Genomic DNA, 237,028 nt, shown 5'->3' with positions numbered 1-237,028 from the left:
CTAGCTATATGCACTTATTTATTTATTTTTAAAAATATTCTTGTCTGCGCAAGGATGCAAGATCAAGCTCTTTGTGGATGTTTAACTTTTTATCTAGTAAAGCAGCCTGCATTGCTGCTCTTGACATTAGATTTGACTAGTAAATCTTCTGAACTTCAGAGGAATTACATAACTGAATCAGTTATACAACAGTTCATTTTTTAGTTCATATTTTACCTGTTGGTTGATTGCACACTGAAAAAACCCCTACATATTCAGATAGTGACGACTTGCCCCGAATCAGGGTGGTATACAAACAAGTCTTTTTTTAAATTTGAAGAATGTGTTTATTCTGTTTAGGATAGCTAATATATCATATATACAGGACGGTAGATATAATGAATTCTTCTGTACATTCATGTAGAAACAGAAAATGTAAAAGCCAAACAGTGACACTTGGTGGCCAGTTATGTAATTTACAGCCTCCTCCCTCCCACCCCCCGGAATGTATTTGAAAAGGTTTAAAGACTAGATGAAAAATTATCTATTTCACAGCCTTGCTGTCACATCTGGTAACTTGGCTGATGTTAATTTCAATGCTATGCACTTCTCTGGCATTTTTCCAAGGACTGAAAGCCACACTACAAATATTAATTAAGCCTCACAACATCATGTGAGGTAGATGTCATGGATGCACATGCTAGAGATTAACTAGTTGATTTATCTAAATTCAAGTAGTGAATCATTGGTAGAGTTGTGAATAGGTTAGGAATCCTGATTCCCAATACCTGCTTTAACCACTAGACAACATTGTCCCTTCTGGTCTTCCATATATTGTCTAAAATTGTCCTGGCAGATAAAATCCACCTTCCCTTTGAACCAAACTCTGCCTAAATTGGAAGCTTTGATATTGTCACCATTAAAAAGGCAATGTCCACCTGTTTTGGCCCCAAATTTGACCTACTTTGAAGTTTTTATAATCAGATGAAGACTGGTCTGCTAGCTGAATTCTTTCTTTCTTTCTACAGACTCATTCCGCCACTGAAGACAAACATGTAATTATTTCTGGTGTGAATAAATCTGCCATTTGGTTGGGGCCAGGAAATAATTACCAGTCTTTTACCAGACATCCTACAGCAGTGGTGGGCAACCTGTGGCCGCTTCCCGCAGCTCCCATTAGCCGTGAACGGTGAACCGCAGCACTGGGAGCTGCGGGCGGGTGTGCAAACGTAAACAAACTGTCTGGCAGCTCGCCAGCAGATTACACTGATGGGCTGCGTGCGGCCCGCAGGTTGCCCACCACTGTTGTATGTGATTGTGAATGGGAGTAGAGGTGGTTTGTGAAATTGGAATAGGAGGGATGGTGGACAGACTGAGTTACCATTACCTTACATGGGCATTCCTTGCAAATTGGGAAGGATAAATGTAGCAGATGAAACAGTTATCCCCTGCCCTCCTCCCTGCCTAATTCCCATCGGTCACTCATGAAGGGGCTTCTACAGTGTTGGGGAAAGGAGGAGATAATGTCACAGAGCTAAAATTCCCCTCATCCCTCTATACCCCTAAGACACATGTGCCAGATTTCGGTTCCCTGCACGGAGAGAGGTAAAGGGGAACAATCTGGCTCACACATAGGAATCTTACTAAATAAAAGGCTGTTTGCACCCAGAATGCTCTGAATACATCTTTGTGCTTGTACCTTTTTGGCCTGTGGGAGATACAGCAGCAAAATAAATTATTAACTTTTTCAGGAAATGATCAACATGGGTCAGCTGAATGAAGCATGGCCTGATCCAACCAAGTGTTAAGAGATCCATCTGGGAGCAATGCAGTAACTTTAGAATTATAAAATATTTACACCTGTACCAGATTTCAGCATGGTATTTCCTGCCTGCCTTCTGACTCTAGCGTTCCCTTCTGTTCCTTCCCCTTTCTGTCTGCTTCTCCCTCAGTCCTGCCCCCCACCAGTGGCTTGTCAATGCTCATATCTATGCTTTTCTATTTCTGGCTTTTTATTTACTTTCTTGTTGATATCTCTGCTTCTATTTTGGTGCTCATCCCTTCTGTATCTTTTTTCTGTGTCTGAGGTCATGAATGAAAAAGAGTTTGGTAGTTTCAGCATTGTCCCTAGCTGATGTTAGTTGACTTCACTGAACTGCTTACATAATGTGGGGCTGCAGTCCCTATTTTTAATCTTTCCTATGTACTAAAATTTGATCATTTGTGTCAGTGACAAAAACCCCATCTTCTGGGGACCAGGCTGATCTGAGCAAGTGCTGGTAAATTATCCTGCATGACACACAGTGGTCTTTTAGTGAGATTGAAAGGGTCATAGAGACCTATTAAAAACAAATCTAAGTTCCCAATTTCAAATCGAGACCTGACATGGCTGTTGTTTATGTACCAGCAACATCATTCAGCATTAAGGCCTGGTCTACACTAACCACCCAATTCGAACTAAGGTACGCAACTTCAGCTACGTGAATAACGTAGCTGAAGTCGACGTACCTTAGTTCGAACTTACCGCGGTCCAGACCCGGCAGGCAGGCTCCCCCGTCGACTCCGCGTACTCCTCATGCCGAGCAGGATTACCAGAGTCGACGGGGAGCACTTCTGGGTTCGATTTATCGCATCCAGACAAGACGCGATAAATCGAACCCAGAAGTTCGATTGCCTGCTGCCGAACCAGCGCGTAAGTATAGACAAGCCCTTAGTCCCTGATCCTGCAAAAGTTTATGCACATTGTTAATTTTATGCACTGAGTAGTACCAATTTCCATTGAAATCAATGGGACTACTCAATGCATAAAGTTAAGTCCAATAGGGTTGATTCCAGTCTTTGGTGGAACAGAATAGATTACAGAGCAACATACGTTTCTTAAAAATGGCTTTTACTTTGGCTCTAGAAGGTTTACCAATAGTCCTATTGTTGTACACCACCTTCCTACTTACTGGAAAAGAATAACTCTAAAAGGACACTTCCTTTCAGGAAATGAAGTTTGGCAATGTTACTTTTTAATGAACTCATAGCTCATACTAGATTAGGACATAGCAGATGGCATCATTTACATAACAAATACATAAAATTGGCATATTTCTGCCAACTTGGTGTGCAAGAGTGATGAAATCTTGAACCCAATGTCTTCATCTTTTATTCTTTTAAAATATTGTGTCATGAGTTTGCTCAAGCATTTTGACCATATTTTCATCAATGCCGGAAGGTCCCCTTGATATATCCTATTCCAGCGAGTGAAATAGCCAACTTACCAGCTACAAAAGAGGTTGCTGTGGGGATCTAGTCTATTTATTTATTTTAATCTATTGTATCAATATTTCGAACAAAAAATTATGTTTTTGCACATGTATTATTTTCACGGCAAAGGCTCCAGTTGCTTAGGTTTTACTAGCAGGCTGGTATGTTGCTAATTAAATGGATACTTCTCTTGCTCTCATCCACTTCCACTGACAGCTGGTATGTCATGTGTTGCTCTTGCATGGAAACCAGGTTAATAGCTGCCGTAATAGCTAAGATTTTGCTTTCAAGCAAAATACTGTAAGGCCTGCCTGTGTACACAGCAGTCAGCACTCTCCACTCTCATTTCCCAGAATGGAACTAGGTCACATCTTGGACACATGAGACGGTCCTTAATACGAAACTCCATCTCCAACATCAAACCTGTAGGTTGCCATTGTGCTGACCTTGACCCAAAGCATTACCAGGACAAGTTATTTCATATTATTACACTTCTTGACCCTAGTTTTGTTACCTAGAATCTTATTTTAAAACCCTGATGTAGAAAAGTAGGAACTAAGGCAGGGGCGGGCAAACTTTTTGGCCTGCCCCATCCAACCACCCCTGTTCCCTGACGGCCCTCCCAGAGCCTCTGCCCCATCCACCACCACCACCCCACTCCCTGTCCCATGACCACCCCTGGAATCCCCACCTCCGACTGCCCCCCTGCCACCCCTCCTCTCATTCCTGACTGCCCCCCCGGGATCTCTACCCCATCCAACCACCCCTTCTCCCTGACCGCCCCCGGAACCGCTGCCCCCCGCCGCCCTATCCAACCCCTCCTCTCCTTCCTGACTGTTCCCCCAGAACTCCTATCCCCATTCAAACCCCCTGTTCCCCATCCTCTGACCGCCCCGACCCCTATCCACACCCCCGCCCCTTGACCACCACCCCGAACTCCCCTGCCCTCTATCCAACCCCCCCTGCTTCCTGCCTGGAGCACTGGTGGCTGGAGGTGCTACAGCTGCACCGCCCGGCTGGAGCCAGCCACGCCACCGCACAGCACAGAGCACCGGGTCAAGCCACGGCCCCGCAGCTGCACTGCCGGCAAGAGCTTGCCGCCCCACTGCCCAGAGCATTGTGCCGGCAGCAGGGAGAGCTGAGGCTGTGAGGGAGGGGAACCAGCAGGGGCGGGGCGGCGGCTAGCCTCCCAGGCCACGGGCTCATAGGCCAGGCAGGAGGGTCCCGTGGGCTGTAGTTTGCCCACCTCTGAACTAAGGGCTTGATATTGCCTGTGAGTAACTTTACTCATGTGAGCAGTCCTGTTGGTTTCAAATGCATTGGTTTCCTCAAGTAAAATAACTCAGGCACATAGGTTTCTGTAGGATCAAACTATAAGGTAAAAAACAAGTCCATCATTGTTATCACTAGTCTCTATTGTTTGTATCTTGGTGGTGCCTAGGGGCCCGAATCAAGCATCATCAGGACCTTTTCGTGCTGGCTGCTGTACAGATCTGTAATGAACAAGTTAGCCTCTGCCCTAAAGAGCTCACCATCTAGATTTGTGCCAAGACACAATAAATAAATAGGAGGGCAGGGAGACGGGAAAATGAAGCAGTAATAAAACAAGCATGTTTTTGCATAATGTCCCAGCTTGCCATCCACCTAGCTGTTATCAGCTGGCAGTCATGTTTCAACTGTTGATTTATTTTTAATATTCATACCACTTTACAGGGTTTTCCTGTCCCTAATCTATGTATTCAGAGTACATTCTGTAGTAATGAGAATGAAGGTTTGCTAGCCTCTAACTATACCTAGTGGAAGGGATGGTATTTTGTTCTAAACCGGCAGCTAAGCAATGAAGTGAAAATTTAAGAGGGAAAATTGAAACCAGGAATTCCATTCTAATATAATCAATTCCAAATGTCTGCTGGGATCAAAAAAGGGGAAAAAGTAAACCTTCCTGCCCAAAGAAACAATGTGGAATGTATCATTCCTGTTCATTAGCAGTTACAAACCACTCACTCAGCCCTCGGAACTTTCAAGTTAATGTCGCTCGTAGAAAAAAGTCTGTTTTTTCTCACATACTCTTTTAAGAAGGGTTTGAGACACACACACACACACACACACACACACACACACACACACACACACACACACACATATATTTTGTTTGTTTAATGAGAGGCAGCCTTTCTCCTTTACGTTAAAACCAGTCCAGATCCAGCTCAGGTTACTAGCGATCAAATGTGACCACAGTTAGTGACCTAACTAAAATGGCTTTGATAGTTTTTGTCCAGTTCCCTGTGGTTAGGCATCCACATCTCAAAAACACGATCACAACCAGTAACAACTGACAGCCTTGCTCCCAATCTTAGCACAGAGCCCACAGCTTGAGCAGACATTTGAGGGGCTTGGAGCATGAACTACCTTCAGATTCCTCTGCTCGTTGGGGCCCTGGGTGCCTGGGACCCGTGTAACGAACGCGTGCTGAGGACCTGTGGGGTGGGCCGTCATTACGCACGGCTCATGAGATGCCTAATGGTCTCAGACACTATCCGTTGGTCCCGGGACATCTACATCGAGCACATCACCGGCCACCGCCAATATCGGGAGTGAGCCGGGGAGACCTCGTGCGCCCACACACACCCCCTGCTGGACCCTATCCCCTGAGCCCTAAACCCACCAAACCTAGCTGAATCCCGCCACGTGAGGGTCACCCCATCCCCATTACCCAGTCCGCTTATGACTCATGACTGTCTCTACTTCCCGTATGGGTGTCAGACCCTCACCGCTTATCGACTGTTTCCTGATCCCGCCCACCGATTACCCACCCCTCATTGGGGACATTGCAGTCTGTATATACTATGTGTGCTGCCCAGCCCCAAAACACCAACATACCCCTATACTCTGTATGTTACCCCCAATGACCAATAACTAACGCTTCAAATTTTCTGTATCGTTTTTTTTTTTTTTTTCTAAATATTCTCTGTGTCAGAGTTAAGGCAGAGGAGCATGGGGGAAGCTTGTATAGCCATTGTCTGTGCAGTGTCTGTTCCACAGATAAACAGACTTCAGCCTCCACAGCTGTCAGTCTGGCACCTTTCAAAAATAATTAACTCACATTATATATCTTATTATACACACAGCTACGAATAACAAACTCTAGATATACACGTTATACACAGACTGACACAGGTATGTGCATATGTGCACAGCCACACACACAGGTATGTAATTTGTCATCATTATATTTATAATGATCAAAGTGGAGGGCATTCCTAGAGATTAGTAACTAACAAGGAGTGCTGTGTATTGCACTAATCCCATCTGGTCATTAATCTCTAGGGAAGTGCTTTGTTTGCCACATCAAAACTGCTGTAAGGAATGTCACTCACAAGAACAATTCCAAGTACCATTTTTTGCTCTGACTGCCATTATCCTGTTACATTGCTAACATTTTTCCCCCAGGGGGGCTACTCAAGGGCTGAAAAATCAAGCGTGTTTAAATGTTTTGCAGGATCAAGGCCAGAGGCCTCAGCACTATGCAGGACTGAGCCCTTAATAGAGCTTATTAATTTTTTCTGCTTTGCTCGTTAAATTGTAAAAGAACCTTACAGGAATGAAAATGTATTCTTAGACTAGCTAGACCTTTTCCTGAGGGGCGTATACCAGAAAAAGGGACAAATCCTCTATGAAGATTACAGGTCTATCAGTTAAAATTCTTTGGGGTAAATTATTTCTTCTGTTGTAGACCAAAAAAACCCAAATCACATGATTAATTGGATTGTGTGCTGCACAATCAATTTAAATCGTTATGCAATATTAAGCTATCACAAGTGTCTGGCAAGTATTAAGATTGTTTCACCACAGTATTCTAGCTAAACTCTTATCTACACACTAGATAGGCTGCTACTGTATCATATGATCACAATATTAGTGGCATGACCTTGATCAAGTTAATATTTGAAGATAGTAATGCAATATTGCAGTTACATTTGTGTATCTTTGTAATCATGTTAAAAAAAATGTTAAAATTCTAGAGAACCCTTGGGGGATCTAAAAAAAAAAAAAAGAGCTAAGGTGCTTTATTTGAAAAGAGGTTTCTTTCTTTAGTGGAATTTAGACAATCTAACAAAACCTTGACATTAGGCAACCCAGTTAATAATTAACTAAGCTGAAGCCTGCCTCAATGAATTGTGTGTGATGACCCCACATCATAACACTTCTCTGTCAGCTGGCTGAAGAGAGAAGAAGTCTAGCTATTAAAGCCCTTCGCACAATTATAAAAGTAGGAATGCTAAGCCATACTTTATGCAGATCTTCAGAACCAAGGTAAGAAGAGAGCATTAGAATGATTACTGTGGTCTTTTATCGTAGAGTAAATGTTCCAGGTAAAAAAGATCCATAGCATTTTAACTATTGGAAACCCAAACTTAAATCTGTTTTTGAAAAGGGGGAACTTTGGCACCAACCAATTCCTCCTTCCTTGCAGGATGTCTAATATTTTTAATTTGCTTGTGGCCAGGCTTAATATGATCTGTAAAATAGGGATTGTGTCCAATTGCTGAAACTTACGTTCACGTTTGCAGCACAGTACAATCAGCTTTTGCAGTGTATTATTTATGTGCATCCTTAGCAGCAGTTTTAAAAGCACTGCACTTTAAACACAGCCACAGCTCATGTATCACAGGGGTTTGACCCTGAGATAACGTGGTACCATAAATTCTAGCAAGTTGAAACTTCAGAGAGAGGTCTGTTTTCATTCTGAATAATGTCAGATGTTCCTAACAAAAAGCACTAATAATAGTTAACACTTTTAATCTACATAGTGCTTGGCAAACTTTAATTAATGCCCTTAAAACACCCCTGTGAGTTGGGCAAGTATTGCATGCTTCAAATTAAATAAAAATTGCATATGTAAAACTCAGAGGTTAAGTGATCTTTCCAAGACCACTGAGGCAGAAAAAGGATTAGATCTTCTGGCTCCCCATTCAATGCTCTAACAACTAGTTCACACAATTTCCGTGTGCACTCTTCTTAACCATATGCAAGGCACAATAATGACAGCTAAACACTATGGGTTAGATTTTCAGAAATAGTTCAGCACATACAATTAGGGACAGTTTTTCCCCCCCCAAAGAGCTCTGCTTGCATTTAGACCCCAAAATATGTGGCCAGATTGTAAAATAGCTCAGCTCTCTTGAAAATCTGACCCTAAGTGTCATATTGGGAGCTGCTGGGGGCTGAACACCTTTGAAAATCTTGCCCTTGTTTAGGTGCTTAAATGGGAGTAGAATTCGTTTGAAAATCTGGCTTTTAAGGACATAACTGTGCTGTCTGAGAAAAGTATATAAACATAAGGGTCTGATTTCAGAAAGGGAGACCTTCCAAACAATTTTTAAAAAGGAACAACTAAACCAACCCATATAAACCTGTAGCAAATGTAAGATTTGACATCAAGCACTATATATCAACATCCAGTACAATTCTTATATTTTTAATATACTAGTCTTCAAAGGCTGTCACAAGCACACGTAGCATAAAAAAGGGGGTTTTAGTTCTCTTCCAGTTGGGAAAAGTTTTACTTAGAAAGTCTCTTTGAGCTATCATCTATCTTTCCTGTTAAAAGGGACATGGTCTGGTTAAAAATAATGGCCCAAATTTTCTCACTTAGGTTTGTAAAATTCAGCACTTAAGTCTGTAGGTAGGTACCTAAATAACTGTGGTCTGAGTTGCAGTAATGCTGAGCAGTCGCAATTCCCAATGAAGTCAGTGTGAATTGTAGAACAACACTGAAAAATCAGACCACGCTTTTTAGGACCTGAATGCACATTCTCATGCCAAGCTTTAAGCACATAGATTTGAAATTTTTGGCTGATATTTTTAAAGAATCAGATTTCATGTCCAGGCCACAAATAACACTTGAGGTTAGTAAAAGTAACATTTTAACCTTCTAATTTATTGTCACACTGGTTATCTTGTTTCTGGTCAGATTATAGTCAATTTTGCTTTTAAATTCTACCATAAACTTGAAATATTTGGGCTGCAAACACTGCAGCGTAGGCCAGTATTTTAATTTAGTTAAAGTTGAATCTCTGACATAAAATTATGCTACCACCAAGAGGTGCTAAGGGTAGCACATCATATTCTCATCAGCAATAATGATAAATTCTGCTCTCAGATCTGCATGGAGGATCTTAACTCTACTATTCTTTTACCCTACCCCTCTGCCTCTGCCCCACTAACACAATGGGACTTCTGGAGTTATAAGGTGGGCAGAATATTTGAGTTACCACCTTTTAGTTACTATGTAGACTTGAGAATAGAATTCTTTCAACCCTAACTAGGTGGGGTAACATGAATCGTGAGAGCACAGTAGAACTTGGTTTTCATGCGTGACAGTTTGATGCATTTAACTAGTGACAAGTCTAAGCCTTGAATATCTCCATTCAAGGCAAATTCACAATTTCCTTTGCAAACTTGTTCTCTTGCCAGACTATTCTTATAAAATTATTCCTAACCAACCTAAATTTTCCCATTTGCAGCTGGAAAATATAGATAGGCACCACGATAGTGTGAAAACTCACTTTACATAGCATCTGGACTAAGTAGGCTATCATTATGTGGTCTAAAATATCTGTTTTAAAATTCAGATATGTATAATAAAGAGAACATTTTAAATAGGACACAAATAACTGAGAACATTTTAAAAATAATGGTGCTGACTATGGGATGTTTCTGATCTCATACCAGCATTATATCTATTGACATCAATGGGGTTATTCCTGATTTACAACAGCATAAATGAGATCAGAATCAGGCCCAATGTATTAAATAAATGCACATATCAGATACATTTTCCCCACAGAATAATAGACTATATGAAAATAGTTTACTGTGAGACAGATCCTCAGCTGGTATAAACTGTCAAAGCTCTATTGATGGCTACATGAAGCTCTCCTATTCCCACTAGCTGAGACTCCGTTGCTGTATATCTGCCACTAACGGTCACTAAACAATGTACTGCTCTGCATCTTGTCCTACTGTGATAGTTCTTCGCAAGAGGCCATACAAAATATCATGGGCCTGATTCTGATCTCAGATACACCACTATAAATTAGGGAGTAACCCCTATGAAGTTAATGAAGTTACACCAATGTCAGAGGAGAATCAGGCCCCACGTTTTGGCAACCTCTGGGACAACAGTTAGCATTCATCTGCCACCCATGTCAGAGGATAATGGATTGTCTTGGTCTGTCTCTAATGTATACCCCCAAATGGGGGGCCGACTGGTTTCCTGGTAATTTTCAGCAATGAAAGGACAATCATTACCAGTTTTTCACATGTTAAAAATAAATTAAAATAATCTTAGATTAAGAATATAATTATAATTTCCCCTTTATTTTGTTTCTTTTTTTTAAATTCAACTTTCTAGTGGGCTCTAAATAATTAAATAGAATAAACATTTCAAGACAAAACGGGCCAGCAGCAACATGGCGCTAGCAACTAGAAGAATTAACCTGCAAGGTTAATAGATATATTATGATTCAGTCTGTAGATTAGTCTGAGAAACCTGGGGAGGACTGCATTAACAAGGACATGCGCCGCTCAGGGACAGACTGTTTCCCTTGCAGCATTCCAACTCTTTTCCCTTTGCTGAGGCCTATTTTAGATGTTGGATTTAGTTCAAGTTAAACAGATGGCAGCTCTGTTTCTTTTTTTAAACCAATGGTCACTTTAAACTACAAATGGGAGACTCAGGTCAGAGATAAGGATGCAGCTTATCTCAACTCATTTTTTATGGGAGTAGTCTGGCCCCATTATCCACAGCCCTTTGCACTGCTGAAATCTACCCAATTCTGGGCATCACATTTCCATTTTTTAGAGAGATCACTACAGCAATCCAACCAGCTTCTAGAAGATGCTTCTCTTTAACCTGCAAAAGCACTTAGACTAGAATTAAACCTCCAGGTGCAGAGCTCCAGTTACAGTACAATGTATCACCTTTACAGTGCCCCAGGCACTTCTACCAGCGCAGCAGCTCACCGACACCACCTTAGCCCATGTCTGGCATAATCAATCCCTTAGTGAGTGGTTTCAAATATCACCCTGCATAAAGCCAGCCCAGATCCTGCAAACACAGATACGGTGCTTTACTCACGTGAGCATTGCCGCTTCAGTAGGACAACTCACCTGAGTAAGGCTATCCATGCCCGTCAGTGTTTCCAGGAGCAGAGTCCAAACATCTCATAGGACCACTGAGGTGAGCAATAATAATCAATGTAAATTGACCTTTTTAAACTGACTTTTCACCTTGTAGCAGTTAGCTTCCTTATCATAGAGGTATTATTTGATATTCTTGTATTGAACACTAATATTGAACCTGGCCTCTGCATCAAACATATTTTGCATCATTCACGGGGGCATAGTGGATTGTTGTGACACTAACCAAAAAGAGCACATCTTGAATATTTAATATTGACTAAAGTCATCTTTCCATACACTGCACACAAGCGACTTATCAAGACTGTCCCTGGTTTCCTTTGGGCTACAAAAGACGGGCCTGCATCTGCAGAAAATTATCTATTGATTAAAAAGGGTTAATTCTTAACTATGACAATGAAAGGTAACAAAAGAGGAAGATGACCCTGAGTTAAGTTACTTATTTCCTTTCCCAGTGATGACTGTTTATTTCTACATTAATGAGTTGTGCACTGGCCACAGATTTCTCAGTTTGGAAAGGGTGTGCTTTTAGTTGCCCCTGTGTAAAGGCTGCGTACCTGAATGCTCCTCACATACCTCACCATACTTGGGATATGTTCCTACTTCCACTAAAGTCAACTGGAGTTTTGCTGACATTGACTTCAATGGGAGCAAGAACAGGCCCATGCATTTTTCAAAAAGGCAATTTTGTTTCCCATTGGGGCAGATCAGTGAGCAGCCCACTGCTCAAATGACAACAAAAAGAGTTGTTCCTCCTTTCTCGCAGTGATAGATATCACCTTTGGTTTCTAAGATCCACCCACAGCCCATTTTTATATAAATATAATTAGACTGAACATTGGAGGTTTGTAGAAATATCACGGAGAAAGGAACTGTGCAGCCTCTTTTGTTACCAATGTATTGTCTGAGGAAGATCACAACACTTGGAGGTGGATAAGTCTTATTAGATCACTGACTCCATTATTTTGAAAGGGAAGTATATAGTGTTACAATATCTCGTGTAGACATATACAAGAAAATTCATACAGGAAAAAGTGCTTTTCTACCCATGTATTAAATAGATTTTAAAACCCACACCTTTTGAATATAAGTGATATTTTTCAGTCTCTCCCTGTCAGTAGCTAGTCATCTTGTGTAAATAATTTTGCCATGTACAACACTAGCAGGATGGAAGCCCAGTGTGACAAGACAAAATTCATTACCTGCTTGGCAGTCAGGCTGAGACTTTTTTTTCCCCCCCAACTGCCTTAGGAATATGAGATGTCCAGCTCCCATTAATTGTAATAGGAACGAAGCATCTAAATCTCTTACCTGGCTTTGGAAATCACAGCTTTATCACTCAAAAATTACAAAATCTATCCCTCCTGGCTGACCCAAACACTTCTCTTTGTAGCCACTGAATAGGAGATTTCTCGTTTCACTGTCTAGAAAGCCCCCAGCCTTTTTTCCCAGAATGCAGGTGCAAACATTTATATGGAGGATCAGAAATGCACCCTTTAGGGATGGATTCTGACATCAGTTACACGAGTGTAACTCTGGAGAAGTTCCACTGGCAGCTTCAGAACCTGGCCTTCAGTCTTGGACTCTGCCAGGGAAAAGTCAAAGCCATTGTAGCTGTGGTCAGAGTGGTCCTCCTCTGGATAACTTTGTACAATCTGAAGAATTCCAAAAGGCCGGGCAGGGAAGCAATGAAAGCTCTTCAGATGTATTTTTAGTTAGACAAAGACAATCTAGGGGGCTGAATAAGCCACTCTAATAACTCTAATAACGATTACTAAAAGCCTATACGTACCCGCTTTCACCCTCCTCCCCAAAGGGCACGGCTGTCCTTTTCTAAGTTGCATATCCATAGAAAGATATTAGATTTTGTTTCTACTGCAGGAAAGCTGTTTTTAAGCTAATGGAGATTATTACAATATATGGCCAAATCTTGCAAGCCCTCTGCATTCTGAGTAACCAGTAATTTCAATTAGGGCTTTTATCTCGGTAAAGCTACTGCCATTCTAGTCTGGCCTTTTCTTTTGATTTGAAATTTGTCATACTGCATGAAATATACAATGAAACAAAATAAGATCTTAAATCTTGCAATTGTCCCAATGTGGGTAGATGCCGGAACTGTATGGAGCCCCTTTGAAATCAAGAGACCTGTTAGGTGCAGAGTTGTGCCCATGTAGAACAACTTGCAGGCTCAGGACCAAGAAAATTGACACATTAATCTTATTGTGGTAAGATCACATTGCAGGAGTTAGAGAATTTTCCATCTCACTTCATTCAATAAGTAAATATCACAAGAAGATAAATAACTGCTTGCTTGGTAGCACTATATTTAAATTTCTTTGCTTTATTTACATATTTTTGGGGTGTCATAATGAGGGGATCATTGTCAGATTGTCATTTGACCTTCTGATGTTTAAAAAAATGGATACACATGATGCCTTGAGTATAGTGGCTAGTATTTTCAATGTCCAAACACGATATCATTTACTGGCAGTTCCTACCAGAAAAAAGCTTAGCACTTGATGAGTTTATGCACCCATTTGTGCAATGACTCAACTCAGGAATTGGGACTAATATTGCATGACAACACAGTAACATTGAAGTCTCCCATTTTCTAAATGGCATAAATTCTCTGTTTTTTTTACAGGTTTGCTAATTTAAGTCAGCAGAAGATGAGTCATCTGGAAAAAGACTATAAACATTTGTCCCCTAGGAATCCTATTGTAAGTTCATTATTTTAAAACATATTTCAATATAAAATACCCAAGTAGTTTATACTTGTTGAGGTCCAGAGGTCAGGTGAGCTTTTCAGAATTTCCATCAGTTACGGTCTGGGACTGCTGGGTTTCCCTTGATTCAATAGCTCAGTTACATAATTAGAAACACATTTGCTCCCTGTTTTTGTATCAGATAAAGTTTTAAAAAGTGAGTGTTTTATTACTTTTCAAATGAAAGGCTGATACATAATCCAATTAGGTAAAATATGCAACACATAAACAAAGGCTGTGGACTCTGGGGCAGATCCTCAACTGTCATAGTTCCATCAGTGGAGCTGTGACAATTTACATCAGCTAAGGATCTGCCCCTTTATGTCAAACTTTGATGAAATCAGAATTTACAAGTATCCCCCATGAACCACACTGGGAGCTGGAATACATTAATGTGCTGTGCCGCGTGTGTTTTTTAAATCATATTGCGTTAAAATCTGTTTACTGTGAGGTCATTTTTCAGGGCTGCTGTTGCTGTTTGTAATTCCATTTCCCCTACCTTGGGCTCCCTAGTTATCAGTCTCTCAGCAGCTGAGCAGGGTGCAACCTGGTCAGTTCTTAGACAGGAGATCTTTAAGGCAAACCCAGATTGCTCCATGAAGTGGTGTTGGATTTTCATCAGGTGGTAGTCTTCCTTCCAGATACTGCTGAACTAGCATCATTCCAGAATGTTAAGGTGTTCTATGCTGTTGGAGAGATCTGTTCTGATGAGAGGTGAAACTGAGAGCCTCACCACTTAAAACACCCATAGTAATTTTTTCAAGAGAACCGTTGTTCCCAGTGACCTGGACAAATTCCAGTGGGGGTAATTAACATTCTGTCTATCTTGAATTACTTTGTCACTTAACTGAGTGTGGTATATGACACTTCGTGTCCTAACATGTTTTATGTTGCTGTGTGCTATTATTCCTCTCCAGAGGCGGCTGCATTTCAGTGGTGGGTGAAGCAATTCATATATTTCACACACAGCATGTACAAGAAAGATTCTGTGCACATTTACAATATCGTGACTACAGAAGGAAGAGAATTTTGTCAATAGTTTTGATATTTTTTAAAAATGTATTCCTCTTACTTACAGATCTTTGTCATGCAAAGAAATGAATTAGAGGGTGCTGATTTCAAACATATTAACTCAATGAACTGATAATTTTAGACTATGCTATGGGATGAATACCTGGATTCATGCTCTGTTATTTTGCAGAAATACATGTTAGCCTATCTCTTTTTTTCTTGAAAGAGCTAAATTAATAAAAATTAAACCCATGCCTGATTTTTAAATGTGATTGAATCTTCATTAGTTTCTCTGGCTCTGCTGATGTCTGACATTCAAAGTTCTAAGTTCTATTTTTCCCTTTTATCACATCTTCCATAAATACAGGGCTGGCTCTAGGCAACAGCAAACCAAGCACGTGCTTGGAGCGGCACATTTTCAGGGGCGGTATTCTGGCCTTTTTTTTTTTTTTTTTGCTTCACGCGGCAAAAGCCTAGAGTCCGCCCTGGCAGCAGCAGCATGTCGTGCATAGGGGGCACCCTGGGGCCGCTGCGGTTTGCGCCGTGAGGGAGCAGCACCCGCACCTGGTGGCTGGGCCGGGCAGTCTCCAAGCGGGCGACACTCGGGCTGGGAGCCGCCTGCAGATGCCGCAGGGCGGTTGCCCCCCAGCGCCGCAGCCGGGGCTGAATGAAGCGGCCCGAGCTGCCCAGAGACTGCGGCAGGGCGGCCAGAAGCAGCAGCAGGAGCGGGGCCATAGAGGGTTGGGCGCTGCCATGCGGGGCATCCCGCTCTCTGGGGCTCTGCTCCCTCTGGGGCTACCCTGCCCCGGCTCCTCAGCCCCCGCAGTCCCCAGGCTCTGCCCTCCTGGGTCCCAGCCGGTCCTGGAGGCGGGAGCCCTGGCTGGAGGGACCCTGGGCTGAGGTGTGGCCCTGGAGCCCCGCTGTTTACCCCGACCCTGCCAGTGCCAGACCGGCTGGAGGCGAGGGGGGAGCGGGTGGAGTCAGCACTGGTGCGGGGGAGCCCAGGGCTGGGGCGGCAGGGGGTGCAGGTGGGGGAGGGCAGTGGGGGGGGGGGTGAGAGCCAAGGGCTGGGGGGCACCCAAACATTTTTTTTTTTTGCTTAGGGCAGCAAAAAACCTAGAGCCGGCCCTGCATAAATAGATCAAATATGTGTGAAAGTGGGTTCATTGATTTGTCAGGAAAGTGTATGCCAACCTGGTGTTTGAACTACGAATCAGAGCAAATAAGAAAATTGGCACTGATTATCTTGTTGAGCAATAAGGTATGACAAGCATATGGTGATCGCATGAGATAATCATATGTTTGCCTGATTTTTCTCTGTGGAAAAAAAAATTCCATAGAATTTTGTCCGTCATAAGCCACAAATACTTTACACCGCTTTCTGATCAAAGTGCAAAATGAAGTTGTGGAATTGATGCTAGTCCTCCATCTGTACCCTTTGAAAGTACATAAGATGTGAATGACAAATGGCATTACCCACTTTCAGCACATGCCTTAAAACAGATGAACTTCTGTGGAAGTTCAAATTCAGAAGACCCCAATACTTAATGGGAGTGACATGAAAATTAGAATAACTATATCTCCAGGAGGATAGACTAACTGCATTGTTGTTAGACTAACTTCACTGGTTGATCTAAGAGTAGCTATGACAAGTGATGATTACCTAAATGCAAGTTTTTCATTGATCTGTATAAATAATACAAGACAAGCACATTCTGTCTCATGATCCATTACAGACCAGCTCATAAATCTGAATAAGCGAAGCTGGCAAAAACTGTCAATGACAGCAAGGATTTGATATGCAGTACGAAAATTGCACCTGAGAGGTTTCCTCGCCACTCACTAAATCAGACATGGCAGAGATGAACATAATGCCAGGTAGATTGGCTTTTTAGCAATGGGAACGTGGGTAATCTAGAAAAAAACATCTGGAAACCAAGGTAAGCCTTATGGCTTTCACAGATTAGAATTGTAGCCTAGGATACTCTAAAGCTATTGTAATAAATGCCTGGCCACCTATGACCTCACAGTGCTCCTCTAGAGCATCACAAGGGTAGAACTTGTATCATGCTACTTTGAAACCATGCCCTCTATTTGAGGTATTAACTATAGAGGGCCTACGACACACAGTTGACAGGTAACGATGCCACCTTGAGGCAGAATTTAGGGCTTTGAGTTAGCAGTAATGATGAGCTGGGCAATGTAATGGACTAAACCATTTACATCGTCCAGGAAAGAGGCATGATCTACTGGTCTGTTCACATGATTGGAGGCAAGGAACCCCCGAGTTCTAATTCTGCTTCTGACGCTGATCCCATCTGTGGCAGTGGACAAGTCACTTAACTTCTGTGTGCCTTATTTTCCCCATCTATTTCTGTGGAGATGATTCCTCACACGGCTGTTGTGTAGTGAATGTTTATGAAGCTGTTTGAAGACAACATGTGCTATTAATAATTATTAATAAACTGAATATGTCAATCAAAATATGCATCTACTAGAAATGTTTGATTTTTTTTTTCTCCTTTAGGAAGCTCTCAGACATTGGCAACCTCCTTATCACAGTGATTTAAGCTGCCCAATCTGCCTCCAGACAGCTACTTTCCCAGTAGAAACCAATTGTGGACATTTATTTTGTGGTAAGTTTTCCAGATTCGCATGCACAGTGCTTCGTAAATGAGTATGTACACCACACACATTACTGAAATCTCAGGATGTGTGTACTTGTGGGCCCAGGCGTGAGACCACTGAATCCATGGTGTTCTGGGAGTAGGATCACACCAATCTTTGTTAATTTGAAATCACTAGAAAAATCAACAACATTTCTGTTTGCCCACTGCCTTTAGTCCAATGTAATGGACTAAACCATTTACATCGTCCAGGAAAGAGGCATGATCTACTGGTCTGTTCACATGATTGGAGGCAAGGAACCCCCGAGTTCTAATTCTGCTTCTGACGCTGATCCCATCTGTGGCAGTGGACAAGTCACTTAACTTCTGTGTGCCTTATTTTCCCCATCTATTTGTATGAGGCTGTGAAAGGGTTTGAAATACCCAGAAAATCTTGAGGCAATAAACAGGCAACAGATACCTCTGATGCCAGTCTTATATTGATCAATTCCAGTGGAGCCCATGGGATGCACAAAAGGGTAGTAAATACAGATTGTAATATTTATGCAAAAACAAAGAGTACAAATCCCGCATTCCTATAATGTTAAAGTTATAACTTTAAACACAAAGAAACTAAGAAATGTAAAGTTCAATTTATAATGTCAATTTATAATGCACACATGGGGCCCAATTTTGATCTGAGATCCATCTATACAGCTCCCATGGGAGTCAGTTTGAATTGCCCCCGTATATCTAAGAGAACAATTGGTCTCTCTCTATGGGTATACTTTTAAAATCCACAATTCTCAATGGGATTGTTCTGGTCACATTTACACTGGTATAAAATTGAAGTAAGAGAGATCAGAATCAGGCCCAATATGTGCCATGAGGTGAGTTAAGATTACTAGGAGAGCCTTAACTTCTGTATGTCTTGACTTACGAGTGTGTAAAATGGTAACCCTAATGCTATATAAATACAAGCTTTTATATTTTCCTCTTTGTTTTAAAGTAGAGGGGGAGAAAAAGCTTAAATACCAGGGTGATTCTCCAGTGCTGAACTGAATTTTTATGCTGATGTAATTATTGACTTAAAAGGAATTACGCTGGTATAAAACTGGAACAATCTATGAACTGATTTCATGATGTACTTCCATGTTTGCATAGGCAAAAAAATTGTGCAACTATTCTGCTCTGGCTGTGTACAGGGGCCAGATGTAAATTACATTTCCATCCAACTGACACTTTAAGCTCCCTTGACAGTACCAGAACGGCATAAAGAGACTTTAGTGTAAATGAGAATAAGACCATCAGACACTAATGCTGTGGCAGGGGTTTTGGGGGGAAGGAGGAACAACACACCATAAGCATATGCTGAAGAGAGTGGTGGGACCATCTTCTCCTAGGACATCATCACATCCACTACTATGTGCTTTGGAAAGAAAACAGATCTCCGCAGTAGATGTGGGTAGGTGCCTGGAAATGTGCTGGAAGATTTATTTTTTATTACAGAAACACTTTTTTTTTTTCTAGGAAGTATCATTGTCCTGCACAGCTTGTTCAAGCACGCTACCTCCATCTTCACAATAAAAAGCACAGAGCAAATAAATAATTTATCAAAATCAGGGAGCACTTCCTAGGAACCAGCCACTATATGAGAGTCTACATGGGAATACTTGAGGATTCTCCTTCTAGGGGTTGGGCTGGTGTACATGCATTGCTTGATAAAATGCACATGCACACAGAAAAAGATCTTGAATTTAATCCAAGCCAGAACAAATCTGAGCAAAACATATGGCCCCAACACACGTTTCAAATAATATCAGACAAGCTGCATTATACAGATTTTTCAAATGAGGAGAAAGACGTAGCAGTGAAGAATAATATCATCATCATTTCCTCTTCCCTAGACTTATTTCCCTTTCTTTCTTTAGACTTTGTTTTCCTCCAACCGTATAATAATTTATTCTTCAAAAACGTGATCCCACCCCAGTGTTGTAAAATACCTTTATTTCTATAGAATCGTCCTCTTGCACAAAGTCCCACTCTGCTTTTCATGTCTTAAATTAATAAAACTTTAGACCAGCAACAAAATGCAGCAAAGGCCTAAATCCGCCCTGACTGAAGTCAATGGTAAAATGCCCACTGGTTTCCATCAGAACAGGATTAGGTCAATGCTGAGCACTTTTGATGAATCCCACTCTGATACAAAGTTTTATTGTTTTTTTTAAATGTGGCCAACCCATAGCTTTTCAAGCAGATTAACTGGAGATTTACAGAAAAATTGGAATTTATTATTATTGGTAATTAATTCATACAGTTCTTCCCTAAGTTTTCATTTTCAGATTCATTTTGAACCATATGTTCAGGAAGTTAGGAGGAAAACTGATCTTGAACCAATATTTTTTTCTAATTACCAATAACCACAGAGTATTTCAATGAAGCCCCATGAACTCCCTCAAAAAGCAGTGTAGCAAACTCGATTAAAACGGGATTTGGTCTAATTTATGAAAACACACTGCCACACAAATACCTGAACTTCAGAGGGGTCTTTCCCTTCCTGCGATCCTTTACAAACGATTCAACATGCAACATTTTTAATTGCCATGGGTTGCTTTTTTAAAAGCCATTGGAAAGCTAAGATTTGATCATGCACTGAGATCCTGTTGTCTTCAGGAGGGGTTGGCATAAAGCAATCTGCCCACATGGATCCTAGTGCAGGGTAAGGGCTTAAATGGCCAAAGTAACCTCTGAAATCCAACATGAAGTTTTTTCTATCTGAGCTTTGCACATGCAAAAGCTTGGAGCTGGATGCCGGGCTGCATTTATACACACAACACGGGGATTTAGATCTAGATGCTGTCTGTTTTCAAAACTGAGATTTTGCACATGCAAACAAGAAATAAAGGCTGAAACAAACAAACAAACAAAAACTGCACTCAAACAAAAACAAATGTTAAATATCGCAGCCATTGTTTCAGATATTGGGGTGAAGCTCCCTTGCAAAAAACAAACAAACAAAAAACCCCAAAAACTTTTGGACCAAATTTAATATCCCTAATAGCATTTCTATTATATAACATCCCTAATAGCTATATACTTGATTTCATATGCACCAGTTAAAACATTGTTTCCCATGCAGCCACCCTTCTGAAGCATGATCCTAAAAAAGAAAGTATAATTACTGATTTTTTCCCTAAATTGTGGGCTCCCAAAGACTTGATATTATAGGGTTGCTCAGGAGTGCCCACCGGCTGGTACAGGTTATTTTTAAGAATAAAAGAATTAAAGTGCAGTTCCGCTCTATAAAATGACAATCAAAAATGGCATTTTTGGGGTTCCACAGTTATTTTCACTGTGTTCATAGCAAATCAGATCAGTTTACAAGTGAAAAGATTTTTTTTCTCACAGTCAGGCTGGCAAGCAGAGCCTGGGATCTGAAAGTCAAGCTGGGCTCTTTCTGGGTTTCGAGCTGTTATATCAAATCCTGCCCTCAGCAGTGCTTGTGCAATCACTCTGTCCCCAAACTGTGGCCTGAGTTATACCTGTGCAACTCTCTGTCTTCAGTGAAGTTGTGCAGGTAAAACAGAGGACATAATATAAGGACAGAGGAGTTGCCTTGATGGGCATGCAGTTGGAACTGACCCTTCTGTTGACGAAGAGGACAGAACAGAATTCAGCAGCTGTGGCAGTTCCACAGAGATGACAGCAATAGAGGAGTAAAAAAATTTTTAGTCACTAAGAGCCAGTTTCTCATCCCCTTATTCACAGTGATGAGCACCTTATTCCAAAAGTGGCCCTGTGGAGGTCAATGGGGCTCCTTTTGGAGTCAGGACCTATTGTACTTCAGAGTCTCACCTGAAAGAAGCAGGTATGTCTCTGAACACACAGAAGGAGCAGTGCCATTTTTACACCGTCACTTTTCAGAGTGGCATCTACGCAGATACAAGGGGAGGAAAGGGGGCTAATAACTTAGATGGCCTCCCTGTAAATCCTTTTTACCTAAATATTCTCCAGACCATTTGCCTTAATATATCAATTTTGCTTTTTGTAGGTTCCTGTCTAATTACATACTGGAAACATGGTTCCTGGTTAGGAGCAATAAATTGTCCTCTCTGCAGACAAAAAGTAAGAGTAATTTCTATTCTATACATCTGCTTTTTGACAGTTAGTGAATTAAGAGAAGAGATACCAAGGGTAATATTTGTACAGCCTCTTATTTTCTAGCATCTCAAAACCCATTTAGGCTGGAATGGCACTACAGTCATTTGCCTCTATCATCTGAAGCCTGTCATATCAGGGAATGCTGTAAAATATTAAATGTGCCTCCAGTGCTTCCCCCCCTCATAGTTGTTGAATCTCTGGCATAAATATTTCATAAAACCAAGACAGAACTTCTTATCCTCATCTGACCCTTGCCAGAGGCTGCACATTATATTGAGAGAACATACACTCCTTTCAGAAGGAGAGGGTTTGCATGTAGGAAATGGACCCACTGACCTGAAACTTGGAGCCAGGCAAAGGTCATTGTGACAGAAATATTGACAGGCATAATAAATTGCAGAAGAGTATTTTTCTTAATGCTGCAAGACCTGCATCGTTTTACATTCAGCTGTATAGTTCTAACGCTCATTTTTGTTTTCCATGGGAAGGTGATTCTTCTGTGTAATGCCTCTTGTGAAAATCAACAAGATAAGCCAAGCAAGCGGATTGTACGCGACATCAGAGATTACAACAAGCGTTTCTCTGGACAACCTCGACCTGTAAGTGCGGATATTTCTACATCCGCTTAATTAGCCCTATCCCAAGCTGCAGTGAGTTGAAAGAGACTGAACAGTGTAAGCTAATTGGTCAGTATGGGAGTTCCGTCTTTGGGTGTTCGTATTGTTCGTAGCTTTGTAAGGAAGTCGCGCCAGTTACAGCAAGGCTCAACATTCCTATTAGCCGGGTGCCCTGCGGCAGGTGCTTTTGACCAGGGTGCTTAGGTCCCGGCTCAGTCATTCTGGAAGGAACGGGAAAACAAGTGGGGAGATTAGGCAAGGGAGAGAAAACTGAACTAGAGATGGGCCAAACTGGAGTATGTGGCTCAGTTTTGAACCCCAGGATCTTAGCCTGCCTCTAGGGATTTGCTTCTAAGTCAAATCCAAAACCAGAAAGGAGTTATCTTTCTGTTTGGAGGTGGCCAAACTCTCAGGGGTGAAGCTAGCATGGCTGTTCACATTGTCTACAGTAAAAAGCAACAGAGGGTCCTGTGGCACCTTTGAGACTAACAGAAGTACTGGGAGCATAAGCTTTCGTGGGTAAGAACCTCACTTCTTCAGATGCAAGTAATGGAAATCTCCAGAGGCAGGTATATATCAGTGTGGAGATAACGAGGTTAGTTCAATCAGGGAGGGTGAGGTGCTCTGCTAGCAGTTGAGGTGTGAACACCAAGGGAGGAGAAACTGTTTCTGTAGTTGGATAGCCATTCACAGTCTTGGTTTAATCCTGATCTGATGGTGTCAAATTTGCAAATGAACTGGAGCTCAGCAGTTTCTCTTTGGAGTCTGGTCCTGAAGTTTTTTTGCTGTAAGATGGCTACCTTTACATCTGCTATTGTGTGGCCAGGGAGGTTGAAGTGTTCTCCTACAGTTTTTGTATATTGCCATTCCTGATATCTGACTTGTGTCCATTTATCCTCTTGCGTAGTGACTGTCCAGTTTGGCCAATGTACATAGCAGAGGGGCATTGCTGGCATATGATGGCATATATAACATTGGTGGACATGCAGGTGAATGAGGCGGTGATGTTGTAGCTGATCTGGTTAGGTCCAGTGATGGTGTTGCTGGTGTAGATATGTGGGCAGAGTTGGCATCGAGGTTTGTTGCATGGGTTGGTTCCTGAGTTAGAGTTGTTATGGTGCGGTGCGTGGTTGCTGGTGAGAATATGCTTAAGGTTGGCAGGTTGTCTGTGGGCAAGGACTGGCCTGCCTCCCAAGGTCTGTGAAAGTGAGGGATCATTGTCCAGGATGGGTTGTAGATCACTGATGATGCGTTGGAGAGGTTTAAGCTGAGGACTGTAGGTGATGGCCAGTGGAGTTCTGTTGGTTTCTCTTCTGGGCCTGTCTTGTAGCAGGAGGCTTCTGGGTACACGTCTGGCTCTGTTGATTTGTTTCTTTATTTCCTTGTGTGGGTATCGTAGTTTTGAGAATGCTTGGTGAAGATCTTGTAGGTGTTGGTCTCTGTCTGAGGGGTTGGAGCAGATGCGATTGTACCTCAGTGCTTGGCTGTAGACTATGGATCGTGTGGTGTGACCGGGGTGGAAGCTGGAGGCATGAAGGTAGGCGTAGCGGTCGGTGGGTTTTCGGTATAGGGTGGTGTTAATGTGGCCATCGCTTATTTGTACGGTGGTGTCCAGGAAGTGGACCTCCCGTGTAGATTGGTCCAGGCTGAGGTTGATGGTGGGGTGGAAGCTGTTGAAAGCATGGTGGAATTCTTCCAGGGCCTCCTTCCCATGGGTCCAGATGATGAAGATGTCATCAATATAGCGTAGGTAGAGAAGGGGCATGAGTGGACGAGAGCTGAGGAAGCGTTGTTCCAGGTCAGCCATAAAAATGTTGGCATATTGTGGGGCCATGCGGGTGCCCATAGCGGTGCCACTGGTCTGGAGGTATATATTGTCACCAAATTTGAAATAATTGTGCGTGAGGATAAAGTCACAGAGCTCAGCAATAAGTTGTGCTGTGTCATCATCAGGGATACTGTTCCTGACAGATTGTATTCCATCTGTATGTGGGATGTTTGTGTAGAGAGCCTCTACATCCATGGTGGCTAGGATGGTGTTTTCTGGGAGGTCACCAATGCATTGTAGTTTTCTCAGGAAATCTGTGGTGTCACGGAGATAGCTGGGAGTGCTGGTGGCGTAGGGTCTGAGTAGGGAGTCCACATATCCAGACAGTCCTTCAGTGAGAGTGCCAATGCCCGAGATGATGGGGCGTCCAGGATTTCCAGGTTTGTGGATCTTAGGTAGTAGATAGAATAACCCCGGTCGGGGCTCTAAGGGTATGTTGATTTGTTGACTTCTACCTCCCTGGCCACACAATAGCAGATGTAAAGGTAGCCATCTTACAGCAAAAAAACTTCAGGACCAGACTCCAAAGAGAAACTGCTGAGCTCCAGTTCATTTGCAAATTTGACACCATCAGATCAGGATTAAACCAAGACTGTGAATGGCTATCCAACTACAGAAACAGTTTCTCCTCCCTTGGTGTTCACACCTCAACTGCTAGCAGAGCACCTCATCCTCCCTGATTGAACTAACCTCGTTATCTCCACACTGATATATACCTGCCTCTGGAGATTTCCATTACTTGCATCTGAAGAAGTGAGGTTCTTACCCACGAAAGCTTATGCTCCCAGTACTTCTGTTAGTCTCAAAGGTGCCACAGGACCCTCTGTTGCTTTTTACAGATTCAGACTAACACTGCTACCCCTCTGATATTGTCTACAGTGTAAACCACCCACTGAGGCCAAAATCCTAGCAGGCCTGGAGGCTCAACGGGCAAAGGGACAGATGTGTAAGATGAAGGCTAGACGTACATGTGCTCTATAAGTCATGCTGATTCCTTGCTAGACAACATATATTGCCTGCCCTAGGCAGCCCTTCCTTGCCTTCTGGTGGAGGGCCTGCTAAGGGCTACGGATCTTACTTTAGCCTCTGGACTGGAGGTTATTTCTTCAGGTTAATAGTTTTCCTTACTTCATTAAACCATTACAATGGCCAAGGGAAAATCCAGATATAATATTTCCTCTTGTATATTTACTCCAGGCATGGATCAGTACGTAGTTTATCAATTTAATATACTAACAGGGCAACGGAGTGTAGCAGGGGCTAGCGATTGTCTGTACCGTATGGAAAAACTAGTTAGCTTAAAGGGTCACTGGGTATCTTGGTATCATAGTACTAGGGTGACCAGATAGCAACGGTGAAAAAATGGGACAGGGGGTTGGGGGCTATAGGCACCTATATAAGAAAAAGTCACAAAAAATGGGACTGTCCCTTTAAAAACGGGACACCCTACATAGTACCTGCTATTGCCAGTAGGGCAATCCTACAGTCCCTCTTTATATTTACCTCCCCATGCCTAGAGTTTGCCTGAGTAAAGACTGCTGGACTGGGCTGCCAAGGCCAGATTTTCAAAAGAGCATACAGTCTCACGTTGAAGCACTCCACGCCCACACCCGAGATGACCTTTTCAAAAGAGATCAGCAGTCAATACAACAATTATGGTGGGATTTTCAAAGGGCACAACACCACATATAAGGCGTTGTTTTTAAAGTCTAGTCTTTTATTTTGGTATCTGAGTGGGAGCTGAGCTCTTCTGAAAAAATCTGTCTCTGAATCTTAGAAAATAAGTGAATAGTGTAGCTGGACTTGGACATTAGAGGTAAATCTTGTGATTAAGAAATTTTAGACTAAAAACATTGATTAGAAGCTTATCTGGTAACCAAAAAAGCTCCATGAATTAGAGTTAGAGAAAATAATATCACTTCATAACCTAATGCAACTGAATATTTAGTTTGCAGATTACCTTTATGACATGCCGCTACTCCTAAATCTTGCCTTAAGAGGAATCTTCACGCTGGGCGGTCTCGTATGGATCTTCTTCCTAAGAATTGTTGTTTGCTCCTTTGGGACCATCATGTGCTTAACTTCCCGATTTGACGTGATGCATGAATCTCTTTGTGGAATCCTCGCAGCAGTCGATGACCTAGTTGTCGTTTTCCTCCTTTTAATTTGCATGTTTAACATTTGCCAGCAAATGGAATCAGAAGGTATAAATATGGCAAGTTCTACAACTCAGACCATGCTGTCGGAATCCTGATAGACTCAAACTTCTACTTCTTCGTGAGCCTTCATCAGCTTGTGTCAGGCTTCTCCATGACTCTGGGGGCAGCATGCGATGGACTGATTTTTGAAGAACGTTCTATCATTGACCTATAGTGGAGCGAGACTCAGTACACTTGCCATGGCCAAGTGATTAATTTGTGCAAATGCTCACAAGCCTAGGTTATTAATACAGCGATGTATTTACTAGATTTCTGCAAGGTGAAGCAGCCTTTTATGTGACTTCCCTTAACATACAAGACCTGAAATGACATTGTCTGGGAGCTATGTGTAACCCACACACCTGCTGGGTGTGGTGCTCTGTCCCATGCAGTGGCACCAAGACCACTTAGAGAGAGACTAATGAGTCTGCGCTACATCCTTAGCTAAGAGCCATATGGCTTTTAGCTCATGCACTAGAGGCTCATGCACTAAGCTTCTGAGGTTTGATCCCGCCCACCAGCGACCGGGGTCTGTTGGCGTTACATATGCACAAAGCCTAAAATTGCAAAGCCAGTCACTTTATACCTGAACATTTTTCAGGAAACCACTTTACATCTAACTAGTTGCATCTCAGTTCTGGTTTACTAAATTTAATTTCGAGACCCTAGATAGTCTTATTACTGTAGAACTTTTTAAGACGCTACGAGTGTGGCATGGGAATAAAATGTCAACTACATGGTTCCTCTAAGAGGTTGTCTGTAGGTGCTTTGTGCCACCAAAGTTTATTACGATACGCTCATCCATCAGGCTACAAACTTTCCCAGGTATCTGTTTAACTATTGTAATCTTGATCTTAAAACAGACAATATGAATATGTTCATAATATTAGCTTGAGTTAAAATACAAAATGAAATAAAAGTACTCTAGGGAGAGTGAAATAAAAAGGGATTGAAAGGATTATGCAAGGAATCTGAACAAATCTTTATCCAACTCTCAAATATATGAACACAAGGTACATTTTTTTAGCAGCTTCCTTAAGCTCTGTGCATCTGAGTTTTAACAAAGTCAGCATTGTTATTTGTTTCCTGTAAACTTTGAATGCTCCCTGTAGTTTCCTTGTAAGTTCCTGTACTAGTTCAGCAAAAAACATTAAGGCCAAATTTATGATGATGATATAAATAGTAGGAAGCCCATGACAGTCTTGTTTTTTTTTTTTGGCAAGTAGTTAAAATTATTGGGATACTGCAAGAAAACACTGCATTCTGTACATTGATAATTTGTGATATGTATTGAAAATAACAGAACTACTCTTCACATGTTACGTGTGTGTATATATAAATATATGAATATTTATTGTTTACAATATATTGGTCTCTAACAGTTATGTTTGTGGGATTTTTTTGGGTGACATTTTCAATTGATATAACTTTTATCATCCTCCTTGAAGTTCATGTTATACTATACCAATATTGAACCCCACTTTTCCCTGTTATTTACTGTGCTATGTCCCCCCCCACTTTATACCCTTCAACTGTCATTGGTTTTAATTATGAACTCAAAAAGCATAGATAGAGAACTCTTTCCTCATACTAGGTACTACGGAGAGGGCAGCAACTGCTCTTCCATGAGTTGCAAGGCAGGAAATATATTGTTTCTTTTCTTAAAAAAAAAAATAAAAAAAAAAATTGCCAGATGTTTTTGTGCACTGACTACTAACATTGATTTAGTTTCAGAAACTGGCTGTTATTTTTAAGGTACCCTGAGTATAATTTTGTCGTCAGGTGACTCCTGTTTGCACTTAACTTGGAGTTGCAGTCTATGCTATTACTAAAGAATGGAATTTCTATTAAGTGCATAAAGTTGGGGTCACATTTCATATAAATGTACTATAGTTATTGCTGTTGTATAGTAAGGGCTCAGTGTGAGAGTGGCCGAAGAATAGGCTGGGAGTTTCGGAGTTAAAAATGTTGTCATTGGTGATCTAGAATAGAGTCACAATTAGTTTGCATGGTCGGTTGTGTGCTTTTTAAGGCTGCTAAGATACCTCTCTCTCTAACTCCACCTTTGTTCCCCTTTCATGGTGAATGCTGTCGCCTTTGCTTTTTAAACAGGGTTAAAACCCTAACTTGCCAGGCAATAACAATACACAAATCATGGATAAGTAACAGAATGTTTCTCCTGTGAGACTTAGTGAAGTCATTGGGGGTGCTCAGATTCTTGCAGGATTGGGCCCTCATATCTTACAAGGGAGCCCTGTTTCTCTTTGGTTTGCAATACACAGCATGGGAAGTCTTTTGTGCAGGCACAAATGCAGGACAGGGAGAAGCCAACCTGTGCCTCTCCTGCACTTATATATTGGGGCTCCATGCTCAACACTCTCAGTTTCATGTCTCCTGCGTCACCAGACACAGACCCTGTCTATGATGTGAGGATGGGACCAGCTTCATCTGGACAGCTTCACTGGTGGCTATATGAGAAGCAGCCAGCAGGATGTTTTATTAGCATCTGTGAGTCACGGAAAAGCACCTGCATGATAAACATGCTTAAAAAAAATAATTGTATCGGCACAATCTGATCTTTAAATATGAATGGCTGGCTGTTTTTCCATCTTCAAAATAATTGGTGCACATTAAGGACGAATCACTTGCCATAGACAAAATGGATAGAGTTATCTGACAGCCAAGTGTCTGACACTGCAAGGAGGGGGAAAGCACCCAAATAAAAAACAATGCCCATCACACTTTTTCCCCCTGAAATTACTTTTGAAATTTGCAGTGTGTCAGAGGAAAAAAAAACAAAACACAAATTCCAGGTCACAAGCATATTTCGAAAATATCAGCACCCAGACAGAAATGCTATCATCAAATTTTACCCTCTGGACAGTAGGAGTTTGACCATGAAAATTCAATGTCAATCTTAACTGTATCAGGTGAGTGGTGCTAGAATTAAACGGAGCAGTAGACCTGCTTTGCTAGTCATCTTATGAAACCGTACAGCAGAATCCATGTTAAAAATGCAACAGCCTTTCTATCCTAGCCACTAGTGGTTTGCTTTGGTGAGCTAATTAACTGATTTCTTCTGCTTTTCCAGCTCATGGTCATTACCTTATTGTTGGCCTTGGTGGCATGTCTGTTTTTTTTAACTGGAGTCAGTGGTCAGCTATAGTAGTGGTTCTCAAACAGGGGCCTGGGGCAGGTTTCAGGGGGTCCGCCGAGCATGGCCGGCATTAGACTCGCTAGGGTCCAGGGCAGAAAGCCAAAGCCCCGCCTCACAGGATTGCAGCCCAGGGCCCCAGACCCCATCACCTGGGGCTGAAACCAAAGATTGAACAACTTAGCTTCACAGTACCCCTTGTAGAGTGAGGCCCTGGACAATTGTCCTGCTTGCTACCCTCTAACGCCGGTTCTGGCTTTTATATGCAGAAAAAACATTGTTGTAGAGTTTTTATAGCATGTTAGGGGGCTCAGAAAGAAATAGGTTGAGAACCCCACTCTATAGTTCAATGGTGTGCAGTGGCTTGAAAGATTACTCAGTGCAGCAGCATGTAGTGAAAGTACTAGAGTTTTAAATTAAAATTAGAAAGAACAATTTTGTTTTAAATTGAATGACACAATGAGACAAAATTCCTATGAACTTTTAATTGGAAACCTCTGGAAATTCTGTGATCCCTGTAGTTCCCAGACTATATGACTGTTGATTATATGCCTTGCATTATGGCTTTATACTCTCTCTGATGTTCAACAAGTTTCAAAAACACTTCATACTTCTTGTCATAAAATCTGTGTAAAAAAAAAAAAATTAAACAAATTTCAAGTTCTGAGGCGGTTTAAATACCCCACAATATGCATGTTTACTCTAGCCAGGGAAGCACCAGAAGTGGTTTTGACTCAGTTATAAACGACAAGTTTTATTGGCACTAGAGTCCTGTGTTTTGCCAGAGCTGAGTTTTTACCCAGACAAGTGATTTCAAGTTATAATTATACCTTTCGGTTATCCAAAGCCTAGCTTTGATTTTCAGACACCCTCTCCTATGGCAGAATTCTCTGCTGCTGTAAATGAAGGCGAGTGAATTGACTTTAATGGCACATTGCCCCTTTACACCAACCAACAGAGAGAGCTTAGCCCCAAGGGCCTAATCCTTTTCAAACATGACTAATACCTCCCCTACATTTCATCAACCTCCCCCCTGTTCTCTGTGCTGTCTCATGCTAAGAGATACTGGCTACTCCTTGTTTCCCTGCTGCCAACGAAGATGAGAGAATCAAGATTTTCACCCTACAAGCCTGGAGAAAACTAAAGCAGCAGCTGCATCACATACAATAATTTATAGTTTCCCTCTAGCTGAAAAATGTTTTGCTCTCTCTGACTGACCTTAAAATTTTGATTTGTGCTGCATTTTACCATAAACCTCCTCAGTTTCCCTCAGCATCAGAGGGACAAACACTTATTTCACTTTCTAAGCTGTATGAAAAATGAAACTGGATAGTACATGGACCTGAGTATCTGCAAAGCAGGACAGTCTATTAATTTATTTGTAGATCTTCTAATAGGCCTGCAGGTGGCGCTCACACACTTCTACTGCACATTCATCGCCTGCTCTACAGAACTGCTGTCTAGGTTAAGGCTACCGCTACCACAGTTCAGATTTAACCAGAACACATTGATAAGGTTTAGGCATTTTAACTCAATGGAATAGCTCAGTGCCTTGATGCTACGGTGATGGATGCCTTTGAAATACACAGCTGGAATGGAGCTATTCCAGTGCAACATATAAAGCACCATAATGCAGGTCCTTAACTAATTCAGCACCTCCGAAATGTGAGTGTCCTTTTCTTTCACCTGAAGACAGTTGTAGTATATGGAGATTATACTGCTATTTTTTTTAACCATGGCTAAAATTTTCAAAAGCACCTCAGTGACTTAGGAGCCTACATCACTTCTGCAAATGGGGCCTAGGCTCCTGAATCATTTTGGCACTTTTGAAAATTTTACCCCATGCCTTTTTACGCTTCGTTTGTGACATTTCCCTGCTAACATACAACATAAATAGGGACACAGATGTTATTGTACTCAAACAGGGCTAGAGGCAGACAGGCATATACTTTGGTTGAAGTGATTTCTTCACTCTCATCAATGGATACCTAAAAATCAAGATTACCTTTTATCCCTGTGGTTTGGTTGCACGATTTTCCCGATTTTTCCCATTCTCTCCATGGCCTCCTGTTAAAAGATAAATACAAGCTGGAAATGCCTACTTTAATTTAAAATACTTTTTGACAAGAACAAAGTGTTTCAAAAAACCAATCAGAACATTACTAATGTATTTAGTTTCAGGTTAACTGGCCAGATGTCTTAAAATATGTTCAATCCCATTATATAGCAGTCATGCAAACAACGTACAGTACTATAGACTCTTCAATGAGGCAAAAATCTGTTCCTTTTTCTTACTAAGAATCTGGGGAAGAGTGGACTATCTTTTATTATTTATGGTAACTAGAGGAAATGTTACACACATCCCTGGGGAGCTGATTTCTCTAATAAAGTGGTATTTTAGAAGAGATCTCTTAATCCCTTTTCCTAAGTATCGATTCCCTGAAGCGAGGCAGGCCAAAATGTGCTCCAGAAGCCAAATGTAACTCGTGAAGTTCTGCAATGTAGCTCGCAGCTGTCCTCATCTTCTAGTACTGAGCTGCAGCAGGCAGAACTCCATCCTGATCTGGGTAAGGGCCAAGCAAAGCCAGGTTTGGAGACTCCTGTAGTCCTGAAAAAGGATCCTCTTGGGCAGTCATGCTGCAATCAATAGGCCTCCCTGCAGGTGTCAGGGTATGTGTGGAAGGATCGCTTTGCAGGACTGAGGAATAATTTTGGGGGACTCGCACAAGTAGTCCCATTGGAGTTGGATGGAGTCATCACCTCACGACTGAGGGAAACAAAAATGGCAGGGGCTGTACTATTTCATAGCACATTAGAGCTACAGCCCACAGACAGTTTAATGTCAAAGAGCCAAAGAATCATACAGATCTAATCAGAACACTGCAGGCTTTTTAATTTCCCAAGCAGGAGCCTAAATCTGCCCTGTTATTAGTGCCTGTAGCACAGCGCTCAGAAGTCCAGGTGGCCTAATGGTTAGTGCACCCAGTTTCCAATCTCTTGATTCCCAGGCAGAAGGGGGGCAGAGATGTCTGGCCCCTACCCCTAGGCCAAAGGCATCACAGTCTTTGTCTATCTTGGGACCTTGCTCTCAACCAGGTGTGGAAGGGGGATGCGGGCTCAGCCCTCCCTCTCCACCAGGTCCTGGCTTAGGGCCCTTTTGGGGAGCTGTACCAGCAGAGTATGTTTAGATCAAAACTATTTAGGCTCATCTGTGAGCCTACATATGCACACACATAAAGGAAGGTCAGCTTAGATAGATATTAAACTAACTGAATCTCTAGAGAACACCTCAGAGGCACCATTTCTGAGGCGATAATGCATTCTCTTCCCATAGACACATGAGGGCTCAGAAACCACCACATACCAGCCAGGCTATGACTGACACACACACACACACACACACACACACACACACACACACACACACACACACACACACACACACACACACACACACACACACACACACACACACACACACACACACACACACACACACACACACACTCTCTCTCTCTCTCTCTCTCTCTCTCTCTCTCTCTCTCTCTCTCTCTCTCTGAGCTGCTATAGCCCTTTATGCCATTCAGCATTTAAAAAAAATAGGGGTTGCTCCTCTGGAAATGATCCAGGCTTTAGCGATAAATATTTACGTAGACAGGGTTTATTTTTAAGCTGTTATTCACCTAGTTATGGAGCTTTTCTGGTTTGTTGGGGAGAACAGCCACCCACCCACAGAAACCATAGCGAATTAACTGGGGTTTTTAAACTTTGTACTGATCTGCATCACTGCCTGCCTCAGTGGCGGATTAATGATTTTGCTGCCTGTAGGCCCTGAAATAATTGCCGCCCACCCGCCCCTGGCCCTGCCCCGACTCTACCCTTTCCCCACCCCCATTCCAACCCCTTCCCCAAAGTCCCGTCCCCAACTCCGCCCCCTCCCTGCCCCTATTGGATCCCTTCCCCAAATCCCCATCCCGGCCCTGCCTCTTCCCCCAGCGCACCGCGTTCCCTCTCCTCTCCCCTCCCTCCCCGCCCCGTGAAACAGCTGTTTCGCAGCGCAAGCGCTGGGAGGGAAGGGACAGAAACAGGACGCGGTGGTGCGCTCACGCAGGCGGAGGTGAGCTGGAGCGGGGGGGCGGGGCAGGGAGGGGAGCTTCTCCATGGGTGCTCAAATTTGCCGCCCCTGCAAATTTGTCAGCCTAAGCGATAATACGCTGCTGGCCTGACACCTTCCTTTACTATGTGTTGTTTGTTTGGGCCTAGACCATGCATGAGCACCCCCTTGTGTGACCCTCTTTTAAATGGGACTCGGCCCTGGCGCCAGGGTCATCCTTGAAGATCCCAACACAGGATGGAGCTTTAGGGATGTTTACACTACTCGCCGGATCGGTGGGCAGCGACCGATCCGGCGGGGATCGATTTATCGCGTCTAGGGCTCAACCCCTGAGCCCTCTCCCGTTGACTCCTGTACTCCAGCGGAGAGGCGCAGGCAGAGTCGACGGGGGAGCGGCAGCAGTCGACTCACCGCGGTGAAGACACCACAGTAAGGCGATTTCAGTACGTCGACTTCAGCTACGATATTCATGTAGCTGAAGGTGCGTAACTTAGATCGATCCCTCCCTCCCCGCCCAGTGTAGACCAAGGCTTAGACTGTAAGCCCTTTGCAGCAGGGATGGGTTTTCCCACGTCTGTAACTGCCCAGGCACATTTTGAGGCAACATGGGCTCAGTCCAGCTCTCACTGAAGTCAGGGGGAGTCTTTCCAGCGACTTCAGCACGAACTGGATTGGGCCCTGTGTGAGAAAGTAACTCATACTAATGTGCAAATCTCAGACAGATTGCGATAAGCACCCCAAAGTTACAATCCTTCTCCAAAGTTTGAGGTCTCCCTTTTTCCTCAGAGTTTTTTCCAATCCCAGGACTTCCCCTATTTTTAAATGTGCCAGTTTCAGCCTGAGGAGTGCTGGAAGCTTCTCCAGGGGGGCTGGAACCATTTGTGTAGTGGGGGTGCTGACAGCCATTGAATCAAACTGTAAACCCTGTTTATAATGGAAACCACTTCAAGCGAGGGGGTGCGGCAGCACCATCAGTTCCAGCACCTATGGGCATCTCTGCTGCTTCTTGAGCACAAATAGCTTTAAATTGAGCGTGTGGCTGTCTGATCCCTTTGGGCTTGGCTGGGGAGGGTACCATGATTATAATGGGAGTCAGAGAGCAGGATGGAGTAAGGTGTCCTTATTGAAGAAACCTGAAAATAGGTTCTGGCTGCAGTTTAGTTTTCTGAACTGATTCACTCACCCCGACGATACATTTCTTATGTTTTGAAAAACAGAGGAAGCTGGCACCCAAGCTGTCTTTTTAGTCTATCAGGTAAATACTTTTGTATTTTTAAATACATTGGAGTCACGTGAATCAATATTTAGGTTAGTGTTTTATATATATAGTGTAGTGATTTTTATATATATATATAACATTTTATTTATAAATCACTGTTAGTGATTTATATATAGTGTGAACTGATCACAGTCATCGTGACAACATAGCAAAGAGTTAAAAAAATGGGTAGTCAGCAATTTTCAAATAACAATTCACCCATTTTAGGGTGCTCAAAATGTCCCAAGTGATTACTTACTATACTTTCTTCTTCTCTCTCTTTGTATTTCAATGGTTTTTTTGTTTAAAGTCAGCTTGGCCATTATTAATTTGACTAAAAACTTTACTCCCAGAAGACATGTTATTCAGCAATTTGGGGGGAAAAAAGAACACTGAAAATATGAATTTATAATGAAAACAGAAACAAAGGAAGATTAGAATTGCCCTACTGAATTAGATTAAATGGTCAATCTACTCCAGTATCCTGTCTCCAACACAGCCTTATATATAGCAAATTCATAATACTGCTGTTCAGAAATAGTTTATTTGAGGTTTACATCCAAATCCATAATGCCAGTCACCAAGAATTGTGCGTTCTTAATTTGAATGATGATATAACTTCTTTGTTTGCCAGTCTAGACTGTACAATGAATACAGTGATTTAAACACAATGAATTCTCTCTTAAAACAAAATATTTTGCAAAATTGCTTTTTAATCATTTCTCTCTTTCCATAAAAGCTACACTATAAATAAACCATGAAAGTTCACATTTGATCGTCATTTCTAAAGGCTGGGCAAGAGGCAAGTGAAGGGTTTTTGCCGAAAAAAATAGAGGCACTGTGGCGCATAAATAAAAGAATGCATTCATGATTACTAACCTTTTGTTATAGTGTCAAAGCTGAGACAGATACAAGCCAGTAAACACCCTGCTTACCAATGAGAAATGTAGCAGAATGGGAATACCCACTTCTGTATGCGGATAGGAGATAAACAGGGCTAGTGAACACAGTTCTCTAAACACCAGTAATGTTTTACAGGAGGACACTGAACTACAATGGTGTGCTGAATAATACCAGTAATGCCCGTTTGTATTCAGAGGTCTAAAGCGAATCTATCTATCTATACTATTTCTAGAGCAAACTCATTCTGTAATAACTAATGATTGAGCTGAATTTCTTTTCTAAGCATGGTCTATGGGCAGAGTTATACATTTAGGACTACATACTGCCCTCAATACACACCAGATCTCCCAATAATGTCAATGTGAGGTTTGCTGGGTGCCTGAAACCAGTCTTCTTCCAAATTATCCATCACTGAAGTATCTAAGTGATAAACCACTAGTAGAAGTGATTTACACAAACAAGAGCATATATTATTCAAACTGCTTATTTTGAACCCAACAAAGGACTTGAAAACCTACAGGTGGAGCAGAATTGTCCATTGGTCCCATAACACCAATTTCCAGAGAAAACACTATTTTAATATAACAGATAAAACGTGAAGCAAATTCCAACCTCTGCCCATTTAAAAATGGGAGGAAAGTGAAAAAAATAATCTTTTCAAATCTAAGATGTAAGGGGATGGAATTCGGCAAGGCTCTACACACATTGGGTAACATTTTGAAAAACACCTAAGTGAATGAGGAACCTAAATCTATATTTTCAAAAGTAACTTAGGTTACATCTACACTGTGATAAAAGACCTACTGATTTGGGCTAGCTGACTCAGGCCAGCCGTGGGACTTTTGCTGGAATGTAGACATACCCTTAGGCACCATGGGCTAGATCCACCGAGGGATTTAATTGCCACTTTAGATGCCTAAGTCCAAAATTTAAAATGCTTGCTCAACTGCTCCCTTAGCTGGTAGGCACCTAAATTCCCATGGCGTCTAACTTTTCACTGGTAAAGTCCCCTACATTTCTGCTACTGAGCATGCTCAAAGCTACCTAAGTCCTGATGCTGCCAACTTACTCAAAGCCTAAGCATCAGTAGGATCCACAAATGTGGCTTTCCCCTGCCTCTCTTGCCTGCGTGACCAGATCTGGTAGGTGTTCTCAGGGTCGGCCTAATAGCATACCTATCAGATCAGACGCCACATAAAGCAAGAGCGGTGAATCGGCTCCCTTACACCCTATAGTCCAGTGTTTAGAGCACTCAGCCAGGATGTGGGGATACATCAGAGCAGGGACTGGAACATGGGTCTCCCAGGGGAGTGCCCTAACAGTTGAGCCAGAGAGTCATAAGAACAGCCATAATGGGTTTCCATCGGCGGCCTGTACCGGACCTTCGGGGACGGTGTATAGAACAGAGCAATTTGAGGTATCTACCCCGTCTTCTGGCAATCAGAGGTTTAGGGTCACCTCGAGAATGCATCTGTGACCATGTTGGCTAACAGCCATTGATGGACCTATCCTCCATGAACTTATCTAGCTCTTTTTTGAACTCAGTTATAATTTTGGCCTTCACACCATGCCACAGCAATGAGTTCCACAGGTTGCCTATGCATTGTGTGAATAAATACTTCCTTTTGTTTGTAATAAACCTGCACCATAGTCTCTGCACACGCTCCCTGCAGAAACATTTATTGAGGGAAAAGAGTCATTTTGTAATGCTGATGGTTAGGAACTACTTTAAAATTGTCCTTGTAAAAATTCTAAGCAACCTGCTTTTATTTAGGGATCAGTTTGTTTGACAGATTAGTGATCCAGACTGTGTATTAGCTGTGCTTATAGGACTCAAATAAACTTATTTATGTAACACTTCCTTACCAGAACATTGCTTTTTGGTGGCATATGACTATATGAAGAAAGTATGTGATGGACTGTCTACTATATTAACGCCAGTCTCCTTTTTTCTCCAAGTTGTTTGGGTTATAGGGGCAGATCTTGGCAGAGTGTACAAAGCTTAAAGTCCATAACTCAATTCCCTCTGGCATTTGGATTGTAGCAAGCCAAGTTTCAAATCACGTTATGTATAAATATTAGAGCTATACCAAAATTTCAAACTTAAGACCAAAGTGTGAAAATTTGGCTTTTTATTGGTTTAGTGGAAAGCTGGAAAGTTTCACACTGTCCCCTTGTATGTTTGTAACCCTAAGACCTCACGAATCTTTGGCTGTGAATGTGTGTGCTTGCAAGTAAGAGTCAGAGGAGGCAATGGGAAGGTGGGGAATAGATCTAAAGGATGGATAGTTAAGTGGTTAAGAAACTAGACTTTTCACATCTCTGCTCTGCCACAGATTTCCTGTGTGAACTTGGGCAAGTCACTTAGCCTCTTTGTGTCTTGGTTCCCCAACCCCCAATGTGGATAATAGCACTGCCTTACCTCAGAGGGATGTTGGGAGGAGAAATGCATTGAAGACTGTGAGACAAGGTGGGTGAGGTAATATCTCTTATTGGACCAACTTCTGTTGGTGAGAGAGACAAGCTTTCGAGCTGGGAAGGGTACTCAGCTAAATACAAGGTTGGACAGATAGTTTGGTACAAGTAGTTAGCATATATTCTAAGGGACCATTCAAGGTGAAGTCCGGGACCGACACGGCTACAACGCTGCATAAATCAATGAAAGATTGTGAGGCACTCTGGTGGTGGAGGCCATATAGTAGGTTTGATAGAGGAGTAAAGGAAAGAAGGAAACATGAGCCAAAAAGTATTATACCATTAATAAAACCAACCAAGGTTTCCTTGGGAAGGGTGATATTAGGAGTTAAGTGGGACCTGGTTGATGGACCTTGTATGGGCCTTCCATACCAAGGAAGGATGGTTTTGTGCTTAAGACACTGGACTGGGATACATGAGATCTGCCACAGACTCCTTGTGTGACCTAGGGGATGTAATTTAATCCTTCTGTGCCTTAGTTGCCCATCTGTAAAATGGGCAGCCAGGGCATAGAACCCTTTCTTTCCCCCTAACCCTTGTTTGTCTTGTCTAGGGCAGTGGCTCTCAACCTTTCCAGACTACTGTACCCCTTTCAGGAGTCTTATTTGTCTTGCGTACCCGCAACTTTCACCTCACTTAAAAACTACTTGATTACAAAATCAGACATCAAAATACAAAAGTGTTACATCACGTTATTACTGAAAAATTGCTGACTTTCTCATTTTTACCATATAATTATAAAATAAATCAACTGGAATATAAATAGTGTACTTACATTTCCGTGTGTAGTATATAGAGCAGTATAAGCAAGCCACTGTCTGTATGAAATTTTAGTTTGTACTGACGTTGCTAGTGCTTTTTATGTAGCCTGTTGTCAAACTAGGCAAATATCTAGATCAGTTGATGTACCCCTTGGAAGACCTCTGCGTACCCTCAGGGGTGTGTGTACCCCTGATTGAGAACCACTGGTCTAGGGTATGTCTACACTGCAATTAATAACCTGCGGTTGGCCCGTGCCAGCTGACTCGGGCTAAGAGGCTTTAGTTGCAGTGCAGATATTCGGGCTTGGGCTGGAGCCCAAGCTCTAGTAACCTGCAAGGTGGGAGGGTCCCAGAGCTGAGGCTGCAGCCCAAGACGGAACGTCTACACTGCAACTAAACAGTCCCATATCCATAGATGCCGACTCCATGGGTGCTCCGGGGCTGGAGCACCCACAGGGAAAAAATGGTGGGTGCTGAGCACTCTCGGGCAGCCCCCTTATCAGCTTCTCTCCACCCCCGCCCCCGCGCCTCCTGCCTGCTGGCGGGCCCCGTGGATCAGCACCTCCCCTTCCCTCCCAGCGCCTCCTGCCCACTGCAATCAGCTGTTTCACGGTGGGCAGGAGGCTGGGAGGGAGGAGAGAGGACGTGGAGTGCTTGGGGGAGGGGGCAGAACTGGGTAGGAAGGGGCAGGGTGGGGCCTTGGGGGAAGGAGTGGAATGAGGGCAGGACCTGGGGTCAAGCACCCCTCGGCATATTGGAAAGTCGGCGCCCGGGCCTGTATCCTGAGCCCCACAAGCTCGAGTCAGCTGGCCTGGGCCAGCCATGGATTTTTAACTGCAGTGTAGACCTACACTTAGACTGTAAGCTTCTCAGGGCAGGGACTGTCTCTCCCTATATGTTTGTACCAGGCCTGGCCCAATGAGGCCTCGATCTTAGCTGGAGCCTCCAAGCGTTACAATAATACAAATAAATCTTACACTATACGTGGGTGAATTTCACCCTAAACAAGAAGAGGCAAGAAGAGATGTACAAATGGTACCGGGTAACAGCAAAGGCAAATGCAGAAATGGCCACGGTACTAACCAACTCCTCTTCCTAAGCACTTAGCTGTCCCCTGATTCAATGCCTAGCACCAATGCGACGTACCCACCATAGTGGAGTCTCCCAGGGAACCTGCTCTTTCCCCAGACTGGGCAAGCAGATGGACAAAGCCAGAAGAGGAACAGCAGTGGCAGTGCAGCTGCGGCCGAGGGTGACTGTCGTGCAGGCTAGGATGTTAATCACTTATTCAGGAGGTCAAATTTAGAATGGGAATGAGGCTCGACTCTCACTGTCACATCATCTATCAGCTGGAAAATATGTTTGGGTCTAAGTACTGGCCACACTGTTACTAATTTTAGGTTGTTTTGTTGTTGATTCGACGCCATGCATTTCTGTGATCCCCTGAGTTGCCTGTGACTAACAAATCATTAAGCAGCTGGCTTTGTGGGCGCTTTATAGCTGGCACCTCACCGTGCCCACAGCAGGTCAGATGCCAGTTTGACCGCTTAGGGGTGGTTTCAGTTTACACAGGCAGTGGGAGCAGCCCAACAGTAAGCTCCTGTTTCAGTTTCAAGGATTGTTGGCATTGGGTGCAGTGACTCAGTTGTCTTTGAGCAGTGCATCAGCAGTCCTAACCCCTACACTGGTGTTCAGCAGTCCTTGCCCTGGCATGAGTGTGTATAGCTATCCATATACACATGCGTATGGAGTAATTGTGTCACCCACTGCTGAAATGCAGCTGCTTCTGGGGTGGAACAAAGCAGCTGTGTAACAGCACACAACAGCACTACCAGAATATTTTAGGAGAGAGAGTGAAGAATACTGTATTTAATTAAAACTGCAGAGGAATATATGCTAACATGTCCCAGACTTGAATGTCTTGTGTTGTTTGGCAGTACGGTCTAATGGCAAGGGCACCAGCCTCGGAGTCAAGCAACCCGAGTGCTAGTCCAGGCTCTGCCGCTAACCTGTTGTGTAACTTTGGTCAAGTCACTTCATCTCTGGGCTTCTTCTCTCACCCGGGAAATGGATTAGACACTAACATTTAATATATATATATATGAGGAATGGAGCTAAGGAGAGAGGAGCAGGCGTCTTCTGGGGAAGACGGGGGATGGGTTGGGAGGAAGAGATTAAGAAATCGGCATCTCCTCATTTGGCTATGGATTTGATACAGTATTTTGCTGGTGCAGGATACAGGTTTATTCAATTGATTTCTTGTCAGATTCATACTGCACATACAGCTTTCCTCACCTTTAGTTCAAACTTTTATTTGCCATCTGGCAACTGTATTTTTAAATTTTATTTTTGCATCTGTATTTGCTTTATGAGCAGGACAGGGTTTGGTCAATTCATTCCATATGTTCGTTTACTCTCATAACATTTTTGGCTCTAGCCAATCTGTACACATACCTCCCTTAACCCAGTCCCCACACAGTGTCTTCCAACCACGGTCCTGGGGTAACCAGCTGGGATTTTGTCACGAGAACAATTTCTGAAGCCACTTTGCTTCACCATTATTGCATTAAGAAAACTGTCACATTCTCAGTAGTTCCTAGTTCTCTGTGTAAATGCAGCCAATTATTCATTCACATCTTTCCAACACCAGCTCAGTGGACTTGACTTTACCTCCTCCCATTTCAAGTACATTCTTCACTATACTCCAACGGCTGCATGGAGGTTAATGTGTGAAATCCCAGCTGTACGTTTTGATTTGTGTTTATTTCTTTTCTAGTTACAGTTGCTTGAGAAATGCCAGAAAGCATGTGAGAGTATCCAAGGAACAAGATCACCTTCTATACAGACTGGCTTGTATTAAGGGAATTAACCTGGATAGTTGCTCATATAAAAAAATTGAGGCCTTTAAAAGGTCTTCTGTTATTATAAATAAGGATAAGAGTGAGATGTCAAAACTGAGAGAGTAGGCCTGCATGAAAGTATCAACAGATCTCTGTGTGACAATCCTACCAATATCTATGTAAATGAAAACAGTCAAAGCTCACTTAACATCAGCTGTAGGTAGCATAGCTTCATCAGGTGAAGTATGCTGCTTTTTGACGTAGCTAGAAGTAGAACCTGGAAGAGTGATGGTCTGGAAAATTAGTTAGTTGGGAATTTAGAACTGGGTGCAGGACTACTTTATCCTTGTGAAGCGCAGCGGAAGGAAGTCAACCGTCCAAGTCTGCAGCTCACTCAATTTCCTGGCTGATGGTATAATCACAATAAAGACAGTTCTTTGGGGATAGAAGGAGTAGTCCCCCAATCCTGTAAGCACTGTATTCTGGTCCCCAGACGGACCCTATTCTCAAAATGAGGAACATACACAAGTAAGATATTTTAGAAACCTTTTGACGGTTGAATGACTGATGAAGCTTGAACTGGCAGACGGAAGGGTGATACTGCTGCCAAATGCATTCGGATGGAGGCAACAGAGAATCCTGTCCTTTTAAAGGTAAGTACAGAGACCAGAACATTGTGATTCATGTTGACCAAGGTCACAACTGCGTAGCCAGAGAGCACACTGACCTCTTCCACACAGAGTAACACTGCCTCTTTGACACCATGTAAAGCTGCTACAGCGTGTCCTTCAGAGAAAGGCTGCCCTATGCCTCGTGACCAAATGAGCCAGAGAATGGAGTCCTTGTGCCTGTTCACAAACTAGGGTCAAATAGATTTTCATTTTTGACAAGTTGATTCATTATTTGTAATTATCCAAATACTGTATCTAATACAACTATACTCAGCCTACGCCTGTTTCACAGACTATCCTGCTTTGACTGTTAGTGTTATTAGTGAGATTGCATTGGTGCCCAAAATGTGCTAGGTCCTTCCCAAACACAGAAAAAAAAGAGAGCATATCATCTAACCTTACATTTAAGCTCATCTGTAGCCCCACTGACATAAGCACAAACTTCAATGCTTTGCTAACTTGGGGACTCATCCCCCAATACCAGGGAGAGATTGTCTTCTCCAGCCCATCTCAATTGGAGTGTCATTACACCCCTTCCTGCCGACATGCCACTCCCTCCCTTGACATAAATAGGTAGCTCACTCAGTAAATAGATAACTGAAGGCTAGATTGGGACTTAATGATCCGCCTGAAGTATGGGGCAGAACGTTGATGCGCTGCCTCTAAAGCAGTCCGGGAGGGAGACTGTGACGTGGAGACGCAATCTCCCTTCTGGTCTCCCTGCTGCTCCAGAGAAGGAGTTTACACTACGCTAGGTCTGTACCTGGCATCGTGTGTGCTCTGTGATGCACTAGCACAGCTGTGTTGCTGGAGGGTTAGGTGGAAGCAAAGGCAGGGTGCATGCACAACCCACTTGCCCAGGAAGGGACCATAGTGGCTTTGTGGAGCCTGTTCCCTCTCCTGTGTTGCTATGTAAAGTGGGCAGATGGAGCAGGCGGGCATCCCCTTACATGCCTGCACCAGCCATGCCACAATTTGTTAGTTTCTTGTAGATTTACTGGAAGATATGGGTCTTCAGGAGGGAGGACATTGTCATAGCCAAGTAGATCATCTCAGGAAGGACATTTCACTGCAGCGGGGGAGTCGGGGAAAAAAGCACATAATGCTTAATGGAGATGCAGCCACATAGCACCTCAAAGCTGGTGGTGCAAAGGGAAGCAAGTATGATACAGTCAGAGAGTTGTGTAGAGCCTCCTCTGACCTCCTTTCTCAGGCTGGTCTACTTAGGAAGCAGGTGCTCCTCAGTGGAATACACCCTTATTCCTACTGTTAATTCTCTTGCTACCTCCTTCCTCTCACTGACAAGGGCTCCTCGGAATCTGGAAGGCTGCAGGTTTGTGATGTGCCTTTGGGCTGCAGCAAGGCTGTTGTCTCTCTGTTTCTGCATGTCATCGATCTGCTCTTCCTTTCATCTTTGCTCACCCTGATTGTCTATCGGACAAGTTCCCCCTTGCTCACAGGGCAGCCCGCCGTGCTGACCCGTTTATGTTATTTACGTGGGGAAAGGCTCGGCTTGTATTCAGAAATGCAGCACGAGGAGCTTTGCAGGTGCTGCTGGGGTAAGGAGAATACATCATGCACATTCCAGAGATTGTCGAACTGAATCCAGCCATTCTGAAATGAGAATAAAATTTAAGGAAACTCCTTATGGTCTAGTGCTCTTTCAAGATGTGAACTTGTCCAGTTCTGCTCCCCTGGCTATTATAAATGCTGGCTTGTATCTCTTGGAGAGAGTCTGCCAATGGGAAATATAGCTCTCTCTGTTATTAAAACCTCTGTGTAGCTTACAGTGTCTTTTTATATTTCAACAGTCTTGCATGCTGCAGAAAAAAAATGTGGCAAGTCAACTTTTTTGATTATATTTGGAAGAAGCCAGCCATCCTTGTCAACAAATGTCAAAACTTCACCTGTCCTTTACCTTAGCTGTCAATCAGGCTTGACATTTTTTTTATATATGAAACAAAACTGACAATTATTAATCTCCACCTGTCCCAGAGCCACAAAAGAGTCTTTGATTTCAGTAATATTACATAACCTGTCTTACTAGCAAACTTAAACGTGTCGCACGGTTTTGCCAGTCGGAATTTTAAAAGGTCTGAGGCATCTTCTTCCTAATGAGACTCCACAGTGTGGGCCGGGGTCAGCTGACTCAGGTTCACAGGGCTCGGGTTGCAGGGCTATAAAACTGCAGCGTAGATATTTGGGTTCAGGCTCAAGCGTGGCTGTGGGTCCCTCCCCCTGCTTATAGGGTCTCAGACCCAGGCTCCAGCCTGGGCCCGAATGTTTACACTGATATTTTATAACCCCCCAGCCTGAGCGCCGGGAGTCCGCGTCAGTCTACCCGGGCCAGCCGTGGGTGTACATATACCCTTCGAGTGCATTCGTTTTCATTTGGTAAAGAGAGAAAGAGCAGATTTTGTAACGGACTGTGTCCAAAACAATACACAGTTCTGTCTGAAAACACACACGTCAGAATTAAAAGTGCAGTTAGCGTGTAAGTGAGTCATCAAGTGGTTGCAGGATTTGGCTGGCTTGCGGCTGAGATCTAATATAGCACCATCCTGGCTCAGGGGTTATCTTTAAAGTTTAAACCCTGCAGAAGGGAGATCAGTAGGCAGGACCCTTCGATTCAGGCTGGGTTTGTATTTTTTGAAGTTGTTCCCTTAACGCTGGGCAGAGGTGAACCAGTTCCTATCTCTCCTCAACCCCCAGATCTGTCCATAGAGGTAATTTCCTTCACTGAAACCCCAGGCTACTTGCCTTTCCTCTTTTTATGGGGTCCTTTACTGTTCCCTGCCACTTCCTGTTTTGCTAAGAGCACGTAATTAGCCTGGTCTCCATGCTGGCAGCTAGAGTATTACTTATGGGGTGAAGCCTATTCCATTCTTTCAATCTAGTGAGGCATTTTAACCCTGTTCTGTCAAATCACATGTGGGGTATATAAAGCTCTTCATAGAGCAGTTCTGGTGAACTAAGGTTAGAACTAGGCGACATCAGCTCCTGAGTTCTAATCCTGCCTGTGCCAGCTACACCCTTTGTGGCCCTGGATAAATCATTTCAGTGGTCCGTGCCTCAGTTTCCCCTTGTGTAAAATGGGAATTAAAACACTCATCTCACTTGGGTATTAAGGGGATTACTTCCTTAGTGGGAGATTTGACTCAGTGAGAGTCAGCACAAATATAACATCAGGCATAAAGCTAGACCGACTGAAGAAAAAACACATCCTGCCTTTAACTTCAACTGATTCTAAGAGGGGAATTACACTGCAGCTGAGTATGTTGTTCCTGGTCTGTGGATAAACAGTGTAATTCAGGCCTCATATGTGAGGGGACCATCGAAGCAAACAGAACTTTCTCATGGGAGAAAAGATAAACATATGTGTAGATGCTAGCATGATCGTAGTCCTCCTCTGCATGGAATTCACCTTTAGAAATGAATGAAAATGAACATCATCATCTTGCTGAGATATAAGCAGAGATTGGTGTAGAAATCCATATTACTTACAGCAGTCCAAAGCGAGTGTTACTCAAAATGAGAGTAACGGGTGCTGAAGGTATGTGAATGTTTAGCACTTCCACTACTAACGATATTTACAGTTTTCAATCTCTTCCTTAGTGCTTATTTGTCATTTCAGGATTAACGCTTCTTTTGTAAGGACTAGTCAATTGCACAAATACTGCACTGGCTCTAAATCCCAGATTTGTTTCGATTTCCCATTAGCAGCTATTTTGTGCTCTGGAAATTGTTTAATGCGGTGAATCTAAAAAAAATAGCTAGTTTTAATTCAAAGGTATTTCTGAGGCTGTGCCAAGATTGGAATGGGGGAGGGGAATTTACAGCAGCATTCTTTGAGGAAAGCTTTCCTCCTTTATAATTTTTCCAAAAACATGTTCCTGTTATTCTAACTTTGCTCTTTTTTCTTGGTCATTGGGTTATTTTGGGTAGATTTATATAAAAATTTGATTAGATTAATAATTATCGCAACTACGCTGTTCTCTCCTGCATTAGAAATCTTTCCCCTTGTATGTCAAAACTGTGGTAGAACCAACCCCTCTTCCCCCCTCTCCCCCCAACATATGCGCCCCACAACTGGAATTATAGGGGCATGTGAACGTGAAAATTGTCAGTCGTTTCATTTTACAGGAGTAGAAGTAATGCAGACCCTTCTACAGTCTAGTAATTTAATTTAAACACAAATACAACCCAGCCATGCAAGAGCAAGGATACAGTTAGAACATGGCATTCTGGTAATCCAGCTGTATGTTTTATGGTTCTTTCATCTAGTTGCTGGGATGTCATAAAACAGCTTCAGATACGAGTCCAAAAGGCTCAGCACTTCTAGGTATAACGGCTGCGGCAGCGCTGGTTGTTCTGACTGGGCCAAATACTGGACCCATTGTAGTCAGTGGGAGGTTCCGGTCTGATTTTCAGAGGTCACGTCTCAATGATGTCCAATGGAGTTCTGAGTGCTCAACACTTTGGAAAAACTAGGCCTATTATTTTAGGTGCCTAAATGTGGTTTTAGGTGCCTTCAACTTAGGTGCCCAAGTTTGAAAAGCCTGGCCTTTGGAGGTCTGGGGAATGGCCAGTGCAGCCATCAACTGGACAAAATGTGAGCACCTCTGCTTTAAAGCTAAGGTTTGATGTCTCTATACTCTCCCCTACTCAACAGGGACACTGCATATTCTGCAAATCTTTCACTATTACGCTGTCGTCCATTTCACTGTAAATACATTCTGACGTGTTTAAAAAGGTTGTAAATATAACCATTAAAATATGCACAAACATCTGAGCCACGCTTGCGCTGTTGACATATGGGAGCCATCTTTCAGAGCTGCGTATGATGAAATCAAAATCAGCACGTACAGGAGGTTGGATACAGGTTTAAAACGTGCTTGTTTCCACATGTAGGCAAACTGAGACTGTTGAGTTTCCAAAGAGGCGTCACCAGACTGCCTGTGAGTTCAGCTTATTGCCCCTGACTCCACCAGACAAATGTAATAAACAATACCGTGCAATTACAGAGCCCCTTTCATTAATTGCCTTTAATTAAGCCACACAACAACCCTGTGGAATATATAAACATTATTAGATCTGGTTTACAAATGAGTTGGGTGAGGAATAGAGCAGTGGAATGATTTGCTCAAAGCCACAAAGAGAGTCGGTAGCAGAGCTGGGAACAGATTCCGAGAGCTCTAATGCCCCAAGTCCCCCATGTAACATATCTCATCTTCTCAACGGCAAAATCCTGCCCTGTTTTTCTGGAGTGAATTCAGAATAACCTCACTGCTTGGATTTATGCTGGCTGTATAGAAGTGCCTTGGCTACCCTTACGAGAGTGTGTAGTATACAAGCACTACACACGTAGCTACACGTTACAGTGAAAGGCAGGCTGTGGCCACACTTGTCACTGTAGCATGTGGCTACATGTGGCAGTGAAAGGCTTCGGTAGTGGAGAAAGCAGGGAGCTGCGGGAGCCTTTCCCGCTGCCTCCCTGCTGCCAGAGCTTTTCCCTGCTGCTGGGTGCGTAGAGAGCCAAATAGGGTATATACTTTAGGGGTTCAGGCAGGTAGGTACTCTGCTTGCCTAGGGCGTGCCTGCCTGTCTACACTGATATTTATATGTCTGTACTCAGCACACTGCCATAAGTGTACACCGGTAAAACCTGGTCCAATATGTATGCACTATCTCCTATTATTATTCTGCTAGTCAGAGGTACACAGGCAACTATACCCCTATGTATCCTATTCCAGTGAAAGCTACCAATCCTTTGAACCACTACTCTGCAGTAGAGATTTTATTTGTTTTGAGATTTTGCCCTTAAAGCCAAAGTGCAAATCTGATTTCAGGGACATCCATGCAGCCTGACTGAGCAGAGGGCCCTCTCCATTCTGGGTGTTCATTTTTGTTCATATTTGATGAGAAGTTACAATGAGAATGGAGGGGTAGCCGGATCTGTAAAAAGCAACAAAGAGTCCGGTGGCACCTTATAGACTAACAGATGTATTGGACCATAAGCTTTCGTGGGTGAATACCCACTTCGTCAGACACATGCGAATGAGAATGGAGACATTTATAAGCAAAATGAAACTCTGCTTTCTTGCTGCTAAAGCCTCAGTAGAAATCAACTACACAGTTACAAAATATATGCAATTGTCTCTCCCACACCTGAAGTCCTATTGCGCTGTACTTAAGTAATCCCATTACAAAAATAAGTTTATTCCCTAACAACTTTTTCTGTTTGTTGAAGTTATAATCAAAATGATGGCAAATATCACAGGTTTAGAAGAGACTGAAAAAATACTGTTACGAATTTGGATAGGGAAAAACTAGGCAGAAATATTCAAATGCAGCCACATAAAATGTGCAGGTGAAATATGCACCTTGGAATTAACCACAAAGGAAGGACTAGAGTCATGCTGTGTAATTAAGGGGAGATTGCTCTTGGCAGTGAGCCCTGAGAACCAGTCCCACTCTAACAGCTGCATGGCTTAGTGGAGAAGGCACTAGCTTAGGTCTCATAAGCTTAGGGTTCTAGTCTCACTGCTGGGTGGCCTTTGACAAATAACTACACCACTCTGTGCCTCTGTTTCCCCATCTGAAAAATGGGGATAATGAGGTTGATCTCCATTGTAAAGCACACCAAAATCTACTGAAGAAAAGTGCTACCTAAGAGTTATGTATTGTTAATGGAGCTGAATGCTGGACCTTTTGCACTGTACGTTTTCAAATGGGATAAAACTTTTCTGACCATAGGCAGTTGCACATTTACTTCTCTGATTTTTATAACCCTTGGTCACAAGTAGCTAATTGGATTTGCAAAATATGCCTTTGGGTTTTGTGACAGACCCAGACCAGTGGAGTACAGGAGTCTGGTAGAGGGCAAATATACTGGCCACTGGATGAATAGTTTTCTGTTCCCTGAGTGACCAGAGCAGGGACTGCCCTACAGCAATCAGAACCAATTAAGAGAGGCAAGCTAATTAAGAGACCTGGAGCCAATTAAGAACTTACTAGAATCAATTATGGCAGGCAGGCTAATCAGGACACCTGGTTTATAAAACGACCTCTCATCAGTTAGTGAGGTGGCATACAAGGAGCAGGGAGTGAGAAGGTGTGCTGCCGGAGGACTGAAGAGTACAAGCATGCTCAGGCTTCAGAAGGAAGATCCTGCAGTAAGATTAAAGAAGGAGTTGGGGGAAGGCCATGGGGAAGTAGCCCAGGGAGTTGTAGCTGTTATGCAGCTGATACAGGGGACATTGTAGACTGCTGCTATCCACAGAGCCGTGGTCTGGAACCTGGTGTAGAGGGTGGGTCTGGGTTTCCCCCCCTCCCCTCAACTCCTGATTGGATACAGGAGGAGTTGATCTGGTCTGTGAGAAACACCAGAAGGGAAGGTCTAATTTGGAAAGGGATCTGGCCTGTCCTCGACCCAATAGGTGGGACACGGAGTCTGTGGGGATTGTTCTCTGTTTTCCCCCATGCTGGACAGTGATGAGGTTAGCTGAGTGAACAGCAGGGTTGAGCCTCTAGCAGAAGCGGCCAAACTGAGGGCTCCTGTGAACCTCTGAGGCAAGCAAATCTGCCAAAAAAATGCAGGACCCACCAAGGCAGAGGAGGAACTTTGTCACAGTTTCTTCATATAGATCTTCCACATGCACGTACCCAGTTAGCTCTTTAAGTGCCTGCTGAAAATCTGACTATTTTGAGGAGGGAGGACAGTATGGAAAGGAAAATATAAATAGGCAGAAATTGTCTTACCTGTCAACAGTCATACAAGTCTGGATTGTCACAGCCCCTACCTACAGCACAGCGGAGTAAGACCGTTCACTCTAACTCGGACCTGCTGCAATTACGACTCCAGCTGCCTGGGGGATATAGAGGCTCTGCAGGTAGGTGGGTAGGGAGGGGATGGAGAAGACCAGGGAGTTGAAGGAGCCCTAGCCACACCCACATTTGCTGACCAAAGCAGCTGGCCGAGTGCTGCTCCCCGGAACAGGGTGAAGTAACTTCCTCCTCCCTTAGCGTAAGTGGGAAGGAATTGAGACTCCTTCTCTGGTCTGCTCCTGGAAAAATGCAGCTCCATACACAGAGCACAGTGTAAAGTTAAAATTTAGCCCATGAGGAGCAGTTCTATCAACAAACATTAAACTTCCCTCCTTCTCCTGCTTCCTCACTCCATTCAGTTTTGTTATCCTTCTTCAAGGTGGCTGATGCTGCCTCAGCTGCTCAGAGGAATAAGGGGTGCATAAAGTCTCTCACAGACTGGTGTCTCTGCTACTCATGGAGCTACTTGATGGCACGGCTGCGACTGAGTCACAGACAAGCAGAATCCTTTCCATCATCATAAAAACAACAAATAAATAATAGCTACAGCCTGTAAACACAACTCTCAAATTAAATGGAGGCTGTGAGTGGTACATTGTATAATCCACTCAAATTAACATCAACTCAGCCTAAAGAGTATCAGATGTTCTTCTGGCCTTAGAAGTTCTGAGACAAACTGTGCATGCAGGAGAATGAGACGTCAAATGACTCATGACAGAGTTTGTTTTAACATAAATTACTTTTCCTGGCTCCTTGCTTTAGAAAACTGGCCCTTTTTGGAGTTCTCACAGCCACCCCAGGCAGCTGGTCTCGCTAGCCAATGCCCTTCATTTTGCTTACAAAATGTTGGCCTCTACAAGCTTGCATTCATTAGATTAAGGACAGCCAGTTTATTTTAGCATTGTCTTCAACGCAACTATAAATCTCTCCTCTTCCCTGTAATGAATCCAGAGTCCATGCGCCCTGACAGTATCCAGTCAGCAGCACTGCTGTGTGAATGCTTCACAATAATAATATCACATCTAAAAAGAAGTCTATATGACCACTGACCAAAGTGCTACAGCCCATGGTCTAAACCTGGCCTGTTAAAATGGGGCCAGTACAATGAAGGGGCCACAAACTGAACCTTCATCTCCCTCTGTGTTTAGCTAGAGTACATGGGGAAGGAGAAGAGATAGGAAAAGAACAGATACCGTTTTGGGTTCAAGATCTTCCAGGACCCAGACAGAAAGAAACACCAACAATCCTGATTCAACTATGAAGACTCACGGACTCCAACAAAGTCCAAAGCCTACTAAAGAACAACAGCACTGCACCCACAGGACAAGGGGTCGAGAACCTGGTGAATCATTATAATCGTATGTCAGCCTTGACCACTGACATATTGGCCCCTCAAACAGCCCCTTCCTTCCCATCATGCACACAGATCTCCACAGTTTTCTGACACCCTGTGACGTATGAACAGAGAGGATATATATTCAATATATTCACTCACCAAGAAGCTCTACACACCCTAAAGGAGTTCTGAATCAAGACTTGTGAATGCAACCCAGGCCCTATCTGGCTGGTGAAAGACAGTCATAAGCAACCGGTGCCACTCCTGAATGAAACAGCCAGAGTCTCATTCAGAGAGAGAATCTTCTCTTACTACTTCAACACACAAGGGTCTGACCAACAGTGAAGAAACTCATGCTAGATACATCAGTTTTAGCCAAACTACCACACAGTATCAAACCTCCTATTCCTGAGCAAGCTCACAGAATAGATAGCCAAAGGCCAACTATAAAATCATCTAACTGAAGCGAACATTCAAGACCTGGCACAATTTGGATTCAGGCCAGGACACAGAACTGAAACAGCTATAATGGCACTGATGTATGATTTCATCCTGTTAATGCAAGGAGGGCAGACATCCATTTACATCCTCCTGGACCTCTCTGCAGCATTTAACACTGCTGATCATAAGATACTGTTGTCTTAGAGAGATGGCAAGGGTCCATGGTTATGATGGGAAACTGCACCTGCACCATAAAATTCCTCACTTAGGGAGTCCCATAGGGATCAATTCTCCCTCCAGTCCTTTTCAACATCGACATGCAGCTGCTAGGTGAACTGAAGACATGGACTCAAATGTCAGCAATATGCAGATAATATGCAGCTCTACCTATCCTTCACCACACCGCTGTCACCAACATGGTCCAATGCTTAGACAAGGTCAGCTCAAGAACAACTGGCTGAAGTTGAACTTGAGTAAGACAGAGGAGATGCTGGTGGGAAAAGAAAAGCAAGTTTGCAGCTGCACAGCAGTTTCCTTTGGCTGGAGGTACATACCCACGCGTGGTCAATTCATCATGCAGTTTGGGAGTACTCTTGGATTCTTCACTGACACTAAGGGCTCAGATAGCAGCATCTACAAGGAACGCTTTCTGTCATCTTCAGTTGTTTATGAGACTTCATCCCATCCTGATGGTTGATGACCTGGTCTCAGTTAATTTCACCTCTGTCACTCCTTGGTTGGAGTACAGCAATGTGATATAAATGGGCATAAAGCCTGCAGTACTTAGGAAACTCCAACTAACACAAAATGCTGCAGCGTGTCACTTCAGTAGCATAGGCTACCATGAGCACGTCAGACCTGCCCTCCATTCTGTATACTGGTTTCCAATAGAATATCAAACGAAGTTCAGAGTCTCAGTCCTTCTTTTCAAGGTGCTCCATGGCCTGGATACCTAGGGGACAGCCTAAAGTTCCAGGATGAAGACCTTGGTCGACAACTCTGTTCCTCTGGCACAATGAAACTTTCTGCAATAAGGGTAAAGCTCACCTGTGCGGGAGACAGAACTTTGTCAGTGGCTGATCTCAGACCGTGGAATGAATTCCTCCAGGAACTAAGAACCATCACAAACCTCACCTCTTTGACCTTGCTTTATCTAACAATATGGTTGCCAACCATCCAGGATTGTCCTGGAGTCTCCAGGAATTAAAGATTAATCTTTAATTAAAGATGATGTCATGCGATGAAACCTCCAGGAATACATCCAACCAAAATTGGCAACCCTATCTAACAAATACATAGCGTCATAAAAACACCACTACCAATAAAAATGAAAGCAAGACACTTCCCAGCACACAATTCTTCCTCTGCTGAGAAGATGATAGAACAGATGTTAGTCACATTGGTGACATAACGCACTACTGGGAAGCGCTCAGGTATTATGATGATGAGTGCAGTATGAGAACCTATATAGAACAGACCTGGAAAAGAACAAAATGGAGTGAGGGGAAAAAAGGGGAACAAGAAAGAGAGGAGGATCCCAGGAAGGGAAGAAAAGAGGAAGAGAAGGATCAAAGGGAGGAGACAGAAAGGATAAATGAGACAGAAGAAAGGTGAGAGGAGGGTGATAGACTTAATGGCAGAAGAAAATTAAAAAGGAACAGCTTTTCCGAGAAATAGCCAGATGACACAGGGAAGGTATTAGTGTCTGGAGCAGAGTTTCATGAAAAAGAAAAAGGGGACATTCTGGACAGCCTCTGTCATCCTCTTTCTTCTTCTGTCTCATGCTTCTTGTATGCTCTTTCCACCTCTTCTCTCTGTCTCTCTTCAGAGGGAAATAAGATATGACACACGCACACTCCACGAATCAAATCCAAAAAGCCAAAATTCTGACATTTTGCCTCTTGTGAGAAAAGTCTTGGCTGCTCCAATACCTCCATCTCCAAGGACACAAAGACAATAAAAAGAAGCAGAGAACATGAAAGCAAACTGAAAGCAGAGCTAACGTAGCCTCTTCTTGTTCAGTGCAGTACAAGAAATATCCCCTAGGTGGGACTATTGCAAAATTAAACAGACTGTGTTACTACCATTACCAGCAAGTAATGAGTAATGGGCTACAAACAAAGCTTTTACACAAAATATTAAAAAAGTGAGAACAGCTCATCCCCCAAAGACCCCATTTATTACAAGAGCTTCGAACAACTTAGCATCTTTAAAGCAATTATTCATCTCTTTCACCTAAGCTATGAACCGGCTCCCAAACCAGAGGCGAACACACAACTAATTTATCAGCTGTAAGATGTTCAAGCACAGCTTCCCCCAATTCCAAAGATACAGGGTTCAATGTCTAATCTATGCAAAATTAATAGAGATAACAAGGTATTTCATGCCAACATAAAGGAAGTAACTTGTCAGGGAACACAAGTCCTGGAAGGTTAAATAAGAGCCAAGTGAGTGAAATGAGTTGGCTGGACACAGCAGCCACGTTATAAATATCCTAGGTGTTTAGCTATGCACTGGGGAGGGGGTAGAGAGGTGGGCTTGGTGACAAGTGGGCAGGACAGAGGAAATGGGCATCATCCCCCAACCCCACGTACATCCCAGTCCGACAGAAATCCCCCAGAGGAGACAATAGAGCTTGGAACTGTTTCATCTTTTCTGATCCTTGGGGGTCAATTGGCGATATTCTCTGGTAGCGAAGCTCCAATGGACCCCCACTGCTAGGCAGATGGGGATTTACCACCCCCTGCCTATTTGGTGGCGAGGAGGAGTGGATACCCTCCCCCCATCCTAGATGGGATGATGTGGAATGGAGGCCACTCATCACCTCACAGGAGATGTTCAGCATCTTGCAGATGGGTCAGTATGTATTATATATTGAAGGCTTATAACTGTGCAATAAATGCAGCCCATACGAGGATTACACATTATTAATTTTGTATCATTCTCAACGGAAAACAGTGCTGGTGAAAGCTGGCGGGCCAACGTGCATTCTCTATCTATCCACAAATCAGGAACTGCACAAGCTAATGGTAGCGCAAGCTTCTCTACCAATGTTCTCCCAGTGTGTCTCAATCCTGATATAGAGGAACAACCCCAGGAATAAGGTAGTAGCTAAGTCTCGATGCTGACTGAGTCACTGGCCTTTCTGCTGAGTCTCCCCACAAGAGCACCAATTACTGTAGTGCCAGTTATCATAAGGTTACCTGTCCATGTGAAAATGAATTGAAACCATCAACCAATTTCACATAGGCTCTCTTTATACGCCACTGCCCTGCTTCTGAAGTCAAACCATGCATCACAACACCAGCCCATTACATAGTTGACAACTCACATAAGAGCAGTAAGGGAGCCAAGGACTTGGAATTTTGCACTCCTGGAATTTTGGGTGATGATTGCATAGCTGTGTCTGACAATTAGATACCAAGGAGGTGAAATACATGAGGTAGATCAACAGATGGGAGAGAGGGAGAAATGCATTTGAACTCTGATGAAGAAAATCAATATGCTAATAAAATCAACTTGTTTTTAAATGGTGATAAAAGTGTTAATGATTTTGGACTCTCCCTCTGTTATTTATAAAAGGTAACGAAGTCTCCATTCATATTTAGCCATGCAAGGGAATCTAAAAAATGCCCAGGCACCATGGTGAATGGAGTTGTGTTAATCGGCCAGATATAGCAGAATTATCTTAATTTTATGGGAACAAAATTCTATAGTTACCCATGGGACAAAAGCCAAAAGGCGTACATGCGAGGTAGCAATACTTCTTAAGATCTAGGGTGATAAAAGTATGTCCTGGTGTTCAAACCACTGGTGTCAAATCCCCAGACTAAGTAATCAGAATGTCCTTTGAGAAATGCATTTTAAAACCCCCAGGCATTTCAGACAGCTAGCACTGTGACTCTACATGCCTTTGCTTCCTTACAGAACAGTCTGATCCGCTGTACTGACACAGCAAGAGTTCAAATCCCAGATGGAAAATTAATCTCACAATGTGGCCTGATTGAGTTTCAGTTCTCTAGTGCATAGCTTGAAGGTTGTTCTGCTTGGCTATGGAAGAGGTGAGGGCAGGGAGACTTAATTTGTCTGACATCCTGTACATCATTAAGCAAGGCACACTCTGAAAAGAACACCATTGGCTACTACAGCTATAAAGAATCTATAGTACTCCCACATACTCATCTTTCCCCAAAAATGTTGTTGTTGCACTTTTTTCCTACATAACCCAAAGACCAAATGACTTCACTGGGAGTTGTGCCTGTGTATCTGTGGGTAGAATTAGGTCCCAAAGTAGGAGGATATAGATAGTTCTTAAAATGTATAGCTATCTCAAAGCTATAAAGGCACATTTACAGTTTCCTTACAAATATATGAAGAGAAAACATTGCCATGGGTTATAATAAGCACAAGGTAGCCCTATTATTGCACAGTTTATTGTAAAAGCTGATATTCAATCTTAACTTGCTTACAAAAATCGATTTACTCCAGCATGGAATCTTCCTGACTGATTTACACAGTCCATTTAAAAGCAACCCCATGTTCCCCATTACAGAATGACCAACCTATCCACAAGACACTACCGAGTCCTTCTTTATTAGTATACTGTTACTTTGCATGTTTAATATACTTTTCCACATGTATCCATTTTATTACCAGTTGGCTGTATGTGTCCCATCTGAACTCTACACTGGACACTCATACCTTTGGTTTGTTATGAAAAGACCTGCAGTGGAGACTAAACTCTTCTAACCAGTGTATTTCCTCCTGCTTCCCACCTCTCAGACTTGCTGACAGATGACATAAATAGACTCCCCCTATGACAGTACTCGATCGATCCAACACAAATTCTATTCTATGCCAAGGTGTCAGCTGACAGGAGGTTACTAAAAGTTATTAGATGGAAAATCACAGTCTCCTACTATAGATCACCAGGATCACAAATGTAGTTATCAAACCTACTGACAACAGAGATGCTACGTTTACCGTAGGTTGTTTCTGAGAGTATCTATCTATGAAAAGGCCTGCTCAAAAGGCCATTGAAGGTAATGAGAATCCTTCCATGGCCTGCAATGAGCTTTGGATAAGGTCCATGAAGAAAATATTGAACTTCTCAAAATACTGTGGGCCAAATCTTGAGTGAGTGTAATATGGCAGAGCTCAATTGAAGTCAATTGATTTATACCAGCTAAGGATCTGGCCCTCTCTAACTGGCCACATCTTCTACATGAAGACACAATAAAAAAGAGTAGGTTTCTTGGATCATTTTAGTGTTCCTGGAGGAATTAACTGCCTTTTCAATCCACTCTCATAAATGTAAGTGATAAGTAATAAAATCTTTATCACTGCTCTCAGACAGATAATAAACAGATAAGCCAAGCTGATTTCCCAACAAACGGTAACACGCACCCTTTCCCTGACATCGAAACAGAACATAATGTTTCATTTCATTTTAGGAGTGCGGTATTTTATTAATCATTTATTTTGAAGAAAATAGTATGGCCATATTATTAAGTATTGCTCAGCTGGTGGCCTCCAGCTGTGAGAATTCTGGGCCAGACACCCAGCCATTGTAAATCGGCATGACTCCCTGGCAGTCAATGGTGTTACGCCAATTTATACCAGCTGAGGATCTGGCTTTCTTTGTTTATTACATAGCTACAGAGAAATTACAAATTTGAATCCCAATCTCATATTGGATGACATTTAAAACAGAGTGCGCTAAGTTTCTGGATAGCAACAAGAACAAAGAAAAGGCTATACAGTACCTTTGTCTCCTATCACCTATCATATTCCATTGCCGCTTGTTGAACGGGTATTATTGTGAGCCAACAGCAGAAGCCATAATAATCCTCATCACCTCAAGATGTATCATCTCCAAGTGAATTAGGGGCTAGATCTTCAGCCGAGCACTGATCCAGCAAAGCACTAATTTAGCGGGTGGGTAGTCCCACTGTCTTTAATGGGACTTTTGCACACTTAAAGTTAAGCATGTGCTCAAGTGTTTGGCTAGATCAGGGCTCTGATGTAAACTGGTGTCACGCTAATGAAATCAATGGAGCTATGGGGATTTACACTAGTTGGAAATCTAGCCCTGTACCAGGGCCGCCCAGAGGCGGGGGCAAGTGGGGCAATTTGCCCCAGGCCCCGCAGGGGCCCCCATGAGAATATAGTATTCTATAGTATTGAAACTTTTTTTTATGGAAGGGGCCCTCGAAATTGCTTTGCCCCAGGCCCTCTGAATCCTCTGGGCAGCCCTGCCCTGTACTGCAGTCCAGGATCATCTGTCACTTTAATAGTTATCTAATCCATAGGAACAATCTCTGACGTTCTCCAAAACAAGTTTTTACTTGTAATAATTTCTAGTGATCTGAAATGACAACAAATCATCTAACGTGACAATGAATGAAACTCTACTGTACAGCATGTACTGATCTGATAAGACATCAAACAGATGACAGCATATAACATGAGACACAGCTATGGCTGAAAATATTTAACAGTGGTGGGGTTCTTAGATAGTTTTCTTTCAATATTCAGCTCTAACATAAAGATGTGTAGGCCAGATGATGATGCCAAGCCTAGCAAACAATGAGCGCTCTGCTTGTTATATAATGATTGTGGGGACTCAGAGGGAATTTCTGTATCAGTGAATTTCAGCAGCATGGCAATGTGAAAATGTTAGAGTAAGTAAAGCAAGCTCTCATCAAGCAAGAAGGGTAACAGATGTCAACCGGTATCACATATCAGTAAACAGTAATAGCGTAGGAGGCTACTGATCTTAGGGCTTTCATGAAAACATCCCGGTTATTGTTGACTGCCACATCCCAGTTGTTTGGATCTTTAAATGGTGGTGGTGGTGTTTTCCCTGGATTAAACTACCAGCAGGTGATGCGATTCAGCCATATGTAAACATTCGTGTCACTTAAAATAAAAAGGTAATGCTTCTGCAGACTTAGTGCCATTTTTAAAAAGTGAATTTAACGCTCATGAAAAGTACCGGGCTGATGGGAAATTCAATCCTCTATTGAGTGGTACAGCAAGCCCCCCATACCTGTGTGCCTCAGTCTTAATCCAGAGCGATCATCTTTGGGTGGAGAGAGTAGTTGTGTCTCCACTCAGTCCTCGTCCTCTCTGCTGAGAGTGCTGACAAGGGTGCCAATATATGCCAAATGAAACGGCATTTTCTGTAATGTGAACTAACATCAGTCCACAAGGAACTGGACAGAGGCCACCAAATCTTTGCCCTTTAATTTTTCTCCCCCATCTTTATTTCTCTAAAGAAATTTGGTATGCACAAAGGCTGGAGCCATTGCCAGTCTCTTGGTGGTTTCATACATGCCAAAGGGAACACATATTGCACCTAACTTCTTTATGCACAATGGATTTTCGCATAGGCAGAGATTCATTTTCATTTCAGAAAGGTGGACTAAGAAACTGGTAACAGGATACAAACCCTTTCACCACTAAGTCATTGCTTTGGATCTGGTCCTGGCGAACGGTGACTACCATTTGTTACCATTTGATGCTTTATTAGCCTAGGCTAAGAATCGATTCCTGCAGGACTCCACTGGAAACACACACCTCAATGACAAATTCCCCATGTGCAATTACTTTTTGAGATTTAGCAGTTAGCCAGTTTTTAATCTATTTAATGTGGGCCCTGTTAATTTTCTACAATTCTAGCTTTTGAATCAAAATCTTGCGTGGTACCAAGTGGTTGGAAGAGTCCTCATCATAAATTATCTATGATTCTACATACTATCTTTGTTGGCAGTCAGAGCAAAGAGGTTAAGAATTGAATGGGTTATGGAAATTCAACTGTTTTCTCCTCTAACATAGTGCACCCAGTGAAGGGTACATAATTTGTGTATTGAAACTTGAACTAATTCTTCCCATGCCATATCTGTCCTGTGGATAAATGGATGACTTGGACTTGTGGGGAGGCATCTTTCACAAGAACTAAATTTACTTAAGTAATACAAATCAGAAGCAGTCCCTTTAAGAAAAAGCAATCACCTGCCCTTGTCCAGGAACCGCACCAAATGATCTTCACTGAACTGTGAACTCAAATTTCAAGCATAAGAATTTATCCGAAATCCTTTGGAGTTGTTGAAGAACAAAGCCACAAGATCAGACCACCCAAGCCCATTTCCTCCTGTACTTCTTGGTGTCTCAGAATAGCCATCTGAACCTTCTTTTGCCTATCAAAAATGCTTTGATTAAAGGAGTAGAGAATAAAAAACATCCCGACACCGCAGGAAGCCCCTTAGTAAAAGGTGCATTAATACAGTAAAAGCAAGCCAACAAAATGATTAATTTGCTTCTCTGTTTCCATACTCTGTTTACACAAGTTGATTAGAGCACTTAATTACTAATTTACCCTGCTTAAAAACAAGAGTGCTTTTCATTTTTAATGAGATGGGGGAAGGAGACTTGCCTGACAACAGGGAGAAGTCATTTTATTTCCTCTGATGATTTTGTCTACCCAGTTATTAACATTTCTAAAGGAAAGAACTATTGCTCCCCAATTTTCCCCTGGTTTTTCTCATTAAAGACATAGACGCAGATACAGATTTCTTCTCACATCAGTCCTTGACCAAACTAGCAATGGTTGGAAGAGAAATATAGGCTCAGATCTTCAGCTGGTGTAAATCAGTGTAGCTATACTGAAAAAAAACAGAGCTATGCCAAATTATACCAGCTGAAGATCTGGTCCAAAAACTCAAACAACATGATCTGTGGCTATAGTCCTTTTTGGGTGAACCAGTATGAACCTCCTCCCAAGTCCAAGTAATAATCATTGGTACTCTTACAATACATGTTACATGATTCCACTATATTTAGAAGATCCAAGCCGTGCATAAATAAAACAATTTAAAGTTCTTGAAACTGGGAGTTGTAAACTAATCATTTCAAACATGTTATCATTATCATCATCATTTCAAACCCTTGCATGCAACACATCCCTTTAATACTTATGGACTTTACAGACATGTCCATCATTTTTAAAGGAAGGTCAGGATGCCCTATGTCCACATGGCTAATGGTGCTGCTTCAGGGGATATTCAACTGACGTCAACAGGTAGTTCAGCTGCTCGATTACAATGGCTGTTTAAATGAGGCAACCAATCCATCTTAGTTAATTATACAGTGCGAGTCACTGCAGTATCTAGTTGTCTTTCTGCTTAGCTCTCAAAGACAATAGGGGGAAAAAAACTCCAAATGATTTCAAATGTTATTTTCATACTTGGAAAATCTCACATACATCATAGTTAAAAATGAAATCTATTCACTTTTCATGTGGTGTTAATGGTTTTTTTTTGGTTCCTTTCATACAAGTCAAAGATTTCTGCCCATATTTGTCTCATAATTGAACTGCAGACATCACAGTCATTTCCATGGCAACACACTGATGTCAAATACAAAACTATGATCTCACTACTGGATCAAACAGAAGATGAGGTTGAGAAGTGGGAGCAAATGATCTCTGTCAGGTACACACAAAAAATGGATTGCAGATGTAAGCATAATTATGAGGGGAATGAGCAGGGGACTTTCTCCCTCAAATTTGAGTGTGTGGTGGAGGAGAGGTGAGGGAGGGAGGGAAGTGGAGGCCATTTCCAGACCCCAAAGTGCTGCTGTGGGGCACCAGGCTCAACACTTCCTCATCTGTGGGGCTTCCCAATAGCTGATAAGTAGAGATGAGAGCTCGGCGCACCATCTGCTGGACAGAGGCAACCTCACATTCAGTCTGCAGGAGGAGCCAGAAGCAAGAGTCCAGATTCACTCTAGTATCCCAACTCAGAGGAAGCAGGAAGCACATTCCCCTCCCCTCAGACTTGGAGCAGGTACAGGACACCCCATGTCCTCTTTCCAAAGTGGGGAGCAATGTACTACTGGGAGGGGGACAGTTAACTTTTTGGAGGAGTCTGGCTTCAAGGGGTTGAGGACACAGTGGAAGTGGGGCACACAGAATATTGGGTGGAGGAGAGATAGAGATACAAAGCATGGGAGAAATACAGAGAGAGAGAGACACACACAGACACGGTCATGCACCCACATGTGTAGATGCACATGCAGGCTGGCCTTACCATGAGGCAAACTGAGGTGTCCGCCTCAGGTGCCAGACTGTGGGGATGGGGGGTGGGAGGGGACGCCACTAGGACCCAGAGTGTAGAAAATTGTGTCTGCTGCTGGTGCATATGTATTCTCTCTGCTCTAGATGCACAGAGATGATGGAGTGCGGTGCTGGAGGAAGGAGAGCACAAGAGACATAACAGGCAGGCAGGAGAAAAGGTGAGAGGGAATAACAGAAAGCAGCAGGAGCTGCAGGGAGAGAGAGGAGGAGGAGCCTCTTATGTACCTCTCTAGCACCCCCAGGAGCCTGGACTGATTAACACCAGCTTCTCAGGGGGCTTCCTGTTTCCTGCTGCTTCCCTGAACCTACTTGAGGAGAACAGGCAGTCAGATGAAGTAGTAGGAGCCAGTTAAGCCCTTAAGATGCTTATATCTTCCCTCACTCAGGCCCTGCTACCAGCCTGCTTATTTGTCCCCTTCAACTGAGTGTTGAGAGCCACTATAGCTGGCACAGAACAACAGTCATGAGTGAAAGAAGAAAACGCCCCCCTGGGGCAGCATTCAGAAAAAGAAAGAAAGCAAAGGAAGCTTTTCTATCTAAGCAGGAAGGAGCTCTCCTGAGATACATAGACACAAATGTTCACGGTGAGCCTTCTGACCCCAGTGAAGATGTGAGTGGTGAGGAGATGCCTGATCTTCCAGTTAGTCAGAGTGCAGGTGACCTGGCAGCTACTGCAGCATCTGTATCTCCATCTCAAATGGATGTAACCATGCACAGACCTGAAGAAAAGTGTAGATCAGAGAAGAGTGTGGTGGAGGTGCAAGAAACAGCTTGCTGCTAAGTTTAGTTCCTTAAGTCTAGATGATCCAGGACTGTGGACCCACTTGAGCAGTAGCCTGAGGGACTTCCTTGTACTGCATGGGCCACAGCAAGTGAAAAACTTCATGTTCCCAAAGACAATGAAAATAGAAGTTTCCATCCAACACATTACTGCCGTGAAATCCCCAATGGTGAAAAAGTGGAGAGGCCATGGCTTATGTACTCAAAAACCCAGAATGCTGCATATTGTTTTTGTTGCAAACTCTTCCAGTCTAATGTTCCAGCCACATTGGGTTCTACAGGAACAAAGGACTGGAAGAATCTGGCTAGAAATCTGGCATGCCACGAGAAGGCAGCAAACTCACCAGAGAGCATTCCATAGGTGGAAAGAACTTGAGATGAGACTAAGGTTAAAGGCCACCAGAGATGATCAGCATCAAGAGAAGATTGCATCAGAGTCTCTTTATTGGCAAAATGTTCTGAAAAGGCAAATTGCCATTGTGAGAATGCTTGATTCCCAAAACCTAGCACTGCGTGGCACTTCAGATCAGCGGAATGTGCCAAACAATGGAAACTTCCTTAAAATTGTGGAGCTGATGGCTGAGTTTAATGCTGTACTCCAGGAGCATCTAAGAAGAGTCACCACCACTACCTTGGAAAAACAATTCAAAATGAGATCATATAGTTACTGGCAACGAAAGTCAAACAGAAGATTGTGGCAGATCTGAAGTCAGCAAGATATTACTCTGTTATTCTGGACTGCACACCTGACATCGGCCATATGGAAGAAATGCCTTTAATGGTGTGTTTTGTAACAACAACAACAGAACCTAGTGAAAATGTCCATGCAATGGTGACTGTCAGCGATCATTTTCTAGAACTTATTGACATTGATGATCCTACAGGAGCTGGTATGACAAATGTGCTTCTTAAAAAGCTGGAAGATACGGGAATTGCGATAGCTGACATGAGAGGTCAGGGCTATGATAATGGTGTCAACGTGAGAGGACAGAACAGAGGAGTGCAGACACGGATCCGACAGTTAAACCCTCGAGTTTTTTTTGTCCCATGCAGTTCTCATTCATTGAACTTGGTGGTCAGTGATGCAGCATCAGTTTCTAGTGAGGCTGCTGAATTTTTTAATGTAATTCAAAGCATCTATGTATTTTTCTCTGCATCAACTCATCGATGGCAAATTTTGAAGCAACATCTGGGAACATCCTCTCTGACACTGAAACCACTGAGTGCCACACGATGGGAAAGTCGAGTGGAGGCGATAAACACCAAATTGAGAAGATAGATGATGCCAGAGTTGCCATTATGGAGGATAATGCTATGACAGGAACTGTTCGTGGGAGAACAGTGGCAGAGGGAAATGGAATCACCAGAAACATACATAACTTCAAATTTCTGTGTGGCTTAGTGTTGTGGCATGACATACTGTTTGAAATAAATGTTGTAAGCAAGAGACTCCAAGGCGTTGACCTTGATATATCTAGAGCAATGGAACAACTGGACAAATAAAGTCATACCTACAGTCTTACCAGTCAGATGAGGGATTTCAAAACGTTCTGAAGAGTGCACAGAAGTTGGCAGAGGAATTTCACACTGAAGCTATTTCCCCACCCATTCAAAAATACAAGAGTCACCGAAGAAGACGACATTTTGATTACGAGGCACGGGATAATCCCACAAAAGACCCCAAACAACAATTCAAAGTTGAATTCTTTAACCAGGTGCTAGATTGTGCAATACAGTCAGCTGAAGAACATTTCATGCAGCTCAAGGAACACAGCAGTATATTTGGCATGTGGTATGATATTCCAAAACTCCTCACTATACCTGAAGAAGACCTACACCAGCAATGCAGGGCACTAGAGACAGTGTTGACACATGATGACATGCACGATATTGATGCGAGTGATTTAGGTGATGAACTGAAAGCCCTTTCAAGATACTTTTCAGCAGGATCAACTCCAAAGGCTATTCTGGAATATATGTGCACAAGTAAGATGACCACCCTCTTTCCAAATGCTTTTGTTGCTCTGCGCATACTTCTAACACTTCCTGTAACAGTTGCCAGTGGAGAATGCAGCTTCTCCAAGCTGAAGTTAATAAAAACACATCTATGCTCCACATTTACACAGGAGAAGCTGGTTGGGCTTGCAACCATCTCAACAGAGCATGAGCTGGCCCAGACTGTGGACCTTCAGGAAGCAGTTCAAATCTTTGTAACCAAGGCCCGGAAAGCACCACTTTGATTATTCAAATAGGTAAAAATGCCAGTGTTTACTATGCAGACAAGAAAAGTTATATTTGCTGTTCAGGCGTTTGAAAGTTAAGTGTTACTTAACATTTTTGAACAAGGCATTTTAAGTTGTTAGTGCTCCTTTATTGGGGTACGTAGCAGAGCACTACCATGAGAGGAGTAGAACAGGAAGAAGGCAGAATTGAGACCTTTCAAAGTTTTGGCCCAAGCGAGGGGGCATGGTGACATCATTTGAGCTCCCCTCCTCAGGTGCCAAAATGTTGTGGCCTGGCCCTGTGCACATGTAACCCACTGGTCACACTTGTTGTGATATTTATATCTGATTATTTCTTTGCAGTTGCTCTCACTATGTGCTAGATGCTTTCCAATCACTGCTGCGAGTTAAAATGGTGTAAATGCTCAACATGGGTCTGTGGAGAGACAAGCCCAAACCAAACCTTTATTGCCCCCTCGATATTTGTGTCAAAATGACTCCACTGGTTACCGAACGTTACTGGTCAAACACATTTCATTGCCCTGTATAAAGATTTTTTCTTTAATCTTTTCCTCGTGGAGAAGATCCCACTTTAATTTGCCAGGTCCAAACAAAAACTGGTAATTAAGTTTCCTAAAGGTAATTTTATTAATTGCTTTAATGTGCAATTAAGGAACGATCAGTGGGGTTCCTGGTTTTTACAGGTCAATAATCCTGTTCCTGAGCGTATGTGCTATGTCTGAATGAGTAGGCTATCCTGAGGAGAGAATTGGACAATTGCCAAATCAAACACACACACCCCCTTCCAATTTTTACTTACATACAACTGAAGCTGAGTAACAACAATATATTTGAAACTTTGACATTTATTTATTGAACACTTTTACCTAGGAGAAGTTGCTGATGTAAACTGGAAACAATCATAGAAACGATCACACAGAAATGTGCATAGACAGTGAACCAGGATACTGGTGCTCAATAGATACAGCCTCTAAATAGACTCATCTTGGTCAGCAATGCCAAGGCTACTTCATTCACTGGCATCTACATTTCAAAAATCCTTCACATCATGCAATTTTATATGGCAACAAACCACCATGGATTGTCTCCTGTGTCAGCATTGAGCCAGGTGGGCTGTTTTACAGCTTGTAGCTACAGAAACATTAAAGAGACAGAATTAACCAGCTAAAAGAAAGCAGTGTATGGCTGGGGCAAATTAAAAGACAAAACTAAATAGCAAAAAGGAAAACAGAAGGTTTTTTTCCACAGGAGATTCTAGAGACTAAATAATCAAGGATGAAATGGGAGATAATTCTGATCACCCTGAGCATTATTTTATTGGGTAGACCAATTGTTTTAATTCCTCTTTACCACAGAGGAGAAAAAAATGCAGAGAGGATACATGAAGAGGAAAACAGGGAACTCAACAGTCTTTGAAGGAACAACATATGGTGACCAGGCATCAGAGATGGATGTTATAAATCTTTACTTGGTAGAATTACCTAAAGATGAAATTGCAGTTTTGAATAAAGGCTTGGGCTTTTAAACCCACACTGGAATCTGGCAAATTAGATTGTAACATAGACTGTTACAAATTTTGCAGTAACCTTCATTTCAAACATTTCTTTGCAAGATGTGGAGGATACTGAGAACTCAGTTGTTAGCACAGATGTGGTCAATAAAGATAACAAATAAAAGGGGAATATGATATTTTAGAAGAAATCCCCTTTAATCCATGAGTCACTAATGCATGCCTGTTCACTTGCTCTCATCCGAAAGATAAGGATTTGGATACTTTATTTGGAATATTTTATCAAGAGCAAAAATCTGTAAGATTTAAAAGTTGGATTCTGACTGCTTTGGGAAAAAACTATATATTATACTCCTTAAAGAGCAATTAGAGTATTGTTATATAAGGAGGAAGAAAGTAAGGCGATAAATTGGTGCTTAGTGTCTTCTGAGAAGAAACATGCTTAGGATTACAGTATGACTTCTTCAAGTAAGAAACCATTATTGTTGCAGTAAATATAAATAATGGGTCTGATCAAAACCCCAGGAAGGTCAATGGAGAGATTCCCATTCATTTAAGCAGGCTTTGGGGTAAAATATATTGATATACAGATAATTCACCACCCTGTATTAGGAATCGTGTTCATTAGAGACTTTCTAAATCAGTGGTCACCAACCCGTCAATTGCAATCGATGGGTCGATTCTGGAGCCTCGGCTAGTCGACTGTGAACTCTGGAGCTAAAAGTCCAGTGGCGCAGTGGGCTCGGGCAGGGTGCCCCAAGCCGCTCCCAGAAGCGGCTAGCTGCTGGCACATCTCTGTGGCCCCCAGGGGAAGAAAGAAGGAGGGGTGAGGTGGCTTCATGCGCTGCCCCTCCCCCAGCACCATCCCCGGTTCCCGGCCAATGGGAGCTCTGGGGGCGGTGCTTGCAGATGCAGGCAGCACACGGAGACCCACTGTCCCCCTCAGGGGCCACACGCAGAGACGTGCCAGCAGCCAACCGCTTCCGGGAGCGGCATGGTGCCACAGCAGGCAGGCAGACTGCCTGAGCCCTGCTGCGCCGCCAACCAGGAGCCACCTGTGTTAAGTGCCTCCCGGCTAGAGCCTGCACCTCGCTCCCCTCACTGCACCCAACCCCCCAGCCCACAGTTGAAGATTTTTACAATCATGTTGTTCATTCTATTTATCCATTCATATTCCTATGCATGTATCTTATTTTCATGCTAGGACATTTCCAATATTTAGAATTAGAATTTAACATTGAGTATAAACATTATATTTTGTAAGAAAAAAGTCAGAGAAATAGGCAAAAAAAAAACAACAGTAAGTACACAGCTTTCATCTAATCCCGAAGACGGCATCCACCCTGCCAGTTTAACCCACAAAGCTTGCAGCTCATATGGAAATGCAACTTTTGTAGTCTTCTCAAAAGCTGAAGTCCTCCAAATTAGCTTAAATATGCAGTAAATAAATAACTTTGTAGACGATAATTTAACATTGTGTTCTTAGAGTGCGTTGTAGTCCTGGGTCCGAGTCACCTGTACAATGCGGGCTCTTTTGATCAGTCAAGAATAGTATTAGTAATACTAAGAACAGTAATAGTAGTAACTTCAGCATCATGCACGGAGGCACTGAGTTGTTTGTGTGATGCTGCTAAAAGCTCCAGTAAGCTCCTGCCACTGACAAAACCCACTTTCAATCTGCTGATTCAGCGTTTAACGTTGTACTCTGATCTCTGCTAGTCATCACTGCGCTACAACCCTACCCCGTGGTTATTTAAGGCTCACCGTGTGTCTGGAAACAACAAATTTCAGCAGAATCCCAGCCCTCCTCTATAAACGCATCTGAAGGACCCGCGCCAGAGCTCCCTCCCAGACCCCGCACCCCCTCCCACACCACAACCCCCTGCTCCAGCCCGGAGCCCCCTCCTGCACCCAAACTCCCTCCCAGAGCCCACACCCCTCACCCCCTCCCACACCCCAATACTCTGCCCCAGCCCGGAGCCCCCTCCTGCACCAAACTCTCCCCCCAGAGCCCACACCCCTCACCCTCTCCTGCACCCCAATCCGCTGCACCAGCCTGGAGTCCCCTCCTGCACCCAAACTTCCTCCCAGGGCTTGCACCCCTCACTCCTGCTCTCCAACCCTCTGCCCCAGGCTCAACATTCACAGTTGAGAATGTTACACGATTTGTGACAATCCCTGAAGGATTTTGGATCTATAAACCACAAATGATGCTAATAAAAAGTAAAACTCATGAAATGTCCAGTGGATTCTATGAGATTAGGTGCAGTGTCACCATATGACGCCTCTACCCAAACTCCCTCCCAGGGCTTGCACCCCTCATTCCTGCACCCCAACCCCCTTCCCCAGGCTCAGCCTGGAGCCCCCTCCCACACTCCAAACCCCTCAGCCCCAGCCCAGAGCCTGCACCCCTGCCCTGCACCCCAGCTCCCTGCCCCAGCTCGGTGAAAGAGAGTGAGGGTGGGGGAAAGTGAGTGACGGAGGGAGGGGGGAATGGACTGAGCAGGGCGGGGCCTCAGGGAAGGGGCGGGGCCTTGGGGAAGGGGTGAGGCAGATCCTGGGTTGATCAAAAAGTGATTTGGGGCTTAAAAAGGTTGGAGACCACTGTTCTAAATGATATCACTATTGTACTTCTTTGTTCCCCCTCCCCTGGACCAAGGATCTCCCCATGGCTGTGAGGTCTGTCTCTGCAGCACCATCCTCATGGAACCTGAAGAAGGTACGCCACATGACTGGGGATCTATGGAGAGCAAGTTGTGAGCAAGAGAGGAAAGCAAAGAGAGTCAAGTTCCAATGCCTCTCCCAGTCATGGGTACAAACAGGCAAAGTTCAACTGTAATTACTATTGCTTATTATTATTATTTTATTTTAACTTTCTGCACAGCACTTGGCACCTTGGTTGGCAGAGCACTATAGCTCAAGGCCAAGATTTTAAAAAAATGCCTAGTGATTTTGGATGGCCCAGTTTGAGAGCGGCTAACTTGAGACACCCTAAAGAGGCCTACTCTTCAGAGAATTGTGAGCACCCAACCTCAGAAAGCCAGACCACTTTAAGGTACCTCACGTTGGGCATTCAGAAACCAAGGCACCCATTTTTAAAAATGTTGCCAAAATTACTGGGACAAATCCAATCAAAACTCCCACATAAATGAATGAGAGTTCTGACTAGGTAAGGGCTGAGTAAATATCAAGCAAAGGGCTTATAATATGCTCCTTTATCGTTATACAGGACAAACAAAGAGCTCTGAGCAATGCTACACTATATCACTAACAGAATACAGTCAATAATAATGTCTCCTATTGACAAACATTATAATGAAGCTAACCATAATTTATGGGAGCAGCACTGAGAACGGTATTGGTTGGGAAGAGGCCCGCAAGACGGTGTGCTAGAGAAAGGAGATCAATATAATGAAAATGAGATTACAACACTGGATTTAAGCTTTGTATGGCAGCGTTAACAAAGCGTATGGGGTTTACATGGCTTCTAGTTTCTGATTCTAGTATAGTCAATAGATGGATTCCTTGTTAAAAATTATTTTTAATCATTTCAATTGTCTATGGTGCTGTGCAACTGGTACTGCTGTATGTTGCGGGTAGCCTATTTTAACCAGTGGTGTGTTCTGAAAAGGTATTCAGTGGAAACACTTATGGTGCGATTTTTCCAAAGCTGCAGGAATATAACTGTGTGCTATGACAAGGTTCAAGTGCACGACATGCTCCCCAGTGAACAAGAAGCTCAGATACCATGGTAATGAGCGTGATAGAAATACTAGAGAGACAGATCAGTTTCCCCCCTCCCATGAACAGAGGCAATAAGGAACGGCTATGGTCCTGATCCAAAGCTCATTAAAGTAAATGGAAACAATGCCACTGACTTGAACAGGCTCTGAAACAGACCCTATAAGAGTGGCTGCTTGGGGGGAGACTGCCTTTGGGAAGGTCAGGCCCCAGAGCCAGGGGTCATAAGACTGGGCTGAACTTCAGACCAGGGAGTTTTCCCTTCATTCTTTTTTTCTGCTATGTTTACTTATTTTGATTTCTTATACTAAACTTTTTTATTTAAAGAGGGGTAAAAAGCATTGCTGAATGTGACTCGCTCTGTTTTTTCTGCTAAATCCTCCCACCCATTTATATGGACCAAATCTGTGCACAGTTACTGCGATTATTCATTCAAATCACTTATTTTTACACTCAAAGTGCCAGGTATGCATCTAACTGGCCACTGGAGTGTGAAATTGCCAAGTTGCACATGCAACTGCAGTAACAGCACATGTAAATTAGCAACATAATTGTGCCTAAGCCGTTTTGAACGTCACACCTTTAAAGTTTAAATGAGAGCCAAGCCTCTTCGACTTTATAAGCTAATTCTTTTTTGCATTTGTATTTTGATCATGACAAAGTTTCCCAGCCGAAAAGCATAGTTTCCAACTGATTGCTGGCCATGTGCCATCATGCAATGTCTTTATCAAAGGATCAAATGTATTATTTTGAATGTTACGCTGCAGTGAGCCACTGACTGATTCAGGAATGCAACAGCTGACTCAGATAGGCTGTCAAAATATGTTGCATCAAATACTACAATCCAGCACCTTCAGAAACATTTCTGAACGTTTGAGGTTAATGGGAAATGTAGGTGTTCAGCACATCAGAAAAATCAGATCATTTTTACTTAGGTGCCTAAGAATGGATTAAGGTACCAAATATTTAGGTAGTCAACAATTTTAATCTCAAATTCTACAGACACTGATGGGGACAGCCAAAAAGTGCTGGTGCCTGACCTCAACATGTACTGTTTCAATAGTACTACCTAGGTATTAGCTCTTATACAGTGCTTTTCATCAGAAGATCTCAAAGTGCTTTACAAAGGACGCCAGTATCAGCTTGTTATGTTAAATGGGAAAACAGAGGCACAGAGAGGTTAAGTGACTTGTCCAAGGTCATCCATCAGGAATTACTGGTTTCCTAATTTAAAAGTGTGTACTTAAACTTCTAGAATGAGGTTCCACTGAATGACATCATCACAATATTTTCATTCAAGGAAGCAAATATAATAGTTCTGTGATGGAATTGGTTGAAAGGGTCCTGTTGCAGTTTACATGAGAAAACCTTTTGAAGGAATACGCTGCATTGTAGCATGAGACAGGGTATTTCATCTGACTTTCTTGGATGGATTATACTTTTGACACATTTTCGATAGGCCAGGATGAGGAGATATATTTAAAATAAAAACACATAGGAGAAAAAGCAGCCGAGTCTGAGCAACTTCACAGCATACGATTTTACTAACATTCACAAAACCAAACCTAGTACTGTGAGTTTTGAAATATTAACGTACCAAGTATCAGTATGGATGACAGCTTAAACTTTAAACCAAGCACCATTTTTATTTGAGGCCAGGCGGTAATCTTCAGAAGATTAACGGAATGGCAAGAATTAAATAGGAAGCCCTGTCACAAGACGCTTTTTCTGAAATCAATTGCATTTTTCAGAACGATCAAGTTCTAGCTGCAAGCACCACAATGCTACAATACAGATACACTACATAACAAGATACTTAATTTGCTGCAATGGGATTCACGTTACTGAGAGAATTCTCATGAAAGGAAACTGCTATTCCCAGGTAAGGCATATAATTCAGCAGAACCTTCACTCTTCCATTCCCACATCTGGAAAAATGTGAAACACTGCGCCAAAGGTTCAACTGGTGTAAATCTACGTATTGGCTTCAATGGAACGATGGCTGAGGAGCTGCACCGCTATTCCAAGGGACTCCTCGCTCAGTTTCCGTTCAAAATTTCATTTAACAATTTCTGTGCTTGCTTTAAAAAACGCAGGCAGAGGCTGTTCTGGTACGAGAGTATGTGCAAACGCATTATAATGTACCGTCTAGTGCCTATGTGTGCAACTGCAACATGAAACCAGGCAACACCTGTTTAAATGTTTGCGACTGTGTCACTCTCTAGCAGCTGATCTACAAAAGATACAAGTTCTAATGCTACTTCTACTAGAGTTAATGAAGTTAAGTAGCTGGAGTCTGCGTTTCTGGAGCAGACATTCCTAAATTCCATCCTTAATGGTGACCCTAGAGTCATTGTGGTGGATGATTGCAATACTTATGTGGGCACGGAAGTTTTACAGTGTGGCCCATGTTTAAGATTCCCCAGTGCCAGGAAGTGGAGGCAGGGCTAACCATGAACGTGATAACTTGGGATGAAAGAGTGGATGTACTAGCAGTGGTCACAATCTTAGGATCTGAGCCTATATTGAGCTCCATGTGGAGCTATATTCACCAGGAGCTCATTGCAGAATCAGGGCCCTACTGAACACCTTCCTTGTTCATCTGCCAAATTGCCTGGGTGAACTCTACAAGCAGTGTCTTGTGCTTGCCTCACCTCCTCACAGCTAAAAGACAAGTTTCTCCAATACACAAAAGAAACACAGGTATAGCAAAGGTAGGGCATGCTTCAATGAAAGGGGGAGAGGAACCAGTAAATACATCTGAATTGGAATTGGAATACATTGGAATCTTCCTTGCTGAGCAGAACCTACATTTTTCTTCCATCTTAATTATTACCTGTGTGTGATGCCAGATATAAAAGTGCACATGAAAAGCGGAAACAGCAGGACTCGAGTTTTTCCATTAGTACATACCTGTATTGAGGCAAAATCTCCAGAAGCACAAGCTCCAAGAATAGCAGAACCAACTAAAACAGACTCCACCTCTTTGGCCAGGACAATGGGCTTGCCTATACAAGAAAGTGACACACCTCTGTTAGGGAGAATGAAATGGTGCAGCGCTAAAGACACAACAAATAATTAAAGTGGGGAAAAAAAGGAGGTTTATTCTATCAGCCAACTACACAAAGCCCATACATGGCTAAGCAATGGCACTTCTACAGTACCTATCCCAGGCTCTAGGCAAAATACAGAATTTATATAAAAATTTCAGTAAAATATTAACACACACAGTATAGATTATACCAGAACAAAAACCCAGACCTCTTCCCAATTGCACACATCTTTAAAGCCAGCCATCCACACCCTCTATATCAGTCCCCTGCTTAAAAGGTGACCTGTAGGGGGAAAATGAGATTGTGTCATTTGTTTTGCTTCTTTACTATGTGTTTAATAAAACAATGTTTGAGTTCTTTCCCTCCTCGCCCACAATATGTAACAATGTCAGAGCTCCTCTTTCCTCTTTTTTTGTTTTGTTTGTTTTTTTTGTTTTCCTGGAAGACCCGAAGTGATAAACTGGGAGTTTTCCCCACTCTTCAGAGAAGAGACTGAATTCTAACAGAGATTTTTTTCTTCCAACAGTTTGTAAGACATGTGAGTTAAACAGGAGATTTAAAACCGCCACATAATAAAATATAAAAACAAATAACACCTTCCATCTACCTTCCTGGCACCTGTGATATCAGATACTTACTAGTTCTCTACCCTCTGCAGTCTTTTCCAGGAAAAACTGCGTAGAAAAGAGCTGAGTTTTCAGTGTAAAAAACACAAGTAGAAAAAAAAGTGAAAGAACAAAATATGAACCTTTCAGCCTTCCTCACACCTCATAAAAAAGCCAAACATGAGGCACAAATCCATATCTTTTCCTAGTTGGAGGTCCTTAGTAACAGTCATTACCATTAGGTTAACCAATTCTTTAGTACTCCTGCAGTATTTGGCATTGTTGTGAATTCCCTGATTATTATCATTGAGTTAGTTGCATTCTGTGGCTGGATTTACATATTAAAGGCCCATACTGCAAATAATACTGGGAGAAATGCTTCCTGCTATGAACAGCTGCATTTAAGTCAATACAATTACTCCTGGTAATCACTACTCCTGATACTAAAATGTAGAGTTGGGTTCTAGGATTGCAAGGTGCTAAAGTAATCTAGAGGCTCTTGAACCTGCTACTCCTATGTAGGTCTTCCCTTGTAAGGGTCTAGGAAACGCTTTGTTAACATCAACTTGTAGAGTTTCCTTCATCGTCAAAGTGGGAATCACAAGGACAACTCATGACAACATTCTGGAGCCAGATACTCAGTGGCCTTGTGACAGCTTTGCATCACTCCACCTGCACAAAGCTGCCTTACCCCAGCTCTCCAGGATAGTGGGATACTTGGGTGGCACAAAACGACTGCATTTGCTCCTATGCCAGCTCTTGTCTCTCCAGACAGCCTCTCTACCCCAGCAATCCTTCACTGCTGGAATGGCAGGCAGCCAGTGTTACTTAGGACATCCCTCAAGCTTCTATAAATTGTATCTGGAGGGGATCAGCTCAGCATAGGTGGACATAGGATTGGTAAGGTGATCATATTTCCTAAAGGGAAAATGGGACACCACGTGGAGCTAGCCCTAGTCCGCCCCTTCATCACCACCCCCTGCGCAGGGCTGGTCTGAGCCACTCACCCGAACCCTGCCCCGCTCTCCATGTACAGCTGGGGATCGCTGCTTGCCCAAGCCCTGCCTGCCCCCCATGTGAGTTTGGGGCTGGTGTTGCTACTCGCCTTAGCCCTGCGTGCCCCCCGCGGGATGCTGGGGTCACTGCTTGCCCAACCTCTGCCTGCCCCCCGTGCGAGTCGGGGTCTGGCATCGCGCCAGCTCTGCCTGCCCCCTGCCTGAGCCCTGCCTTCCCCCACTGCGCAGGGCTAGCATCACCGCCCTCCCACCCCCTGCATGTTCCGCCACACCTGACTTTTTTTGACAAAAGCTGACAACTGATCAAGTTGGCAAGAGCAAACAGGACAAATGCCCACTTTTGTCAAAAAGTCAGGACAGCCAGAAAAACGGGATGTATGATCACTCTAAGGATTGGTCACTTTATATTCCCCCTCTTGAGCTGCACCCACAGCTCAGAATCTGGGCCTGGACCTTTGAATATTTCCAGATACACTAGAAAGAAATGTTACTCCTAGTATCAGTGTTTGTAGAGCTTTGAAGCACTGGGCAACTTTCAGTGTGCTTTAAAACTTTACCACATACTTTCTTAAAGTGCCCTCAGAATGAACATATTCATCTTACCAGCTGAACAACAAGAGTCTGATGCTTTTTAAGCCATCTCTGAAATTATCAATTGGCAGTCTACATGGCTGAGTAATGGCACTTGTATCTAACAGTAACATATTCGGAATTTTTTTCTTTTCCTGAAAGAATGGGGGATTGATCCAGGAATGTTAGTTATTTTATCTGATAGGCTCTAATGAGTTCAACAGAAGCAAGAGCATTTCAGTCAGATGAACTTTGACATCCCTTGTTAGTCACACATTTTACAAATGGGGGTATTCCAAGAGTGGAAAAAGGCCTTTTTGTCCTTAATTGTACTTAGCCATTAGTTATGGTCAAAGGACTCCAGTTTAAATTTTAACAAGAATACCTATTAATAGATCTTTTATTTCAGACATCAGAAAGCAGCTTTCTATTCCAAGTCTAGTTGCAATGAAACTGACCATATGTTTCTTTTGATTCAGATAAGGGAAGGTGTGGACTTGATAAAATCTTGTTTGACAAATAGAAAGCACCAATGTGGCAATACCGTATATATCTAGCCTAGGTCAACGACCATTGTGTCATCTGGTTCTCTGTTTCTGCTTTCATTTAATATAATTACATGATGCAGATTTTCATCTCTTTTCCTGCATCAAGGTAGGATGTCTGTTTTGATGTCAGAGTGATGCAAATCTGCACACCAAATTCCTCAAATCTGAGCTTTATACTGGATCCAAAACATCTTGACTGTTCTTAATTTGAAATATGCCCCCAAAACACACACAGTTCACAGATTTTCTGAAGTCTCTTAACTAAATGACGTTATTTTCTACATTTTTAAAGAAAACATATTGAACTGACTTACAGATGTTCAAAGACACCCAACCTATAAAGATGAAATGGAGATTACAAATAGACTGCAAGCTTGGACTCTGCTCCCGCAAATATATCCACATATACAGGTCCTTACATCAATGTGAAACCTTATCAATGTCAATGACACTCTGTGCAGGAGTCAAGCTCTGCAGGATTGGATCCTAAATTATTTTAATAACTTGAGGTACTGAAGGAATTCTGATTATGCGGGCTTTGTATAATCAAGAAAACGTTCAACGTAAGCAACTGAGGTCCGGGGAAAACCCTATAGAATTCAAATGGGATGAAACCAACAGGGGGCTTTATAGAAATTGAAAAGGTTCTATCTAAAACTTATTCTAAAAACTTACATGGCTAGATTCTCAGCTGAGGATCTGGTCCATTTGATTTAACAGAAGAATAATTTCTATAGAACGTGTAAACCAACGTACAGAATTTTATAGTAAACAAAATCCCTGCTATACAATTCTATAGGCTGGTTTAAAAAAATCTATAGAAATGTTATAATTCTCAATAGTCTATAGCATTGTCCTATAAGGATTTCAGAGAACAAGGTCTAAGAGTGGGAAATCACATAGACAGTTTCTCTATGTTCTCTGTTTGCTAATAACATGGATTAGGGACCTTTGTTTACACCATATCTTTGTGTTATTCCAGTGTCTTTAAATTTCAGGAAATCCAGTCTTTCAGGAAGTAACATTGCATTACACAGTTTTTGGCCAACCAGCAAAATAGAGTTCCATCTACTGGGCGTATTTATTTTTCCAAACACAAAGTTTTTAGCCACCTAAAATAATAAAAGTAGTTTACTGTCCTCTTTTTCCCTGTTTCCTTTGTCTAACTTACCGGTAATGTCAGCATGCATCTGCACAAAGAGGGGATTCTTGCTCAGCCCACCGCACAGAAACAGAGTGCTGATGTGATGCCCAGCAGACTGCATAGTTTCCAAAATATGTCTTGTTCCCAACTTGAAAGACAGAAAAAGCCTGATGAACATGGAAAACTTACTCAGAAAGAAACCTGCACTAAGTGAAGGCAAGGGTTAGGCCTACAGGAGAAGGGACTTAGTTTATCATCAGGTCAGTAAGGTACATTGTATGATCCACAGTGACCAGGAACAGGAAAACTCATACTGCAAGCATTAGGGATGAGGAACTAGAAATGAAAGGAATGTACGAGGGCAGCAGGCTGGAAACAGCACCTTGGGAGTTGGCTGTAGGAGGAGCAGGGCCTGATAGCTGGGAACCTAAAGGGCAAGGAAAGTGGTCTGGAGCTGGCACAGAACCAGGCTGTGAAGGCTCAGGAGAAATCAAGGGGAGACACTGAGGAGTGGCTGTTTGTGACCAACAGAGCAAGTGACAGGAGAAAGCAATTAAGTGCAGCAAGGGCGCCCAGGAGACACAAACAGTGCCAGATGCAGCCCGCCAGAGCTAAGATATCGCCACCATCCCCTCCCATTTGCTTAGCCCTCCTGCCTCTGACAAAGCCTTGCAGCACGACCTGAAGGTCAATAAAGTTGGGATCTGTCAGACTAAGGGGAAAGCAAGTCAAAGAACCATCACTTAAACTGTTTGGTCTTCAGCACCATCCCTTTTAAACCAGGGGGCTGTTATCTAAGTGCCAGCTTGAGTTTTGGGCTGCTTCTGAAAACTGAGACCAGTTGAGTAACACCAGATTTGGGATGTTTACTGTGAAACGCGGGCACAACTTTGGCTCGGCCTTGAAATGTAGTTTGGTTAAAGGCAAAGTGGTTATGATGAACTAAAACAGCCACTAGCCCAGCTGATTAAATCGACACAGAGGGCTAACTTTCCAAATCATACAGTGAAGATTTTAAATGATAGAAAAATAAAACTACCCTAAAAAGAGTCTCTCTCCTAAGAACTGGCATTGATGATGACAATTATATTTCTGATTATGCTCACAATAGTCTCACTGTTGTACTGAATTTTGCCACACAAGCAGCCACAGGATAGATGCTCTCTTTCACAGCTGCTGCTATTTACATTTATTAGCAAATTCCCCCAACACACAGACACACAGACACCAAATACTTTGAAAAAGAACATGCTGTGAAAATTATTTTGTGTTTACCTGCCTGGAAAATTTTATTCAGCGACATTTACATTACAACTAGACATTCCACTCAGGGAGGTTAGGGTGGGGAGGGGTGGGAAGGACTAATTTAATCTTAAATTAGAGAATATGCAAATTGAGGGGCTTGAAATGCAAATTTTATTTTAAAAAAATCTCCCATTGTAAAGAAAACTAGAGATTAACTGTCCATGGGTATGACTTGGATTTTGACAAGGTTTGCACGTTTGCTAATGTTGGGTTTAATGTCTGATGTTGCTCCGATTGAAGTCAATGAGTGGTACAGGACTCCGGCTCTAGGGAACAGGAAATTTTTCCTTGTAAGGTTACATAATAAACATAAAGCTAAAATTAGGGGGAGGGGAATTTTGAAAACTAATTTTGTATATAATAAAGATAATCAGGAAGGGCAGGCATAAATTTCCCTCAATCCATTTATTATGATTGCCTACTGTTTCAATGGAATTTTAAAAGCAAGTGTGTATTAATTTACCATGAAGAGAAATTTAGTGCATAACTTATCTTGATATTCTGTATCACAGACAAAAAAAATCATTATAAAAAGATGATACTGAACTTAATGTTAAAATGCAGTATATGAAACAAAGCAATCAGATAATAGGATGTCCAACAGAGAATGCGTCCACTTCATTAGTGTGAAATAACAACAGGGCACGCATTAGGTACTGAAATGTTTTTGTTTTCAGCCTCTTTAATGGGGCAATATCAGGAAAACACACACATTCTTATATTTAAATCATAGTATTGTATTAAAGCACCCAATATATCACAATTATGTTCAGCTGAAAGGGGTCAATAGTCAGCACTAATGAATTTCAGGCTCAGATTAAATGATCAGGATTTGCTGAAGGAGTGTTAACACATCAGATACGTAATTCACAGTAAATTTCCCGCATCTGCCCATGCTGCTATCCCAGACGGTGTGGCGTGACACTGGGATTTTGCATGCCATATTGATCTATGTTATCCATAAACCCTTGTCCCCATTAGAAAACAACGGCCAGTGTTAACTCCAAGGATGGCAGAAAAACATGGCCATATTATCTCATGATAGCTGGAAAGATCATTAATTTCATCACTGTACCAGTCCCTGTCTTATGCACATCGTACCTGCAGGGATGTATGTTTACACTTACGCGGTATAGTTTTGTAATGAAATAGGCAGAAATCAGTAAAGAGTTTAGGTGTGAAGATACTACAGTAATAGGGACCAGTACAAAAGACAGACAAACATATAGATAGGTGAACCACAGGGAGTAAATATTTATAAATACAAGCTGACTGATCCACTCTAGCAAAGATTTTTTTGTTGCTGTTTAATCAAACAAGTCACTTGGGAAAAGTGGGGCTAAAGTTAAATTTATTCCAGTAAAATCACACCCACATATCCACACCCACATCTGCACCATATACATAATTAATGGACATCTGTGGCTGTTTGTTTAATGTAGAGGTATGGTGGTCTCTCCATCTACTTTAACATAAACCGGGGTAGGGGTTGAGAGGGGAAATAAATCATCCACACGGGTCAACATCATGCCTTGCAACAGAAAAACTGCAGGAGGAGTGAAATGCCAGGAGTGTCAGCCTGCAGAATTACTGACGTCACACTACAGGGGTGAGGAAGGAGAGGTTTGTAGCGGCTCAGGGCCCTGTACCTACACAAGCTCCCTTTCCCACCCTAGTAGCACCACATCGTACAATCCACACCATCAGCACCGCCCCATGTCGCACAGTCTCTGATGTGCGCCTGGGGAAAGCACTCCCTCCACGACCCTGCAGGTTTCATGGGGATAATATGGCATATGGCAACTACTCACACCCAGGCATATCTCCCGAACCGCACAGAGCTGCACCTTGCAGGTTCATGCAGAAGTGTACCTCTAAGTTTGGGAGAGATTAAGGGCAAGTCTGCACTTAAAATGCTGCAGCTGCGCCACTCTAGCACTTCACCAAAGACGCTACTATGCTGACAGGAGAGCTTCTACTGAGAGAGGAGGTAGTTATGTCGATGGGGAAAGCCGTCCCGTTGACATAGCACGGTCTACATCAGGGGTTAGGTTGGTATAACTGCATCGCTCAGGGGCATGGATTTTTCACACCCCTCAGACACGTAGTTACACTGATATAAATGTATAATGTAGACCTCGCCTATGTTTCTCTCCTCCTTATAGACTTGCCATCTCCTTTTGGACTGTATTTACACATCTTTCACCTCAGACAGAAGAGGAGGCGGCTCCATAGTGGTGCATACCCAGCATTCCTTGCCTTGTCAGAACAATTTGAGGAAAACTCTTCTAGGGAATTTTCCTCCCTGCAAAGAGAGTCCTTCAGGGTTTTTTCCATGGGAGGGGGCAATCCTCTCCATACATGTGATGTTTATCTTGCTCCTTTAAGAACTCATTTGGTGAGTTCATTTGTAATTAGAAATCTATTTTACAGGAGGGCATGATCAATCTGCAGTCTGACACAGAGTGCAATTCCTTTAAGTAAGTCCTTCATGGTTTTATAAAAAGCAGACTCTTTAAAATGGCTTACAGCAATGGCTTGAATTGTGGCCAAGTAGATAAGAGCGAGTTCATCAAGGCCCTGATACAATGTCAGTCCAACAACCTGCGTGGAACACAAGAAGAAAATGTTCAAATCTAGCAGAGGTGGAATTTCAGCATTTTCTGTGAAACATAAGGCATGCTTTCTTGTTGCTACACGTTTAAATGCAAATTCTAATCCTGTCTTTGTGAGCTGCACACATACTGTTACGTTAAACATATTACTCCCGATCTGGGTAAGAACCACAGAAACTGATTTTGCCCTTGCAAAGAAACAGTGAACAAAATATCATTTTGTAAGGGATTTACGTGTTATGTTTTCACCGATACAGTTTTCCTATGAGACTTGCATATTCCTTGGGAGTATATTTAGTCTAGTACTATAAAATGAAACACAGTGTAAAAAAAAAAAAAAAAAAATTCCCACGTGCCCTTCCACTGAAAGACAATTAATAATTAAGTATTAGATTATGATTTCATTTACTCTGGCATAAATCCAAATTCCTTCTACTGAAGTCAGTGTAGTTACTCTGGACTTGTATCAGAACAAGTGAGATCCTAATTTTGTCCCTAAATGTGGCAGAAAAGATGCACTATCGTTGCTAGCATTTGTATAAGAGACTCAAATCAGGGGAATAAAGACCCTCCTGTACAACATATTTCTTGTGGAAAACAGTACAGCTTAACTAAGGATCAAAATATTCATGGGTCACTCCCACAGCAAAAGATAATCAGGTGCACCTAAGAGCAGAATTTAGCCTTAATAGTTTTACTCAAATTACTGGTATAATTACAGCTCATAGTGATGCCCTTTAGAGGTATGACTTCTGAAAAACAATGTGAGTATTAGTGCCAATTGAAATGAAGTGCATATCACTGTTCCTGGCACCAGTTCTGAGGTGGGAACTTATTTTGTATATATCTTTACTTGCAGTAAAGAAGTGGCTTAAAGTTTTTCACAGCTTTTGAAGGGTAGCTAAATAGGTAAATCCTTTTACGATAACAATATATTTCAGCATGTTGCTGTCTTCTCAGAACAGATGATTCAAGGTGGAATTCCTGTGTCATTAATCAGGATCAACAAGTGCCATCCTTTTCAGTTCAATAGTTGAAAAAGAAAAAAGTTTTGAAACCACTAGAAAAGAACACTCAAATTATCAGCCTCATCTTGCTGTGCAAGAATGTACAGATCTATCCATTTATCACCTGAATGCTCCCCAACCTCTCCCCCCAGTATACTGTATGAACCCTCCCACTTTTAGTAGCAGTAATTATGGGTGAACTCTCCCTCCCCAAAATGTTTGAAGTTTCAGTTGCAGGGATGCTGATGACTGAGATGATCTATTGGGGTTATTTGTCTGCTCTCAGGGACCAGGGACCATTTCAAGGTGCATTATTACACAAACTACCTGGGACACAAATCAGAACTATACATCATTATGAATCAAGAGATATCAGACCTTAAAGTCACATAGATTATACCCTATTCACCTGCTCAGTCATGGTCTTGTACAATAACATCCTAACATGCGATCCAGCTAGTCTGCCTCTATCTGGTTCAGCTAGCAGAAGCATCCAAATGTGTGGCTGTTTATGTGAACCTCATGAGTCAACATGTGCCGAAAATCTCACCAGGAGAGGTTCTTTCATGAGCTTCCTAATTCTGCTGCTTCAAGTTCTAGATTGAAATACTGTGAAAACTGCTCTTCTCACAGTATTTCAGCCCTTCCAGAAGAAACATTTCATAACCTCAAATGAAGATCAGATTCAGCTCAGTTTTGGAAAATGAATAAAAATTCAGAGGGTATCTTGTTTATGTATTTATTTTTAAATCAGTGCTTGCATGCCCGTGGCTAATAATTACACAGGAGCTTTCCAGCTTCTGATGAATGTGACCAATAAGCAACTGAAATAGTGTAACACGCCTATTCAGCAAAATGATTGAAAATTTGAAAATCATTCCTTGCAATATTTTATATCATTCTTAGTCTCTGGAGACACCCTTTCAGTTTTGGACTGAGACTCACCAATTCCACAAGGGGAATGCAAGATTAAGCAGACTGGTGAGTGCACAAAAACAATGAGTGGCACTATTTAGTTCTCCAAAATATGACTGCCAGTAAAGATACTGGATGGAAGATGTACCTCTTAGTATTTTCAGCAAGTAAATGAGGCACTAGAGATATTAGAAGTATCCTGATCGGTGGTGTGCTGCAAAAACACTTGTTAATTTCAACAACAACAACTATCAGCAAGAAACCCAAATCCTGTGGGATAGTCTGAACGACTAGGAAGGAGTATGTTTAAAATAAAATGCTCCTTCCAATTTTTTTTTATTAATTTTACCCCTCTGTTCTGAATTGACCTTTTTTGCAAAGACAGGCTGTTTCTTACCATGCCCTTCAGTGTCAGATCTGCTAAGGGAGATCGGTTACCATGGAAATCTGGCCAAACGTGTAAATCAACAGTGAGGAAGCCCACAGGCAAAGATTTCTTAATCAGATCCAGGTGACTGTTCAAGTATGTATATATATTTTGAGCACTAGAAGAAAAACAAGTTGGGAAAGAAAAGGGGAGGGAGGTTATTCGGTGAACATAAAACATTTGCACTTCTAATGTCAAATACAAGAAAACCATCAAAGGGGCCCAAAAGCCAAACTTAAAAGAGAGAGAATCATTTCCTTGCCAGGCATATGGCAATGGAGAGCGGGGGTAATTCAACTCCACTGTCAGCCAGTAGAATGACTGAGTTCCCACAGTGGGCAGGGAGGTGGGCAGACAGTGAAAGATGAATGACCTTCAGAAGCAGTAGCAGCAGCACTCCTTGTGCAATGCCCCTGCTGGTCGGTCCTGAAACTGCAGCCGACTGGCATTATGGCGGCTTGCCCACAACACAAAGAGGGAAAGCAATGGCGCAACGAGAGAAATGAAAGCGGAGAGGGAGTGAAGAAATAAAAAAAGATTCCCAAAGAGGAATGAAAATAAAATCCCTTTACAAATGTTAGTCATTTCTGTTGTTAATCAAGAGGTCCTCGTATTAAAGTTTTCAGTTTTTGAGACCAATATTCAAGCATACGGTATAATTAAAACAAAGCAGTGAGGGGAGAATGGGGACAGTGAGATGCTGCTTTGCAGGGGAGGAGCTGACTAAGGTCCCTACATTTAGTTTTCTCTAAGTTCTTATAATGCACCCATCTCCACATTATCCAAGTGCCTTTTTCCTGGGCCAGCCATGGTTGTGGGATTAATGATGAACTCTTCAGTGTTCTGGCTTGCAATGGCACTAGTGATATTCCAGTTAAAATATGTTGTAATTATGGTTAGAATCCTTCTAAAAAAAAAAAACCCAGAACCTCTTGTACCATCATAAACAGATTTATAATTTTATTTTTGGTCTCGGCTCCTAAGAAATCAGAGTAGGGCATTTAATTTCAGGCATCTTGGTCAATAATAGCATCCACCCTAATTACAATTGATTAGCCATTGTCTCATTTACTGTAGATCCAAAACAATGATATTCATTTAGCTTCTACATGTATATTCAATCGTGCACTAATGAGATCCCTAAGGGAATTTGACATATGCTTTACCACATTGACTTCTGACCTCCTAGCAGCTGTATTTTTATACTTTGCATTCAGCCATTCAGCGGCATGTTTTTTCAATTATACCTTTCCATGTGTGTGCTATCAGAGAATATCATTCAAAATGAAGTACACTTGGAAGACATTAAAATAACTAATTCACGTCATTATTCACATTCTTTTAAATGTGCTTTCTGTACCTTCCTGGAACTGAATTATGATAATTTTGAAAGTTACAATGATTCTTTTCTTCATATTGTGGCCTTATTTTCTGCCTCCCTAAAGATCATATTATAAACAGTACCTGCTAATAACCAGTCACTGCAGTTCCAGTAGAAGCCCGGCTTTTATGGGGTGAGAAGGAAAAAGGAAGAGGGCAACTTCATTAAACATGAGGCCTATCCTACTTCCCAGCTTCCATCTGGCCCTCTTGTTACTTGGATTCCCGGGGGAGAAGTTATTCCAGAGCACAAACCCTGTGTAGCAGAAGTTGACATTTAACCATGCCTTCTCAGGCAAGCAGATATCCCTAGCACTACATGTCTACACCCTCCTCTTCCTATATATCTAGGCCTTACAACTCTATGTCGGGTTAGAATGAATGGCAGAGTTTACCAGTGCTACTTGTCAACCAAGCCCACTGGACAGTGTTGGGCTACTAATTTTCTGAGCCAATCCAACTTCTATTTAAGAAAAGGAAAAGATATCCATTAACTTCAGCAGCAGTTGGATTGGGCATCGTGTCCTGGGACCTAGGGCTTTACAAAGCCAAAGGTTATGGCTCTTCTTTGAACATTTAAAAATTATACAGGAGTTAAGCAAATAACAATAATAGTTTATGCAAAAAGAACAGGAGTACTTGTGGCACCTTGGAGACTAAGTCTCTGATATAGACTAAGTCTCTAAGGTGCCACAAGTACTCCTGTTCTTTTTGCGGATACAGACTAACACGGCTGCTACTCTGAAATAATAGTTTATATTTGTAATGTGGGCCAGATTTCAGAAATCAATGGGAATTAGGCACCTAGTGGGATTTTCAAAAGTGTCTACCTGCATTTTTAGGCCCCTAAATACCTTTGAAAATCTAGGCCTAAGATCCACAGATGGAAGGAACTGCCAAATATTATTATTATCCATTGCTTGAAAGATCCCAAAGCACTTTACAGACATACATCACTACTGAAAAGCAGCCATCTCTAAGGTGGGGGAAGAGCAGTCAAAACAGCACACTGCTCACTAGTGGAAGACAGGGAAATTCTGTCCAAAGACACCAGGGCAAAACACTGCTCTTACAAAATCTGCCAGAGGACCTATGATGTCAAGCAGAGAGGGTCTTGTTTTTCAAGGTCTCATCACAGAGGGACCCAAACAATGTAAACTACATGGAATTTAGAATGTGCACCATGGAAAAATGACAGGGTGACCCAAGCCAGTCGGGGTTAGAACCTGTGATTCTAGGAAGATGAGGTATTTCAGCTCTGATGCTTAGACCACAAAGTCATCTTGAGTCCACACTCTAGCCCGGATACATGGAGTTTTACTATCTCAATACCACCTATATGGTATTATCATACAAAACAGACCTGATTCTTTATGGCCTTGCACCCTGTAGAGTCATTTACACCTATGTGAAGTGGGTTTAAAATGCCACCAGACATGTGAATGGAGAATTCTGATGTGTTGGCATTTTATACCCACTTTACATGCTCTGGACAGTGTAATGACAACACAAGGTGAAGAATCAGGCCCAGTATATCAGAATAGACCCCCCTAAAATACTTCAAGGAGATCTGTAGGCAAATAACTCCCCATCCCCTCCCCATCAAAAACCCCCAAAACCAAAACAAGACCCTCCGTTAATATTAAGAATCTGACTTAATTTGAGAAAAGACAGGAAAATCAGACCAAAACTCTGCACTAAAAACCCTCTTCTATTTGGCTGTTTCCACTGATATAGTTCTCCGTGACGACGCCTCATAACAGTGGGTGAAGTTTTAGGCTACATGTGCTGTAATAGCTAGGTACAAGGTGATGTCTTAGGGATGGAATTTCAACCTGAAATGCAAAGTTCCTGGCTTCTGTCAGTTTAAGTTAGTCCCTTAATGCTACCCATTTTTGGGGAAACGGGGAGGAGGGTGAATTTATAAGTGGCTTGTTTACTAAATTTATAGCTATGAAAACATATCATTAGAATTGCAGTGTCTGGAAAGCATTATAGAAATACCATTGGTATATTAACCATATAAAATACTATGACCCTCTTTACCAACACTCTCCTGCACAGTTTTACTAACTGCATGAGCCTCAAATAAGAATTAAAGAAGCAACATGGTATCACACAGGACAGTTATATCACCTTACATTCAGTATATAAAGAAATAAAGTTCTCTCTACCTCAGCACTCAAGGATTTTGCATTGTGTAAACTGTGTTTTCTCATTCAATGCAGTATTAGAGTTAGTCTAGAATCGCAGACACCTTGAGCAGACACGCTGCACTCATGCAAAACGTGGCTGGTACTGGGGTGATCCATCTCTTGGTTTTAACTATCCCTTTATACTGGGTTTGCATTTCTCTCTACACTATCGTCCCAGTCTTTTTTTCATACACTAGCTGTTCTTTCATATAGCAGATTTATCCTAATAGTGCAATGTAAGCTAAACCTCATTCCTGGAGCCTGACAACATCACCTCTGAAGTATGAGACATGACTAGCCCTAGGCACCCAGGTCTGCAGCATGGAGAATATATTGTGCTGCCAAGAGACATATTGGGCTGGATACAAAGAAGACTTTGATATGCAAAGCAGAAGGCCAGCCATACCATTTGGGTAAGTATTTGAACCTAAGGGTGAATATTTTAGGTTTTTAAAGCTTTGAACCCTGAATTATCATTACAGAAGCCTTTGCAAATACTTCCAATCAGTTCAGACTCAGGGGACTGAGTTCACAGCCAGCTTGGCTGATCCCCACGTCCTGAAATGGGAACGTTGCAGTACAGGGATGAAGGTACAGCGTAGTGTCAAAATGATTGTTGTAAGGCCGATGTTTTGATAAAGAAATAAGAGTGGTGACCTGGCTGCGGCTTTTGCTTGTAACTCTGGGAAGGCAACGTGGCCTCGGACTACATGATCTATCTGAAAAAGAACAAAAAGAAAAACAACCAGATTAAAATAAATTAAATTTAAAAATTATTTCCTGGTAAAATATATTGAAACTCTGTCATTCTACAATGACAAAAGAGCTTCCAGCTTACTCATGAAGTACTAAAACCTGGTCCTACTGAAGCCAATGGCAAAACTCTCATTGATTTCCATGGGATCAGGATTCGGCTCAGAAAGTTTAACAGTGATATACCAAAAATGAGCAAAATGATAAACTTATATCTTCTCAAATAACTGATTGCCCATTAGCTTGAAGTAGCCAACACATTTGTAATGGCTAGTGTGGATATTCCACAAGTGTTTATTCAAGGACACGAACATTGGTTCCTCACCATGAAAATCAATTAACTCAAGGTTAAAAAAGACTTACCCTACATAGAGTTGACATGTGAATTGGACCCTCCAGGGAAAGGTGTCTAGTGTTATACACAAACCAATGCCTTGTGTAGGATCGTGTGGAATTTCAAGATGGTAATTTAGCAGCTTTTGTGGCCAGTCCATAGTGCTTGTCAGAGGCATCCGTAAAGGTAATGAGGCAACACTATGGCTACCCAGAGTACTGAATATATAGGCGAATGATTTGGCAAGACCTGCAGGCAGCAAGTCAAGACAGGTGTTTAAGTTTCATTAGTATTCATTAGTTTGGGTGCCTGGGTGTTAATAGTATAATACAATGTATTTTAACTATGCACACAGATCTGTATACAGGAAAAGAACTAAATACATCTTGATTCCCTCTGGAGTTTGTGTAGTAGATGAAAGAAAGCCGTTTATAAAAATGTAAATGGTGTTAGAAACAAAGCTGTGGGCTGGACTGAGGTTTGCTGATTGAAATGTTAACATCAGAATAAGCCAACTCAGGGCTGACACTGGTCATTATGAACTGTGCAAGTCTGCCCAGAAAATGTTTGATGGGATCTAAATAAATAAAATGTGGTTATGCACTTTGTGTGTGTATGTGAATGAACACATTTTACTTACAAAAAATCTCTATTAATGCAATGATAAGGTTTGCATAGTTAAATGCTTAGAAATCAAGAAATGCCGAAGTTAAGGTAAACTTACCTCTGCCCCCTTGTGGATATGCAAAATTATGTGATTGCATCTTATTTCTCGGTTAATACAACAGAACATAATACTGTACAATATTTCCCTATTTTTTCCCAATTCATTCTGAAAACGCAGTTCAAAGACTTAGAAATTCCTTTTAAAAAACACATTTTTTTCACCAGGACAAGCAGAGTCTCCAGGCCTGCGAGGTTTAGGCCTATTTACAAATTTCAAACTTTGGCAGGTTTTATGGTAGCCTCATATAGAAAAGTGTTATTATAACATTTTAAAGGGAATGGGATCTTTATTTCATTTTGGCTTAACTCTCAATGGGTTCAAGTGATTTTGTTCAAACTGCAAAAAAATAATTCTCCTTCATCCAGAGATCAACTAATAAAAACATAATCCCCAAATATGAATTTTCCCTCAGAAAGTGAGAAGTGTGTGAAAGCAGGATGTTATGATGGCTACTGCTTTGCAACCTTAACTATAATGGACACAACCAAGCATCCACCATTGTGTTTATTTTACATACACACTTCCTCTCCCTATATATACACAAAACACACAGAGATATAATCTGAAAAAGAGCATATGAAATATCTTGATAAATATCTTGATAAATATAAATGTTCCCCAATATAAGAAAGGTTACTGCTAATGTTTGCTACAGGCCCTACCCAAAATATCTGTTTCCAAAGTCCTCCTTAAGGACCCAATCCTCTGAGGTAGCAAGTGCCTACTAGGAGCTGAGAAAATCAAGCCTTTTATCTATTAACAAATTAAACTGATACCTATGTATCTGTATATCAAGTCACACTCCTTGCACACGGGGGAGATTTACGTGACAATATAGCAGGGGTGGGCAAACTGTGGCTCGTGAGCCACACGTGGCTCTTTTGCAGTTAAAGTGCAGCTCTTGAAGCCCTCGATGCTCTCCCCGTTCTCTTTCTATTAGACTGTTTGGGGGAGCTCAGGGCTTCTGCCCTGCAGCAGGGTGGTGGGGCTAGGAGCTTCTTGAGGCCTCCTTCCCCACTATTTTGTGGGGGAGGGATAGCTCAGTGGTTTGAGCATTGGCCTGCTAAACCCAGGGTTGTGAGTTCAATCCTTGAGGGGACCATTTAGGATCAGGGGCAAAAATCTGTCTGGGGATTGGTCCTGCTTTGAGCAGGGGGTTGGACTAGATGACCTCCTGAGGTCCCTCCCAGCCCTGATATTCTATGATTCCCCAACTCCTGCAAGCCAGGGCCAAACACAATAGCCTCTGTCTACTCTTATCAAAATTAACAGGCTTTAGTTACCATTCCCAAGCAGCCAAGCGTGTAGTGCTGTTTGCAGCACATTTGCTACTATGCTATTACAAGGTTTGAGACCGCCTCTCGGCTGGTGTAAATTGGAATAGGTCTGCTGATTTCAGTGGGGCTATGCTGATTGACACCAGCTGAGGAACGGTCCCTAGATTTTAGTAAGAAGCTGTCTGTGCCTTTGCAGTCTCACCAGTTTTCCTGTAGCGCTTTGGCCTCCCTCGTTCAACCAGAATCCAGGCACCATGGCTGAGTAATAAGGACCCCAAACACCAGGCACAAAAATGGGAGCATCACTTATCTGGAAAGACAACAGTAAATCTAGTTATTCTTGTTGCCTTCTGTTTGACACAGTATTTCAAGGGCTAACAGTTGACAGCAATTTGGAGCTGATTCTGCAAACACTCATGGAAGTCCTCTGAAATGGTGGTTGAGGCATGAAGGGACATATGAATCTTTAGTGCATCTGGCACATAAATATCTTGTGATGCCGGCTATAACAGTGCCACGCAAACACCTGTTATCACTTTCAGGTGATCTTGTAAACAAGAAGCGGGCAGCATTATCTCCTGCAAATGTAAACAAACTTTTTTGTCTGAGCGATTGGCTGAACAAGAAGTAGGACTGAGTGGACTTGTGAGCTCTAAAGTTTTCCATTGTTTTATTTTTGAATGCAGGTTTTTTTTTTACATAATTCTACATTTGTAAATTCAATTTTCATTATAAAGAGATTGCACTATAGAACTTGCATTAGGTGACTGAAAAGTACTATTACTTTTGTTTTTTACAGTGCAAATATTTATAATCAAAAATAAATATAAAGTGAGCACTGTGCACTTTGTATTCTGTCGCAATTGAAATCAATATATTTGAAAATGTAGAAACTATCAAACTATTTAAATAAATGGTATTCTATTACTGTTTAATCATGATTACATTTTTTAAAATCACACAGTTAATCACGATTAATTTTTTTAATTGCTTGACAATCCTAGTTTCAATGATTTTTTTAATTGGATGATGTTCCCTTTGCCAGATGGTGATCAGACAATGACCACTGATTAAACCCACTCTAAATTTTAGTCACCTGTCTCACTGGCCAGTCCTACCATGCACATCCTGTAAATTTTCACAGTTGAGATTCAACGTGGAACTTCATGGTCCATAGGGAATGACCCTTCTTTACTTCATAGTTCGTACACACAATAAATAAAAGTCCCAGTCCTGTTCCCAGTAAATGCAATGCAAAATTCCCATTGACTTCAATAGAAGCAGGGTCAAAACTTAAGTATTAGTAGTAGAAGATTTTGCTAAAGTTTAAGGCGCGCCCACTAGACAAAACTTACTGGTATGTGGGTATCATACGTTTAGTAAACATATCCGCAGAAAGGTTTTTGCACAAACAATAGTCTGCTCAAGCCATCATCTTAAATTACAGATGATTCTCAAGAGTAACATGAAATTAAGTAAGAAAAACAAAGAAGAGAAATTGGCTTCCCAAATATTTCTCATCAATCCCCAACCCTGATTTCTCTGGGGAATAACACAACTGTGTGTGAGAGAATCTCACTCAAGTGTACCCACACTATCAGCCTCAATGTTTTGAAATACATTTCTTAAAGATCTTTTGTGCTGAATGACATTTTTGCACAACTAACTGCAGCAAAGTCTCATAAAAAAAAGGGTAAGAATGGCTGCCCTGCCACTGAATTCAACAAGTCATGCAGGACATTAAGCAGATGGGTCCATCAAAAAGATTGCAAAGGATTGTTTTTTTAAATACTGCAATGGGCTTAAATTACAGAAAGGGCAGTTTAGGTTGGACATCAGGAAAAACTTCCTGTCAGTGTAGTTAAGCACTGGAGCCCTAACCCACAGTCCCCTACTCTAACCCAAGACATCACAGAATCTCTAAAGAGAAGAAGGACCATGCAGAGCAGACAAGACCTGGATTTTTAAAGTCTCATCACACCAAACTTTGTGGTAGTCAATTTACCTATCTTGAAAGGATGAAGGGCTGAGCTGAACCTGCAGTTCTAGAAAGGGTAGCTGATCTAAAGCAGAGACTCAGACCACTGAGCTATAATCTCCTACACATTATGGATAAGAAACTGGCTGCACAGATTAAGTATGCTAAGTTACAAGGCCCTCTGAAAATCAGATGTTTACAGACTTACAGGAAGGTTGGAACATTGTTTTTCTTGCATTGTTCTTTTCCATATTTCCTAAGTTACTACTCCAGGATTCCTGAAACTGTCCCATATTCTGCCAGCAGTGACTAGAAGAAGCAGATTGATTAAAAGACTGAACTGCCCTTGGAGCTGGTACTGCTGGGAAGCTGTGGATTCTGAGTGTCAGCAGCCAGGCTCCGTATTTTGGAAAATACCCACAGGAATTTGCCAGGACAGGATGTTTCTGTGCTGGCTCATATCTAGTTGCACTGAGACTTTCCTATCATCTTACTACCGAAATACCATCTGTACGCATTCCAGCAAACTTTCAACACATGCATGGCACAAAATGAGAGTCACGTATCTGTGCATTGGTGAATAAAGCCAATGGGCCTTGACTCTTATTTCTTCTGCAGCATGAAGCTTCTCCTTCCTCTCCCTCTTAATTACTCGGGGACAAGGGAAGTTGTGCTATCATGCAGAGGATTATCTGCCCTGTTCCCAGCATCATTAGATTTCTCTCTCCCTCCAGCTGCTTCCCCCACCTCAAACAACTTCATACACTTTCAGCTTTGGCAGGATAGGCAGCTAAGGAGCATAACTGAAGATAGTGGCCTCAGTGGAAAGGGAGAGCTGAGAGATTCTTCTCTCACCAGCACAGACACAGAAAGCCTTTGAAGAGCAGTGGAGTGAATCATCTTCCACACCTGTATGTAGAATATAAACAAAATAGCTTGGCATTTCCCTTCCCTGAATTAGATTTGGAGGATGTGTGATGCCTCCAAGCCACCCTGCAGCTGCCGTCTGTATTTTCATAATAAAAAGCCTAAACTCTGTCTCGACTTATGTCATATGCAACCCCACTGGAGTAAATGGGCCTACACAGGGGAAAGGGTGCAAAATTTACTGCAGCGCCACCATATTTATAGTTTTTTATATTCAAATGGAGATGTTTCCCCCCTGCGCTAATGTCATATCCTTTCCATATTAACCTGTGTATTGACTTTCAACACACCCGTGTGCTGGCAATGGATAGATCATTACTAGTGCCATTACTTGTCTTGCTGAAGCTTGGGAAAATCCATAGCCTTCACAGGGCAGAAACAGCCATTTTGGATTTATGAAAAGGTGATTTTTATTTCCAATGTGAATAGGAGAGGTCACCATTCTGGTCTTGAAGGCTGAAATGGGTATGAGGAGGGAGACCCAGATTTTCTGCCTCATATCTAACCAAAATTGTTACTTGATATAATGCGACTTAGCATTCAGATAGTGGTTGCTGGGTTTTTTTTTTTTTGTCTTTAAGGCACTTTACAAACATTAATTGATTTATTATTTATAACACCAACATCACCTCCTTTGGCCAGTTTTACCTCCCTGATGAGGTAGGTTAATATAATTAATTAACCTCATTTTAGTAACCAAATAGTTAGACTGATGCACAGGGAGGTTAAATGACTTGTCCACAGTTACAGAGAGAATCACTGTCAGAGCCACGATTAGAACCCATGTGGTTCCTGGCTCACAGGCCACCGCATGATATTTACTGCCACAAGTATTTGGGGGGGTCAGACAAATTTGGACCTATTCACATGGTGAGTTCTAACATGAGGAAGCACGGCCCAAATTTATACTCATTTAAGTGGATTAAACATATTCAGAGAGAATATTGCCCTCTCTCTGTGATGGTTACTTACAGAAGTTCTCTGCTGCTTTTAGAGAACAATTTCTGCCACGTGGCATTTTAGTTGGGATGGCAGAATATTTTTTATGGAGGAAGCTGCTGACTTCTCCATGTCTTCCCAAAAAGCACATGCCCACCCATTTATCAAAAATGTTTGGGAAGATTTAAAATATCCCATGGATTTTGATCTGGACAAACTGAAGAAATGGTCTGAAATAAATAGGATGATATTCAATAAGGACAAATGCAAAGTACTCCACTTAGGAAGGAACAGTCAGTTGCACACCTACAAAATAGGAAATGACTGCCTAGGAAGGAGTACTGAAGAAAGGGCTCTGGGGGGTCATAGTGGATCACAAGCTAAAATATGAGTCAACAGTGTAACACTGTTACAAAAAAAAAAATCACCATTCTGGGAGTGTTGTAAGCAAGACCAGAAGTAATTCTTCTGTTCTACTCTGTGCTGATTAGGCCTCAACTGGAGCATTTTGTCCAGTTCTAGGCCCCACATTTCAGGAAAGATATGGACAAATTGGAGAAAGTCCAGAGAAGAGCAACAAAAGTGACTAAAGGTCCAGAAAACATGATCTATGAGGGAAGACTTAAAAAATTGGGCTTGTTTAGTCTGGAGAAGAGAAGACTGAGAGGAGACATGATAAAAATTTTCAGGTACATAAAAGGTTGTTACAAGGAGGAGGGAGAAAAATTGTTCTCCTTAACCTCTGAGGATAGGACATGAAGCAATGGGCTTAAATTACAGCAAGGACAGTTTAGGTTGGACATGAGGAAAAACTTCCTGTCGCAGTGGGTAAGCACTGGAATAAATTGCCTAGGGATGTTGGAGAATCTCCATAATTGAATATTTTTAAGAGCAGGTTAGACAAACACCTGTCAGGGATGGTCTAGATAATACTTAGTCCTGCCATGAGTGCACAGGACTGGACTAGATGACCTCTAGTCATACACGTCTATGATTCTATATTTCTACTCTTCCGATTAAAGAGAAGTTCTGCATTTTCTAGCAGGGAGGATAAAAGAAAAAAAGAGTTCTGTCTGGGAAGGTTTAACCTCAGTGTGTTCTCTATACAAGATTATACTAATATGTAAGATATGTAAACATTATAGAGCAATCAGAAACAACTGAAATGATGAATTCAGTTTAACAGTATTCAGCTGTGGTACAACTGCCAGAAGGCACTTTTTGTTATGAATAGATCATTTGGATGAGATACAGACCTGATTTCAACCTTGGTGTGCGCTAGGAAAATCAATGTCAAACTATCTGGGATCAGAAGGCATCAGGAGCACATCTGGCAATGCACAAAAATGTAAAAAGGCTATAAAATATATGATGCTATGTAGAACTATGCTATGGTACCAAAGGACCAGCTTAAACAGCACTGGCATGAGATTTATAAAAAGCATGGCTTAAAAAAAAAACCCAAACTCAATTGCAAAAATATATATGTGGAAGAAACAAATGACTTACCAATTATAGTTAAAAGCTAACTTGAAACGAATGTAAGTGAATCAGTGGGGTCATTGTCTTTAATCCAAATTAAGCTTGTGTAAATTTTCAACACTGCCATTTGGTACAGACAATAAATGGAGGAGAACACAGACGTCTGCAGCATAGAATCATCTTAGCCTATACCCCATCCATAAAATGAAGTCATGAGGTAAGCAATATAGATTGAGTTTAGCTGGTATTGTTTTGCCAGAACAACCATAATTGACCAGGCATGCACAGATGTTTCCTCCTCAGTTTTATGTAAATGTTACAGTAATTAGAGACAAGATAAAATAAAACAGGTGAGAGCAGTTTTATAGAAGCATGAATTCCAGCAGAACTTTCCTTTTTAGTTGACTCCATGTGTTGATGGTGTAACCTTACATGAATTCCTTCCCTGACTCTATCTGAAAAGTTGGCTACCACCCGAGAAGTAAATCTTTGTATTAATAGGGTACACTGCGGTATGTGTATCCTTTTCCATTTTCATCACTCCATCCGAACGGGTCCTCTGTGACAAGCTGGCAGAGTTACAGTATCCGGGTCAGATTCTCCTTTCGTTCACAATAGTTTTACAACGGTGTAATGTCATCAATTTCAGTGGAACTGCTCTTGATTTACATCAGTGTACATGACAGCAGAACTGAGCCCTCAATATACTGTCAGAGCATTTGGCGACATGAACACTTGTTAATGAGGAGCTAGATCATAAAACCCGTTTGAAATTTTTTCACCTATCAGCTTTTACAGACGGTGGTACAGAATAATAGCTGCCGTTGTTAGGGTAAGGTACATAAGTAACAAGATCTAAAATATTTAGTGAGAGTAGACAGAAAGAACAGCACTGTAATCAATCACCAAGTAATAAATGCTATCTACACTTCTTGTCTTTGATCTTTGACAAGTCAACTACACGCATTGACTAGTGTGTTGTCTGCTAACTTTCAAGTCCATGCCTTACTAGAGGTTGAGAATATTAATCTTCATTCAACCCAAGGCTTTAATACTGACGGGTATGATCTTATTTTAGTAATCATTCTATTGTTTTTGCTGCTCCTCGCCAAATGTAGCCAAGTGAACACACCTCCATGACAAAGAATGAATGAAGATCAGTTTAAAAAAAAAAAAAAAAAAGAGGGAGAGAGAGAGAATTCAGAGGTAACTCAGAGCCTTTCATCTCTAGGTCTCTGGTTTGAATCCAGCTCATGTTATTAGCTATTGAATATTATGATTTGGTGACTTTTCAATGGCCTATATTAATTTTGGTGGACTCACCACTGGTGTCCACTCTGCAATTGCCAAAGAGAGGCCAAGAGCTAAATGGGCACAAAAACTGAACTACCTTTCAAGTCTAGAGGCAATTCTCCAAGGCCAAGTTAAAGAGAACTAAACTAACCTTGTAAATTTTTTTTAATCACATCAATAATTTCTACAATAAAATGTAATGGAGTTCAAATTGTAGCCTGATGCAAAAGATTTTAAAAAAATCAATTAACATACGGCAGCTCAGACATGTACTCGAAAGAAAGGGAAAATGTTCACTGCAATCTTTGTTACAGGTGTGTATATTTTCAACATTGCAAATCCTGTAATGTGTACAGTGCTGATATTTTTGTTTGATTGTATTCTCCGCAAAGCATGGGCTCTGTGGCAATCGTTGGCTTGTTACATAGCTGTACAGTTTTTGTGGTGTCAAATCACACACCATTCTATGGCTATCCACCGCAACTGAGCTGCATTGCAATGATACTTGCTTGTGAGTAACTATAAACGAGTAGCCCGATTCAGGTTACGGAAGTCAATGGGAATTTTCTTGAATTAGGAAAGAGTAAAAATAGAGTAAGGACCTCAGGATTTGGCCTAAAGACATTTGTCTGAAAACAGGAACTCTGACTATTCCTCTGATGCTGTTGTTATTCCCCAAATCCTCTATGACAACAAAACTTGTGGCTATGGCAATTGTAAGAATTGGGGATAGACCGACATCATGACATTTGGATCAGGAGTAAGTTTGGAATCTAAAGATTCCCCACATCTGAAGCTTGGATCTAGTGTTCCAATTCAGACTCTCCTCTAATTATAATGTCACAGAGAGAGAACTGTCAGGCAGAAGTAGATGAGCTCTTAAGGGTTCCTGTTTGTAAATATCCTGAACGCCAGCACTTACAGGAACAGAAACAAAAAATAAATGATATGTATGCAGAACTATTTATAATTTTCTAAGTTTTCCATGAAGCATTGACTGCTCTTCCAGCAATAATTCTAAACAGGGTGTATGATTAATGCCTAAGTAATAATATTCTTGATTGTCTCAGCTCTGCAAATGTTTCAGGTGAGTGATTATGAAATGGACCGATGTGCTGTACAGTTTGGCCTTATATCTAACACGAGTTAATTACTGGAAAAGTTTATCAAAATTATTAAACATTTCCACTATGAAGTGTTCATTAAAAACTAAATAAGGAAAGGTATTTTAACACTAGTTTTATGATCATGATTAAAATATTATTAACATTTAACAAAGCATAAGATTTACCTAATGGAAGGTACGTCTACCTTTACTGAGACTGTATTTTTAAGTGGGGGAAGGGATGTAGAGGAAAACCAGTCTAGGCCAATATTTTCAAAATCGGGGGCCAGATTTTCAACTGGTGTGTACATGATCTGATTGAGACCAGCCGAGGATCTGGGCCAGACCCCATACTTAGACACTGAAGTGATTGGTCTGATTTTCAGATATGACAAGAACCCCTAGTTACCATTAACATTCAGAACCCCAACCCAGCTACTCTGGATTTAGGTGCTAACTTTAGGAACCTGAGTTTGAAACTCTATAATTAGAAGTGCCACTGATTGTCTGTACAGCTAAAAAAGGCACCTTTTCAAGTCTGGAAAAGAGAGTGCCTGGACATGGGAAAAGGGTGGAATTTGTCTGCCTTGAATGCTTTTATCCTTTACTTCCTGAATGTAGAGGAGCAAGAGAATACTGGAGGACATAACTCCTGCAGTAAGAGATTTGCCTGAATGAAGAGTGCAGCACCAGCCGTTTAATGTAGGCTTTCAAAAATTAGGCAATTGGTGTGAATCTACCAAAAGGATCCCTGAGTACACAGCTCCATGGTGGACAACCACAGCCACACTGGGAACATTTAATTTAGTTGCAACCACACTAAATATTCACTACATTAAATATGTAACCAAGGTCTTAATAAGCTCGTTTTTGTTTGTTTGTTTGTTTTTTAAAGGAACCTGGCTGTTGACATTTTAAAAACAGCTCAACTACAATTGTTCAAAAAACATCTTCATGCTGAACATTTTGAATACAGAAAAATAAAAGGGTAAAAAAGTTTAGCAGTAAAGCATCCCCTTTATTTAATTTAAATTTAACTATATGATTCAATGCAAGATATATCAGGCTTGGTATTCCCTTGTATCAACAGGGGGAAATGTAGGAAACGACAGGCAGTGTTTGTGCAGCCATCCAGCCGGGAGTTCTGCCAGGGAAGGACAGCTTTCAGTTGCAGTCGGGGGAACCCATCTGGCAGAGGCTGCTTTGGGGATATAGTAAGTCATTGTATCCCTTGGTGACCTGGCCATGCTCTGCCGACTTTTCAGACTACATTGGCCAACTCCAGTTTCTCCAGCAGAGTCTGAGGCGTGGGTGCCTGGTGCCGCACAATATCACTCCTGGGGAGAGATTTTCCATCACCTGAGATGGACAGCCCCACATTATACTGGTGACCAGCATCTCTCAAGGGTGAAGCTATCTACCCAATATTTAAAAACTAAACACAGTAATTAAAACAAGTCAGTGTTATTTAATAGAGCAATATATTTAAATTCTTTATTTGTATTTGCTTATTTTTCATTGTTACTCTGTAATATTAGCTTCCTGACTATTGCATTTTTCAGCACTGACAGAGCCTGCCCACGAGAGACTTGTCAGATATTTAACATATTACAACCAACTGACTTTTACCTGTTCCCATTATGCCTGTTTCCTACACTTCTACTCTGGCCTCTTTTCAATGTTGCCTGAATGTTAAATCCATCTTGAGCATGGGTGTGGGCAGGCAGACAACAGGTACAGCACGGCATATCATTATTTTCTTTTTATTCCCAAAGGCCAAGGCTTCTTATGGCAATTGACAAGAAAAAAAAAAAGTTTTAATCTGTTAAATTGTTTTTTGAGTTAAAAAAATAGTAAATTCCTAATGGATTCAGAAGCTTTTTGCTAAGCACTTAAGCACCCGCAGTACGGCATTGATTTATTTTATCGTTTTATTTAATGAAATGTCTGGATACAGATTAACCTTTTTTTTTTTTTTTAATCATATTTACTGTGTCGCCTGCCTTGAAATGGGAACTACGAGTGCTTTGATAAATGGACTGAAAGGTTGTCTGGTTACACAATAGCTTCTAAGAGCCTAGTGGTGTCCTCAGCTGAAATGTTATTTTGTCCAGTTCTAAAGCAATACTGCTTAGTGACTCACAAGAGAGAACTCCCACCCCTGCCACTCATTGCAATAGCTCACTGAGGATATTGGGCCTCAACAGAACTACACACCAATTTGTATCACCCCCTTATTTTTACTCCTTTTCCATTGTCACAAAACCACTGTTCTTTATGAAGATTGTAACCCTTAGACAGCCACTAATGTGTCCCAAAGTTAAAGTATAATCATAAAAACAGCACATTTCATGACTATGATCAGTTAAATTCCTGGGAGTTCATCATAAACATGGACTAATTCATCTTAACATTTCCAACTAACTAAAAAGCCAAAAAATTCAAACCTGAAAGTCAGGTAGGGAATTTGAGTATCAGAAAAAAAGGAAGAAACTTACTTACTGTAATACAGGTCTGTCTCATCTTACGCTGGGGTTACATTCCGCGGTCAGTGCGTAAAGCGAAAATGGCGTATAGTCAAAATTACATTGAGTGTAATGCCGGGCGGAATCGCCTGCACTTCAGGAACAGTATTTAAATTTTTATTTTTCTCTTTTTTTGTTTTGTTTTGTTTTTGTTTTTGCCAAAGGCGTAAAACTGAATTTGCGCATGTTAAATGCACGTAAGATGCGACAGACCTGTACTGACTTCAATTCAAATGCAGAACAATGGCAGTGTCTCAAAAGAACATTGGGGTATGTACTTTTAACTCTAAACCTTTTACCTCTGATTGTAACCCCTAGAAACATACCCAGGCTATGTCTACACTGGGGGAAAAAAAAGTATATTCTTTATTCAGGTTAAAATAGCCGTAACAACACAGTATCATGGCTTTTAAGTTGAGTTTGCAGCTCAAATTAAAACCTAGAGGGCAGCCTGAGGTTGTACTTGAGCTGCTAACCCAAATTAAAAGCCATGATACCATATCTTCACTGCTAATTTAAACAGAATTAACTAATGCAGTTTAGCTAAAGTGAGTTAAGATCACACTTTTTGTGTGTGCAATGCAGACACAACCAAAGAGCAGACTATCAGCAGCACCATGCCCCTTCTAGACCTCATGGAGGCCTCTCCATTGGTCTAGGATAAGGGAGGAGTAGAGGCTGAATGGCTGGGCTTCAGTTGTGTGCGTCTTGTACACCTTGGGAAATCTGTGTGGCTGGAGTGAGGAACAAAGAAAGTTAGCAGAACCCCAGATTATCTCATCTTTTCCACAGACCCCTCCCCATCTAGGGTTCTGGGGCAGCCCCAGACGGGAACAGTCCTGGTCAGCATGGCTGCAGTGGAGATGTGTTGCCTGAAAGCTGGGGTGTGATGCCAGGGGCCAGAGCCAACACAGAGACACGGGGCCTCCGTAGCAAGTGGCGGCCCGCAGCTGCAAGACTCAGAGCCCAGGTTGGCAGACATGGACTCGCGTTACAACTGCGTCGACATTGTGGCTCAGTCTGGAGCTCGGTCTCTGAAGCCTAGGGGGCAGGATGGGCTTCAGAGCCCAAGCTCCAGACTGAGCTGCAACATCTACATAATTATTTTTAGTGCCATAGAGCAAGTCCTGTAAGCCCAAGTCTGTCAATGCGGGCTCTGAGCCCTGTTGGGTTATCCTGTCCCATATCCCTTCCTGAAAGTTATGCCATAGAAGCTGGCCTTCTGCTACTAAATGTCTTTATAGTTCCTCCAGGTAGGGCCAAAGCCTGAGGTCCTTACTCAGACCTCTCGTCAGATCTGATAGACACTCAGAGAATGGCGAAACTCCTGCATGAACTGGAGTTTAGCTGCTGGATAAAGTGCCCTGAAAATTTAGCTCTCAGAAGGAAAAAGAAATCCAAAAAGTTACAACATTAAAATAAACACTTCCCTTGTGTCAACACTGTGACTCATATCATCCTTTATAATGGCCTAATCCTGTGAGGGGCTGAGCACCCATAATCCTACTGAGAAACATACCAAGAATCTCACTCAGAATTGGGGCTGGTTTATTTTCTTCAGCCTGCATGAACGTCCTATGTACCTTCTCATTGTACAGTGGAGTACAGTTCAAAATATTTATTTTCCCTTTTTACCAGTAGGTAAGACATCAGTGGTTTGAGCTGGTACTCCCTCTATTTGTAATGGGGAATGTCACTAGTACCAGCAATATCTCACCTGCTGGTAACAGGAAACTTCAACTGCACCCCCTAGGTGTTACTGGAAGTGGATTTACAGTACACAGGATGTGCCATCTCATGCTGTGTTTTAAACATGCTGTTATTTGAAAAATTAAAAGGGCAAAATACCAAGTGCTTTATTCAGTGTTTACTTGCTCCTTACTTACTGAGACAAACTCCCAGTGACTGGATAAACACAGAGGGGACCTCAGGATTTCACCCACAGTTATAAACAATGAGCTCAGAGTAAACTGTGATTCCCAGGCACACGGAGAGAAAGGCAGCAGCTAATGCGTCACTGTACTTTGCTCACACAACTATTGTACATTCTCCCTAATTAATTCTGCCCCAACTAGTGCTTCCCCCACCCCCACTCGTATTTGTAGAGGGAAGAAGAAACTCAGATAAACAACTGTTGCTTCATCAAGGGCTGCGTGAGACAGGATGGAGAACGAAAGTCCTTTGTGGTAAACCTGCTGCCCATGTGTCAATGGAGTCTTCCTGAATTTAGTGGTTTGCTGCTGTTTATAGAAATTAAAAATTTATCATTTGTATAGTACTGTGGCCCAGACAGTCCTTAATACTTTGCACTTACTGTATATAGTACCTTTCATTCCAGGATCTCAAACCACTTCACAGACAATTAATTCAACTTCCCAGCACTCCTGAGACATAAGTATTGCCAGTGGAGCTGGAACAATTTGTATAGTGGGGGTGCTGGGAGCCATTGAGCCAAACTGTAAACTCTGTATAGGATGGAAATCACTTCAAGCCAGGGGGTGTGGCGGCAGCACCTCCAGCATCTCTAGTTCCCGCACCTATAGTATTGCTATACCTATTAGTGCTCAAATTCGAAATCATGTATTTGTATTACTGTAGCAAAGGCAGTCTTGAAATCCTCTTCAAATGCCTTCTCTTCAGGGCCGGCTCCAGGCACTAGCTTAACAAGCAGGTGCTTGGGGCGGCCCAGGGAGAGGGGCGGCACCTGCGGCAATTCGGGGACGGCAGGTCCCTCACTCCCTCTAGGAGCGAAGGACCTGCCGCTGAACTGCCGCCGCCGATCGCAGCTTTATTTATTTATTTATTTATTTATTGCTTGCTTGGGGCGGCAGAAATGCTGGAGCCGGCCTTGCTTCTCTTCACAACTCCAGAACCCTAATTGACCCCTCCCAAGCCTCTTATCTCCCCCTTTTCTGTTAGGAAAACAGGATTAGAGGGGCACTGATACATTAAAGAAGATGCACTAATCTTAAGGCTGTGTATTCTTCTGCTTTTTGCTTTTTTCCATTTCTTTATCGTCATCACTCTTTCTCCCCATATCTTACACTTCCATTCTTTATTTATCTCCATACCATTTTCAGTTATTCATCTACTCTTGTTCTCTTTGGCCTTGGCTACACTTACCCGCTAGTTCGGCGGCTGGCAATCGAACTTCTGGGTTCGACTTATCGCGTCTAGTCTGGACGCGATAAGTCGAACCCGGAAGTGCTCGCCGTCGACTGCGGTACTCCAGCTCGCCGAGAGGAGTACCGCGGAGTCGACGGGGGAGCCTGCCTGCCGAGTGTGGACCAAGGTAAGTTCGAACTAAGGTACTTCGACTTCAGCTACGTAGCTGAAGTTGCGTACCTTAGTTCGAATTAGGGGGGTAGTGTAGACCAAACCTTTCTGTCTTATTCCATTCTCCTCCTCTCTCTGCCATATCTCTTTCCATTCTCCTCTCCCCTTACCCAATGTGCCTGCCCCTCAGTGTTCTGGCTGTCCTCTTCTTAGTCTCCTTGGTCCTCGTCTTCACCTGGGTGCTATGATTGCATACCCTGCAGGTTTAATCTGAGCACTCATTTCCATTTTCCAGGTAGGCAAATGGAGGTGCAGAAGAAGGATAAGTGATTTGACAAGATCATAGAGTAAGTTGCCCAGGAGTTCTGTCTGAAAGTTCTATATTGTAGCCACTATATCTTACCACTGAGTTGCAAACATTGCAATTTGAAAGAGTTTAAATCCCACCAACACAAACATTTTTTTCATTGAAAATTAAAAAAAATAATTTAAAAAGCATCCATTAGACTGTCTTGAGTCAAGAAGCCATCTGAGCAAAGTATGTTTCAGCTGTACTCTAGCCACTTCATTACAGTTTAATTCAGGGTCAAAGGAGTTAATATTAGGGTCAGCATAACCTCTTCTCTTCTCTCCACCAAGAAGCCTAGCACATGGAATAAAAGTGAACTGTTTAATAATCACCTATCCAGTCACATGAACAGAGAAGACCAGCAAGGTGGAAGGACAGTCAAACACTCACAAATCGGCTTGTAATCAGAAGGAAATCCTGTACCCAGTTTTATTAGGGGCAGATTATTCAGATAAGAAGCTGGGATTTTATCTACACCGTGGGTCTCAGGTTAATCGATTTTTCTAAATCAGGAGAAGAGTAACAAAATTGGATACTTTGAGTTTAGTTGAAATTTTGTACCTGTCAAATCTGATAGTTCAAAAATATATTAAAAAGGAAACAAAGGAAAATCACCTTAAAAACACTATTAAAAAGGAAGCTAACATTCTGGCTTGTATCCTCTAAAGAAAGGAATTTCATAGTGAATGGTTAGATCTTCAGTCTATCAAGTTACAATGGGATACCCTCATTAATTATGTGCTTTGGTGAACCTAGACAGGCGAAGTTTGATGTTTAAAGTGTGAATGTTCATTCTTTACCTTTGGATTTAGGCCAGAACTAATGTTATTTTCATGTAATTTCTATACGGGCTAATGCAGTGATGCTGCAAGAAAATGCCAACAGAAACAGATTCTCAAAGCTCAAACACCCTTATAACACAATCCAGCACATAGCAGCAATGTGATTTACATTCTCCTCTCATCTTCTCCCTTCTCAAACGCCTCCCCACCACCGTTTGCTCCAAACCTAAGGAAACTATAGTCACAAAAGGATGTCTCAAAGTGCTATCCTCTAGACTCTCAGTGGTCTCACCTTGGCAAGATAAGAAGTGGAGTCTCTTTGGAGTGAGGGAGGAGTCTTGCAGGGAAAAGCCCTACAAACAGCAAGCTGTGTAGGAAGCCTCAGCCTAAAGCCTATGTTTGTAGCCCTGAAGTTAAAAAGGAAAGGAAATGCCCAGGAAAGAGATGTGTTTTGGACACAGAGTCAGACCTTGTCCATACTTCATTGTGTTAGAAATTTAACACATATGATGTTCAATACAATTTGCCCTTAATGTGGACAAGGATTGTCATGTTTAAACACATGCTTGCTGGTCATGGTTAATGGTGGGGGGGCGAAGGGGAGGCGCATGTGTCATTGCCCCTGAAGGGTGGAAGGTAGGTGGCATTTGTAAATCTAAAGAGACAAACATTTAAAAAGTCACTAAACTCTTCTGTGCCTCAGTTTCCCACCTATAAAACCGGAATAAATCTCACCTCTCTTACATAGAGGAGCTACGAGGCTTATTTCATTCATTACTATAAAGTTCCTTGAGATACCTCGGATAGATGGTATTGCAAAAATACATAATATTATATACCAGACATCCCAATATACAGCTTTATGTCACACAAGGGTAGCTTGCAGTCAATCACAGAATGAAAATCACTGCGTCTGATGGAATCTTCAAAGCAAAGCATTTTCACGGATATCAATGACACGGCTGAAGAGTATTAGTCTTAGTCCAGTTTTAAAGTGGATTATTTTCCAAAGCATTTACTCTGTCCATATCTGTACCATGACTCTCACTTTGAATTCTAATGGCCCATTCACAAAAGGGAAGGGGAGCTGACCGTGGAGTTTTCTGAAAATGTTATTAGGCATTATCTACTTATATACAATACAGTTATTATACTGCTTTCAATTGTAGTCTCATGCACAGGTGGAGTTCTGGCCAAGTGTTGGGGAGTAAAACCTGGATTTCAGTGACAGGGTGAGCTAAATAGGAACTTCCCACTCTCTCAATCCAAGATGTACCCAAGCTGAATTATGTCTGGCCATGAGCAAAGGAACCTTGCTTCTAACAAAAACTTTAACAACTAATTTGCCCAGAGAGCCTTCCTTTCATCTCTGCCAGGCTGTAGGAGAGGCTGGGAGGCAAGCTGAAGTAAACATTACACAGGCTCGGCACTGCTGGCTCTAAAGTAAACTCTTCGACTTCCTATTTACATTTCAGGATCTTAAGCTTTGCGGTTTTCTAGCTCTGCAAGTAAGTGCTTGGGGTTTGGGAGGCAGCCTGCATCTGATCTCCAAGCCTCACCAATATCTTGCTAGCCTTTGTTAAGAAAATAAAATAGGGTAAAAAAAAAACACAACCATCTTTTTATACATCCTTCCAGTGAAAATATTTCACTTCTCACCAAAAATATCAGACAAATTAACGCCAACAATGGGGAAGTGGAGAAGGATCCTCTTGCCAAGGGGGGGGGGGGGGGGAAGTTTCATGAAAGAAAATAAATAAGAGAAACAGTTGAGGAGTTGTGTTCTTTTTTTTTTTTTTTTTTTTAAAGTATGTAGAAATGTAACCCCTGTAAGGCCACGTGCTGAACAGGAATAGTACCATGGCATCCAAATACGCTCTGTGACCTTTTCCAGCTGCAGCGCCTGAGTCATAGGTACAGCAAGGATGGGCAACCTCTAACAGGGTGGTAAAATAAATATGGTTTTCATTTCATGCAGCCCTCCCTGAATGTAAAATGTCTTCATTAGCTGGGAAGTCAGCATTGTGACTGCTGCCAAATGCAAGATATAAAGCAGCAGAACTGAACTGAACGAGGACAGATTAAGGGAGAAGTTCCTGTGCTACTGATTTATTTCCCTCACTCCAAAGACACTAGCTTTATGATTCATATTCAGAGGAGAGGCCTTTTAGCAGAGAAGAATATTAAAAAGCAAGGAGGGCGGAGGTTTATTGGGTGGATGCTCTCGGTTTCACAGCTCCTTTCAAACCTTTTCCAAGCTGCTTTGGTTTCAATAGTTTTGCTTTTGTTTTTAATTTTTACTGCACTCTCCCGTCCTGTCCCCTCACCTTCTCAGCACCTCTCCTCGGGGTAGAAGGACAAATTGTTGCCTTTGCTAAATGCTGGACCCCAGCCAGCTGGCACCCAGATTCACTGCCCAAGGCTTCAGGCCCTGTCCCCTCAGAGACTGCACATTTCATTGCAGTGATAGGAGTGCAGCAGAGACTGAAGAGTGAAAGGTTGAAATCTGGCGCGCAGTCCATAGATCCACTTGCCAGAAAGTGGCAGAAATTAATCTAGCCAGGTGGTGCTAGTGCCACCCGGCTAGATTAATTAGAGCTGGCAAGTTGAGCGCAATGCTTTTTGATTCCTGCAAGTTTTCCTCTTGGAGAGGGTTTCAAGCAGCTGAGGAGTCCCTTTGTAGTAACTGTTCAAAAGTCTGCTGCTTTAACAACGTGGCATGTTCTGAAGAGGAGGCTCTCGTATGAGAGCCAAAATATACTGAATCCACTTGCTGGTCTGGCTCTCACTGAGATTACAGAGATCAGGCTACAAGAACACTTTGAGCCAGCGTGTCTCTGCAGTCTCCACCCCAGGATGTACTGCAAAGGACACGTACTGTGCATGCTCTGGGGCTGGAAATGTGCTTTAGACTCTATTTGTGTGAACAAAGCTGGCAGCTTGAGTGGATATTGTGGAGCAAAGAAGCTCTATTGTGTTTCACAGTTGTCATGAGAATCAGATGAACAAATTTAGAATAAGCTAATCGGACTGAAGTTCCTTTAACAGAAGAAGACAAAGAATAGCCCTGGTTGGTAAAAATAAGCATAGGAAATTACTTTAAAATAGTCCATAGTAAATGATGGGACAGCTTCGGCTATCTCCCATTTTACTATGTACATAGCTGCTCAACGACATCTCAAGAGAAACTGACTCTCATATCCCTGATGGGAAATGGTCTCACAAGACAGAAAAGAAGTATCCCCCAAGGGATAAATTATTGCAGATTATTCAGGACTAAAGTTGCCAAATTACTGAAGTCAGGCTGTACACTGCACACACATACTACCCCTGCAAAACAGGTTCTTTTGTGTGTGCACAAGTCAGGTGACTCAGTACCTAACTACCCACATGTGTGCGCTCCATTTACTCACATTTACAGTGGAGTCAAAACTGACATAGGAATAACAGAGAGGCAAAAAGAGAGAAAAATCCATCTGATCCAGAAAGGAAACTTCTTGACCGTCACAAATCAGAAGCATTGTCTCCAGAGGAGCCAACACAAAGGGGACAGGAAGTGACAAAAATATCATGGGGGTCGAGTCACCTAAGATAGGGAAATTAAAGAAATCCTGAATAAGGACACCCTACCTTGTGTATTCAGGATTCAACCTGCCAGAAAATTCAGATCTCCCCCACCCCACATTAAGATGAATTAGAGGCCAGAAAATGCCTCCCACTAAAAAATCTCTCTGGAAACTCTCTTTGGCTGTGAATCCACAAAGATGTGCATAGTGGAATGGCTGTTTTGGGAAGTAGGGAAGGCAGAACACTGCTCTCTGGCCAAACTTAGCGCAAAACAAAAAGGTATATATATTTTATGAGCAGGGCTGTTTTATGTAAATATCTCAAGACCTTCAGTTAGTACTTACATATGGCGCATATTCTGTATTCATGGGACTTCTGGCCACATGGGAACACTATTAAAAATGATAGTGAATAGTTTTGAAGATTTCAGGTTTGTAGCATCTTTTCTCTGTACGGCTTTTGAATAAATGTGTCTGACTGTACATAGCCCAACCAGTTCTATGACAATAATGAGATACTTTCCCCTGTAAATTATATTGAAAATAGGTGCTATGATTATTTATATAGCAGTGGTGACAGACGCCCCAGCCAGGACTGGGGTCCCCTTGTGTTGGCACTGTAGAAACAGACATGAAGATGTGGTCTCTATCCCAAATAGCTTACCATCTAAGAAACATTTTACTTCAAGGAAAAGGTTGTTTACTTATTTATTTAAATGAATTTGGTGCTCATGAAAAATGCTAGTTGGACAGCTCTGGAGACTGCATTACTCTTATCCACTGCACAGAGGCAGCAGCTGTTCAAGCCTCCTCTCATAGCCCTGCTGTGAAGAACATGGGAAATAGTCATAAAAATAAATAAATATATGTGTACCTTTGTTTATTTGATTACCATTGCACAGATGGCCACCAAGGATCAAAGAGTTAATTCAGTCCTGGTTTTACGTGTCTACAGGAAGGCAGGCAATGGCTTTAGATAACCCCAGTAACCAGTACTTAAGGGGACAATACAGGTGTCAATCCCTACAAAGTCTACCCCTGACAATGTTGGGGCTTCAGGGGGAATGACTGCAATAAAGGACTTTTGGAACTATTCAAAACCTGAGCCCCAGATGACAAAGGGGAAGAGGCAGTATCTGGAGGAAAGCCAACAATACTCCATTTCCCCGTATGTGTAGCCTTTTGTTGTTTTTCTGATTGCTATGTTCCTACAAATAAATATATAGTATTTTGAATTGAAGAAGCTGTCCTGGGACACTGCAGTTGCTGAAGGGAAGTCTCTTGTGGGTGGCAAAACCTGCCAGGCCTGCTAAGAAAACATGATTGGAGAACAGGGGAGCTGTAGCCTGGGGACCAGGTCTGAAAGTGGGTGAATTGTGGGAATCCACCCCGAGAGAAGTGCAGGCGCTCTGTCACTTGAAAGGGGTGGGGAGCCAATCAGGAGCCATGAGGCTGCTGCCTATCACACCTTTTGGGGAAGGACTTTCTGTGGTCTGTGTCCACAGTGAGCCATGGGTAATGAGGTGCAAGGTGGTTATAGCTGCTGCTGGGTGGCAACATGGAAGTGTCTCTACCTAGCAATTCTGAGTTCTACACCTGCTGGGCCTTACAGGTAGCCACAGAGACAGATGAAAAGTACAGCTAATCCTGTAACCATGACACCAGGCAATGAGTGGCAACCCTGAAATGAAGAAACCACCTCTGAAGATAAGAGGATAACTCATTTGCCATACCAACTGAGAATGGGCTTCTGCTTAGATTTACTTTCAGAGTAGGCAGCTGAGGGTTGTGTGATGTGGATAATTGTCCAGACTGGCCAAAAACTTCTTTTACAAAGGCCACAGACCAGACTTTAAATGATAGTAACTTTTGGTGACTACTAACCTAGAACTGGATTTGAACCAATCCACTAATTAGTTATGAAACTCTCTTTGGCCCATTGCTTGGGCCATCCAAGTCTCTCAGTGGAAACAGTCTTACAAAGTGGCCTGGGAGTCTGAATGCCCAAGAAAAGCAGTAGTTAATTCCAAAAATGAAACCTCATTTGAAAAAAAAAATGGGAATTTTACCACGAATGAAACTATTATATCCGTTAGAAAAATTATGTTCAACATTTGTAACTTTTAAAATATCAAAGGCATGATTAGCAATGTCTTTTGTTCAAATTCTTTAGATTCCTTGAGGTAATGAAAACTGGGTCATGGAGCTTCTCGGTAAGTTTAAAGTAAATGCCCTTCGCAAGCAATATCTAATTCTGTGACTCATGGAGCATTCAGCCTAGATAATGGCAATACTATATCCATACACATATACCACCAAAAGCACTCATAAAGAAAAAAATAATCATCCAGTAGGTGATTTTGAACAGTTTCCTGTAAGAGGCCTGAAAGAAATCCACTGCCCAACTGCCACACTTTAACCCTGCTTTCTGAATTCCTCCTGACAGTTGGCTCTTTCGTTCGCCAGAACCACAACAAAGGACGGCGTTGAGTTTACACACAGAACATTCTCTCTCTCTCTCTCTCTCTCTCTCTCTCTCTCTTCTCTGATCATCTCACAAAGGTATTATTGTTGCTGGCTCACTGGGGCTCCATGCACCTGAGGCAGATCAAAGGCACTTTATAATGCCAGCCTGACCACACAGGTCTCTCTCCCACTGCATTAAATTAAACCTGATGATTAATCTCTATTGCCTTGAGGGTCCCTTGGTACAAAGAGAGAGACAGAAAAAATATATTTCTAACAAAACATGAGCATAATAAACTTCCATATTATAGCTCTAATTAAAAAAAAGGTACAGCTAATTTCAACCAACTGCAGCTGAATATACATCTCATTAAAAACACACACAATGCCCTATGTGCTCTATATTCACTTGGTACAATATAAGCAGATAGAGATAAAGGACACTTAAACCAAAGGCCTCCCATAGATTTGATCCAGAACGGCTTAGAATTTGCTTGTTGTCTGTTGATTGGAAATTGTGGTGCCTTTAAAATTGAAAAAAACCAAAAAAAACCCAACAATGCCACAACAAAACCCTAAAACCAAAACAAACACCTGGGAGAAGGGGGGAAATAAATACGTAGTAAATGCTGAGTTGTTACATTTAAATGAAAACCAGTTTAAGTTTCTCCGAGAACCACAGAAAATGCCTATCCCCAAGTTGGGGCTCAAGCCATTAAGGGCCCCTTACTTTCATCAAGGAGTATCTTACTCTGTGAATACTTCACTGGGACTACGCTCACAGAGTAGAGTACTAATCTATGGTAGATCAATTAGGGCTTGTCTATACTAGAAAATTCTGCCGCTTTAACTCTATTGCTATGGTTAAAATGGCAACCCTCCTTCCCTGATTCCACCCCCACTGTGGATGTAGTTATACCAGTATACAAGTTTGGGAAGCAAAATAAGATCTATTTTGGCACCTGTACATCACTATAACTGCATCTCCCAAGGCTTATACCTATATAACTATATCAATAAAAAAAAACAAACACACCCCCTAACCAACACTGTGATCCCAGTATAGCTTTTCAGGTGTAGACCAGGGCTAAGGATGGTGGGATTTCAGGCCTAAAATCCTGATTTAACAAGGAATTTAAACATGTGCTTAAATACATAATTAAATCCCATTGACTTCAAGTATCTGCTAAATGCTTTGGCTTAATAGGGACAAGATTACTGGCATGCTTAAAATTAAGCACATACTTAAGTCCTTTGCTGAACTGGGGCATAACTGACAAGGTCACTGTCTTATTAACATGCTGCTGTCATGGCCTATTCCATGAATACACAGTATGAGGACAAGCTATCGGCACCTCTATTAAGTGTAGTAACGACATTATTTAACAGTAGCTCCCTCTTTTCACAATCTGAGATGCCTTTCCTTGACAGCAAAACCTCTACCACCCCCACCCCAATTTGCTCATTTGGGAAAAATCCAAGTTATAATCAGTCTAAATTTAAGAGCATAATGAGTTTTAAATAAAAAATATGGCAGAAAAGGGTACTTATCTAAATGGAATAGCTTTCAGACTCATACATTTTAATTAGGTATAAATTTCCAAATCAGACACTAAATTTTAATTGCAAGCTAAGGAAAAGCTTTTTCGTTAATTCACTGGGAAAAATTAACAAAGCAAAAATTGCTTATCTGGGTTTTTTTGAAGTCATCATACATATCATAATTCTATATAGATCATTGCAGCTCTCAGAGGGAGATGGATTTATATTGATTGAGTGAGGAGGTGGGGGAGAAGGGCTGCTGGAGAACACACACTACTTCTCTGAAGACGCTACTCAGGAACACATTAGTGACATGCTTGTCATGGATAACTCAAATTCAGAATCTTCAGCTCCGATTTCACGTTGCTCTCTTTAAGCTTCTGCAGCATTGTGTTAGACTTTGCTTTAGCACTTATTGTCAGGATTTTCCCCCCAGTATTGATTTCCACTACTATGTAGGGTGACCAGATGTCCTGTTTTTAAAGGGACAGTCCCATTTTTGGGGACTTTTTCTTATATAGGCGCCTATTGCCCCTTACTCCCTGTCCTGTTTTTTCACAGTTGCTATCTGGTCATCTTACTACTATGAAAGCTCCTGGTTTCTAGCAAATGCAGAATATGTAATTAAAATCTGAAAGTAAAGATAAAGAACACACCAGCGTAACAAAAAAAAAGGGGGGGGGGGTGATGGGAAAATAAAGTGTAATTTCTCTTCAGAGACATTAGCTACTATACAAAACTATCACCGTGACTATGTAGCCAACCTACCCCCAAATGACAGGAAGATGTTCCACAGATCACAGCAAGCCGGGACATAACTGGTTGATTTTCACAGGGCAGGTTATATCCTTTCACATCTGCTCCAATCACTCCTATTTTAAAAAAAAAGTATCTTAAAAAACAACACAACTTTCCATAAAACAGAGTTGTTTAGTATTTGAATGGTTGCAAAGGATCCCACACTGCTTAGAGGGCAGACAAGTTTCACAATTAGAAAGGGCTATTCCAGTCTGATGACTGTGGATACGTTTCATTGACAACATAAGGATGTTCCAAATGTATGGGGCATTACACAGATTAATTACTCTCCTCTATACCCATTATTATTATTATTTTATTTATATTCCAGCAGAGCCAGGAGGCCTCAACAGTAATCATGGCCCCATTGTACCAGCATCATACAAATGTGTAGAAAAAGACAGCCCCTGTACTGAAGAGTTTACAGTTTCAATAGCCAAAATAGAGAAAAGATGAAAAAACAAAAGGAAATATCACCATCATCCCTGTTTTACAGATGAAGAACTGAAATGCAGAGAGACTAAGTGACTTGCCTAAGGTCATACAGGAAGTCTGTGGAAGAGCTGGGAATTTAACCCTAATCTCCTGAATCGCTGGCAAGTGCCTTAATGTTTTCTTACTTTATTCCCCCACTGTGGCATCTACTGTCTGACTGCCATGCAGGGTATTTGCGTATGTATCTCCCAATAGCACTGATCAAAGCCTAGGCACATTTGAAAATCCTCCTAGGTACCAATCTGCATCTTCAGGCACCTAAATACCTTTAAAAACCTGACCCTAAATCCTTGTGTACACATAGTGTAAATGCAGAATCCGATTTGAACCAAGAAATATACAAGTGGCAGACGAGGCCGAGATTATGTCTGGGATTCTGTATACATATGGGATTCATTTATTTGTACAGATAAACAGAATCCTTAAAGTGTTGGTGCTACCTATCATGCTTTATTTTTTACCTGCCAGACAGTGACATGCCCCACTACACATTAAGGATTTTGTATAGTTTAGTCTAACAGGTAGTTTCCTGAACTAAGAAGTACTCGCTTCTCGGCCTTTTGGCTAAGATCAAGTGTAGAACTACTAGAGGGCATTCAAAAGACTATCCGCTCACTACAGCATACAAATCTACCCAGGTGTGACTTGTCAGTGCAACAGGTAGACATTTATTTGTATGTCTCCCATAATATTACTAAGTCTCATGGTTCAATAACTGTTAAACATTAAGAAAATGTGTATCACTCCAGCAGAAATCTTGGCTCTATTGACATCAGTAGGAATTTTCCTATTCATTGCAGTGGGGGCAGAATGTCACCCTTAGTGTTTATGCCAACTTTACTGTCAGTGAGTTCTCGAAAAGTCCTATTTGTGATTGACTGAAGTGAGATAACATTAATTATAGCATATTATAATTATAATGAATAAAAAACATTAAATATAACTACAGTTGCCAACCCTCTAGGATTGGCCTGGAGTCTCCAGGAATAAAAAATTATGTCATGTGATGAAATCTCCAGGAATACATCCAACCAAATTTGGCAACCCTAATTATAACATAGAATTATAATGAAGATCAAGCCATTTAATTCAGTTCTTAGGACAATTTAAGGGCTGTTATAAACAGTTTTTACGTTTATTTTTGTCAGAATCTGTAGTATACTGGTACACAGGGGCGGCTCTAGCTTTTTTGCTGCCCCAAGCACGGCAGGCAGGCTGCCTTTGGCGGCATGCCTGCGGGAGGTCCGCCGGTCCCGCAGCTTCGGCGTACCCGCCGCTGAATTGCCGCCAAATCCGAGGGACCAGCGGACCTCCCGCAGGCATGCCGCTGAAGGCGGCCTGACTGCCGCCCTCCCAGGTACCAGCAGGACACCCCCCGCGGCTTGCCGCCCCAGGCACTCGCTTGGAGTGCTGGTGCCTGGAGCCGCCGCTGCTGGTACAGCCTCATAGGATACACAATTTCTTTTGTGAAGGTCCCCAAAGGACAGACTTAAGACAGCAAACTTTAGTACCATACAAAACAATATGACAGAGTATCAAATGGCAGGAAACAGCAGTCATAATTTCAGTTCTTTTTCCACAGTAACAAAGTATTTCAGATACTGTACAATAAGTGATCTACAATGCTGGAGCCTGTTTTAATGGAGCAGGTAGTTTATTCCAGCTTTTTGAGGTCACAGCCTCAAGAGCCAGACCTCCCATACTCAGTTTTAACTCTAGGCACTTTAAAATTAATAGACTAGGTCGAATGAAGGGCATATATCTATTCAGCTTCCAGTTTTCAGCTTTTTAGTAACAGATTTCAGATGTACTAGCTTGGAAGCTACTCAAGACCTCTGTAGCAGTAAATATCAAATAACTCTTCATCTCCTTCCTACCCCACTCTCAGACTTCAAAGCTGTCATAGATTCCAGAGCTCAGAACATCCAAAAATATTTTATACCTAGCCAAATGCAGAAATGGACGGTGTGTCAAAATTTACTAGCTATGAAAACTAAATCTCCACCGTGTCACTGTGGTTCAGTCTGCATGCTGAGAAAGTGCTGTTTTTACTCTTCTATCTTTGAAGACCATTTTTGATACACTCAGAAGAATGTATTTCAATGGAACAATTATGACATCCAAGGGACATTAATGTACAACTGGTTAATCTAGAGCAGTGGTTCTCAAACTTTTGTACTGGTGACCCCTTTCACATAACAAGCCTCTGAGTGTGACACCCTTCCCCTTATAAATTAAAGACACTTTAAAATATATTTAACACCATCATAAATGCTGGAGGCAAAGCAGGGTTTGGGGTGGAGGCTGACAGCTCGTGATCCCCCATGTAATAACCTCGCGACCCCGAGGGGTCCCGACCCCGAGTTTGAGAACTCCCAATCTAAAGCATGCAGATGTTCTAGGGCATATCCTCTATACACTATGTGTATAGACTACATTATGACAAAACGGGGAAAATGCCCAAACCATGTGACATCACATGTTTAATACATGGCAACTTTTCATTAACTAGAGCAGTTAATTATTCTCAATATTTCTTGGTTTAAATTTACCATGTCACAGATGTTTTCTCTCTTCTCCCTGCATTTTCTTTCCTCTGTATATTTGTTGTCAATATTTTTCTACTTTTAAAATAATGGCTGCATTATCTGACACCCTCCTTTTTCCCCTCATTTTCATTAGAATTTATTTTCAGTGGAAACCTTCAATTTCCTTCTTGTTTTCTTATTTCCTCTCCACCACTATTTTTCCTTAGGCTCTTTCCAGTTTTGTTTCCTGAACTTTATGATTAAAGAAGATGGAAAGAAGGGGTGGAAGGGAAGCAGGAGTTCTCACCCCACCATGGAGAAAGGAGAGCATTACAGAGATCGCCCTCTGCTCTGGTTACCCTCTTCTCACGTGCACTTTCTCACGTGCACTCTTATCCTCGCCCTCTCTTCCCTGTTCTCCCCTCTGCACTCTCTCTCTTCAGTCCAAATCTTTCTTATTTCATCTTCTTCTCTACCAGCCCCATATTTGGCAACCCCTCCCAGAGCAGATTTACATCTCACAGATTCTCTCCTCCTACAACCTCCTTTCAGATCTCCTAGATGTGCACTCAATTTGTCCTAGTGTTGCAGTGATTCTCCTTGCTACTGCCCTGCATCAGCCTTCCTCTACCATAGAGAGACACCCCTTTTCCAAGCCATCGCCTTTGTAACAGTGCTGCCTGTACAGCACCGGGGAAAACATACAGAGAGATCCATGTGACTGGTTCTCCAGCCCCTAAGCAGTCAAACGTCACCCACTATGTGCAGAGCCATAGTAGGGAATCGGTGACTGGTAGAGCTCCTTTATGGGAATATGGAGGCATTGTGGAAAATGGTGTCTGGACTGAAAATTCTAAGATATGAAAAGGGATTTCCCATCCACATTTATTCACTGATATGCCATGTGACTGGCAGTGTAGATAACAAGAGCTGTTCATTCCTCTGTATAGGAACTGGCACTATGTCATCAGGCCAGCTTTCAGTATATTCTCCCCCCCCCACACACACACACATAATCAATATCTTGTTGATTTCAAAGGATCACTTAATACTGGAAAGGCTGGACCTTTAGTGCAGTTTTGTTAAGATTCAAACTTCAAACTATAAAGAGGTTGGGTGCAGCAAATCATTCTCCATGTTTAAATAAATGCATTAGTTTAACATATACAATATGAAGTATGAAGAGATGATGAAGAGAAGGAGAAAGTCACTGGCTAAAGGTTCATGATTTAAGCCTTACAAAGGCCTTCGGTGATACATGTTTACAGCATAAAATCAAAGTGTTTATTTTATGTCCTAAAAGAAAGGATATTTTGTTACACAAGTCTATATTTTATTTAGTGAATGGTATACATTTTAATAAACCTAAGCAAATGGAATATAAAAAAATGAGATTACAGGCCTGACTTTGAAAAGCAGTCTCTAATTTTGCTGGCACAATTTTGCTTATATTTAGGGCCAAATTTTTGATCCACCCTAGCCTGGGCCTCCATTTTCAAAAGCACAAAATTGTAAGGGAAAGTAACCATTTTGCACACAGTTTTATGCACCCTTAATACATCTCACTTAGCCAGTAAGGCACTGATTTCCACGACCTTTAGGCATTTAAGTAGCTTAAACTCTAGGTGCTAATGATTGTGAGGACGAAAAAATCACCTACATTTATTGCACTGACAGTTTGAGCTTGCAAAAATGCCATCCCAGTTTCTGAAAATCTGACGCTTATTGTTTTGTAGCATTGTACATGAAAACTACAAGGGTAAAAGCATGTGTGTTTCCATGAAAATTAGGTCCGTTGGAGTGTTTTGAAGTGTTGAAATTTGTGTACCAAATATTCATCTACCTCCACAAAAATAAGATGTGGAAATATTTCTCACAGTTCAATATGAATTTGTTTATAAGATAGTTCTTAGCAATGTGATTCAATGTGAGGTTATACATTATCATGTATATTCTACAACATGAGTACGTTAAGTCCTTCTACTGAAAAATATGCTGATTTTCCCTGACTTTTTTTAAAACACCCACCCATGCACACAGTGAGACCAATTGGTTTCCTAGCCAGAGTACAAATGCTCTGATTAAATGATTAAATATGGTCAATACAAACTATAATAATATGTACAGTATATGGATAATCTAGGACAAACAACCATTGGAAGTCATAAAAATGTTAAAATAGTACCTTCCATTTACTAAATATTAATTTAGTACTTTTTAGTTTTGACCAGTGTATTTAGTAAACTATCAGAAAATGAGAGAAGTCCACAAACTAGAGAGGCAGTAAAAAGAACAGGAGTACTTGTGGCACCTTAGAGACTAACAAATTTATTAGAGCATAAGTTTTCGTGGGCTACAACCCACTTCTTTGGATGCATAGAATGGAACATATATTGAGGAGATATATATACACACATACAGAGAGCATGAACAGGTGGGAGTTGTCCTACCAACTCTGAGAGGCCAATTATTTTTGCGGATACAGACTAACATGGCTGCTACTCTGAAACCTGTCATTAGAGAGGCAGTGTGGTCCAGTGCATGGGGCACCAGACTAGGATTAGCTTTAGGTCACCTAGATTCTGTTCCTAGCTCTGCCACTGATTTGCTGTGTGATCTTGGACAAGTATGCAAGGTCCTGGAAAAAATTTTGAAGGAGAAAGTAGTTAAGGACCTTGAGGTCAATGGCAATTGCGACAAATTACAAACATGGTTTTACGAAAGGCAGATCGTGCCAAACCAACCTGATCTCCTTCTTTGAGAAAGTAACAGACTTTTTAGATAAGGGAAATGTGGTGGACCTAATATACCTCGATTTCAGTAAAGTGTTTGATACGGTACCGCACGAGGAATTATTGGTTAAATTGGAAAAGATGGGGATTGATATGAAAATCCAGAGATGGATAAGGAACTGGTTAAAGGGGAGACTGCAGCGGGTCATACTGAAAGGTGAACTGTCAGGTTGGAGGGAGGTCACCAGTGGAGTTCCTCAAGGTTCGGTTTTGGGTCCCATTTTATTTAATCTATTTATTACTGACCTCGGAACCAAATGCAGGAGTGGGCTGATAAAGTTTGCGGATGACACAAAGTTGGGAGGTATTGCCAATTCGGAGAAGGATCGGGATATTCTGCAGGGAAACTTGGATGACCTTGTAAATTGGAGTAATAGAAATAGTATGAAATTTAATAGTGAAAAGTGTAAGGTGATGCATTTAGGGATGACTAACAAGAATTTTAGTTATAGGCTGGGGACGCATCGGTTGGAAGTAACGGAGGAGGAGAAAGACCTCGGAGTCCTGGTTGACCGCAGGATGACTATGAGTCGGCAATGTGACGTGGCCGTGAAAAAAGCCAATGCGGTCTTGGGATGCATTAGGCGAGGTATATCTAGTAGGGATAAGGAGGTGCTGCTTCCGTTATACAAGGCACTGGTGAGACCTCATTTGGAGTACTGTGTGCAGTTGTGGTCTCCCATGTTTAAAAGGGATGAACTCAAACTGGAACGGGTACAGAGAAGGGCCACTAGGATGATCAGAGGAATGGAAAACCTGTCGTATGAAAGGAGACTCGAGGAGCTCGGTTTGTTTACCCTAACCAAAAGAAGGCTGGGGGGGGATATGATTGCTCTCTTTAAATATATCATAGGGATAAATACCAGGGAGGGAGAGGAATTATTTCAGCTCAGTAATAATGTGGACACGAGAACGAATGGATATAAACTGGCGGTGGGGAAGTTTAGGCTTGAAATTAGACGAAGGTTTCTAACCATCAGAGGGGTGAAATTTTGGAACAGCCTTCCGAGGGAAACAGTGGGGGCGAAAGACCTCTCTGGCTTTAAGATTAAGCTTGATAAGTTTATGGAGGGAATGGTTTGATGGGATAACGTGATTTTAGTCAATCAATCAACAGCGTGCCATCGCTGGTAAATAGTATCAATGGTCAATGAGGGTCTGGCTGGAGAGTCTTGCCTGCATGCTCGGGGTTCTACTGATCGCCATATTTGGGGTCAGGAAGGAATTTTCCTCCAGGGTAGATTGGCAGAGGCCCTGGAGGTTTTTCGCCTTCCTCCGCAGCATGGGGCGGGGGTCGCTAGCTGGAGGATTCTCTGCGACTTGAAGTCCTTAAATCACAGGATTTGGGGACTTCAACAGCTGAGTCAAGGAAAGGAGGTGGGTCAGCTTTTGTGGCCTGCATCATGCGGGAGGTCAGACTAGATGATCATACTGGTCCCTTCTGATCTTAAAGTCTATGAGTCTATGAGATGCTTAATCTCTCTGTGCCTTTGTTTCCCCAACCAATACTTTGTGTGTTTTTTGTGTAGTTAGAATGCAAGCTCTTTGGAAGACTTTCTCTCTATGGGTCTTCACAGCGCCTGGCATGATAGAGCCCCAATCTCTGTTAGATTTCTAGATGCTATGCTAGTACAAACAAGTAATAACAAACAAATTCTCTTCTATGGTTCAATCTACTGTAGTTCTCTGATTTACAAAAATTCCCAGCATTTCTAACACTAGCGGGACAGCTGGGATCGGATCTACCTTCAGAATTTGTTTACTGAATGACATAGAGCATGCCAAGTTTAACAAGGAAAGAAGTAAAGATTTCTAGTGCTCCCAGCATTTGGTCTGACATCTCCGCATTAACCCCCCCTCCCCACCCCAGGGATGTCTCCATTCTTTAATACCGAAACAGGCTGATTTTGAAAATAGAATCTTGCTGGATTAATAATGAAACACACATTAAAACAAACACATTGTACGTGTGTGAGAGAGACTTTCAAACTTTGAAGTTAACGGTGGTTGGAATCCTGAAACCAGGGTGCTTAATTAAAAAAAACAAAACACCTAAATACATACTGAGGTATTAAGGGCCAGATTTACAAAGATGTTTTACACACTAAAGAGGCAGCTAGGAACCTACAGGAATATACAAAATTGCCTGTACAGATTAGGCACCTCTCTCTCATTGAAAGACAATGGGAGCTAGGCACTCTCTTAGGTACTCATCCCATTACATGCCTATCTGCATCTTTAGGTGCCTACATACTTTTGTAAATAATAATATCGGACTCTTACATAGTGCTTCTCAGTAGTTCCCAAAGGGCTTCACAGTCTTTAATGTATTTATCCTTGCAACTCCCCGGTGAGTTATTAATATCCCCATTTTACAGATGGGGAACAGAGGAAGAGAGGTTAAATGATATGCCCATGATTGCACAGGAAGTTTATGGTGGAGCAGGGAACTGAAAAGACGGTTACTCACCGTTGTAACTGTTGTTCTTCGAGATGTGTTGCTCATATCCATTCCAATTAGGTGTGCGCGCACTGCGTGCACGATCGTCGGAGAATTTTCTACCCTAGCAACACCGGCGGGTCAGCTGTGGAGCCCCCTAGAGTGGCGCCTTCATGGCGCTGGATATATACCCCAGCCGACCCGGCGCCCCCTCAGTTCCTTCTTGCCGGCTACTCCGACAGTGGGGAAGGGGGGCGGGTTTGGAATGGATATGAGCAACACATCTCGAAGAACAACAGTTACAACGGTGAGTAACCGTCTTTTCTTCTTCGAGTGCTTGCTCATATCGATTCCAATTAGGTGATTCCCAAGCCCAACTTAGGTGGTGGGGTCGGAGTGAGACATTGCTGTGTGCAAAACCGCTGATCCGAATGCAGCATCGTCCTTGGACTGCTGCACTAGTGCATAGTGAGCTGTAAATGTGTGGACTGATGACCAAACTGCAGCTCTACAAATGTCCTGGATCGGAACTTGCGCCAGGAAAGCAGTCGAGGAAGCTTGGGCCCTCGTGGAGTGAGCGGTGAGGTGCGGTGTTGAGACACCTGCCAGGTCATAACAAGTCCGGATGCAAGACGTAATCCAGGAGGATAGGCGTTGTGAGGAGACCGGTAAGCCTTTCATTCGGTCGGCCACTGCAACAAAGAGTTGCGTCGTCTTTCTAAAGTGTCTTGTGCGGTCAATATAGAAAGCTAGGGCCCTGCGTACGTCCAGAGAATGCAAACGCTGGTCATGGCGAGTAGCATGTGGTTTAGGATGGAAGACCGGGAGAAATAGATCCTGATTGATGTGAAACGGAGAGACCACCTTAGGAAGAAAGGCAGGGTGTGGACGAAGCTGCACTTTATCCTTATGGAAAACTGTGTAAGGGGGCTCGGATGTAAGCGCCCTGAGTTCAGAAACACGCCTTGCTGAGGTGATGGCTACGAGGAAGGCTGTCTTCCAGGATAGGTACAGAAGTGAACAGGTGGCCAGTGGCTCGAATGGAGGCCCTGTGAGCTTGGAGAGAACCAGGTTGAGATCCCACGTCGGAACGGGTTGACGCTGTTGTGGGTACATCCGGTCCAAGCCCTTGAGGAACCTAACGACCATCGGGTTAGAGAATACCGAGGACGCGAGTTCCCCTGGGTGAAAAGCCGATATGGTGGCCACGTGAACTCTAATTGAAGATATTGCCAAACCCTGCTGTTTTAGGGAGAGGAGATATTCCAATATGAGAGGAATAGGTGCCTGCAACGGGGACATGGCTCGTTGTTCGCACCAACAGGAGAACCGCTTCCACTTGGCCAAGTACGTGGTCCGTGTTGAAGGCTTCCTACTGCTCAGCAGAATCTGTTGGACAGAGTGCGAGCATTGTTGCTCTGCCTGGGTGAACCATGGAGCAACCATGCCGTGAGGTGGAGCGATTGCAGGTCGGGGTGACGCAGTCGGCCGTGGTCCTGAGAGATGAGATCTGGACATAATGGGAGCGGGATCGGTGTCTGAACCGAGAGCTCTAACAGTGTGGTGTACCAGTGTTGTCTCGGCCACGCTGGAGCGACCAGAATTACTTGTGCCTGGTCTCTGCGTAATTTGAGCAGCACCTTGTGGACCAGAGGAAATGGAGGGAAGGCATAAAACAGGTGGTCTTTCCAGGGGAGGAGAAACGCATCCGAGAGAGAGCCCGGAGCTCGTCCTTGTAGGGAGCAGAACACGTGGCACTTTCTGTTGGCTCGAGATGCAAACAGGTCTACCTGGGGAAACCCCCACCTCTGGAAAACGGAATAGATGATGTCCGGACGAATTGACCACTCGTGCATCTGAAAGGACCTGCTGAGTCGGTCCGCTAAAGTGTTCTGGACTCCAGGGAGGAACGATGCCGTGAGATGGATTGAGTGGGCGATGCAGAAGTCCCATAGGCGAATCGCCTCTTGGCATAGAGTCGACGAACGTGCTCCTCCTTGCCTGTTGATGTAAAACATGGCCGTGGTGTTGTCGATGAGAACTAACACACAGCGGCCACGTAGGAGATTGAGAAACGCTTGGCACACCAAGCACACCGCCATCAATTCCCGAACATTGATGTGCAGGGACAGCTGGGGTGCAGTCCACAGGCCCTGGGTATGGTGTTCGTTGAGATGGGCACCCCAACCCAGCGATGATGCGTCTGTGACCAGGTGCAGAGAGGGTTGTGGGGCGTGAAATGGCATCCCCTCGCAAACCACATTGTGATCTAGCCACCAGGTGAGGGAGGTCAGGACCGAGTTCGGGACCGTGACCACCATGTTCAGGCTGTCCCGATGTGGGCGGTATACCGATGACACCCAGGTCTGGAGTGGGCGAAGCCGAAGTCTGGCATGCCTGGTTACGTACGTGCAAGAAGCCATGTGACCCAGCAGGGTAAGGCATGACCTCACCGTGGTAGTTGGGAAGGCCCTGAGCCCTTGAATGAGGCACGTGATGGTATGAAAGCGATTGTCTGGTAGGACAGCTTGTGCGCGTCCGGAGTCCAGGACTGCGCCGATAAATTCTATTCTCTGGGTAGGCTCTAGAGTGGATTTGTCCTTGTTGAGTAGGATGCCCAACTCGTTGAATGTGTGCACTATTATGTGGACGTGAGCTCGAACTTGCTCTTTGGTGCGACCGCGTACCAACCAGTCGTCTAGGTACGGGAACACCTGTATCCCTTGTCGGCGGAGGTATGCTGCCACGACAGCCATACATTTCGTAAACACTCTTGGGGCCGAGGATAGGCCGAAGGGAAGGACTGCAAATTGATAGTGCACCTTGCTTACCACGAATCGCAGGAAGCGTCTGTGAGGCGGGTAAATTGCAATATGAAAGTATGCGTCTTTCATGTTGAGGGCGGTGAACCAGTCTCCAGGATCGAGGGAAGGGATAATGGCCCCCAAAGAGACCATGCGGAACTTCAACTTTACTACGAATTTGTTGAGTCCGCGCAAGTCTAAGATGGGTCGCAGACCCCCTTTGGACTTGGGGATCAGGAAGTATCGGGAATAAAATCCCCTGCCCCTTAACTCTAATGGAACCTCCTCTATGGCCCCCATAGATAGGAGCGTAGAAACCTCCTGTATAAGAAGTTGCTCGTGAGAAGGGTCCCTGAAGAGGGACGGGGAGGGGGGTTGGGAGGGGGGGGGGTGAAGAAAACTGGATAGCGTATCCCCTCTCCACCGTGCGAAGGATCCAACGGTCCGAGGTTATAAGGGACCAAGCACGGTGGAAGTGGGAGAGGCGATCCCGAAAGGAGGGGGCTGGATCCTGGGGGATGACTGGGGCGCCGTCCTCGACCGCACCTTCAAAAGTTCTGCCTGGGGCCTGAGGGTGGCCTTGGTGGCCCCTGGTTCTGACCGGGTTGAGGGCCGGTCCACCTTCTTCTACCACCTCGCCCCCGCCTCCTGGCAGAGTCCTGTCTCTGACGAGGTGGGGGGGGGTAGAAACGCTGAGGCTGGGGCCTAAATGGTCTGCGCTGAGGACCCGCAACATGCATCCCCAGGGAGCGCATGATTGTTCTGGAGTCCTTGAGGCTCTGCAGACGAGAGTCCGTCTTATCGGAGAACAACCCATGTCCCTCAAAGGGCAAATCCTGCAGGGTTTGCTGCAGTTCCGGAGGCAAACCCGAAACTTGGAGCCAGGAGATCCTCCGCATAGCGATACCTGACGCCAGGGTTCTTGCAGCCGAGTCTGCTATATCCAAGGAGGCCTGTAAGGAGGTCCGAGCCACCTTCTTACCTTCCTCGACTAAGGCCCCGAACTCTTCCCTGGAGTCTTGGGGGATCAATTCCTTGAACTTCCCCATAGAGTTCCAGGAATTAAAGCTATAACGGCTCAGGAGCGCCTGCTGGTTAGCCGCTCTGAGTTGTAACCCTCCGGCTGAATAAACCTTACGGCCAAACAAATCGAGTCGCTTAGCTTCCTTCGATTTGGGCACTGCGGCCTGTTGACCATGGCGCTCCCTTGCATTCACTGATGACACCACCAGTGAACATGGCTGGGGATGAGTATACAGGTACTCATAGTCCTTTGAGGGGACAAAGTACTTTCTTTCCACCCCTCTGGCTGTGGGTGGGATAGAGGCAGGAGTTTGCCATATCGTAGTGGCGTTAGCCTGGATCGTGCGGATCAGGGGTAACGCCACTCTGGATGGGGCATCCGCCGAGAGGATGTTTACAATGGGGTCCTGCACCTCCACTATCTCCTCCGCTTGTAGGTCCATATTACGCGCCACCCTACGTAATAGGTCCTGGTGCGCCCGAAGATCTATCGGGGGTGGACCTGTGCACGACGTGCCCGCCACTGCCTCATCTGGGGAGGATGAGGAAGATGCCTCAGGTGGTAAGGGATCCAAGGGTGGGTCCTGGTCCACTGGTTCCTGAAGCATAGCATCACCTGCCCCTGGGTCCAGGACGTCAGGTGGTGTGGGCACGGAAGCCTCCATGCCCCCTGGAGGAGGGCGAGAAATGGTGGACTCTGGGGCCCTTCTCTCAGAGTGCCCCGAGCGAGAGGCTGAAGGTGGTGGAGCCCCTTGAGATTGGTGGTACGCCCACGGGGTCCAGAATGACCAGTGAGAGGGACCGTGAGCAGGGTCCTCTGCTATCTCCTGCCAGTGGCCCATGTCCTGTTCCTCGGCCTGCCCCTGAGGGGGGTATGCCGATCTCGATGCCCCATCGGAGGAGCGAGACACCGATCTCGAAGGCCATGGTGGTGCCGACCGCGCCGAGATAATCTCCGGGGGATACGGTGCCGCACGGTGCCGGTCTGGAGACGTTCTGTCTCTATGCGGTGCCGGTGAGCGGTGCCGAGATCGTGATCGGTGCCGATGACCGCATCGGTGCCGAGAGTCGGACCTGGACCTGGATGGGGATCTCGAGTAGGCCCGGTGCCGAGAGCGGCCCCTCGACATCGAGCGTCGCTCGTAACGGTGCCGAGAACTACGTCTCGATGTCGAACGGTACCGACGATCATAGCGGTGCCGGGACGTAGAACGGTGCCGCAACGATGATCTTAGCCGTGAGTACGACCGGTGCCGAGGTGATATTCGGCGCCGGGACTGCGAGCGGCGTGGGGACCTGCTTCGGGACCTGGATCGGTGCCGTGGTTCCAGCCCTTGAGATGGAGGGCGCATCAAGGCAGGTTTCCCCCTGGATTGCACCGGACGAGGGGCCAACGGTGCCGACGGTGCCGGTGGTTGGGGCAGTGCCGGCTCTGTGAGAGCAATCAAGTCTCTCGCCGTCGCGAAGGTCTCTGGGGTCGACGGGAGGCACGGTGCCAACGCTGGTCGTGGTGGTGATCCTGTCTGCACCGGACTCAACGGCCTCGGAGCCGGAGTCGACGGTGCCGGAGGCACCTGGTTTTGGTGCTCCGTCGGCGGACGCGGCTCTACCCCCGGCACCGGGGGGGGCCGGCGTCTTAGGGACGGCAGTCTCCTGCGCCTTACGGGATTTTTTTATGTCCCGGCGATAACGATCGGCGCCGAGGCACTTGCGGTGGGTGCGGTGCCGAAGGGGTCCGGTGCCGTGGAGGCTTGTCCGACGCCACTCGCGGTGTCGGGATAGTCGGTGCCGCCGGGGCACTGCGCACCGAGGCGCTTGGCGCTGGGGCTTGATGCGCTGATGGAGCGTCCGGGCTAAGTGCCGCCTCCATAAGGAGTTGCCGAAGCCGAAAGTCCCGCTCCTTCTTGGTTCTCGGTCTGAAGGCCTTACAGATCTTACACTTATCTGTTTGATGGGACTCTCCCAGGCACTTCAGACACGAGTCGTGCGGGTCACTTGTGGGCATAGGCTTAGCGCAGGACGCGCACTGCTTAAAGCCGGGAGCCTTGGGCATGAGCCCGGCTACACGCCGGGGGAAAAAAGGGGAGACAACCCCCTTAATCCCCTTTAACTATACAACAACTGTTAATAAAGTAATTTAAACAACTATCTAACTATATACAACTAGAACTATAACTATAACTATCTATAAACGGAATAAGCTAGGGAGAGTGGAGAACAGCTATGCTGCGCTCCACAGTTCCAACGACCGTCAGGGGCGGTAAGAAGGAACTGAGGGGGCGCCGGGTCGGCTGGGGTATATATCCAGCGCCATGAAGGCGCCACTCTAGGGGGCTCCACAGCCGACCCGCCGGTGTTGCTAGGGTAGAAAATTCTCCGACGATCGTGCACGCGGCGCACGCACACCTAATTGGAATCGATATGAGCAAGCACTTGAAGAAGAACCTGCATTTCCCAACTCCTAAGCTAGCGCCTAACCATCCTTCTGGCCCTAAGTCAAAGAAGCTTAATTTTCAGAGGTGATAAACACTTGCAGCTCTGGCTGATGTTCATGAATGCTCTGGCTGATCAGTAACTCTGAAAACCAAGTCTCCATGAACACCTCTGAGACACATCGTGTGTGACCTGCAGATGCAGTGCTTGGCAGGAGAGTCCTCCACAACATGATGCCTTCAACTGATATTAGTTTACAGCATGATGATTAACAGGAAATTGAGTATTGTAGAAGTTTCGACGCTATCATTCTGGGAAAGTGTCAGTCCTGTGTCCCAGCCAGGACAAAAGATCAGTTTTGACTCCCCATCACCCAAGACCAGGGAACCATACCTTATGTTTGTGGGATGTGAAAAGCTCAAAAAAGGAAATTCAGGTAACAGGAAATTTCCCCACCCAACTATCGAACTCCAAGCTGATCATAACGGATTCAAATTAAATGGATTAAAAACTGGCTACCTGATTGGTCTCAAAATGTAACTGAAAACAGAGAATCATCATTGAGTGGGTGTGTTTCTAGAGGAGTCCCGCATGGATCGGTTCTTGGCTCTATGCTACTTTAACATTTCTATCGATGATGTGGAAGAAAACATACAATCATCATTGATACAGTTTGCAGATGACAAAAAAATTGGGGGAGTGGTAAATAATGAAAAGGACAAGTCACTGATCTGGATCGCTTGGCCAGCTGGACACAAGCAAACAAGATCTGTTTTAATACAGCTAAAAGTAAATGTCCACATCTAGGAACAAAGAATATAGGCCATACTTACAAGATGGGGGGACTCTATCCTGGGAAGCAGTGACTCTGAAAGGGATTCAGGAGTCATGGTGGATAATCAGTTGAACATGAGCTCCCAGTGTGATGTTGTGGCCAAAGGGACTAATGAGAGCCTTGGATGCATAAACAGGGGAACTTTAAGTAGGAATAGACAGGTTACTTTACCTCTGTATTTGGCACTGATGTAAGAGCTGCTGGAATACTGTGTCCAGTTCTGGTATTCGCAGTTCAAGAAGGATGTTGTTAAATTGGAGAGGGTTCAGAGAACAGCCACAAGAATAATTAAGATTGGAAAACATGCCTAATAGAGATTAAATTCCTTTTTAGCTTAACAAAGAGGGATCACTTGATCACAGCCTATGAGGGCTTGTCTACGCGGAGCAGCAATGCACACTAGGAGTGTGATTTCTAAAGGGCACCGACATGTTGCATACTAACTGGCCTGTGTGTGAACTAAAAGTTCTCTAATGCGCATTAATGTAATACAGTTTGAAAGAACGTTTTTCCTGGGTTACAAGGATCCAAGATTAAGTAACTAGTACCAAAGCAACCACGTTGGTGAAACTTTCTATGGTTACCCAATTCACAGGTGTGGAGCTAACCATGGGGGAGCTTAGAATAGCTCCTCTTCCACACCCACCATCCCTATTTTCATCCTGGTCCCTGCATCTACCTCCCACTGGGGCTCCACGGACTGCAAGAATTAGTCCACCCCTAGGGCTGCTGTAGCTCAAGGAGGGAAATAGAGAAAAGGATCAGGTGGCTTTGTTTTAGTAAAAACAAGAAAGGAAAACCAGTTTCTATAGGGTAGTGTCAGGAATGAGGCCCTCCAGCTGCACCTGCCCAGGCACCAAGCAGCCAATGAGAGTAGCTGGACCATAGCAGAACCACCTGATTGGATAAGGCAGAGAGGAGGCTTGCTCTTAAGCAGCTGCAGAGGCTTTGTGGCTACTCAATGCATGCAGCTGTGGTTTCTCTGCCTCCATGTGCTTGTCTCACTCCAAGCCCTGCTCCAGCCTTGACCCTGCCCTGTACCCAGCCTTATTCCAGTTTAGATCATGCCCCACACCCTGCATTGTTCTAGTCCTGTTACAACCTTGCCCCTACTTGGAACCAGCCCTGCTCCTGCCTATCCATATTCCAGGTAATCTGGTTCTGACTCTTGGCTCCAATTTCTGGATCTGACTCTGTTTTGATTCTTGGCTCTGACTTTGGTTCTGACCTTCTGCTTTGACCACTAGACCTGACGCCTACTCCAACTACTAGGCATGACTGCCTATGACCAGTCTCCTGACAGGTAGGAGTCACTGAGATGCTCTTCTTTAAGCTCCACCACTCACCCATTTCACAAAGGGGATGGCAATATCTCCAGACAGATGGGCCTCAGTTCAACTCTATGAAAAAGCACCAAATTGTAGCTGTCGGCCAAGAACAATGCTCTTCGGGCTGCATAGATCAGTTTTTCCTCAACAGTTAAGCCACTGGGACATCAAGGAAGCATTGTGCATGCTCATGCCTCCCTTGACATAGTCCACCAGACCCAATTGCTTTACTGGCAGTTGGACACAGGAAGTATGAAAGCTCTGCATCACAGAGGCATTTTTGTAAACGCTGGTAAATCCAAAGTTTGAAGAGCAAAACTGTCCTTTCAGAATGACAAGGTGGAGCAAGACACAGAGATCTTTGTTTTCCCTACATGCTTGAAGCTCCCACTATAAACTCTATGCATGTAGAGAAGCACAAAAACTTGAAATCTTGTGCCATACAGTTCTCAGAGAACAATTTTTGCCCTATTATCAGATGTTGCTGTCTTCCTTTTTCCTACTTCCAAAGGTCACAAATGTATTTCAACAACCAGTTTTTGCTGGAGCTCTAAGGCTAAAAACTATTAGTGATAAAACCAGCTGGAAAGAAAATGGTAATTAAAGCATAGTGGACAAATTCATCCCTCAAGTAGTTCTACTGAAGTCTGCATGAGGTCTGACTCTGACCTATTGTTGGACAGGTAGGTAGTACATAGTAAATGGCATGTGGATGACGTTCATTAAAGGTGAAATGAAAAACTTTCAAAAGCAAAATAAAATACGCCTTCCCCCAAATCAGTACAAAAAAGTATGCGGGCTTCAAAATTTCAAATGCATTTCATTTTAAAAGACGTCTGAAAATAATTTCTACCAATACTTTCACTAAGATACAAGCTCAGAATTAAGCATCCTGCACTTTCCTTGCAAGAGCAGAGTGGAGCTTTGTGAAGCTCGGTGGTCTCATTTCGCAAGGGAGTGTGCCAACTTATGCCCTTTTCTTTCTGATGCGTTTCACATCAAAACCATGCAAAACTGAAGAGATTTAGACACCTCTGATGTGTAAACAGCGATCATTCCAGATTTGCTCAAAAGGTTGATAAGCCTTCTGGCAAATCTGGGCTAGGTTTTTAAGTTTGTTTTCAAATTCAAAGCTAAAGACTGGTGAAAACCAAAAGCCTTCAGACTGAATCTAGATTTCACATACTCTCAAAGTTCAGGAGTGCTCAACTGAAAGTCGGATAAGGAATGACTAACACCACATCAGACTTCTAATAGCTAGATTCCATCTTTTGTGGGTACAAACTGTGGATGCTATTTGCACCAACAGTTATTTGGCAATGTAGGTAACACACACCTTACTTGTCAATAAAGTTTATAGCATATCCACTGAAGGAGGAGATCCTTTGCGCTCATTTACTATCTTAATGGCCTGGGTTGATTTTAATTTCCCTTATCTATCTATGCTATTTATAAGGCACTTGCCACCTCCCAATCTTATTGGTTTTATTTTATTTGGTTCATTTGCTTCCTCCCAACTCCATCTTATTCTCTGCTCTTTTGTAATTCATGGATTTATATGTTTTGTTTGTTTCTCTTGACGCCTCCCCTGTTGCCCTCTTTCATTCCCTCTTGCACCTTGTGTGGAACAACAAAACAAATTATTAGATCTATTTAGATTTACTTTAAGGGGGGTAGGGGGGAGACAAAAGTACCTGATCCCATCAAAAGCAGGTATGAGAGACAGATGTTCCCCACCCCGCCCACTCCCCCCCCACTCCAGCTTACCTCTGCCTCCGGGGGAACGCAGCGCACTGGGGAAAGAGGCGGGGCTGGGGTGGGGATATGGGGAAGGGATCCACTAGGGGCAGGGAGGGGGCGGAATTAGGGCGGGGACTTTGGGGATTGGGTTGGAATGAGGCAGGGCCAGGGGCAGGAAAGGGTGGAGTTGGGGCGCGGGCACCCACCAGTGCCAGAGAAAGTTGGCGCCTATGCTTTTAGCCCATCAAACGTTAAAAAGCTGTGACCCACAATCAGTGGAAGAATAAGCAATTGTAGAAAGTATCACAATACAGTACTAGAGAAAGCTGGTGCTTTTTTGGCTAACCTTATTCCAACTAGAACTGGTCAAAATTTTTCTGACAGAACAGCTGTCTGCTGGAAAAATGTTGATTCAGCGAAATTTAATTTTTTTGCGAGAACATCTTGATTTCATCAAAATTTTCAACAGGAAATTATAGATTTGTTTTGATAAGGTCAAAATGGTTTGTTTCAACATATTATAAACTAAAAATACTATAAAAATTAGCATTGAAACAATATTTCAACCTGATCAAAACATTAATTTTGATGACATTAAAACAAAATATTTCAGAACATTTTTTGTTTTTCCAAAAAAGTCGATTTTAAACTCTTTGTCTTGACTTTTGACAAAACCAGATATTGAAATCTTGGAATTTCCCACAGGATGGAAATTCTAGTTTTCAACCCATTCTAATTCTAACCTTTTGTCTGCTATTTTAAATGACAGGTTTCGGAGGAGTAGCCGTGTTAGTCTCTATCAGTAAAAACAACGAGGAGTACAAGGACTCCTTGTTATTTTAAATTAATTACACCCATAATCCTAATATAACAAGCAGTTTTTGTGCTACGTCCCACATTGGGCTAGTAGAAAGGAAATGTACAAAGGTCTCCATTCCATTATTTAAACACAGGGGAGTTATGGGGCTAAACCATTTTTAAGTCAACCTAAACTCAGGCCTTGGCTACACTTGCAAGTTACAGCGCTGTAAAGCCTCCCCCAGCGCTGTAACTCATTCCCTGTCCACACTGGCAGGGCACTTACAGCGCTGTATCTCCCTGGGTACACTGCTGCAGGTACTCCACATCTCCGAGAGGAATAACAGCTGCAGCGGAGTGGCTACGACTCATGGGTGTGAGTGTAAACGCTTGCAGCGCTGTACTAATCACCTTGTCAAGTGGCCAATCCTCTCCACTGTTGTGACTGGCTGCAGGAATGCGGAAGTGCAGGTTTCAAAGCTTGTACCACAGAGAAAAGCAAACAGTTTGCAGCTTGATTTGAGTGAGTAAATGAATGAGCAGGGGGCTGGGAGTTCGGAACCTGCAAAATAGAGAGCTGACATGCTCCAAAAAACACTCTCTCTCCCCCCACACTCCCTGTCACTCTCTCTCCCACCCCACCCCCCCTCCCCCATTTTGAAAAGCACGTTGCAGCCACATGAATGCTGGGATAGCTGCCCATAATGCACCACTCCCAACACAGCTGCAAATGTTGCAAGTGTGGCCACACCACTGCGCTGGCAGCAGTCAGTGTGGACAGACGGGCAGCGCTTTTCCCTGCTCAGCTGTATGAAGACAGGTTTACCTCACAGCGCTGTACAGCTGCAAGTGTAGCCAAGGCCTCAGCCAATGAAGTACGAGAATGCACATCCAACAGCTCCATGGAGTCTCAAAATAAAAGCCTTCTTTAAATGTACTGGTAAAACCTTGAACCTTTTAACTATTTTAGCACCAAAACAGCTTGTTCTATCATCTTCCTTATTTATGCTTTATACAGGATACCTATAAACAGACCCAGTTTCCTTTGTTTTTTAGACTACTGTTTTTATCCTAAACTCTGTTAATCTCATTAACACCTAATCCTCACAAGTTATCCCCCCCACCCCTCCTTTCATCTGTCTCTTGTGTCCTATTGACACCTAAACTGTCAATTGGCTGGGGCAGACTCTGTCTGCTTTGTTATTTGTCTGTACAGGACGTAGCACAAAGGGGCCTCATCCCTGTACGGTAGTCAGAGGTGGTACAGTATGAACCGTACTCACAATAATTCTAGTCTCAATTTCTCAGCATTTACAGATGACGGAGATAGCCCTTTGTTTGCTAGAAGCTGGGAATGGGCCACAGGGGATGGATCACTTGATGATGACCTGTTCTGTTCATTCCGTCTGGGGCACCTGGCATTGGCCATCCTCGGAAGACAGGATATTGGGCTAGATGGACCTTTGGTCTGACTCTGTATGGTCTCTTCCCCATTCCTTCCCATTCACCCGTAGTGGAATGTGGTGGATGTAACAGCTCTGTGAAGCCTGCTCCTGCTACCCCCTCACTACCTGTGAGCAATGGTACAGGTAGCAGAAGCAAGCTAGTCAGAGAGGGCCATTTTGCTGCAGGGAACAATCTGGATCCATATGACATTGAACAAATGATTTAAGACTCTTTACCTCAGGTCTATGAAATGGACATTATAATACTATACAGCTGAGTGAATACTATCTAGTAATACTATCATAGAGCTGAGTGAAATATTTGCAGTTAAATGTTTTTCCTCTGAAATTTTACAACTTTTGAGCTTAAAAATTTTTGTTAAATTAGGGAAATATGAGTGAAATGTTTTGAAAAATTTCAATGAAGTTTCATAGATTTTAAGGCCAGAAGGAACCTTATGGCCATCTAGTCTGAACTCTACATAACACAGGCCAGAGAACTTCCCTGAGGGATTCCTGCATCAGGCCCACGATTTTTGGTTGAGCGCTTTATTTTGTACTTGGGGTGGGGTTTTCCTAATGTGTTGAGAAATGGGAAGCTCATTGGGAGCGCCAGACTGTCAGCCCCTGGGAACTAGGTCCTTTGTGTCTCAAATTGAGAACCTGAAAATGGAGGCAACAAACATTGGTGGACACTTTTGAAAATTTCAAATTGATTTTAGTGATGTTTACACGCAGCTTTTTTTTGTAAATAATTTATAAAGATTTTTTTTAAGTGTGCTACTTGATAAGAATTGGTCTTTCATCAGATGGGCAACGTGCTGCTTAGTTACCAGTGTTTGCAGAAAATGGGGCTCTGGGAAAAGGGTATTTCACATAAAATTTAATTTCAATAATATCCCTGTTTCCGAGAACAGTAAATATGTAAGAATACCTAGTCCTCCAGCATGTGCATCAATGAGAGATGCTGCTACTGCAGTCCCTTCAGCAAGACCGAGGTCTTTTGCAGCCTCTGGCGTTAGGCCATTTCCAACAGAAGCTCCAGGAGACAGGACTTGGTTTCCTGAGCAGACACAAGTAAAAGCAAACGCCCATCAGTTTGATAAACAGAAAAGCAAACATGCATTTTCCTGAAAAAGTGCTTTTCCCCACTGCTGTTTAATGTATTATCCATCAAAAAAGTGCATTAAAAACTCCATTTACTTACCAAATACCAATTGCACTGTATGTATATTAAACACAACTGTGCTGTATCATGCTGCTCATAAGAGTTTAAAAACTGATAACTATTCAATGCCCAGTATAGCGATGTAGAACAGCTTTTACTATAACCTATAAAATTTCCATGTAACATGGTGTGATCTTTTTACTAGGTATGTAAACAGACAACCAGGCTCGTACTTTACATTGTAGCCACTGACTTCATATCTGCAGAAATAAAGGTATTTTAGAAATTAGATACCTTGGGGCAGATTCACTTGTGCTGATGCAAATAAGTGAAAACTGTACATCCTGCATCAGCTTGGCCCAGAGGCGTTTCCATCTCCACTCTCCTTCAGGGGTTCCACTAGGCAAGTGGTGCCTTTAATGTCCATTAGCGCCTCTGTGGTAGCCAGCAGAGGCTGTTCAGGAGAACCATTAAATCAGTGAAATCCTGCCACTCTACTTTCATTTCCTCCCTGGCTAGGACCACCCACTTCTGAGTCTGTGTTGGCTAGTTGCAGCAGAGGGTACATTGAACCACCAAAAACTACCCTCCCCAATCTGTCTGGAATTCTGCAAAAGGGCCTTTCTGCCACATTCTGTGCCACCACACTGGAGGGAATCTGAGCTTTTAACTGTTTTTTTCCCAAAAGGAAAGATTATTTTAACAACTAATCAACTATGACAGGGATCGGCAACCTTTGGCACGCGGCTCACCAGGGTAAGCACCCTGGCAGGCCGGGCCGGTTTGTTTACCGGCAGGCCAGGCCGTTTTGTTTACCTGCTGCGTCCGCAGGTTCGGCCGATCGCGGCTCCCACTGGGCGCAGTTTGCCGTCCCACGCCAATGGGGGCTGCGGAAAGCAGCGCGGGCCGAGGGATGCGCTGGCCACCACTTCCCAACGCCCCCATTGGCCTGGAATGGTGAACCGCGGCCATTGGGAGCCGTGATTGGCCGAACCTGCGGACGCAGCAGGTAAACAAACTGGCCCGGCCTGCCAGAGTGCTTACCCTGGGGAGCTGCGTGCCAAAGGTTGCCAATTCCTGAACTATGATAAAGATAGGGATAGGCCCAAGCTATGAAGATGGGATCCAGGTCCGGACACTTCGGAGTTCAGGTGTTTCAGGATCGGGGGTTTGATTCAGGCCCATCTCCGTATAAAAGGTCTTTCCCTGGGGTGGTGCTGGAGTATAGCTAGATACAAAGCAGTAAGACAGGACTGACAGCTCCTGGAATCCACACCTCTTTATTCATCCACAGGTTAGATGGATGAGGCACACAAAGTCACAGTGGGAGCTTCCACACACTTCCTTGCCAATGCCTTGGCTCTACCTCAGAAACTCCAAATTCATTCAACAGGGCTTATCTTTAAAACTTGCTTAGTTCAACAAATCTTCTGAGCACAATTGGCACAATTTCTGTTTAAAATAAAAGATAGTTCTATTTTCTCAGTGGGTTTTCATGAGAGTAATGCATTCCTCAAGACTAAACATGCCTGTTTTTTTTAAATTTTTCCTCAGAAGTCAGGTTTTCTAACCATTTTACCATTCTTGTTGCACTTCTCCGGACTCTCTCAAATTTGTCCACATCTTTCCTAAAGTGCGGTGTCCAGAACTGGGCACAGTAATCTAGCTGTGGCCTCACCATTGCCAAGTAGAGTGGGACAATTATCTCCTGCGTCATACATACAAGAGCCTGTTAATACACTCCAGTGCAATTAGTGTTTTTCACAATTGCATCACATTGTTGACTCATATTCACTTTGTGGAGGGCCTTCAAATCTTAGTATGTTGCAGTCATGAAAGACATCTGGCCTTGCTGCTACCTTTCATTCTTTTTTTTTTTTTTGGACATGGTATCCAATTGCCTTATCAGAAATCACCTACAAATCAAATGTGTAATGTATTTTGAGATTAAACAGGCTTACCCTGCCCCCAAACACATAGCTTCTGGGTGTTAAATCATCAGCCAGGCTGTGAAACACTCAGCGACATAGGTCCCCATGCTCTCCCCTTCAAAGTTTCATGCTTGAGTTAGTCTGCAGATCATACTGAGAATTTAAAATCCACACGTATGGATTACTCAAAGCTTTCCAACTAGCTCATTCAACTCATGATACTAGTAACCAAAAGTGACCATTTCCGCCTCTTGGTGGCTTATGTGAAATGAATTGCTGGTCTCCTCCAATTCCTAGAGGACAAGTGCCGATGTTTTATTGCTTATAGGCTCAGAAAAATCATGCTCGACTTTCCAAGTATATCACATGTTCACTTCTTTTAATAAGGTTAGAAGCAAGAGGTTTCTATTTCAGAACAGTGAAAAAAGTGAAGACATAGGAGAGCAAGACTAGAGCGATCTTGCAGCTAGGAGGAGGTTCAAGGAAGTTCATGCAGCTACAACCAGAGCTTTTGCTTCAGAATCAGCTGCACCTCCTTAATGTGCACAGCTAGCTCATTTTGTACATCCAGTGTCGGATGAAATTATTCTGATGGAAAATCTTTCACCACTCACTCCCACAGCAGATTTGTTTGTTCAGTCTGAATGGTCAAGTATTGTAACATGTAATTATTAAGTGGTTAGTAGCCCTGATCTTTAGAATGGACTCTATTAGACAATACCTTTTCTTACCAGTTATTCAATTACTGTATCTATGACTAATGAGCTTTTAGGGAACAATTTTAGAGATACAGATAATCCTCTTTCCTGATTTAAGCAGTAGAAAATGACCATATGGATTTCTTTGAAACAGAAAGCTCATTAGAATAGTCGACATTATGGTTTTCCCCTTTGGAGTGGAGTGTGTGGAGGTGGGTTTGTTGTGAATTTCAGATACAGTCATTTTGTGTTTTAGAAAAAGGCACTAAACACACAGCACGCCCAGGTGGTTTTAGAAGAAGTCAGAGTGAGCAAGAATAATTCTTCCCTAACTGAAGCCACTTCCTGACAGCATGAGAGATCTGCTCATATCATTCCCGCATTGCCAGTTCTACTGGAGCCTGATTTTAGGCATAGCCCTTGGCATGACCTAGGGAGAACAAGTGACAGACCAACTTGAGAGGCAATCCCACTCTACAACGCTGAGCAAATGGATCCATCGGTGCAGCTCCCGCTGCCTCCCACTCCTGGGGGGAAAGGCAATAAGAAGCCATTCAGAAACACATGCCAAACCCCCGTTGGGGAAGAGAAAGAACGGAGTGCTCTGGGGCTACAGGAATAAGATGAATGGAGACCCCTTTCCTCCTACCAACTACGAGACAGATAAGTGAGGCAACAATTTTCTTCCTCTCCATCAGCCAGGAGAGGAGAGTCTCCTTTTCCTCATCCAGCAGTTAAGAGAAGAGAGAAATCCTCTTTCCCACCCAGCAGCAAGAAGGCAGAGGCAAGGATGAAATGAAAGAGACTGGAGAGAAAATGAGAGAGGGGAGCCGCTTCCTCCAGAACAGCAAGGATAATGGGCCGAGAAAGAAAGCATCCCCCTGGTCACCGGGGTGACAGGCCGTGGGTGTGGTAATGAGGGAATGCTGTATTTTCCCCTCCACCTCAACCCCTAGGCCTTAGAGATCAGTGAAGCATCGTGAGCCAAACCCACAGAGCCCTGTCTGCATAGCGAGTCTGCGTGCAAGGGAAACAGGCTCCAGGTGTCCAGGACTTTATCCCTCAGAGTGGAATTTGCTCTCCCACCCACACACCTGTAAGTGGGTGTGGAATGGGCAGAGCCTTGATTCTACCCACCAATGTGCAGGGAAGTAGGAAGGAATGGTGACCCATATGCTTACAATAACTGAGAAGTTAGAAAAGTCAGCTCAGCATCAAAGTACATAGAATTTGGAATGGCAAGGATCCATAATGGTGAAGTAAAACACACAAGGAACAGGAACACAATGGTCACAGTTAAGTAAACATTTACCAACAGATACCACCCAGTTACCATGCTTATCTCCCATTCTAAGCAAAAGGCGTAAGGAGGTATCTCAAACACTAACAGGATGGGTTAACTGCTGAAAATACTGGTTTTTAAAAGGTGGCAACTGTGCGTAAAGCACAGGCGATAGGTGTGGGCTTGCCATTGAAATAAAGACACTAGCCACAGGGAGGAATGATGTTGACTCCTACAAGAGCAATACAGCAAGGTACACAATGGCTTAGGAAGCAAAGAAGTATCACAGCAAGAGTAAAAGTGCTAAACAACCACATACTTCTAATCCAACAATAGGTAACACCTTTCAGTGAGGGAAGGAAGCAAATTGTCAGAGTGGAGGAGAGGGAGATGAGAACTCTGCAAACAGAGGCAGGCAGTGAGAGTACTGTGTCCTCTTTCAGTCTTTTCAAAGAGACTGTATACAGTCTTTGGTTTAAAGTAACCACTTGTGCAAATCATCTGCCTCTTGTAGAACTAAGCCTAACACAACAGACCCATAATTATTTGAAGGCAAAGAACTTTCTCTTTCGCATTCATACAACTGTTCTACTAAGACACACAGAGCCCTTCTCAATGCAGTGCCTTGAGTCACATTTTTATTTTGAACAATATAGCTCATTTTTAGTAGGGCTTTTTCCCCTCCTGTAGAGCAGCAAGTTTACAAAAGGAAAAAGCCGTTTGAAGCCTTTCCTCCTCTTTTATCCTTCCTTGAAGACTAACTCTGGAATTTGCTACGATCTAGTTTTGTTTAAAGAATTTATGTGGTACCAATGACCCACCACCTTTCGAGGCAGTTGCCACAGCAACCACTTATTTACCAGACGCAATACACGAAGCAGACAACAATATGTCTTCAGTCCACTTTAGTAAGCAAAATGTACAGTGCGGAATCTTACTCATATTTAACAGAAACAGACTTTTTAGTGCTTACCAGTCTTTTTACAAATAACAAAAGGAAAGCACAGCAGGGGACCTCAGCTGACTCAGCTCTTACACATTCACTCAGTTAAGAGCAGCTTTTAACCTGTCACACAGAACTTAGTTGCATTTTGTGTTTAATTGTATTTGGCTGCATAACTGTGAAAAAAATACAAGTGTAAAAAACCAAAAGGAAAAGTTTCCTTTCTCTATTAACTTTACACCTGAAAACTTAAAAGAGCTAAATTTCATCGTAGTCTGGAGTAATGGAGAATGCCAGAGAATACCACCTAATTTTCATGCTTATTTAGAAGTGAAGGGTCCTTTAGTTAGCCTATGCTGACATTTAAAACTAATGTCTTTTACCATAATGTTAATAATGAGTGGACATCTATCGAGAGCTGGTTAGGAATTTTCCCTTCCAATTTTTTTAAATGGAAAATGCAGTTTCTGCAAAATCCAAGTTTTCTTTGGGAAGATTCTAATTTTTTAAAACTTTTCAACTGTCCAGCAGGAAAACTAAAATGAAATAATATGTTTCAGATGGGAGTGATTCAAATTAATTTATCAAATCAGATCAAAACGTTTTGTTTTGGGCCAATTCAACATGAATCTGGTCTGCCTGAGCTGCCCCTACAACCTTATGGAAGTTGTAGTTTGGGGTGTCTCATGCTTCCATTCTCCACTATGGGCCAGGTCTCTGGCTGGATTACATCTCAGCTCAGCTCCTACAGTAATGGGGGCCATATAACTGCCAAAGGCAGACACACATAGGGGTGGTGAGGTAGTCGTGGATGTTGGCAAAGTCAGATGACCTATAGGGACACCAGACATTGATCCATTAAACTGAAAAATAAAGTAAGTCTATAGTTTGTGAGTGCATACCTTAGGAGTGATGGCTAAGATTAAAAGACAGCTAATTTACATGTATGGTGCCTACATTCCTGGCAAAAGAAGAACAGAAAAAACGAAAGTACTGCCTGTCATTTATTTAATAGGCATGCACAGGATCTATCCAAACCCTGAGGGAAACAACGGAGCTTTGGTTAACCGGATTTGGGTTAAATAGTGCAGCATAACCATCTCTTTAAGGATGGAGCATTACTTAGACATAGGTGAGTTAGCCATGTGTAGATGGTTTAGTAAATAAGTGTAGCCCATTCAGACATGAATTCAGCTTCCTGTCCCCATCCTTTCACCTGCAAATAACGAAGATACATTTTCACAGCATTTTAACACAGTTTCCTGGCATCTTATAGTACATCATCATCATCAATGTTCTCTCTAAACATTATGGGTCAACAAATGGCATCAATATATTTGACTAGTGTTATATTTGTTGAAATCATAGGTTATGTGACTTGGCTGGATATTGGGTAATGCAAGTCTCTATTTAGGGGTGCATGTATAATTTATCACATATTAATTATGGATTATTACTAAACCGATAGCTTTTTGTTACTGCTTCTTTATTAATAATGCAGGTGAGAGCAGCTCTCCTTTGAAGTATTATTTAATTACCCTTTTTTTTCAAATCCAAAAGAAATGAAACTTAATCAGCTATTGAAAGAAGCTTTTGAATTCTTCACCTAAGCTTCTGATGTCTGCACAACCTCATTTCCCACGAAAAGACTTCCAATTATTTTCTGGCGCTCACAAAACAGACGTCCCTATGTTGAAAGCGTAGGCTCAAGCAAAGCAAGAAGGTGAAGATGATGAGGAAGCATTACCAGAAAGGGGAAGCATCAGACAAGAGGAGGAAGAGGACAGATGGTCAGTAGAAAGCCTCTGATCTGGAACTTTTGGAAGCCAGTCTTTTTATTACCACTGTATGAAAAAACAAAAACAAAACAAAAAATAGGACAATGTTTTAGAGACAGATATTTAAACACTATCAATACACCAAAATGAACAGAGGAAAGATGGGAGTGAGGGGCGAGGGAGGGAATTCATTTTAGCTTGTTACTCCCTTCTTCTATTACAATAGTGTGCAGACATGTAAGCTATTACATCACAATCCTATTTAACTGAAACACATGGTTAACCAAGGGTCAGTTTTCAAAGGCAGCTGTTCAGCATCTAGGATCTTCATCATGCCCCAAGCAAGGCTTAAGTACCTAAATACCTTTGATTTCAAGAAGTGACGAGTCTACTTCCCCACTCAGGTGAAGGTCTCAGATAGCTGACAATAACTTGAAATGAATACTCATGTAATGTTGTCCTCTTGTGAGCATGGTCCTTGAATGCTATGTGTGGCTTTTACATATGATGGTGATAGCTGCTTTAGAAATGCCCAGAAAGATAATTTTGCCAGAAGCTGGGAATGGGCGACAGGGGATGTATCACTTGATGATTACCTGTTCTGTTCATTCCATCTGGGGCACCTGGCACTGGCCACTGTCAGAAGACAGGATACTGGGCTAGAGGGACCTTTGGTCTGACCCAATATGGTCGTTCTTATGTTCTAATTTATTTATTTCACAGCACCCAGAAATGTGCTAGATACCTCACATTACGACAACTGTTCCTGTCTCAAAGGGCTTACAATAAATTAAGGTCCCAAGGGAACAACTGATAGCGGATAAGCTGACTGTTGCATCCACATGGAGTCCCATTGAATTCTAAGGGCTCTGCGTAGGAGCAGCAATTGCAGGACTGGGTCTCATTTCTGACATGACAATGAAAGGGGAACAAAACCACACAAAGGGGTTGAGGCAGGAAGGAGTAAGGTTGCAGCAAGAGATAAATGCCTCCACTCAGTTATCTTTTTTCCTCAAAGAGGCGTATTTCTCCAGAAACACTTTCCCCGCTATTCTCTCACACTCTATTCCTTCCTTATATCGTTTAGAGTTCAAATGCTACTGTGGCAATTGCCGTAGGCAAGGTTTTGCTAAGAGTGTTGATTTAAACTTTCACTGTCTACTAAATATGAAAATGAGAAGTATAAAAAGCTCCCGGATTTCATTTTTAACAGGAAGAGAAAGTTTAAGTTGGCATAATATGAACTAAACCACCACTTACTGTTACAGCATGAAGAAAGAAAGAATGTAATCATGCCTGTCAGATATAGAAGGAACAAATACCCCCCCCTAAAAATAAAAAATGAAGACTACATCTACAGCCAAACATCAGTTCCAAGAGAGTAGTTTAAATCCAGCCTGCTTTCTTATGAATTAAGTTGTTTGCCTGGTCTCCAGGGGGAAGTCTATTCAGCCTAGTTCCTGTGCACGACACCAAACGATTAAGCAGAGCCTCCCTACTTTCGGCTGATGCAGGTTCATGAGAGCATGACAGTAAGTTAAATCTTCCCTCTCCACTTCCAGTGTCTTTACCAGCATGACAGAGCCTACCAGGAGATATCAGCCCTAACAATCTCCTCTGACGAATTCTCTCTCAAACTTGCTCCTGCTGACTCACAGATTATAAAGCAGTGCCTGAGGCTTTCAGGGACGAGTCACCATAGAGTACCTCTTCGTATGGTGCCAACTTCATCCCCTTTCTAGTTGCTACAGCTCTTGGATGGACTGAAATTACAGGAAACTTTGGCATTTTTGGAGCACTACTCACTCGTAAATTCTGTGGATTTTGACAGTATCGAACACTTGAGTATCCTGTGATTCAAGCCTTTAAAATTTTTTTTGAAATTGCAGCTTATTGTAACTTATTGTGTGTGTGTGTGTGTGTGTGTGGTGGGGGGGAACGACATGTAAATAGGATCATCTGTTTTGAGAAAACTTTGTTTTTTACTCACTATTCTTGATCATGGGCAAAGCTCAGTGTTTTAAGGCTCTTGTTCTTGTTTGGTTCTCTGAGCAGATAGCAGAAGCCAGTGGACTGGGATCAGAGAAGCCTGGAATGAAGGACTTCACCTTCAAGGAGGCCCCTCAATGTGTTCTGTGGTGTGTGGCCTCCATAGCCTTAGAAAGGATGGGAAAGGGGCAGGGCCTGTGGAATGGCAACTCTCTGGAGCACCAGTTATTACTAGTTCAATTCACCCAACCCAGAATGGAAACTCCATCTCCAGAGGAAAAGAAGGTCAGGTTACCTGCCAGCACAGGAGCCTGGGAGAGCTCAACTCCTGAACAACAGCTCCTATGGAATGGGAGGCTCAGGGTGGTGATGTGGTCAGGAAGCAGTATGAAGACAAAGAGGCTCTGCACAGTGGCTCTGTCCTCTACTGAATCCTGGGTGGGGGAGAGGGGGGGGATCTCTAGGGGCTAAACTCCTTCCCTTTTAGAGGATAGGAGGCATAAGAACTTCTCCTCCCCCAGATATAAGAATGAAAAGGAAAATCCATGAATACGAACTGATAGTGTCCTTGCCCTTGTGTGAAAAAAACAAGGGCAGCATATGGCTCTCCATCTTTATTCAGTACCGGTCTCTTCCCTATTTATGGTTCTTTTGTTATGGTACCATTGCTGGTAGTGTGTCAACTGTGTATTCCTTCCTATGTGTCCACAAGCAAACTGAAAATCCAAAGGGTGCCTTTTCAAACAAAGGCATGTAAGCTGCACCCAAGAAAATACAGGTAGTAGCGAACAAATACAGACAAAGGGTTACATGTCTGGTCATGCAATTATCCATTTGGCACACGTAAATGTATATTGCTTCCCCTTTTTCTGACTCCAGTATCCCATTCTAACATAAGTGTCATCCCTCTGTCAAGTGGCAGCTGATGGCTGGGTTGGCTTCCCAGTGGAGGAAAGATCAGTGATGCAGAGTCTGGCTATACTCCGTGTAACTTGCTTTATTTACACCTATGCACCAGTCCTGAAATGAGGCGCTCAAACAGCAAGCAGGGCAACACCTTCTTTCAGGAACCTCAGCCCAACACCAGTGCTGAGTTTCCAGGAGCAACTCTGCCTCAAGAATTAACTCTAATCAGAGACCACGGAAGAGAACGAGTTCTCCTAACACTGCCTCTGCCTAACCCAAAGAACAACAGCAGCAGCATTTCTTTCCAAGAGACAAATTTGGTTGCAAGAATTTAGAAGACTATGTGTAACAGCCCCACCTGGAGATGCGTGCAATAACAATACTTCTGCATAGGGAAGCAGGTGCTTGCAAAAGCAACGATGTGTTTATCCACCTAACATTTTCATGTTCAAATAACCAGTAGAGATTCTCCATTACTCACTTGAATGCATGGGGTCCCGGGGGGGCCGTCAGGAAGGAGGGGGGGGGGTTGGACGGGGCGGCAGGGGGCAGTCAGGGGCAGGGGTTCCGGGGGCAGTCAGGGGACAGGGAGAAGGGGTGGTGGGATGGGGCAGGAGTCCCTAGGGGGCCGTCCGGAATGAGAGGAGGGGTTGGATGGGGTGGCGGTGGTCCTGGGGCAGTCAGGGACAGGGAGCGGGGGTATGTGGATGGGGCAGGGGTCCCAGAGGGGCCATCAGGGAACGGGGGGGCTGGATGGGGCAGGAGTCCCGGGGGGGGGCAGATACGAGGTGAAGCCAGGCCACAACCTCCTCCCCTAACCGCCCCCCGTACAATTTACGAAACCTGATGCGGCCCTCAGCCAAAAAGTTTGCCCGCCCCTGCACTACAGGGGTGTGATTTGTAAAATACTCTAATGCACTGTGCTATAACTGCCCCATGTAGACCCTGCTTGTGTGAGCTAAAAAGATACATAATGCAAACTGGGTACCTTTTAGAGCGCACCAGGATGGGACAGTTAGCATGTTAGCAAGCTTTACAAATCACACCCTTCTGGTGCCCTTTGACACATGGTTTAGACAAGCCCTTAGGCACCTATGTTTGAAAATTTAGCTCCAAGTTTTTTCAACTTGTACATAGTGAGAAAACAGCTTCAGTCACTGATGGTGCGAGCTCCCTTGCGTATGCCCAAGGCTGTATTTATTCTCAGTCTAAGAGCAAGTGCTGCAAATGAAATAACTTTGGGTGGCGTGACTTTCAGAAAAACAACTACCCTGCTTTGCTCTTCTGTGGATCCTTCTATTCAAGGATCCCAAAGGCGGAGTGCCAAAGCAGCAGTGTCCAAGGCTACGCATCAAAGCACTGAGGTTAAAAAACTCCAAAGCTCTGGAGTTGAGTGCCACAGTGCCAAGGAAGGGCTGCAGTGTGCCAGGCTTTGCACTGAAACACAGAGCCATAGTTTCAAATTGACACGCCCAAGCACCACAGCACTTAAAAAAACAGGAGGCAGGGAGCACGGGGGGGGGGGGGGGGCGGGAAGAGTCTTTGCATCAACTCAAAAACCATCTGAGAATCAGGTGGACAAGGTCAAAAATGACAGAAAGTGACTGTGGAGACAGGCTGATGCAGTGCTGAAATCGTGGAAGACTGGGAGTTCCTCTGTTGACCACAGTCATGAAGGAATTGGGTGGAGCATTTGGAGGATGGCATTTATATACAGGAAAGCATAATGGCCAGTAGGGATCCTGGCTCATGCTATACCCTGCAGGGTCAAAAATCTACGAGATGAATGACTTCTGCCAATCTCAGTCTAGGCTGGTGAAACCCAGGATGATCTACTATCCTATTTACAGATGAGGAAACAGAGACCGAGAGAAGTTAAGTAACCTGCCCAAAGGAAGCTTGGAGTAATGTCAAGAATAAAACTAAAATATCCAGGTTTCCCAGTCCTATGCTTTAACCACAAGACCCATTCCTTTCCTAATACCCTATTTGGATCATGACATTGGTATTATGCAACAAACATCTTTATAAACATGTTAATTTCAGGACTTAGAGCCTTTTATATTATCTGTAATAAATATGTTACACACAAAAGATGCTGGTCTTTATTTCCTGGACCCAGTTACCAGACATGGGTCCGGATTACAAAGGATTAATACCTCTCTTACGTGTCATGGTTCAGTATCCCTTGATTCCAGTAGCTACTGTTAAAGTATCCCTCTCTGAGCATTCTTTTACGCCTGTGTTGTAGTTTATCTGGGAAAAGTCATCTCTCTTTGAAAATCTGGTTTTCAGTGAAGTCCTGCTCTTCATGCTATTCTATAGCTGGGCTGAAAGGCGGTCAAGTGACTTGCGCAAGGTCCAGATTTTCAAAGGTATTTAAGCACCTAGTAGGATTTTCAAAAGCACCTAAGCAGGTTAGGCACCTCACACTGAAATCAATCAGACTTAGGAGCCTAACTTACTTAGATGCTTTTGAAAATCCCACTAAGTGCTTATGTGCCTCTTTAGGTACCTAAATACCTTTGAATATCTGACCACAAGTTTCTATTTACAGCTGGTTCTGAAAATATTGAGAAATAGGATTGTATAATCTTTCAGCAGGCAGAAGGACTATGTTTCAGAGTATTAAGTTTGGTGTGAACATAAATATAGTAAAATCAGCATGTAGCTCCATCACAGATGAAGAGACAGTAAATATCTATTTATAAAGTATCCCTGCAATATGTCAACATCAAAACACATAAGTTACTACACCAATAGACATAACTATTCTACAATACCTACAATATTTTCTTCTCTGAGACAAATGCACCATCCTCTGGTGGGTAAGAGGTGGGTGGGGAAGGTTAGGCATAAATTATTATGATACAATATAAAATTATTTGGTCCCTTAAGTAGCCCCTGAAGTAGGAGATGGTGGTGAAAATTTATCAGGCTTCCCTGCTCCTCACCCCCCAATACATTGTACAATTCAATACCTAAATTTCATGTTCTACAGTCCTTTTAACAGAATTGCTAATGTCTTTCTAGGTTTTATAATGCCACAAAAAGATGCTCATCATGCGATCTCACCACAGCAGATAAGTGCTAGTGCCTGTGGGGGTTTTCGATGCAAGCTGTCTTCTACTGTTTGTTTGCAGCGGGCACATTAATGAGGTCAATAAAGTTTGCAGCAACTCTGCATATGAATCTACAATTTCAACAATGTTATTAGTAAATTCTAGACATGCAGAAGTGACCACAGGAGCCTATTGTGTGGATTCCCTGCAAAGTCAAACTGCTCTGGGTAATAAAAGGTCAGAAGGCTTGTATTTTCACAGCAGAAACCACCATTTGATGTGGGAAAGGTTCAGGGGAGATCCTAAAGGCCAACGGTGAAGGGTCTCTTTTCAACAAGGTCACATGTCAAGCTAGAGTGAAACTAAAAGGAGCGTATTACCTGAAACCACAAGCAACACTGTGGATACATGAAATGTCTTGCCCTTTAAAAATACATTTTATAATATGCACTAGTTCAGAACATACAGTAACTATTCTCTTGTAATTTCCACAAATTCTTTTCAATGTCCTGAAAGTTAAGAGCACTTGAAAAAAACTGTTTTATATTCCAGTCATAACTATCCAGCTATAGTTTCCTCTCATTGGAGGGAAGATTGTTCTCATCAGAGATTAGAAAAACATGTTGTGTTTGCCTATTCTATATTCAGTAACAACAATTCGCTTCTGTAAACAATAAAAGAAGGCTCAGCTAATTTTCCTCTGATTTTTTTGTTTTGTTTGACAACAAAATGACTATTGCAGTTGAGTGCTGCTAAGATTTTAAGCAAACTGCATTAAAGGCATTTAAGTAAAATGCCAGTCTCTCTCTTTCAGTGGGATTGTGATGGCATTAAAATACAGTAAGTTCACATAAGAATTTAGGATAAACAAACCTTGAATAGAGGTGTGGGGTTCTGGCTACATTGTGCACTAGAGCAAATGGGAAATTCTATTAGGGGAATTAGATTTATGTATTTATTTAAGAAGAATGTGACAGTGTCCCATTTCTCGTCTCATGCTTATTGCTTTCTAGCTTGGTTTTACAATCTCCAGAGCTCCTGGGTTTTCAAGGATACTTTGACCTACTGCCTGTTCCCCTCCTTGGGTCATGCATAACTTTTACTTTATGCATATAAGTAAGGCCCTTCTTAACTTGCGATGCTGCGGAAATGGCAGATTCTGCAATATTAGGCTTCCGCCACAATTTTGACTGCAGGAGCCCCTGATCTCAGCCATGGCCTGCCATCAGCAGAAAATCACACAAAAGTAACAATGGACTGTATTACCACAAATAATAAGGTCCATTATTAGTTTCCCACAATTTTCCATGCCTTGTCCACAACTCAGCTGCAATTTTTTGACAATCATCCTGCAATTCAAGTAGGGCCTTACATATGAGAGAGAGAAGGTGGGTGAGGTAATATCTTTTATTGGACCAAGGCCTGTGGGTTGACAAGACTCTTCCACCAATGGAACCTGGTCCCATAAAAGGACCAATACGCTACAACAACACTGCAAACTATATGCATGTAGGATCTTCTGGAAACGCCTGCTCAGGAATTTATTCCATTTGTTGTAGTCGATGGGAGCTGAGGCTGTTCAGCACCTTGCAGCAGGATTATGTCCTGTCGAAGTAGCAGACAGAATTAAAGGGCACATGGGGCCTGATCGTGCTCTCATTGCACTTAATGGCAGAACTCCCATTTACTTCTATGGGACCAAGTCTATATACAGTACATTCTATTTCCCTACTTAAAATCAATACGGGCACCAGCAAAGTAACCAAGAGTCTTGCACACTACAAGACAGTCCTATTCTGGGGGGTTCGAAGTCCTACAGTCCAGCTGAGGTTTGCGGCAAAGTGTCAACTGAGGGGTAGCTAGCTCCAGGCAATGCTGAAGGCCTTAAATAACTGAAGTAAAGAGCTGAGGTCATCCCAACTGCTTTATCCAACCTTCTCCCCAGCCAAACAATGCAATCAGCCTATGTGCTCAGCCTGCACACTCTCTGAAAAAGAACAGCTCATGAACTGTGATGCCATTCCAGAGAATTGAAGTTTCTGGCTCTGTAACCTAATTCCTAGAAGTACGCTGTCCAGAAGCAGCACTTCTGGGAATGACAGTAATAAAAATGGGAAGGCCAGGAAGGAATTTCTCCCCAGAGCATATCGCACGGACCTTAGAATGGCTGTTTCTTTTAGACTCTTCTGAAGCACTGAGCTGAAACCATCCATTAAGATGTAATGGACATAGCCCACAAGATCAATTTCCTTCAGTTGCGGAGGAGCAGTCATTGGTGGACTTCATCTCCTTCCTCCATACTTCTGTTAACACGGAAGGCTCCTTACTCCCTCTTCCTCTTTTCATGCATCCACACAGGGACAGCCAGTATCTAACCCTTGGACCTTAACTCGGGGATACATTCAATAAGCTCAACAGTTTGGGGATTATTTTTGTTTAAAAGCTAATTTAGATAAAACTTGTAGGAGTGGCCATAGCTTCCCAATCACTTCAGGCAAGGTGCTGAAACCATTATTCACACTGAATAACGTTTTACTCCTCGGATAGCCCCACTAAAATCAAGGTAATTGCATAAGGAGCAAAGGTGTCAGAATTTGGCTGTAAGTAACTCTTACATTCGCACCTGATATGTGGAGTGTATGAGCATTTTATCCTCATGTGCTGTTTTTATGGGAAGCATTGAGTTCCATCACACAGTTTCTTATAAATACTCTGGGCCAGATTCTGTCTCTCTGCCCCCTACGAAGTAGCACACTACTCCAGCAATAGTCCCACTGAAGTCAATGGAACCACTTATGGAGCAATGCGTTTCTCTGTTTGAGTGAGAAAAACAGATTCCAATTCCCTATGTAGTTCATCTGTGAACACCCGGTTTCAAAGAAAAGAGAAATGTAAACATTATTATATTTGAAATTTAAGATTTTAGCCCTTCTAAGTTCGGATACTTGTGTTGCTCATTTTTATGTGGTTTCCATCATTACAACCATGCCCTTTTTATTGAAGGTTACTTTATCATTTGAAACATGTATGTTTAGTTACTTAAAATGGTAAATTGCTTTGCACTGTCCTTGAAGTGCACCATATAAATATTGTATTCGATCCTTAGCTTACACTTCATAAATAATTTATTTAAAAAATATTCTTCCATGAGACCATCAGCTGCTGAGGTGTTCAATTTTCTGGTCAAACATTTATTTACAGCATGTGTTCTTTTAGCTTAGTAACGATCTGCTAAAAGCTACATCTGGTTGGAGTTATAGGAATTGTATTTATGCTAAAAATCTCAAAATACTAAATGCTCAAATCTGTTAACAGGGTTTATACCACAGTATAAATGTTTTAATGAGCAGTGGAGATGTTGAAAGCTATACAGGGGAGGCTTTCATAGAGGCCTAAATATTACTTAAAGCATCCATTTGTGACTATTGGAAAGATTTACCAATTGCATTGCTGCTATCAAGTCATTCCTAAATTATTTCTATTTCATGTTACTACACTGCAACTGTTGTAGAAACTTGTTCAAAGTGCCAGACATTTAAAAAAAATCTAGAGGAAATTTCAGATGATTAACTTTGATGAATGGACATATTTGAATTTGTGTACCATAATATTCTTGTTAATGACATGTCTGCTTAGGACATCCATTAAAAGTCCATTAACTTAACAGAGAAAGTCTAATAACGTTACCCTGGAAATTTTCTGGTAAATTAACATTATGGATTTTTAATGAATATTTGCTGTAGGTATTGTTACAAGGCTAACATTCTAATTAAACTTAGGCCCTGAGCAAGTCAAACAGCCCCATGAAGACACTACAAAGCAGAGAAAGATCTTTCTCAAAAGCTTTCATAAGCATGGTTGGTGCAGGTCACAAAATATGATAACAATAGCTACAGGCATTATCATTATCTTCATTGGCATAGTGGCTGGTGTCCCAGTGTTAGAAGCTTATTGAACAAATTCAAGTGCTAAGGTTCCCATATTCTTCTGCGCCTGCTGTAGAAATTGCTCAATTTTGGGGTGGCCATTTTGAAACCATTTGGGCCTGATTGTCAGAAGTGCGACCAACCCACAACTCCAGGTGAAGTTGATGGGAGACGTCAGTAGGTATCCCCTTTGAAAAAAATCAAGCCCTGCCAGTATGTCTCTCACGATCAGAATAGTTTAGTGGAAATGTTTGAACATTTTGACCTAAGTGATTTTGTTAAAGCCACAAGGAAAGTTGGTATCAGTGCTGGAGTTTTCAGGAGTGACCAATTCCCATGCCCATGCTTCTCCTCAGCTCCCCAAGAACCTATTCAAGTACATCAGTAAATGATATCAAACCAGTCAACAATGCTGACTGGCCAATGTGATGATGTCATGCTTTTAAGAATAGCTTTCCCAAAGTGATTCTTTCAGCAATATTAATAATTCTGTATCACAAGGTTTCCACCACTACATTTCATGACATCTACAGGTAAAGAGTGTACTTGGGAGATATACCAGGGGGCACCCAATCTTATAGTTTTTTGCCCATTCATATCTAGTTTCAGTAAGGCCTGATACTTTTCTGCTGACACAACTAATAAACAATAATACAGGATATGGATTTAATTTTTTAAAATAACTTCATTTACCTATTTTTCATACTTATCTGCCACCAAATCTTCTAAACCAATCACCTTCCAGAAACTATCATCCCAGCCCTTCTCTGGGGAATATGTCCATTTGCACACCAATGGACAGAGAGATCTAATGAGAAAAGACATAAATCCAGAATCAGGACACTTATTACACTAGTTCATTAGCTCATGAAACGTAGGAAGTTTGCAGGGAATGACACAGTAGCGGATTGGCTACAAGGAACCTTGGGACAAAATTTGCAAAAGTGACTATTGATTTTGGTGGCCCAATTTGAGACACCTTAAAAAGGACCTATTTTTAAAGGTGTTCCCCCACCAATAGGAGCTCTGCACATGGCCACCCCTCCCCTCCGCATACACCAGCCAAGTGAACAGGCCATGCACATCAGGCACATTCCAAAAGGACAGTGCAGCCTGAACACCATATATGCAGCAGGGAGTTTAGGGAAGTGCCCAGTGAATGGAATGGGACTTGTACCAGGACTGAATTTGGCCCATAAAGTTTTGTGGCCTGGTGTGTAAAAGAAAAACAGAGTCAAACTAGTAGTGCTTCTGTATAGTGTGCATTCACGTTTCAGTGCCACTGGCTCTGTATTTCATCAGAACTTGATGACAGTTCAGTGACATACTGAAACAACATAAGCTGTGATGCAACCCAGTACAATGTTAAGTTACTGTTTCAATTAACATTGATGATAGAACTGTTTGAGCCCCACTGTGCTGATAGTGTCATAAGGATACAGTATAAAGGCACAAGGCAGAATTAACTATCTACTGTAAAATGGATTTTTCCCCTCCCCAAACTTACCTTATAGCAAAAAACCATAAATAACTAAGAGTGACAAGATACCGTGCAACGAACAGACTGTTGTCTTACTGAAGATTTAAGGCGCCCTAGGAGATCATTTTTAATTGTGCTCTGTAAAATCAGTTAACCAAAAGGTGTTAATAATTCTAATCGGTGCTGAAAAAGTCAACTACCTGTAGACTTGGAGGTGTCATTGTGGACTACATGCAAGCTGGCTGTGTCTCGGTGAAATGTTACATGAGTGCTGTGATTGGTTTCAAGAGATGCATACTTGGCTATTACATTTCTTTTAGATCTTATTTTACGAATTATGTATTACTTGTGTTTTAGCTTAAATTTACTTCTGTTGAAAGATTACTTTTATTCAGATGCTATGATTTAAAGAAATGTTAAAAATACAAGTGCTTCTTTGCTATTTTTTTATACAACTTATTCATGGCATCTGGTGCTATATTTCCTTGCAAATAACAAAAATGTTATAAATATCCTCTCTCCCCGACCCCTTCCTCCCAAAAACTTCCTATAGGCCTAACAAGGGGAATTAAACTAAAAGTTCATTACAACACACACGCCACAATAATATAAACAATGTTTGGGGGGTGGTGGTGTCTATATCTATCTATATCTCTATCTATCTATCTATCACCTAGAAGCCCTAGGTCATGGACCAGGACCCATTGTTCTGTGATTGTTCAGTGCCTAGCACAAACAGACAGTCCCTAGCCCAAAAAGCCAAAAATCTAAGTATAAAACAAGAAACAGCTATATAGTAGCAACAATATATTTTAGATTCATTCATCCTGAAGTATCCCAATGTTGCAAACCTCAATATATACAAATAGCACCAATAAAATGCACTTGAGTCTGGGTTGGAGGACAGCAACCAATTGCTTACACATTATACCTTGCACAAAGGTGTATGAATGGCTGGTGGGAGGATTTTTAGCTTAGGACACCAAGTCAAACATTTACTCTTATGAAAACTGCCATGGGATTTTTATTGTCCATTCAGAATATAGAGAATCTCTTACTTCACAGTTTTGTCCACAAAAGACCCCCCCACCTCCATAGTAAGCTATATGGGATTTAGTCTATCTGACCCGATCCTACCACGCTTCGTTTCTAAAATAAGTGTAGCCATTTCAAACCTCAGAGTTGGACGAAACCATAATCTCTGGCTATTTAATAGGCCCCTGCATTGTACTAGGCCCAAATGCAATGGAACTGAGAATTCTTCTCTCCTCAAAAACATTAATGGAAACAAATACTGAGGCTACTTTTTATTCAGTCCCAAATACAAATCAAATTCTAGTTTTCTAGATGTTGCTATAAGATAAATGATTAAGACAAATAAGAACTGGAAAAGTTCCTTTCTTCTTCTGTGGCAAAACTACATGCTGCTCAGTCCTGGTATGGTTTCTTCTCCAGAGAGCTAAAGTACATTTGAGGAGGATCATGTTACATTTTATTCCATTTCTTTAGCATTCCCATATGTTTCTATAATTTTATGACTCTTGATGCTTATTTACAAAACTGATCTGTAAAAAAAAAAAAAAAAAAAAAAAAAAAAAAAAGATACATCATCCTAATTATAGTGACATTTCCCATATGTGTGGTTTCCATTCTATTTTTGTACAACAGTTTGCAACAAACAAATGACATGATGCGTATTAGTCATTTGGAGAAACTGAAATGGGAATGACTAGTTACATGCTAATAAACATGGAGAGACAAAGATCACTTTGGGGTTAAAGTTCTCAGGCTTCTCACAAAGTACCTGGAGCACAAGCTAGTTCAAACAGGGTTCTGCCTGTATCTGAGTTTTGAATCTGCCCTGTTCTATGGTTAAAGAATGGCTCGATCAATTATCATTCTCTCTGACTTGAAAACAAACATACCGCAAAATAAAAAATATGTGACATGTAACTACAGCTATGATACTGTTGGTATAAGAAACTCCAGTTTCCAGGGGTTTAAAAGACAGACCTTAAAGTTCAACTAGGATCCTTGACAGAAATTGTATAAATAAATAAATTCTCAGCATAGGAGCATGGTAAAAAAAGCCAAACATTTTTCTCAAATTAACCTGATCCTTCCAATTATAAACAAATAAGTAAAAGCCTTTCACCATTTTAGGAAGATTTTACATAAAAAGTAAATAAATAATAATATTGCAGGGCTTTCCAAAATATGGTAATTACCAAATCATAGCAAAGTAAAATCATAAATGACTATTTAACTAGTTCTCTGTGCTCTGAATTATGACGACACCTCTTTATTTAGGTGCTAGCTTGACAAATGCTTTGAGATCTATATGCAGCTGCTAATGTACTGGGGCCACTGCCTATCATGCTGACCAATACGGTCTCATTGTTGACTTGTATTCCTTCATCTGTGTCTGTCTGTATCCATCTATTATCTATTAGTATTGTACTTAGATTGTAAGCTCTTTCGGGCAGGGACTGTCATTTTGTTCTATGTTTGTACAGCGCCTAGCACAATGTGGTCCTCGTCCATAACGGGCTCGTAGGCAGAACAATAATACAAATGCATAAATAACATGGATGAGAGGGCTATATAGGAGCTAAGGAGTAAGGCTTCGAACTCTCTAGGAGCCCAATGGAACTCCCACTGAGTCTCTGTATTTAATGGGAGTTTGTAAGGTGCTAGCTTTTCCCCAGCTCGTGAAGTACCCACTGCTACACCCAGTGTCTCTTTTCAGGCAGTTTTATCAGGGGCTTTGGCAGCCACTCCCAGGGGACTTCCAGCTGCTCCAGTTCCCTGAGCATCCCACTTCCTAAAGCCATGTCTACAGTACCACTTATGTCGGCAAAATGTATGTCGCTCAGGGGTGTGAACCCCCCACCCCTCCCCGAGTGACATAAGTTTCACCGGCATAAGTGGCAGTGTGCACAGCGCTATGTGGGCGGGAGAGCTTCTCCTGCCGACATAGCTACCGCCACTCATGGAGATGGCTTTATGATGTCCATGGGAGAGCTCTCTCCTGTCGGCACAGAGTAGCTACAGCAGCGTAGCTGCATCGGTACAGCTGTGCCGCTGTAAGCTTGCTACTTAGACATGGCCTTGCTGACTGCCCAGGTGCTCCCCACCCTCTTAATTGGCCCAACTTGGCAAACCAGATCTAGCATGGGGGAGCTAGACCTGCTTCATCTGAAGAGGCTAGCCTACCATGTGACAGAGCTGAATCCGCCTCCACTGACTTTGAAGATGCTTTTAAAAAATATAATTACACAGAGCCCAATTCTGCCACCCTGCGTGCACTGAGTAGCACCTTGCCATGCAAGCTATTCCACTGAAATAAAGGTGAGTAAGGGGAGGAGACTCTGGGCCAGAGTGTATTTATACACAGTACTCTTAGTATTCAGGTTAATTGCAAGGAGGTTAGGGGGGGTTAGCTCCTTATAGATACAAAATGTATATTTGTTTGTAACCTAACATATGTATAGTGTTCACATACAGTAGTGATGTCTGTAATAAATGCACATAACTAATATTTAATCAGTAGGTATGTACATACTGTAATATGCCTTACTGGGTATTCCCTCAGTACACCACTATAGGGTGACAGTGAATATGTATTAGCCATGAGAAACTGATATGCTCCAGAGTCATATCAGGCCCTAAATTTCACCCTACATGCATACGATTAATCAATTAAGTGTGCTTACTGAAGGGACATAATTAACAATGCTAATTCTTATTTACTTATACCTGCATTTTGATGGCTTTATATTAAATGCACAATACAAGACCCTTTGTTCCCAAGAAACCAGATAACATGCTTAATGACTGTGCTATTTTGCTTTTCTCGTGAAGAGTCGTCTCAAGTTTTAGGTAATGCATCAAAGCAGTTTTGCTCAACCTGCAATGTGCTGGCCTCAAAGGGCCACAGCTGTAGTACACATCTTGAGGTGCTTGCTCACAGGGGAAAGCTCAAAGCTGTGAAAGTAGATGCCAAAAGTCTACATGCAGCTGAGAATTCATTGCCAAGTAAACGTTAACAACTTAACTGAAGCATAAAGCTTTAAACAGTTTGGACCAGGGTGACCTCCGAATCTCTTTTGCTGGATGATACCATGGCAGCTGTGGTCAACTGAGATGCCTGACCTAATAGTTTAAAAGGCTAGAGTCAACCCTGCAAATCTGCAGATATCCGCTTTACATCCACAGACCATGTTTGCGGATCGGATGCGGATACACATTTTGTATCTGCGCAGGGCTCTATCAATAGGCTCTCTGGGACAAGTCTATAACTTGAAACTGACTTCACCCCTGGATCCAACTGCCTAAATGTGGTGACCTTCTGTTCCTGTGCAGCACTTATCTGTTCTATCTGGTACTCTCGGTTGGAAGAAAAAATGTTGGCTAGGAAGATGTGGTGGGACATTCGGGAGAGTTTTTATAGTTCTGCACAGGAGTCCAATTTGTATGTTTTATGGGGAGGGAGGGATAGACTCATAGAATCATAGAATATTAGGGTTGGAAGAGACCTCAGGAGGTCATCTAGTCCAACCCCCTACTCAAAGCAGGACCAACACCAACTAAATATTCCCAGTCAAGGCTTTGTCAAGCCAGGCCTTAAAAGCCTCTAAGGATGGAAATTCTACCAACTCCCTAGGTAACCCATTCCAGTGCTTCACCACCCTCCTAGTGAAATAGTTTCCTAATATTCAACCTAGACCTCTCCCACTGCAACTTGAGACCATTGCTTCTTGGATGTTTAAATATTTAGTACATGGATCCCAATCTTTGGACGGGCACATTGTAAATAGACCAAAACAGATATATAAATACTAGCTTGATTTGGAACCACTCATAGAAACCCTTATCCAATGGATCCTCTGAGAGAGACACAGCACAATTCTCAAAGAATAAATCAAAAAATCAAAATGGTGATAGTTAAAAGGGGTCGAATAAGCTGCATCTCAAAAGCACCTGCTTTTCATAAAGCCTGTGACCAGCGGCTGATATGTGATGAAGGACTGAGATAAAAAGAATTGGTACTGTTCATTGTGGTATATTCCTGTCACTTTTCTGACTGAATGGTTAGAAGTATTTTTTGGCTTTAAACATCAAGACTTGTGATATAAAGTAAACACCCTCCCCCTCTTCTTTCCCAACCATCATCCAGAACCAATAAAGTTCAAGAAAGTTCAGTTAAGATTCTGTAATGTAGTCAGCAGTCCCTTTATAACTGCTTAATCCAGGCTTCTGGAATCTTGGAGTGGGTTCCCTAGGCCGCACGGACTGTGTTTAGTCAGTCTGGGATAGACCTGGTCGTGAAACTTGATTATCCTCAGGAATTTTCTAAACAAAATGAAGTGAAAATTTTCTACTATCAATTCTGAACAAAAATTGTGTGTTTAAAGTTTTGCCATCAGGAGAAACCAGAAAACTATCAAAAATCAACTTTTTCCCATGGAAAATTTCTATTTCAATAAAACCACATTTTTCAACAGGAAAATGTTACTCCTGAAAAATTTCTGCAAGCACTAGTCTGGGATCTACAAAGAACTCCAGGGTCTTCCCTGTGCCCAACAGCTTCAGGAAAGAATCCCCGTTATAGTCATTACAAAGCAGACTGATCTGTGAGGGGCCATACCACACATCCCTTTCCATTATTTTCTAACTTTCTGCTGAGCCCTGGCACATCCATGTTTCCATGAGGACTGAAGGTGGATGTGCCAAAATACTGCAAGAAATATTGCTATTACATAATTTCCAGCATGACCAGAAGCTGGAAGATCCGGAAAATCTCACTGGCAGCCTGTCCCCATCAGAGACCCATGAGTTTCAGATAGCGTACAAGACTCCAGACTTTTGGGGTGGTTACCCACATGAAACCTGAACTTCCAAACATTTTAAGATCCCCCAGCACTAGTGTTTAGCTCCCATTGGCTTAAACTCTTGAATAAAATCAGACTGGGTCTCTTTGCAGATGCTTAGGGCCAGATTGTGCCTCGCCTCTCTGTAAGCATGTATGGAAGCTGAAAAGCACAAGAAGCCGCCCTGTCCAGTATCTTCCCCCATGCAAGGTCCTGCCACATTTGCAATCTCTGTGGTCTGCTGAAACCAGTGATTGCTCCCCACTAACACCCACACTCCAAAGGGAGTGGAAGGAAGCATGGACATGACTCCCTAGTACTCCACACCAGTCATTTGAACTGGCCTCCCATGCATGCGAACATATGCTGCACTCAGTGAAAGGGTGTAGCAATAGGCACATTCCTGGTGCACGCAGCGGTTCTTTGGGAGGCACTTTGCTTCCTGGTGCTGCTTGTGGGGTAATGCAGAGCCATCCTACCCTATTCACAAGGGTGATATCTAAAAGGTCAAGTCTGGCCCACTATGGACAATGATCTAGGGTATGAGCAGGTCATCCATGTGTGGCATTCCTGAGCTAGAGGACTTGCAGGATCAGGCTTCTACTGCACCTCACATTCATCCCCAGCTCTAGATGAAATGTTAACATTTTGGATTTGAGAGAAAACTAGCATGCATGGAAAAATAGCTGTCAGCATTAAATCCTGGCCCCCATGAAGTCAATGGAAGTTTTGCCACTGATTTTAATTGGACAAGGATCTCGTTCAATGGTCCTAACAGGTCAGAGATAAACTTAAAATTTATGCAAAAAGCATATTCTGTAGGCACCAATTTCAGAGTAAGTATGTCACAACTGACAAGGCTGATGTATGTTCAATATGCTCCCAAGGTCACAGTGGACATTTTAATAAAAAAATACTGATAATTCTTTGTCGACTAACAATTTATAGAAGGATGGCCCTTTGTATTCCCCAAAGCCTGGGTTCTATGCTGACAGACAGAGCCAGACCCTAAGCTGATATAAATAGGCGTACCTCCACTGAAGTAATTGTAGCTACATTCATTTACACCTGCTGAGGATTTCATCCACAGTTCAATTGCTAGACTAGTTAGGGCAAGCTGCAGTTAGGTACCAGATAGGTAGCATGCAGTTGCACAGAGTAGCTTTCTGTGGTTTGTAGGCCAGAGTTTTTTAAAGCCACAAATCATCAAGAACAAAGAAAGCTGTGTGAGTTTCTGAAAGCAAAGAGAAAACCTGTGACAGTGGAGCGTGACTGATAACATCAAAAAATGTTTTCCCATTAATTTTGCAAACTTGAAAATTAAATAGATTCATTCAAATTAAAACCCAGGACTTAGGCTCTGCTCAGCTGAACTTCTCCATGGTCCGACACCTGTAAAAGTTACTAGTATCCCCCCAAATTATGCGACCCATAGTCTTAGTGCTTTCTACTGAAACATTACTGCTCTGATGCAGTCATAAAACTGATTGTGGTTTTTACAAAAATGCCCCAGACAGAACACTGAGATACAGCACATGTATCCCCTCCAGCAATACTTTGTATTCAAAAGTACTGGGTGTTGGTGTTGTGGAAGCCTGAAGAGCAGCACAGGTTATCACAGGGCAATAAGAGAACACACAATTATATGTTCCTCTTTATGGGTATGGCTGTACATGTTAATTCATGACCTTTCTGAAATGGAACCAAATTATTAGTTCTACGCACACTGACGTTGTTTATGCTTGACACAGCAATGTCTGTGCCTACACTACATATTGTCCTCTTTGTGGGGAGTGGGTAAAGCGGGTAAGTTCACCATGAGGTGACATTTCTCAGTCAGAAGGAGAGAAAATCTGGCACCTAGTCGTTTAGCCTTGAAACAGTATCATACTGCTATAAAATTTATGAAATGCTGCCCATGCGGGATGTTTGGTGAAGAGAATCAAAGAAAGAGGGGTGGGTTAAGTTCACAGCAGTGTAAGAAGAGCTGCACCTGTTGTCACTCTGTTGCTACTCTAGATTTCCCAGGCAGATTAGTTTTAAACCACAGGGCCACACAAGTCTGGGTCCAATACATTTCACATGAGGCTATCTGCATTTTACTCATTTCACCTATTCAACAGCTCTTTAATTGCATTTATACAAACTGAAACATGGCAGGCTCTGTAAACACCATCAGCTCCATCCACTAAACTGTATAAATGCAAAATTTCTAATATTTAAAACATGTTATCAGGGGTTTTGCTTTTTTAAATTACCTCTGACCAAAAAAAAAAAAAAAAAAATCCAAAAGAAACCCCTGCTTGTCTGAACTCATTTTCTTAGCATAAATGTGACTTTAACCTGAAATGTTTTTTTTTCCCCTTTTGATATACACTAAATATATCAAACAAAAAAAGACAGGTGGGGAAGACTGTTTGGGACAAATAGCAGACACATTCCAATTGTATGCTGGGGCCCCATTCAAATCTTTGTAGCTCTAAGGATTTAAACATAGCCAATGAAAGTCAACACAGAAATTATTGTAATCCGTATTGGCACAGCCAATAGTTTTATGAATTCTCCTCCGCATCATAGTTTTTATTTGTGTAACCTTTATATTTGCAGAATAAAATAATCACCCTAAGGTTTAGATTTTTTAAAAGTTAACTGCGTAATAGCACAGCAACATCAAAGTTTGCTCCCCAATTATAAGAATCCTTAGAAACTCTGGATGGCAAAAATGTAAGTATACTGTGGATTTCCTTCCATTTGCGTATGGTGATTAACAGCTCTATTCCTGTTTACACTGAGGTCAATGTGAGTTTTGGGATAGACATCAGCTGCAGTAGGATTGGGACACAAGTCTCAAACTATTTCAAATGAACAGCTCTGAATTAAAGATGTGAGAATCCGGCAAAAGCTGCCAGTCCAGCTAGCTCACTAACATGCACAGTTTGTGAGCTACTGTTCAGATAAATAAAATTTAATGAGGATTAATTCAATTTAATTAGACAATACAAGGCAACAATCTCTTCCCCTTTCAGAACAATAGGTCTTTTTCTTTCTCCGTGTTCTGTTTTTCTCTGTGATATGTTGGCAAATCAAAAACATGATGAAGTGCTGCATTTGACAGAGATTTCACAACCCTTCAAGCAAATATATTTTAAATGTTGGTTTGAGTTTCTACCATGCTCCTTTTTTCTCTATCACTCTCTAATCTTGCTGACTCAGTAGACTTGCCTGGCCCCGAGAGATCACTTCACACTCAACAAAAACTAAACCTTGATGGGAATTGTGAACTTTTGTTTCACCAGCTGTGTTCGCCCCACATCTGGAAAAGTCTGAAATCCCCCATTGAATTGGTGGCATGGCTTTTATTTAAAAATGTAAAACAGTTTTTCCCTTTCATCCCCATTAGAGTGCATTCAAGTTCATGAAGGGTTAAGCCTATTGGAGGCATAGCAACTACAGCACAATTCTTGAGGGGTTTACTTCACCACAACTCTGGTTTTGACTAACAGACAGAGGCATTCCATTAGTGTTTCCAAATCTCAGTTATCAAACGAGTCAACGCCTTTGATAACTGTGGTTCATTAAGGGCTGAGTCCAATTTCCACTGAAGTGAATGAGGAGTTTTTCTGTTGACTTCACTGGACACTGAATCAGGCCTTCTGGCTGTTCAGGAAAGTACACATTTCAACTCTCTGCACCACACAGCCCAGACATTTAATGGGAATCAGAAAATGAAACTTGTTTTAATGACCTAGAAATAAAACCTTTTATTTCCAAGATTCAAACAGTAAGTTATTTCTGTGAAGAGGAAAAAAAAAATTACCTCTAAACGGGTGCACTATTTACTTTTGATATCGCAGCTCTTGGGGAGTTTGCTTCTCTTTTATTTATTTATTTTTTAAGCTGACAGAATTTTCTAAGCAAATGTGCTGTTTACTTAAAAGGAAAAGATTTTATTGTCTGAATAAGTTCCCATCTGCAATTTTCTACACCCACACATATAATTAATCTTCTCTGATTGCAGCCACTCCCTGGCAAAGATCCATGTTATATTTAACACTGGACACCACTTCAAAAATGGAAAGAGAACAACAGGATTGTTTTCAAAGACTACATAACAAGATAAGGTATAGAAAACAACACAATCCTTTCATCTTTGGTACCTTTCTAGTAGCCATCACCCCAAAGTTGGAAGTGACCTTTGATTACCATCACACCTACCATACAACTCTATTAAAAAACATAATTTAGAGGCAACACACAATTTCCAGAAATCCATTTACTAAATATCTGAATAGCATATGTATTGTACCTTGTGCTTCAGAGTATAAGACGATCTCTAACTATTAGAGATCAGGATGATACTTCAGCAGGGTGGGGAATTTTATCTCATATTTGCATACTGTGGGGGTTCTCATACCTCCCTCTGAAGCATCTGGTGCTGGCCACTTTCAGGGACAGGATGCTAGACTAGATGGACCATGGGTATGGCAATTCCTATGTTCCTACCATAGAAATTAGACACAAGATTTTATGTTAAAGCATGGAGGGCCCTGAGCCCGCTATTGGATTTGCATGGCTGTACCCTGACTTCAGTAAGACTTCATGCACGAGAACTTCAATGAGACTCCAAAAGGGCTGTAAGGGTCCCACCACATGGATCCAATTGCAGGCTTGGGATGGGAGGAGGGGTGTCTCGATATCTGTAATCTTCTATATACCTCACAGTACACATCTAACATACAGCATTGTACCTGGGAGAAGGAATGCATCTTTGATAGATGATATTAGGGAAGAGTGGCTGTTGCTGCTTAAAAGCGGTCAATTTTTTTTTTTTTTTTTTAGTTGAACAGGGCAAATGCCAAACTACTCATACAACAAGAAAATAAGCCACACTTTCATTGAGCCAAGAAGCTGTTTCCTTTGTTATAGTGAGATCTAATAAAAAAAAGTGTTTCTCTGTAGGGATAAGCCTTCAAAAAACCCAAAACAAAAAAAACTAGACAATTCTTCAGAGTTTTCCTAGAAAAAAATTATGTCAACAGTCCTGAAGGGAAACACCCATCTCAAGTGCCAGATAACAAGTCAAATTAACCCCTTGTGGATCTTCATTGATTTCAGTGCCATTGTACCCATGATGAATTTCAGTCAGACCAGAAATTACAAAATAAAATTATTATTATTATTATTATCTTTATACACCTCCATAGCATGTCATGAAACAAGGGGAAGCAGACATTAGTTTGACTGCTTGTTACTTACTATTGGTATAGCAGTACTGTATTATGGACAACCCGAAAAGATTGCAGACCCATTGTTCTAGGCACTGTCCAAACACATAATAAAAGTAGTCCCTGCCATGAAGAATTTACAGTCTAGACAGAAAAAGCAGACAAAGCATGGAAGACAGGAAACACTATTGTCATTGAAAAGATGGGGAACTGAGACACAGAGAACTTAAGTAACTTGCCCAAAATCAAAGAGGAGGTCATCGGCAGGGTCCCGAACCGAACCTGGAGCTCCCGAGTCCCAATCCAGTGCCTTAACCACAAGATCATTTTATGAGTTTATCAATCCAATGATAGCACCATGATGCTGGACATATTAAAAAGCCTATATAGGCAGATCAGGTTTAAACTTTGAAAGTTTTAAAAAAGTTAGTGAAACCTTTGAAAGGTCAAATATAATACTAAGCATTTATACATAAAATTATAGCACTTTTCCACTGTATATTTTAAAAATGCCTTACTAGGGTAGTTAAATACTATCATCCCCATTTTACAAAAGGGGAACTGGAAGCATAGAGAGGTTAAGGATCTTGCCTAAGATTACCCAGTAAACCAATGAAACAGCTGGGAACAAAGTCCAGGTATCATGATTTCCACTCCAGTATCCTGTACACTGGACACTCTCTCTCAAACTGCCACTTCAGCAGCACTAAAGCTCAATTAATTCAGAAAAATGCACTTTCAAGCTCAATATTTCATCTGTACCAGACTGGACTAAAAAGCCCAATATGCATTTTAATGAAAGGGCTCATTTAAAAAAATATATTCCTCTTGTCACTATCTTTAGCCAGCTAAAACTAAACAATTAAAGCTGAAAATGTAGCCTCAGACCACTATAAAACTTCCATAAAGCTTAATTACTGGGCCAAATTCTCCCTGCTGTAACTACATTCATTTAAATTGAAGTCCCCCAAAGATGCATTTGGCTCTTCATTTGGTGTCATTGCTTAACTTGATTTTGTCATTTATAACTCACTGAAGATAGTCTATTGTATAAAGATGTACACCAGAGCAACAGCAGCAATGTTTCCTCCTCATATCAAATGCTAGGAGGGGTCGCTATGAGAAGCCGGGCAAATCTTTGGTTAGCAGACCACAGACCTGAGCAAAATTACCTGGGTTTACATTTCATTACACACTTAGTCCAAGTTTATTAAAAGAGTCACCGAGGAATGAAAGCCTGTTCAGAGAAACTAAGGCAAGTTTTGAGCAAAATCCTCCTCTCCTCGTGAATTGATGGTGGTCAATCAACTACTATCATATGACAGCATGCAGTTTATCCAATACATCGATACCAGCATGTCACTTCAAACATCGACCCATGTACGGCATAGAATGACCTGTGAATGTTTGACTACTGGTCCACGCACGGTCAGATGTATCCTTCCAACCATTAGGTATGCTGTAATGAAGCTTTCACTGCTCCAGGAAGATCTAACACAGCCTACTGGGAGGTGGGGGAAGGTGTGAGGGGACCACAATGGCTTGAGCACACCCAGTAGAGTGGCCGCAGCCAGTAGCTCCCTAAAACCTTCCACCCTCCGCATAGAAGGGGACCGGAGTAAGTACCATCACCTTTGCACAGGCAACATTCCTTAACAGAGCCTTGGAGTCATTTTTAGACTCTCCTCACATTCTTAGCAGGGGTGACTTTCTAATGGACCACTGCTGATGTACTTTTGGTGGTGGTTGTGTCTCCCTACCAGTGGCAGTGCTTGCTCGGACAGACACACTGCATGCCGAGGAGCAAGATTCCCCTCCACATGAGCCATGCTACTTCTCACCATGTGGTTCTCGCTTAAAAAGAAAAACAGAAACAATAAAACCTTTATCTGATTGGGCTTGACATGGTTCTTCCATGGCCAACGTACCACTGAAGAACAATTCTGTGCTGCCTCATCTGCCAGCGTAACAGCAATAGAGAACTGCAGGTATTTTCTTACTCCCCAGAGCCATGACCTGAAGGCTATTATGTGGTGGCCAACATTTTAGATGTTGGTCCTTTTAGAGCACTCTTCAACAACAACAAAAAAGCGATTGGTTCTTTTGCATTGTTGAATTTGGTAAACAAATATATAACCTTATTTTTAAAGAGGGTTTTGCTTAATATACATTAAAATCAAAAAAGGGAGCAGCCCTGAGTGCTTCGTAAACAAGAAAACTGACATTCTGCAGGATGTTGCAACACGCACAAGCTTGGCCGAGACATTGAAATAAACACGGATAGACGGTAGGTTCCCTTGTCTGATTGCCTTGAGGGAATTCATACTAAGAGCTCATAAATTAAATGTTGACTGTAGCATTAGGTAAAGACATCGCAACCCCAACTCCATTACCACCATTCTAGAAGAAAGAAAAATTACTTATCTATTCATTAGAGTTCTCTGAATACATTCTCCACATAAATACACTTTTTATGCTACCAAGACTGAGGGAATCTAAGGGTACGTCTTCACTACCTGCCGTATCGGCGGGTAGCAATCGATTTATCCGGGATTGATATATCGCGTCTAGTTAAGACGCGATATATCGATCCCCGAACGCGCTCACCGTCGACTCCGGAACTCCACCAGAGCGAGCGGCGGTAGTGCAGTCGACGGGGGAGCCGCGGCCGTCGATCCCGCGCTGTGTGGACCCCAGGTAATTCGATCTAAGATACTTCGCATAGCTGAAGTTGTGTATCTTAGATCGATCCCCCCCCGCAGTGTAGACCAGCCCTAAGGTCACAATATTCAAAGGAGAACAATGCATATGTTCCAGAACAGTGAATTTATTCAGCCCCTGACTCAGCAAGGTACTTGAGTACATACCTAACTTCAAGCACATGGAGAAATCCCATTCAAGTCAATGGGACTACTCACATGCTTAGCCTTAGGCATATGCTCAATTGCCTTGCTAAATCAGAGCCTAGCTATCACGTAGTGGTAGCCAAACAAACTCTGAATAAATCCCGAATAGAAGCAGAGAAATTGCCATCAGCAGTGCATACATTTTAGAGAATACAAGAAGGTTTTAATAGCTCTATAAATTTTGTTGCAGATTGGCCCAATCCTGCATTCTTTATGCACGCTAAAACACCTGAAAAGAAGGCTCAATCCTTACTCAGGCAAACATATGTCTCTTGTGAAGTCAGTGGAAGTTTTATTTGAGTTAGGATGACAAGGTTTGGCTGATGAGAGATATCAAACATGTGTATTAAAGGTTCCTGGAACATGAAGTGAGGGAGGTATTTTGTCTCTTCCTTTTGGAAACAACTAATTCAGTTGATGAATGTTCTTAAAAATCATAAGTACTCTTAAAACCCTCAAGATGCACTTGATAAGGACATCAAATGTTATACTCATCATTAGCAATTTTAAACAGCACTTTGGAATTTGAATGTAAGACGGGAGGGGAAAAAACAGTTTAAAAGTTCCAAGAAACAAAAATCTGTACATAACTTTTTTTTTCATTTTCAAGAAGTTTCATTGAATTGCTTCAGCCTCTCCTCCCTTTTGTTATCTCAAAGAACGCCTAGTCTAAGAATCTGAAAATGCAAGCCTTTGTCAGATTTCAGCCCTGGGAATCTGTTGCCTGTTTTAAAATTCTGAGGCTGTATAAACCAGTTTCTGGGGCCTTGGCTACACTTGCGAGTTACAGCACTGTAAATCCGCCCCCAGCGCTGTAACTCACTCCCTGTCCACACTGGCAAGGCATTTGCAGCGCTGTATCTCCGTGGTTGCAGCGCTGTATGTACTCCACGTCCCCGAGAGGAATAGTGTGTATTGCGCTGCCGCTGCAGCGCCAGTGTGGCCGCCCAATGCGCTGTGACTGGCCTCCAGAAGTATTCGGCAGTATCCCACAATGCCTGTTCTAGCCACTCTGGTCATCAGTTCAAACTCTACTGCCCTGGCCTCAGGTAACCAACCATGTGACTCGCCCTTTACATTCCCTGGGAATTTTAAAAATCCCTTTCCTGTTTGCTCAGCCAGGCGTGGTGTGGAGTGCTATCAGCAAATCTTTCCAGGTGACCATGCCTCCACACGCCAAGCGAGCCCCAGCATGGAGCAATAGCGAGTTGCTGGACCTCAACAGTGTTTGGGGGGAGGAAGCTGTACAATCCCAGCTGCGCTCCAGCTGTAGGAATTACGATACCTTTGGGAAGGTATCAAAGGACATGATGGAAAGGGGCCATGACCGGGACGCCCTGCAGTGCAGGATTAAAGTGAAGGAGCTGCAGAGTGCCTACCGCATAGCCCGCGACGCAAACGGCTGCTCGGGTGCTCCCCCCGTGACCTGCCGATTCTACAAAGAGCTGGATGCGATACTTGGGGTTAACCCCACCTCCACTCCGAGCACCACTATGGACACTTCGGAGCCGGTGTGGGGGGAGGAAAATGGGAGTGAGGGTGGTGGGCCGGATGGAGACACCCCAGAATCCCTGGAGCCATGCAGCCAGGAGCTCTTCCCGAGCCAGTAGGAAGGTAGCCAGTCGCAGCGGCCGGTACTTGGTGGAGGACAAACAGAAGAGCAGGTTCCCGGTAAGCGGGATTTTTTTTTCGGGAAGGAATTTTTTCAGAGCGGGCTCTTTGAGAGAGGGGGGTTAGGCATGCATGCCTAGATGCAGAATAGTGCATTGATATGGTTTATCACATCGCGGTAATCGGCCTCGGTAATCTCCTCAAATGTCTCACCATGGTCACCGGGAGAGCCACCGTGGTCCTTGTCCCAGCCAGGCTAACGTGTCCATGCCACTGTGCCGCGAGGGGCGGGGGGACCATTGCTGCACACAGACAAGCTGCATATGGGCCAGGGCAGAAGCCGCATTGCGGTACAAGACCCTCCCTTGCTTCCCAGGTCACCCTCAGCAGCGAGATATCGTCCAGGACAAACTCCTGTGGAAAATGTTGGGTCAGTGTTCAGTGTAGGTGCCCCCTGAAGCTGTTGGTTCACCCCAAGGCACAGAAACCCAGAGGACAGTGCAGCCCTGAAACAATCAGTCCCCCTTACTCACCATTTTGAGGCTCCCGTGGGATATGTGTAATCTGTTTCAGACGGGAAAATTATGCTATTGTGTAGACCCTGTGTGTTTTCTACTCCTTAAGTGCGGGGGAAACCATTACTCTGTCTGGTATAAACAATGCTGCCTCTGTTAAATGTTATGTTTTGCCTATACAGCTGCATCAACCTTGAGACCTCAGCCGTCCCTCTTATCGCCTGCTCAGACACTGCAAAGACTCAAGAAGAGACTGCGAAAAAGCAAAGAAGACATGCTGCAAGAAGTGATGCAGCAATCTATTAAAGAGAATGAGAAAGCACAGAACTGGAGCGAGAGAGAAAGCAGGATCCGCCAGGAAAACGCAGCGCACCGGCGGCAAAGCACAGAGCACCGGCAGCAAGGCACGGATCGGCTCAAGCATCCTGGAGCGCCAAGCAGACGCTATCCAGGAGCTCGTAGCCATGCAGAAGGAGCAGTACCACAAACGCAAACGCCACCCCCCCACAGCCCTTGTCCCAAAACTCTTTCCGTTGTGCCCCAATGTCACCTCCAACCCACTTTCCCCAAATTCCGTGTTCTTCACGCCACCAGCTGCCTCCAATACCAGTATCTTCACCACCCAGCTTTGAAAACCACAACCCTTACCCTCTGCACTCAACCCCCATCACCATGCAGTATAGCTATCCTGAAGTGCAGCACTCACTGCAAAACACACCAGACAGGACATACGCGAATCTGTGATTGTACCGTTCCCCACTCCACCCCCTTGTTTCTTTTCAATAAATGGATTTTTTGGCTTTGAAAACATTTTTTATTATTGCATAAAGTAAAAGACTCCTTTGCCCAGGAAATAAACAGGCACTGCAAGTCTGCTTAGCAAACACTGATTCCTAAAGATTGGAACTACTGCACTTCACTCCCGTGCAGGGCACCAGATATCATTGCTGGTTTTCAGCCTCAAATTGCTCCCTCAAGGCATCCCTAATCCTTGCAGCCCCGCACTGGGCCCCTGTAATAACCCTGCTCTCTGGCTGTGCAAATTCAGCCTCCAGGTGTTGAACCTCGAAGGTCCATGCCTCAGTGAAGCTTTCACCCTTCCCTTCACAAATATTATGGAGGGTACAGCACACGGATATAACCGCGGGGATGCTGTTTTCGGCCAAATCCAGCTTCCCATACAGAGATTGCCAGCGGGCCTTTAAACGGCCAAAGGCACACTCCACAGTCATTCGGCACCGGCTCAGCCTGTAGTTGAACCGTTCCTTGCTGCTGTCAAGGCTCCCTGTGTAGGGTTTCATGAGCCACGGCATTAACGGGTAAGCGGGATCTCCAAGGATCACAATGGGCATTTCAACTTCCCCTACTGTGATCTTCCACTCTGGGAAAAAAGTCCCGGCCTGCATCTTCCTGAACAGCCAAGTGTTCCCAAAGATGCGTGCGTCGTGCACCTTTCCGGGCCAGCCTGTGTTAATGTCAATGAAACGCCCATGGTGATCCACAAGCGCCTGGAGAACCATAGAGAAATACCCCTTCCGATTAACATACTCGGATCCTAGGTGGGGTGGTGCCAGAATAGGAATGTGCGTCCCATCTATCGCCCCTCCACAGTTAGGGAACCCCATTTGTGCAAAGCCATCCACTATGTCCTGCACATTACCCAGAGTCACAGTTCTTCTGAGTAGGATGTGATTAATGGCCTTGCAAACTTGCATCAACACGATTCCAACGGTCGACTTTCCCACTCCAAACTGGTTTGCGACCGACCGGTAGCTGTCTGGAGTTGCCAGCTTCCAGATTGCAATAGCCACCCGCTTCTCCACTGGCAGGGCAGCTCTCAATCTTGTGTCCTTGCACCGCAGGGTGGGGGCGAGCTCCTCACACAGTCCCATGAAAGTGGCTTTTCTCATCGGAAAGTTCTGCAGCCACTGCTCGTCATCCCAGACTTCCATGACGACGTGATCCCACCACTCAGTGCTTGTTTCCCGAGCCCAAAAGCAGCGTATACGGTGCTGAGCATGTCCGTGAATGCCACAAGCAATTTCGTGTCGTACGCGTTACGCGGCTCGATAGCATCGTCGGACTCCTCACTCTCACTGTCACTTTGGATCTTAAGGAATAGTTCGATAGCCAAACATGACGTGCTGGCGAGATAAGTCAGCATACGCCTCAGCAGTTCGGGCTCCATTTCCCGCAGACAGATCGCGCTGCACAGAAACCGTTGAAAGATGGCGCCAAAGGTAGACGGAAACAAAGGGATTTCTGGGATGCGAAGCGATGCATCACGGGGCATTGGGACAGGACCCAGAATCCCCTGCACCCACGCCCCCTTCTCACAACCCACAGCGCCAGAATGGGAAGAGGTGCTCTGTGGGATAGCTGTCCATAATGCACCGCTCCCAATGGCGCAGCAAATGCTGCAAATGTGGCCACGACAATGCGCTGGGCAGCTGTTAGTGTGGACAGACTGCAGCACTTTCCCTACTCAGCTGTACGAAGACAGGTTTAACTCAGAGTGCTGTACAGCTGCAAGTGTAGCCAAGGCCTTCAACTACAGACTTGAAACAACTGCTTACATCACAAAAAAATTCTTCCAAGGCCCAGTTGCATTGATGTGCTGAAGGCTTGGGTGAAAATCTCCTTTTGTACACTAAGCACAGCTCACTATCTCCATTACTTCCCATTAGCAATAATTCTGAGGGCCACTGAGAAGTACTAATTTGGGGTAAAATTTGCCTCTGTTCAGAGGGCCAGCACAAGCCTATGTACCCTTTAAGTCCCTCTTAAGCCCTCTTTTGAGGAATTAAAAAGGGCTTGATGCACCTGGTTCTGGGCTGAATTTTACACTTTGTGAAATATGAGTACATGAAACAAACAATAAATTTAAAAAAATATCAAGGCCCCAGCCTCATAGAAATCACATAATGTATTGTGTTCAACAAGTGTAGGTTAGTTTAATGTATAAATAATCCATAACAGATGTCAATGCTGTATAGTGTATTTTGTAATACTAGTGTAGCCTAGTTTATAGCCCTTTGGTATTACATTTATGCTAAGAAGAGAGGAGAGACCACGCCTTTTGGGTGAATTATAAAGTGTGTGGATTAGTAAGGTCTTACTATACTATTTATAAAAGTCATTATGTAAATCAATAATACACCCCTACTTGGTTTGCTGGATTCCTTTCTCACCACTCAATCAAAAAATAAATGGACCAAAACACTGCAGCAAAAGAAGGGGTACAGAAATGGGTGACAAAAGCCATGAGAGGCACAGAGAGACTTCCATATGATTCCATCATAGGAGAGATAATAAGAGCTATACAAAACAACGAAAGATATCAAGAAGACAAATCAGGTGCTCAAGTTTACCTTCTTTCATAATACAGGAGCAGGGGTACATTCATTGGGGCTCAAAGGCAATACATTTAAACTTGAGAAAAGGAAATAATAAATTTGTGGACCTCTCTGCCACAAGGTATCATTGAGGCGATGACTGTAGCAGAAACCAAAGGAGGATTAGAACATGTGAACATCCCCACTGTAATAAGGCTAGGCTATGTCTACACTAGCATTTTTGTTGGTATAACTTATGTCGCTCAGAGGTGTGAAAAACCCCCACCGCTCTGAGCGACATAAGTTACAGCGCTATGTCAGCAGCAGATGCTCTCCCACCGACATAGCTATTGCCGCTTGTTGGCGGTGGTTTCATTATGTTGACGGGAGAGTGCTCTCCCTTCGCCACAGAACAGCTACACGAGCGCTCTCACAGCCACAGAGCTGCATCGGCACAGCTGTGCCTCTGTAAGCTCGCTACTGTAGACATGGCCTAAAGAGGCTATCGAATACAAACAGCTATAAACCAACCCTCAGCTGACTGGGGTTAGAAAGAAACATCCATTACTGGAAGGTTGATTCACCATTGTACATAATAGGATTTTTACACCTTCCTCTGGAGCAACCAGCACGGCTGCTGTTAGGTGACAGATATTGGATTGGTGGGCCACTGGCTGCCCTGCTATAATAATTCCATGCATCTACCCATGGGTTCTCTGAAGAGTGGGCATGTGGAAGACACATTGTGGAATTAATTGTGTGTTTGGAGCTTGGTTAATGAGCAACATAATTATCAGGGTTTTTAATTTAATGTTGAAAACAACTTAGTGGCCTAGGGGAGTGAGCATACACTGTGATCTCTGGCCTAAGCCTCTCAGGTGAGTTAAGTAATGCCTGAACTTGTCTCACGCTAAATGCTGCCAGAGGCATGGTTGAACCAGAAGGGTGGAGTTCACCACTATTCTAACCTCTGGTGAACTCTTTATGCAGCTCTAATAACATCACTTAAGGCTTTTTCTTTCCCCTTCTTGAAACCTTAATTAAAATCAAGTAGTGAAAGAGCAAAGGGATGTGGCACTAACATTGATTTTAAATACCCTTTTCTCCTATTTAGCAAGGGAAAGAAAAGCCTTTAAACAAAAAATGTACAACATGAGAATTTCCACATATGCATTTCCAGTGAAGTTTGCCTGTAACTGTGCAAGGTACTATGTAAGGGCTCATCTTACAAACACATACGCACATGAGTAACTTCAACTGAGTAGTAGTCCCCTGACGTCCATAGAATCACTTATGTAAGGAATAGTGTGTGTAAGCAATTGCAGGCTTGGGCCGAGTCGTGCTCACCTAGGTCTTGCTCACCCCAATAATCAAAGTCAAAGCGGATACGTCAATGTTTTACATACTTAAGCTATTTTCTTGAGTCTAACGTGGAAAGGGAGACTAGCATAGAAAGAAAATTAGCACACTGATATTCTAATATGGCTCTGAAGACTAACGACCCATGCCCACTGCTGCAAGATGGAGACAGAAATCCTACAATCCTACTTTTATTGAATGAGTTTTCATGACCTGATTTACCATGAGTGGCGGGAGGGCGATGAGGAGGGGCAGGCAGAAGGTTCATAACACTACAGTGATCAGAAGTATGCAACTCTAGGTTACAGCTAAAAATAAAAAAATAAATAAATGAAAAGCCAATGCCGGTCTACAGCTAAAGCCAAAAATCTGATATTGGTGTGGAACCTATTAAGTACTCACTCTACGGACTCAATAATTTAAGAGAAATTTCCTGGGAGGAACAGGAGGTTGTATAATCTAGAGGGAAACACTAGTAATCTCCTATGTCCTTAGGTACCCTCTTAGGTCACAAAGGTAGCTGGTCGGAATAGCCATTGTGAGCAAAACCATCAGAGAGTGTAACTTTCTTTTTTTTTTGTGAATTGCTCATGAACTGATCACATTTCCATAACTAAAATTAGAGTGATGATATTTCTCTATGCTGAATATAGGATACCTGGTAAAATTACTCGTATTCAAGCGAGTTCAATGGCAATCAATCAGAACTATGCAGTACAAACATTCAAATTAACATCAAGTTGACTGAGCCCGCTAAAAAGAAATACTGTGTAGTTGGATTATTTTTATTTACCTTCTTATCTTTAAGGCTTTAGGGTTCACACGGGCAGGGGTGACACACACAACCCTACCCCATCCCTCCACACACACACATGGGCAGGGGTGACACACCCACCCCCCCACACGGGCAGGGGTGAGACACACAGACTCCTGTACACCTCTCTCACACGGGGAGGAGGAGGTTTGAGCAACCGACTCGACCCTCCTTGCCTGGTACTCTCCACCCTCCATGCCTAGCTGGCCTCCGGGACAGACCTGCTTTTCCTGGTACCTGGTGCTGCGTCTTCCCGAGGCAACAAGCATGTGTGGGGGCAATGCAGGGTCACATGCCCCCACTCCCCAGATTTCTGCAAGGGTTCACAACAGAATGTGGCCAGCAGCAGCCTTGCGTGAGGGAAGGGATGGAAGCTGGGGGAAGGGGGGGTGGGGAGGACTGGCCGTGTCTTTACAGAGCTCATCTCTTCTCCGCCTCCTGCCCCACACCCCTCAAGTGGCTGGAAACAGCATCTCCCTTCCTGTCTGCACAGTGTCAAAAGGCAGCTAACACCTCCAGGCTGCTGCTGGCCACAGACATAATACAGCCACTTCCGGATACTGTGCAGGCAGGAAGGGGTTAAGCCCTAAGGATGCATTGTGCACCAGGGCCAAGGGAACCTGACTGCAGGGGCTTCAGCAAACCCGTCCAGAGATACAAACTTAGATACAAAATAAAGGCTGCAAACCAGCAAAGCACTAATGTGCATGCTTTAATTTTAAGTCAGGTGGCTCAGCAGGGGAGGGTATCTAGGGGACAGAGCAGCCCCACGCTCACTGGGGGCAGAAGTAGGAACAGGCTGGAAATAGCTTCCTGCCCCCACTCCAGGGTTTAGCTGAGGGGTGGAGAGGCTTCCTTGTGCCAACGCTGTGCGGGGCTTTGGCACATGCAGGGCTCGGCTCCTCCTGGACAGCGCCCTGAGCCGGAGGGTCTTGGACTTTCCCGGGGCCCCGGCCCAGCCAGAGGCAGTGGGGGAAGGAAGGAGCCTGCCAGCCAGGCTGTTGGTAAGCTGAGTGCTCTGATCAGGGGCTTGTTCTCCACACAGCACTGGGAGTGGGATGTGCCTCTCCGGGGGGACATGGAGGAGCAGCGGGGCTGGGGAGGGTGAAGGGGCAAAGCAGGGAGAGGACAGCGAGAGGGGAGCACATAAAAGGCCAATGGATGGGCAGCAGAGGCGACACATAATTGGCCGCTGCCTGGCGCCTGCCCACACTCACCACCTACTGCAGCTCAGCGCCAGCGCCGGCAGCAAACAGGATGGGGGACGGGGCCCTGCTGGCCGAGAGCCAGCACACAGCGGGATCTGCATTGACGGACTAGCAAGGGGTGCGGCCGGCCCCAGGCGCTGCAGCTTTGCCCTGCCACCAGCCTTGCACACTCACCCCCATCGTTTGGCCATGGAGCCCCCCACACACTCACCATTGGTGGGCAGGCAGCTGGTGAGCAGGGATCCGGCCAACAACAGGACCTGCCAGTACTGATGTGGAGGAGACAGAAAATACAGGACAATTTTCCTGTTTTTAAGAAAAAGTCAGGACACCTGCAGGAGGGCTTAAATACAGGACTGTCCCTTTAAAAATGGGACGCCTGGTCACCCTACATTTGGTTGAACAATTTGCAGCCTATAGGTTGTTTGCAAACTTTTCCACTTTAACTACTCACTATGTATTATTTGTATTGTGGAAGTGGCTACTTAAGTCACCTGGTACCATTTCTGCTCTGACTGGATGACAAACTTTAAAAAAAAAATATGAATGATGTACATAGCAAAGCAGAGTGAATACTTTTCTTTGAATACAGGTATACATAAAAGGAGCAACAGATCCCCACACATTCCAACAACCAAAAGGCTGTTTACACCAATGAACTTACATACAAAATAAAGGCTGCAAACCAGCACCGCACTTACGCGCATGCTTTAACTTTAAGCATGTGCTTAAATGCCTTGTTGGATAAGGTTCGAAAGAGAGGCACGAACATACTCAAACTGAACAGCAAGTCTAAACTGGATTGACTGCTTTGTTTTTACATCAATTCTAGATGCTAGTGAACACACATTTCTCTCAGTTTGGTGCCCATAAGATCGTTACCCACATCACAAACATACCAAGTAATTTGGTATAACTGTGTTCTTTGCTCAGGAAAGTCCCAAGAATGAAAGAGTCAAGGTGCTGCAGGCCGGGTTTGAGGTAGCTGGGGCAGAGTAGCAAACTGATGTTGTTACCCTGCACATTGGACTGGATCCCCCCACACCCCCATGAGAAAACCCACAGATGGGGACTAAACCCTTCACAGATCCCTTTGCTGAGTTCCTCCCGCATCAGCCTGCCTAGTTCTTGCTTCCTCCTCCTCTTGGAACACTGCACCATTGACCATAGCTTGCACGGTCTCAGGAAGGGGCCAGGGAACAATGCCACAGAGTTGCCTGACCCTCCCACTTTTCCATACGGGAGACCCAAGTATGGTTGTGATCCTCGGAGTGTGGATTTTAGGCATGCAATCTGGTCCCGTGAATGGCTCTAACTTGGTCCACCACTACCTTATTTCATGAGCACCTAATTTACCCTAAAAACTAAAAAGGAAGCACTTCATCAAGGAATGGGATCACATTATCTGATATCAAAACGTTGAACTTGTAAAAAGACTGGGGAAAGGGCGCCAAAATGGAAATAAGAAGACTGGCGGAGGTGGGTGGAGTTAAAAATAATAAAAGCCCCCAAGAGCACATCATATATTCATACTTCTTGAATCATTAAAGCTCTGCATGACAGCTGTCATCAGCCCTGGAATGGCAAACGAGCTCATTTTTAAGCAGGAGTCAAAGTGGTTAAGCCCTAGGACAAATAACTTGAAAATCTAGGCATAAGTCTGATCTCAGAAAGTTTAAAGGAATGCAGACTGCCCAAAAACACAGCAGCTGTTTGTTTTTTCTGCTACCTTTCCAAGGTTCATGTCTGGAGTGAGGATAAACAGTTCTGAAAAAAAAAGTTATGTGGAGTTCAGACTTTAAGAAAATAAAACATCAGACTAGCATTTCTTACAGAGATATTTAAAAAAACCCTAAATTATTCAACTGTGTAAAATTTTTAGGTATGGCACAGAGAAACTGAGAGATGGATGGCTTAAGGCTTCGACATATTAAATACTTTCTGAACTAGTTTGCATTTTCAAAAGGTTGGCCCACTGAGGTTTCCTTGAGCAATATTCCTCCAAGAAAGGTTTCAGATTTATTTAATAAAATTAAATTACACTACTTACAATACACACACTTTAATAAACTGACAAGTTAAAGAGCTGAAGATGATGCCTTACAGAACTGCCTAGAGTAGTTTCTATCAATTTCGTAAATATCATATTCACAGGTTAATTTGTGTTGTGTCTACCTATGCTTTCACTTCTCTCTCTTTCTCTCCTCACCCCTCAACAATTCAGTACGAGTTAAACCAAATAAGCAAACTACTTCAGGTAGGAGAACAACAGGAAATGAACATTGCTTGATATGTTCTTCTTCAGCGTTTGCTTTTTCATATGAAGAGCTTTACTTTGATCCACATTTACGGGGACAAAACCTTGAATAAAGAAAACATTTTAAAGAGGTATGAAGGGGCCAGTTTTGCAAACCCTTACTTACTGTTATCAGTGAGACTCTTGCATTGAATAAAGGTTGGCAGTATTGGGACCTATGCTATTACAGATGGCTCAGAAATAACACTGCATTTCAAGACCCACTGTGCATTTCTAAAAAAACAGGAGTACTTGTGGCACCTTAGAGACTAACAAATTTATTAGAGCATAAGCTTTCGTGGGCTACAGCCCACTTCTTCGGATGCATATAGAATGGAACATATATTGAGGAGATATATATATACACACATACAGAGAGCATGAACAGGTGGGAGTTGTCTTACCAACTCTGAGAGGCCAATTAAGTAAGAGAAAAAAAACTTTTGAAGTGATAATCAAGATAGCCCAGTACAGACAGTTTGATAAGAAGTGTGAGAATATTTACAAGGGGCAAACTAGATACAATCAATTTAGGATTGAATAAGGACTGGGAATGGCTGAGCCATTATAAACATTGAATCTATCTCCCCTTGTAAGTATTCTCACACTTCTTATCAAACTGTCTGTACTGGGCTATCTTGATTATCACTTCAAAAGTTTTTTTTCCTCTTACTTAATTGGCCTCTCAGAGTTGGTAAGACAACTCCCACCTGTTCATGCTCTCTGTATGTGTGTATATATATATATCTCCTCAATATATGTTCCATTCTATATGCATCCGAAGAAGTGGGCTGTAGTCCACGAAAGCTTATGCTCTAATAAATTTGTTAGTCTCTAAGGTGCCACAAGTACTCCTGTTATTTTTGCGGATACAGATTAATACGGCTGCTACTCTGCAACCTGTGAATTTCTAGGTCTGGATATATCAACTGTCCTTGCATTCAAAAGAAAGAATTCCCTATAGAACTAAGTGTGGAAAGCATCACAAGAACAGTGGCCTGAACTAAGTGAATTCTTATCTAGAGAGGTCTACAGCTGTACCCAAATCTGCTGTTATCAGTTCAGTATGTAAAGCGGAGAATGATAAAGAACTCCATGGTGCCTTTAAGGCACAGTCCTATGCTGGGGATATGGTGGATAAACACACCCCAGTAAGACCCAGAAAAGGCATCATGTTTTAAAGAGGGCAAGAGGGCATAGCAGCTATTCCATTCTGCACCCTGCCAGTGCTGCTCTGTCCTGAGTGTGGGTGGACAGGGATGTCAGGCAGAAAGGTGGTCACTAGCATGCCCAGGCCCCCATCCCACCCTTCCTTGCCCACTGTGGAGAGGCTAGTACTGGCAGAAAGAGGCCACTGCTGACAGAATCCCTACCCTCGTGCAATTCTTGTGTTGAGGACAGTGTAAAGACCACATTATGCCCAATCTCTCCATGGGGACTCCTGCCACCTTACAAAGACAGGATATGCTCACACCAATTTTTTTGTTATAGTAAGATCACATTACAGTGTTGCTTTCCCCAAGAATCACTCACTAAATTAATTAAATACTAGCAACCAGTGACAAATCAACTTCAAAAAGCCAGAGTGCAATTTCAGGTTTATATAAAGGAACCCAAAGTTTGGCATCTCAACCAATTACTTGTTCCTGCAAGAATGGGATGGAAGTCACATGAGAACAGGCTCCATCTCATGAGATTTCTGCTACTTCCTAACCCTTCTCATGTGGTATTACAGTAGTACTTCTTACAGACTCAGCCTGAACCTGTAAAAGCAGAAAGTACACTATGAAAGTGAAAATACCATGAGGAAAAAAAAAAGTTCTCGGTTTTTTCAAACCTCTAAAGAAGTTCAGCTCAGCTCTGGTTGAAGTTTTGAGAGAAAGCTAGAGTTAGTTCTTGCTTCACCCATTCCTTCTATAAAACCTATTTCCTGATGAAAAGTATCAGTGCCTTTGTCAAGTGACCGGGACATGCTCAAAGCTGAAGTCAGGCCTACTGGTCAGAGCTGGAGTCAGAGACCAGATGCCAGAGTCCAGGGTCGGAGCTGAAGTTAGAGGTCAGGAATCAGAGCCGAGTCAGGCTGGGGCCAAGACAGATGCAGGGCTGGGAACAAGCAGGCATAGGAGGGAGGGATAGCTCAGTGGTTTGAGCATTGGCCTGCTAAACCCAGGGTTGTGAGTTCAATCCTTGAGGAGGCCATTTAGGGATCTGGGGCAAAAATCTGTCTGGGGATTGGTTCCGCTTTGAGCAGGGGGTTGGCCTAGATGACATCCTGAGGCCCCTTCCAACCCTGATATTCTATAGCAGCCACGGAACTGCGGCTGGCCTTAAGAGTGGATCAGCTGACTCTTTCCACCAATCAGGCAGCCTACCACAGGCCAGCTGTGCTTGCTAGGTTGCCCCAGAGACTAGCTCTGCTGCAGGCCCTCCTCCCTGACACCTTTACACCACAGAGAAGCGCCTTAAAAGCCCCATCTTGGGGAGGGCGCCACAGGTAATGCACAAACAGCTGTAAGGCTGCCTCCCCTGTATACCATCACAAATAGCAACGTAGGGGGCATGGCAGAGATAAGAAGGGTATGTCAGGGGCAGAGTCACAACATGCAGCACCACAGAGACTCCAAGCAACGCTGCAACCTGGGGTCTCTGCCCCCAAAGGGGAGGGCACTAGGGTGGCTTTAAAGCCTCAGAGACACAGGACCAAAACTCACCCCTTATCTTTAACATGAAACTAAAACCCATGGTGATAAGCTGAGCCTTTGAACATCTCGCACCCAGAAGAATGTAGTTCCTTGGGTAGACAGTGCATGTGACACTAATGAACACAACTTTTATTCTTTGCTGCCTTGCCCTGCTACCTTCACTGTTCCCCAGGGACTGACTTAAGAGAAGCAGATGGACCTTACAATTAAAATGTAATTGCATGCAGCAGGTAATAAAAAATAAACACTCACGGAACTTCTTTGATTCCACAAGCACAAATAAACTTCACCTGCTGAAAAATGAATTACAAGCTTTCATCTAACGAGCAGCTTAATGGAATGGCATTGGAATAAAGGAGGGAAAAAAGCCAATCCTCAATGATTTCACAGAACACATTATATACTTATATAATGCTGGTCTCACTATCTTGGAGCATCAATTTGCAACATACAGTAAAAGCGTACAGAATCATAATGTAAGTAGAGGCTATAGTCAGGCACTTACAGCAAATCAATAACCATATTTTACTTAGACTTCAGGTGGCAGATGGTCTACCACAATCAAGAAATGACAGAACATATAAGTTGAAATGTCTATGTTCGTTAGATGCATTCTTGAAAGCATTGTACCCTTGATCTATGATGACTTTTACGGGCAGATGACAGGTCAACCATAAAAGTATGTTATTTTAAAGGTTACAGCACTGGCAAAACTGCTATCACTATTGTGGGCAAGGAGGGATCTGCCTTTGAAGTTTGAGCTGTTAGGATACTTACCCGTTAAAAGGCTCCTCTATGGACAAAGTGAATCAAAAATAAATAAGCAAAAGAGTAATGCAATTTTAAAGGGATAGTGTAAGTTAACCCCTACATCCCCAGTGTAGTCAAAGGTTTGATCAGAATTTCCAGTGAAAGTTACTAAAATTAACAGATTTGGACAGCTAGCCACTGAAAATAACACCGAACATTTATAAAACTGCATGCTAGGACAAGACTATTGTTACAACCATGCCGTGTTACAATAAATAAATAAAAAAAAAACAGGAGGGGAGATTGGTAGTGAAAGCATAGGTTTGGGAGTCAGGAGGAGTAGGCCATAATCCAGGCTCTGACACAGACTTGCTTTGTGAAATAGGACAAGTCACATAGGCTGGGATTTTCAAAAATACCTACATGAGCTAGGTATCCAATTCTCATTGGAAGTCAATGAGACTTAGATGCCCAACTCCTTTAGGTACTTTTGAAAATCTCACCCTTAAAACACTGCCTTGGTTTCCCCAACTGTAAAATCAGGGTAATTCCTCTCTACTCAGACAGATATTTTAAGGCCTAATTCACTGAGACTTCCTCATATGCAAGGTACTGTACTATAGAAGGGAACAGTTTAAAAATAACAACAACAACAACAAAAGGAATCTCCCACTTTTAGATTTATTTGGAACTTGTGGCCACGTGGCAATTAATGTAAGCATGCTGTAATCCTTTAAGCATTGTGTCCAAGCACACACACACATACACACACACACTTATAGATAGATAGATAGATAGATAGATAGATAGATAGATAGATAGATAGATATTCACACACACAAATTGCATACTATATAGTATCTTTTTGTTTTATTGATGGGAACTCTTTTGGCATGTGGATTATCGTACTCAGAAGCCTGTGTTTAGGAATTTACTGAGTAGTTGCGTTATATACATATACATACAATAAACGTACTATTATTGCTGAAAAGGCCCTAAGAGAAATATAAACAAAGTTGCCTTCTATTCTATTTTAAATCGAGACAAAAATAGCTGCCATGACACCAGTGACTTCTGCTCTTGTTGACTGGAGAGGAGAGCTCACAAATGGAGATGGGTTTGTGCAGATTACTCACCCACAGTATTTTACACAAACAGGAGTTCAGAGAAGATGCCATGGAACTGTGATGGCCAAAGGCTTTGTACAGTATGTAAGCCCTGATGGAGTTCTCAGGTCATACTGCAATAGAGATCAGTAACAGAAATAATAACTATGTGATGTCCTAAGGGAGCCGTGGTGCCAGGGGAGAGAGGGGAGAGCACTGCGAAAACAAAATCCTTCAACTGGGTTGGATCTACCATTCCCTGCCAGTTCCCAGGATCTGTGGGGTTTGGCCACCACCCACCCCCTCCAGTTCCTTAATAGAACCCCAATCCCACTCCCACTGGCTAGAAATTCAGTAAAGTGAATATCAGAGTTTCCTGGTCACCCTTCTGCAGATACTAGGAGAAAGGGGTTATTATCTGAACCTTAATAGAGAAGCTAGTAATTAAGATTTTCATATATATGAATATATATTACTCCAGCATATGATAAATGAGGAAAGGGTTGCTTAAATACAGGCTCCTTTTCCTTGATGGAAAATTTTATCTTCTACTCACCCGAAATAAATGCAAATGACTATTATGGAAAAATGAAAGGTATAGGATCATTTTCTGTGGTGCAGTAATTTGTTTCTTCAAATCTTTCCTATGATGTACAAGGTTGCATTTAGAAGATGAAGGAATAATAATGATTAACAAGAAGTGAATACATGAATTCTGATAGAAAGTGCTTAGGAACTTCTTACCCATCATTAGAAAGAAAGAACGAACCACTATCACCCTGGGCGAGATCAGAGCTTAACAGCCAACAGAACACACATTCAATCCCTGAGATCATTTTCCTGAAATAGAAAACTACATCTGTTTCTCAAATTTCACATCAAGCCACCGCATAGCCCAAACTGCAGGGAACAGCAGAGCCAAGCCTGCCTTCGGGCTTGTGGGAGTAAGCACCAGAAAACAAGATGATTCTTTCACATCACCACATTCCTCATTTGCTATCTAAACTTACAAACACCCCTGTTGAACAGAATTTGTAGCTGGGTTGCTTATCAAGCAGTCTTTACTTTGTCAAATTAAGACACATTGCCTCGGATTAGTGAGACTCCTTGAGTTCAAAATGACTTCATGCTTGGCTTAGAGTTCAATGTCTCTGTGGCAAGCTGCCAGTAATACATCTACTACAGCTCCTGCCCCCACTCCTTTTCTATACTGACCTAGCTGACTTTTTCCTAAAGGCAAACAAGCACAATACAAAATTAAGGGCCTGGCACTGTCACTGTTAATTAAGAGCCCAAACACCTTTTAAAAAAAAAATCTTTATAGAAGTAACCATGTACATAAGATGTGAATGTAAACCCTTGAAACATATTGAGAGAGCGTATTTAAAGGTGTTAAAAACTTGGAATGCAATTTCATTCCACTGTACAGCTATAGCTAAACATTACTAAGGCCCTACTAAGAGGAAAGATCTGAAAATCATTTGGAAAACACATCAGTTTCTCTTGCTAATGTTTTGTAAAGGACATTTGTACAATAACAATAGCTAGCATTTTCTGTTTGCCTGTATGCTTCCTGGCAAACATTCACACTACATATTAACAATTTTTATAACCAAGACACAAACAAAACTCCTGCAGACTACTTAGTAACTAAAGACCCCTAGGACACAATCTTTTAAAGCAACAAGGAGTCTGGTGGCACCTTAAAGACTAAGGGATTTATTTGGGCATAAGCTTTCATGGGTAAAAACCTCACTTCTTCAGATGCACCTTTTGAAGGGACATGTCAACTTGAAATCTAGTCAATTTCTAAAAATGAGTTAAGTCATGTCCTGTACTGCACCTGTCCTTGAGGCCCCTGCCGATTTTTGTGTGTATACAATCATGTTTTCCTATTTTAAAGCATGTTTCTCTCCCCTCTTGCTGTGCATACAGAAAGAAGTGGAAAGTAACTGCCTATAAAAGGAGAAAACAGTGAAACTGTTTATATACAAATTGGTATCAAATGCACAAAGTAAACAAGCTGAATAACTAGTAATAACTATTCCTCTTTCATTTCTTTCAGTTATAGACATCTTAGATGCTAGTTGTAATAGTAATAGGTGCAAACTTTCAGACACAGTGTGATTTTTAAGTTGACAATTTCCCTTTAAAGTTGTGATTCTTTCTTCAAACAGCCATGATACTGGCATAGAAAGAAACAGGAATAAAATGAACTTAAAATAAACTTTTTAAAATATGGGGGGAAAGTCTGGAACATGGAGAGAGACAAAACCTCTTTGCAGGTCTCAATTCTGCTCCCACTGAAACCAATGACAAAAATCTCAAATGATGTTGAGGGTAACAGGATTAGGACCATAAAACAGACATTCACTGCCAGCGTAATAAGTGCCCTGAAATACAAAAGGTCGATACCTTTAGAACTAACACTACTCAAGTAACTGGAGTCTTGTTACTTTATGTCTAATTTTCTTATTTTAAAATAGAATTTTCTGGTCCAGTTTGCCAGTTAAACAGATTTTGGTTAATACTAATGAGAAATTAAGGGGATTACTTTGACCATCAGGAAAAGGGACTATATTATTCCAGAAATACAAAAGAAGCAAAGAATTACAGGGATGCATCCAATTCAACGACTCATCCAAAACTACTATGAAAGACTTCTTGAATATGGATAGGCCAAGGACAGAATGGACATGGAGCCTGAGCTCCACTCCCAACACTAATAATAATAATAAAAAATAATAGCTAGCTAGTATATCATGCTTTTCATCATCAGATCACAATGCTCTTTAAAAAGGAGGTCAATATCATTATCCTGGTTATACAGATGGGGAAACTGAGGTACAGAGAGGGGACGTGTCTCACCCAGCAGGCTAGTAGCAGAGCCGGGAGTAGAACAGAGGTCTCCCGAATCCCAGTCTATCCACCAGTCCACACTGCTTCCACTAGGCCATACTATAGATGCACAATTCCAGTAGATCACACTACCAGTACAGTTATATAATGGACACAATTATCGCACACACTGCCACAAAAAAAATAAATTAAAAAATGGAGGGTTCATGAAAAGAAAAAGACGTCCCAGCTTCCCCACAAAACAGGAGTCACCAAAACCCCTCTCCTCAATAATGAGGGCACTCCCACTCTTTCAGGCATAATACTTTTCTACCTCAGGTCCTTACCATGGCCGTATGAAACATGTCACTGTTTCCACACTGGTGAAAGGGGCAACTGAACTAGTCTCAGATGGCCACGTTCTGAATTCACTAAAAGCGTGGAAAACAGGGACAGTCACGAAAGGGAGTGGGTCTCTCTCTTGGTTTGGAAAAGGTTCAGTCATAGGGCAGCATACTGTCGGCTCTGGCACAGGAAGTTCACGGACACTTTGTCTGTCCTGCTTAAGAAATTAAAATAGCATCCCTTGTTCCCTAAGATAAATTCCCTTTTTCCCCCAAATGAATCTGTGTCTGAAGTCTTGGGTTTCATTTTATAAACAGAACCCCAAACTCCAGCACAATGGAGGATATTGCCTCTGCCACATGGGCCATGATGCTAATCAGTGCAGCCTTGTAAAAGATGCTCAGGCCCTTTTCTTTCCAGAGAGAAGCCTGATTTTTAGACCAGGCATCTTTTGAAGTTGGCACAGAATGTAAACAAGGAGAAGCTGAACACCAGAATCCCAGCCAAGGAGTATTCATTAGTCATCATGGCAGTGCTGGGAAGGAGGGGGAGGGAAGTTGACCACAAGTCTCTGAGCTGATCCGGTACTGCATCTTATTAACCTCCTTAAAAAGACACACACTCCTCTCAGAGAGTCCTGTGGCACCTTTAAGACTAACAGATGTATTGGAGCATAAGCTTTCATGGGTGAATGCCCACTTCGTCGGATACATGCATCCGACGAAGTGGGCATTCACCCACGGAAGCTTATGCTCCAATACATCTGTTAGTCTTAAAGGTGCCACAGGACTCTCTGTTGCTTTTTACAGATCCAGACTAACACGGCTACCCCTCTGATACTTGACTCCTCTCAGAGAATCATTTCACTTTAACCAGCTTGTTCCTTCTAATAAATTCTCTAACAAGCACCAATTTCCCCCCCACAAACTCTCTCAAGTTTTCAGCACTGAACTATCTACTAACCTACATGTGGTACTCAATATAGCCCCCCACTACCTTGTCTTGAATGATTTATCCCCACAACCTGTCTGTGAGGTAGGGAAGTGCAATTATCCCCATTTTACAGGCGAGGAACTGAGGCACAGAGACAAAGTGACTCGCCCAAGGTCAAATGAGAAGACTGTGGCAGAGCAGGGGCTTGAACCCAGCTCTTCTAAGTCACTGACTAGTACCATAACCACTGGATCATCCACTCTCCTGTTTTACTAATGGCTTCCATTGTTCCAAATAAATCAGGAGATGGATACTGCCTTCTGTTACACTGGTGCACATCTGAATTAACTCCTTTGGCATCACCGGAGTTATTTTGGAGTTAATGCTGTGTAAGAGAGCAGAATCTGACCCTAATGTTGTGCAACTGTTATAAAAGGCTCAGATCCTCAGTTGGTGTAAACTGGCAGCTATTCCAATTTACACCAGATGAGGAACTGAACTCAGGTGTTCAATAGATTTTCTATCTCCTTTCAGTCTGGCCTGTTTACAGGAATTTCTGTTTTTTTAATATATATTATATCCATAGTAAATCTAATATTAGTTGACCATGTCTCACCAATGTTTCTTAAAGACCATAAACATCTGCCTTTGGGTCTGTGTAATGTAGACAATGCCCATAAATGTACGAATCAGCTTCTTATAGAAATTATTTTATTTGGGCTAGGTTCGGACGCTGAGACCTCTGCGAGGAAGCCATCTGCAGATAATCTCTGAGACCCCACACAGAAGGGGAAGGATCAACTGCCTGCATGACAACATCTTCTCTTCCAGAGAGTCCAAGGGGCCAGTAGCTAGAGAGTAATTAAGCAGGGTCTCTCTGCAGGACTTTTTTTTTTTTTTTAAGGCTGATCAAATTTAGTGTCAATCATTTTGTTTGAGTGAACCATGCAGACTTTCAAATGGGATCTGACCCTTAGGTCTGCTCATCCCATTCTAGACTTCTCAAGTTCTTACTTTTACTTTCCCAGCATTTCTACCTTCCTATGTACAGTAGGTAACTGTATTCTTTCTTTTACAAGCACACCCAGTGCCACGTTGGACACACTAAACCTCTGTTATGGATCAGCTGATATTCTTAATTATTATTCCAAAGCCTGTTCCACAGTTTTAATTTTTTTTAATGGTTCATCTTAAGCCAAATAAATCGACGGGAGCCTCTACCTTTCCAATGAGTGAATTGCTTGTAATTAGAGATGCCCCCGAAGCAAAATCCTGGATCAGAACACCCCTGATGTGGAAATTTGGATGTGGATCCAGATCTGACTTTGCAGCCCAACCCCATTCTTGTTTGCGTTGCAGTCCTTAAGGAGATTTCAGAAGTTATCTGTGTATCTCTATGTATCTCTGACAAGAGTTCTCCATCCATAATACAGTCACCTGTAGCTGGACCAATTGTGCATGGAAGATTATTTTTAAGCTACCTTGACTCAAAACACCATATAAAGAAAAAGTTAGAGGTAATAGGTGGAGGAGGGTGGTGGTGAGTCATACTCACCATGAGTAAAAGTGCTGAGCCTTTGAAGAGCATTACTAACACATCTGAGAAAAACAACTCTCTCCTCCTCTCCCCCCCACAATAGCTTTGCTGGAACAAGCCAGGTGAAAATCTAAATGTCAAGACTGATGTCTATCCTTTCTATATTAAAAAAAGTATCCATTCAATTTTTTAAGGTAGAACCCAACTGGGGAAACACATCAATCCTAAGAAAAGCAAAACTGCATATCATTTAGAACAAAGGCCTTATTTTTCATTGTTCCGAAGTAGGAATCTTAGAAAATGAATACATTTTTGTATAAGGAAGATCCCAGACAATAATCCTCTGTGAACAGCTGGAGTTTACTGGAAACCCCTAAAAATACAGCAATTTTGAACTCGTTCTATGCAGCTACTGGATGCATGGTGTCTATCATCAAGACGACTAGTGACAAAAGGTAGTTGTTCAAATCTTAGAATATGTTTGAGCTGCCTGCCTTCAGGTATGAAGCATATAAAGACATTTCTGTGGATTTTATGTAGATCCACAGTACAACTCGTAGATATGCAGTGAGGGGGATTCAAGCCATTAAGGATTACTCAAAGGCCAAAGATGTACAAATTTAAGCTTACAAACACACAGCTGTTTAAGTACACAGTTCCCTGATCCTGAATGTGCCAGACAGGGAGGACTGCAAAGATTTATACATGTGATTAACTCTACACACTGTGAATAGTCCCCCAGAAGCCAAAGGGGATACTCACAGTATGTAACGTACGTATGAAAGTCTTTGAAGAATCAGGGCTCAGACCTGTACCAATGATAATGAAGCAGGAGCAATGGGGTGCATAGAAATGGAAACATTTCGCAACAAAAATCCCTTCAGGATCACAGTTACTCTACCAAGGTATCCATCAGCAAAAACTTACAAGATTCCTCCTTTATTGTGGCCGAGTTCTGCCACTTTTACTCACACTGACTAGTACTGTGCCTCACTTTTAGTAGTCCCACTGAGAAAGGGTGCAAGAATCTGGCCCTTGATTTGTTCACACTTGCACAGCACTTTGAACATATGAAGTACACAGTACATTTGGAGTATACACCAGTATTCTACAGTATCATTCAGAACAATTGGTGAGATTCGGCCCAGCACAGAATTCACAACCCAGCAGAAGATGGGCCCAACACAGCTTTAAGCCACCGGTGTGCCCGCCCAAGTCTGGAGCAGAACCGAATGTAACTCAGACAACTCTGGAGATCCAGCTAACTTATGGCAGCATGTCGCCAGCTGATTAGGGACAGCATCATTGCTGAGAAACTCCATAGCATTACCCCTGACATAACATTCCCACTCAAGCCCTGTCCCTAGCATGCCTCTTATGACCGGGTTTATAAATGGAATCTTGATGACAACCTGATGTTGTCCTCCTTAGTTCTTGCACCTGGAGAATTCTCCTATCTGGATCGGAGGGGTTTAGACTAATTTTCTGCCTCTTCCAGCCTCTTTACCTGGTGCACCAAGGGCTGGAGAGGAGGCTGCAAATTTCACCCAATAAGCTTACAATAGCATTACTGTAGTGCTTGGACCATGGTAGTAGAATATTGTGGTTTATTTATCAGATCTCTCTACCCTCGCATTATTGTTATTTGTATTGCAGTCATGTCTAGGGGGCCCAGTAAGCGACTGGAGGCCCATTGTACTAGACACTGATCACAGAAAGACTATCCCAGCTGCAAAGAACTCACAATTTCTTATCCAACAAAAGACGACAGGCAGATGAAACAAAGAGATGGGAGAGCACCAGGTAACAGTAAGAAGACTATGGTTAGTGCAGTAAGCAGTGATCACAGCAAACCACCAGCCTACCTACAGTCTAGCGTTTTGTGGAAAATCACAGCAGCGGTGAGTTTTAAGGAGTGATTGGAAGGAAGACACAATAAGAGGCTTTAACCCATAAGGGCAGCTTTGTCATCTCGTTATCCTGGTTTCCATCAATCTTCCTTACTACTGCAGCAGCAGTTGTTACCAAACACTTGGATCCATCAGGTATTACAAGCAGGATGGCTGCAGACACAGTGTAACCCTTGCAATTTAATCGGATCATTTGTTTCCCCAAGAGACTTAAGGATTAGTCAGCATGACAGTGAAGTTTTCCTTTTAAGTCTGGGGGAAGAGTGTGCTGTTCTTTCCCATCTGCTCTCCCAAGCTGCAGAAGGCTGAAGGTTAAGTGATCACGTTACAAAAAAACAAACAAACAAAAAAGCCACAAGGGATAGAAATATTTTCTTTAAAAACTTTCTGCCAACACTATCCAAGAAGAGGATGAGTGGCCCAACTCTTGTACCCCTAAACTGGCGACATGACTGTCATTAAGAGAGATGACCGCTGGCTCAACATACTAAACGCCGGTGACTTGATCCTCCTACTTTCAAAGCTGTTAGTCTTATCCTAGCGGGGTCAGGTTAAGATTGAATTACAGCACAAGCAGCTAGTTTCTGGGTCTGAATGTGCCAGACAGGGAGGACTGTTGTTCCTCAGAGGACGAGAACATTAAAAAAAAAAAAAAAGGAGGATCTCTTTTACACAGAGTGTGACTGCCAACACTGAAAGTAGGAGGGAGGAAGAAGGCCCAGGAGTATTGTAACTTGATGCATCACTGCTATGGATTTCTCTCCTTTTAACAAGGTAAAAAATAGCTTTTTTAACACCCACCCCCCCCGTTTGAAACCGTCTCCCTCCTTTAACAATGATCTGGAAATGCCGTGTTTCAAGAATTTCCCTGTGTTAGAGTTACACACAATGTTCAGAAAATACACGGAGTGCACTCTCTTTAGCTTCCCAAGTCTTCACCGCGCTGAGAACATTTCACGTTTTACTCATGTATTTTTTTAAAGTATTAATCATCTGGCCCCGTGGCCTAGCTGTAGAGCCCAGTGTGTTTGGGGAAAAGGGGGGTTGATTCCCACTCTGCTCTCTTACTCACCACGTTGTCAGGGAGTGAAGTACTACAGAGGGCACTCATACCCCAATGAAAAATAGCTCAAAATTAGCCTCTCCAGCTTGCTAGGTAGAATCACTGGAAGACTTCAAGGACTTATAGCCAGGTAAGGGGGTAGCAACAGGCACATATCCTCTGTGCACCCAGGAGCTCTAGGAGGAATCCCGTCTCACGGTGTTGTCTATGGGGTGGCGGGTCCTGCCCTATGCCACACTCACGGACAGGGACAATGCAAGGGAGGGGCAGGAATGGTCACATGCCCCTCCCTAGACGCCTGGGGGGGCACATTCCAGAGGGGGGAGGGGAGTTAGAGCTGTGCTCAGGTACGTGCCTCAGGTCAGGAGGAGAGTGCCTGGCCTGTGCTCTGGCAGCTGCTTGCCCTGCCCTGGTGAGCTTCTTTCTTGCATCAAGGGGGCAAAATGGGAGGGAAGAAGGTGGGGCTGCTGGGGATGCTGGGAATGATCGTGGGGGATCATGGGGGGTCAGCATAGGCCAGGGCTGGGAGTCGGAGGTGGATGGGGAACGGGGTGGCTGCAGCAAGGAAACAGCCATGTGGGCCTGGATTAGGGTTACCATAGTTCAATACTGCAAAAAGAGGACACTCCACAGGGCCCCCGCCCCGCCCCAACTCCGCCCCTTCCCCAAAGTCCCCGCCCCAACTCCGCCCCCTCCCCTGAGCACCCCGCATTCCCCCTCCTCCCTCCCGCCCCCCGGCTGCTGCTGCGCTGGGGAAGTTGCTTCGGACCCCGCCGGGGTGGAGAGCGGTGGGAGCCGGGAAAGTTGGAGCCCGGGAGGAGGCGGCTGCGCGCTCGGATGCCGCCCGCCGCCTCTGTGCCCCTGCAGATCGGGGGAGTTGTTAGTTTTGCTGCAGCCACTCCACTCGCACTCGGGGTCCCCCGAGCGTCTTTTGCCCGAGTGCAAGTGGCTGCAGCAAAACTAACAACTCCCCCAATCTGCGGGAGCACAGAGGCGGCGGGCGGCATCCGAGTGCACAGCCACCTCCTCCCCGGGCTCCAGCTGCTGCTGCGCTGGGGAAGTTGCTTCGGCCCCGACATGCGGTGGAGAGCGGCAGGAGCCGGGAAAGTTGGAGCCCGGGAAAGAGGCGGTCCCCTTACCATGCCTCCCTATTTTCCCGGACACGTTCGGCTTTTTGGAAATTCCTCTTGGACGGGGATTTGAGGACCAAAAAGCCGGACATGTCCGGGAAAATCCAGACGTATGGTAACCCTAGCCTGGATGGATGGGCATCTGGTATTTTTTTAAAGATTGAAACAAAGAGAAGCACCGAAGACCTCTCTGGCTTGTAGGAAAAGAGTGGGGTAGAGTCTTTGTATATAGTGGTAGCCCAGGGGTGAATGCTTTCCCACTCACTCCATTGCCCTCCCAGAATTCCAGGTCAGAATTAAAATACCCTGGATTTCCTCCCTCACATGATAAATCCCTTAGGATTAATTATGGTAGGACCACAATTCCCAGGGATTTTCTGTTCAGGCCATCGTGTCTGCAGCCAAGTGAACTTCACCTTGCTAAGGCCCCTACTATTGGGGTTGACAAGAGCAGCTCAAGGCCATGGGCCAGCTGAGTTCTCTGGGCTGGGGTGTAACTGCTTGAGCTCTCTGGTTGGATGCTCAAGTGGTTTGAACTGGGTCTTTCTAACATGCCCAGTGCCCCTTCCTTGTTTCCTTGCCCCTCTTCTGAATGGGAAGGTCTAAACTGGGGAAATAGGCAGTGTTTAAAAACGTGTTTCCTAACGTGCTTGAACTACCACGTTTTTCAATACAACCTATTTCCTAGTCTAGACAGGGTTGGCCAATGTCATAGCCCCACATTCCATTCTTCACTCAGGTATAGGCTTTAAAGAGGGAAATTGCTCTATTGTATAGTAAGCAGGGCTGTGGGTGTGTTTTCCAGCAATGCGTCTTTTGGTTTTCATTATTCACCTTCTCTCATAGCCTTGAGACAGAAGCAGTTACTGACTGTAGGGTCCTCTGAGAGCCACAAACCCCTCTCCTGTTTTTGCTGAGAGTGTGATTTGTAGCTAATGCTGGAAGAGCTGTACAGCATGTTTAGCTGACGGCCTCTTTTCATGTTCCATTCTATATGCATCCGAAGAAGTGGGCTGTAGTCCACGAAAGCTTATGCTCTAATAAATTGGAAATATAGAAAGTAGCACTGATGGCAATGGTTTCACTGAAAAGTGTTTGCCAAGAAAGGATAAGGACAAAATGTTGTTAGCTGCTTTCTCCCACCAAGTGCAAAGTACACAGCAGGTATGCAGTGATCCTGAGTGTCACCTTACTGCATCCATCCCTGCAGTGGCTGAATGTTACATTCTATCACAATACGTGGATACCTAATAGGGGCTTATAAATTAGAAGCTGTGAAAATACTGTATACAGAGTGGGGTATTAGAAGGTATGCTGTATTGTATACACTGGTGGGTTGGAAGGTATGGCATATTGTGTACAGTGGGGTATGGGAAGGTATGCTATACTGGATTGCATACAGTGAGATATTGAAAGGTATGGCATATTGTTGCACTTTGAAAGCTAGGGGTATAATTAATCTGTTGCAATTCCCCGGACTCCAGTGAAATTACACCAGGGGTAAAATTGGCCTTCTGCATCTACTGTGCTGGAAACCACTGCGTGGCATAAGGGAAAGCAAAGGCTTCTCAGAGGCAAGGAGGAGACAGAGCATGTGAGGTGAGGGAAGGGGAGGAGGCAGAGCTAAGCTCTGATATACCCAGTTCTCAGCTGGCTTAAGGTCCTTGGGGGATCTTTCTACTGGGCACAGTGGAGAATTAAGCCCAAATCAGTGAAATAAGCATCTTGGCCTGGTATCCCCATTTATATAGCTGTTGTTACAGGAAAACAGTCTCTTACATTTTAAAATAAGTGATACAGAAGTAACGCTGGATCAGCTGTCTCATTGGTTTGATGGGGATATAGCAGCTCGAGAGCATAACATTCTCATTCACTTTAGCAGGGTTCAAACCAGCTAGATAGCAAATCAATGACACATTTTTGTGCACCGTCTGAGCAAGACCTTGCTAATTTGCTTCTAAGTCCCCATTCTATTGTCCAAATTGCACCACCATAATCTTTAAATTGTGCCCCCTTACTATCAGCAGTTACTAGTCGCCTATGCTCACGGATGTGCCTATAAAGCACAACTAATCTTTAGCATTCTGTGAGCAGATGCAAAAGAACAGTAGTATCTCCCTTCATCCAGTCTTCAGCCAGAAAGTCGGTGGCCAGAAGTGAAAGTCATGCATACTTTCACAAGGCATTGCCATGCATGATATCCTTGTTTGGAACCTTGGGATTCATGCTCTTGACACTAGTGTAGGTCAGACATGCTGTGGGGCAGCTGAGAGGGAAACTTCAGACTACAAGCTCTTTGGAGCTGGGACAGTCTTTTTGTTGAGTGTTTGTACAGCTAAATGGGGTCCTAGCCTATGACTGGAGCTCATGGGAGCTACCGCATGACAAGTAACAACAATACTAAGTAAGTTCTTACAATAAATAATACTTTTGGCCAGGAGTTGGTTGGTTTGTTTTAAACAAACCCGGTACTGGTCCACTCATGGAAATGGAATTATTGACAACTGGCAGCTATTTAAATGGATAGACAGAAAGTCCTAACCTGAACACAAAAGGGTAGGGGGCAAGGGAGACCTGTCCTATATTCCTGGGGAGGGTCAGGGTACACCTATGCTGCAAAAAAAAGACCGGGGGCAGTGAGTCTCAGAGCCTGGATCAGGTTCACACTATGGGGATAAAAACGTTCTGACGTTCTGGTTTGGGCTGGAGCCCGGGCTCAGACTCTCCCCCAAACCGGATTTCAGAGCCCGGAGTACAGCCTGAGTCAGAACATCTACACTGGTATTTTTAGGCCTATAGCACAAGCCCGAGTCAGTTGACCAAGGCTCCAAGACTCACTGTGGTGGGTCTTTTTTTTGCAGTGTAGACATACGTTTAAACTATGCCAGGCTTGATTGTCCTCTTACACTAGTTTTACACAGTTACAACTCCACTGACTTCAGTGGAGATATTCTTGACTTGTACCACCCTGAAAGTAGAATCACGCCATATGTATTTTTTAAATAGCTAGTATTGTATCTTACTAAACTTTCAAAAGTACTTGTACATCTGTGGTGTTATTCTCTCTTTAATCAGGATTTTAAATAATTTTCTCAAGGCAACACTATTAATTGCTCCCTACGATATACATAACACACTCAGATATTTGAGGTTAAAGTATGTGCTTTTCTGGGATGTTTTTTGGGAGTGATTTTATACCCATTGTTCATTTTTAACAAGATTTATTAGATCTCACACACTCAAAAAAATGTTTTGTTTGGGGGGTTTTTTGGTCAAAAACTGCAGCAATTTCATTTGTCAGTGAAAAAACATTTCAATGGACTACAACTTGAAATAGGTAAAGCAATCTTGCTTATGTTCCAAAAATGGAGCACGAGATCAATTAACTGATGGCTGTAGCAACATACTGTATCAGAGGATTACAGCGCTCGCAGGAACGACTGTGTTCAGGAATGTACACTGGAAGTAGGAGATAGATTCAAGATGTTTTTGAATAGGCTAAATCACATACAGATGTACATGCAGCATGTCCAGTCAAAATGATTTAAGGCAGAAACATGCACAGGAAAAATAGATGAAGAAAAACAAATCATGCAGTTATAATTAACATACCTTGCAGTGACACCTGTTGCTTTCCATGATAAGAAATCTGGAAGATCAAAGAAGTAGCCTGCCTTTTCCCAGCAAGACTCTCTCAAGTTCTGACAAAATTTAAAAAGAGATAGACATGAGTTGCAATCATGGTCTGCCTTCATTTTTAAAAACAAATTCCAAGTCAGCTGCCAGTTACCTAAAAAAAAAAAAACCACAACAATATTTTTTCCTAATGTAAAACTCTGAGCATGTCGCTCTTCAACCTGTGACTACTCCACTGACTTTAAAATGATTTACTGGCTACAGTGTTGGGTCTTTCCATTTGCCGGATGGTGCAAATGAGAACACAGTTTTCCCAAATGTGGGTTTACAGAGGCATCCTTTTCAAAATGACAGTGTGGAGCCTTCACCTGCTAAAATTAACAGCAATTTCCACTTTGGAGCTCCACTATATCAGTCTCCTTTTAAGTTCAAAATGCAAGAAGAAAAATAAAATAAATCAAGTGCAATAACCAAGGCAAATTCTAGCAAATATTCTTAGCAGGAGTGTGGTCCCTGCAAGCCCAGGACTGTAGCATGGCATTGCCAAATTACTAAAGACCTCCCCACCAGGCTGGATAGTCTACAGAGAACCCCAAACTGTAGTCTGTGGAGCACTCGTGGTCCACAGGCTGCTCTCTTTGTTACCAGCTTCTAAATTTAAGACGACGACGGCTAAAATTAACAAAATATTTTCTCAATATTACTTTTCCATGTAAGCAATCATTGTACTTGCCATCAAGATGTCAAATGATAAAGAATGGGAGAGGATGTGGTCTGGACAATTGTGAATCGGAAGGGAGTTTTCTCAAGAGTTGTTCTCTATTAAGATGTGGTATATACTATGAAAAAAGTGCAAGAATCACTGGCCTACAATATATAATGGTCCTGACGAGCGGCCACTTATCAATCTATCAAATTCTAAGTAACACAGTAACAAAACCATTACCATAACTTACTGCTGCCAAACCCAAGTGTTCAAAAATCATGAGTCAGGCCTTCAAAAATTGTGAGTTGGCTTTAAACAACAACAAAAAATCCCACAAGACTTTATTTTTTTTAAATTAAATTGTGGGTCTTTTTGTTTGCTTCTTTCTTTTTGAGCCTTTTTTTCTAAAAAACAGGAGGTCTTGAAAATTACTTTTTTTTTTTTTTAATGACAGCTGAGATTCTCATGTAATTACATGACTCCCGGAACTGGGACTGTATGTAAAATATTAATTATTAGGAGAGTCACAATAAAATCATGAGAGTTGGAGAAAGTGATAATGATGAAGAAATAGTCATATGCAGGTAGACTTGGAGGCTTAGGGTGCTGTAGGTTGGACAGAGGTGCTTTGGCAGAGCTGTGTGGAGATGTTTCAGAAAATTTACCTTCATTATGCTTAACTTTTAGGAGTGCCATGCGCCTTCAAAAATGTAGTAAAGCATAAGTACCAATGGTAATAAATATAATTACCATTTTATTATTTATATTACAGTAGCTTCCAGCTTCCCCAACCAGGATCAGGACCCAATTGTGGTAGGCATGTACAAGTATAGTAAAAGTCCCTGTTCCAGAGAGCTTATACTCTAAATAAATATAAAAGGTACTTCCAGTTTAACTAACTTTGTGTTCATGTTCAGCACAGCACAGTATTATAATCTTTTGACTCCATTTGTTATGTGATTGCAAATTTAAAATCTCAAAAAGTTACTGGGGTTGAGTCTGTAAGGCCAATAATATAGGAAAATGTCATTTCAGAAACTAAGATGTAGCCAGGTAAACAAGGAAAACAAGAGCATCATTTTGGTTTTGATTCATCCAAAGAATCCATCTCCATGTTCTCTGAGGTTTCAACCCTTTAGAGGTCTCAGAAAGTACTATACTCCTATCAAGGCCTGAAAACAAAAGCTTCAATCACAGCCTTCAATCATAAAAAGCACTAGTGTTGGATGCCTATTTCAGACCACTTTCCTCCCAGACATGTACGGCTGCTAGTCATTAACTGTGCATTTCCCTCCGTGGCTAGAATTTGGACCTTTATATTTTAATTCAAAAGGCTACTCAGCCTGGCTGTTTTGACAATATAAACCCTGAGCTACTGGTAAAAGTAGGATTTCTGTCTGGTAATCTTGTGTTTATGAAAATAGACACCAGGCTAGGATTAATCATGTAACTCAAACAAACCCAGCTATTCAGCAAAGAGAGTCACTGAATCCTGATTTCATTATTTCATGAATCCCCAAAAAGTTACAAGTTAGCAACCCTATGGTATGGTGTTTCATGGGTGTCCAAATGATTCATCCTTTGTCATGTTGATGCTATGTCATTACTAGCTAGCACGGACAAAAATCATATCATGCCCTGATGCATTTTTCAAATGAGTATAAACATCTCCATATTCTCTACACTTGTTGAAGTTCACGATTTGATTTTCACTCCCAGTCAAGGAATCCACAACCACATTAAAAGCATCGTGGAAAAGTCCCAAGTACATTCTCAATGCCATATTCATATCCTGCGACTCATCCTCCAAACTCACGTTTAAAGAAAATAAATTCAGTCCCTGTGTTTTCCTGGGGCTCCTCTAAACTCTCCTCCACTCATTTTTCCTTTCTTCATGCCCAAACTATAAACCACAGTTAATCCTCTTTCTGAGACTGTCACCGAGGAGCCTATAAACACCATTCCTGAAACAGCTTGGGGTGACACATTTGAACAATATGAAGCTATCTCCTCCCTTGGGTGTTTACCTTGCTGCCTCTGCAGCATTCTTAGCACCCTATGGGACCGGTTGGGGGGAGAGGGGGGGAAACAGATCAAACCTAGCTCTTTGGTACAGCAATACTGCACTGCCACTGTGTCTACACACCCACTTCCGTCTTTGAAACAAGAGTCTCTTTCTTTAAAAAATAGTTTTTCAAATGGAAAATGATGGACTGATATCGGTGGCAGTAAAGACTACAGTCCACTATTTGTCCATAGAACAAGTGTAATAGTCAAAGCTTCCTCACATTGCCTTGCCAGCGTGCTTCAGCCTTGACTTGGAGGGTTTGCTTGTCAGGGTGCGTGGATAGTTCTGAATTGAGTTAATTTGTCCCTGGTGAATGTTTGCTTTTTAATGCTGATGAGTATGTTATGCTTAAGTATTAAGTGAGCATCAAGGGACCTAGAGCTCTCAAAGGGGCATCTTTTTTACTATTACTTAAGCCTAAAATCAATAAAATAGGCTACCAAACACTTACTGGATGGCACTGACTCTGAGCCATTACCAATATGGTTAGCATTTGAAACAGTGATCTAGTGGTGAAAGGCTTTATATCTCATATCCCATTACCGCCCACCTGCGTCATTAGAACCCCAATGGCCCCGGGATTGATTAGAGGTGGGCCAGAAGCAAAAATCCCAGGTTCAAACCAGGATATCGATCTAAATTCCTTGGCTGCCCATCATCTCTAAAAGTGGGCTGTATCAAAGGCCCAACTTCAAACATCTAAACTTGGAATGCGTGAAATCGAGGTTTTAAATCAGAACTCAGTGACTTGAGCACGCCCTTACTGTACATGAAGTTGGCTTACTTTCTGGCAAAGCCAGAAAGCTTTTCAGCCACCTAAAACAGAGAGAACAAAAAAAGCCATCTGTAAAAACAGCGACTCAGAGAACATGGATCAAGGAGCCATTGCCCTGCGACCACCAGCATATCAGCCATTTGCCTTCCCTCCATGACCAACAAGCATGGTTTTAATGGTTCGTTGCTGTGCATTCCCTTCTCCATTTGGCTGGTTATTGCAAGCAAAGGGTGGACAGAAGGAATAATAGTCTAAAAAGGAAGAACTGAACAGTAACATATAGTGAGATCCTTGGGCAATCCGCCAGAAAAAGTAAAAGAAGAATGATTCAAGAACCATCAGTCTTTGGTTATTAATTGCAAAGGAATTATACCCTGGCAGTTTGCTCTATGAGGTGATTCTTGCTAAAGGGAGGATCTTCTTTGCCTGTATTCCCCATACAATAAATGAGGTGTGAAAAACACCTTAGAATAGATGCATTTCATTTGGACACAATTACAAAAGCAACACTTACTCCCAATCCTCCCCGGCCCTGAACCAGAATATGCTACAGCACCACTGATTTAATTGGGCGAATATTTTTTAGAAATAATTTAAACGAAATGTCATTAATCTAAAGAAAAACATGCCAACCGTCCTTTGGTTTTTGGCACAGTCCACAGCAAAATATTCCAGGCAGAAATTAATACATTTTCTTCTGCTACCTCTGAAAAGAATAAATGCATAATACAAAAATTCTGGAGCCGGACAAACATTGCAAACAAATTTCACTCCAACTTTTACATTAATTTGTTTTGTTCATGCTCACTTTTTTGTTTTCTTCACTTCCACAAACATTTATTCTGTTGAGTTTTTCTGACATAAATATTTGCAGCAAGCGAAATTCAAAGTTGCATGCGTAAGTATTCATAGAAACCAAATTTTAAATTCTCATGCATGCATATCCATCCCAAAAGTACTTGGGCACTCATCCGATCAGGGAACAGAAACAATACCATGCAATTTAGCTGACCAAGCACAACTAACTGACACAGCCTGAATAGTGAAACCTCACAGAGTACTGTTTGTGACCACTGCAGAGTTAAATAATGCAAGAACATTTGTCAAATATTTTTGAATAATAAGTAAATGTGAAGAAAGAATCTGTTTTCAGACTGTCTGCAAGCAGAAGAAGAGGCTGATTTTAACCTTTAATGTGAATTGGGAATATAATCCAGGAATATTTATAGTACTTCCAATGAGGTTTACATTTAGAGTTATCTCACTGACCTAATCAAAAAATTTTTTGCCTTGTTTATCCATCATCTAAAAAAGCATTCCTGTATATTTCTGGAGAAGAAAAATACTCTTTCTTCCCATTTTTATCTCATCCCTAATGCTCACAGCAAGCAAATTTCAAAGTCAAGTATGCAATTATTTATGGAAACCAAATTTTAAAAATCACATGGCAACCCTAGAGACTGAACTCTTGTTTACAACAGAACAGGTGCTGCACAGGCAAGAAACAAGCGAAGTGCCCCACAATCCCCTACGAATTTGCTTTCACCATGTTCTACCAAGGCCACTCTATGGGTTTGGAGTAGTTCAGTCTGATTGCCCATTCATTCCTTGGCCAGCCAGCTGAGACTCAAACAAAGGTTCCATTTCATCCCTTATGTGGTGTCGGTTTTGTGACATGGACACCTGCTTGCTGGGAACTTGATCAAGACCCCCCCACAAATAATTCCACACAGACTACCAGCCATCAGATGGTGAAGTCATTCAGTTACTACTAAAATAGACTGCATCTGAACCTGTGATCTAGAAGTGAGAGGTCCTATACTGCAGACTCACCCAGAGCCTCAATGATTCAACCTTTTGTTAATCCTTTTTCTTCTTTTCCCCTTTTTCTTTGTTCCAAGTGAAAGTGTGGAATACAGTAGGAGGGAGAGCATGGGCCCTGAAGACTCTGAATATGAGAATGGAAGTTTGAGAGGAAAACAAATCCCATAAAATAAAAGAAAGCAAAAAAAGAGCGAGTAAAAAGGAGATGAGCCACTTATGATTTGGAGGGGAAAATACAACATAACCCTAGAAACAGCAACCCTGAAAGTAATAGGAAACCAGCAAGAAGTAAGGATCATCATCTACTTCCCAAACTATGAAGTCATCTCATTCCTCTGGGTGAATGAGGTCATCTTCCACTTCTCTTCTGAGTCAGAGACTGGATGTAGAAAAGTTCCATTAGGTCATCTTATCCCCTCCCTCCCCCCACTGCCAACCAATGCAGGATAAATTTGCTAAGGTATTTTTTTGAGTGGTGCTTTTTCTTGTTTAATTTTAAATTACTCAAGTGATAGGACTTCCGCCCCTTCCTTTGGGAAATATAACCACTTAAAAGCTAGCGATATCACTCAAAATTACTTGCTTTGAACTCTTCCTATTCAGGGACATGGGTTTTTTAATTCTACAATAAGGAGGGTGCAGGCCAAGCAACAATAAAGATGTTTGCCACAGATTCCTTTGGAGTCTGCAGACAGGATCTGCTCATATGGTTTCCCAAGGTAGCAGATGGTCAGATTAACATAATAGAAAGGAAAAGGTGAATAATTTGGATTCTTTTATGATATACACAAGGAATCTGCAGTTCATATGCAGTAAGAAGATGGTGGCCCACAACTTGATTCAACATCAAGCTTTAAATCCAACTCTACTCAAACAGTATCTCCTATAAACCAATCTCCTAATTTATCTTCTGAACAAAATAACTTTGCTGACAATTGTGTCCAACTAATTATTCTTTCTGGTACTGGCAGAGCTGCTAATATTTTTGGCCTGGCGATAGAGCAAAAGCTTTGTAATGCAAAGGGTCATGTGTTATATCAGAGATGAATTAGCATCTCCACATGGAACTAAGGAAAAGTCAATAGACCATCCTGAATGTCAATCCATTCAGAAAATCTTCTGTAGTTCTTCCAATACTTCATATTTTTGAGCAGAGGATATAAAGTACCTTTCTCTATATCTTCTTAGAGCTTCCATTTATGCTGCCATAATATAAAAAATGTACTTTGCCACTGAGTTTATGCTTCATTGATTCATTCTTGTGCCAAAGGAGGTCTGATAGAATTCTAAATGGCATAAGAGGTCTGATAAAATGGAAAAATAGTATAGGAGGGCACAATACTATACTGGCTTTAGAGCCCTAATCCTCAACAGACAGCTCTTTGGGAAATACATACTATTATAAAGACATCACCCCTTGCACTGCTAAGCACCAGTGCTTTTGCAGCCTCAGAAAATGTTCCAGTTAAAGCCAAGATTGGTATGTTGCCCAGAGGATGGGGGTATAGCATTCCAGTACACTACCAAACATCACAGACTTGTGCAGGCATGGAAGATGTACATGCTAGGACCAGTGAGTTAGTGTTTTGCTACAGGAATCAGTATTCAGGGCACAGATATTAACAAATGTAACAAAAGAAATGTTGATCTGAACCCGTGATATAACAAAACAGCCTTCCAAGGCTTTCATTGTCTTAGTGCTCTTGACAGCAAAGTTTTTATATATTAACCTTACTTTTTGGAGTTAAAGAATGAATACAAAATCATTTCACTGATTCACCGCACCTTTTAAATATCCTTGCTGTACTGGATATGAATGGGACAGTCTGCATCTCAACCACAGCAGGGTTTGCTTTCCTTTGATATGTTCAGTATTCCCATTCCCAAGCATTCAAAAATCATGAGTCAGGCTCACACAATTATGAGAATGGTTATAAAAATGAGGTTTAAAAACTGTTGACTTCTTTTTATTCCTCTTCAGGAGCTAGAGTGTTTAGGTGTAATGATTTCAAGATTGTACTCCACAACCATAAGGGCTAGAAACTTACTTTATTTTAAAAAATGAAAGATGAGATTCTCACGAATCACAAAGTCAGGATTTGGCACTTTATGAAAAGCAATAACTATTGGGAGAGTTGGCAACACCGTTAATGCTCATAAATACTATCTTAATAGCATGTGGGGGGGGAGGGCATGGGACAACAGTAATAAAAAAACAGAATATATGCCACTGCAGTATTTTTCAAAGACAACTATTTATACCTAGGCCAACCAGAACAGATCATTTCCCTTAATCTCACTTAAACCACATAATAGAATACTTTTTACTTTTTGATTTTGGAGAGTTGTCCAAGTCTGACAGTATTCCAGGATAAAAAAAATTAGGGGTGACATGGGAATGCGCTGGCATCAGTAACAGAAAACACAACCAAAATACAACCTGCAATGGGGCATGAGCTACAGAAATTAGAAGTCGTAAAGAAAATGTTTCCTTATGCTGAAAGTGCAGCCAATAGAAACATTTAACCAATGACTAACCTTATGGATCACCAGCATGTGTTCTGTGCAATGCTATGCTAATATTGGAAGAAAAATGTCTGCAATGAAACAAGAGATTTGATGCAAAGAGTAGCAAATCCTTGTCCCACTCAAGCAGATGTGAGCTTTGCCATTGACCCAATGGGAATAAGATTTGGTCCTTGTATTAGGCTCAGATTATACTTGACCTGTTCCTGGATACAAGGTGTCCCTCTAATGCAGCACCCAAGTAAATGCCAGGCAGATTTGCAGACCATCTGCTCTGGGGAGCACAGGGACTGCTCCTTCCCCATCTTTCTGGAGGTGCCCAACATGCACCACAAAGGGTCAGAGATGGACAAGGAGAACGAGGCAGACATCTCTCTGCCTCCTTATGCACTGCCCAGCGGCCACCATGTGGGGGAATAATTAGCAGCATCTCATAAACGGATGTAGCAACGTGTGAGCAGCATTTGAATGTCCTGGCATTCAAGGAGGCATTCATTCTGCAGAATCCCCAGGGCTGCATGGCTTCACATGGCCCTTATTATTGGATGGAACTTCCCAGCCCTTAGTGAATAATGAACAGAGTTCCACCTTACAGAGATATCCATCTGCTAATACATCAGCTGAAGGAGCTCTGCCGTTGTAAAGAACTTCGGAGACTTGTTCATCTTGCCACCACATTAAAAGAAAGTCCTGTGTTACCTCACTCCAGTGAAGCCCATCCACAGGATTTTAGCATCTAATTTTTCAATAGGTGTCTGACAAAATCATGTGCTAATTATATTCTGTTCTTTCATTGTTAGTGACTGGGTTGTGCCCCAGATGATGTTACACAGAGACAGCATCATCTGGACTGATGTACAGCACCTTGTTTATCCAGCAAATATTCTGAAGACATATGCTTGCTGAGAGAAGGCACTGAGGGAGGACAAAGAATGAGCAGCTAACCACAAGCCATAAACAGCAGACATTAGCACGGTCACAAAGAAACCCAAAGTGGAAAATAAGCCCAGAGAAGGAACAGCAGCGGCCTGAAGTAGAGATGTTTTTGGTGCTTGAATCAAGAGGACAGTTGATGTATTTTATAATTTTAAAGTAAAAAAAAAATCCCTATAAATCCCATTTTACAGAACTAGCCCAAGAACATAGACTGGATTGCAGGAAAGACTTAGATGAAAGTAAGTACTGTATTGTGCTTTCATGCTACTCTTGTCTTTATTTATTTATTTCCCTTTACCCACTCCTATTTTCTTTCTCTCTAACAATAACTTAATTCCATTATTTTGGAAGCATTCGAGATAATCACAGCTGGAGATGAGACACTTAATGGGGTGGGCTGGTGTTCTGAACATTTTTTATCTCAGTGCTTGGCTGGCTGACTGGCTCTCGCTCAGATGGTCAGGGTCTGATTGCCATATGTGGGGTTGGGAAGGAATATTCCTCTAGGTCAGATTGGCAGTGACTTTGGAGTTTGTTTTGCCTTCCTCTACAGCATGGGGCACAGGTTTCTTGCCAAGATCATCTGGGTGTATCTCACTTAATCAATTCCATTGCACAGCCCTCGGGCACTGGTGCACCTTGGTCCCTCCTGTTCTCCACTGATGGCACACAATAATTTTGTCTTCTGAGGGCTGCAATACTTTGGTCTACTTCTGGCCGTTGGGTTTAGTGCGCAGAGGACTGGGTGATGCTGGTGGCCTGTGATATACAGAAGGTCAGACTAGATGATCTGGTGCTCTCTTCTGACCTTAAACTCTATGACTATGGCTGGGTCTACACTATCCGCTGGAATCGGCGGGTAGAAATCGACCTCTCAGGGATCGATTTATCGCGTCCCATCGGGACGCGACAATCGATCCCCGAATCGACGCTCTTACTCCACCAGCGGAGATGGGAGTAAGCGCCGTCGACGGGAAGCCGCAGAGGTCGATTTTGCCACCGTCCCTACAGCGGGGTAAGTCAGCTGCGATACGTCGAATTCAGCTACGCTATTCACATAGGTGAATTTGCGTATCTTAAATCGACCCCCCCCCTGTAGTGTAGATGTAGCTTATGACTCGCTTCTTTATTCATTCTCTCTAACAACAACTTCATTCTCTCCTTTATGTTATTGGTCCTTTCTATGACATCTCAGCCCCCCCCGCGCAACATTGCTGCTGCCCACAGTAGCTCCTGCCTGGAGGCATTTCACCTGTAGGTGGCTGCTCCTCCTTGTTGCCCTTTGTAATGGTGCTCCAGGAGGGTTCAGCTCTCTCGGGGTCGGGAGGGGGGATTTCTCTACCTTTTGGCTGAGACTGCTCCTCTTCCTCAGGGATCTTGGAGGACTCCTCTATTGCAGGGCTGTGATGAGTGGCTCCTTTCTTCCTGCTAAAATCTTCTCCTAACAGCTCCTTTGTTCACTAGCTGTTGGGCCAGGGTGCCCAGCTCTTCCTCCACCACTCTTCCTGAAGGCTCAGATGCCAGCTGCTTCTCTGAGATTCTCACTGCTCCTCCCTCTTGCCTTCTCCTCTGAGGCTCCAGCAGGTTGTGCTGCTTCTCCTTGCAGCTTCCCCCACCAGCAACTGTTGAACTCCTCTGCTCTTTCAGTGAGCTCTGCTGCCAGTCTGCTGCTCCCCTTGGCACTTTCTAGCCCTAGCCTATTGTGGGGCTGCTGGAGGTACTGTCTGTCCTTTTTAACTGCATGGCGTCTCCACTCGGGTTACATATACCAAGTGTCAGGGTGCACCACACACAGCTAAATACCTACTACAGGGGTGGCCAACCGTGGCTCCGGAGCCACATGCGGCTCTTCAGAAGTTAATATGCGGCTCCTTGTATAGGCACCAACTCCGGGGCTGGAGCTATAGGCGCCAACTTTCCAATGTACCGGGGGTGCTCACTGCTCAACCCCTGGCTCTGCCACAGGCCCTGCACCCACTCCACCTCTTCCCGCCCCTGAGCCTGCTGTGCCCTCACTTCTCCCCCTTCCCTCCCCCCCCCCAAGCCTCCTGCACGCCAGGAAACAGCTGATCGGGAGGTGCAAGGAGGGAGAGGGAGGCACTGATCAGCGGGATTGCCGGTGGGCGGGAAGAGCTGGGAGCAGGGGTGGGGAGCTGATCGGCGAGGCTGCTGACGTATTATTGTGGCTCTTTGGCAATGTACATTGGTAAATTCTGGCTCCTTCCAGGCTCAGGTTGGCCACCCCTGCCCTAGTATGTGCCTCAGAATGGCTCTGAAAGGAGGGGAGGAGCATCCAGAGTCCGACAAAGACAGATCATGGGTCCCTGCTAGGATTGGTAGGAATCTTCAATTGCTGAGAAATGGCTACACAATAGAGGAACGGATAGTCAAGATGATTTTAAGGCAATCAACACAGCTACTTAACAGGCCTATGCCTGAAGCTCATCTTGAGGCAGAACCATTCACTGGAGCAAGTGGTAACTTGTAAGGAAAGATTATTTCACACTCCATGGAAGAAAAATAAGCAGCAATGGGGATTTAAAGAAGAAAAATAAACTACTTACAGCTGCAAGAGACTTTAAAGAAATCTTGTTAGTCGTGTATTTGGTGCCATTTAGTACTCATGAAAGTTGGAGACTAAAGGCACTGCTCACAGCCATGCACACACAGGGGGCAGACACTGTGTAAACTTCCTCACACAGTTCTGCCAATACATCTCACTCCTACAATGCCACACCCAGAACAACCCCTTCTGGTCCTCTTCTTAGCAAGGCTCGGGGCCATCTTCTTAAGAACAGACTCTAATTTCGTGCTCATAATGCTCCCAGCGAGGCTACTGACTTACTGTGTGTCCTGTGTGAATTACTTACTGCACAGTTGTACTCTGAAAAGTGTTGCTAAAAAAAGGCACACTGGGGATTCCAAGGCCTGCTGGCCTTCATATGATATTTTCTGAGTTAGGAAGAAAACAAATGCTTTTTCCTAACTACTGGTCTTGCAGACTCACCCTAGGATCTGAAAGCCAAGCTTTGATCTTTTTGGATTGTGCATCATTCCCAGTATAAAATAAAAAACAAACAAACAAACAAAAAAAACCCTGCAATCAGAACTTAATTCTGTTCCGGATACATAAGCTCCATTAGAATCTAACCCTGCCATAGCTGTGTCAGTTTGGAGTACTAACAGGAGTCAAAAAAGAAACCCTTATCTTTAATCAGAAAAGTGGATACGGCTTTGAAACATGCAAAGAGAAGGTTGTTAAGTACCATTGTACAGGTAGTTTCCTGACCTTAACTGCATTTTAGTTTCTCTGTGCCACAGTTTACTCATCTATAAAATATTAATACTTACCTCACTCTGAAGAATATTGTGAGGCTCAATTAATGTTTGTAAAGCACTTGAAGATTTTTTAATCAATAGCACCATATACTGTTATGTGGAAATTATTATTCTTCTAATTTAATGGAAACTGATTTTGCAAAGTTAGGGTATAATTCACACCAATGCAACAGGCCTCCACTCTGGCATCTCCATCAGGCTACAGTGGGTCTTAAGTGGTGCAAAGGATTGCTAGTAGTCCATTGAACAGGGGTGAATTTCACCTTTACTGAGGGCTGGAATGAGCCTTTGCTTCATGCCCCAAACATGCAGTAGTATGTAGCTGTACTACTGCAAACAGCCCTGTGACGGAATTGTGATTCAGTTACAATTTCTCCAATGCTCCCACATTGTGTGTGTGCGCGTGCATGCATGTGTGTATGTGTTAATTTGCATCACCCTTTTACTACGTGCAGAATAGTCCTCACTCGCTGATGTGCTGGGTTGCTTCTTTAAGACTTTCCTAAAGAATAATGCAAATATCAAACTATAAAATGACCAGCTATATGCTACTCATGGCTCAGAAATGGAAAGTATTTAATAGATGGATATGCATGTTTCACTACAGCATCCACAAACATTAATTATCGTCTATTAACATTAATCTGTCAGTATCTGCTTCTGCCAGTTAACTCCCTTGACCTTCCCCAGTCTGCACCTTGTTACTATACGATGTTTCATGTTTATAAGGAGAAGAAACATCAGCTGTTCAAAGCTGACAAAGTAATTTACATTTGGCCTTCATTAAGACTACAGTAAGCATCATTGAGACCAAATGTAAAAGCCAGATTGGTGAAGGTTATGAAAAATTCAAGTGGCAAGCATTTTTCCTTTTATCTGACAGTTATTATTAAGAAGCCATATGTCAACCTACAACACATAAAATTTAAGCATAAGAGACAGCATTAGAATTCTGCATTACGAATATAGTGTCTTCGTCCTACAGATGGGCTACTTACTACAGATGGGACTGAACAGGTTAGGTGCTTTTCTGGAGGCCTGCAAGTGTGTTAAGGATTTTGACTGAGCAATCTCTGTACTAGTGACCAAAGCCATCTTGAATCATTTCACTCCTGGATGCAATAGCTCAGAAGCCATCCTTCTGGCTAGGCAGTTCCATTTTGAGACAATGCTGATTGCAGATCCCGCTCAGAAATATCACGGACACCCCTAGAGAGTAAGTACAACCATGGCATTTGGAGTAGGCAGGGTACACAGGTAATTAAAGCTTCATCTATTTCCAATCCCTATTCATCAGTAAGCCAACTACATATGCCTGTCTTCCTTTTACAAAATGGATAGCCAAAACATCTGACCCTAAAACGGCAATAACAGAGCCACACGACATATTCTAACCTGAAAATATTGAATTACCTCACACAAACAGAAATTTAGAAGCAGTCCATGAAAAAAGGGAAGCTCTTAGGTTGGGATTTTCAAAAGCACTCGAAGTTTGCCTCCCTTAGGCTACGTCTTCACTACCCGCCTGAATCGGCGGGTAGAAATCGATCTCTTGGGGATTGAATTATCGCGTCTCGTCGGGACGCGACAATCGATCCCCGAATCGATGCTTGTACTCCACCAGCGCAGGTAGGAGTAAGTGCCGTCGACGGGGGAGCCGCAGAGGTCGATTTGCCGCCGCCCTCACAGCGGGGTAAGTCGGCTCGGATACGTCGAGCCTCCAGCAGGAGCAGTGTTCGGCCAATGCTGAGTGTTTGTTTGGTTTTTAAAAAGCTCATTCTTAAAATGTTAAGTGTCAAAGATGTTAACCCTCAGCCAGAAATATGTCACAATCTAAAACGTACTCACTTCTTTCATCCACAGCAATTTAGGCGGCTGCATTTCTACAGACATCACTCCCCCAACATAGCTCAAAACACTGTGTTGAGTTCCATTGATTCTGTCCACTTGACTGGCTGCACGATGGTCCATCCACATAATGATATTTCGTTTACATTCCCCTTACCAAAAACAAAAACAAAGGCAGACAAATATTTTAGACTTGGTTAAATTCGTCCTCAATATTATACGTTCTCAGGTGCCAAGCCACTTGGCAACGTCACTTAAGAGTACAGAATTTGAGTACCGCTCTCTGAAATAACACCAGGTGATACTCTTGGCTCCACTGAAGCCAATTTTCAAACATGCTGAGCAACTACAACCCAAATTGAAGTCAATGGGAGCAACGGGTGCTCAGGACCTCTGGAAATCAGGCTGTATAGAACCTTTCACCCCAAGAACTCAAATCACATTACAAAGTGTATGTATTTTATTTATTTACATGTAAAAATATTCAAAAATGCCTACATTCCCTAACATTATTAAAATCCCAGCAACATTAAAGTAGACATTTTACAAGAACTCATGTTTAGAATTCAAAATGACCCTGACAAATTAGAGAATTGGTCTGAAAGCAACGAGATGAAATTCAATAAAGACAAGTGCAAAGTACTTCACTTAGGAAGGGAAACTCAAATGAGTAAAAACAATGAGGAGTCCTTGAGGCACCTTAGACACTAACAAATGTATTTGGGCATAAGCTTTCATGGGCTAAAACCCACTTCATCGGATGCATCAAATGAGTAACTACAAAATGGTGAATAAACAGGCAGGTATTCGTATTGCTGAAAAGGATCTGGGAGTTATAGTGGATCACAAATGAAATATGAGTCAACAATGTGATGCAGCTGCAGGGCCGGCGAACCCATTAGGCGACCTAGGCGGTCGCCTAGGGCACTAACCTTTGGGGGGCGGCGACTGCAGCGGCCGGATCTTCGGCCGCCCCGGTCGTTGTCGGCATTTCGGGGGCGGGACCTTCCACCGCCTCTGTCAGGAGCGGCATTTCGGGGGCAGGCCTTCCGCCGCCTAGGGCGGCAAAAAAACTGGCGGCGCTCCTGTGCAGCTGCGAAAAAGGCTAATTGCATTCTGGGTTGTATTAGTAGGAGTGCCATATGTGAGCCATGGGGGGTAACTGTCCCACTGTACTAAGCACTGGTCAGTCCTCAGATGGAGTACTGTGTCTCATTCTGGATGCCACATGTTAGGAAAGATATGGACAAATCAGAGAGAGTCCAGAAGAGAGCAAAAACATGATAAAAGGTTTAGAAAACCTGACCTATGAGGAAAGGTTACAAAAACTGGCCATGTTAGTCCTGAGAAAAGAAAAGCTGATAGACTTCAAATCTGTTGAGAGAGGTTATAAAGAGGACTGTGATCATTGTTCTCCATATCCACTGAAGGTAGGACAAGTAGTACTGAGCTTAATCTGCAGCAAGGGAGATTTAAGTTAGATGTTAAGACAATCTTTCTAACTATAAGGATAGTTAAGGATTGGAATAGGCTTCCAGTGGAGACTGCAGAATCCCAGTCATTAGAGATTTATAAGAACAGGTTAGACAAACACTTGTCAGGGATAGCTCGAGTGTCCTCTTTCCTGGCTCTGTGCTGGGGGCTGGGCTAGATGACCTCTCAAGATCCCTTCCAGCCCTACATTTCTATGATTCTATAACTCAGCTAGACACCTACAGAGACTCTTTCTCAATGCTTCATTGTTGTGAGAAGCATCACCCACAGCCCGCTCAAAAAAAAAAAAAAATAAGAGAGATAATTTGCTGAAATGCATTCACTTTGGAGATGGATAGCAACACCCTCGGCAAGACTACAAACACTTTAGAACATGAAGTGAAGAATACTTTATCTAAATCAACCTACAGAGGGCACGTTAGATAGGCAAAAGGTAATAATCCAACACTCCCAGCTTCTATCAGTTGCTGATACCATTGTGTGTTCAGGTGCATGGCCAATGATGTATACTTGATCCCCAAAGTGCAGACTAAGGAGAGCCACAAATGTGATGCACATTAATATTCCTGACATAAATTCAACTCAACGTTAAAACTGTGAGGCTGGCTGAAAAATGCACTGGAGCCACACAGGCAGGTACTAACATTAGAGAATTCCATGGATTATATACTTTTTATTTGAGGACAAAATTGCGTACAGTCACAAAATCTATTTTGGTTTTGCCCCTGCTCCTGGAAACTCAAGTGAATAACAAGTCGCAATCAAATCTGAGTTATGGATGGCCAAAAAAGAGCTGACACGGGTTGGAACACCCACAAATGATCTGGGACACACACACACACACACACACACAAAACCAAACCAAACCCTAGGCTAAAAGTTAGCAGGAGAGATTTTAGGGCAAAGGAGCTATTTTGACAAAGGTAAAAGGGGTGACTAATAGGCCTTAGAGTAGAAAGGGACTATTGTGGCTGTGACTATAATTATTGATTGCTGTACATATCAAATCTTAATTAAGAATTCACAAACTATCCTCATTACCCAGATCAGCTTGTGCTGATTCTTCTGAAACAATTTATTCAAAAATGAATGGAAAATTAAAATTCTAAAAAGCATCGTGCTGACCGTTAGCTGGCGGCACAGGGGCTCCACGTACTACTTCTCTAATCTAACGGGCACTTTACTCCTAAACGTTTGACATTGAATTAGCCAGAAATAGTATCTCAGTCTCACAAGTGCAGAAGATGCCCAGGCAAAGCCTATTCCTTCCCCCACCACCGTGACAGGCCCCTACCGTGATTCCTAACCTACACGGCTAAAATGTGCTAGTACCACATTATTCAGTTCTCTTGGAAAGCCATCATTTACGTGTTTTTAAAAATCAGTGGCTAGTTCAGTTTGGGGGGAACTTGTTTAGAACAAAGAAGTTGTTTTGAACCTAGCTTTCTCATAGGAATAAATAGTATATCAGAGGTGAGCTGAGTGAATGCTATATCAGGATGACTGATATTTATCCAAACCCTAAGGCAATGGTTCTCAAACTTTTGTACTGGTGACCCCTTTCACATAGCAAGCGTCTGAGCGCGACCCCCCTTTATAAATTAAAAACACTTTTTTGTATATTTAACACCATTATAAATGCTGGAGGCAAAGAAGGGTTTAGGGTGGAGGCTGGCAGCTTGTGACCGACCATGTAATAACCTCGTGACCCCATGAGGGGTCCCGACCCCCAGTTTGAGAACCCCTGCCCTAAGGGTATGTTTAAAACCCATGCTAGCCAACTCGGGCTCGGGCCTGTTTCATTGCTATGTAGGCTTCCGGGCTCGGGCTGGCTCCTGGGCTCTAGGTGACCCTGCAGCGAGGGAAGGTGCCAGAACCAAGAAGTCTACCCTGCAATGAAAGAGCCCCACAGCCAAAACCCAGTTTGTATCTGGCATTACAACTGAAATGATGAAAATCTAGAGAGAACTAATGTTCTTAGGAGATCTGTGTACCTCAAGGGGGCTTCTCATACAGACCCATGTCTACAGGATTTGGCCCTTACACAGGACATTATGGTAAAATCCTGGCTCCACTAAAGGCAGTAGCAAAATACCCATGCCAAATTTGGTTTCTGTGCTGGGGTCTTACCTTCATAATTAACTGCCAAGGGCTGAAACTGCTTATCCACAACAACAAGTGAACACGTAGCATCAAAACCGAGCCCTCGAATCCAGGCAACATCTACTTGTTGGATGACTTTCTGTGAACATACACAAGAAGTTCTTAGATACAAATATGCCCAGATGCATGCACATGCTAATGCTTTACAGACAAAAGGTTATAAACTGGAATTATAAACAGTGATGAGTCAAGCTCAAAACCCTCTGAGATTCAGTTTGCTTAAGCACCTAAAAATCTGGATGCTAACCCAAAATGTATACAAATTATGCAAGCCTCTTTGGTCTGAAAAATTGGGACTCAGTCTCATGAAAACCTCTCTTGCAGGCTCTCAGTCCTGTATCTTACAGTTCTGGTTGGAAGCAGGAAGCACAGGGGGGCAAAAAAGGAAAAATAATGGGAAACACGTTATGTTAATTTTATCTTCTTTCTGAAAGGTTTGGGTTGAATTGGGTGTGCGGCTCAGGCACAGGTTTGGGGGTGAGCATTTCATCTAGACCAGGGCCTCTAAAGCTCTGATTCTCTGCGCCACTTCTGGGGCAAAACATGTCAGGGAGTTTTTGTTTTTAACCTCACTTAGCATCTTATCACAATTAAATATCCTAGAAGAAGACTGCCTGTAAAATTGGTCTTAAGCGTATACTAGGCAGGGCCGGCTCCAGGCACCAGGCAACCAAGCACATGCTTGGGGCGGCACCTGGTAAGGGGCAGCCAATCTTGGGGTGGCGGGGGGGGGCGCTCCGGCGGCGCGGCGCTCGGCGCGGGCTTCGGCGGCGTGACGCTCGCGGGGGGGGGGGCTCAGCGGGGCGGGGCTTTTTTTTGCTGCTTGGGGCAGCAAAAAAGTTAGAGCCGGCCCTGATACTAGGACTAATATCACTGCTCTGCACATCGCCTTTGAAAGGCTACCCAGCAGAGATAGGCCTCAGTTAAAACCCTGGAACTCGCTGATCCCAGATCTTATGGAAGCTCTGAACTTTGTGGCTTGCTTGTGGTATTGCAAAGAGAGAGAGGGAAAAAAGGCACCCACGCTGACTAACTGGCAAGTGAGGTTGCTAAGCTTCCTAGGAGGTAATTATGGGTATGTCTACATAGCAATTAACCACCTTCGGCTGGCCCGGCTCAGCTGAGTTGGGCGCACAAGGCTTGGGCTGTGAAGCTGTAAGCCTGCTATGTGAACATGGGGGCTCAGGCTCTGGGACGACGCAAGTGGGAAGGATCTCAGATCCCGGGATCTTACCCTAGCCTGAACACCCACACAACAATTTTACAACCCCACAGCCCTAGCCCGGGTCAGCTGACCTGGATCAGCGGTGGGTGTTGAAATGCTGTGTAGACATACCCAAAGTGATACATTATTACTGCTTGGTGACAATAAAAAAAATCACTGTTTAGTTAGCACTGTATTGAAAAATATTTTCTTCAGAGCTGTTTGGTAGTAAGAAATCACACCCACTCCCCTGTAACAGGATCTGCAAGGTCTCTAGTACTAAGAGAAGATATTTTAGGGGTAAAAGGAAACACGAATGCAACAGCAAATCAATTTATAAAGACAGAGAAAATTAACCAGGCAGAGTAAAAGGGCTGCTTTGCTTATCCAGCTAGCCACTCTTCCCTCTCCCCCTCCATCTTATTCATATCAGGGCACTTGCTGCAGAGCCAGGCTCATTAATGTTTGAAAAGGCTGATCAATAACAAGGGAATGGTGAACTGTCCATCTGCAAATTACCAGGCATCTTATGAATATTTAAAGAGCCAACCTCGGAGCACAGAGCAGTCTAAGATTGCGGCATTTTTGAGGACGCCAAAACTGCCTTTTTACATTCACTGCCAATCAAGGTCACCGTACACTTTTACTAAGGGGATGTATAAATTAAGATTCCTGCCTCATAGATACAAGAGAAGAGAGGGAGAGGTGATCCCTTATATAGTCAGCATAGTAAGGTTTATGTCAGTTTCACAATAGGTGAATCAATGACCCAGATGCCAGTACTGGGGCTATTTTTGTCCCTTTATTTCTTCACTTTTGTATTATAGTCGTGCCCAGAGACCTCAGTCAGGATCAGGCGCTCAGTGTACTAAGCACCATCCCTGCCCCAAAGCGCTTACAGTGTCTCAGCTCTCCCTCAACAGCTTAATAAGGAGCCCCTTTGGGGCCCAGTGCAGTGCAGTTGCTCACTGCAGTGCATCAATTCACTTGTACATGCCAGTAGGTTTTGAGTACCCTTGACTTCCAAAAGGGAGGATGGTCTTGCGAATAAGGGAGAAACAAGAGGGGTGAGGTAATATCTTTTATTGGACCAGCTTCCGGTAGTGAAAGACACAAGCTTTCAAGCGCCACAGGACCTGAAGAAGAGCTCTGTGAAGCCTGGAAGTTTGTCTCTTTCATTAACAGATGCTGGTCCAATAAAAGATCTTACCATGTCAACCTTGTCTCTCTCATATCCTGGGACACACACGGCTACGAAAACACTGCAAACAATTGTGGATAAGGCTCAGACCAATGAATCAGGAAATCTGGGACTGGATCCTATGCTCACTGAAGTCAGTGATGGAGCTCCCACTGATCTTAACACCCTGGCTTCTATTTCCAGTTGTTTCAGATTAATTTGTGACCTTGGACAAGTCATGCAACCTCTCTGGTCCTCCAGTTCCCCACCTGTAAAATGAGGCTAGTGTCTGAGAGACTACATCAGCCATATCTAGAAAGTACTTCGGTGCAAAAAGTTTTTTTTATTATCATCAACCATACTGTACAGTAGCGCATGCACACGGAATGGGTGGGGGAAGGCACGGACTGCTAGCCTGCATCTCATTATAGAAGTTTAAATACTGCCCGAAGCATACATTCCTTCCGTTTTTTTACTCCCCAACATATACCTTTGTGACTGTGCAGCAAGCAGCCCAGATCTCATCAGAGGATTGCTCATAGTGGTCCGGTTGGGGTTCCCAAATTTGGATTGGCTGATCCGCATGCGCCACTATCGTCCCAGATTGGTCTACCAAAGCCGCACGAACACTTGCCGTTCCAACATCAATCCCAATATAGTAATTTACTGGATCCTGCTTCTCACTCTGCATTTTCAATAAGCCTGTAAAAGCGCAACAAGTAAAAAAAAATCTGGTTTGAAACACATTAGCATTTTACATATAAATAATTATGGTGATGATGTTTACAGTGATGATGAAAAGTTGTACTGCATAAAACAAAGTGCAGATCCTGTGTAGACATTTTGACTGTTTGGTATTAGAGCAGAACAATTTTTTCAAGTCTTCACTATAATTTTTAAATGAATGTGCTTCTTCAGTCCTCCTACGGCTTGTGTTCTTTTTCTGAAAACATTCCTGTACTTGAGCTTTAGTGGCATAAATGTTCCTGGAAAGCAAGCTTCAAAATTTGCAAACAGGAGTATGCATGATAGGCACGTGACCATTCATCCAATCAGGTGAGCATTTATATCTCAATCAAGCTGAAAGAATTGCAAATAATAGTTGAAACTAAGTGGTTCAAAGGTTCAGATAAGCACCTAAAAGTCCAGCTGCCTTTATGAATAATAAATCACACCAGAGAAACCTGCACAATTAGACTGAAACTTTCATTTTGCAGAAATCAAAAACTAGCAGTCAAGCATAGTCTCTGGGCACATGTGCAGGCACTAACCAAATACTAAAAAACTACACACACACCCCAAAAAGAAAATCAGCTCAAAAAACTCTCTCCAAACATTAAACAAAACAGTCCATACAAGTCATCAGACACATTTTAACAGTCATGATTTTGTTGGTTCTTCGGTTTTTTACATTTTCCCCACAACTACATGGCTTGCCTGCGATTCCAGCTCATTTTCATCCAGCTCCAGCCCCTTTTACAAATTACCTCACCATTATTTATTAATTTTGATTATTAGACTAATATGAAGGCTCCTACTCAACAGCTCCAGTTACCCTGCTGTCACTTAAGTACACCACCAGTTTTATAAACGTAGACAGCCAGACCGCTTAAGAACAATCTAGCCACAAAGCACCAGCCCAATCCACCTGAGATCCTTCACCATTATAGCCCCACTCTCCCCAAATGCCCACAGGAACAGATCAACCTTGCAGTGTGCACAGAAAGTCAACAGATCAACACATCTTGGAATGTGGGGAAAGCAACCTTAAAAAGTCATGGTTCCCTCCTGGAGATCACTCTACCAGCAGCGTCATCTCTTGTCACATCAAGGGGATTCCAGTTTGACCACCTCTGCTAACTCAGATGGGGCAGTATGGCACAAAGAGAGGGACAATCTGCAGGTCCCAGGCATTTAGGGAGTCAATGGAAGTAGAATCAGATGCTAAGTCCCAATCCTGCAAAGACCTGCACACGTGCTCCACTTTAAGCATGTGCATAGCCCCCATGGACTCAGCAGGACTACTCAAATGTTTAAAATTAAGTGTATGTATAACTCTTTGGAGGAATAGGACTTCAGTGGCCAGGTGCCTTCTGAACCAGTTCCAAAAACCAGTGACATACTGAAAATGCTGAGAGCCCTCTCCCTTAAGACCACAACAGCCTACTGAAAGATCCTTTCATGGACTGAGAACTGGTTAAAAGACAGGGAACAAAGGGTAGGAATAAATGGTAAATTTTCAGAATGGAGAGGGGTAACTAGTGGTGTTCCCCAAGGGTCAGTCCGTGGACCAATTCTATTCAACTTGTTCATAAATGATCTGGAGAAAGGGGTAAACAGTGAGGTGGCAAAGTTTGCAGACGATACTAAACTGCTCAAGATAGTTAAGACCAAAGCAGACTATGAAGAACTTCAAAAAGATCTCATGAAACTAAGTGATTGGGCAACAAAATGGCAAATGAAATTTAATGTGGATAAATGTAAAGTAATACACATTGGAAAAAATAAACCCAACAATACATACAATGTGATGGGGGCTAATTTAGCTACAACTAATCAGGAAAGAGATCTTGGAGTCATCGTGGATAGTTCTCTGAAGTCGTCCACGCAGTGTGCAGCAGCAGTCAAAAAAGCAAACAGGATGTTAGGAATCATTTAAAAAGGGATAGAGAATAAGACAGAGAATATTTTATTGCCCTTATATAAATCCATGGTACGCCCATGGATTTATAGCAAGTTACTAGTTTTCACAAGGCATATTTTGCACAAAGATTATTACAATGGTGTACAGGGTGTGGATACAGAGGTGTATTTGGTCACAATGTTCAAATAAAGAGTACTACATTTTATAAGTTTTTACAAGTTCTTCTACACCTTTTTCCCCCTGAAACCAGAACTTTTCTTCTAAAATTAAATAGCTTTAAAGCTATGATTATCTGTGTAGGACAGTCTATCACCAGGAATGGGTTTCAACACAGTACTGCTGTGCTTAAAAAAGCACCTGTTTATGTTGTGTGGCTGGCTAGGTCAGCATGGTACTGAATCAGCAGCAAAGTATGATGTAGTCACCATTATTATTGATCACTTCAATTGTGGGAGCCCCCAACCAAGATTGTAAGGGACATATGAATTTTTTCAAAAAATAGCCTGTGCCCCAAAGAGCTCACAATCTAAGCATTTGGCAAGGCAACAGCCAAACAAGGAGGAGGAAAGGGTCACAGAGAAGTGGCTGAATTAGGAACAACACGCAGAAGTAGATATTTTTTAATCTTTTCTAGGTATCACAGCAAAGGCAACTTTGAAAGAGATGTTAAAAGAAGAGCAATGTTGTGGCTGTACATATACAATGTTGTGGCCCATTTTATTCAACACTCCAGAAACTAGTTAGGCAGGAATTGACAGCAGGTTGTAGTGTTGGTGCCAAGTTGCAAGTTCCCTCTCAATTTCAGATAGTTTATATTTAGGCAGGAGTTTACCAACAAATCTCACCACCACTTCTTCTCTGACCTTCTTTTGTGACCTTCTAAGTAGCAGTTACATCATGGGATAACGCTGCAATAACCCAAGAGTTTTGGATCTGCCATTATCAGCAACTTAAGAAAATTCAACATTGTCCAATCAGGAATTTCTTGATTAGAAACTCCCAGGGTGAGGGAGTATGGGGGGAAGGTCACAGGCTCATGAGTCCAGTGAGAGGGTACTAGTGAGATGTTCAAAAGGCCAGATGTGGGTGGGGTGGACAGCCAATAAGTAGGGCCCTACCAAATTCACGGCCATGAAAAATGCATCATGGACCGTGAAATCTGGTCTCCCGATGTGAAATCTGTGTATTCTTCCCATTCCATTTTGTGTGCTTTTACCTTATGCTATACAGACACCTAAACAGCAGATAGAAAGTTGGTGCACAACAGGTGTTATGCTATACAGATTTCACCGGGGAGACCAGCGTTTCTCAAGTTGGGGGTCCTGACCCAAAAGGGAGTTGCAGGGGGGTCACAAGGTTATTTTAAGGGGGTTGCTGTATTGCCACCCTTACTTCTGCTCTACCTTTAGAGCTGGGCAGCCGGAGAGTGGTGGTTGTTGGCCGGGTGCCCAGCTCTGAAGGCAGCGCCATGTCAGCAGCAGTGAAGAAGTAAGAGTAGCAACACCATACCAGGCCACCCTTACTTCTGCGCTGCTGCCTTCAGAGCTGGGTGGCTGGAGAGTGACGGCTGCTGATTAAGGGCCCAATTCAGCAGGTAGCAGCACAGTAGTGAGGGTGGCAATACCATACCAGGCCATCCTTACTTCTGCGCTGCTGCTGGCGGCATCTCTGCCTTCAGAGCTGGGATCCCGGACCGCAGCCACCATCTCCAGATGCCCAGCTCTGAAGGCAAAGCCGCCGCCGGCAACAGCACAGAAGTAAGGGTTGCAGTACCGCAAACCTCCCTACGATAACCTTGCGACCCCCCCCCAACTCCTTTTTGGGTCAGGACCCCCAATTTGGGTCAGGATCCCCTACAATTACAACACTGTGACATTTCAGATTTAAATAGCTGAAATCATGACATTTATTTTTCCAATCCTATGACCGTGACATTGACCAAAATGGACCATGAATTTGGTAGGGTCCTACCAATAAATATGCTTGTTTTCTAAGAAAATTCACTAAGACATGAAATAAGTGACTGGGGACTATCTGCCCCACTATCTGCTACATGTGGCTTATTTTTGAGTTCCACTGGGCAGGTGGAGCACAGGCACTACTGAACAATGGTCTTCTTATGCAAGCTCAGTTGTTGAGGTAAAGATTGGTAAAATGTAATAATGGTGGCTATATGCCTTTGGTCTGCTCTAACAACAATCTGAGATATAAACTCAAGTTTCTTACCAGTACTCTTATTTCCTGGCCCTAGTCACATGAACCAGGTCAGGGTGACACAGATTAATATCTCTGTCAGATTACAGAGGTCACATTCACGGACTCCAGTAATTATTACTACCTCTATACCAGTCTGGGGATGTCCATTACAACCATTTGTATCCTGCTCTGCAATTTATTTCTTGACTGTTGATTGGATTGTTAGGCATCATCTACATAAGATAATGTTCCATTGTGATTTCACACTTGCTTTCCTAAAATAAAGTTTAGAAAGTTGGCTGCAAATGTTGATAACTACTTGTTAGAAATATCACTAACTATACTGTTCTGGATATTATCTCGTGTATTTCCCTCTGTTTCTCTTTATTTTGGCACTGCCTCTGACTGCTGACTCATTTAAAAAAAAGAAAGAACCATGAGAAAAGTAACTAACTGGATTTTATTTTTAACATAGAAAAATGGTGTTTTTAAGGTCTTTCACAGAATATGGAAATAAAAAAAATACTTTACACACACATACACACACACACACACACACACACACACACACAGAACTACTTCTAATTTTTTATTCCTCTTCCATATATGGCAGCCTTGATTTTAGATCCTTAATGTTTTTTGCTACATAGAGGGCAATTTTAACAGCTGTTAGAGCAGGGGTAGGCAACCTATGGCACGTGTGCCAAAGGCCGCACGCGAGCTGATTGACCAGTGGCACTCACACTGCCCGGGTCCTGGCCACCGGTCCAGGGGGCTCTGCATTTTAATTTAATTTTAAATGAAGCTTCTTAAACATTTTAAAAACCTTATTTACTTTACATACAACAATAGTTTAGTTATATATTATAGACTTATAGAAAGAGACCTTCTAAAGACATTAAAATGTATGACTGGCACGCAAAACCTTAAATTACAGTGAATAAATGAAGACTCGGCACACCACTTCTGAAAGGTTGCCGACCCCTGTGTTAGAGAATTAAGCTATATAGTACATCACTACTCAGCACTTAAAATTATGGCTTTGCAATGGAGTCTTACCACAAGCATTTGAAAACTGGAACCCAGTCAACCCATATAACGTTTACTTTCCTTTTTCCCTTACTAAGCAACAAGGGCAATGTGCGTGTGGCCATGTGAACAACAGATTATTTATGTATCTATACAGTATATATTACAGTCTATGAACAAACACTGTTTGACTTCTGCAATTTGATTGACAGTCACCAAGAGTAAGTCAATTAGCAGACTCCTGATTGAGCAATGAGCACATTCCTCATCTCTTTTTACTCGTCTTTCTCTGACTAATGACTCTTGATTAAACTTTTAGGAGCAGTAACTTAATATTTTGCAATAAAAATAAACTAACATTAAACATTAACCTTTTTTTCAAACCTATCACTTGCAACAAAGGCATTCTGAGCCATTGAGCTTGTTCAAAGGTCAACTTCTCTGCAACATGATCTAGTACACCTACATGTCATCTGGATCCATAAGAAAGCACTGTTATCTCTTCAACACAAAACTCACTGACTAGGGTCTCTGGTGAACAGCCCAAATCCCTGCAAAACTAAAACCTCAACAGAGAGGGTGGTAGAAAGGACTTGGCCCACGTGTTTTATCATAAAGTTAAAGAGAGAGAGCATGTGTTCAATTTTGTTTACAAAATAATCCCTTGTTACCAGAAAGGATACTGAACCAGGACTCATAACACTAGATCCAAGTAAATTCAGAGCCAGAGGTGGATCCCAATCCAAACTTCATGGCTTGGAACCCGAAATGGAAGTTCTCTATGTAATTTATGCAACAAATACTTTCTTCCCTCTTTTCTATTAATCAGGTTGCTATTTCACACCTCAACTGCTAGCAGAACACCTCACCCTCCCTGATTGAACTAACCTCATTATCTCCATACTGATTTATACCTGCCTCTGGAGATTTCCATTACTTGCATCTGAAGAAGTGAGGTTCTTACCCACGAAAGCTTATGCTCCCAATACTTCTGTTAGTCTCAAAGGTGCCACAGGACCCTCTGTTGCTTTTTACAGATTTAGACTAACACGGCTACCCCTCTGATATTTTAGACTTGTTGCAGTTAATATGATTCTGAACAGGGTGGACTGATTTAAACCAAAGCCATTTAATTCACCTATTTTGATTATGATTTAAATTGGCAAGCAGAAAACCTTGCTTCGATTTTACTCATGGTTTGCATTTGTACTTTTTAGTTATTTGGCTAAAGAAAACTTGATTGTCATTGGTTGGTAACCATTAAAACGTGCTGATTTGCAACAAAATATAGCCTTTACACTAAATTTGATGCTTCTTTTTGCTACCCAGGAATATATAATGTATCTATATACGTTTATTTATGCAACTAATAGCTTAATTTACTCTATTCAAATTTTTAATTTTTACATTTTGTATTACATTAGAAAATGGTAAATGACGCATTCCTTATTTATTAGATTATTAATTTTTTACTTGTGATTTGTGTCAAGCTCTATTTGGATGGAAATTCAAATCAACTAAAATGCACAAAAACTGAATTTTACATTTGTTTTTAATTAGTTAAATAAAAATACCTTAAATGTGCTGGATACATAGGGAACAAGGTTTATAAAAATATTTTGTATTTAAAACTAACTGATTTATTAAACAAGGGAAGTATTATCTATAGCTAGTTAATTGAACTGATTGTTTCTTGACATCATGTCCTTCAAGATTTTCAAACTCATCCTCTCATAGCTAGTTTTTATTCATCAATTGGAAGAGGAATTACAAGCTTTCTTGCTTTTTCAACTGCCAAGTGGTTTCTTATTTTTGTATAAACTAGTTATTGAACTGAACTAACTGAATAAACTGAAAGGAAGAAAATATTCTCTCTCCATCTGCAGAAGAAGCTACTGCTGTCCAAAGCTCCTTTAGCTCTTCAACAAGCTCTGGTTCAAGGCCTTGAGCCAGTAACTTCCACCAGTTCAGCAGTTTGACTTTCTTTAAAAGGTGACAGCAAACATGTGCTGCTTATTATCTTTTCGTATTTAATTTAAATGACTACTCTGTTATAAGTAGTTTAGATCTTAACATGGTTGTCAATTTAATGTTAAGGTTTTTTTAAACAAATAAATCTGTATTTAATTTAAATTAAAAAAAAAAAATCTCATGTAAAATAAAAGTCCAATTTTTTTATTTAAAAAAAATCAATTTTTATCCACCCTGATTCTGAGGAAAACAGAGTAAGCAGGAGCATGATACAGCAGAAAAGACACAGATACAGTCAGCAAGGTCTTTTCCTCGGGAATAATGTCAATAATGAGAAGCAAAATACAATAACAGAAGCTGAAAAGGAAACAAAACTCCTCATCTTGGTGTTCAACCCACTGCTATGACTCCTGGCGGTGGAGCCCAGCTTTCCCCCACAGGTCATTTGACTCACTGTTTCCCACACACCCAATTTGCAGTTCTTTGCTTGCGCACATGTGCCAGGAGAGAAAGAAGCTGAGCTGAGATTAACCCCCTGGTTCACTCTGAGCAGAGGATGCCTCTGCACCTTGTGGCACAAGAACATTGAGGCCTCTAGCCCCCATCATAGATTCATAGATTCTAGGACTGGAATGGACCTCGAGAGGTCATCGAGTCCAGTCCCCTGCCCGCATGGCAGGACCAAATACTGTCTAGACCATCCCTGATAGACATTTATCTAACCTACTCTTAAATATCTCCAGAGATGGAGATTCCACAACCTCCCTAGGCAATTTATTCCAGTGTTTAATCACCCTGACAGTTAGGAACTTTTTCCTAATGTCCAACCTAGACCTCCCTTGCTGCAGTTTAAACCCATTGCTTCTGGTTCTATCCTTAGAGCCTAAGGTGAACAAGTTTTCTCCCTCCTCCTTATGACACCCTTTTAAATACCTGAAAACTACTATCATGTCCCCTCTCAGTCTTCTCTTTTCCAAACTAAACAAACCCAATTCTTTCAGCCTTCCTTCATAGGTCACGTTCTCAAGACCTTTAATCATTCTTGTTGCTCTTCTCTGGACCCTTTCCAATTTCTCCACATCTTTTTTGAAATGCGGTGCCCAGAACTGGACACAATACTCCAGCTGAGGCCTAACCAGAGCAGAGTAGAGCGGAAGAATGACTTCTCGTGTCTTGCTCACAACACACCTGTTAATACATCCCAGAATCATGTTTGCTTTTTTTGCAACAGCATCACACTGTTGACTCATATTTAGCTTGTGGTCCACTATAACCCCTAGATCCCTTTCTGCCGTACTCCTTCCTAGACAGTCTCTTCCCATTCTATATGTCTGAAACTGATTTTTTCTTCCTAAGTGGAGCACTTTGCATTGTCTTTGTTAAACTTCATCCTGTTTAACTCAGACCATTTCTCCAATTTGTCCAGATCATTTTGAATTATGACCCTGTCCTCCAAAGCAGTTGCAATCCCTCCCAGTTTGGTATCATCCGCAAACTTAATAAGCGTACTTTCTATGCCAATATCTAAGTCGTTGATGAAGATATTGAACAGAGCCGGTCCCAAAACAGACCCCTGCGGTACCCCACTCGTTATGCCTTTCCAGCAGGATTGGGAACCATTAATAACAACTCTCTCAGTACAGTTATCCAGCCAGTTACGCACCCACCTTATAGTAGCCCATACAATGGGCTCCAAGCAAGCATTTTCCTGCTGCTGTGTGCAACAGCCTCAACTTCAGTGGAGCTCTACTCACGCAGAATTCGGGCCTTTGATGTTATTATTTGGACTTTGCAAGCAGAAAAATAGGAACACCAGATATGAGGAAAAAAGAAGGAGCTACCAAACTGACAGTGTCACTGCGATACAAAAGGAACGAGGAGTACTTGTGGCACCTTAGAGACTAACAAATTTATTTGAGCATAAGCTTTCGTGGGCTAAAGCCCACTTCATCAGATGCATGCAGTGGAAAATACAGTAGGAAGATTATATTATATTAGATATATACACACACCTCTACCCCGATATAACGCTGTCCTCGGGAGCCAAAAAATCTTACCGCGTTATAGGTGAAACCGCATTATATCGAACTTGCTTTGATCCGCCGAAGTGCGCAGCCCCCCCCCCCCCCCCCCCCGGAGCACTGCTTTACCGCGTTATATCCAAATTCATGTTATATTGGGGTAGAGATGTGTGTGTGTATATATATATAAAATATAATATAATCTTCCTACTGTATTTTCCACTGCATGCATCTGATGAAGTGGGCTTTAGGAAAATACAGTAGGAAGATTATATTATATATATATATATACATATATATACACACACACACACAGAATATGAAAAAATGGGTGTTGCCATACCAACTCTAATTGATTAAGGTGGGCTATTATCAGCAGGAGAAAAAAAAATGTTTGTAGTGATAATCAGGATGGCCTATTAACAGGCCATTGAGCCAACAGCCTTTCAGAGTAATAAGGCACCAATCGCCTCCTCCTTCATGAGTCACAGGAGGGACAGGACAGCTTTTGAAACAAGTACTTGTGATCAAAGGGCTGCAGCATATGATAAATATTTATAAGCTCTATTAAATAATCGTCTGTATAAATATTATTCAAAATGTGCATGGTGAAAACCACAGACTTCCCAGTTTATCCTTAAACAAATGTGCTAGTTTTCCCACGTAGGCAGTAAAAAAAAAGAAAAAAAAAAAAAAACTAACTGCCCTTTGCAAAAACATTTCATTCAAGAAAAAGAAAATCCCGAACATGGTTTGTTTAAATTTAAAAGGAATGACGGAGAAACCAGACAAATATTTCATTACAATTTAGTATTGAGTTTTGTTTGTCTTACCTTACTTTATGGTTATCAAACTGCCTTGAGTTAAAGCTATAGTACCAGGAGACACTACACCCACACACGCAGCAGACCGGTACTCCGCAGAAATATTTATCAGCTGTAAGTACAGATTTTGTGGTATCATATACTTAAACTCAGGGAATTATAAAGGATTGACACTTTTTTTTAAACTTTGATCTTTGGAACTTTGCAGGCTGCCCGGGCCCGGGCCAACAGATCATGTGTAAATAGCATGTTTTTGGTAGTGCAGCTGTTCTTTTTCTGGGGATTATAGGGGAAAAGATTAGCAAATTAGGCTTTATAATCTTAATATGAAAGTTTCTAAACAGTGCGTTAAACAAAAGTTGCATGCCAATGTCAGTCTTTATGAAAGGGAGATAAAATGGATAAAATATCTTTGACAACACTGTGCCTGGTAGAAAGTTCAATACTATGTTGGCCTTTTAGTGATACAAAAAGCTAACAACAAAACAATTTATGGCAGTGTAATCAAGATCTCTTCTTAAAGGCAAAGTACTCCGGTCCTCTTTCCAGGACAGCATAAAAGTCACCTATGGGGTGGGGGAAAGGATAAACCAGAGGACACTAGTGCTGTTCTCTCACAATGCTCTGAATGCCCCCAGGGGCAGTGCTATCACCCTATCAACAATGGCTTACTTCCCACTTAGGCAGTGCCAAAAGAAAGATTACATGCACAATAGCTCTGTGGTTCTGGAGTTTGTATGCATGCTAACAATAAAAACAACTGGAACAGATAACATACTTACTCTAAGGTTGCTCTTTATCACTGTATTGTTCATTTTTTAAAATAAAATCTTCCTCCTTGATGCAACTTTTTTCCTTCACTAATAAATACTTAGCCATGTGAAAAGCTCCATTGGCGTACCATGCACTTTACAAAGATGGGGAAACTGAGGCACAAAGCGCAAGAGTGATTTGCTCAAGACCAGTGGCAGAGTTGCATATAGGATCCAGGCCTCGGAACTCTCAGTCTAAATTTGTTAGTCTCTAAGGGTACATCTTCACTTACCAGAGGGTCCGGCGGCAGGCAATCGATGTTCTGGTTAAGACGCGATAAATCGATCCCGGATCGATCCCGGAAGTGCTCACCGTCGACGCCGGTACTCCAGCTCGCCGAGAGGAGTACGCGGCATCGACGGGGGAGCCTTCCTGCCGCGTCTGGACCGCGGTAAGTTCGGACTAAGGTACTTCGAATTCAGCTACATTATTAACATAGCTGAATTTGCGTACCTTAGTCCGAAGTGGGGGCTTAGTGGGGACCAGGCCTAAGGTGCCACAAGTACTCCTCGCTCTTTCTGAGGATAGAACTGCATCACATTCTTTTTATTCTTTCATGTCTATATTTTTTAAGTTTTAAGTACATATAGAACAAACCTCTGGTCTTACCTATGCTGGCGTAAGTCTGGGGCACTCCTGATTTATACCAGAGTAACTAAATGCAAAATTTGGCCCACAGAGCCATTCTGAAATAGACATCATCCAAGTAAATCACTGAAGCAACAGAAAAGCAACATAGCTGCAAAAAATGAAAATGTACAAGAATTGCCAACACTGATCATAACTGAAATTAAAAAAAAACAATTAAGCAAACTATCAGGACAAGAAGGATCCAATAATTGACTTTTTTCAAACTCCATTGGCTACAGAGAAATCTCACTCAAGCAGTTGAGAGATGTTGGCATGACAGATGTCAACAAAAATCAGACTCTGCCAAATGAACAATAAAGCTGCTAATATCTGAATAATTAAACCAATCTGTAGTGAAACAGAACTCTGATGCTCTCCTTCTTAGAGCTCTTCTCTTGAGTTTGCATGTAAAGAGAAGGCCCTTGATCAAATTATTAGAATAGAGTCCTGGCCCATGACTAAGGTGCTAGGCATTTCCACAATACAAATAATGATAACAGGTGCAAATATTGCCCTTCTTTTCTGAGCAGGGATCATTCAAGAGCACGCTCTGATCTCTACTAATCGATTTGCGACTTGCTACAATTCAATGATCAGTTCAGATGAAAAATCTCAGCCTATGAGGTGTCTCCAATCAGTTCACCTCAAAGATCTGCAATTCATTGTTTGTGAGCTGTGACTGGGCAGGTGGTAGTATTTCTGCTGCCTGACTGGATGACTGAAGACTTTTTTATAAACAAGGGAACAATAAACAATGACTATTAGACAGCTGGCAAGCAGAACAACAACAACAATAGTGCCACCCACCAACCTCAATAGGTGGAAAACTTGATGGGGCCATTGGTGATGGGGCTATTGGTAAGGGTAGGAGAACACACACTGGGGCATGCAGAGGGAGCCCCTCCCTCCCCCCCCCCTCTCCCCGAGTCTCCAGCCACTCATTGGCCAGTCTGATGATGAAGGGAGCTGAATGGTCCTTCAGTCTCCCCTTTCATTAATTTAAACCCTAGTCTGGGTCATGTGGAGTCTTCTTTTGTTCTTTTTCAGCAATCCCCTCCCCCGTACTGGTAGCTTCGGAGTTGTGTTTGCAGATGTTGAAAGTCTAACCAATCACCCGTTTTGGAGTCAGAAAGGAATTATTTCATTCTGTAGGGGGCAAAATGGCATAGGCCTGGTAGGTCTGTTCACCTTCGTTGCAGCATTCTGGAGGTAAATTTGAGTTAAACAGGAATAGAATTTAGTAATTAATGGTAGTACTTGGTAAGGATATTAGTTCAGCACTGCTTTCCAGCACAGTTTAGTTCCCAGACCTAAAAGACCTGGAATTTTGCTGATGTGCAATGGGGGAGACATTGTGGCCTTTGCAGGCCAAGGTCTCCCCCTTTTATACCTTCTGTCCCTTCTGCTGCGGGGGTGGGGTAGCACTCAAAAAAGTGAGCTGAGCCCTGGGGCTAGCTATGGAGGGTCCACCCCAAGTTGCAGGTTATGTGGTAGAAGCCCTATAACACCTGAATTGGAACCACTTAGAATGCTTGATATGTGAGAGTCTGGGTGACAGGATAGGTAGCGCCCCTCCTCGTTTTACATTTAATAAAATTGTGGCCTGCTGCTTAAAATCCACCCCCGTGTTTGTTCTCCTTGACCAGGGCCAGCTCCAGGCATCAGTGCAGCAAGCAGGTGCTTGGGGCAGCCAACGGAAAGGGGCGGCACGTCTGGCTCTTCGGTGGCAATTCGGCAGTGGGTCCCTCAGTAGAGCTGCCGCCGAAGTGCTGCCGATCGCGATCGCGGCTTCTTTTTTTTTTTCCTGCCACTTGGGGCGGCAAAAACCCTGGAGCCGGCCCTGTCCTTGACCACTGTGTCCAGATCAATGAGAGGAGTCAGATGGGCAGGATCACCCTTTGTAGTGGCTGCCTAGCCAACCCTCCAGCTAGCATCTACAGCAGTCACAGCTATGCTGGTTGGCCCAGGAGAGGAGCTACTGCTCTGTCCCATGTGTTCCCAGTGGAGAAGTGGTGTGCCCGTGAGAAGTGGCAAGAATGAAGAGCTTGTGGATGGAGTAGGAACTACAGAACTGGCTAAGGATAGCTCTGGGAAAAAACAGGGATTTGCAACCTTTGATCCCTGGGCAGCACTAGTGCATTGAGACTAAAAGATGATGACCAGCGAGAGGACAATTACATTTTAGGGCTATGAGTGTGTATTGGATTGATCTGGCCTTGTTTGCTCCATCCTTCCTGGTCCCTTCTCCATCACACTCTGCCTGCTCTCCATCCCCATCCCTTTCTCCCATGCAAGAAATAACACACTGGGCCTTACCCTACCCCATTGGCCACTGAGTAAAGTGCATGTCTTTACCTGTTCCCCTTTAACCTTAAAAACAGTAGGAAGCTGCTATCTAAGTAGCGGCAGACAGGGGTCAGCAGAAAGAGAGAAGGCAAAGATCACTCCATGCCAGGACACAACCTTTGCTTAGGAAAGCTGTTACAGTGTGGCTGGCCATCAAACCTATTCTAGGTGATATTACGGTGCGCTTGGAACCAAGATTAGAGATGCTGGTTTGGCTGTTATTGTGTCAAAGAAGAAATGTTACAATCTGAATGCGCCATGAGAGTTGTGAGACAAGTCAACAGGAGATAAGAAACTCTAAATAACGCATAGATCCACATGGGGCAGCCTACTGCTAATAAGTACCCGTACTGAGAAGGACCTTTCTTTGCGATCACTGTAACCTACTCCATGCAGGAGGATAAAACAATGTCAATGAGGCAGTTACAAGATAGCCAGATTCCTGAATTTTAATGTGTTCATTGTTTTTATTCCCTTCTCTTTTATAATAGGAGTGAGAAAGAAGAAGAATCATAGGCTACATTCATTCTTAGCATAACTCCGGTGGAAATAACTTAGTTACCTCAGGGATGAATTTCCCCTATAAGTTTATTTACATCAGCAAATCATTATAAAATTATTTGCTCTGAGTTCACAATTCTATAAAATGACAAAATATCAAAATTAGCATATTGGCTGAAATCCATTGTATTTCCCAGCAAGCTTCCACCACTTAAACAACATCTGAACCAATTGTCTATAATAACCCATGGCAGATACTGGAAAGCCAAGGCCAGTAATAGATGTAACATTTAAATCAATTTTTAAAGACATGCTGTAAACCATTTCTGCTGAGACACTTTCAGCCCAGGAGCAAGTATATTTCTGTAGTCAAATCCAAAGTTTACTATACAGTACTCGTTCAGTCTTGCATAGTAATTGGAAAGAGTGACAGCCTTAAGTAATTTGTCATATTAAAATTAAACATTTATTTGGGTTGCCAGACAATCTGCAATTCTAAACACTCTGGCCCTGAAGTTCCTGTCACAACTACTTAGGAAGAAGCAAGGTTGCACATTAGGCTAATTTAAGAGAAACACGTACTCACCACATAAATCAAACAACAGGACACACTGTACATATGTAATGTGTCTGCATATCTCTCTCTGTATGCTAGAATCCCTAACCGTGATGGACGAACCTCAAATGCTTATCTGAACTGAATAAGGTTTTTTCCCTTGTCTTCCCTCACTCCCTGGCCCCCTCTACTTTATAAAGTCTGAGATTTCCCTCCTTAGTAATCCTCCAGCCTTGCGTGCTCTGTGGCTTCTCCCATAGAGCACGGAACACCTCAGACAGGAAAGCCCAAAGCTTGTAAGTTTGTGCACCTCAGAGATTTTCAGGGACCTGCATGCAGCCTTCGCTTTCTCAATGAGGAGCTGCAGGAGATGTGGGTCAGACCACTGGAGGTCTGCTTCCTCTTTTGAAGTCCTCAGGGAGGGGGACAGAACTATTTGTGATCACCCTGGGTGCTCTCCCCACTTCAGCAGATGAAACCTGAGAGAAAACTTCTGGTAGCACAAAGCCCAGAACAATCTTCAAGGGAGCTGGAGATAAGAGAATGACAACACTGACACCCCCCTCATAACTCTTAACCCTACAGAAAAATAGCCCTAAAGATCAAAGACATAATCCTGACCCCAAGCAGAGTTTGGGATTCTGAAAAGGAAGAAGTGACAGAAACTCCACGAGGGACTGCACTATTGCTATTAATTTCACACGGAAGGGCCAGGTTCACAAAGGTATTTAGGTACCTACCCGCCTTTTTTAGGTGGCTAAGTCCAACATTTAGATGACACTGACATTCTCAAAACCACTGCTCAGCAGGTGACTATGGGTCTAGGTAGCAGTTGAAGTTTCCACCAGTAGGCACGCATAAAGCTCCTAAGTCCTGACATTACCTCACATAACAAGCATCTCCAAGCCCTAGTACAAGCCAAAGCCCCAGAAGCTCTGAATCAGAATTCTCAAACTACATTCTCCCCTGCCTCTCTGTCCATTGAGGCCTGATCTGTAAGTATGCTCAGAGCATGCCTATAAGCTCAGGCTCTGTACAAGACAGGGTGTGTGGGGGTTAGGGCACTAAATCGGGGACTTGGGAGACCTAGGTTCAAGTCCCTGCTCCAAATGTGAAGCTATACCCCAGATACTATGGTGATGAGCAGTAGTATACCACCCTAAGATAGACAGATAAAATAAGGCTCCATAATATAATCATTCTCTTCTTGTTCCATAAAGTTTCAGGATGCTCAGAAATAGGTCAGAATCAGAAGTCCAGCTCTAACACAGAGAAAACATGGGTCCATGGGTGGTAGGTTTGGAGGAAGGAGCTGTTAAGAAGGATGAGGAAGCAAAGGGATTACGGAGGAGTCACAAAGAGGATGAGGATGGATGAGGACCAGTCACTCATTTGGGGAAAGCATAGTTATTTGTCCAAAATGACCATAATTTTCTAAAAGATCATCTCTTCAAAAACATTCTGGCATTTCTCCTCTGACGTGGTTGTAGCACAGGACAGAACACAGACGAGGACCACAGAAGCAAGTGAGGCTCCATATTCAAAGTCATGGTGTAGCTCTAGTTCCCTCTCCTTTGACCCTATCAACAAATTTCTGCTCCAGTTCTTAGATCCCCAAGTAGTGGCAGCTGTCCAATAGAGGAGTACCCCCCCCCCAGGCTGTGGGAAAAGAGAAGGGCTCTGTCTCAACACCCCAGTGTGTGTTCATGTAGGAGAGGAAACTAATAAGTGTTGGAAAAACCCTTTTTAAAAATTATGTTTTAATACCTTATTTTACTAAATTAGAAGGATTGATCTTACAGGACAGGGAATGCAGGAGGATGGAAAATTGAAGTATGATGGAACAACTAATCTCCTTTAGGAGTGTGGAAAAAAATTGAGTCCCAGCCCTTTCTAAGTTCTTCTGCAGGGTCTCTCTCTCTCATCCCACTCCCTTATATTTTCTTTCTGCTAAACTGTTTCCAGCCAGTGGCTTCTCAGGTTAATTTTATTAAATAGCCTTCAGTTCCTACGCCTATAACCAGGTGTCTCAAAATGTTTCCACTTTTCAGAAGAAAGAGAAAATCCCACTAGAGCCAATATACAAGCAACACGTTGTTGGGAGCTTCCCTGAAGATCAAGACGAGCCACTAAGCAAAACTTGTGCATATCTGCCGAAAACTGGCTGCTGCCATTTACACACCAGGAACAAGTTGAGGGTAACTTAGTATGAAGCACTACTGTGGATATCAGATTTTGTTAATAAAAATATTATGAAGGTTAAAGCCATGCTGAGACGAATCCTGGAAGGTGTGCAGCACTTCCTGAGGGGTTCCAAGTACTCTCGATTCTGACTGAAATCAATCAGTGGGAAGTGAGGGCAGTCAATACATCTCAGAATCAGGCCCACTGTCAATTATATTACACCCAATAAGGAGGCTGTGTTTTAAGAAAATGTCAATAGAAACAATTTTGGGGGAACCGACAACCTGAATCATCTTGTACCAATCTCACTAGGTGCATGGACATCAGGATGCTGAAAATGGCTAAGAACAAACTACCGGTGGTTTAATTTTACTTTCCAACCTGAGTAACATACATGCAAGAAATAAACAGATCACACACACGATTTCAAAAATCTTTTCACTTTGAATAATTTCCAGTGGTTATTCACACAGATAAGCAATCTTCCCGCTACCCTTTCTAGTATCTGAATTTTATACCTTTAGACCTTTTAAAACGGAAACATCTTATATGAGGAAGGCACAAAACAGACAATTTTCTAGATAAAACCTCCTTACAGTCCATGGAATCAGTCACTAAAACAGAAACTGTCACACTAGGGTCTGAGGACACCAAGTGGTGCCCGATACTACCACAAAGGGCGTGCTAAAAGAATGCAGAGTAGATACACAGACCAGGTAGAAAACGTTATCAGAGTTTGCAGAGTAATTGGATTTTCTATCTAATCATCACAACATTAACATTTTGACTTTCTTTAAAAAGAAAAATGATCACCACAGTTTTAGAGGGAAGCCTCCAGAAGTACCAATGGAGAGCTGAAGAATCACTGCTCTGAACTAAGAGCAGAGCAACAGTAAAAGGCCTACCATACATGTTTGCCTAAAGAAAACCCTGAGTTGTATGCATTAGTGATCTATGACTTTGCTACACAGCTAATCATTGTTTGGATTGGAGAACAGTGGTCACTTACGTGTCCAAACTGAAATATTATATTAGCTAGCAGTGGGTACGCAGACAGCAGTTTAAAGAAACCACAATTTTCCTCACAGGGCAATTTCCTGACTGCTAGCAGTTGCCGGAAAGCCTCGCGTTCTTCTCTTGGCTGGAGCACATTTGTAATGCATTTTCTGATTGGTTAATTGAACGTAAGCCACAACTGGTTGAAATTCTCCTCTCTGCTTTCTTTGAATTTGCTTGAGCACTCAGCAAGATCTGTACTGACTGGTGTAGCTGTATGTTTTTCATTCTGGATCTGGTTATAGTACTTCGTTTTGAACTCTTTTACAAGGATCTGCTGACTGTTAGTAATAGCTGTCAAGCTGCACCGCTCTATAAAACAGAAGTGTGTGTTATACCTTGTCAAGAATTCAAATGATATAAGTATTTTTGTCTCAGTAGGAGAGACATATTTTTCTTTTATTTAAAAAAAATCAAAGAGGAGAAATAGATTTTAAAGTACTACTGATAAAATTATAATGCAGCCCAAATTCTGCCACCAGCTACAATCCTGTAACCTCATGAGACTGCAGAAATCCAGGGGGGTTTCTGGGCATAGCTTGGACAGTATTTCCCCCTTAGTGAACACAGATGCCATACAGCAACCCAAAGAAAGATCAACACAAGGAAACAAAATACAAGCCTAGTTCTGAACGGGCATTGAAATGGGCATTGTCAGCATCGGGTCAAAAATATATAACAGTAGCCAAAATCAACAAACCATGACTGTGAGCTGTGGGTTGGTGCTCGCGTGTAGGACTACCACCTTTGAGACTTTTGCCGAGGGCCAAAAGTTGCAGTACAATGTCATGAGAGGTCAATCCCAAGTATGTTTAAGGTTTGTTTTAATGCCCCTAAGAGATGGGGATAGGATAGTACTATCCAAATGCGGAGAGTTCCCCAAAAAAAGGAACAAAGGGCACTGTAGCCATAGTACACGCATTCTAAACTGTGGTTAGGGTTAGACTGTGCCAGGTCTCTGCACAAGTAATGGGCACAAGAGTGTTTGAAAAGTTTATGGAGGGGATGATATGATGAGACTAACTACAATGGCGATCTGTGACTGCTGCTAATAGCAAATATCTCCAATGGCCAACGAGGAGACACTAGAGGGGGAGGGCTCTGAGTTACTACAGAGAATTCTTTCCCAAGTGTCTGGCTGGTGGGTGTTGCCCACATGCTCAGGGTCTAACTCATAACTATATTTGGAGTCAGGAGGGACTTTTCCCCTGGGTCAGATTGTGGCAGACCCTGGGGGGCAGGGTTGCTTTCCTCTGCATGGCACACATGCAGGTAGCGTAAATAGTGGATTCTCTATCATTTGAAGACTTCAGTTATTCAGCCAGAGATTATGGGTCTATTATAGGAGTGGGTGGGTGAAGTTCTGTGGCCTGCAACATGCAGGAGGTTAGACTAGATGATCATAATGGTTCCTTCTGGCCTTAAAGTCTGAGTCTAAGGCTATGTCTACACTACAGCCGGGATCGACGCTCTGAGATCGATCCACCGGCGGTCAATTTAACGGGTCTAGTGAAGACCCGCCAAATCGATAGCAGATTGCTCTCCAGTCGACCCCGTACTCTACC

At 42.8% G+C, this 237,028-nt stretch overlaps 2 protein-coding genes and 1 long non-coding RNA gene across 3 annotated transcripts; 2 read left to right on the top strand and 1 right to left on the bottom strand.

Annotated features, from left to right (window-relative positions):
- The first annotated feature begins 7,391 nt into the window (after positions 1–7,391).
- LOC101940069 (E3 ubiquitin-protein ligase RNF170-like) lies at positions 7,392–28,003 on the top strand. Its single transcript, XM_065553921.1, has 6 exons — positions 7,392–7,545; positions 14,081–14,156; positions 17,740–17,848; positions 21,870–21,943; positions 22,468–22,578; positions 26,373–28,003. The coding sequence occupies exons 1-6, from the start codon at positions 7,508–7,510 to the stop codon at positions 26,676–26,678; spliced, it is 714 nt and encodes a 237-aa protein (XP_065409993.1). The 5' UTR covers positions 7,392–7,507; the 3' UTR covers positions 26,679–28,003.
- Positions 28,004–30,243: 2,240 nt separating this feature from the next.
- On the bottom strand, positions 30,244–227,557 carry FGGY (FGGY carbohydrate kinase domain containing). Its single transcript, XM_065553922.1, is given in 17 exon segments — positions 30,244–30,402; positions 31,782–31,843; positions 73,728–73,822; positions 77,778–77,898; positions 81,585–81,659; positions 83,990–84,137; positions 88,252–88,313; positions 90,888–90,995; positions 113,684–113,787; positions 135,309–135,437; position 151,819; positions 152,751–152,865; positions 196,606–196,694; positions 210,652–210,803; positions 214,276–214,387; positions 217,183–217,394; positions 227,387–227,557. Coding segments are annotated over 16 exon segments (1,656 nt in total). The 5' UTR covers positions 217,384–217,394; positions 227,387–227,557; the 3' UTR covers positions 30,244–30,320.
- Positions 191,157–210,657, top strand: LOC135972981 (uncharacterized). Its single transcript, XR_010589616.1, has 3 exons — positions 191,157–191,574; positions 205,329–205,703; positions 209,789–210,657. It is a non-coding gene; the product is annotated as an uncharacterized LOC135972981 (long non-coding RNA).
- Positions 227,558–237,028: the final 9,471 nt, after the last annotated feature.

This window comes from Chrysemys picta, chromosome 8, assembly GCF_011386835.1.
Source record: "Chrysemys picta bellii isolate R12L10 chromosome 8, ASM1138683v2, whole genome shotgun sequence".
NCBI lineage: Eukaryota > Metazoa > Chordata > Testudines > Emydidae > Chrysemys > Chrysemys picta.
The sequence above is the reverse complement of the archived record's forward strand: the minus strand, read 5'-3'. Positions and strand labels throughout refer to the sequence as shown.

Bases quoted from the DNA above. Each gene is read 5' to 3' on its own strand.
- LOC101940069 (XM_065553921.1), top strand. From the start codon at position 7,508: ATGCTAAGCCATACTTTATGCAGATCTTCAGAACCAAG. The intron at 17,849-21,869 runs GTAAGTTTTCCA...TGCTTTTTGTAG, and splicing joins TTGTGGACATTTATTTTGTG to GTTCCTGTCTAATTACATAC. The intron at 22,579-26,372 runs GTAAGTGCGGAT...CTGAATATTTAG, and splicing joins TCTCTGGACAACCTCGACCT to TTTGCAGATTACCTTTATGA.